We start from the raw sequence: 288,358 nt of genomic DNA, 5'->3' as shown, positions 1-288,358 counted from the left end.
CTGCTGAGCGGGGAGCCTGCTTCCCCCTCTCTCTCTGCCTGCCTCTCTGCCTACTTGTGATCTCTGTCTGTCAAATAAATAAAATCTTTAAAAAATAAAAATAAATAAATAAAATTTAAAATAATAGTGATAACCCAAGTTTTAAATTTATGAGCAAAACTTGTATTATACTACGCCATCAATTTACTTGGAAAAAGGGGCACCTGGGTGGCTCGGTGGGTTAAGGCCTCTGCCTTCGGCTCAGGTCATGACCCCAGAGTACTGGGATCGAGCCCCGCATCGGGATCTCTGCTCTGCAGAGAGCCTGCTTCCTCCTCTCTCCCTGCCTGCCTCTCTGCCTACTTGTGATCTCTGTCTGTCAAAGAAATAAAGAAAATCTTTAAAAAAAAAATTTTTTTCTTGGAAAAAGCAAAACACCAAATCTTCGCTCTTAAAGCAAATTCACTTTCTAGTTGAGAATCTTCCTATATTAGGAACAAAAGAATTTACTGGATCTAAAAATACAGCATGATCTGGGGCATGCCTCATGCATTAATTCACATGAGCTTTTCAGTTCTTTTAGCCACTCACTTTTTCATCCATTTAGTTTGTTTCAGAGCCAGCAATAAAACCCAGGTGTCTGAACTCTAGTACAATAAGACAGGCGCCAATTAAAACAGGCCTTGATTAACTCTACAAAGGTAAAACAGGGCCACATTATATTCCTAATCTCTCATTTTAAATCATAAATGCAGCTACTCATTCTTTTTTCTACTTAGCAGTTCTAAAACAGAAGATGTACTCAAAAGTGTAGACTGTCCTCTTGATTGCCTTTCTCAAAGGGATCTTCTCACTCAATACTTACTACGAAACTAATATGTACAAGGCACTTCAGGGAGCTTATGGTCTAATAGAACAAAACATTCAACCTAGTTAATTGAAATGTGAGCTGTAAAACAGTGAGTGCTCTTGAAAAAAGTAAAATCAAAAAGGTACTACATTAGAGTTCAAAGGAGAAAAGATCACTTAAGTTTCAGAAGAAAAGTTTTTATGCAAACTGACTTAAGCCCTGCAATACAGAGAGAATCTGCACAGACGAAAGAGGACTTCCCCTTCTAGCGATGGCAAACTAGGTAATTCAGATTCAGCCTTCTGCTTAGAAGAACTAGAAAAACCTGGCATCTGCTTGGACGCATGGAGCAATTACAAGAATTACCAAACCAAACTTCAGGAGAAGCCAGAAATCTCAAGGTACAGCCACTTGCTTCCCAGGACATTGACCAATTCCAAAAGCAGCTATGGGGCTAGATGGTCCTTTTGACAGCTTAATGGACCAGAAGGACAAAAAGAATATGGTGTCATCCATAGAAAAGAAAGATAGCTTGACAGACCACCCAGTTTGGACTGGGATCTCCAAAAGCTACATACCAGAGGAACATGTATAAACCAGAATAGAAACAAAACTTAATACCTGGAAATGAGTTTAAGGCATCCTAGATCATTAATGCTTCTACTTCAGGAGGATTTACATCATCCTAGGCCTCCTGTTATTTCTTCAGATAACTTTCCAAATATATCTAGTGCAGATTTTAAAAATAAGCCAGCACACATATGAAAAAGAACCAAGAGAAACAGTACACAGAAGCAATGGGCCCACAGAACTACTTTTATCATATTTAATATGTGTTTTCTATAGTTTGTCAGACTTAACTGCTTTTTATATTCAAGGAGATAAAAGACATAATTAAGAATTTAGGAAAAAACTAAAAATCTATTAAAAAGGAAACTGTAGAGTTGAAAAAGAATCAAGTAAAAAAATAAACCTAAAATAAATATGTGGGTAAATCTCTATGAAGATTGACTACATAAAATCAATAGATAGAAGACTGAAATAAGAAGACCCAACTAGACAAAAGGAAGCACAGGCCAAAGCCTGAAAACTGAGAGCATCATTCAGGGAATGATGGGGATTCTCTCGTGGCTGCACTGAGGTGGGAGTGGGGGGAGACAAAGAACCATGCAACAGTGGGCTAATGCCAGACTAGGAAGTTTCAGCCTTGGGACAATGAGGGTGGAAAAGAGAAATGAGGGGCATCTGGGTGGCTCAGTGGGTAGAGTCCTGGGATCAAGCCCGGCATCTGTCTCTGGGCTCAGCAGGGAGTCTGCTCCCCACCCCTCGACCCCTCTTCTGCCTGCCTCTCTGCCTACTTATGATTTCTGTCTAATTAATTAATTAATTAATTAATTAATTTTAAAAAGAGAAATGAGCTTTTTGGGAGATTAAACTGACACCAGAGTAAGAAATTGACACCAGGGTAAGACACTAAGAAAAATTTAAGACAAAGATGGGCGCCTGGGTGGCTCAGTGGGTTAAGCCACTGACTTTGGCTCAGGTCATGATCCCAGGGTCCTGGGATCGAGTCCTACATCAGGCTCTCTGCTCAGCAGGGAGCCTGCTTCCTCCTCTCTCTCTCTGCCTGCCTCACTGCCTACTTGTATTCTCTCTCTGTCAAATAAATAAATAAATTCTTTTAAAAAAGAAAAAAAAGAAAAATTTAAGACAAACAGGTAAAATGTCCAAGTACTAGGGATGCTATTTTGAAGACTGCAGCCTAACCACTCCACTCTCACTGCATTGTTGGACTAAGGCACACAACCTCCTTGGCCTCTTTTTCCACTCCAGTATTCCTTCTCTGGTGCTCCAGAATTCTCCTTCTAAAACACAAATGATTACTAGTCACTTACTGGTTTAGAAAGAAAAAAAATTGTCACTTCCTAGCTTAAAGAGTCAATGGCTCCCCCTTTAAATTTAAAATAAAATACCAATTCCTTGCAATGGTTTCAAAGCATTCCAAACTCTGGATCCTACCCACCTCTCTACCCCCACTGCCCATTACTTCATCCTCACTCCCCACATCCCACACCCCAAACCACCATAATCAACTCCTTCCACTTGTTTTTGTTTCTTACTGAAGAGCGCTTTCCAATCCTCTTTATCCACAAAATAGCTCTTTATCAATTAAGATCTATTAAAATATTACCTCCTCCATGAAATTCTATGCCTTTACGCCCCTATCTTGCCAGTGCACCTGCTCAGCAAAACATTAATCCTGAATCAATGCCACAGTCTTCCTTCACTGTTCCTCAGGCCAGTGAATGGCACACAACTGAAGAAAAGTAGAGAAATAGCAGCACAATTACAAAGACATGATCATCACCCTAGCTGGATTTCCAGCGTTGCTCTAATACCTGTGTTCTCAATGTTTAACTTGTCAGCTCCCTCTTTTACTCTCAATGACTATTTCAAATTTAACTATTTTTCCCCAATGTCTCCACTCAACTGCTTGGTCCCTGATCTCTCAAGAAACAACCTTAACTCATTCATAACCTAGAAAACAGATCCTCAGGCAGCTACCTCATTTCCAGCTTAACTCTCCTTGCCCACTCCCCCCTTCTAGTGAAAGGCCAACCTCCTACAGTGCCCTTATACCCATTCTCCCCTTCTGTTCAGCCTGTGAACTCTGCTTAAACCTAGGCCTTCCTCAAACTGTTAACCAATCTCTACTTTCCCTTCTTACTCTCCAGTTAAGAGCAGTCTATCTCCCCTTCCTCATTTTCCAGTGATCATTAAATCAAGCAATCTAGCTCACCACCCCACTCTAAAACTCTATACAATAGTATTAGCAAAATTCCTAGAACATTACCCTCCTGATTTCTGTGCCCGCAAAGTCTTTCTAGTCTGACACCTGCCAAACCTCTTCACTACCGCCTCTTTTTTCACTTCCCCCCACTATCAATACTTCCAAGCTCCTGTATTTGGCCCCCCACTCTTTCAACATTATGCCTTCTATGAATAATTTCACTTCCTCCCCTGATGTTCATATGCAGAAGCTTCCAAACATCTATTACCAGTCCAGAACACTCTACTGTACTTCATGTATAGCTCTAAGTTCAATGTCCCGCCCCCCACCCCCGCCATCCCCGGTCATCTCCACTTGATATTACAGAAACACATAACCAATATTCAGCATAACCAAAATTTAAATCTTTCATCTGCCTGTGTTCCACATTTTAAGTGGAGATGCAACCCAGGAGTCATCCTTGACTGGCCCCTGTCCCCCCCATAGTCAATCATCAAGTGATGATGATTTCATCACCTAAGTATGTTCCATCTATCCTATGCTTTTACCCCTGCCTTAATTCAGGCCTTCTTATTCTACTAACAAGACTATTTCAACAGGCTGCTAACTGGTCTCTGCTTCCAGACTTATTCCTCTCAAATCTATCCTCATTATTGCTGCCAAAGTGATTTTTTCTTAAAAAATCTTCTTTGCTCAAAACTCTTCAGTAAATTTCCCTTACAAGCAAATAAATGTTCTCTTCCCTTCCAGCATACTCAAGGCTTTGCATTTTCTGGACCCTATCTACATCTCCTGCTCTTTTTTTTTTTCTGTCACTCTCAGCTACAATATTTCATAATTCAATACTGAATTGTAATTCTAATTTATTTATCTTTGGCCTGGCTAACTCCTACTGATACTTTAGTTATTGTTGAAGTGTCATATCCTCATGCATGCCCTCTTAATGGCCAACATCCCCCACTCATCAGGTGGATCAGATTCCCCTTCTATGCTCTCGTATCGCCCTACATATCTACCACTGCACTTAAAAATATTATTTCTCAAAATGTTCATACATATACGCGGACCTTAGCCTAAACAGTAAAATCCTTGAAGACAGAAACCGTCTTTACTATTTCCATATCCCCAGCGCCCAGCACATGCAATTACAAGCACTCTGAAAATGTTCTGAATGAATGAAACACTTTTCCCAACTTCTCCATCATCTAATCCCTGCCACCAACCACCACCTCCAGAAATCCCACCCTCCTCCACGGGCTTTGACCCGCATATTTGCCACTTAAAACACTGCACTGGGCATTTCCGTTAGCTGACTCTATTCTCTGCTGGGGGAAGAGCTCCTGGAGCGAGACGACGGGTCATATCCACCGGCCCAACTCCAATACCTGACGCATGGGCAGAAGAATGAATGAAAATGCTTGGCAAGTCTGTGAGAGTCTGTCTTGGACTTCTCTCTCACACACCCTCCGCCGAGCTAGAATCCTTCCCAGGGCCCGAGGGACCAGGGACGCGTGATACCTCCGACAAGCAAACACCCCCGGATCCCGGCTTGTTCAAGCTGAGATCTCTGCTGCCCGCACACCAACCCCCACCGTGCCGTCCTCTCCCGTCAAGAAGTTGTGGCGGGCGCTGCGGACTCACCGGCAAGCGGAACTCCAGGTGCTCTTGCGCCATGAGCAGCAGATACCTATTCAATGGGCACGACATCGCCATTGCAGTCGCCCGCGGTGCGCCTGCGCGAGGCGTACAGTTTCCCAGCTCTCTGCCCCCTCCCGCCCACCGCCTTTCCCGCTGAGGCGGGGCCTGAAGGGCCGGAAGCGGAAGCTGGGCGAGGTGGACGCTGTCTCGGGGTTCCTCGCGCGGATACGCTGAGCCTGGAGGGGCAACGCCCGCTGGGAGGTACTTTCTGGTTGAAATGCCGAAGGATGAGGAGCTAGTGTGAGTAGCTCTGCTGGGTTGCGGCGCAGGTTGCGGTAAAACAAGTTTGCGCTGGGCCTCCGACCAGGAATGTACTTCAGCTTCCTGGGAGGTTTTTGAAGGAACGCTTCAAATTTTAGTTCTTCAAAACTGGACTGGAACTTCACCTTTTCCATATAGACTTCTCTATCGACTTCAAGCTTGGAGGACCTGGCCCACTCACTCATCTAATATTTCATATCCTTTTTGTATTTTTACGATATCTTTTCAAGGGTACATGCCCCCTAAGCCAGTTGGAATAAGCTGTGGACCTAGGTAATCTCATGGTTCGTTCTAGACCTCATAGAAAACAAAATGTCGTCCTCAGTAATTTACTCAATAATTAGAAGGTTGTGATGTTAGGCTCAGGCACAGTCCACAGCCAACTCTATTAAAACGATGATGGGGGCGCCTGGGTGGCTCAGTGGGTTAAGCCGCTGCCTTCGGCTCAGGTCATGATCTCACGTTTCTGGGATCGAGTCCCGCATTGGGCTCTCTGCTCAGCAAAGAGCCTGCTTCCCTCTCTCTCTCTCTCTGCCTGCCTCTCTGTCTACTTGTGATCTCTCTCTCTCTGTCAAATAAATAAATAAATAAATAAATCTTTAAAAAAAAAAAATTCTAAAACGATGATGGAGGGGCACCTGGATGGCTCAGTCCTTTAGCCTCTGCCTTCATAGTGGTGATTAGGAACGTAAGCTGTGATGTCCATTTTAGGTTCAAATCTCAGTCCCACTATTTATGATCTATATGCTCTTAAGCAAATTTCTTAGCCTCCTTTAACAGCAGTTTTATCTAAAATGGATTAATACTGTCTCCCTCAAGGGATTGTTAGGATTAAGTACAATAATGTACAGAAAGTGTTTAATATAACACCTGGCATATTGTATGGGGCCAATAAATGGAATTAAAGGAAACTTCTCTTTAAAAAATAAAAGTATGAAAATTTGTCTTAACAAGCAATCTTTGTTAGGAAAACTCTTGATAAGTCCATTTAAGAGAAACAATAAGATGAGTCTCTGAGGAGTACAGATTTTTCTTGGCCGCAGGGCTTCAGAAAAGGGATAAAAGTATGAGAGACATGAGAGGTCAAGGTGGGACAGAGAACAACGAAATATTAGGGGAATGATGTGCAGTACTTGATATGCCCCATCCCCAAAGCTTGTCAGAATTACCAAACATTAAATTTTTTCTTATTTTTTATAAACATAAAATGTATTTTTATCCCCAGGGGTACAGATCTGTGCATCGCCAGGTTTACACACTTCACAGCACTCACCAAAGCACATACCCTCCCCAATGTCCATATCCCCACCCCCCCTTCTCCCGACCCTCCTCCCCGCAGCAACCCTCAGTTTGTTTTGTGAGATTAAGAGTCACTTATGGTTTGTCTCCCTTCCAATCCCATCTTGTTTCATTTATTCTTCTCCTACCCCCTTAACCCCCCATGTTGCATCTCCACTTCCTCATATCAGGGAGATCATATGATAGTTGACTTTCTCCAATTGACTTATTTCACTAAACATAATACCTTCTAGTTCCATCCACGCCTTCGCAAATTGCAAGCTTTCATTTCTTTTGACGGCTGCATAGTATTCCATGGTGTATATACACCACATCTTCTTTATCCATTTATCTGTTGATGGACATCTGGGTTCTTTCCGTAGTTTGGCTATTGTGGACATTGCTGCTATAAACATTTGGGTGCATGCCCCTTCAGATCGCTACGTTTGTATCTTTAGGGTAAATACCCAGTAGTACAATTGCTGAATCATAGGGTAGTTCTCAATCTAAATGAAGATAATCAAGGAAGAGAGGACGAACACTGGGCCCTCTCGGGAAACAAACTTGAACAATTTGGGACAAGGTACCAGTTCAAAATTAAGCAGCTGCAGTTGATTTAAATATGACTCAACGGGGTGCCTGGGTGGCTCAGTGGGTTAAGCCTCTGCCTTCGGCTCAGGTCATGATCCCAGGACCCTGGGATCGAGCCCCACATCGGGCTCTCTGCTCAGCAGGGAGCCTGCTTCCCTTCCTCTCTCTCTGCCTGCCTCTCTGCCTACTTGTGATCTCTGTCTGCCAAATAAATAAATAAAATCTTTAAAAATAAAAAAAAAAAATATGACTCAAGATCTCCAGAAGTAGTGAAAAGTAGAGCTTGTGCTCTGATCAAAAAATTCTCCCAAACGGAATTCTAGTTGTAAACTAGACCTACTAATTTGCTACCTGTGACGTAGGCTCTGTGCATAGAAAAAAAGGGAAGGAAAATGGGCTGGAGATTCTGCCTTGTGTCCTGGCCATCCTTAAACTCTAATGCTGCCACAATTCAAGTAATCAAAAGCCATACATTTCCAGACAGATGTAAGATGGCAGTCTGATTGAGCTAGGCTAGAGAACAACTCTTAACCATAACCTTAGCAACTGACTGAAATAGAAACTGAAAGGAGCCTAACCTAGGGCCTGCCAAAATTAAGGATGACTTCTCTCCTTGGGCGGGTACTTAATTTAATTCTTTTGATGGCAATGAGATTGAGATCATAAGATACCAAAAAGTGTTTCACTCTACTTTTATTCCACTCCAAATACAAGGCCAAGGAAGACCTGTATATCATCCTCTCTGTTCCAGGCTTCAGCTTTGTAACTTACATAGCTTTGCATATTTTTTAAGGGAACCCCATTTATTACTTCTCTTGGGTAGAACTTGTGAACCAGAAGTGATGTAAGTTCACAGTGCATTTGCCACATTTGAGCCAGGTCTTTGTCCTTCCTCCTTCCCTGCTTCCCACTTTCCTTCTCTCCCTTTCTTCTTTAATTCCTAAAATGTAAATAGCAAACATGATTTCTAAACAAAGGAAGGCTCTTGGCAATATGCAAGTATTAACAGTCCCAAAGCAAGTGTGCAACTTACCTTCTAGGAAGGGACCCACAGATCCTTATTTAAGCACAATTCCCAGTAATCACGATCTCTTGATCTTACTTGCTTCTCATAAGAGGAAAAATTATTACTTAGAAAATAAATGGTCTCAGGTCCCATAAAAGGCATCTTCCTGAGAAGTACTTTAACTGGGCCATCGGAGGAGTTTTGCTCAATCCTTCAGGGCACAGATTCTTAAACTTAGCTGCATGTTGGAATTACCTGAGGAATTTTCAAAAATATGAGGCCTGGAATCTGTCCCCAGGGATTTGAATTTAATTTGGGTTGTGACCTAAACATATTTTTTTTTAAAGATTTTATTTATTTATTTGACAGAGAGAGAGATCACAAGTAGGCAGAGAGGCAGGCAGAGAGAAAGAGGAGGAAGCAGGCTCCGTGTTGAACAGAGAGCCTGATATGGGACTCGATCCCAGGATCCTAAGATCATGACCTGAGCCGAAGGCAGCAGCTTAACCCACTGAGCCACCCAGGCACCCTGACCTAAACATATTTTTAAAAACACTTCTGTTTTTTGTTTGATGGCAGCTATCAGAAACATCACCTAGGAACCACTTAGAAATGCAAAGTCCTGCCTACCCCCAAACCTGCTAAATCAGAAACTCAGGATAGGATCCAGCAGTCTGCTTTAAACAGACCCACCAGGTGCTCCTAAATGCACGCTGCAGTTTGAGAAACATTGCTGGGACAGGGGAGTATGGATAGATGGGCTTTGAGTCCCAGTACCACAATAAATAGCATGTTTGCCTTCCTCTTACCCATGCTTAGAGAATTTTATGGATAAACTGGCAAAATGCTGCAAAATTGTTTCTCAGAAGAAGATGTAGCCAAAAGAAAATATTCCTCTCTTACCAGCTAGATTGAGAATCTCACAAAAATCTCCTTAGCTGAGAAAATATCTAGAAAAGCCTACTTAAGTTAGGTGATTTCTTGTGGGTCATGTGGCCAGAAGAAAGGCTTTACAGAGAATTTTTAAAATTCTAATACAAAAAGAAGATAAATATGTGCTAAAGGCAAAGGGAGAAGTCAAGAAAATAGCAAGATGGCAGGAGCTAGCAAATACTTTACCATTGTCCTGCAAGTTTGGTCATTAAGTGCTTGGACTGCTGGTATGGGTGAATTCTTCTGAAATTCAAAGTGGTTTTATGCCTAAGTTATAATGGTCATGCACACTGCCATGAAGAACATATGGCCATGGAGATTCAGAGGATATCTAGGTTATACTCTTTATTTTTAGACTGAAAGTAGTTGGAATTAGGGATATCATGGTGCTCAATTATATTTTAGTTTGCTATGGTAACATTTTAAGTGACTCAGAGATTAAAACAAAATCTTTATTGACCAGTAATATAAATGAGTCTCTGAATTAAGGCAATGGGGATACAAGGTAAAAAATTAGCTCCCCAGCTCATAAAAAAAGGTCAGAATCCAGTGGTAAGAGATATACCCCTATTTCCCAGTTAGACTGTGTAAGGTCTGTGCTAAGAAAATAAAGTATCACAGACTAGAGCTAAAGAAACAATAGTGCTGTGGTTGTGGGCAGGAGTATCAGGAAGACCTCCAAGAGGAGATAACATTTTAACCCAGCTTTTAAAAGTGAACAGATTTCCTAAGCTGTGCTCTGTTTAGTTGGAGTAGTAAAAATTGTTAGTATATGGGATACAAGTGCAGGAGATGAAGCCTGCACAAGCTGATGGAATAATTTTGAGGGAAAACAGGTTTTCACAAGCAAGAAAATGACATAATGAGGCCATAGTTTTGAAAGAACTGATGGTCTGATGGTGGCTGTGGTAGAAAGGAAGCAACTGGAAGCATGGGGTCCACTCAAGTGATTCTAGCAACATTCAAAGCATGAAAAGAGAAGTGTCTGAAAAGGCAGATGCTGCGTACTGAAAGGAATGAGTTGATTTTTGTTTCAGGTCCCTCAAGGTAACATCATGTCTGAGGGCAAAGTGCTTGGAAAATGTGGGCTAAGAGAACATTCAGACATGCATGTTGAATGTACAAGTGTATTGAGAATAGATAGGGTAGACCCAGACCAAAAAACAAAAACAAAGTCTGGAGGCCAACTGCAATAAATTAGACAAGAGATGGTGAGAATCTGGCCAAGATGACAGAAGTACAAGTGGGGTAAAGTGGCCAAATCCTGAATATATTTTGAGAATAATGCTGATAAGGTTTGCTAAGGTGTTGGATATGAAGTATGAGAGACAGGAGTCAAGAAGGACTGCAAGATTTTTGGCCTGAGCAACTGAAAGATTGCAGTTGCCATTAACAAAGATGGAGAAGATTGAGAGGAATGCAGAGGGGAGAGGGAAATAAGCTCAAGGTGCCTGTTTTACATCAATAGGAAATATAATACATTTACCTGAAAGATATTTGACTTAAGGATTGGTTTAATTAATGGATGATGGTTGATTGTGGATCTGTCTCCACCTATGTGACTTTTTAAATAATCATACAAGGATTTTTTTTTTAAGATTTTATTAATTTATTTGAGAGAGAGGAGGGGCAGGAGCAAAGGAAGAGGGACAAGCAGACTCCGCACTGAATGAAGAGCCTGACATGGGGCTCGATCCCATGATCCTAAAATCATGACCAGAGCCAAAATCAAGAGTCAGGCACTTAACCAACTGAGCCACCTGGAAGCCAAATTGGATTCTTCTTAATCAGAGGTAGACATAAGCATTTTAATTAAGTTTAATTAAGCTGACTCAGAGATTTTTTTGTATTTATATTGCAGAAAACAACTGATTCATAAGCAGATAAATCAAAAGGTATCATTTTCATTTTAGTAAACTAGAGTAGTGGGCACTTAATGAAGGCATGGGCATCAACTTTTGTTGATAGTTTTTTGATATCAAAATCTAAAAGTGTGTGAGCACTGCAATAATAAAGTGTGTGACCATGTATTCTTATAGAAAGAATTATGTCTACAACTCTGACAGTGAATCTTTCATACATTAGTGCCAACCAATTATTAAACATTTGGCAAAAACAAACAGATCAATGGAACAGAAAAAAGAGAGCCCAGAAAGAGACCCATATAACCAGCTAATCTTTGACAAAAGAGCAAAGGCAATACAATGGAGTAAAGACAGCCTTTTCAACAAATGGTGCTGGAACAATTGTACATCCACATGCCAAAAAAAAAAAAAAATCTAGACACATAACTTACAACCCTCACAAAAATTAACTCAAAATGGATCATGGGCCTAAATGTAAAATGTAACACTACAAAACACCTAAAAGATAATAAGAGAAAGCCTAGATGGATCTTCGGTATGGCAATGACATTTTTAGATACATCACCGAAGTCATGATCCATTAAAGAAATAACTGATAAACTGGATTTCATTACAATGAAAAACTGCTCTGTGAAAGACAGTGTCAAGAAAATGAGAAAACAAGCCACAGACTGGGAGAATATATTTGCAAAAAGGCACACATGATAATGGACATTAATACAAAATATACAAAGAACTCTTATAACTCAACAATAAGAAAACAACTCAATTTAAAAATGGGCCAACAACCTTAACAGACATCTCACCAAAGAAGATACACAGATGGCAAACGACCACATGGAAACATGCTCCATATCATATTGATATCATCAGAGAAAAGGAAATTAAAACAGTGAGAAAGCACTGCACACTAATAGACTGGACAAGTCCCAAACACTGATGCCACCAAATTCTGGCAAGGATGTGGAGTAACAAGAATTATCATTCATTACTGGTAATATTGGAAAATAGTATAGCCACTTCAGAAGACATTTTGGCAGTTTTTTGTAAAACTAAGCATATGCTTATCATGTGACCCAGTAATCATGTTCCTTGGTGTTTACTCAAAGGCGCTGAAAATTTATGTCCACACAAAAACTTGCATATGAGTATTTACAGCAGCTTTATTCATAGTTGGCAAAACATGGAAGCAATCAAGGTATCTTTCAGTAGGTGAATGGATAAACTGTAATATATACAGAAAACAGGATATTATTTAGCACTATAAAGAGATGAGCTATCACACCATGAAAAGACAAAGAAACCTTAAATGAGTATCACTAAGTGAAAGAAGCCAATCTGAAAAAGCTATATACTGTGTGATTCCAATTATATGATATTCTGGAAAAGGCAAGACTACACAGACAGTAAAAAGATCACTGCTTGCCAGGGATTGGTGGACTAAGGATGAACAGACAGAGCACAGAGGGATTTTAGGGCAGTGAAAATACTCTGCATGATACTATAATGAGAGATACATGTCATTATATATTTGCCCAAACTCATAGAATGTGCCACACCAAGAGTAAGCCCTAAGATAAACTACAGACTTTGGGTAATTATGATGTTTCAGTGGAGGTGGAGGTTTAACTGCAACAAATGTACCACTCTTCTGGGGAACGTTAATAATCAGAGAGGCTATAGGGGAAATATCTGCAGTGTCTGTTCAATTTTTCTGTGAAGCTAAAACTGCTCTAAAAAATAAAGTCTATCTCTCACACACACACACACACACATACACATACACAAAATCCAGAGAGTCAAAACTTGACACAGTATTTTTCCATATTTATTTAGCTTTCTTTCAGCTAAGTAAGCACACAACTTACCAATCACTTTACAATTCTGCAGTTACAAATAATATAACATGCAAAAGAAATGCTCTAGATGGTACTTTAAACATTTTAAAGATAAGTTATAAATTGGTTTTGTGTTGAGCTAATGTTTTGGGTAGCTACTGAGTTACCAAATACTCTTTAACTACTGAAAAAGCTGAGTGAATTTTAATTGGAATTTATTAATCTTTACAAGTAAATGAGAAAAGCTGCTAAGAACGTGAGGATGAAGGGTTTTCCAACAAAGAAGGAAAACTTAACTATGACAAGGTCTAAAACTATATAAATCAAATCAATTGACTAATCATATATTTGAGTAAGTCCATAAAGCATTTGAGAATTCCTTACATACCTCCATCTTATTATCATAATAGTGTCAGTTATATCATTTCAAGTTCACATAGTACAACATGCTGTACGTATAGAAAATTCCTTTTCCAAAGCTGGTCATATTTGAGCTGATTTCTACAAACTTGCAACTGCTAATCTGTGTAGGTGGGTCAGTGAGCTACTTAACAAAGCAGTGCTGAAGAGCCTGGAAATCTAATTTTGAGAGCTCCAAACCCGTATGTCCACTTCCAGTGACTAAAACAGAATGTGAACATTCATTTTTCTTTCTTTCTTTCTTTTTTAAATTTATTTATTTATTTAACAGAGAGAGAGGGGGAGATCACAAATAGGCAGAGAAGCAGGCAGAGAGGGAGGAGGAAGCAGGCTCCCTGCCGAGCAGGGAGCCCAATGGGGGGCTTGATCCCAGGACCCTGAGATCATGACCTGAGCTGAAGGCAGAGGCTTAACCCACTGAGCCACCCAGGCGCCCCATGAACATTCATTTCAACTGTACAGTAAATAATAATGGAAGCAGAACTCAGGAAAGTACATGTGGCCTGAACTTCCACTGTCTACTTGACAAACACTGAGTCTTAAATATTCAGTCCCACTGCCACCTGCTCTCAAAACTGTGTCCTTTCCACAGTCTCTTCTGTGAACATTACAGCAGCTAATCACTGGTTTTGTGATTATAGCTGTAATCACTGGTTTTGTCTGACCCTTGTATTAGCATGAGAAGGCAGACTATCCTTTCTCACCTATATTTCCTGATCATTACATGTTAAATATTCAGCAAATGTTTGTTAAATGGATAAATATTTATTTCAGATGTTTTAACTAAATATCCCAGATATTTAATTAAACATTGTAATAAGTATTTCATTACTTAAAACTAAGAACAAAACCTAATCATCTCAGCCTACTTCTAACATCAATACTTCAATCCTTGTGTTCCTCTATATTCATACACATGGTGTTACTATACATTGACACAATGCAGGATCAGCTTTCAGTACCTTATTCTTTATTCACATTCACTATTAGTGTAGATAAGCACAATCCTTAAAGAAATATGTCTCACAAAATGATGTATCAGTAATGCTAACATTGAGCTATTAAATTTTCTAATCCAAGCTTATCTGTTCCTACTTTCAAATCAGGATTTCTTCATGATAAAATCCAGGCCTAAAACTTTTTAATTCTACTTTTCCTTTGTACAATAAATCATAAAACAATAATTTCCACCAGTTTGTAATATTATGATAACCGTTTTATGTTTCTTCCCCATTTATGTTCTTGCAGGTAAAATGCCATTACAGTGAATTCTCTTGGATAGCCAAATTGTTCTTATAAATCCATTAGAATTTACTTTATGTATATTTTACAGCTTTCAGGAACAATTTATCACAAAAATGTTAGTGAAAACCAGCATCTGAAATCTGAGTAAAAAGTGACACAAAACGATTCTTTCAATCAACAAGAACATAAGTCGCTATGTAGTATGGTACTTTTCATTTTGAAATTTTGTATGTAAACTTATATAACTGTCAAGAAATAGTTAATTTCTGTTTCCCTTCATAGTAATAAAGGCTCCAATAAAGTACTTTCCATACCAGTTTATTCTTCATAAATAAATCACTATTGTAATAGACTACTAAGAAATGAAAATATTTAAGCTTTTTGAAAAAATAGCCCTTCCTGATTAACGGGATTTGTTTTAATGGGATTTTATCTATAGTATTTTATACCTTAAACAAGTAACCATTAAAATAAAGAAGTCAATGACAAAGTATCCATGGAATTGTATCACATATCTCAGGAAACAGACATTCAGAAAAGATGTAAGGCTAGCCAGTAATAACCTCTCATAAAACCCAATGAACCTTACAATTGTAATTAGACTTCAAAAGAATGAAAATATTAGTTTATGTTGAGCCAAGATTAGGAAAATCTTCCACTGTTGACATTTTCATATTCTTAGTTTTTCAATCAAACAGTCAGCCTGTAATTTTGAAAAAACAACATATTTTTAAATTCTGGTTATTATAGCCTACATGAAATAATTCTACTGGCACCCGTATTATAAAAAGTCCCAGCAGAAGAGCTGGTTATTACATACTCTATTCCTAAATATATCTTATAAAAAATTTCTCAATAGTTTTATAAACTACAGTAAAGGCATTCCACATTGTATATACACAGGCAGATTTTTATCTTATTTGTTAAAAAGCTTCAATAAGAAAAGGAAAATAAATATAATACTAACATTTTACAAAGTAAACTAGATGTGGAGGAACCTTAAATACATGTTACTAAGTGAAAATAGCCTATCTGAAAAGGCTAAATACTGTATTGTTCCAACCATATGACATTCTGGAAAAGGCAAAATTATGAAGGCATAGATCAGGATTACCAGCAATTAAGGGAGAGGGAGAAATGAATAGGTAAAGTACAGAGAATTTTATTATACCATAATGTTGGATACATGTTACTACACATTTGTCCAAACCCATAAAATACAGAACACCAAGAATAAACCCTAATGTAAATCATGAACTTTGGATAAAAATGGTGTGTAACTATAATTTCATGGATTATAACAAATGTATTACTGTGGTGTAGGAGGTCTATAGTGGGAGACTCTGAATATTTGGGGGACAGAGAGTATATGGGAACTCTCTATAAATTTCCAGTCAATCTGGAACCTAAAAGTGCTCTAAAAAAATAAAATATATTTAAAAAATTAAAAAGTAAACCAAAGTCTGTTAGTTATCATTATTTCAGATACTTTTCTCAAACATCTTAAATATCTGAAACATTATAAAAGAGATTTTAAAATAAATCTTGATGTCTTTATCTTGATTTTTTTGCTGACAGATCTAAGGAGATTTCAGATCCACAGAATGAACCAATAACAGATCTTATAACCTTGTTCATTCATTTTTTTCTAGCTAAAAAGTCATGTAAGAAAATATAGTTAAAAACATTACAAAAAATGTATTTTTAGTTACTTTATTATAAAACCATGGAGCACATAGAAACTTAGAAATATAAATAAGGAGGGGCGCCTGGGTGGCTCAGTGGGTTAAAGCCTCTGCCTTCGGCTCAGGTCATGATCCCGGGGTCCTGGGATCGAGCGGAGCAGAGAGCCTGCTTCCTCCCCTCTCTCTCTCTGCCTGCCTCTCTGCCTACTTGTGATTTCTCTCTCTCTGTCAAATAAATAAAATCTTAAAAAAAAAAAAAAAAAAGAAATATAAATAAGGAAAAAAATTCCTTTTTTAATCACACTGAATTTTTAAAGAGACCACACCAACTGCCCTATTGAATAGTCTACTAATTTTTATTTCAGACACACACACACATAAATATCTTAAATTATTTTTAAATTAAATAAAATCATCTGCACAAGTTGAAAAGAGGGATAAAAGTTTGAAACATGAAGTTTCTATAAATCATGCTTTTTAATTTCTTGGGTACCATGACTATAATAATAATAATATGCATTAACAGCAATTATTCAATTTGTAATTCAGTGATTACTTAAATATAGCAACTACAGGTCTCCTTACCATCACAGATACATAGTGACTGGTAAATTATTAGTCAAGTGGCTCTGGAAGGACAGTCACTTAATAACTAAGGCTTCACTGTCAGGGAACAGGCCTGTAATCAGCTTGAATTTGATTCTACTTTTGCCCTAGGAAAGCAGAATTCTGCATTTTTTTAGGTTCAATGGCTTCAACCTCAGATCTGACAGTTGATGCTACCAGGGAAGCCCTTTTCTAAACTAGAAAATTACAGAAATTCAGTTTCTACAATTTCTACAATAATGTTGGTGATAACAGAGGCAACAGGTGATATTTACTAGTACTTACTATTTGCAAGGTACAGTTTTAACTGCTTTAATATAAATTATTTTATCAATCCTCTTATCCACCCTATAGCTGGGCAGTATTCTTTATAGGCACGTAATAGATAAAGAACTTGGGTCTGAAAACATTTAAGTAACTTGAAAATGGGTCCTCAAGTAACTGATGGAGCCACAATTTCAATGCAGATTGGACTCTGGGTTCTGAACTGCTAATGCCCTGGCTCTTCTATATCATATCCTCTGCTTGCAATGGAAAGACTTAACTGTAACTTCTCTTCCTACAGATCTGATAACCTGGAAAATCCCTTAAATTAAAAATACTACTTTGGGGGGCGCCTGGGTGGCTCAGTGGGTTAAGCTGCTGCCTTCGGCTCAGGCCATGATCTCAGGGTCCTGTGATCGAGTCCCTCATCGGGCTCTCTGCTCAGCAGGGAGCCTGCTTCCTCCTCTCTCTCTGCCTGCCTCTCTGCCTACTTGTGATCTCTCTCTGTCAAATAAATAAATAAAATCTTTTAAAAAAAATACTACTTTGGGTACGTGCAAGCAGTACATTAAAGGAGAGAATCAAACCTACAAAAGCTGTTAAGTGCCTACTGTTGCCAGGAAAAGAAGAACTACACCAAAAGGACAACTATTGTAAATATTTTTATATACTGCTACTAAATAATAATACTTACTGTGATAAACCAATAGGAATTTACTCTATAAACCAATTTTGATAAGAAGCCAAGTTGATCAACAGGTGCCAGCACATGAAGGTGCAAGTGGGAGATGGAACAAAATGGCGGCATGTGGAAACCCATTCTAAAACAGAAAGGTAAGAGAGTTGACTAGTCAGTTCTACAATAGTTTAAAGCCATTTTTTCATGCTAGAACACATAAATATTAAAGATATTCAAAATAGGTTAGATTGCCACTCAGTCATCACTTTTACTGCTTTATATCCTTCTCAGTATTTACACACTTCCTTGTCTTTCTGTGCTGAAGTCCACAGTAACAAACTCTTCATCAAGCGCTTAAGAGCATATAATGTCTCAGTAATCCTTTAATAATTCTGAGTTGGCATTTGGCATTATGTTTTATCATCTCAGTCCTTATCAATTTTAACCTTAAATTCTCCTAAGATATGGCTCTGCAATGAATCTTTTTTTTTTTTTTAAAGATTTTATTTATTTATTTGACAGAGAGAAATCACAAGTAGATGGAGAGGCAGGCAGAGAGAGAGAGGGAAGCAGGCTCCCTGCTGAGCAGAGAGCCCGATGCGGGACTCGATCCCAGGACCCCGAGATCATGACCTGAGCCGAAGGCAGCGGCTTAACCCACTGAGCCACCCAGGCGCCCCTGCAATGAATCTTTAAAAAAAAAAAGTTACAGGGCACTTCTGAGATCTTTAACTTTTAGACTGTATAGCTGAGGCATAAAGTCGTTTGCTGTGTACTATGTTTGGCATAAATTCCACCTTTTTCTTTAAAAAAAAGATTCCATGACACTCAAATAGAAGGGTTTCTTTATTCCAAGACATAGCCAGTAGATGGTGCACCTTCTCCTTTAATAAAGTAGTCATTTCCTCATCACCCCATCTTCCAGTAATGAGATTATTTATATCATTATTAAAATTATCACTCAAATTTCTTGCTTAATACTGAAAATAAGTAGGGCGCCTGGGTGGCTCAGTGGGTTAAGCTGCTGCCTTCGGCTCAGGTCATGATCTCAGGGTCCTGGGATCGAGTCCTGCATCGGGCTCTCTGCTCAGCAGGGGGCCTGCTTCCCTTCCTTTCTCTCTGCCTGCCTCTCTGCCTACTTGTGATCTCTCTCTGTCAAATAAATAAAATCTTTTTTAAAAAATACTGAAAATAAGTAAAATGATAGTTATTCATAATAATCCACTTTATAAAAACATTTATAAGATAATTCCTTTGACTACTAACAGATTTCTACTAAGGAATTTTTAAAATATGATTCTATATCTTAAAAATCAGTTTATAATTTTATAAATCCACTTAGAAATTCTGAGTGGAGCAAGGCACACATGTAACAATAATTCAAGCCAAAAGCCTGGAAATATTTGCCTCCTCAAACTATAAGTGAGTCTCAATTAAAAAAAAAAAAGACTACAATGAGAGGGAGTGTAAGAGGGCATAGGAGATGTGGTCTATTGCAGCAACACAGGACTGATAATGGAGAGTCAGAAACACAACACATATTGAAAAGCTTCCCCCAGGGGTGCCTGGGTGGCTCAGTGGGTTAAAGCCTCTGCCTTCGGCTCAGGTCATGATCTCAGGGTCCTGGGATTGAGCCCCACATTGGGCTCTCTGCTCAGCAGGGAGCCTGCTTCCTCCTCTCTCTCTCTCTCTGCCTGCCGCTCTGCCTACTTGTGATCTGTCAAATAAATAAATAAAATCTTCTAATTAAAAAAAAAAAAGAAAAGCTTCCCCCACTACAGGAAAAAGAGGCTGAGTTTTCCTTCTGGGAAACAGGATTCAGGTAATGTAGAATCAAGTAACCTAAAAGCTAGAAGCAATTCAAAGGTTCATTCAACCCTTTCATTTCAAAGATGGGAAAGCCAAGATCCTTGAGACTTCTCAAGGTCACAAAGTGAGGCAGTAATAGAGCAAGGATTGAGACTCTTGGTCCAATGTTCATTCTTCTACTATAAACACTCCTCTGATGGGGAAGGGAATATATATTGCTTTTGGCCAAAGGGTCTCAAATACCATCTGTCCCTTACACTTGAATAGCACTTCATAGTTTTCAGAGGATTTTCACACACACAATCTTATGTGAATCTGTATGTAGGCAGAACCGGTATTATCTTGGAGAGCATAAATGCCTCAAGTATCATAGCCATTATGAGCCCAGTACACAACAAGTAGCATGGAAAGCATTAGCGCTCAGGTCTCTTTAAATTCCAGGTCAGATGTTAGAAGTAAATCTAACCAAAATCTAGCCACTGGTCACACAGGCCAAAGTCCAAAGTGTTTTAAAAAGGAAAATACACTATTTAGATTAAGTAAAATAATTGCCACATTGAACATTATAAGCTTTTTGCTCAAATTTTGGTGAACGCCAGAGATCAGCGCAGGAGGCAACAAATTCAAGTTAATTTCACACTAGAAGTATAATATTTTTCAATCACATAAAATAAAGTATTTTCTAAAGAAAGAAATTCAACTTACATACAATTTTTATACAAATAGACATACCGAACAAAGAAAGGTGGACTTCTAACTATGTTACCTACCCACTGCTTAAATAGACTTGTCTGCCCAAACTCCAAGTGGTGATTGTTAGATGCTGAGACATGAGAGGAAGAAGTTTTATTTATTAAATTTATACTACCAATGAACAATGTATGCTCACTTTCAGGAAAACTGTACTTAAGCCACTAGGAGAGAACATTTTCTAGGAGAGAACATTTCAGAAAACCAACTACATATATTGGTTTCTATGTGGAAGTATACATACCTCGCATTTTTGAAGTCAGTGAAATTATTCCTTTCAAGAATAGTTTTTCCAACAGTCACCATGCTCTCAACTAAAAAACATGAAAGAAACCACATTACACTGTAGAAGACATTATTAAATTGTAATTAATTTTAAGTTTTCTAATCAAAAGTCATGTTCAGTGGGTAAACATTTAAAGACCTGTTTAATAGTTCTAAGTTACTGAGAAGTTTGCTCATCAACACTGACATGAAGGTTGAAGCTATCACAAAGTACGGTGTGCAGGCTGACTTTGAACAGCTGCTGAAGAGTACTAACAAGTGACTACTTAGGACGTCTGATCCTGTTGAGGTCTAATTCTAATCATAAGGAGACCAAGTAAGAAACAAAAACACATTTGAATCAAAAAGGCAGACAGGAAAACTGAATTTGTCTTTCAGCCCAAATTAAGGATATGATAGTCCTTTATGTCAGCCTACCTCTGACTAGCTAAATGTTCATATATTTGTTTTGGCTTCTGAACTCTATCTGCCTTAGCATCTTTATAATCTTGGTGCTTTATGGCCTTCAAATAGGAGTGCGTTTCCAGATGAGAAAAAATTTGGTAACCTGCAATCTCCTAAGCATAATGCCAAACTTGAGATCTCTTTTGTTTCTAAATGGTGTAACCAAGTATTTGTAAGGGGGAAGAAATGAGAGAATCTATAGACGATGGTTGTTATAAAAGAAGTTCATAAAATTGTTGCAAATGCTTAGGTCTCTAAATCAGGCTTGAGCAAGGAGGATGACAGACTTCCATGACTAAGTCAGTACCATATGGTCTAAAAATACAAACAACTCATTACTTCAAGCAAGACTGTATCTTGCTTTCTTTTAAAATATTCCCAAGATCCCAGACATGGGAGAAATGTTTTCTCTTAATTTTTTTTTTAAGATTGTATTTATTTATTTATTTAAGATTTTATTTATTTATTTTACATAGAGAGATCACAAGTAGGCAGAGAGGCAGGCAGAGAGAGATGGGGGAGAAGCAGACGCCCTGCTAGGCAGAGAGCCCAATGTGGGACTCGATCCCAAGACCCTGAGATCAAGACCTGAGCTGAAGGCAGAGGCTTAACCCACTGAGCCACCCAGGCACCCTCTTAATTTCTTAAAAAGACATATGACTGGGGTGCCTGGGTGGCTCAGTCATTAAGCATCTGACTTCAGCTCATGTCACCATCCCAGGGTCCTGGTATGGAGCCCCACATAAGGCTCCTTGCTCAGCAGGAAAGCCTGCTTCTCCTTCTCCCACTCCCTCTGCTTGTATTCCCTCTCTCACTGTCTCTCTTTCTCTCTTGTCAAATACATAAATAAAATCTTTAAAAAAATTTAAAAAAATGTAAAAAAAAAAAATGTAAAAAAAAATGACTGCTTGGGGTGCCTGGGTGGCTCAGTGGGTTAAGCCGCTGCCTTCGGCTCAGGTCATGATCTCAGGGTCCTGGGATCGAGTCCCGCATCGGGCTCTCTGCTCAGCGGGGAGCCTGCTTCCTCCTCTCTCTCTGCCTGCCTCTCTGCCTACTTGTGATCTCTCTCTGTTGAATAAATAAATAAAATCTTTAAAAAAAAAAAATGACTGCTTAATGCAATAATTTTAACAACACCAAGATATTATAAAGTATGTAGATATAATATATATGACAACAATAACACAAAGTGTACCAAAGTTTATCACATTTTTCATGAATTGATACAATGTGAATTCTAATTAGGCTATGATAATTACACTAGTATTTTAATATCTCTAGAGCAACCATTTAAAAAATTTGAAGAGGCATACATAAAAAGGCAAGAAATAAAGTAGAATAACAAAAAATATATCTGATCAACCACAAGAAGGCAGGAAAGAAACAGAGCAATAACAACAAAAAATGGAACAAACAGAAAACAAATGGCAAGATAGGACACCTAAATCAAACTGCATCAATAGTTACATTAAAGGATTATGAACTAAACAATTCAATTAAACACCAGAGATTTTCACACTACATTTAAAAAATAATAACAAATAAGCAAGATACAACTATATTGCTATCTTCAAGTCTTTAAATATTAATATTCACTTTGTTTGAAAGTATAGAAAAAGATACACAGTGTGGACAGCAAGTAACAAGAAAGTTATAGTAGTTAAATTCATGTCTTACAAAATAGACTCGAAAAGTATTTCCAAAGATAAAGAGGGACATTTTACAATGATAAAAAAGGATCAATTCACTGAGAAGACATGACAATCTTAATTATGTATTCACTTAAAATCAGATTCAAAATACATGAAGCAAAACCTATTGTCTCCCTTGTATCTCACCATTATCTACCCTATTATTTCTTTCTTTATACTTATTTTGGTCTAATTCGATTGCCTATTTCCAGCATCCTAAAGTAGAAACTTGGGTCATTGGTTTTAAACATCCTCTTCTAACATAAACATATACAGCTATAAATTTCCACATAGGTATTGCTTTGGCTACATTACACAAATCTTGATATGTTGTATTTTTGCTATCAATTCTATATTGTTGTCTATATTTATTTGGAAATTTATTTGGAAATTATTAAAAAGTGTGTTAATTTAAAATATTTAATACATTTCCAGGTTTTATTATTTTTCTACTTTACTTCCATTGTCATCAGAGAACATATGTTACAAGATTTCAATAATTTGAAATGTATTTAGACTTACTTTATTGCCTAGAATATGGGCTATCTTGGTGAACACGTGCTCTTAACAAAATGTGGATTTTATAGTTGGGTGGAGTTCTAAAAGTATCAATTATAATCACAATGCTTGATGGTGTTATTGAGCTCTTCCACATTCTTATTATTTTGCCAACTTCATAGATTGTATATAAATACTAATTACAAGAAACTTTAAGCTTATTACAGAAATATTAAAATACAAACAAGATCAGAAAGAACGGTATAATGAAATCCCAAATACCCACCACGCTGCTTCAAAATTGGTTAACATTTTATTTGCAACAGTTATAAAAACTTTCAATAAAGTAGAATGCTAGAAAAAGAAAACCAAGCATAAACATATTTCTCCCTCCTTAAAAAACATAAGAAGGAAATACTTAAGGCATGGCGGCTGCTGCTTGATACTAAATATTGCAAAAATATTGGCCTTTATCTGCTGGAGTAAATATGAAATGTACTCATAGAAGTACAAGATGACTAAGAAATTTTGCAATATTGAGAAGAAACACTTGAAAAACTGGTAATTCAATAGTCTAAATACTAAATGAACTACACATCAAAGTTTTCCATCAAGAAATTTCTTATTCACCTCCAAAAAATCTGGCCCAATCTATCTTGTCAGCTACTTAATTTTTTTTTTTTTTTTTTTTTAAAAAGAGATCACAAATAGGCAGAGAGGCAGGCAGAGAGGCAGGCTCCTCACTGAGCAGAGAGCATGATGCGGGGCTCGATCCCAGGACCCTGAGACCATGATCTGAGCTGAAGGCAGATGCTTAAACCACTGAGCCACCCAGGCATCCCAGCTATTTAAATTATTAACCAAACTAATCCCAGGCCCTGGAGATAAAGGCTATGAAAGCAGATATGAAGTGAACTAAGAAATGTCTTAGGAAATGACTGGTAAGTCACAGAAATCATCAGTAGGAAAATACAGGATAATCCTAAGAGACATGATTCAAACTCTTCTTTTCAGAAGCTAAAACGTCATTGCTTAAATCTCATCACTAAACTTTGGGGTTAGTACCTCTACACAAGCAACTTACAAGACAGGTACCTTGGTCTCATTTTTGGTCTCATTTTTGATAGCACCTATCATGGTCTCATTTTTGATAGCACCTTCCATTTTCAGAGTCAAGGAAAGCCATCATTTTAAAACATAAAGAGGCATTATCTTTTAGAGATTTTAAAGATTAAATAACATGATGTTTAGAATTCACTTTAAATCCACTGTGGGAGAAGGTTAATAGATGAAAAAGACTGGCCACAAGTTAATAAAAGTGGTACTTGGGTGATGACCACATGGAGATAAAACTATTTTCTGTATTTTTGTACATATTTGAAATTTTTCATAACAGAAGTTTCACAAAGTCATAATGCTCCTCTTTCGTTAACACCTGGCTAGGTTGTTTCTTTTTATTGTCACTGTAACTACTATCAACTCATGCCGATTCAGGATGATATAACCATGAAAAATACTGTCGTCATCTTACCCAGTTCTATATGATCTTTCTTTAGCTCTCTACAGTTTCCAAGATGCTTCTTTGGCACCACAAGATAATGATGAGGTGCTGCTGGTCTGATATCTTTGAAGCAAACTAGGTCTTCATTCTGAAGGGAAAAACATCATTTGTCAGTGAATTTTTTAAAAAGAATTTTAAAAAGAATATTTAAAAAGAATTTCCTATTTTCCTAATTTTAAAAAGAATTTCTGGCATGTCTTCCACACCATAAATCTCAGTCTGATAGGGAAATGGTACTTATATTATACAACTAATCCCAGCTGGGCATTAAGTTTATAAAGACATGTTTTAGCATTCTTCATGAGATGCTCATTAGTTAGCAATGAGCAATGTTGAAGCCTTATATAAAGCAGTGTTGAAGACTTATATAAAGCTAATTTCAGGAAAACAATTATCAATGAACTTTAATAAGAGTTCATGACCAAAGGGGTGCCTGGGTGGCGCAGTGGGTTAAGTGTCCCACTCCTCGTTTTGGCTCACATTGTAATCTCAGTATCATGATCTCAGGGCTGTGAGATGGAGCCCCATATCCATTTCATGCCCAGGGCGAGGGGGGGGATGTCTGCTTGAGATTCTCTCTCCCTCCCACTCATGCTCTTTCTCTCATATAAATAAATCTTTTTAAGATTTTATTTATTTGACAGAGAGAGAGAGAGAGATCACAAGTACGCAGAGAGAGAGGGGGAAGCAGGCTCCCCGCTGAGCAGAGAGCCCAATGTGGGGCTCAATCCCAGGACCCCAAGACCATGACCTGAGCCGAAGGCAGAGGCTTTAACCTACTGAGCCACCCAGGCACCCCCTCATATAAATAAATCTTTAAAACAAAGCAAAACAAAACAAAAAAACTTCCTTACCAACAATCCCAAGGTTTTTTTTAAAATTTCTTTATAAATTTCTCCATCTCTACCTAACTAAGGGTTTTTCTTAATATGTACTTTTAAAGGTTTGACTACAGAAACATAGCAAATTTGATAAACTTTTTTTACATTTAATTTTTTCCAAAGTGGTATGTTCCACAATTAAAACAGGAAAATAATCTAGCATCCATATATCCAGAGGTTGCCTTTCTATACATTTTTTACAGCACTTATACACAAATACTTTTTTGTTCTGTTTATAGCATTAAACAGCCCTTAAAATGCTAAAACAAACTCCTGTATAGTACACTAAGTGTCCAATCCATTATATTAGTTTTCTGATTTACATACTCCACATAGTTATGAGAGGAAAAAAGAAATGAAAAAGGGAGTCTTTCAACCTACTGACACTTGAGTTTCAAGATTTTCCAAAAGAAAAATCAATATTCCCTAAATATCCTTATTCAATATGCTATCTAAAAAATTTTTCAATGGATAAACCACACATGAAAAGATGCTCAACACCACTCATCATTAGAGAAACCCAAATCAAAACCACAATGAGATGAAACTTCACACCAGTCCAATGTTAGTATTAAAAAGACAGGAAATATGTGTTGGCATGTATGTGGAGAAAAGGGAACCCCTGGGCACTGCTGATGGGAATGCAAACTGGTGCAGCCACTATGGAAAACAGTACGGAGATTCCTCAAAAATTAAAAACAGAAATACCATATGATTCCCAGTTCCACTACTGTGTATTTATTTACCCAAAGAAAATAGAAATACTAATTCCAAAAGATGTATGCACTCCTATGTTTATTGAAGCATTATTTAGAATACCCAAAACATGAAAACAACCTAGGAATCCATCAATAGATGAATGAATAAAGGAGACACAATGTACATATACAATGAAATATTACTCAGTCATAAAAAAGGATGAGATCTTGCCATTGGTAACAACACAGATGGAACAAGAGGGCATTATACTAAGAATAAACCGGTAGCTGCTAGAAGGAAGGCTGGGTGGACGCAAAACAGGTGAAGAAAAAGCTATGCATTTTAGTCAGCCAATGCAATCAATGATTGAGTTAGATTTTCATTAAGCTTTCTAAAATAATGAAATTGGCCCTCTGATGTTACTCTTTCCTGTTGCTACTACTAAACTAGCCATTATCTAGACTCTTCATTTTAAGACAGACTTTCTCCTATTCCAATGATACAATGACAAAAAATATGAAATGATACATGTACAAAGCTATCCTTTGCAGCATGATTTGTAATAGCAAAAAAAAAAAAAAGAAAAGAACCCAAAGGTCCAAAATTCAACTAGGAGACTAGCTGAGTAAATTATAGCAAATCCATACAATGAAGTACTATGTAGCTATAAAATATAGGAATGAAGATCTTTATATACTTAAAAATCATTTCTGAAATGTACTTTGAAGTTAAAAAAATTAAGGAGCAGGAGAGTGTGGTAAGGCCATCTTTTATATAAGAAAAGGGAGTACAAATATAAACATACACATACAAATTCTCACAATGAAAGGATAAACTAAAAATATATATTTTTTAGTTTTTTGTGAGGGAAGAGGAACAGGGTAAAGATGATAAGAGAATGGATGCTAGACTTTTCCAAATGTACTTAGCTTTACAATTCTGATGTTAAAAACATGAATATTTAGGGATGCCTGGGTGGCTCAGTTGGTTAAGCAGCTGCCTTCGGCTCAGGTCGTGATCCCAGCGTCCTGGGATCGAGTCCCGCATCGGGCTCCTAGCTCAGTGGGGAGCCTGCTTCTCCCTCTGCCTCTGCCTGCCATTCTGTCTGCCTGTGCTCACTCTCCCCCCCCCTCTGATAAATAAAATTAAAAAAAAAAACATGAATATTTAATACTCTTTTGGACTTCAAAATAATCCCTATGAATTGAAAAAAAAAAAAAACAAATAAATAAACCTAACTATCACCTTTATAACATAACTACATAAAGAAAAGACATTTCTTTTTTTTAATATTTTATTTATTTAAGAGAGACAGGACTAGAGTGCATGAGAGAGAGAGTGCACAAGTTGGGGGAGATGAACAGAAGGAGAGGGAGAAGCAGATTTCTCCTCGGAGCAAGGAGCCCAAGCAGGGCAGCTCTCAGGATCCAGGGACCATGACCTGGGCTGAAGGCAGATGCTTAACCAAGTAAACCACCCAGGCACCCCCAAAGAAAAGATATTTCAAGTGACTTTAAAACACAGAATTTTGACTACCCATCCCTAATGACAACTAAATGAAAACTTTTCATTTATGCTTTCAATGCAGATCAGAAGCAAGCTTCTCAAGTGTGGAACATGCCATAGTTATCCTTAAACTACAAGTGAATAACATATAGTAAACTTGAAAGATTGCTTAATAAATAAAAGATGCTTAAATAGAAAAATAAAGCTATCAATGCTTCCTTCTCTGCTCCTTAAAAAAAAAAAAATGGTGTCATTATAGTTTTTACTACTTTCCAAGATCTTTCAGTCTGTCCTCCAAAACACATTCTTTTTTTTTCTTTTTAAGATGTTATTTATTTATTTGACAGAGAGAGAGAGATCACAAGTAGGCAGAGCAGGAGGCAGAGAGAGAGGGAGGCCTATGCAGGGCTCAATCCCAGGATCCTGAGATCATGACCTGAGTCCAAGGCAGAGGCTTAACCGACTGAGCCACCCAGGTGTCCCCAAAACACATTCTTAAAGTTGGAATCATGGCCGCTGTTTGATTTTAACAGTGTTTCTCAGCCTTTTTTCATTACCATCCCCCTAAGGAAACTTTTTAGATTTTTTTTTCCCCTAATGGCTGCCTTCCCCCTGGATATTTTAATACCACAGCCAAATTGTACATGTGTTTCTATCCTAAGTGCTATACATACGTTTTATATATATAAATAATAAACTTTTTTTGCCCCTGCTCCTGCCCCAGCCAAGAACATCAATTTTTACCCCTTTTGAGAATGCATGGATTAGACAACGGCTAGTTCATCTTCATTATCAGCACTGAATCCAAGCATCTCGGCTTGGCATCTATTAAATATGACAAACTATGGTAAAAAGGGTAGATGGGCACTCAACCCCCATTCCAAATACTTCTGTGTCTTTAGTACTGCAGAAATTTAAAAAGCTAAAACCCCAGATGGAATTTAGATCTTTCAAACTAGATGTACTTCAGACTTCAGTGCTTTGACAAGGTAACCCAAGAAAAAGCAATCTTTCTGCAGCTTCCGCTAGTTCCACCAGGCAAACATGGTCAGCTCTAAGGAACCGAGATTGTTTTTTCTTTCTCCCCTGTCCCCATTCCAATGTCTGGTCAATTGCTAGTCAAGAGACAGACATGAGACATCCACTTTTCTGGTGCCACGACCTACCAGTGCAGACCCAGGAGGTACAGTGTAGCTCTGAACCTGTTATTTGTCAAAGTGGAAATATGTAGGTGCCGCAAGCATTTAGCGCCCAGAGGTCGGAAATGGGAAACATCCTACAATAGGTGAAACAGCCTGAACAACAAAGCAGAATCCAACCTCAAATTCCTCAATGGCGGTCACACTGCTTCCTCAACTCTGAGTCCCATCTACAGAGACATCTTCCTGAAGTCTAAGTTCCAATGGCAGTCACCTGACTCCTAACTTCCTGGCTGTGGCAGAGGAAACGGGTCCTCACCATGCAAGTGCTGTTCTGGATGTCATTTTATTGATTGATTGGTTGATTGATTGATTTTTTAGATTTTTATTTAAGGACACTTGGGTGGTTCAGTGGTTGAGCACTGCTTTCAGCTCAGATCATGATTCCAGGGTCCTGGGATCAAGTCCCACATGTTTGTGCATGTGCTCTCCCTCTCTCTCTCTAAAAAATAATAAAATTAAATTAAAAATATATTTTTATTTATTTGACGAAGAGAGTAAGCACAAACAGATGGAGTGGCAGGCAGAGGGAGAGGAAGAGAGAGAAGCAGGCTCCCCACTAAGCAGGGAGCCCAGTTTGCTACTTCATTCCAGGACCCTGGGATCATGACCTGAGGCGAAGGCAGATGCTTAACAGCCTGAGCCACCCAGGCACCTTCTGGATGGCATTCTTGAAGGCTTTTCCTTCAACCCTTGCAATGACTTTTTTAGCAAATAATTCCCTATATTAAATCCATTTCTGCTTTAAAGTAGCCAGTTTTTCTTTCTGCAAATAACCCCACTGATATCTAAAGCAAGTAAGTAACATTTGAATGAACATTTCAGTACCACCCCATCTGAAGTGGAGGGCAAATCTGGTTAAAGAAGAGGGAGGAATTGAAAATGAAGACTATGCGGGTTACATTATCCCACCAGCACCACCAAGACCTGATTTTGATGCTTCAAGGGAAAAACTTCAGAAGCTGGGAGAAGGAGAAGGGTCCATGACAAAGGAAGAGTTCACAAGGATGAAACAGGAACTGGAAGCTGAGTATTTGGCAATATTCAAGAAGACTGTTGCGGGACACCTGGGTGGCTCAGTTGGTTGGGCGGCTGCCTTCGGCTCAGGTCATGATCCCAGCGTCCTGGGATGGAGTCCCGCATCGGGCTCCTTGCTCCGCGGGGAGCCTGCTTCTCCCCCTGCCTCTGCCTGCCATTCTGTCTGCCTGTGCTTGCTCTCTCGCCCTCTCTCTCTGATAAATAAATAAAATCTTAAAAAAAAAAAAAAAGACTGTTGCAATGCATGAAGTGTTCCTATGTCATGTGGCAGCACATCCTATTTTGAGAAAAGATTTAAATTTTCATGTCTTCTTGGAATATAATCAAGATAAACTCTGAAGACAAGACAGTGTTTTGCAAATATTCTGTAATAACAGCAGGACACCTGGGTGATGCTCTTGATTTCGGCTCAGGTCACGATCTCAGGGACGTGAGATCAAGCCCTGCATCAGGCTCTGTGCCCAGCATGGAGTCCCTCTCCTTCTACCCCCTCCCCAATCCACTCATGTTCTCTCACTCTCTCTCATATAAATAAATAAATCTTTCTAAACTATTAAAAAAAAAGAAGAGGGAGGACATTAAAGTTAAATTAGTATTTCCTCTGTGTGGCCTCAAGCAAGGTGAAAATAAACATTGAGCCTGGTATTTCTCAACCATGTTTTCACTGTCACCGCTTGCAAGACATTCTTAAGAACTCCCGGTTCCACTCTCATGATATTTTAATGCCACAGACATACTCTTTATCTGTTTATGTCCACTATATTTACTTTTGCCTCACACACACAGAGTAAGATACTGTCACCCTAAAACCAACTTTTATCCCTCTCTGAGAATGCATGGCCTAGTATTAGCTTAGTTTCAACTCTGCAGTCTACAGCACAAATACACTATACAGATGCTTACGGAGTAAGGAGTCTTCTCTAGCTTTTGCCAGAAAGATTTCCCAGACTAAACCCACATGATGCTGGTAACTCCAATTATTCCAAATCACATGTTCTCCTCTGGACTTAATTATAAGTCTACCCTACTTTATATAAACCCAATAGTTTCTAAATATTTACAATAAACATATATAAATGAATATAAGAATAGACTATATATATAATGCAAAATACACGAAGATTAGATTCTCTTTTTGAAAAGATAAATCTTTGAGCTCTTATATATAAAATCATTTTAGATTCAATTTTAAGATCTGCAACTTTTTGAGGCATGTTGCACAAACATGTGCATCTTGCTTGCTTATGTTCTGTATTATATGGACTACTGTATATATTAATCCTATGCCACCTATGTAGGGTATAAATTAGTTAAAAGTATTTAATGTGTCTAATTTCTCCTATAAAAATGTTCCAGGCTTTTTACATAGTTTACTCTGAGAATGTTCTTCATAGAGAAAAAAATCCTGACCTTTGGCCTGGAAAAACCACGACAGAATTCTGGACCATCCCAACCCCTACGGGTGACCGTTTTTATTTTTAAAAATTAATTTACTCTTTTCCTAAGATAATTTATTTATTTGAAAGAGAGAGAGAGAGAGAAAGATCGATCATGAGCCCAGGGGGAGGGGAGAGAGGAAGGAGACTCCCAGCTGACCAAGAAGCCCAAGGCAAGACTCAATCCCAGAACCCTGGGATCAAGATCCGAGCAAAAGGCAAACACTTAAGGACTGAGCCACCCAGGTGGCCCCCTCCATGACTATTTTTAGACAAAACTTTTTACATTATTAGTAGCTATTATTTACTAGTTTTCCTCAACATTGGTACTGGAGTGTGCATAATTTTTTATGTGGTGCAGTCCTGACTGTGGCTCAGTTCAGCAGAGGCCTGCTCTACAGACAGCTGATGTACTGACCCCTCTCCCTATCAACCGCTTCCTGTCTTCACTCCCTCCCCTAGTCAAGCACAGATTTCAAGGTCTATCACTTCAGTCGTCTCTCTAGCCATAAATTCGTACCTTTGTCTCCAACACTAGGTGGTTAGAACAAATTCAACTCACTTTTAACAAATGAATTAATGATTACTAACAACAACAACAGCCAAAAAAACAGAATCTTTGGATCTGATCCTCTCCAAAGGCTGTTTCTTTAAAGGCAAGTAGAACCAGCAGATGAAAATTATTTCCAGATACCTGTTTTCAAGTACCTGCGCAAAATCTCAGTGCTCCGAAAATGGGCATTCGTCCCAACTGACCACGCCTGTGCGAACTTTACCCTTCAGTGGAAATCTGGGGCTTATTAAGAAATAGTTTGACCTCGGCTCCACCCCCGACCCCTGCCTAACTTCTGTCAGTTCAATGAAGCTTTTCCCTATTACCATCGTCTCCTTTCTACCAGTTCTTCCCCTCGGTCGCAGAAGGAGAGAGTGCAGAACTGAAAAGCAGTGTCGAGAAGCGCAGGGGGTGGGGATGCGGGGGTGGGCGGAGGAGTCCCTCCAGTAACGACAAGCGACAAATGCTATTTTCTGCCAAATACCTCGTACCTGCAGACAGAAGCCCAAGTGTCTGGCTTTATCGCTACATTGTCCCCCCGCTGCCCACCCCTCGGCACAGCAACAATAATGCTGGAGACAGACCCCACTCGCGAGAAGCAAATCCGTCACTAACACCAGGACACCCCGCCTGCCCCACTCCGGTCCGCACCTGCGAGGTCTCCCTCCCGGGGGCCTGACACGACCCCACCGCGGTCCGCCACGGCGCGAGGCTGGTCCCTGCCCCGTCCCACGCCCGGTCCGCACGCAGCCCACCTCGCAGTACAGGAGCTCGGTGCCGGGTTCCTGCTTCGCCGCGATCCGGCAGAACACGCACTTGCTACTGTAGTCCTCCGCCTTCGATGACGTTGCGACAACCTCGGCAGTCTTCGGCGAAGACACCTTAGATTCTTCAGGCTTCACTGCCTCAAAACCAGCCTCGGATTCGACTCGACCACGCACCGACTCCTCAGCCATCCTAGCCGCCTCAAGGTGGACAGGAACCTTGACTGCTCTCGCGCCGCTCGCCCTGGGCTGAGTCCGCCTCCTGCAACGCCTCACTTTTACCTGGAGGTGTCGCCCTCCGCCTGCCGCTGGGAAGGGCAGGGATTTGAGCGCATGCGCAGATCAGTCTGACAGTAGAGTAAGGGCGACGACGCGACCCGCCTCACAGCCAGAGGCCAGGAAGGGGAAGCGCGAGTACGCACGTGGGCGCGACTGGAGGAGCTGGCGGGGGTTTACGGAAGTCGCTCCGCCCCCCTGCGTCTCCTTGGTAATGACGCATCACGTCCTTCGAGACGCAGGAGCGTGCACCGTCGCGGTGACGTCACCGGCGCGCCCTAGTGCCCGGCCAAGTGGAAGCTGGTGGGTATGCTGGCGGTCTTTTTTCAAGCTTCAAGTTGGTTTCTCCCAGGAGTGTATTGTGGTGTTAAAAATAAAAGTTTTTTTTAAAAAAATTCATAGGTTTTAATAGAGAATGAGCACAATTTCTTTTCAACATAGATTATGTTTGATGTTTCGTGTGTACATTTTCAGCCACGACAGTTTTAGGTCCCTTAAGTTCAAAATACCCCAAACTGAATTTCATATCTCCTTTCTTTGTTGTTGAAAGCATTAGCTAGTTCAAAATAGTGGCCTTTACCTCACATTCCTTAAACACAGGTAGATGCGGAGTCATTAAGTTTATAGTCTGTACTATTCCACGAATTCGTTGCTCGAGCTTCATGCCTCAACCACTACAGTAACCGGTTTCCCTCCTTGACTCTCTTGTCACTCAAAAACCCGTACGTAACCCTCGCGCCCAAAAGAAAAAGTCTCAGTTAACTTGGTATTGGAGGTGGACTCTGATTTGACCCAGCTTTTCATTTTATAATACTTGGTATTTGCTGAACACTTAAAGTGTGCCATGTATTTTCTCAACCAAACAAGGTTGGTTTTACAATCCTCATTACAGAGATGAAGAAACAAACTAAGAAAAAGGTTTGTCTAACTCCAGAACCCACCAGCCTTTTTAAACACAGACTCTTTTTCCTTTTTTTAAGAGATTTTATTTATTGAGAGAGAGAGAGTGAGAGCATGAGCGAGAAGGTCAGAGAGAGAAGCAGACTCCCCATGGAGCTGGTAGCCAGATGAGGGACTCAATTCCCGGACTCCAGGATCATGACCCGAGCCCAAGGCAGTCGTCCATCCAACTGAGCCACTCAGGTGTCCCAGAACTCTTTTTTTAACACTTAAAAACTTTTTAAACTAGCTCATTATAGTATCCTTGTTATTTGTTGACTTAGAAAATACCTAACAACAAAGTCTTATTGTTAATTCAGTCTTGTTTTTGAATGATTTCTATTGTATTAATTGAAATCATTTATGTATTTTTTTAAAGATTTTATTTATTTATTTGACAGAGATCACAAGTAGGCAGAGAGGCAGGCAGAGAGAGAGAGGAGGAAGCAGGCTCCCCGCTGAGCAGAGAGCCCGATGTGGGGCTTGATCCCAGAACCCTGGGATCATGATCTGAGCCGAAGGCAGAGGCTTTAACCCACTGAGCCACCCAGGCACCCAGCATTTATGTATTTTCAAAGTAGTTGTACATAGGTGTTCAAGACTTTTCATTCATCTTTCAGTTTTCCAGTGGTGTGGGGGACCACTATAATAGCTTCACACCCCGTTGGGAATCCAAAGCAGGGTTCAGAATCCCTACGTTACTTTACCTTCCTAACTATCCACTATTTCAGTGCACTGTACTACAGACACCATGTCATTTTTTTTTTTTTTTTTTTTTGTCAGAGAGAGAGAGGGGGGGGGCGAGCCCAGGCAGACGGAGTGGAAGGCAGAGGCAGAGGGAGAAGCAGGCTCCCTGCAGAGCAAGGAGCCCGATGTGGGACTCGATCCCAGGACGCTGAGCCGAAGGCAGCTGCTTAACCAACTGAGCCACCCAGGCGTCCCATCATGTCACTTTTTTAATCCACGCTGTTCCTTCTGAAATATCTTTGTTTCTAACTCTGCACATCCAAATTCACCTTCCAAACCACTCCTCAACTGCTCTCTACTTCATGACATTTTTTTTTAATTAACCAAACTGAAATAAGTACTTTCTCTTGTGAATTCACAGAGTAGTTTTTCAGTACTTCTCTTGTAAAACTTAATGCTTTGTATTCTATACTGTTTATGTGCATATATTTCTTACTAGAAATCATATTCCTTGATAAAGAATGGGTGTCTTTGAACCTACTGTAGTGCCTCATACAGTGCTTTGCATGTAGGTAGATCCTCAACAGCTGTCTGATGAATAAAAGAATCATTAGGAATAAGGCTGCTGCATGCATGGGACTGTTCAGATCACACACTGTAGAAGAACACTATAAATAAGAATATGCTAATTTACATTGTAGATAAACATTACCATACATAAAGTCACAGACAGGCCTAAGAATTCTGGAGCAGTGAAGAGCTAACTCCTACAAGAACCCACAATCAGTATGTGTAACCACATGCACACACTCTAGAGACCATTCATTTACCTACATATTGGTGCACATTTGCACAAGTTGTACCTGTCCTGACTACATTCCTAGTGACACCTGTGATTGGTCCCTCACTTGTCTGGCACTTTCAAAGACTTGCTTCCCTTTCACCAACTTTGAATTTGATATCGTTGTCTATCATGGAAGTGGGAGAAGCAACACAAACTGTTTAAAACTTGTCTGAAGTAGTGGTGTGGGATCAAGCAAAAGCCCAGGCAGTTGTGTGGCACACACAGGCAGAACTGTTACCTATTGGTCCTCTGGTTAGCTCCTCTGGGAAACCGTCATTTGGGTCTTGTGACACAAACTACATTTTACTTGCAAAACGGAATGTTTTCTGATTTTGCCAGGGTACCATATGGGCCAGTAGCAGCCCTGTTCCAGGCGTGCTCTGGAGTCAGACAATTCTACAGCTTACCATCTGTGAAGATTTGAGCTAAAGTGTTTATCTTTCTGTGTTACGGCTGTTTCTTCATCCATAAAATGAGGATAATAACAATGCTTACTGCACTTATTATTTTGAGAACTGAAGCCTGGCAACCTGGCACAAAACTCTAGACAAATGTTAACAGTTATTTCCAATAGGTAGTGATGGTATGTAAAACAATGTAAGGGATCAGATGTTTTACTTTAATTAATTCAGCAGCTTCAGTGCTCCAATCGAACGCAGACTGAGGGAGGGTTTGTAAAGCCATTTCCTCTTCTCCTTCCTCCCCTCGCTTCCCCACTCATCTCTCGCCCTGACATACAGAAAGATACACATATGTGGTAAGATTCTTTTCTTCAGCTCTCTTGGTAATCTCGCATAATTTGTGGCTTTGAGCACATATATGCCAATGACTCCCAAATTTAAATCTCTAGGATAGACCTCTTCCCTGAACTCCAAGCTGCCAATTCTACATGTATCTACCAGATATTATGTCTGAAACTAGGCTATGGGGAGAGCTCTTTTTCCCCTCCCAAAACCTTCTACCATCTTACTTGAGGGAAAATTCTGTTCTGCCATCTACTGAGGACAGAAATTTTGAGATCATATTTGATGCTTCCCCTTAACTCTTCATATCCAATCCATCAGGAAATTTAAAGTACATCCAGAATCTGATCTCATCACCACTGTCAGCCTTGACTGAGCTACCATCACCTCTCATGTGAATTATTCAGTAACCTAACTAGTCTTCCTCCTTCAGCTTCTTCCCTCTCCCTTTACCATGTAGTCTTAACACAGCAGCCAGAATGATCCTTTAAAAATATAAATCAGATCACATCTCTCCTCTGTTCAACATCCTCCAGTGGTTCTGTGTCTTACTGAGAGCAAAAGCCAAAAGATTTCGCTATTAGGACCCATAAGTCTTGACACTGTATACCACCTACCCACCTCCTTCCATTCTGACATCAGCGACCGCCACTTCCATGGCTTACTCTGCTCCAGCAACACCAGACTCCTTGTTGCTTATGCCAGCCAGGCTTGTGCCCACATCTGGGCTTCTACACTGGTTGTCCCTCTGCCTAGAATACACTTTCTATTACTATTACTATTACTATTACTATTACATGCAGATTTCTCCTCTCACCTTTACATCTTTGCTTAAATGTTTCTTCCCCAGAGGAGTCAATTCTGACCACCTTGTCAACCTACCCCCTCATTCTCACCCCGAGCTCTCCCTTTCCCTTGTTTTTATTGCACCTATTATCTTCTAGATGCTTATGTTTAAATATTTAATGTTACGTGGTAATATTATTATATATGTGTTTAAATATCACATCATTAACGTATTGTGGTTCTTTATTATTGTCTATTTCATTCTCATTGAACATAATCTTGGGAATTTTTATCATTTTTGTCAGTTTTTAGTTCCTCAAAGTATCCCCTGTGTCTACATGTGGAGTATGAGATACCAAGGGTAATCAAGGACAACTCAGAGGTTCTTAGTCTGAAAACTGGAAGGTTGAAGCCCATGATTACTAAAATGGAGAACTCTGGAAGAGCAGGCTTGGGAGCAGGGAAGACCAGGCATTCAGTTCTGGGTATACTAAGTTGAGATGCTAGCTCAGTCTCTTTAGACTAAGTCTGTTGCAGTAAGCAACTCCAAAAAGTTTCATGCCTTAAAACAAAGGTTTATTTTTTATTGACACATGTGTCTGTTGCATGTTGGCTCTGGCTGTGCGGACCTCATCCCGTGACCCAAGGTGAGGGAGCAGGTATGGTCATGGTGTCAGAACAGAGGGAAGACAGAGTCAGTGGAGCCTCATGATGGCCCTGATGGCTTCTCAGAACTAGCACAAGTCACTTCTGCTCCTATGTCTTGATCACAGCAAGTCACACGGCCAACTCTGACATCAGCAGACCAGGGTTAAATATCTAGGACTGGAAAAGGCAAAAACTTTGGAACAATAATACAGTGCACTGCAGAAACCTATTTGACATTGAAGTGGCAATATCATTAGGTGACTAGATACATGAGCCTTAAATTCAAGAGAGAAGTCCAGGCTACATGTATGAATTTTAGAATCTTTAGCATGTAGTGTTTACATTCCTGAAGTTAAAAAAATATCACCAAAGGAGTAAGTATAAGCAAAGAGAAAATTTCAAAGGACTGAGCTAGGGAAACGAGGCTTTTAGAAAGCTTAGTGAGCTTTAGAAAGCTTAGAGATGTGAGGACAGGCCAAACATGCCTGAGAGAAAGTGGCCCCAGGAGAAAGTGATGTGCTGGATGGAAAGCAAAGATGGTCTTGGAGGAGGAGGAGGGAACAACGAGCTCTGTCAGAACCTGCTGATGGGATGCCAAGAGGACCGGGAATTGAGTGGAGCTTTTTGGTAAAGTGGAGAGAAGCAGTTTTACTGCTATGTTGGAGAAGAATCCTTATTCTAGTGGGTTTGAGAGAGAAGGGTAGTAAGTGAAATAAAGGGAGCAAGTATGAAGAGTCCAGAGTATTCACAGGAAAAAGAAAGTACTGAAAGAATGCCAGAGACTACAGTTACGTATAAAGATCAGAGAGGCAGAGGTGCTGGAATGTCTGAGCACAGGAGCAGAGTGGTTATTGCCAACTCAAAGTCAATACACATCATTTAAGGTCATCCACTCGGGTGTCTCCATTCTTTGCAGTCTGAGGAAGTGACAGTAACTCACCATCCTTTCTCCACCAATTAACTCTACTTTTATCACATGTTTTAACAGAGGGAGGGAGGCCCGGGAGAGGGAGAGCCTGGGGCCCAACTCAAGGCTTGATCTCACAACCCTGAAATCATGACCGGAGTCAAAATCCAGAGTTGGACTCAACAAACTGAGCCACCCAGGCACCCGTACCTGTACATTTTAAATTCTTTTTCCTTGTACATCTTTTCTGAACTCCTCGTGTTGGATGGAGTGCCCCAGGGTTTACTCCTTGCTCTTCTTCTCAATCTATATTCACTTCCTTGATTTTATCCAGTCTCAAAGCTTAAAATATCTATACACCATGACTCCCACATTTCTAGCTTTATTTTTTTTTTTAAGATTTTACTTATTCATTTGACAGAACATAAGCAGGGAGAACAGCAGACAGAGGGAGAGGGAGAAGCAGGTTCCCCACTGAGCAAGGAGCCTTATGTGGGGCTTGATCCCAGATTCCTGGGATCATGACCTGAGCTGAAGGCAGATGCCTAATGACTGAGCCACCCAGATGCCCCTGTTTCTAAATTTATTCATACTTTTCTCCAAGTCAGAATCCAACTGCATATTGGATATTTCTTTTTTTTTTTTTAATTTATTTATTTATTTATTTGACAGAGGGAATACATGTAGGCAGAGAGGCAGGCAGAGAGAGAGAGGAGGAAGCAGGCTCCCTGCTGAGCAGAGAACCCGATGTGGGACTCGATCCCAGGACTCTGGGATCATGACCTGAGCCGAAGGCAGCGGCTTAAACCACTGAGCCACCCAGGCACCCCATATTGGATATTTCCACTCAGGTGTTTAGTAGCTTGAACTGCTGCTCTCCCCAATACAAACCTCTTACTCACAGACTTCTGACCTTGGCTGATGGCATTCTAATCCTTCCAGCTCTAGATTCTGTGACTTCACTGCTCAGAACCTCCATTCCCATTGGCAGAGTGATTAAGAAACTTGCCCTGTGCCATCCCATTAGTCAGTGACAGAGCTGACACCCCTGTTGGGAAACTGTGCTCCTCACCACGGTCCTTTGACACTCACGTCTGTTCAGTAGTTTACACAATGTTATGTCTAGTGTGAGTCCACATTTGTTATATATACATAAGGATTTGTAAGAAGATGCTGAAGAGATATATATATACCAATATATTTGCACTGTGATCTCTGGATGGATAAATGATGGCTTGATGCTTTTCCTTAATTTTGTTGGTGTATATTTTACATCTTCAACAATGAAAATATATTACTTTTGTCAAAAGAAAAGCATCCTCACATATTTTTTTAAAATTCAGGATTCCAGATGAACTTCATTTCCTTTAATCATTCTGTGTTTCACAACATCTCATTCCAAAAATTTTTGAGATGTTCAACCCCGAGGTCAGAAGATATAGGACATTTTCAGCAAATTTCTTGGTATTTCTGGCAGAGCTGGGCTATAGAACTGCTACATCTATGTGTCTGATACAGTGTAGTGTTTCTTTTCATTTTTCACTGAAATATGGAAATTGTATGGAGGGATATATCTTAATCTCATAAAGTATCATCTCCACAGTAGGCACCCTTTTCCACATCCTAAACAGAAATTTCCTAAACATAAATACAAAGACCTTTCATGACTTCTATTTTGTAAATGGAAGTAACTTTTTGTTCTTTCACCAGTCTCAAGAATGTTGGATTTTTCTGAAGGTAAAAGACAAGCATGAACATATTTCTCCTTTCTTAAGAACAACAGTATAAAAGGAAATACAGGCTAAAATGACTATTGCCTGGTACTAAATATTGCATGTGTATTGGCCTCCACCTGTTAGAATGAGTGAAATGTTTAGGCAAAGGAAGGGAGAGGGAAGAGTGCTTGTATGTGGGAAAGGAGAGAAATTTCTAGCTTGACTATGAAGCTGTCTTACTTAAAACATTCTTTGAATATATATTTGCAAGTGGCCCAGAGTCCCAACTTGTGGCTATTTGAGCTTTGCTAAAAGACTTTAAGGAAAGTTCCGAACTTGTTCTGAAGTGGAAACTGTGTAAATCATTTGTAATGGAAAGAATGACAAAAGAGAAAAAAAATCTCGCATAATGACTTTTGCTTCCAGCTATTTTCCTGATGAATTATTTTATGTACAGAATATAATACAGACATTTCTGGGGTTTTTTTTCCATAATGTTTTCCTGAAAGCTATGTCTTCAAATTGTTAATAGTAATTCTTACTTTTATCAGGAAAAAGGCTACACTTGGACTTTGTATTTCTGGTGAAGAATTCAGTATAAACACAGTTTGATATAATTAACATCATAACAGTACTAACTTACCTTCATCTGGCATTTTATTTTTTTTTTAAGATTTTATTTATTTGAGAGAAAGAGAGAGAGCAGAACAAGAGAGAGCATGAGTGGGAAGGAGGAGAGGGAGAAGCAGAAGCAGGCTTCCTGCTCAGATGTAGGGACCCATCCTACATGGTCCCTGGATCATGGGACCATGACCTGAGCAGAAGGCAGACGCCTAACTGACTGAGCCACCCCGGCACCCCAGTCTGAAAACACTTTCTTAAACCTACCATTTACACCCCATTTTCAAAGACACTTTCTTAAACCAACATTAATTTGATTCTCTGACAACTCAGGAAGATATTCCTGTGCCTGTTTTAGAAATGTATAACATGGGACACAGAAGAGGAATCAACCTACTCAGGATCATATAATTGGTGGTTGATAGAGGGGGGCATCCTGCAGCCCTTTTAGTAGCATCAGAGGCACATTCTGTCCCCCCAAATCGACAGAAGACAGCAGCTGTGTAAATCAGTACACCCCCTCCATCTTGAACTTAATTTTAAGTCAAATTCAGACCTGCATTTCTTTAGAACTTCAAGGTAAAAAAACAAAAAACAAAAAAAACTCATCTATACCATTCATTCTTGTTCTTATTAGTTACCCTCAAACTCTTTATTCATACACAAATTACCTATGCTTCTTTTCCCCCAGCTTCTTTCCACTACCAGCCTCTTTGAAAATTTCCATTGAACAAACCACCGTTTCACTGTAAGCATTCTGTATCCTCAGTGTCCTCAGAGAACCATACCTTCTCTTTATTGCCTTAAATGAAATCTGGCATTCCCCCTAAAGACATAACTTCCCTTGAGCCTTGACAAAAAAAAAAAAAATTGCTTTTTCTCCCTGCCTTTCAACATGCTGAGAGAGATTTGAAAGGAGTGTTGGTATTCTTCCAGCCTCTAACTGCCAGTTCGAGGTGATTCCATGCCTATCTGTATGCAACTCCTGCACACTCTGCCGCCTTTTGAGTCTCATGCCGTAGCACGAAGCATAGTCATCATTGTCCACCAACTCTAGGTCACTTGCCTGGATTCATAGAAAGCTTTAGCACCTGGGCCACAAATGGTGCCAAACTCCCACTGTAATCTCAAACTGCACGTCCATGACTCAGCTCTTCCAGCACCTGGATTCCATTCCTCCTTAACACAGCTGGCAAAACCCTAACTTTACATTTACCCAGATGCTCTTAAAACCTAGAAACTCTAGGTGACTTTAGTAACTCTTCACACCTCTGGAAACACTGTCCCAGCAACTTTGAGATTCTCCTGACTTCTCAGTAATTTCTGTTCTTGACCTTTCTTCAATTCCTTCAGTTGCCCTACCATCTTCAACATCTATCCCTGCCCAGAATAGACCCCAAAGGGCCATCAGTACCCTGAATAGCTTCTGGGCACCCACCATGCTCTCCCTCCATCTTTGCTATTATCCCAGCCAAGTCCTGTGGTTATCTGAATGGTTAAAGGCTGAATGTGCTAGGGAAGCCTTTTCTGCCATTTGAAGTCTATTTCTGTCATTTAGTAATTCTATCTGGGACAAGTCATTAATCTTTCAAGGTTTCCATTTCCTCAGTTGAGACATAGTCATAGTAGTATCTGTCTCCTGACCATCATAAATTATCATGAAGATTAATTGAGATAATATATGTAAAGTGCTTAGAATAGTACCTGACTCATAAGCACTCAATAAATATTTACTATTGTTATAATCAAACTGCTTGTTGATGTTTCTTAAAAAAAAAAAAAAATCACAGGGGTGCCTGGGTGGCTCAGTTGGTTTAAGTGTCTGCCTTTGGCTCAGGTATAATCCCAGAGTCCTGGGATTGAGCCCCATGTTGGTCTCCCTGCTCAGAGAGAGCCTGCTTCTCTCCCTCTGCCTGCCGCTCACCATTTGTGCTCTCCCCCGTCAAATAAATAAATACAATCTTCTTTAAAAATCACAAAACCAAATTAATAAGCGCCAACACATGCCCAGATCTGCCACGTAATCACAATCTAACAGACTTCCTCCTTTTTCACCCCTTCCCTAGATATTCCCTGTTGCAGGGAGACTTTTGAGAAAATACCCATATAGGACCTGGGAACCTCAGATTTCATCATATTAATTATTTGTCCTCCTCATCAGAAGTAGAGAGGATTAGCATGCTGACTTATGTCTGTTATTTGTAAGGCAGGAATGGCAAAGATTTCAGGTGACCACTTCCCAGAAGACAAACTAGAAGAAACAGGCATTAAACAGACATCTCCCAAGAGAGAAAACATGAATGAGCAAGAAACATATTAAAAGATGCTCATCCTCATTATTAGTCAGGGAAACATAAATTAGAACTACAATGAAATAGGGCGCCTGGGTGGCTCAGTGGGTTAAAGCCTCTGCCCTCGGCTCAGGTCATGATCCCAGAATCCTGGGATCAAGTCCCGCATCAAGTTCTCTGCTCAGCAGAGAGCCTGCTTCCTCCTCTCTCACTGCCTGACTCTCTGCCTACTTGTGATCTCTGTCTGTCAAATAAATAAATAAAATCTTAAAAAAAAAAAAAAAAAGAACTACAATGAAATAAATTTGCACACTATTGAAAATGGCAGAAATGAAGAAAGTTAATATAAGATGTTGAACAAGGTATTCTTAGGATGGGCATATAAATGATACAGTTGCTTTGTGAAACATTGTGGGGTATGTTGTCAAGCCAAATAGTCACATGCTGGAGGGGCCAGTAGTTCCATCCAGTGAGTGTTTTGTTACCAAAACAAAATAAAAAGCACATCCACTGACAGGAGAATGGATAAATAGTGGTATAGTGATACATTCACCAGAGGAATTTTTTTTTTTTAAGATTTATTTACTTGAGGGAGAGAGAGAATAAGCAAGCAGAGCATGCACACAGAGGAGAGCAGAGGGAGGGGCAGAGAGAAAGAGAGAGAATCTCAAGCAGACCCCCCCACTAAGTCTGGAGCCTGAGGTAAGGCTCGATCTCACAACCCTGAGATCATGACTTGAGCCTAAATTAATAACCTGGATGTTTGGGGCACCTGGGTGGCTCAGTCGGTTAAGTGGCTGCCTTCGACTCAGGTCATGATCCCAGGGTCCTGGGATCGAGCCCCACATCAGGCTCTCCACTGAGCAGGGAGCCTGCTTCTCCCTCTGCCTGCCACTCTGCCTACTTGTAATCTTTATCTCTCTGTTGAATAAATAATAAAAATCTAAAAAAAAAAAAAAAGAATCTGGATGTTTAACTGACTGAGCCACCCAGGCACCCCTCCCCAGAAGAATATTAAACACACACAATAAAATATAGCTGCAGTAACAACCTGAACAAATCTTAGAAACAATATTGAAGGGTAAAGAAAAAACAAGTAAACATATCTATTATAATGACACTTTACTTATATTAATCAATTTCATTCTCATAACATCTCTTTGAGGAAGGTACTATTGCTCGCATTTTACAGATGAGGAAACTGAGTCACAGAGGAAACAGTTACAGGTCAGTGACTTACTAATAAGTGGAGGTTGCAGGATCTAGCTAACATTTACTACATGCTTACATAGTATTGGGCACTGTATTAACTTGCCTAGATTATCTGTTTTATGAAAGATGCTCTTAAAAATGTCCTTTTTGTTTTGTTTTGTTTTGTTTTGTTTAGTTTTGTTTTGCATGGGGAGCTGTTGTTGATAAATCTCCCTAAACCAACACAGTAAGTTAGACTGAAGAATCTGGTTTATCATTTGGCTTTGCACTCTTCTCTCAATCCCTTTACCTAAGTGCAAACTCAAGGGATAGTTTGCTCTTCATTTCAATGGTCTTCTGTACCATTTTCTAGGTTTCACTTTTAGAAGTGTGATGTAACTCCTAGGCAATGTCCTAAATCACTGAAGCCCTGGAACTTCCCTTCAGGCTACATTTTTCAGAATGCCAATAACTGAGAGATCTGAAAATGAAGGCATTCTTTCTCCAAGGTCGGCTACACATGCCACCACCACCACCACATCCCCGAAATCTCTTCTCCAGTCATCCTTCATTTATTCCCCTAAGACTTGAGCAGCCAGAGGAAGAACTTGAGCAGCTAGAGGAAGGACCATTCCTTTCTACACCACAACCTTAAGAACCATACTTGCAAGTTTGTGGCTGCATATACAAAGAATGCTTACAAACCCATAAGGTGATTTGTATGGACATGGATGGAACTGGAGGCTATAACGCTAAGTGAAATAAGCCAATCAGGGAAATGCAAGTATCACATGATTTCACTAGCGTAAGGAATAGTGCAGAGGACAGTAAGTGTGTGTGTGTGTGGGGGGGGGGAACTGAATGGGAAGAAATCAGAGAGGGAGACAAACCATATGAGACTCTTGACTCTGGGAAACAAACTGAGGGTTGCAAAAAGGCAGGTGGGGGGGGATGGGGTAATTGGTTGAGGGACATTAAAGAGGGCACATAATATGATGAGCACTGGGTGATATACCGAACTAATGAATCATTGAACATTATATCAAAAACTAATTATGTACTATAAAAAATAAGTAAGATGATGAAAATAGAAAAAAATACGAAGGACTTGGATAGAACATTCAGGAAGAAAGACACAAAAATAGCCAATCTGTGGGAAGTTTTCAACATCATTGATGCTTAAAAATGAAAATGAAAAAAAGATACCCTTTTAGCAAAGATTAAAAAGAGATGGCCATAATCTCTAACTAGTGTTGGTCAGGATATGAGGGAACTGGCATACTCATACACAGTTGGTGTAACCAAGTTAGCATAACTTCTATACAGGAATAATTAGTATCCTTTTAAATAGAATGTATGTAACTCTGACTCATTGCTAAAAATTATCTCAAAAATATATCATTCATAAATGCACCAAGTTCTATATACAGGGATGTTACTCAGAACTTTTTAATAGCCAAAAGAAGTTCTATTAATGAAGAACCATTTAACAATGATAGACCCATGCAATGAAGAATGAGATAAATCTGAATATACTGTTATAAAATGTTGTCCAGGGGCGCCTGGGTGGCTCAGTGGGTTAAAGCCTCTGCCTTCGGCTCAGGTCATGATCCCAGGGTCCTGGGATCGAGCCCTACATTGGGCTCTGTGCTCTACAGGGAGCCTGCTTCCTCCTCTCTCTCTCTCTCTGCCTGCCTCTCTGCCTATATGTGATCTCTGTCTGTCAAATAAATAAATAAAATCTTTAAAAAAAATATTGTCCACAGTATATTGTTAAAAAGACAACTAAAGAATGGTATATACAGTATGCTTCTATTCATATTAAGAATTTATAAATAAGTATATGTGTATAGAAATGCTCTAGAAGGAAACCCAGGGAAGTTTGATGGTTGTTATCTGAGAATATAGGGAGGAAAATGTTTGCCTTTTACTGAATTGCTGAAATTGCTGAATTACTGAATTACTGAAAATGTTACCATCAACATGTATTATTTTTGTAATTAAGAAAGGAAACAAATCCTTAGTAAAAATATCTAAAGAGGAAATGGGAACTATTGCAGTGTGTCTGAAAATAGTTTTTATAACTAAATGAGTTGCTGTCTTAGAAAATGAAGTTTCCTTTGCAACTCTCACATTATTAGTTTTCTCCATTTGAAGGGGAGGAATTCCTTTCTTGTTTAGTAGTGCTTACTTCATGCTCAGCACTCCTGTAAGTGCTCTAATCATCATACAATCCTGGGTGGTCATTATTATTATTCTCACTTAGTAGATAAGGAAAGTGAAGCACATGGAAGTTACATTACTTAACCAAGTTCACATAGTAAGCTCTAAAGCAAAGATTCAAACCCAGAATGTTCACGCCTTGGGCACTATGCCAGCTGCCTTTTGAAATGTTTAGAAGCTCTGAGTTCTACCTGGGTAATCTGATGATATGACCCATGCTACATGCCCCCAACTCTTCTTCATGGACTCCGGGTCAAACCTATCCACTTTTCTGACCCTTTGGAGAACCTAATAGGGAAACAAGATGCTGCAAGAGAACACGACTAGGCCTTATTGAGTATGAAGTAATAATGGGGCCTTTTAACAACTCCCAAGGTTGACACAACACCTCAACACAGCATGTCTTTGAAGAAAGATTCTTACTATTAACTCGAGTCTTGAAAGATGAAAAAGCTGATCTCAGTCAGCTGTTAGGTAAAAATATCATTGACCCATCAGCTCACGAGTGAGATGAAATCAAGAAGGATTGTTGTAGGGATTCAAAGCTGAATTGTTCCGCTGAATTCCAGTGTTTCCAGAGTATGTCAAGGTAAGGAGGGTTTTTTTTTTTTAGCTGTGGAGACATGAGAAAACATGCCTTATCATCCAAGTTTATTGAACATGAGTGTGGTTCTTGTTGGTGTTTCCTGTTTAATGTTTTCCTCAAGGGTTAGGTTAAGAAGCTAAATCAGTTACTTTTTGTAACCCTAGAGGTGAAGTGGTTGATCAAATGATGGGCCCTTGTTGATGTGTACATAGGACACTAAGATTATCCAGGGGTCTTCAGTGCTTTTTGATCATCCTTCATTCTAACAGGTTGATATTGAAAACTTTGTCCATATGCAAGCAGGTCCTCTCAGTGTGCGCGTAGCTAGTGGGCATCCCAGTTGACAAGCTTAGTAAAGAAGATTGGTCACCAAGTATAACTATTTGGGGCATTCTTGGTGGTTCATTATTCTTTGATGATTCAGAATCTGGATATACAGTTCTGTGTAAGCAATAAATTGTTTTTCCTTCCTGTGGTTCATTATGCATTTTGGATGGATGTCTGATGAGGGATGTGGCATCCTACAGGGCTACCATGAGCAGCAGAATGTCCAGTGCAGGAACAAAACACATGCTAATGGCCAAGGCAGAAAATCCTAATTTGAACCAAGGCCTGGAAGAGGTTTTCCTTATCTTTGGTTAATAATGGAGATCAATAATCCTGTAGAGATTCAACTTTTCAGCTTGTAAAGATTCAGACAACTCAGTCCTCTGGTCACTTACCTAAAACAGTTAAGACACACACTGTTACTTTAGGTGGTGCCACGTTGTGTGGATAATGGCAGAGATAAATAAAAGTACTCAGAACTCAACGTTCTCTTCTGGTGGAGGAATAATAGCATGAGTTTATAGCTGATGGAAGAACGATTTGGCTGTGCCAAATCTTGATCTAGAGCTGGGCTGTTCACGATGGCAGGGGCTGGCTGCATTTGGCTAAATTTAAATGAAAATTAAAATTTCAGGTCGGCAGTCACTCAAGTCACATTTCAAGTGTTCAACACTAGTATGGTAGCTAATAGCTAGTATAAGGGATAGTGAAAAAGTCATGGAAATTTCCATCATCATAGAATGTTCCATGGAGCAGCACTGACCTAGAAAAATAAACAATAGGTCCTCAAAGAGATTCTATCAAGGAACACCATTTTGGTGGTTTGACTGACCACACCAAGGAGGCCCTATCTACTTTTTATTCTGAATCACTAGATTTGAAATAGGCAAGCAGTGAATCGGAGTGAATTTTAGTTTTTGGAGTGAATTGGAAAGCCTAATTTTCTTAGTAAAGACACTTCTGTTAGGGGATCACTGTGGATAACAGTCACAGGCAAGGAGGTAGGAGGAGAGGATGTGATGCTCTGAGGTTAGGGTTTCCTCCTTTTACTAGTCTTGTTTCACATGCCTTTAGAAGTTTATAAGTAATTAAAGAAAAGAACATCAAATGAAGGGCAATAATACTTCTCATGCTCATCAGGATGTCCCTGGTGACTCATAGCATGGGGATATATCTAAATCATTTTCAACAGAGTCTAGTGAGCCATTAGGTTGCCCCCTCCCACTCTAGTGTTTTAATGTAGACTCATAAACTGAGGAATTGAGAAGCAGTGAAGACTGAGGTCTTCGTCTTTAGGGCTAGAAGACAGGATGCCTGGGATCAGAAAAACTAATGAGAGGATAAGATCCTTCATGGATACTAGGAAGTAGATCAAAAGAGATGTTAAAAAGAGAGGGTCACTATTCAAAGAACATCTAGAAGGATTAAGAACAGAGAAACTGGCTCAAGAGCTAACAGGAGTTTTAATGAACTGATTAGAGAACAAGAGGGAGGCTAATGGGAACAAAAAGGGGCTTTCCAAGGCAGCAATAAAAACATGAGCACTGGACCTTGTTTAATTTTGGATATTTCATCATCCTCTCACACATGGAGAACCTCTAGCATCCAATAAATACCTGTTGAATTAATCCTCGGGAAAGAAATCACACTGGATGCATAAATTCCTTTATTGAAAATACTGGGCTAGCACTGCATTACATATACTCAATATCCATAAATGAAGGGCCACACATTTCTGATTGGACAATACTGCTTTAAATAGAGAACACAGCATCTGGATATGCTCTCACAAGTATAGTATCATGGACTAAACTAGGTAGGAGTGGACTATATGCAAAATGACCATTTTGTTCGTTAATAGCCTATGGTTGCAAATGGCATAAATGCTAACCTTGATCATCATGAGACATTCCTGATACCTCACACCAACACATCATTTAACAAGCAGATTAAGGTTAAACTGTCAATATGTTGTTAATCCAGAGTTCTCAATAGGAGAACTTGGGTGAAAGCACACCCAGATAACATATTTAAGATTTAACAGAATTCATTTAAACTTGCATGGAATGTGAGTAGGGTGAATGAGTTGCTGATCTGACAGGAGGCCACTTGGTAATTTGTTCTCTTTCATAAATATCCAAACATAAGAGAAAAATTTAAAGGAAATTTTCTGCCAGCTTAAGGCTAACATTCTATAAAGATGGTTTTATTTTTTTTAAATGCAGATATATAAATGCTACTTGTTTTTAATTTTTCCTTTCAGAGATCACTGGAAATATAATTTATGACAGACTACTTCTCAGCTTTGGCTATTATTTGAAAACTTTTTCCATTAGCAGTCTTTGGCTTTCATAAAAGTTTGGCAATCGATAATATTGTTTAATTTTTAACAAGGTTTTTAAAATAATTTTTAACAAAGAGTATTTTATGATATGAAAATGGGTTGTTAAAAAATAGGGTTTTTTAAATTCCAATTTTGGTATGAATGTACTTCTTTGCATTGCTTTTTCTCAAATGAGTCTAGAAACCAAGACAATTGGGCTAATTTGACATTTTTCATTTGATATAAAATATGCAGAAATTAAAACATTCAGTTTCTTTTAAAACAGAGGCATATTCATTAATTTAAGAAGCTGGGGGAAATTATGCACAACACACTACGAAAATAAAGTTTTTGTTATCAATACACATGATCTTGTAGGAAACAAAACATTTTCTTTTCAAAAGCAGGGATTGTTCTAAGTCTAGATTCAGAAAGGTACCCATTTCTGTAAATACCAACTTATGACTGTGAGAAATGGCTGCTGCTGCTGCTGCTTCTTCACACAATTATGATCAGAGTAAGTAAAAATGTACCTTTTTAATGACTAAATGGAAGGCTGGCCTATAATAGTCAAATCAATATAAACATTGGTAATGAGTTTTTAAATTTCAGAATTATGCATATACATATGCTGCTTAAGACCTATCACCCTAAACAATCAGGGCAAAAAAAAAAAAAATTCAATATAAAACTATATAAATCAAATGGGTTTGTTGCCAAAACATAGCACAAAATGTATACATTTCTTTATTCCAAGATTTGCACATTAAAAGAAAAAACTGCCAACACATTTCGACAATATACTAGAAATAATAAATAAGACAATTTTTAAAAAAATCATATATTCCCTTTAAGTGCCAAGCACTTTCAATTTTTCTAAATGAGACTAATCTTTTCCATGGCAAACAATAGTATGCTGTACATTTTGGTAATGAAAATTATGTTGATAAATACACAAGGCATGTATGTATTTCCACAGTATCTTTTTTTTTCACAGTTACCAAAAATAAAAATTGCATTCAACTCATACATCTATAAATATTCTGATTCCTCGCTGTATGGATGTGAAGGAAATGGGAGTACAAAGTCTTTCAACAACCCGGACTTCAACTCTCTTTCTTCGTTGTCTGCCTTCCACATGTCCCTTTGAGAATCCCTCTGCGGTGTGGCCATGCTCCAAGACGAGGACAGAAAGAAAGCAGTATGGACGTGGCCGTGAGGGCCAGGGCCTGTCTTCCAGCCAGCTTTAGGAGGGCTGATGGAACCCGATCTTTATCATGTGGTATTTTAAGGCAGTCTGAGTGAGTTTCACTCGAATGTCCATACCTCAAGGTCCTGAACTATGAAGTCTTCCTTTTTGGAAAGGATATCATTATTGAAAGTGCTGCAAGAGTTGCTCCGTCCATGGTATAAGTCAGCATCTAGCCATAAACCAAACCGTCCGCTGAAATAATCACAAATACCAAAAGGTGAAAACACTTCAGTCTCACGTGACACACTTTCTGCCCTTCCTCCCCCCAACTTGTTTCCTTTATGCTACCAACAGACAAAACCCTAAACTGCTTGGAAAACAATATGTTTCCTTTATTACATTTAAATGACCCATCTTTCCTAAAAGACAACTGATAACAGTCCCTCATTTAGACACATAAATAAATCATTTTATCTTTGACTCTGAGGTTCATGCATTGGGCCACTGTCCTAATGAAGGAGATGGCCTAACTGAAATCACCTGACACAAGGTATTGGTTACCCCGGTTAAAACAAACTCTCACAGGTCAGGCAGTGAATTAATAACAATAACAAAAACCTTACCCTCCACCACCAAGTTCCAAAGAGCTTATGTCTCCATTGATAAAGTATGAGTTTTCTCCACTCCACTTAAAGACCTAAGGATACAAACACAAGACAGAGAACAGACATTTCAATCTGGAGAATCAGGGAAGAGGGAATTACTGGGATAGTACGTCTGTGTGGAAGGAAACTAGCCCTTGACTGAGGAAGCTCCAGATTGCCAGATCTTCAAAGGAGTTGTAAAGTAGGAAAGACCTCTTCAAGCACATGTTGGCTCTGACTTGCTATCATCCCTCCCTAGATCCCAGAGCACGTGAAAGAGCAGTTTGCAAGGCCCAGGGAGGGACCCTCAAAGCAGTCCGTGTGCTATAGCCATGAAGAACAGATCCAGCCTTGCGTGCGTCCAGATAAGGTAGTGTGACAGCTGCTGCTCCAGTGCCGTCCCCCAACTCCAACCCCCCCCATGATCCTGACAACATAACAGTGGGTATTCCTCCCATTTAGGTACCTTGAAATTGGGGCTAAATGTGTACAGAAACGTTTCGCCTGTGCCATAATAGTGGTCACTGAACTTGAAAGGATGAGTTGCATATGCTCCAAAAATCTGTCAAAAGAAAACAGAAACATCTTTTTTCAAACCAAACCTCCCAAAGAATGGCTTTCTGAAATACTCCAACACAATCCTGTTCTGAGTTATCATTAAACCTCTTTCAGCAAAGACCATTACTAAATTAGAGCTCTTAAGTTAAAAAGACAACCAACAAACAAATAAAATATCCTTATTCCTAATTGGAACTCAAGTGGCTCAGAGAATGTATTTGTCAAAGGCCAGCAATTGTTCCAATTTTAAAACATTTCTGAAGATCCCTATGGGGTCAGATTTCCTCTTGTGAATACAGATGACATACTAGGAACATTAAACAGTAAGATATACCTTGCACACAGAAGTGAGTGGTTGAAAGAACAAAATCATGTGTCCTGTGTGTTTTATAAGTGCATTCATGGCCAGTCATTTCCCCAGAGAAAATACATTTTTCTTTCAATTTATAAAAATGAGTTGGCAATATGCTTATTAAGATTGTGTCCTTGGGGCGCCTGGGTGGATCAGTGGGTTAAGCCTCTCCCTTCAGCTCAGGTCATGATCTCAGGGTCCTGGGATCAAGCCCCACATTGGGCTCTCTGCTCAGTGGGGAGCCTGCTATCCTCTCTCTCTCTCTCTGCCTGCCTCTCTGCCTATTTGTGATCTCTGTCAAATAAATAAATAAAATCTTAAAAAAAAAAAAAGGATTGTGTCTTAACATGACTGATCTAACATCTCTTGGCTTAAGATGGCTTTTAAGAAAAAATAAAAATGCCATAAGACTATGGACTTTCAGGATGATTTAGTTGTATTTGAACCAGTAATTTTTCTGCTTTTTGTTTTGTTTTGTTTTGTTTTTCTCACTGTCCTTGTTTCCTGTCTTCCTGCTCAGATCCTGACCAGTGCTTGCAAAGGGTAAGACTGGCAAGAGTGAACATATATATTTTGAAAACATCCCTAAGTGATTCCCATACACCTCCTACTTCAGAAACCCACTGGAGAAACACTGCCTTAAATGGAGGTTATCTGAAACATGTCGTAGCTTTTGAAAATTATTTTATTTTTTTAAAAGATTTATTTATTTAACAGACAGAGGTCACAAGTAGGCAGAGAGGCAGGCAGAGAAAGAGGGGGAAGCAGGCTCCATGCCGAGCAGAGAGCCCTATTCAAGGCTTGATCCCAAGACCCTGGGATCATGACCTGAGCCAAAGGCAGAGGCTTAACCCACTGGGCCACCCAGGCGCCCCTTTTGAAAATTATTTTAATTGGATTATCACCATGGTAGAATCTCTCTCTTCTTCACCAGTTACACTTAGTTTCTGGCAACTTGAAATACTAAAAATTAGGTAGGGGAAAAGTTTCTAAACTCTTTCTAACTAAGTTCTTCATACTTCCTGCTACTAAACCCTTCTCTACAGCTGCTAAGAACAAATAAAAACAAAACACTAACAAAAACATCAAAAATCCATTTCCTTCTCCTGGTGATCTTTCAGTAAAAAAACTAAAATACAACTGAGACAGGCATCTACTTTAAAAAGCATGTGCTTAAAACAGGACAGAAGGGCAATGGCCATAGGCAGACAGAAGTGGGTCCTTTCCTGGAATGAAAAGGAAAAGCTACCTTACTTTCACCCTCTCATGATTCTAAATATATTCTTTCTTAACTAAAAAACCTTCTTAGCAATCGTGGAAATCTATTTAAGGATTAGGGGCTGGATGATACTAAGGAATTACTGTTAATTTTCTTAGGTACACAGCATTGTGGTTATGTAAGAAAATGTCCACTTTCTCCTCTATTCATTTATCTTTTTTTTTTTTTTTAAAGATTTAATTTATTTATTTGACAGAGAGAGATCACAAGTAGACAGAGAGGTAGGCAGAGAGAGAGAGAGGAAAGCAGACTCCCCGCTGAGCAGAGAGCCCAATGTGGGACTCGATCCCAGGACCCTGGGATCATGACCTGAGCCGAAGGCAGCAGCTTAACCCACTGAGCCACCCAGGCACCCTATTCATTTATCTTGAAAGAAATTTTATGGTATGTATATAATGATATTGTTGAGTCTATACCATCAAAAATTTAATATATTAACAAAAACAGAACAAAGGAATCCATGGAGGAAAAAAAAGTTGAGACAGCCAGAAGTGGTAAAACCAAAACAAAACAAAAAAAGGTTCATATAATAAAACCTACAAATGTGTATTTGCTCTCCTCTTCTCTCTCAGCTTCTTTAGTGGAAAACCATTACATGAAGTAGTAATCTTTTTATTTTTTAAAATTTATTTGAATTCAATTTAATTAACATATAGCATATTCTTAGCTTCAGAGGTAGAATTTAATGATTCATCAGTTGCCTATAATACTCAGTGTTCATTCCATCAAGTGCCCTCCTTAATGCACAATTTATCATTGGGTTTTTAATATATATCAATGTAATATGTATAACAAAATTACCATAAAAATGGGAAAATGTAATTGAGCAATATCAAAGTAACATTTCAGTACCTTATCTGGAATTAAGTTAGTATAAATCAGACTCCATCCATTGCCTGATGATTGCTCTATTTTCCACAGTGCCTTGTGGTATAAGTTACTCCACAGTCTAAGTTGACTAAAATTGGGCCCTCCCTGCAGGGGTAGTTTCTTTGGCCAGTTTATGAAGTTTCTCCTAACTCTAGGAAGGCCCTCCTTGGCGATCTCTGTTCCTGGTTCTCTCTGCTCAACTAGAAGCTCCTCAGTTTAGCTTGTCGTCTTTATGCAGTTACCAGCCTCCTCTTAATTGTTTACCCCCAAACTGTCATCATTTTCTAGGGTTCTCTTTGGCTTGAACTTGTCCATACTCTTCTAAATAAAGTCCGTTCCTTTGGGGACAGCTTCAGAGCTCTATGTCCGTTTTTGTTTTTGTTTTTGTTTTAAAGATATGCCGTGGACAGGGGCTAGGCCAGGGCAAGTTCAGCCACTGTGTCTGACAGGCCAGGGGGTGTGGCAGACAAGTACAGGCTCAGGGAGCCTGTGCAAGGGGTCTGGTGGGAGCCACAGGGGACAAGTCGATGAGTGCAGGGCTGGGGAAAGTCTGTGTGCTACGTCTGGAGAGGCTGTGGTGGATGAGCACAGAGCTGGGGCCAGCCTGAGGGCCGGGTATGGCGGGGCAGAGGCCAAGCTGGGTCAACAGATGGCTGGCCCGGTGGGTTGGAGCCACAGGGGAATGTGGAGTGAGCTGGTGGTACTAGCAAGGGAAATTGAGTGCACTAAAAATGGCACCCATCAGCACCAGGTTTGCAGTAAAAAAAACAAAAACCAGACCCCTGCTCTCAGGTATACTCTCTGAAACTAGTCAACTAGTCAACACATCTCCCTCACGTGCAGCCCAGGTGCTTCTCAAGCTATTGCCTCTGTGTTGAGACTCAGAGCAAGTGAGTCTGTGTGTGAGCCCTTCAACAATGCAATTTTCCCTTTCCTACAGCCCTCTTGCTCTCCCAAAAATCAGCCTCGTTTTCAAAATTAGCCTTTGTTTTCAAAGACTGTTGTTCTGGGAGCTTGCCTTTCTGGTACTGGTCCCATGGGCTGGTATGCCTAATGTGGGACTTGACCCCTCACTTCTCAGAGAGGAGGTGCATGTTTTGTGATCTCTCTCCCTCTTGTGGGTCACTAGGAGGATGGCGCGGAGTCCTGTCAAGACTGCTTTTCTGCCCCTCCTACCCATCTTGATGTGGCTTTTTTTTTTTTTGTCCCCACCCTACCCCATTCCCAGCCTCGTCCTATGTTATACAACATCTGTTCTGTTAGTCTGCAGGTCTTTTCAGAGAGAAAACTGTTGTACAGTTGTAACGTGGTGTGTTCATGGGAGGAGGTTAGCAGAGCTCTAAGTCTTACAATCTGCCTCTTCTCCTAGAGCGGGGAGCCAGGGGCTGGATAGTGGCTGCTTCCCTCAGAGGAATACTTTTATTTTATGAGGAGGGTGGCAGGCAGGGGTAGTAGCTCTTGGTCATAGAACTTCTGCTCTAAGAGCTTCGGCAAGGGCTTTTGATATTCCTTCATTCTACCATGCCTAAGGTAGAGCATATCCCCTACAAACAGAGGTTGGGTAGAAGAAAATAATCCTCCACCTCCAAGCCATACTTACTGGGAATTTAGCCTCTGAAACATAGGTCTTGGGTAGGGGGTAAGAAGTGCTTGGGACCTACTCTTTGAGGATATATCACAGCAGTTTCTTAGAGACTTGAAGTGACTGTTGTTTTTATAGTTTCTACCAGTTATGGTTGTTTCTCTGACTATTGATTCTGCAGAGCTCCCTTTGGTGCTGTTCTACATACATAATGCTTTTAAATTAGAATTTTACATAATTTGTTCCCAGATAAATTTACAGGTGTTATTCTACCCTGTTCTCAAACACAGCAAAGCCACATTCTTGCCTTGGGGGGTCACTTGGGTGCAGGTGAAATTGTGCTGCATTCCTGCTCTGTGCTGCCAACACATTCCCCAACAAACTTGGTATCTTTTGGTAAATTAGTAGAACTAATCTGTACTTATGATGAGGGTTTGTATGTGATAAAACCATCTAACCATAGCTCATATAAAACAACTCTAACATTTCACTAAATCCCTATGTAATTCCATTTTAAGCCTTTGTTGTTATTATTTAAAAATTTTTAACCTGACCGTACCCACTTGGATAATGTTTAAATAAAGTGTCATCAATCAAGAAGTAATAACAACAATGATAATAGGTAAACTACTCCTCACAATTCTTTATCTATAATAACACAGCAATAAAGTCACAGGAAAGATCAGAGTTGAGAAAGACAGTGCCTCCAGTACCCCCATCTCTCTGCTAATTTCTCCCAAGACAAATTATGATCGCAAATATCAACTTCCCTAAAATGCCCACAATCGTATAGCTTCAGAGCAAGCAATGCCTCATAGTGCCCCAAATACAACAGGCACTCATACATTTTCTCAACATATGAATAAGTGAAAAGCTGTTGAACAAAACCTGCTTCAATGCCAGAAAGAGAAAAGAATGACATCTACATCTTAAAAATGTAAAGAAAATTCTTCTTGCTATAGCAGAGACCAAACTGAAATGACTAAATCTTGAAAGATGTCTTCCTTTTGTGGAGCAAAAACCTGAGTGGGTAGTATATGAAAGAAAACCGCCCAGATTCCACTCACATCCATGCTGACAGAATACTAGTCTGGGTGCATGGGGCTAATATCTAGAATTCACCACTGCCTCCAAGACCAAGAGAAAGGGCGAGGAGCAATGGTACAGAATATCCCTTGTAACAGTTGGGTCCTTCAGGTGCCACACACTTCAGCCCTGACTTGCTCTCCATCTGGGCAAGCACGCAGGCAAGGTTTGTGGGCACTAGTTCAGCTACCTGTAAAGAGTTCTGGTATGGCACTGGAACTTTTTTCTGCACTATCTGCCAATCCAGACTTGACTTCTGTCCAGCTTTTCCAGCTTTAGGTTGCAGAATATCATTATTGCTTCCTACTATACGGCGAGCACAGGAAAAAAGAATTCCTTTATGTAACTGTATTTGGAAATACACTCCATTTTTTTCGATAGATACATCTGGAAGTATATTGGGGTGAGATGACATAATAATTGGGATTTACTTTAAAATACTTCAGCAAGGGACGCCTGGGTGGCTCAGTGGATTAAGCCTCTGCATTGGGCTCAGGTCATGCCCTTAGGGTCCTGGGATCGAGTCCTGCATCAGGCTCCGTACACAGTGGGGAGCCTGCCTCCCCACCTTCTCTTGCTCTCTCTCTGCCTACTTGTGACCTCTGTGTCAAATAAGTAAATAAAATCTTAAAAAAAAATACTTCACCAAAGAAAAACCAACAAAGACCTATGAAGTGTATGTGGCAAAGTCCTGCTAGCTATGAACTCTGGATGATGGCAAGTTCTTACACTAGCCTCTCTACTATTGTGTAAGTTTGAACATCTTCATCACAAAATGTTTTCTGTGAGATGAACAAGCCTCACCTGATTATCCATATCTTTGATGACCAACAGGACAGGACTGTCTAGGGATGCCGACTTCCGATAGAGAGTTTTCAAACTGGTCCCATGCTCTAATGTGCTGTATGTGAGTCTCCACGGATACCCCTGTACCCGTGCTGGAAGGCGTCGGGCCAGCTGCAAATCCAAAGACAGAGATGTAAATATACAATCTGTCCACAAATCTAATAAGCTTGTACCACTAAGCAAGTACCTGAGGCTCAAGCTCAAAATCACCCTTACTCACATGTTGCTCCTTTTTAATCTGACAAATATTTGTAACTATACCCCAGGAAAGAGAAGGGAAAAATCTCTTCCTTGATGTTGCTACCTTGGCAGGGATGCCAGTCAGAGCATACAGTCCCTCTTAGGGACTTGAATGAGGGGTCACCAGGCAACTATACATCTGGAGATACAGCACCTAGCCTGATAGGAATTAGATACCTGCTTTCCCTTTTACACTTCAACCTGACCTTCACCAAACAGTTCATGGTTCTCCATTTGTTCTTTCTAAATGCTCATAAGCTCAGAGCTGCTACCGACAACTCAGTGCAGCTTCCCACAGAAGTGAGAGCAAAGAACACAGGTGTTTTGTGCTAGTAGTCAAATGTAGTCTGTATTCACCTTGCTGTATCTTTCACTTACGTTAACATTTAGCTTAAACTTGGCTCCCATAAATACCAATAATGCATCTCTCTTCAAAAATACCAACAAAGGAGGCTATGAAGTACTGAAGTCTTCAGAATGCTTAACATCAGTTGTAATATCAGCATGAACCCCATTTCTGTAGCTGCTTGGTCAAATCTCTTGGCTTTCCTGAGCCTTCACAGATTCATTTGCAAATTGAGGGAGTTGAACTTGATTCTTTAAGGTCTCTGAAATTCAGGTTTCTAAGCTAACAGGAGAAATGCAAGAGATTCCTTACTACAGTTCAAATACAGCACATTACAGTATTTCATAAAACTAAAGTTGCAGGTTTTCAGAAAATATAAAGTGAACAAAGGAAATCACAGAAAAAGAAAAATTACTCCTAGTGGTTGGTAGTTTCCATACAGCTAGTAAAGTGTATTTGCTATATAACCTTTATTGATCCCTGTAAGTTAAAACTATTGGAACTCTGTAGTAATCACCAGGATAAATCTGAATCCTTTTTTAAGTGTTAGGGATATGCATTAGTACTACAGTAGGATAATCTAAAAATTGGTATTGAAGACAAGAATGGGTTTTCATTCGGACTTAGAAGATGGATACAGTTTCTAGCCAAGTCCCCAAACTCCCGAAGAGGTGACAGGGAGAGCTAATGTAACCTCTCAGATGCTGGTATTGGTTAGGCTGCTGGTGTTCTCCCCCCCCCCTCCCCCGACCGTGAGAAGAGCAAGTGCAGGCAGGGATGGGAAATGCTTCTTTAAGGCCTAGGAACACCCCCCACCCCGCCCCACCCCGCCCCACCCCGCCCCACCCCGGGTCCTGAGTCCCCTGGGAGAGCCCACCTGCTCTATGTGCATGTTCTCCAGGAGTGCGCTGTGGGGCTGCAGGACCGGCAGAGCGGCCTCCTCATCATCCTCATAGTAACCGCAAGTGCTCTTCCTGCGCTTGGCCTCCTCAACGGTGATGATCTGAAATGCAGAGAAACCCCCAGACCTGATATAGCTGCTTTTCCTTCACCTGCTAAAAATGACCTCAAGCACACAAGTGCTTGTAACGGGTGGTTTTAGCAGTAGGACATAAACTGAACCGGGACTTTTGGAAAAGGGCTAATTTCAGCTACAATTTCTGAGCAAATGCAGAATTTAACACAGTGTAGCGGAGACACTAAGTGCGTACAAATTCAAGTCACAGGTTTTTCCACTTTTACTACCACTGCTGAGTGCTCATGGAGTGTGAATTATTATGCCTGATTCCACAGGTGACCTAGACCCCTGAAAAGCCCTAAATTACTCTCTTTTAGCCTGCATCTAAGTTTGAATTGTTAAGGAGCTAATAGCAATCATTCTGTAATCTTTTATAGATAGGGAAATTGAGAGATAAGGATAGTTTTTTAAAATCAAGACTCCTGTTTTCTCTCAAGGCTATGGCACAAAGCCACAAACCCTGATAGAAATAACAAATGGTAACATCCACCAGAAGCAGCAATACAAAGAAACACAAAGCTTTAGGCTAAGTTACAATTAGGTTACATTTCTTTATGTACAATTCAGAAACTATCAAAATAACCTTTCCTTCAAAACTGAGAAACTTGATTTTGTACACATTTATTATTTCATTGTAACTATGCTTATGAATGAACAAAGTCAATTTCAACTTAAAAATCTATTCTTTGTCCCCCTTAACATCTGGAGAAGTCACTAAATGATATAGTGACTAATTCATCAAAATACCTGGGTACTAGCGTCAGTGGACTTTTGCATTATAGAGAAAAGGCATTTATGTACATCTAATCAAAGTTGCCAGGTAACATGCCACTCAATTTGCAATATGTACAGTGACAGATATAAAGTACCTGCCACCCAGATTTACAGGTAAGGAAATTAACTAATATATTTTATTATCTTCTCATGGGGCTTTACCTAAAACCCTGTCAAAGAGTCACAGTCATAGGATTTTAAGTGTATTAAATAAAGCACATATTTTTATAGTGAATTCTACATTTAACAGAGGTACAAACAGGGCTGAATGAAAAAACTAAAATGTGGATTTTTTACTCCAAGGAGGAGGGACAAGCCACATCATATCCATCTCCCAAAACAAATAAAATACCTGCTTCGGTTGAAATGTCAGCACATCCTTTCTAATTAGGAGGCATTTGGAAACATACCCAGTGGCGGATCTTGGAGGAATCACCAGCACCTCATTAGCTCTCAAGGACTCCCACATACCTTCACAAAAGGCTCTTGGTCAGGTCTGGCACAATAGAAAATCTGAACGTCCAAGGGCAACCTTCGGATTCTCATCCTGAGTGGGGGAGAACCGTCTGCTTGCTAATGAGATAGAAGCAGCGTTTTCCTGGCTGCCCCACCACTGTTGCTGCCGGCCACGAGGAGCTACAATGGTTTGTGCTGCTTCTAGCTTCCTGCATAATTGAGTTTCTGTTTCCCTCAGGAGAGGGTTCAGCATTTCTGCAGGAACACACCCAAATTAGGATTTAGAGCAAACACACACTTCCTGTCAGGCATAGCTGTGAGGCAGTAAAATGACACTTTCACCTTTGAAACGGGTAAGTTTCCTAACTGAAACAAAACTCCATTGGTTTGTTTGTTTGTTTTTCTTTGTCTTCTTATATTTTTCTTCCTTATAGTCCTCTGGCTAAGCTAGCTCTTCAAGCCCTGCCTTTTTGGAGTTTTTTCCAGCACCTTCTCTAAAGCTAAATTTCCATTTTAAAACTTTATGGATGTTGCCAGCAACAGGTTTGAATCTTGAAGGAAGGATAAAAGGAGCCTTGACCTGAGGTAGTTTCATTATACTTAGGCCAATGGTATTTCACTTCAATACCATATCATGTTTGTTAGATATGAGGAACTTAAAAGAATGGGAGAACATCTGGTTTATATGAGGCTGAAAAAAATGTTACTTTAGGTTCAGTTTTTCAAAAGAGCTGGCAAAGGAACATTTACCCTTAGTGACTAATAAGCACGATCAGCCCTCCTCTGCTTTCTGGATTCGATGGCATAGGGGGTTGGGAAAAAAATGCGGATTACCATTGGATCGATTTTTAGCGATCTTTCTGTGACTCTTCCACATCAAAATGGTCTTTGGTACTGCTGAGGGGGTCAGGGGCTGTGGCATAGCTCATCCCAAGGGTCTGTTCTAATGAGAACTCTGCCAGATACTCAGTGACCAGACCCAGGTGAACTAGAACTTATGTTCAGTGCAAGAACCACGACACAACCTAGGGCAGAATCACTTGGATTTTGTGCCTGTGAGCATTCTCTCCTCAGCACCGACCCTTTGCAACAGATAGCATTTACCGGCTGCCTTCTCTATGATGCCATGTGCCAGCTAATTTGCCAGACCTGGGGACACAAAGCAGTCCTCAGTTTCAAGTGGGTGAGGAGACAGCAGAGAGGTCTTTTTTTTTTTTTTTTAAGATTTATCTTAGAGAACATGATTGGGAGGAGCAGAGAAAGAGGGAGAAAACCCGAATCAGACTCCTTGCTGCGCACGGGGCTCAATGTCACAACCCCAAGATCACGACCTGAGCTGAAAAACCAAGAGTCTGATGCTCAACAAACTGCACCCCCCAAGTGTCTGAGAGACATTTATAAATAAATGAATGCCATTCCATGTAATACAAATGCTAATAGTAGCAACTCAAAGGTGGGAGGGGCCACCCAGAGAGTCTGGAGATGGCTAATTCACACAGAGGTGATGGGGCTTGGGTTTGAGAGCATAGGGTAGGGTGTGGGGAGATGTCCAGGTGGAGAGTACAGGAAGAAAACTGAGCTGTGTTCTTATGGTTCACTTGGCTTGTGAATAGAAAGCAAGAGAAGTTGAGATGAAGCTGGGGAAGCACAGAAGTGGCGAAAATAAAGAACAGTAATGCCATTAAGAAGCTTAGAACTTGGGGTGCCTGGGTGGCTCAGTGGTTTAAGCTGCTGCCTTCGGCTCAGGTCATGATCTCAGGGTGCTGGGATCGAGTCCCGCATCGGGCTCTCTGCTCAGCGGGGAGCCTGCTTCCCTCTGTCTCTCTCTGTCTGCCTCTCCATCTACTTGTGATTTCTCTCTGTCAAATAAATAAATAAAATCTTAAAAAAAAGAAGAAGAAGAAGAAGAAGAAGCAGCTTAGAACTTATTCTAGAGGCCACTTTTCCTAATACCTGGCTATTCTTCAAAATCATCTTTTTGGATGCTTTTAAAAACACAGATTTTGTTTATAAAAAAGGAGCTTTTAAAAACACAGATTCTGATACTCCTCACTCAGACCTACTGAATTAACTAACATCTTTAGTGGTAAAGGTGTAGGTTTCAGTTAAAAAAAAAAAAAAAAATTCACCAAGTGGTGATTCTGATGATTGGCCAGTGGGTGTGACGGCTCTAGGCGATGGGGAGGCACGGAGTGTCATAAGCATGGGAGTATATGTTCACAGGCGTTATTTCAGCAAGTAAAATAGCACAGAACATGTATAAGAGCCTTTTCTAAAAAAAGATTTTATTTATTTATTTATTCACTTATTTATTCATGAGAGAGAGAAGAAGAGGCAGAGGGAGAAGCAGACTCCCCACTAAGCAGGGAGCCTGATGCAGGGCTCGATCCCAGGACCCCGGGACCATGACCTGAGCTGAAGGCAGAGGCTTTAACTCACTGAGCCACCCAGGCACCCCAGTATGAATGCCTTTTACAAAAATAAAAAGCAAGACTCCCTACCCCTCACCCCCTAGATAACATCCTAAAATAAGTGAGGGAGAAAAAAGGAATTGAATAAAATGCACAAAAGTGTTAAGTGTGGTCACATTATTTTTAAATGTTCTGCATTGTGCTTTTCTGTAGTTTCTAAATTTTTCCACAATAAGCAGGTGTTACTTATATAAAATTAGGAAATAAAGCTTATTTAAAGAAACTCTGTACAGAAGAATAGGCTGGTGGTTGGGCTGGGATTAGAGGTGCCCTTGGAAGTCCAAGTGAAGGGTGCAGACGGGCTGACTGAGGCATGTTTGGTGGAGGGAAGTAGAGGTCCTGCACCATGGAGAATCACAGTAAGACTCTGACTAGATAATGAAGGAAAAGAATCTAGGATGGTAGCAAGTTTTCTAGCTTGGGACACCACTAATTAATATGGGAATATGTGAGAAGAGGCAAGTCTGTGGGCAAGAGTCTTTGTTTTGGACATGCTGAGGATCAGACACCTGCCAGCTTCTGGGGGAATGAAGGTGCCTCTTCCCCACCCACAGAGGAGGAGCGGTGCCCTCACAGTGGCTTGGCTTTACGGTAAAGCTAGTGTGCAGAGCTTGCTCCCGCATGGAGGGATCGTGGCCAGCATGCTTCTACTCACTGCACTTTTGGACTCTGTCATATGGCAAGCAAACAGAGATAAGGTGGCCTGACCAGTCCAGCCACCTGTTTCTCCAGTTGTCAGCGCAAGCACAAGGAGCTTAAAATAGGCCAATGAATTTCTTCCTCCTTCTCTATCTCTTCCTTTCTTCCTCCTCTTCCACTACAGATGTAGACAGTATTCTCTAGAAAAGAATCTGCCGGGACGCCTGGGTGGCTCAGTGGGTTAAGCCACTGCCTTCGGCTCAGGTCATGATCTCAGAGTCCTGGGATCGAGTCCCGCGTCGGGCTCTCTGCTCGGCAGGGAGCCTGCTTCCTCTTCTCTCTGTGCCTGCCTGTCTGCCTGCTTGTCATCTCTCTCTGTCAAATAAATAAATAAAATCTTAAAAAAAAAAAGAAAAGAAAAGAATCTGCCCTCCCTTTCCTTTTCAGCGGCTCAGCCCGAGAAGGCCTGGCCCACATCAGGTCATCTAGCAGAACTTTCTCTCCCTGCATACCTCTGTAGCTCCTTTTCCTCTGGTGCTGGTCTCCTCCCACTGGGGTTGCCAAGAGCTGAGATTCAAGGATGGGATTAGAGCAGAGAGGCAGAATAGCCCTTAAAGACGGCTGCTTTGGCTCAAGATATTCAGGCCTTCATCAGGCGAGGATTCAGTCCCTAATGCAATCTACACCTTCCCTCTGGGCCTCCATACTAGAGCGAGAAGCCACCGTCTCAATAAGAAAATGCACACTTCCTGGCTTTGCTTCATCTGTGCACATACCTTATGGGGGCCTCTTGAACAGAGCAGATGAGGTGAGGACAGGACTTGATATTCCTGGGTGCCTTGGCCAGAATCCGTGTATCACATCACCTCTTCCACCAGGGCCTGTGGGGCAGCTATGAGCTCTAATGGAGCCGCTCGGGGGAAAGAAGTATGTGGCGGGGGCAGATGCGGGGGTCAGCAGCACCAAGCCACAAGAGTTGAGCTCAGCCAAGAAAGATGTAACAGATGACAAGGTGGTCAAGGACAAACTCCTAGGGAACAGCATGAGAAAAGGAACCAGCAAACCGACTGGGAAACACTGGCCAGAGACAGGAACAAAAACTGGAAAAAAAACACCCTAAATTGATAGATAAAGCCAAGGGAGGAAGAGCCGATAGGCTTAAATATCTTCAAAAAGGGCTTCAAGCAAGAAGCTTTGTGAACTGCGGGAGACATGGAAATAAGTAAACTGGTGTGCGGTCCACCAGACAGCTCTGAAGGACGAGCCGTGGGAGGACAGGACAGGGGACGGACTGAGAGCACCACAGCAGTGACAAAGGAGTCACTTGAAGGGTCCTTGAGGGAGGGTAGGAGTTTGCCGCAGGCAGCTGTGTGTGTGTGTGCCTGCCGCACATTCAGGCCACGAGGGAGTGACAAAAAAGAAGTGTCAGTCCTAGCACACATATAAAAGGACCCAGCGTTCCAGAAAGGATCAGACCCAAGGGGAAGGTTTATCACCCTTGCTCATCCCAAACTGGCAAGGTTCTGGCCTTGGAAGGATCCCACTGCCCACTCGAATGTAAAACCAGGATGGGAGTGCTGGAGAATATCACCGCTCACTGCAGCCTGGGGCCACGAGGAAAGTCCAGTGCCCTCAAAAGCAGACAGCCGCCCCATGATAGTCTTCTGTTAGCATTTTTCCTAGTGTCTGTAACTGCTGCTTCATACCTTCTCCATATTCCTCTAACCCCTCCTTCACCTCAAAGAAACCATTATTTGAAAAATGCCACGATTTACCACCACTGAAGCTGCATTTTTTGGTATACACTCTATCCTTTTCTACAACCCACACCCACCTAAGACCAATCCTATCCCTACCCCCACATTTCCGCCGATTCTCAGAGATCTGCTCTCCTGATCATTCCCTTCCTCCTGTCCGTATCTTCTGTAACTTTGACTTTGGCGTTCCCACTGACCTCATCCAAAAGGTTAAAGTCTCTCTCAGGAGCGGGAAAACATTCTCCACCTCACTTCTTCCAGCTTATCATCTCATTTCTACAAAACCAAATGTGAGTTGTTTCCCACCTCTATTAGTTCTACTTACGTATCTCCCACTCATTCTTTGAACCACTGGAATCTAAATTTTAAACTTACCACTTTAATGAAAATGCTTTTGTCAAAGTCACCAACTACTACCTCAGTTTTTATTTTTGTTTTTGAAAAAAAGATGCATGTATTTATTTATTTATTTGACAGAGAGAGAGATCACAAGTAGGCAGAGAGGCAGGCAGAGAGAGAGAGAGAGGAAAGCGGGCTCCCTGCCAAGCAGAGAGCCCGATGCGGGGCTCGATCCCAGGACCCCGAGATTATGACCTGAGCCAAAGGCAGAGGCTCAACCCTCTGAGCCACCCAGGCACCCACCACCTCAGTTTTAAACCCAGAAAACAGGGCGCCTGGGTGGCTCAGTGGGTTAAAGCCTCTGCCTTCGGCTCAGGTCATGATCCCAGGGTCCTGGGATCGAGCCCCGTGTCGGGCTCTCTGCTCAGCACGGAGCCTGCTTCCTCCTCTCTCTCTCTCTGCCTGCTTCTCAGCCTACTTGTGATCTCTGTCAAATAAAAAAATAAAAAAATAAAAAATAAACCCAGGAAACATACCTCAGCTCCTAGCGTCTGACTCCTCTGTAACATAAGTCATTCTGACTGTTACCCTCCTCTTGAAACATTCTCTTCCCTTGGCTTCTAAGACATGACTCTCCGTATGTTTTACCTCCTTCCTGGCTTTTCCTTCTCAGTCACCTTTGTGGTCTTTACTGCCTTTGGCCCCTTAAATGCAGGTGTCCTTAATGGTTCTGTTCTGAACCCCGTTCCCTACCTACTGTATATACTCTTCCTATGATGACCTCATCTATACTCATAACTTCAACTTTGCTAAGGATTTCCAAAAGTGTATTTTCAGATCTTTCTCCTAAGTTTTATTTTCAGCTGTCTCTTGGAAATTCCAGACACCTCAAATTTAGATTAAACCCAGAATGCAGAGCATTTTCTACTAAATCTAATACTCTTGCTATGCTCCTGTCTCAGTGAAGGGCAGGTACCACTACCCTCCAGTTTCCACTCTGAAAACCAAGAGATCAATCTTGACGTCTTCCTTAGTTTCCACATATAATAATTACTCACAAAATCCTGTATACTCCACCTTCTAATTATCTTTCAAAAGCACTCAATTTTCTCCATCCCCACTGCCACTCTCTCAGCAACCATTAGCTCTCAACAATGACGACTGAAAAGAGCCTCCTAATGGGTCTTCGAGACTCAAGTGTTGTCCAACTCCAATCCTTGAACATCTGCCATCAAGAAAGAGCTGTCTGAGATGCATATGCGTGTATAATTCTCCAGAGTCAAAAGGGTTCAATGCCTTCCATTACCTTTAGGAATATGCACAGGGTTCATAGGTCCTTTGTGATGAACCTCTGCTGGCTTCCCTTCCCTGCTTCGTTTCTCGCCCCTCCTTTAGCTTTGTACCCTACGGTCCAGCCACACTGACCTTCTCCTAGTTTATTAAATGTGCTACATGCTCTGTTTCTCCCCTGGGTCAGTCCTCTGCACAGACTTTCCTCTCTGGCCAGACCGTGTCCCATGTCCCATGCCACCCCAACTGCCCAAACCCCTCCTTCTGATCTTCGTTTCTAATCACTCCTCCTGGGCGGCTCTCCCTGATCCCCCGGCTCTATTCAGGGGCCTGGCTCCATGCTCCTGTAGCACTTGGCATTTCACCTACAATGGCAGTTATCTCATTATACTCTAAGGATTCATCTATAGTAAATTCTGCTTATCTCATCCATTGTGCCCCTGATATGGGAAGAGCTTGGTAAATGCTCAAAAAAATTATGAAGGGCTTTCCAGGCGACATGAAGGAGCTTGAACTTCATCCTGTTCATAAAGGGGAGCCATCAGTAGTGTTTAAAAGGAAAAGCGAAATGACCCAGCAGTGTGGCATTTATCTGACACATAAAACTAGCTCAAACAGAGGAATAAAGCTTTTCCCCTGATCACTTCCAAAGTGCACAAGAAACCTAACTTCTTGCCAGCCAAGAAGTTCTTGGTGTCTAGACCCAAGAAAACTTCAATTACATACTGTAGCTTAAGGACCATGACGGTTCAGCTCCTCCTGAGTGCTCACCTCCCAGCTCTTGGTGGTTGGCTCACTGAAGAAGTTGTCAATCATGTTCAGTTCTTCCTTTTCCACCACCACGAAGCCTTGCTCTTTGGCATCTTTCCCATAGACGTCAGGAGACCACTGAACAAAGAACGTGTACAAGTGATCCACCCTGAAAAACATGTTTGTCATAGAAGTCAACACCAAATTCACTTTCCTGGCAGGCACAAGCAGGGACTTGAGCACTTAACAACCGTCTCTTCCCTCCTTGGCAAATCCATTGTACTAACTGGGAAAGGTCCCACTGGGAAGATCGTCTCTACCAATGTATTCTAAATTTGGAAAATAAGTCAAAAAGTGAAAGCAGAGGTCCACAGACACTGAGAACCTGTCTTTCAATCTGAGGGAAAGATCATGAGATGGGACATGAAACTGAAAAAACACAATGAAGCATTTACACCAAATATTTACTCCTCGTTTGGTCTTTATTTATTGGGCATTTGTATTCAATGGGGGAAAAAACTGATCTGATCCTTTAGCTGGACAAGATAAACAATACTTCAATGGGTTTTTATGTGGTTGAAGCACTATTACAATTTCAACAGAATACCTTTTATAACTACAAAGTAATACTAGTTGTTTTAATATTAGAAAGAGACCTAATTTTATTGACATGGGAATGTGGTCAGCTTCCTAATTTCTCTGTTCTCTCATACATACTTAACATCTGAAGGTACTGTAGCATCACTCCAGACTTAATCAATAGATGGTTAATTTCCAAGCAGAGATTATTGTTCATCTTAAAATATTATAGTTACGTAAACAGTTTATAACAGTGTTGCTATACCTTCAATGTTTGTATCCCCCCCAAATTCATATGTTGAAACCTAACCCCAAATGTGATGGTATTTCAATAAAGGACCTTTGGGAAGTGCTTAGGTCATGAACCCTTGTTATTGGGATGAGTGCCCAATAATATAAATATAAATAATGAGTGCCCAATAATAATAAAAGAATTTTCACCATGTGACACTGTGAAAGGACAGTCACCTATCAACAAGGCAGTGGGTCTTTGCTAGACAAATCCAGCACCTTGATCTTGGACCTCCCAATCTTTAGAACTGTGAAGAATAGGGGCGCCTGGGTGGCTCAGTGGGTTAAGCCGCTGCCTTCGGCTCAGGTCATGATCTCGGGTTCCTGGGATCGAGTCCCGCATCGGGCTCTCTGCTCAGCGGGGAGCCTGCTTCCCTCTCTCTCTCTCTGCCTGCCTCTCCATCTACTTGTGATTTCTCTCTGTCAAATAAATAAATAAAATCTTTAAAAAAAAAAAAAAAAAAAAGAACTGTGAAGAATACATCTGAAATCCCAATGGATCAAACGGTTTCTAGGTTTTTATATTTTGATCTGTCCTTGTTCATATATATATATAATTTCCTTTTCATTGTCATCAGGGCAAGATATAATTGTGATATGTAACATTAAATTATGCACATCTGCTATGTTGCCATCTTTGTACTGATTCTTAATGGCTAATTTCATGGAAGTAATAAATCATGAAGAGCCTGGATTCCCGTGTCCTCAGGATATTTAGCTTGTTCCCATTCCTTCAAGTGTACAAATGTTACAGTGATCAACCTCTGGGTCTACGCCTTTCACCATCTTTTGAATTACTTCCTTGAGATTAGTTCCCAGAAAAGGGATCACTGGGCCAAAGGGCATGATTTTATAGCTTGTGATTCATCCTCCCGGGCTGCTTTTGAAAGACTTTCGTTCACTCTGACACCAGCCCTGCAGTCTGCATTAGAGTTTCTTAACACTCTTGCTTACGCTTTTTTCAAAAAAAGAGTTTAATAAAAATTGAAGCTGCATTTCTTTGAGTGTTTGTGTGCTGAACAATTTTCACATGTTTTCTTCCTGCTGCAGCTTTTCTTTCATGAACTGGCTCTTTGTGACTGTGGGGTCAGTGTTTTCCTTGTCAGTTTGTGGAAACTTTAAGAGAATGTAAACATGAATGACTATCAAATGTCTTTCAAAGTCCCTGTTTCCCTTTTATATAAATCATATCTTTCATAATACAGGATTATCAATTTTCATATACTTGAGACATGTATTTATTTCCTTGGAGATTACTCCTACTCCTTCAAAACATGGAGAGCTGGCATCCAAGATAAGGTATGTATCAGTGTGTATGATATGCTGCCATTTCTATTAAAAAAAAAACACAACAAATATAGATATAATTGTACATGGGTGTGATGGTTAACTTTATTTGACAACAACATAGCCATATTTTAGTCAAACCCTAGTCTACATGTTGCCGGGAAGGTGTTTTTTTCCCAAGATGATTACCATTTAAATCAGCAGACTTTCAGTAAAGCAGATTACTCTCCATAATGGGGATGGGTCTTGTGTAATCAGTTGAAGGCCTTACGAGAAAAAGACTGAGGTCTTCTGAGCAAGAAGGAATTCTGTCTCTAGGGAGCCTTCAGACCTGAGATTACTTTATCAAATTCTCCCTGGGTCTCTAGCCTGCCAGCCTCCCTGACGGACTGCAGACTGGTAAACTCTCACAACCAGGTAAGCCAAATTTCTTAAAATGAATCTGTGTATATTTATATATACATATCCTTTCAGTTCTGTTTCTCTGGAGATCCCTGACTAGTGCAATGGACTCTTCTGAAATGTTACATATGAAGGCGATCAGAATGCTTACCTTTGGGGAATGGAAGAATGACATATTTTATATCATCTATATCTTTAAGTTATTTTATTTTTTGGAGTAGAAAACTTTTATGATTCAAACATCAAAATTATATTTTAAGAAGCAAATAATGAGAAGTTTCCTCTCACTGACATCTCTGTCCACCACATCCTGTGCCCATCCTTTTCCCTTATAGATGACTTTATTCATTTCCTATATATTTTTGTAGTATTATATAGATATAAGTAAATATATATATTCTTTTTGTTTTCCATTTCTACAAAAGACAGTACTATTCTCTATCTTGTTTTCTTCATTTAACAATATATCCTAGATATCATTCCATGTCAGTACATAAATGGTTTCCTCATTCTTTCTTTTATAGCTACCCAGTACTTTACTCTGTGGATTTACCAGAGCTTACATAATCATTTCTATAGATGGATACTTGGGTTGTTTCCAAGACTGTGCTGTTATGAACTAGGCTGTGACAAGTAACTTTGTATGCGAGTCACTTCACACATGTACAGGTATAGTTGTAAGATATATTCCCAGAAGTGGGACTGTGTCCTCAGAGGAGAAATTCGGTTACAACTTTGCTATATAAAACCCATGTTTCCCTTTTTAGGAAAGACATCACTGTTTGTCTTCCTATCCTAACAATATCATTGTTGCCTTCCTTGAATCTTTGAAGTATTTTCACCATGTAGTATAAAATTTCCCATTAAAAATTAACTTAGAAGAAAATTAATCATTCCAGAGAGGTTGATGAGTATACAACTCTAACTCTTTCAGTTTTCTAACACTTAAAAGTTTGCCCATCTTAACTGTATTTTGTAACAGGGAACCAAGTATGCTTCACTCGAACTCTTGGAAAAGAAGGCAACTACTATGCACATATCCACACTGAATAACATGATTTCCTAATTATTTGCTGGCAAGTTTACCCGTGAGAAAGAGAAAAGCAGTCCCTGACACCTGGAGCTAGCCTGGCACTCCTAGCTAGGCCCTGGCATTCTCCTGTTGAACATAACAATTTCACAAAACTTCAACATCAAACAAGACTGTTCTATGACTATGATGAATTGTGACAAAAACAAGATCACTCTGAGATCTTATATCTGAACACAAACAAAAACATGAACATTGTCCAGCCATAAAAATGACCAACATCCCTCCAATTCGGCTACTGTGAATAACTATGCTTCTTTACGTATTACAGCATTAACCTTTCTAGTCTGCCTCTCTAGTCTAGTTCCTGTCAGATAAGAGTGATAAGACACCCAATCACAGCAGGACTTCAGCTTCCTGATAGCATCTAATCTAGAACAAATTCCCACTTCCTTAAATCCTTCCCTGTATCACCTAACACAAATCTAAATCCTATACCTTTCTAGCACCCTCTTTCTGAGATGGCCCATGGTCCCATGGTGTGTGTTCCCCCTTACAGCAGTCAACCCAACTCATTCAACTTTAGGTGTGTTTCTCATGGTCTCCGGCCAGATGGCATTGCCTCCTTCAGAAACACTTCCTATACACCCACTTCCTATATACTCTCCGTGACCCTCCCCTCACGGAGATTACCTTCAGAAATATGAAAGCTGATGGGAATATTGGGTATCATTTAATTCAACTAACTCTGCTTAGATATAAGGGAATGGGACTCTGCAGTCTGTCAGCATCACAGCCAGGACTAGATCTTCTGAGGTGACCACTGGGTTCTTTCAACCACACTACACCCCCCCCCCCCTTATTTCACCTTGATTTCTAAATTATTCCCCAGTTCACTTCCTGGTTATGACACTAGACACATTTTTATCACTTTGTGGACTGACTTTCATGAAGGACTGCTCATGTATTCTCTGTTTACCCACATAGGGAAAGTCACTGTGTAAGCATGAACATTGAAGAAGCATTCCAAGAAATGCTAAAAGCTCATGTTGACACATATCCCTGTCTAAGACTTCAAGGGAATGAGGAATTAGGTATAGAGCTTACATCAGGGGCACCTGGGTGGCTCAGCTGGTTAAGCATCTGCCTTTGGCTCAGGTCATGAACCCTGAGGTCCTGTGACTGAGTCCTGTGTTGGGCTTCCGGCTTAGTAGGGAGTCCGCTTCTCCCTCTCCCTCTGCTCCTCTGCTCCTCCTCACCCAACTAGTAAGTCAATAAAATCTTTAAAAAAAAAAAAAAATTTCATTCCTCCTTGGACATTTAAGAAAATATAAATTGTGCAAACTGCAAGTCAATAAAGATTTTAAGGAGAGATGCTATCCTAGCAATTACCAGTTACTTCTCTTTTTGGTGACAAAGACATTCAATTGCCTGAGGAGACCATTTAAGCAGTCCTTTTTATTTTGTAGATGTAAGGTTAGTAGGATTTATTATACTGGAGGGAGATATAATTAGACATTCCTTACTTGAAGACGACTTGTGCTTACAACCTGTTGGGTTAGAAGGTGGGAGAGAGGAAAGATCTGTATAAGGTCCAAAGGATTTCCTAGGAGGAAGGAATCCTGTGCCTAATACCCTCTCTTTGGAAGAGATTTTCAAGATTATTAGAGCATCTTTGACTAATTAAGGTGGTCTTAATAGAGATAAGACCACAGCATAGGACAATACCCCTCTCCCCACCCTACCCTTCTTGAAAAGAAACTCTCAAGGCAGTGGAGGGAATGGTCTATATTAATGACCTGGGATCCATATGAATGCCATGATTATTTTAGGAGCAGGTCAATTTGGGCAGAGTGTGCCATTGGTAAAACTTAGACCAAACTATCGGCCACACCAGGCATACCATGGAAGGGAATGGCTACATGTAAGTTTCTCAGGAACTTTAATAGGTTAGGGCAGAGGGGGACAAGGTCAATTTTGGCATAAAGCATTCTTGCCAGCCAATGCTATTCTCTCTAGAAGAAATATTTCAGCCTGGGGCAGGAATCTGGGGTGACTTGGTAAGAGGGCCTCTTCTCCCAAACCTCTTCCCTTGGGACTGCTGGGTTTCCAGTGGGGGGTGAATGAAGCCTCTGGATTTGTTTGTCGCCAGAGTGAGTGTCCTATTCTGCAGCAGTCTGTAGTGTGTAGTGTAGGAGCCAGAGCCAGTCCTTTAAACTGGGTAAGCACTGCACACCTTGGACTGGCTAGAGAAAGAAGTAACTAGAAAGGAGGAGAGAGGTATTCTCAAAATATCACAGAAAACAGGGTCAGAGTCATAAATATTTTTAATATCAAACACAGAAGTGGCCTTGTGTTTTAAGCAATGCCAATGAACTCTATCAGTGACCTGAAGAGAAAAGATGTGATTCCCGTTTCAAGGACCTTCCATTGTACAATAATTCTAAGAGATAAGTATTATTACTATGTCCAATCTGAGGCCCAGCAAATAGAATAATGTGCCCCAACATCCCATCTCTGGGAATGCTGCAGCCAGTCTAAGCTGACCGCTTCTTCTCTTATGAACACTCAACTCCAAGGAGGACCCATCCACAGTCAGAGGTCTCAGACCATAGGTCAACTACTTCCTCGACTTCAGGTTTCATTAATGAAGCTTAAGTAGTATTACCCAGATGCCCTAGGTGGCCCTTAAGGCACATGCTGCCCACCCCCATTTTTCCTCCTCCCACACCCTTCGTCAGGAGGCTCACAGCACTACCAAGACTGAGCTCCATGCTCAGGCAACATCACAGGGCAGCCACCTCCCTTCAGCCATGCTTCTGGGAATGGTTCTCCACCAGCAGCAACATACAAGACAGAAGCCCTGAATGGCCTCTCTACTGTCTCAGGTGGTAGGCTCCATCTCTGTTCCAAACAAGGTCACCCCAACCTTGGAAAGCCTCAGGTATGTTGAGATGAGAAACCTCAAAAGTATGTTGCACAAACAGGGCATCCTGATGGGGATGTTCATGTCCCTTTTCTCAGGTGTTCGGAGCACTAATACACCCTGCTTGTCTCCCTCAGCAATAGCCTCCCACATAAAATCTCCTCCTATCATGTAGGCAGAGTCTTCATCCTATGCCTCTGAGGGCAAAGAAAGAAGAACGAAGAATTAACATGGCCTGTTTCTCAAGAGAAAATTAAAGTTCATTTGGAACCAATCTGATTACTTAACTCTTAAGCCTCTGGAGACCAAATGGAAGGAATCAACGTCCCCCTCTTTCCAGCTCTTTTGCACAATTCTCCAGCCTTTGTTTATTTTTACTACTTGATTGGGGGGAGCAAGGAAGAGGACATGACTTCATCTTTTCTCCTTCTAGATTAGAGTGACTGTAAGTTTATTTTAAGTTTATTTAACCTAATTCTTGGAATGGTTCTTTTTGGCTAACTGGGTTTTCCTGGTCATTAGTTCCCAGAAGTCAACCCTTCTGGAAAAAAAGCCTCGAAGTTCTGGAAATTCCCCTCCTTGTCCTTCTGCCTCCCCTTCACCCATTCCTTCCCCCTTTCTGTACCAGCTCTACTCTCAACTTGACCCCTCACTCCCCCACTTTCTCCAGCCATTATTAGCCCCTCTGGGGTTCCCACACTTCTGGCCAATCTTTCCATCTCACCCTCACTGTTGCCCCCTAGATCTAGGTGATGCTTTGATCCTCCTACTCCACCGGTCCCTCCAAACACCTCCCAGAAACAGTCTTGCTGACTCCTCCCTTGCAATGATGGATGTTGCTGGGTTTTCTTATTTGTGCCTAATGGATTACTCAAATCAAAGGCACCTAACCTTGGCCAAGAAAACCCTCCCTCACGGGGCTCCCTACTCCCCTCTAACTCACTTCCTGTACTACTCCAAGTGGTAGCTATTCGAGACCCCTGTTTTTGCAAGCTCTCCACCTCTCTCTCCTACCAACCTTCCTCTCTGAACACTCTCCATTGTACCATCCTGATAATGCACTCCCCTGCACTGTCCCTCTTAGCATACTTCTCTTCAGAAAAAGACACTTTTCTTTTCTTTCTTTCCTTTTTTAAAAGATTATTTATTTATTTATTTGTTTGTTTGTTTACCAGACAGAGGTCACAAGTAGGCAGAGAGGCAGGCAGAGAGAGAGGGGGAAGCAGACTCCCCGCTGAGCAGAGAGCCCGATGCCCATGCCGGGCTTGATCCCAGGACTCTGAGATCGTGGCCTGGGCTGAAGGCAGAGGCTTTAACCCACTGAGCCACCCAGGCGCCCCAAGACACCTTTCTTTTACCCATTTTAACCCTCTTGTCTGTATTTCCGACAGTCCTAATGCTTGGTGAATTTCCTCCATTATTTCCACCCCACCTCTCCATGCCTCTAGTCCTTTCCTCTTAATCCACAAACCTACTTGAATCTCCCCATCCTTAAACATAAAAGCCTCTGGATGTTGTTTCTCCCTAAAGCTCCCTTCCCATACTTCATCTTCCCTTCAGAACATATTGTTAACATTTGGGTTAGAATAACTTCCAACTTCTTTTCATTCCTGAATTCTTCCCTTCTGATTTTATTAACCTTTTAGTATACACCGGTTCTTAAACCCGCCTCAGATACTAGCCTTCTTCCCTTCCTCCCTATTTCAGTGAAGCTGATTTTTTTTTGAAGCTGATTTAAAAAAATTTTTTTTAAGATTTTACTTATTTATTTGAAAGAGAAAGAGAGGAAAACAAAACAAACAACCAGGCAGGGAGCAGGGGCAGAGGGAGAGGGAAAAGCAGGCTCCGCACCGAGCGGGGAGCTCAATCTCAGGACCACACGATCAAGACCTGAGCAGAAGGCAGCTGAGTATGCCTCCAGGCGCCCCTGATTTTCTTAAAAGTGACCTGTTGTCAAACTCAACAGACTCAGTCATCATTTGTCTTCACTTCTGAAAGCCTGTTAATGGTTCTTTTGAAATCCTTTCAGTATGTCACCCTGTTTCTGATGAGTCACTGGGTTTCTCCGGCCTCACCTATCTCAAGATCCCTCTAGTGCAGCCGACACAATTACCAGTAATTACTGCCAAACAGGCTGCTGTCCTGTAGCAATGGGTGTGGTAAGGCATGTGAGTGGGGAAGGTCAAGTGCTGGACTGTAGGAAAGCTGGTATTTATGGAGGAAACAGTAAAAGTGGTCCTGAAAGGAAGCCAAGACGAAAAAGCGGGAAGGCAGAAGTGATCTTACAAAATACAAATCTGATCACTTTCACCCAGCTGTATTAAAATCCTTCCGATGTCTCCCTGGAGGTTTTAGGGTAAATTCAAAGTCCTGGGGGTGCCTGAGAGCTCTGTCTCGTGCCTGTCTCCAAAATGTGCTCTTTGTTCCAGCCCCGTGTTCTCATACCTTGGCTCCAACAACCATTCTCATGCTGCTGCCTCTTTTCTTTATTATTTATTTTTTTTTAAAGAAGCATGATAACAAGGGTAAGCCTGGAGAAGAATCATCTCAGGCTGGGCTCAGGGCAAGAGGCAGTTACAGGAGGAAGGGAGATGGCATTCCCCACAGGGAACATGTGCAAAAAGACATGGCACGTCAGAGATCAGGGTGATGCTAGGAGGAGGGCACATGGACACGGCTGAGAGAAAGCAGCGTAATGCAGTTGGGTCACTGGCGCCTTCTGCCAGAGGGTTCTGTGATGCGAACAGGACCAGGGGACCCAGACCCTGCCCTAGAGCGCTCAGGTAGAAGAGAGTAAACACAAAATCCAGACACGGTTCCAATAGCACAGTGATGGAAGCCAGTGGGTGTCTGAGCTGGGACATGGGCTGAGCTGGAATTCCTGAGGAGGGCAATGAAAGAGCCAGACTGAGTCTCTGCCGATTAGAATGGCAGGAAAGGAGAAAGAAAGAGCCAGAGGGGCTGGGTCACTGGGTGGGAGAGTCCTGAGCACAAGATAAATTGCTTGGACCTCTCTTCCTGCCACTACTGTTCCCCAAAGTGTAGGGCAGTTCTAGCAACTTCAGAAGGTACACAGAGGACAGTATGTTAATAGCTACACATTTACTTAAAGAAGATTGGCTAAGTAAATAAACAAGGACAGAAGTCCTCGGAAGACCTCTATTAAGCAAACAGTAGTACAGACGGCGTGCAGACATGGGGCCGTTTGTGGAGGAAGCCTGTGAACAAGGGAGGCACGGCTTTGGGCACTGTGGAGGCAACGGCCTGGGCCTTGCCAGAAGCAGCCTGGCCAGACCCGTGGTTCAGAAAAATCGCTGGGGAGCCAAGGACCGAAGAGCCGGAAAAGCTAGGCCGAGAAACAAAGACTGTGTGGAGCCGGCTACACTGGTGATCCGCCAAGAGCTGGTCAAGGCCACAGCCCACACGCGGCAGCGGACGCGGGGAGAAGCTTGCCATGCATACTCCTCCGGGCACGGTACTAGTACCAACCCATCCAGCAACAGTCAATACCAAAACTCAGCCCTCGAGCTTTGTTTAAGTTTTCTACTGACCAATTTGGACTTAATCAAATTTCTTCATAAACTTCAAAGGTCTTTATCAACACAAAGTTCCTTCAGGGATCCACCCCAAAGGAGACATCCTACTGAAGTTACAAATCCCCATTTAGCCGTTAAAGTTGTCTGTGGAAAAGAAATTCAAAGGTCAATGATACAAGTTTTTGAAGGGCAACAGGCTTACCTCAGGAGCAACAAAGCATTAAGGGAAGGAACAGCAACAGCAGCAGCACAAGTAACTTTCATTAAGTGCATGGACAAGTTCGTTTTTTCCTCATAATAACCCCATGAGGCAGCCACTATAGTCACCATCTCTGTTTAATGGAAGAGAGGGTGCTTACACGGATTGCCTTGACCAACACCACACAGTATGTTAGGGGGGGACCGGGATCAACCTCAGGTCAGACCACGGTCTCAGTCAATATGCTTCACCTTTTCCTTTATAGTTATTTTATATATATATATATTTCATATATATATATGAAAATGACTATTAATTTAAGAAAATGACTATAATAGTAAATAATAATAAATATTATATACAATATGTATTTATTATATAAATATGTTATTATAATCATATCGGCATATTTTAATATTTATTATATTATATTTTAAATTATTTATAAAGCCCAGCACTGATAAAACTGTAGGGTTGAGAGCACCTGGGTGTCTCAGTCCGTTAAGTATCAGACCCTGGGTTTTGGCTCAGATCATGATCTCAGGGTCATGAGACTGAAACTGCGTTGGGCTCTGTGCTCAGCAGACAGTCTGCTTGAGATTCTCTCTCTCTCTCTCTGCCCTCCTCCACCTCTAAAATAAATAAATCTTTAAACTAACTGTAGGATTAAGGGATATAAAACCTGATGAAAAACCTGAGTTGATGCTTGGAACAAAACATTGCTGTTCATACTTAAGTGTATGGGCTTTAGGCACAATTACAATCTATTTTCTCAAAATTAGCTATGGTGGGGTTTTATTTACTGTTGCCTTTTTTCTTTCTTCTTCTTCTTCTTCTTTTTTTTTTTTTTAACATAGTTGTGAGGTAAAGTGGAAAATCACACACATCTAAGGTAAAGACCTGAACTGGTCCCATTTGCTATTAGCTGGGGGCTTTGGGAAAGCTCCTGAATCTCTCTGAGCTTCTAAAATGAAGGTAAGAAAACCTAGCTCCTCCTATAGGTGTCTGGAGCATTAGATGTATAAGGAAGTTCTATCTACCTTCAGACAGACCTTTTACAAAGTCCCTTCCATGTGATTATCTAACATCTTGATACCACATAGACCAACAAACTAGACCAGAGTGACCCCGAAGCAGTTAGGCATTCTCTTCAAGGGTCACTTCACTGGCAGAAAAATAAATTGGGGTTACACACAGGAAGATACAACCCCTAAACCTGCCTCATGATTTAAGCAGGAACCATTAGTTTCATAGCTATTATATTAGAGCATACTTTACAATAAATTAGGCACAGATAATGGGAAATAATTAAGACAAGGGAAGGGATGAAGAGTAAGAATGTGACTCAAAGAATAAGGAAATACATGTATATGAAGTCCCACCATTCACTTGTATTGTTGATTATAAATTAAAGATACTCCAGTGCACTTCAATCTAGAACATTCCCAGGCTCCATACAGTCACAGACGCCCAACAAGGCAAAGCACTCTGGACCTCGAGAGGTTGTTACCAGGAAACCACCACCTCTTAAACCCACATCAATGGCTTGACCCAAGGTCCTTGCACAATAAAGGTCATTTCCCTTGCCCTGAAAGGTCCCTTTCAGATTCAGTATTCTACAACTCTAAATGAAAGCAATGGTTAGTAATGCCCTGGTATAATGCCCACTGTTAAAGGGTCTTGGTGTGTTTATAAAAAGGTAATTTATTGGGACGCTTGGGTGGCTCAATTGGTTAAGCAACTGCCTTCGGCTCAGGTCATGATCCTGGGATAGAGTCCTGGGTCGGGTTCCCTGCTCAGCAGGAAGTCGGCTTCTCCCTGTGACCCTCCCCCGTCTCATGCTCTCTCAATCTCTCTCTTATAAATAAAATCTTTTAAAAAATTATTTATAAATTACCAACTAAATATGCTTCATCCTGGTTCACCAAAAATAATAGGACAGTTCTTTTGAGAATCCTTGATCAGAACAATAATTACAGTGATAAAAAGGATCACTTAAAAATAAGTAGAAACTAGAAGTTTGTATTAATGTCAGTGCTGGAGGCCTTCGGCTGGCAGGCCATAGCCTTGGACTCAGTATCTGTACTTCTCTTTGTTAATAGTGGCTAATACTTAAAAATTGGAGAGATTTGACAGACATAATCCATCTTTCAATTTATTTTGAAAAAGACGGGAAGATCAAGCAACACCAGGCTCACATTCCCACACAGAGCATTCAGCTGGAGGGACACAGGTACACAGCAGCTGTTCCCTAGGGCAGCTCATTAACACTGGCACCCCAGCCTCCCTCCCCCGAGTCCTCCATCCGGCTCCTACAGGCATCCAGGCTTGCACTAATTACTGTTTCTGCATACTTACTCCCAAACAGTATGTGCGGCCCCCATCGGCATCGACTATCATGCAGTGGAGACAGGCCCCGCTCTATGCTCCAGAGTGCGGGCGTCCACTCCTCCAGCAGAGAGCACAGCCACCACAGTGATGAGCTCCTCGGAAGGGGCTTATTTTTTCATGAACTTGGATCTGGCTATAGAGTCACTGATTAACTTGAGGCATTTGCCAAAGCTGGTTACTGAAATTACTGAAGGGTGGCTGCCTAATAGGGCTTCTGGAAGGGGATGATGAATTTCTAGACCGTTAAGTTAATGAGATGAAAGGTAAGGTGACCAGAAAAAGAATGAGAGGAAGCAGTATCACTGCAAAACATTTTAAAGCATGATTTTAAAGCATTAAAAAAAAAATACTGGCATCAGTAACTAATAATTCTGTACTTGTACAGGAGTTTCCCGAACTTCAACTTGTGTTAAATACAAAGGAAGATCGTTCCTTTAGGGTTTATTTTGGAGACCCCCCCTTTCTTTCTTTAATAGTAACACTTTTACCTGAAACATCACAATAAGAATACAGTATGATATGTGTTATACTTGAAAATCACAGGGCTTATATTCTCAAGTGTATCTGGTTTAGCTACGTAGGGCCTAAACTGTTCTAGAAAGTACAGTACTTTAAAGGCTATTTAACACTATGGTCTTACTGGCATTGACAGTTATTAAAGATTTCAATTTAGCCCTGACCCTGCTAAAAAAACATGATGACTTTGGATCAGAAAATGCAGCACTAACCATGGTTAAAGATTTCAAGCTAGAAAAGTAGGTTAGTTTTTGATTCCTTTAATTTATGCTTCTTTCTTCAAGGGAAATGCTCTTGAGTGCACTTTGCTCAGTCTTCATGATGGTCCTTATGATTTGGGCATTTTTTCCTTATAAATCTAGTTTAATTAGAGAATCAGTTTTCTTTTTTATGATTTTGCCTGTTACCGCAAAAGTAATGCATGCAAACTAAATGCATGCCCAACATTTAATGGCAAAGCAAGATGTGTTAACATAAAAGCAGTTTACAAAATACACATATACCCACACATACACGCACACCCACAATTATCAATACAGACAGATACACACATGCTATCATAACATTCATTCATACATAGAAAAAAGGCCAAAAGTCTACAAAAATAAAAATAAATTGTAGTTAGCTTGGTGTAACAAATTTGAAAGTTTTCTTCTTGCCTTTTTGTATTTTTCTAATTATATAAAGTCTGTGCATTATTTTAGTTTTAAAGAATAAGGTATTTCAATATTTTTATCTATGAGACTATAAGCTAATTTATTCATGCATCCATCCAATGAACATTTATGGTATATTACCTACTAGATCCTATACTGTTTTTAGGACACAGTGTCAAAAGCCCCAAGTAGTCCACACCCATAGAAGAGTGTATGTAGGAAGTACTGTGACAGAGGTGGGGGTATACTACATCTAAACTAGAGAGGGAAAGTCTCTTAGAGGAGACATTTGAACTAATAAATGTATGTAGGGGAGATGGGTAATGGAGCCGGACAGGGGAAGGGAAAGCTGAACACCCCAAGCACACCGGTCAGTATGTCGTATTCACCTTTCCTGCCACTGAAACTCAGCCACGTCCACAGAAGGGGCAGAATGGGAGCTAGAGATCCTAGTGATACAAAGTGGATAGAATAAGCTAGATGCAGTAATGGACTGGGGTGGGAAGAAGACGAGAAGCAAGATTCTGTCCTCATTCTGGCCCTGGGGACTGGGTAGCTGGTGGTAGCAGTTGTGGGGATAGAGGCAGGGACAAAAGTAGAAATAAGAGCCCCCATGTAGGGTATGATCTGCCTTGAGTTTGTTTGATCCTTGGATGATCTAAATATTGAGAACCATCAGGTGTATATGTGTTTGGGGCTCAGCAGGAAGTTTTACACTGAAGATAACTAGACATGACTGGCATATAAGGAAGAATTAATTAGGTGTAGGCAATTGTATAGATAGTGAAAATAGGGTATTTAAGGGGTAACACTGAATGAGGAAACAGAAGAAGAAAGGACTGGGAAGGAATGACAGAAGAAAAGAGAGTGTCAAGAAAGGGATAATGGGAGGTGCCTGGGTGGCTCAGTTGTTGGGTATCTGCCTTCAGCTCAGGTTGTGATCCTGGGGTCCTGGGATCGAGTCTCGCATCAGGCTCCCTGCTCTGCGGGAAGCCTGCTTCTCCCTTTCCCACTCCCCCTACTTGTGTCTCTTTGCTGTCTTTCTGTCAAATAAAATAAAAAAAAAAAAAAAAAGGAAAAAGAAAAAGAATTGGATGATGGTCAATGGTATCAAACAATATAGAAAGTGAGGGTAAAAATAAGGACATAATAATTTCCTTTTGTTTATGACAATATGGAGGAAACCTCACAGATTCTAGCATTCCATTCCAAATCCAAAGCTGCAGGATGTTCAGGGAAGGATCTGGGTCTCTGTATGTTTAAAGGCTCCTCGATGATTTTATTACAAAGCTAAGTTGGGCATCCACCCATCTAAGCCAAGAGTTCTTTGTTAACTCTACATACTTTCATCTCTATGCGACAGAACACATTCCTTCACAAGCTTTCGTCCTCAATATTTCTGAATTTAGAAACTGAGATTGCTCCTGTAAGAGGAAAAGGTGCCAGACTTCAACTGCTCCCCCGCTCCCCCACTCCCCCCACTCCCTAGTGCCTCTGCGTCTGTGGGCTGTTCACCAGTCAAATGTGGGTTGAGAAAAGATGGTTACTGCCAGTCTAGGGCGATATCACTGTGGGGGCACTATTCTGGGAAACAAAGGATTTACACAGCTGGAGAAGAGACAGGAACTACCCGAGTTCAGGAATACAGTGTTTTTAAAAGGTGCCAAGCTAGAAAGGTCCTAGACCTCACAGGCAAAAACCCATAAAGTGACCAATCTTAGTAAAGTCACAGATTCAGACAAATGAAGAAAAAGTAAAAGTAAGGAAGGTAGGCCATTCTGTAAATAGCTTTAACAGACAAACAGGGGTTTAAACTTTAGTTCCAAAGGCTTAGGATATTTTTTTGTGGCAATGTGACATGATCAAAAGACCTTTTGAGAAGATTATTTTGGCCATAAGGTAACAAAATAGATTTTAAGGGGAGGAACTAGAGAATGGGGAGCCGTAGTTTAGGTTCAAGCACTGTGTTCACAGAGGCGTCACATAAAATAAAGTCACCAGACCTTGTGACATGAGCTTCAGAGGAAGGAATATTGTAGTGTTCTGTTTGTTCGGGGCCAGATAACCACCGTAGCACATAAAAGTTGATTCTAATAATAAGCCAATGCTAGAACCAGCTTGCAACCAAGTTAAGGTACCTAATATTACAGAAAGGACACCATAGCCAAGCTCTTTATTTCTATACAACGTTGTCATTAGACTACCTCAGTTCAATTAGGGGGCACCCATGGAGTAGCACCCATAAAATATCAGTCACTTCCTCTCCACATAATTAGTGAAACACGTCTAGTCAGAGGGAGAGCACTTCGGCAAGGCCCAAGGATAGTAATCAAGCTGGGGATGCTACACATTTTCATTCCCTTGCTAGTCAAGAAACGACCTTGAATGTTTGCAGTATCTCCCGTCCCTGTTTCAGTGATGTCTACATAAAGGGTATAATTACGGCAGTTTCAGCTGCCTGCCTGATCTAGTTAGGAGAATGGAATCTGAAATCAAATGGATTTGATATTTGCCTGTTTGAGCAAGGTGTTGAAAACCAGTACGTCCCACTTCCCTCATTTCTAAAATGCAAAATAACACTACACACCTCACAAAGCACTCCTGCGTTTTACGTGAGATAACCACCCAGAGTACCATGCCGGGGAAGGGCTCAGGGGGCAGGCACTGAGCACTCCGCCTGCCCTCTTAGTCCTCTCTCCAAGCTGGGGAAACTGAATGTTGAGCTCGTATTCCGCCCTTGACTTAGGAGTGGCAATCCTGCTTCGGATGGTGGAGGTACTACTGGAACATCATTTGAAAGTATGTGTTCAACCACAATAATCTGATACACTTTATAAAGCTGTGATTCATGCACCAGAATTCTATCAGGCTCCAAAGAAGCTTGGACTCATGGTTTAAAAATGAATACAATTTCAGACAGATGGCACATCACGGAAAGCTCAGGATGGGTAGCTTTCAAGCTTCACTCTAAATATTCCAAAGCTAAGAGTGAATCCTTCTGAAAGATGAGAAGAAGACACACAGATAGTTAAAAGGTATATCCTGACCAGGATCTGCCACCAACCAGTCACTCCTAACCATACAGCATAGCTTTGATGACCAAGAGGTTATACATGTGGCCTTTGTATGTGTGGCTGTTACTTCTGAAATGTGGAAAAAGGGAAATAAATCTCAAATTCTATGTACTACAGTAAAAACTTTAAGACTGACGGAAATCAGACTAATATAGTCTCTCTATATATGTAAAAGTCTTTAAACACACACACATATAAAGTCTTTAAATGCATATTAATCTTTATATATATGAATACCCAAGTAATCTCCTAGAATTAAAATATAAGTAGAGATAAAATAAATGAACTATATTCTATTATCCCAATATCAGGAAAAGTAGCAGAAAATTAAACTAAGAAATTCCTATAAAAACCTATTAAGAGAACAACTATAAACATAAATCTATTCTAGAGAGAGATAAGCACTGACTATGGACCATATTTAACCACAAAACACCTATTACTTGGCCATGGGATGGGTTTCCATTGACTATAGTTGAGGGAAATGCGGACCTAAAGAAAAGGCACTGCTGCTAAAAATGGGGTCTTGCTCTTGCTTCCATGCTTTCGGCTAGGCGACCATGCAGAACTTGACCAGATGAATCTCTAACTCAGGCAGTAGTACTTACTGCCCACAGATGGGATGTGAGAAATGTGCATACAACATGGATAGCACCTTTTAACAGGACAGCTACCTGTGAGCTCTCAATTTTGAAAGAATTAAACAACTCAACTTTTATAAAATGCATCAGTTACTCTTGACATTACAGAAGGAAATATCATGCTTTCTAAAATAGAATCAACTTAACTTGTACTTGAGGAGTTTATTCTAAGTGTGGACAGGCACAAACTCTAAGTATCTTATATAAATCAAAGTGCTTGCTGATCTTAATGAGAAGCTTATTAGAGAACATGGTATTTTAGAATAATTATTAAATATATATTTGTACATTGGGTGCCTGGGTGGCTCAGTGGGTTAAGCTGCTGCCTTCGGCTCGGGTCATGATCTCAGGGTCCTGGGATTGAGTCCCGCATCGGGCTCTCTGCTCAGCAGGGAGCCTGCTTCCCTCTCTCTCTCTCTGCCTGCCTCTCCATCTACTTGTGATTTCTCTCTGTCAAATAAATAAATAAAATCTTTAAAAATATATATATATATACATTTGTGCATCAAGGTATAAATAAATTTTTATTACTAAATAAAGAGCCTCAGGCCACTACTGACCTTACTATTATAAACAAATATCATATATGAAGCACTCAGCTTTAAAACAAAATGAATTTATTTATTTTTGAAGATTTTATCTACCCGTTTGAGAGAGAGAAAATAAGAGAGAGAGATCAAGCATGATCGGGGTGGGGGGGGTCACAGGAAGAGGTAGAAGCAGATTCCCCCGCTGAGCAGGGGGCCCAAGTCCTGCTGAGCAGGGAGCCCAAAACAAAAATGATTTTATTTTATTTTTTAAAGATTTTATTTATTTATTTGACAGAGAGAAATCACAAGTAGTCGGAGAGGCAGGCAGAGAGAGAGAGAGGAGGAAGCAGGCTCCCCGCTGAGCAGAGAGCCTGATGCTGGACTCGATCCCAGGACCCTGAGATCATGACCTGAGCCGAAGGCAGCGGCTTAACCCACTGAGCCACCCAGGCGCCCACAAAAATGATTTTAAAGTGGCGCCTGGGTGGCTCAGTTGGTTGAGCATCTGCCTTTGGCTAGCGTCATGATCCCAGCGTCCTGGGATCGAGCCCCACATCGGGCTCCCTGCTCAGTGGAGAGCCTGTTTCTTCTCCCTCTCCCTCTGTGGAGCCTGTGCTGCATAAGCAGCAACCCCTGCTTATGCTCTCTCTGTGCCAAATAAATAAATAAAATCATTAAAACAAAATAAAACAAAAACGATTTTAAAGCTGCATCTGCTTCGTTACCAAACTGATAAAGAATCATATGACAGATTTCCCATCACACGGAGAAAAGGGCACACTCATGCTGGTGGTATACAAATTGTCACACACTTCCACAAGCCCTAAACATATCCCGTGAATTGGTAAGACTATCTTAAGGATTTTATAAAGATGGTTAATGTAATACTGCTTTTAATGGCAAAAAAATTTGGAACCACCTAACATCCAAAGCAGGAGCATCATTAAATCATCCAGGGAATGTATGAGGGGTGCTATGCTGTTCGTATGTCTATAATAACATACTATTTCATGTAGAAAATGTGTATAACATTAAGTGCAGGAAAAAGCAGATTACAAAATAAATTCTGCTCCCCACAATATACCTGTATGTTCAAGTGTAGCTAAGATTACCGTAGCATAATTATTTTCAAGTATGAAAAAATTTTAAAACACCCACAGGCTCTCCCTTTCATTTCTCTTGTTAGCTTACTTATTACACGAATCACACTAACCAATTAATTCAGTTTGGATTTAACATTTATGGATGACTTGGCAAATTCTACAGAGTTCCTGCCATTTAATTCCATCTTATTTTAAAAGCTGGATAATATGAAATCAATTACTCTAAAACACTTCACAGGTAGAGATCATAAGGAATTCAGGATAAAAAGATGTTTCAAGGGTGCCTGGGTGGCTTAATTGGTTAAGCAACTGCCTGTGGCTCAGGTCCTGATCCTGGAGTCCGAGGATTGAGTCCCACATTGGGCTCCCAGCTCTGCAGGGAGTCTGCTTCTCCTTCTGACCTTCTTCCCTCTCTCATGCTCTCTCTCTCTCAAGCAAATAAATAAATAAATAAAACCTTAAAAAAAAAAAAAAGGCTGTTTCAATATGAGCAGGAATTATTGGCTCTTTCTGAAAAAAGAAATAGGGGCGCCTGGGTAGCTCAGTGGGTTAAGGCCTCTGCCTTTGGATCAGGTCATGATCCCAGGGTCCTGGAATCGAGCCCTGCATCGAGCTCTCTGCTCAGCGGGGAGCCTGCTACCCTTCCTCTCTCTGCCTGCTTGTAGTCTCTCTCTCTGTGTCAAGTAAATAAATAAATTCATTAAATTAAATTAAATTAAACTAAAAAAGAAATAATCTCTTAGTATTAAGAAAAAAGACAATTGCATTTTTCACATAGAACAGTATCCAAATCTATGGAATACAATCCTCTCAAGTTTCTAAAAAGAACTACGAACTATTTCAAGAGCTTTTCATAAGCTTCTAAAGGTAGACTCCCAATCTTATTTATCTAGAACTAACCCAACACCTGCCTGGTCCTATGCATTCAATAAGTATTCAGACATGATCTAACTACTTAATGCTCCACAGTGACCCATTTTCCAAATTAAGAGACTATGTTTCAAATGGATAAAGTACCTCTTTCTAAGGCACACTATTCCTAGGGATTCTCATTCATCACTGCCTGATTTTGTGACTCACTATTCCACGAGCCAGAGCTGGGCAGCCCAAGTCGCCACATGCCCTCCAGGGCAGGGCATGAGACGGTTGTCTTCTTAAACCCAGGACGGCTGCTAGTACAGACTTGTACAGAGTCCTAAGGGGCAAAAATACATGCCTGTCAACACCACAGACCTTCTCCTTTGTATTCTATCAATTTCGGGTTTCCTTCCAGATAAATTATTTCTTTAGGAGCAACAGTCTTGTTTTTATAGATGTAAAACTATAGATTAATAACTAAGTTAAAAAAATTTTAATGAAATTCTCTGTAAAAAATTAGGGTCGAGTAAAGGAAACAGAGCATAGGCAGATCAGTAAATTACAGTGAACATGACTGGGTATAACAAAGTTTTAAGCAGTCAAAGCCCTAAATTATTTGGCTATTATGGTTCATAATCAGTTTCTGAATGGTGTATGGGCCCGGTCTCATGGTCTCATACTTGACCAGTGGTTCTCAGCGTGAGATTCATTTGTCCCTCCGACAACTCCTCCCCCAGGTGATGTCTGAAGACTCTCTCAGTTGTCAGCTGGGGAGGTAGAGGTCACAGATGCTGCTAAATAACCCATAATGCAAAGTACATCCGCTCAAAGAATTAAACAGCTCAAAATGTCCACAGTGCCAAGGCTGAGAAATCCTATACTAGATGATTAATAGAAGGTGAGACCATCCACGGTTCTCAAGTTTAAATTAGCATCAAGAGTGAGAGGAGGAAAAGGCTGGATGTCCCAGGCCCCAGACAAAGCAGATCTCCCCAGCAGACTACTGTCCTCTGCTGACTGAAGAGAAGTGTGTGCATCTGGAAGCTGCGACGACCGACGACCGAGGCAGGGAGGGTTTCAAGCTGACAGGCACCTTGTCCTCAGGCAATGCGCACATGTCTCAAGTAGCAGCCTTACGGGGCTGCAACGGGTAACCAACCACTGGCTTTGCTGGATCCGCAGTGGTCAGATCTTCTGATAATTTAAAACTGTTACTATGTAGTTAGGGAGTTCTGTATCTAGAATTGAGTAACAAGGATTGCAGGGGGGAACACCCCAGCAAAGATGTTAAAGAGCAACTATATGATTGCTTCCCCTGCCTCCTGCCCTCCCCACTTTCTTACTTGGGAGACCATTCATTAGGCAGTGGCACCCTGGAAACCACAGGGCATGCTGTAAGTGAAGATGGAAATATTTTGGTAGCGTTAATTTCTTAGTAATAATAACAAAAGGGAAAGAACAAATATGTTTTAAAAATATCAGGAACAACAGAGAGGAAGAGTGAAACACACCTGTGAAGCTACGTCGACATGAGAATATTATCTCCTGTGACAAGAAGCTTCGATGCACTGGAGGAAATGAGAGAGAGACCTCCAGTGAGAATACGGCGCCACACCTGGAAGGTCTTTGAGAGGACACTTTAACCCTGAAAGGGAGCCACTACCAGGGGGACTTCACTCTGCTCCTGAACCTCTAATGGATGCAGGGATCCAGTAATAGAAAAGCAAGTAGAAATGCTCCATTTGATATACCAAGGGAATCAAGAAATGATCATCGGGTAAGGAAAGCATTGCATGTCACGTTCTTAGCTCCTCAAGGACTTGGTTGAGCCTGAAGTCCAAAAGATTTTCATAAACTGGAAATAAAAACCACCTTTTCTTATTTCTCACTCTATACTTGGAGTTCTAGGTGGGAATTAACTATAGAACTGCGCCATCTTTCCCAGTCTTAACTAAAATGTGGCTTCCTGTAGGGTAGGTAGACAGGGAAACGTATGGAAGAGCAATTAAAACAAAAATTTCCGGGGTGCCTGGGGGACTCAGTTATTAAGTGGCTGCCTTTGGCTCAGGTCATGATGCCAAGGTCCTAATCCCAGGTCCTGGGATGGAGCCGCACATCGGGCTCCTTTGCTCAGCGGGGAGTCTGCTTCTCCCTTTCCTTCTGCCTGCTGCTCTCCCTGCTTGTGCTCTCCCTCTTTCTCTGTCAAATAAATAAATAAATAAATCTTAAAAAAATTTCCTAACATCTCTACAAAGAAATCCATCAACAACACAGTGAGATATAATGCCTCCCAGAAAATGCTTGGTTAATGCATGATTACTTTAAGAAAGAAAACTAAGTCTATCAGGTTAGCCAAAGACACAAGTCATAGAAACTATAAAATACAATAAAATGGAATTCAAGAAGTGACCTACTTGAAAAAGGCCACAAGGGGTGCCGGGGTGGTTCAGTCAGTTGAGTGTGGGACTTCTTTCTTTCTTTCTTTTTTTTTTTTTTAAGATTTTATTTATTTATTTGACAGAGAGAGAGTGTAAGTAGGCAGAATGGCAGGCAGAGGGAAAAGGAGAAGCAGACTCCCGGCTGAGCAGGGAGCCCAATGCGGGGCTCAATCCCAGGACCCTGGGATCATGACCTGAGCCGAAGGCAGGCACTCATCTGACTGAGCCACCCAGATGCCCCTGAGTGTGGGACTTCTGATTCTGGCTCAGGTCATAATCTCAGGGTCCTGAGACAGAGCCCCACCTTGGGCTCATGCCTAGCGTAGAGCCTGCTTGAGCTCCTCTCCTTTTCCCTCTGCCCCTACCCACCTCTCTCAAAATAAATAAATAAATAAATATTAAAAGCCCACAAAAACCACCTGTATAAGAGATCAAAGAGAAGTATTTCAACATTACAGATTTGTTCTGGGTTAAAAAATGACAGTAATATAGTAACTGCATGGGTGGGATTGCTATAATTATTCTAGAAAAGTTCTTGGTGTGCACGGTTTCATTAAAGATAATAAAATAGATTTAAAAACCACAATTTCCTTATATTATAAATAATACATGTGCCCAAAGAAAAAGTGATACATATAACAAGGGATTCTTCTGGTTGACTCTGTAAGCCCACCTCACCAGCAACATGGATGAAAGCTTCAGTGCTTTGTTTTCCTCATCTAAAAAATCAGGAGTGGGCCCAAATCTCTAAGGAATTGTTGACTGTGAAATTTGATTTTAGAACTCTCATTTTACCAGGTCTTCCGAAACTTAACATTGCTTCTGTTAAACATTTCTAAATAAAAAAAGACATTCATTTTCCTTTTAATCTCCCCAATATCCTGAAAGTTTCCATGAAACACCGTGGCAGTTGCTGGCATGGGTAGGAAAGTATAAGACATAAACAAAAATTTTGGTCAATGTCCATGTTAACACAGCTTTGTATCTAAGACAGGGAACAGATATGGGCAAATTCATTAATTAAAATCCTACTAACTATTTTTCAGGTTAAACTATAATTTATTAAAACAGGGCAACTCCCTTGATGAGAATTATTCTGGATACTCATCAACCAGAAGGTGTGCCCTTGCTTGGAATTTAATTTTGCTTTATTAACAGTTCATGCCTAAGGAAGTTTGCTGAGTATATTAGTTCTTGGCAGGTTGTTAGCCAAGAGGTCTGCTCAGATGATAATGTTAACAACTAGGTAGAAAGAGGAAAGATATGTGAGTTTTACAATTTTGAAAACTAACTGCAAGACCTCTGTAAAGACATTTTTATTCTACCACACATACAAAAGGAAAACACTTAATTTTTCCTAAAAATAATATCTCCTAACTATTTTCTATTATAAAGATGTCCCTAATGACGTGCCACTAAAAAAATTCTGTACCACTGGGCCCACCATCCTAGACTCATATAACCAGTAACACTTCTTCTTTGGCAGTTTTAAATATACAAATCTTTCTAGAGGGTACAGTCCCTCAGACCCAGCCAGGTGATCCCATGTCGTCTCAGCTGCTGAGTCACTGAGACTCCCTCCTCAAGGCCAAAGCAACCGTTAGCTCCCTAGAACAATAAGCACTTCAAGAATTGCACCCATGCCTCTCTCCTGCCCTTAGAGAGGTTTTGATCTGTTCCACAGTAGTCTTTTATTCTCTTCCAATTACCAGCACTTAAGAATATCTAAATCTTCCTTCATTTAAAATTCAACTGTGTAGGAAGTCATAAAAGGGTTTCAGCACAGATGACCTCAAATTTGCTAAACTGAAGCCACTCATTAGCAGAAAACGAGTCAAAAAAGTCCTCCTAGAAATTCTAAAAGATACAATTAAGACAAATGTCTTATTCAAAAATAAGATTAACTATTTAAAGAGCTAAAATAAAAAACCAAGGTGCAGTCAGAATCTAGTAGTCCAACATTTTCCATTTCAGCACCCAATTACCTTTCCCGAGGAACGGCAAACCAGTACTCTGGCTGCTTTCTTCGTTTGCCATACTGCTGGACCATGGCTGCGCTCTGAGTGGCAAAGGATTTTCTCATTGGCTTTCCTACTTTAATGCACAGAAACATGGGTGGGGTCTTGCTTTTCTCCTCTTTTGAAGGAAGCATATCTGAATCACACATGGGAAAAAAAAAACCTTCCTCAATATTGACAATACTGGTGAAAGTAAAACCTTTCAACTAGTAAAGAACAGTTCCCAATCCCCTCTTAGTGACAAAAAATCAAAGTATATGACAGAAACACCATCATATTAGAACTAATCACATTTTCCAGACCTTCTTTAGCACAAAAAGGACAAGTGCAGTTTCGGTTGGTTCTGCATCACGTAAGATGCAACATGCTGGGAATAAGCATAAAAACCCATACAATGTGGCACTTCACAAGGATACCTCTCAAGGAATGACACTGAGGACCCACTTACACCATAAGGCAATTTGGCTTAGCACTGGATTATCTTTTTTTTTTTTTTTTAAGATTTTATTTATTTATTTAACAGAGAGAGAGAGACAGACAAAGATCACAAGTAGGCAGAGAGGCAGGCAGAGGCAGAGAGAGAAGCAGGCTCAGCACAGAGGAGAGAGCCCGATGCGGGGCTCGATCCCAGGACCCTGAGATCATGACCCGAGCCAAAGGCAGTGGCCCAACCCACTGAGCCACCCAGGTGCCCCAGCACTGAATTATCTTAAAAAACACTTCAAACCCCTTTAGATTTAAAAGTTCAAGGTGAAAAGGAAAGTTCCTTGAAATTAAAAAACAAACTACTTTTGACCTAGAAATCTAGGTCACAGTTCAAGTTCTATATAGATACTATATAATGCTAAGTTTTTTCCCAATTAATGTTATCAGTAAAGATACGGTCTACTGAGAGAACACTGTTCTCAAACAATTGTCCTAATTTCGCTTGTATTCACAAGTTTCAGAAAACCAACTGTACAGCAGGATATAAAGACACTAAAGAGAAGTGGCTTACCTTCAATGGGTACCTGAATTCTCTTTAAGAGCCACAGCTGAATTTCAGACTTATTATCCATTTGTGCGCCTTGACAGCTGTTGTCCAGAGTAGATTCTGAAGCGGTGTCTAAAGACCCTTTATTCACATTTTCTTCTGTAGAAGACACCAGTTGCAATGGGAGGGACACTCTGTCTTTCACCCAGGTTTTATCTGGCTCCTTACTGCCCTCAGTTGGGGGACCACCCACCTGGGGAAGAGAACTACTAAGGGTGATATCTATTCCCACTGGCTCAGTCTTTTTGGCATCACTTAATTCTGCCTTCTGCAGGTTTTCAGTTAACTGTGACCCTTCTTTGTTCTTATTAAGGTAATACTCAATGAGTTTAACTTTATCAAGATCTTCATGTATGTTCAGTGTGTTTTCCACCTGGCTTTCTGGGGAACCAGACTGCTTGTCCACCTCTGGCATTATATCTTGCTTCTCACAGGTTTCTAAATCTAGGGTCTCCTTCAGTTCAGCATCATTATCTGCTCCTGAAAAGTTCAGGGCTGACTGCACCTGCATTTCTGTAGTAGAACCGATGATGTGGGACTTAACTTTCCTTATCTCTCTTGGGTCAAGAGAAAGGCACTCCTTTGAAGTGTCTCTTTTGTCCATTCCACTATCAGGTTGAGAAGAAAGTTCTTCCAAGTCAACAAAGTCATCATCTTCCCCTAAAAGGGAATTTTCTTTGGCTATAGATTCAAATGCAGCACGAGTGTCAGAAGGCTCCTTGCTGACCTTAGTCACTGTGGTAGATCCACTGGTTGCCTCTGTAGAAGATTCCAGAATCTTTAACTTTCCTGACAGAGAGCTATCTGAGGGCTTCATGTATGTGTGTTCTGTTGACTTCTCCAAAGGTCTTACTGATTTGGAATCTGAAGAGATGCTTCTCTCCCCATTCTGCTGCCGTTTTTCCTTGTTGAGAGACTTGAACTTACTGAAGGGGTTGATGTCTTTTTCTGAAGCCAGGTCTTCCCATTCTCCAGGCCTGTACAGAGGACAAAGATCCTGAGGTAGGTCACTGTCGGGGGAAAAATGGTGGGTGCACATGGAATGTTAAAAACAAAACCAAAAACAAAATGGAGGAAAGGCAAAAATTAAAACAAAACCCAACCAAAAACTAAAACATAAATATACCACAACTTAAATTTATGTTGAAATGATTTCAGAATAAGGAAATGAAATCAAGAAATTGACTTCAAAAATGAAACATAAATAAATACACATGAAGTGGTAAAACAAAGAACCATGAGAGCTGCATATCCTACTAGAAGGACATGAATGATTTTTGAAGTCATTTATGAACATAGTTCATAAATGACTTCATGTCCATGAATAGATATCCCCAGATTTTAAATGATGAAACAATGTTTCTGATATTCACGAAGGAAAGGACCAAGGAAATGTTTTAGTACTATGACCTAAATTCTTTAAGTATTCAAAGCTGCTCCTTTTTATAAAATAGGATATAAACCAACTACATTAATTCTGAATGGCTCATTGACTGAGTAGCTACTCATTTAACTATTTTATAAATTACTAGTCCTGAACCCTAACTTTGAGTTTTAGCACTTGGACCTGATGTTTCCAATAACAGATTCCTTCTACTCCTGAGGGAGATGCAAGAATCTTTGTCCTCTGTATAGTGACTATACAGCACTTGCTCCATTTTACACTTTAAAGTTTATAGAAAAGAAAATCAAGTAAGCTCTTACAATACTTAGGTTAAAATTCTTAATTTCTTGACTCTTAACAATACCATTTTACTTTATGATAATGGGCACCAGTTTATCAGCTGAAACATACTGTCCCTTAACAACAGATGCTTTTCTACCCAGATCTGAATGACACAAGAATATTGATTAGACATGTTTTCCAAAGTTTAAAACAAATGCTCGGGAAATATAATCTTTGACTGGCACAATTTTGCATAACCTGTATTTGTACTTACCTTAGTACTGATTTGGGGTTTAAACACAGATACATAAAGACTCTTTTTTAAAAGAACATTTTTAGATTTCAGAAATAATTTTGTTTCCTAAAAAGGCTAGATCACGTTCAGATACTACTTTATTACTCTGGCTGTCCAACAACTAGGGCAAGAAAGCCACAAAGTACCAGGAAGTCCTCAAGTTGTAAGACTATCCCCCCAGACTTATTTTATAAATCACATGCATGGAACATCCATGCTTTTTCCAATAGCAAATTAAAGCCTACATAATAGCTAGGCTCTGACAGATGCTTGAAAACCTTCTTTAGTTCATAATTCATTTCAATTCAATAAGCATTTGTCAAGCCCCTACATGCCATATGCTAAACAATGATTCCGACAGTGTCTCTGCTCTGCAGGAACCTGCATGCCCAAGAATGTGCTACCCAACTCTAGCATCCGGAGACACGGAAGATGCTCCAATCCTAGAGCCAAAAAACTAGTGTCATGTGTCCTAATTTCCATTTTAGGACCCCACACTTAATGTGGCATAGAAACTCAGCTCTTCACACACTTGGTTAATACCAACCTTTCTTCCATGAACATCCAAGACCCCATCTCATCTCTCCCTTCTCTGCCCAGTTGGCTCCCATGAACAGTTGGGACTGCACTCTGCTCAGCCTCCTATATTACCCTGTCTACCCCTCCCTTCCTCTTCATCTACCCAGTCCAAGTGGGGATTAATTTACCTGTTTTTTATGCTATCACTGCCAAGCACTGTTGGGGCAAAGTACACAGTGGAGTCAACTGGCATGACTGTTAATGTTTTCTAGACTCAGCCAGACACCCAAGGGTGATCAGTAATTCCTCCAGTTGTTCCCTTCCTATTATATGTCTGTGGCAGCTGGACTTATGAAATAGCCCACACACAAAATACGAAGAGTGAAGGGGAGGATGAGGAGATTTTACACACACATATACACACACACACACACACACACACACTTAAAATGATTTGCATATTGCAGTCAGATCATTTGTACTTCTTTTTTTTTTTTTAAATAAAGATTTTATTTATTTATTTGACAGACAGAAATCAGAAGTAGGCAGAGAAGCAGGCAGGGGTGGGGGTGAGGGTGGGGAAGCAGACTCCCTGCTGAGCAGAGAGCCTGATGTGGGGCTTGATCCCAGGACCCTGGGATCATGACCTGAGCCGAAGGCAGTGGCTTTAACCCACTGAGCCACCCAGGTGCCCAGATCATTTGTACTTCTTGTTTTACCAGACAACTTCTAGCAATAATGAAATTTGAACCTATTTTTAACTTTTAAAGAATTGTTGGAGTGCTGAAGTCACTACTAATTTTATATCACACCAATCCCACCGCACATTCTATTTTGCCCATTGGTGCACAAACTGTTCTCTAGACTGAAAAGTCTTCTTCACACACTTACATCCAAGGCAGGAATCTACACCATTCGGAAATAAACTGAACACGGTACGAGCCAATTCTTCACTCTTCTCTCTCCCTCCAGCTACAGCATTAACCCTGTGCCCCAGGTCGTTAAACCCTGTCTCCCAATGAGGGAAATCTTTCTGTAAAGACGTACCTTCCTTTTTTATTATTAAAAGGAATCCTTAACGTCCTGAACCAAGGATGTGCCAGAGTTATGCCTCCATTAGAAGCCACCAAAAATACTCTCCTGTCTGGCCATCCACTTCTAAACTGAACTATAGGTTTCTTCATTCACATCTTTCCTCTTGCCTCAGAGAACCTAACGTTCATTCCTTAGTCCCGGAACCAATCCCTCATGTCCTCTTCTCTGCTGACTGAGAGTCCAAGGCAACTGGCCGCTCCCTCACAGAGGTCCGCATGGGACACTGGGTGCCCTTCTGTGCACACGACACAATTATCACTTCTCCCCAGCTGTCTCTTGTGCCCAGCAGACTGCAGGCTCCTCCGGGACAGAGGCCAGGAGCCACTCCTCTTCATATCCTTGCCGCTCAAGAGCCATGCACTAAGATGAAGGAGAAGCCTCAACTGCACAGACAATGAGAATCCCAGAACGATGGTCACAGTTTCCGAGATGAATGAAAGGTTCACGTGATAACAGCTTATACTTGGTAGGTGTCACGCTATTTTCTAAGAGTCTGTTCTTAAAACAGCCCTATAAGCTGAAGAATACTATTCATTCCATTTAACAGATTAGAAAAACGAGGCTCGGGACTGAGAAACACGGGCAGGTCATGGAGCCATGAATGGCAGAGCCAGGGCCACCCAGGCAATGTGGCTCCAAGACTTAGTCTTCAGGCAGAACTGCCTGGCCTGCCACTCCGCCTATGCTCTCACTTGGACACTTCTGGCAGAATTTAGAAGCTACTTCAGTGCTTGTGCTCTGTTCTAGCTTCAGTGGCCTGGAGTCGGGTAAGAGCCGAGGCGGGGTCAGGTGCCAAGGACTGTCAGAGTCCAGGGAGGGATTCCTGCTGGTATAAACCCCTAAGGACTTTGTGTCCGGGTTAGTTCTCTAACTACCTTCCCTTCTTTTCCTAAGTCCCAGGGGCTAGTTTACCCTGCACAATTAGGACCCACTGCTTTCCCTCAACCTTCCTATCACTGAGGGTTTCTAAAGATTTTTACTTCTAGCGGACACAGAGAGATAAAAATGCTAACAAAGTGGCAGTAAGAGTCCAACCATCCCTCTAAATCAATTCCCTGAGTTTTCTTAACGCTCTTTCTGTTTTCTCATGGGGAGCTTCCTTCTCTCTCTCTCTCTCTCCTTTTTTAATCAAAAAAGGCAAAATAATCAAGCCTAAGGTTAATATTCACCTACTTTTCAGAGACAAACAGACCACTATTCCTCCCTCTTCACACCACGGAAGGTGGTCTGGCCTCCACGCGGTCCAGGCCAAGCTCACTCCGTGCAGGATTAAGGGAGAAGGTGAGGTGGGAAGACTGCCTATCCTAGACTTTGAATGAGAAGAACCTAACCCTGCTTGACAACTCAACGGAGAGGAAAACACTATTCTCTGATTGCTAACCTGACTAACACTTTTTCAGAGAAACTTCATTTCTTCTTTCCTTAATTCATAAAGAATATGCATTACTTCTCAGAAAAAAAAGAAAAAGAAATACCGTTTTAATGCCCTGGCATTTTTGTTTTTCTCCTTTCATTTGTGTATGTGCAACCTTTCCCTTTATCTCCATTTCCTCTCACTTGTCCATTTTTAAAAAAAATTTACTGCACCCATCCTCTGCCCTCAAGAGTCACCTCTACACAATCTCTCACTCCTGCCAATGCCCTCACTTTTTACTTGCATGTAATTCTCCGAACACCTGAGGTTTGTTTGTTTGGTAAACAAAGAAATCTTTCTTACGATGGCAGGGCGTCTTTGATCTTCATGTGGGAAATGTCATTGTAGAGAGCAATGGAAACCACCTCTTCCATGGGGCAAATGAGGCCATACTCCTCGCAACCATTCTCAATGACCAGGGGATCCGACTTGTGAGGGTCAAACATGATGTTGTTAGGAGTGACAATCATGACGCCTCCGACCACCCCCTGCAGGAGAAAGGGACAAGAAAGAATCAGTACTGGCAAAAAGGCAACCACCACAACCGCTTTAATGAACTCCTATTGCCTTTCGGTTGACTCTGGGGAAGCATGGTTATCTTATGTGACAGTCGTGTCCCCTTTCAGAAGACTAGGACAATAGGCTGCAGGAATGCGACCTTGGGTACTGTGCGGGGAGGCTGAGAAAACAGAGCTGCCCCTCTGTTGTCATCAACCGAGCCTAGTTCTGGCATAGCCTGGCCATAGCACAACCGTGGTGGAACCTTGGCTGTAATGCCTCACATGCCACGGTTCCCTGTAGAATAGAAGGGGCTGTCCCAAGTGTTTTCCCACTTGAGAATTCACTCAGCACACATTCCCCATGTGTCCAACAAGTGCATGGTACTGGGCTCAGGAAGCATCTGTCTCAGAGCCATGGTGCCAAATGAGAGTCCTAACGGTTTTCTCTAAAATGTTTAGAAAGGCCACTTTCTGCAAAATTTGACACAAATTGGAATATGAAATTTTTGCAACCAGAGATAAACACAACTAAACTGTGGAAGTTAATGGCCAAACCCAGTAATTCAGTGGGAACTTCTGTCTGAAGCTTGGTCAGTTTACTCTGTTACAGATGGTCCCAGGGAGATTATCTCAGAGGCAGCAGGATACACAGGACGCCCTATAGGGAGACGATTTATCTTCATACTCTTAAGGAGTACTGAATCAGCTTTGTGAAGAATTCTGCATTTCATCATGTATTTTTTTTTTAAGATTTTATTTATTTATTTGACAGAAAGAGAGATATCACAAGTAGGCAGAGAGGCAGGCAGAGAGAGAGGAAAGCAGGCTCCCCACTGAGCAGAGAGCCTGATGTGGGGCTTGATCCCAGGACCGTAAGACCATGACCTGAGCTCAAGGCAGAGGCTTAACCCAAAGAACCACCCAGGTGCCCAAGTGAATAAAGCATCACTTATCCTTGGTTGCAAAAGCTATAAATGCATATTTATAATGTATTTTCCAACCACTTGGAACCTGGCATGAAGTCTCTACTATGAACATAGGAATTCACTTTGTATCAACAAGACCCTTCTTCAGAGGCTCACTAGAAGTTGGATTTGCTTTCTAAAACACACCAACAATCAAAAAAACCACACATCACAGACATTATTTTTAATACCAGCATCTCCAGCAGCAAATGGCTTGAGAATTTCCCATTTTCCAAGTTAGATGCTAAGATCTTTACAGGGATCATCCCTTTTAATTACCACCACCCCCCAAGATTAAATTTTATTATTGATCCTATTTTACAGATGAGGAAAATGGAAGCTTAGGCAACTCTAATACCATGCTTGTGATCTCAGCGCTAGTGGGTAGCAGAACTGGATTTTAAATTCACCGAGTCTAACTCTGGTCTTTGCTATCGAGTGTGTACTATATTGGCTCCCTAGCAATGGACGGGCCAAGAACTGAAAGAGGAAATGATAAATCCAAGGTCACAAGGAATCATATAATAAGTAAAATGCCAGGCATCCAACAAGTGAAAACAAACAGACACTTATGAAATCTTACGATGAAACTCTGGGAAAGATATTTTAATGTCTTGAGTAATCTGGAACCTATTTTATTTTTCCATGGAGTCCAAGAGAAGGAAACAAATTACACTGCCATATACCTTTCCATCGGTGAAGTATCGGCAATTCATTTTGAGAAATTTTACCACGCCTGGCTCATCTTCTTCAGAAGTGGATGATAAGACCCTTTCAATGGGTTTTAAGGCCTTTCTTGCTAAGTCAGCATCCTTGAAGAAAGCAAAAATCCCCAAAATCAAATAGAAGCACTGTTTAAACAGATTATGCATATAAATAATTTCCTGTAAGGAACCTGTTTCTATTTAACATGAACATGAAAAAGAGGCAAATATCCTTTGTCCTTCAAAAATTATCACAAATACAGTAAGTATCCAAATCGCATTAAGGTTTAAACTACAACACGAGCATATGTGTGAAACTGTAAAAACAGCTCATCGAATGTTTTTAAGAAAATATCCTAAATGAAGGAACTCATATTTGACTCAGGGCTCAAGTTCTCTAGAGAAGGGAGTAAAAGCCACACAAACAAACGATCAGTCTCAGTGAGACTTTAACTTCATACTTTTACATAAACGAGGTGTGCATTTTTGCCTCTGAGACCTTCAACGTGAACAGGTTTCTTTTTGATGGGATGCATTCTCTCAACTAACGACAAATCCTTATCCCCACCCCTCTGGGGGCATTTCAGATGAAAACCTGTGAAAAACAACATGTAAAATTCTACAACTCAAAAAACATGATTGATAAATATGTCAGCTCACAAATGATATACATACAGGCAGCTTATCATATTCTGCATCTGATGATGAAGGAGAGACCGTAGCACCAGGACTGGATGATGAGAACCTTAAGGTACTGGAAGGAAAGTTGGCATCTGGCACAAAAAGGACCTGCAAATGGGAAAGAATAGCTGAGGATGAAGAATCAGGCAGGCACGCACTAGGCAGTGTTTAGAACAGTTGCTATCTGCAGAGTATCATGCTAAGCACATGGCTAAGACCTGGGTGGCCTTTGCAAAATGCCCAAGTACCTTGGGGACTTCTAGACTAATCCAGGAAACAATGCTCTACAATAGGAATGTGTGTAGTGCAAAAGGTCTGGGACATACCTACAGACACTTCAGGAGCTCACAGAAGAGGAGAACAAAGTGGGTGAGCACCCTGGGCAGGTCATAGCCAGCAAGTGGGCCCAAGTGAAACTTTGAGCAGTATGGGAGATTTAAATAGGGAGGAAAGAAGCTTCCGGGGAAGGGTACTAATAGTACCAGGGAAGAGAGAGAGAGTAGCATGCATGCTTCTAAACATAACACCTGCATCAGGAAGAAATGGAACAAATCCACGCTTGCTAACAGGCCCTGAGTGCTAACATAGTAAGACCATTGTATAGGAAGTCGTACAAGGTAATTATCAATAACCTCAATACTTTCTCTTCTATAGCTGTCAGCTTATCAAAAACAAGTATTAAAATCTCCCAAATTGTACAAAATAGCCTCCTTCTGCAAAATGTACTGGTTCCTGAAATGTCATTATGATCTTGTCATTCAGCACACTTATAATGAAACATGTGACATTCTGGCATATATCATATACGGTATTAAAATGAGGACTTCTGTTACAAAACACAATAAGCACTAATCATGTAACAACTGCTCAATAGTGTTTGTTATTCACTCTTTCCCATCTTGTCTCTGCTCTAACTTTAGTTATTCAAACCTCTCTTCAATCTAGGAAAAATGCGAGGCAACAACAAAAGACACTTTATGATAAAGACAGGGAAGCCAACATCAGGAAGAAATAAGATGAAGACTAATGCTTCATTAGTGTGCTCCAAGATTACCGCTCATTGAGGGCTGAGCCATAACACAGTTCTCAGTTTCCAAATAACCAATGCAAAGGGAGGGACATCATTAGTCAGCAGAACTCAATGACCATAAGATAAAAGCCAGCTTCTCTTGAGTATTTTCTCATTACTCTCATAAAGAGTGTCCCAGGCTGAACTACTTGTCTTTGATGACACAGTGATAGTTCATACAATAGCCAGTTTTGGAGGACTGTTCTTTACAACGTCTTCAATGTGAATCAGTGGCAAATGCCAATGTGCAGAGTTCCATAAGAGCAACTTACAGAGGCCTGTCATTACACGGTCTTGGTAGACAGCTCTTCTACTTACCTTACGTATCTAGACCAGAGGAATGAAGAGATGACATTTCTTCCAAGCAATTCTCCATGAGTATTTTTTTGTATCTGAGCTCTTGACAAGTGTTAGGCAACACAGGTTGAGAGTCTACTGTCCGGCCTGTTCTACACGTCCAAAAAGATAATTCCTGTGTTTACACAGTTTGTTGCAGTGCAAACAGAGGTGACCATTGGATGTTGGGGAGCTCAGTAGAAACACCTGCTACCTCACATGGAAACGAGCCTGAAACTCTGGCAGGGGTAAAGGTTGCCTACTGACTTCAGAAAATAATGCTAGGGGCACCTGGGTGGCTCAGTGGGTTAAGCCTCTGCCTTCAGCTCAGGTCATGATCCCAGTGTCCTGGGATCAAGCCCCGCATCGGGCTCCCTGCTCAGCAGGGAGCCTGCTTCCTCCTCTCTGCCTGCCTCTCTACTTGTGATCTCTCTCTCTCTAAAAAAGAAAAAAAATAATAATGCTAGGTCTGCTCCAACACACAGGCAAATGGGGGATATGAGGTCATCACGTTCTTTACTGTAAAACAAGCCTGTCATCATTTTAGCTTAGAAATTTTTCTAAGCGTGTGTAGCCAAGCCACCCAGTGAAAATAAAAACAACTTCAACCATGTCTCTGCAAGGGAACTTCTGAGTGTGTTCAAGATAAACTACTTGAAAAAGTACACTTTTTTCCCTGAAATTTGATGTAAGTATCCAAACTAATATCCAAAAAAATTTTAGGCCTCAGTTATTTAAGGTTTGTCTGCTACGGTCTTGGTCTTTTAAACAACAAAAGGTCTACAGTAAGACTGCAGTTCAGTAAGTTACAGATTCCTTTGAAAATCACCTCTTACTTGTACTCACCCAGCCTGACCAGTTTCCTTTCCTACCTCATGGGGACCATCAAATTGGAACTCTAGAAGGATGAGTCTCAACTTTTTTGAAATCAGAGCAGATAAAACCAGCTCTGAGTTATGAGACCTACTGAGATGAAAGGAATATCTACCCTTTTGGGCACTAAGACAAAAAATTATCTACAGTTTTTGAAATCCTCTCAATTTCACTCTTCTTGATTTCTTACCTTCGTTAGCAAAATCCTCATTATAGCTGGGTCCTGGGATAGCCAACAGCATGTAACTGTATAGTTATATGAGGGGCTAGACAGCATAGCAAAGGCTATCATAGAAAACACATCAGAGATATTGTGCCCCCCCATTTCAGGGATTAGAAAACTGAGGTCCCAAGAAGGAAGAGACTTGCCCAAGTCAAGCAGCTACCCTAAGGCCAGTCAGAAATAAAGCTATAGGGCTCCTATTTTGGGTATTTTTGCCATTATAATCTGCATATTAAAACAGTCCTTTTACTTCCAGTTGGCTATGTTTATGGACATAGTTAAAAAATAAGGAATCACTTTAAATTTTGTTTCTGCATTCTACTGCCTATAGTCTTTGGCCTTAAATTAGTAAATATATACCTAGGTACTCTACTATAGGTCACTGATATGTAGCAGCACTCCAGATTATAAGAAGGACAAATCTACTATTAATTTTCCTAGAGATAAATTTTCATTAATTTTTAAAGAGTTTTAAATGCATATTTCCCCTCAGTTACCCGGTTTTGGCAGTATGCTAATTTCTCTTTTAAATACTAAATACAAAAGCACCAAAAGTACTCAAGAGTAAATACCAAATACTAAATAGTAAAGGCACCATATACAAACTGGCCAACTTAGGTCCTACTAGCTTCATATGGGGCCCTTGTACTTAAAAGTAGCAGTATCTATTCTGAAAGAAATCAAATGTCACTATCACATAGAGGGGCAGAAAGATGCTCAAGGAAGTCAGCAATGAAACCCCCAGGTGCTCATAGCAAGCAGACAGTTCTATGGATGGGAGGGGAAACTTGGCCTCAGTTAAGGACCTGCCAAAGACTAGGTCACTTATATTAATCGGTTAAATGTAGTTTTAAAGTAGAAATACAAGAACATCTTATTAAATATGTGGAAGGTACTAAAAGAATTTTCTGGTTTAACTGACAGTGGCAAAATTACACAATTAGTCAATTTCATTTGGTTTAATAAATACGGCATTAAAAACCTGGGGAGGGGCGCCTGGGTGGCTCAGTGGGTTAAGCTGCTGCCTTCGGCTCACGTCATGATCTCAGGGTCCTGGGTTCGAGTCCCGCATCAGGCTCTCTGCTCAGCAGGGAGCCTGCCTCCTCCTCTCTCTCTGCCTGCCTCTCTGCCTACTTGTGATCTCTCTGTCAAATAAATAAATAAAATCTTTAAAAAAAAAACAACAAAAAAAAACCTGGGGAAAAAATCGTGTAGCTTTTACTTGATAGTCCTACTGAATTTCTCTGCTTTGGGCTGATCGACCATTTTTTTCGGGTATCAAATCAAGACAAAAATGACAAAATTCTATCTTATTTAGTTAGTTAGATATTTTAAGTAGGTTCCATGTTCCGTGTGAAGCCCATCGCAGGGCTTGAACTCATGACCCCTGAAATCAAGACCTAAGCTGAGATCAAGAGTTGGATGCTTAATTGACAGAGCTACCCTGGTACCCCAAAATTCTGCCCAATTTAAAATCAAGTGAAGGTCATTATATATCCCAGGAGTAGAATAAACTGAAACTTGCACTTCTAAATTAAACATTCTAGGAACATTTGAGTTACATTCTACAGAAGAAAAAGTCAAATTTAACTTCTCTTGCTGCCATAGAGAACATCCACAACATACACTAATGATTAAGTAAACTGTGTTAATCATTTGCAAATGCAAAATGAGGAACACAGTTCCTTGGTTCCAGAATGCTTTTTGAGTTCTTGATCCAAGGGAAAGATGGAACCAATGCACATTATCACCAATGCGGATCCTGTGACACTAACAGTGAAGCATTAAAAATGGCGTTAACGATAAATGCAAAATTCCTAAAAAGTAATATCCAATAAGAAAAGAATTACCTGGCCTGGAACAATAGTGTGTGTGAAAAGTTTATTCAGTTCCACTAATTTATTGGGAGTGATGTTAAACTTCAGGGCTATGGAGTTTAGGGTGTCCTGGCTTCCAGCCTAGAATAATCAGACAAACAAGATTCAAAATATAAAGCAAAAACAAAAACAAAAAAACCCAAAAACCCTTCCTTATAGTAGGCCAACATTCATCTATTTGCAATATGAGTGAATGAAAAGTAGTTCTAGCCAGAAATATCCTGAAAAAGAAAGTGAGTAGAGTCTCAAGTCTTAATGAAACCATGGAAGAGCGAGGTCTTAAATCAGTTCATTTCTGGGCTTATCTTCAAATTTCAGTGTCCACTAGATTTCTACACCTACTTTGGCACAACTTCTTATATGGAGTACAAGTCCATGAGATATAATACAAAACTGTTAAGTAGAGAAGAAATAAAGTGCAGACACAGTACCTACCCAAAAGGGAAGTCAGGGCTTTCTCTATTCTCAATGCTGTCTCTTGCCAGCCTCTTCGCTACTCTAAAGGCTCCTAGAGAGTGACTGGTTAATGGCTGACTTCCCCAGTGTCAGCACAGTGCCCAACACACAGAATAGTACTCAAACATTTGACAAATGAATACAATGGAAGGCAAAGAAATGGGAAAGAAATTCAGATTAGCTATCCATCATTGTTCAGTCATTAAAATGACAGCTTCTCATGGTCAGCCAATTAAGGTTATCTAAATCTATGAAACCTGTGATACACACCCCCAGATGGAGGTTTCTTTCCTTTGCTAATAGGGAGGAAACGGACCTAGAGAGGGCAATGAGATGATGGGAAACTTCACAGTAAATAGCTCCACCCAAAAAAGTCTGCTGCCTCTGGGCAGGTCAATATCCCAAACTCCTTGTCTAGGGTCACTGGATGGAACTTGTTAGTGGGATGCCACTCTGGTGTGCCTCACTAAGAAGTTCCCATCTACAATCCCGGTTCAAGACCCATGGCTGTACTGATAATGCAAAACTGGCTTCCCCAGGTAAGCCCTGAATGAGGCAGCAACGGGAGGCAGGGATGGCAGGTCGTGGACCAGGGAAGATGCAGATGGAGAATGAAACTCACTACCAGTCTGAGCATCAAAAACCCCTAACCTGATGAACGGTCTCAGACTAATCAAATTCACAGTTACAGATGACAACCAGAATGACCTTGAAGCATTTCTGGGACAAGTCAGTATTTTTAAAAAGTCATTGAAAATTTAACAACATATGCCCCTACTTCTACTCTGGGCAAAATCAGCCTTACCAAAAGTGTAAAAAAAAAAAAAAAATGTTTTAAAGTATGTATTATTTTTTCATTATTAGATATTTATATAATATTTTCATATCTAGGAGTTTTCAGGGTATAGGAGTCAGTACAAGACACACTGAGAATGGAAATTAGAGCCAGACTGTTGGATCTGAATTGTGAATCTGCGACTGTGTGACCTTGGGTCACTTGCTTTTAACTTCTATGTGCTTCAGCTTCTTCCTCCATCAAAAAGATAGTTATAATTCCTGCTTCACAGCACTTACTTCATGCCAAGTGATCAAAAAATTGGCTTCATATTTTTAAGAAAACACTTGTAGAGTATACTGGTTAGGGAGTTCAAGGAAGGAGAAAAACATTAACAATCTGGAGTTATTACATATGGATAAGACATAAATAGAGAAGCAAGCCATAGACCCTAGGGCAGACACTGGAATCATTAAATGTTTAAAACTAAACGGATGCAAAAAAACCCCCAAAATAAATGAACAAACAGACAAAACCAAAACTGAACAGATGTTCGAACATCCACAGCTCTGCAGTCAAATGCTCTACCATGAACATCCACAGCTCTGGAGCAAAATAAGCAATCCAGTAAGTGGTTCTCATGGTTCTCTAAACACGAAGTTATGAATCCCCTTTTATTTCCAATGACAAGTACAAAAAATAACTTGCCAAGTAAAACCAATCCCATAACCTGTCAATCAAACAGGAAGGCATCGCTGCATTACGAATCTGATCCCTTGTTTCTTTAAGTAACATGGGCGTTGCCGTGTGTCCTCGCTGCAGCAGTTAGTATATACTTTGTGAAGCATCTCCTAGCCAATAACACGTCTCATTTCTTTGGGGGGCTTGGGAATGATACTGCTGGATACACACATGGCTTTGGATTTTATACCGTTACTAATGATAAATAATCCAATACTTTTTGAGTACCTACTAGGAGGTTAGGCACTGTGCAAGGTGTTATGGGGATCAAAAACATATTGTAGACCATGGCAAAGTGAAATAAAAAAATCACCTCAAATCCCTTCCGGAAAGGCCTAGTCCTCTAACCCCCAGAAAGATGGCTGTACACATTCATAGAACACGGAGCATGAAATGCCTGTGCCCAGCTCTCCTGTGTGACTCTAGAAGGGCTTGGAGATAACTCAGCATTCCAGAAGAAATGCCAGGGAAGGATCAAGTCTTGCTGCTCACCGTACAGAGAGCCTGGCACAGCATATGAGTAATGAGTAGAAAAACATACACATGAGAAAATCACAACCAGGCAATGGCGACAGCACTTCATTTCTTGTTAGCAGTCAGAGAACACGCCTCAACCATGCTCCTTCATAGTGAATTAAAATAAATCTAGACCCGAGTGTTCACTTTGTAGCAGAGCTGGGATAAATGCACGCAGCTCCTGGACTCCAGGAGTTCACGCTGCAGGAGAGAGAGGCATACACGGCACATACACACATGCACAGCATTATTCATCTCCTGATTCAACAATATGGAAGCCTATACCTTGCAAGCCCCAGAAATACAATGGTGACCAAAAAGTGGTCTTTCCCCATAGGTCCATGAATTAAGGCACAAGACAGACATTAAAATAATAATCACGGGGCACCTGGGTGGCTCAGTTGTTGAGCCTCTGCCTTCAGCTCAGGTCATGATCCCAGGGTCCTAGGATTGAGCCTCACATCGGGCTCCCTGCTCAGCGGGAAGCCTGCATCTCCCTCTCCCACTCCCCCTGCTTGTGTTCCTGCCCTTGCTGTCTCTCAAATAAATAAATAAAATCTTAAAAAAAAAAAAAAAAGTAACAATCACATTAGTGAATCAGTAAACTGAGACAAATTTGTAAAGGAACATGAATCTATGAGAGGTAAAATAAAGGGATCTGGCTGAATGGTCACAGGGATAAGAATGAACATGGAGAGTCATGGGAAGAAGATGTCAAGGATGAAGTTCTGATTGTAGAAATGGGTGGCTGATGGAGCCACTGCTTCTTGGGAAAAAAAAAAAAAAAAAAAACAAAACACCCAAGCCCGGAGATCTAAATGGATATGATAAGCAGGCAAATGACTCTGGTTCTAGAACTCAGAAGGCATGGATGGGATGAGACCTAAAGTTGGCCACTGTTGGCATAGCAAAGATAATGCAAGTTACAGGTTCACATGACACTGCCTAGAGAGAGAATATGGAGGGAAGAGAAATGACTTAGAACAGGTCTTAAAAAGCTTCATTAATTAATGGGCACACAAGAGGAATGCAGCTAAGGGCCAGGATGTGTCGTGGGGAAACATCATGCAAATCCAGTGGTATTAACAAATGTTCACACCTCCTGTTTATACTTACAGTATATTCCATAGTACCGTGGGGCTTCTGAACCACCATCTTCTTCTCTTTTTTATCATGTGTTTTGTTTTGATTGTCATCTGAAGAATAAAATGTATATAAATGAATAATTTCATTTTCAGGGATCGAGGATAGGGTAATCTACAGTACATTAAAACCCACTTTCAAGGGGCCTCTGGGTGGCTCAGCTGGCTGGGAGACTGCCTTCGGCTCAGGTCATGATCCTGGAGTCCCGGGATCGAGTCCCGAGTCAGGCTCCCTGTTCTGTGGAGAGTCTGCTTCTCCCTCTGACCCTCACCCCTCAATGGTCTCCTCTCATTCTCTCTCAAATAAATAAATAAATAAATAAATAAAATAAAATAAAATCTTTAAAAATAAATTAAACCCACTTTCAGGATGTTTGGCTGGCTCAGTTGGTAGAGCATGAGACTCTGCTCTCAGGGTTGAAAGTTCAAGCCCCACAGTGAGTATAGAGATTATTTAAAAATTAAATCTTAAAAAAAAAAACCAAAAAACAAAATACCCATAACACAACAATTTCAAACTGACTGAAAAAAAAAAAAAAAGACACAACTAGAAAAATGGACTACAGGCACAAATAGAACATACTCTTAAAAAAAAATACTATTCATCAATGAACACTTGAATAAATGATTTATGTTAACTATAATCAAATAGTACAAATAACAATGAGGCAATGTTTTATAGTTACTAATGTAATGGTTTAAATGATAATATATAATGATACCATTAAACTAATATACTTATGATATACATGAAGCATCATGTAAATCAATCCCATCCTTTTATTTTTTGTTTTTTCATTATGAAGTATAATTAAAATAACAGTGGATCAACAGTTACTCAATTATTACTCAATGCTCACCATACAATGTTATTACACTATTACTGATTATATTACTTATGTTGTTCTTTTCATTTCCGTGACTTATTTATCTTATACCTGGAAGTTTGTACCTCTTAATCCCTTTCAACTATTTCACCCACCCTCCCTACCTCCCCTCTGGGAACTACTGATTTGTTCTCTGTATTTAAGAGTCTGTTTCATTTGTTTATTTGTTTCTTAAGATTCCACATATAAGTGGAATCATATGGTATTTGTTTTTCTCTGTCTGACTTACTGCACTTAGCATAATACCCTCTAGGTCTATCCATGTTGTCACAAATGGCAAGATTGCATTACTTTTTATGGCTAAGTAATATTATACATACACGTACACACACATACACGCACACACTCTGTATCTCTCTTGCCCTGTATGTGTGTGTGCGTGTGCGTGTGTGTGTGTGTGTGTATGACACAGTCACATCTTTATCCATTCATCTATCAGTGGATACTTGGGCTGCTTCCATATCTTGGCTATTATAAATAGTGCTACAATGTATCTTTTTGACTTAGTGTTTTCATTTTCTTTGAGTAAATACTCAGTAATGGAATTACTGGATCATCTGGTATTTCTACTTTTAATTTCTTTTTTTTTTTTTCAAAGATTTTATTTATTTATTAGAGGTGGGGGGAGAGCGAGGAGCACAGGCAGACAGAATGGCAGGCAGAGGCAGAGGGAGAAGCAGGTTCCCTCCCGAGCAAGGAGCCCGATGTGGGACTCGATCCCAGGACGCTGGGATCATGACCTGAGCCCAAGGCAGCTGCTTAACCCACTGAGCCACCCAGGCGTCCCTCTACTTTTAATTTCTTAAGGAAGCTCCATACTGTTTTCTACAGTGGTTGCACCAATTTACATTCCCAACAAGAGTGCACAAGGATTTCCAGCCCTTTTAGAAAGCAATTTGTCAATATGTACCAACAGCCATAGAAATGTTCATTCTTTGATTCAGTAATCTTTCCCTTAGGGATTTATCCTAAGCAAAAAATCCAAAGAGGAAAACTACCATATATTGTGACATATGATTTGTGCAGTATTAGTTATAATAGTGAAAATCTGGGAAGACCAATATGCCCAACAACATATTGTAAGTTGGGCCACAGACTTTACCGTTTTCATAGGTCAAAATAGGTCAACCTAAGGTTTAGCAGCTGCATTATGATTTAAATTAATTCTCATGGTTAAACACATCCTTATATAATCAGCCCAGATATTGAAAACCAGAGAGACATATTGCAAAGGATAACAATTTAAGTGACAAAGAAATATACAACTGAATTAACGACATGAAAAGATGCTCTAACCTGTACGTGACCAGAAAAATGCAAACTAAAAGCAAACTAAAATGAGGTATCATTTCCCAGCTATTAGCATGGCAAAAATCAGAAAGTTGGATAATTTTAGTGTTGGTGGAGATGTGAACTGCTAGTAGGAATGTAAGCTGGTATAACCATTGCAGCAAATAAAATCTGTACAGCCCTTCCTTACGACTCAGCAATCGGACAGACATCCATCCTCTCCCAGGAGGTATATACTTTATAGATATCAGAAAGTCACTTGCTGGAGGATGTACTGAACAGCCTCATCGGTGGCAGCAGGAAGCTGGAGGGTAAGCAAAATTTAGTAGAAATGCTCTGGAATTCTAGGCAGTAATTAGAAATAACAAGCCAGAAGTATACACTGTCGTGTGTTTACATGAGAGAAAAAGAAGGGGATATACAGAACAATACCATAAGGTATACTTAAAACAGGTATACTTAAAACTTTGTGTGAGGCACACAAAGGAAGTACACATTTTTCAAGGTCACGTCCAAATACAAGTCTATATACCAAACACAGCAGGATGTGTACGGTCGGGAAAGAAATGGGAGGGAGGAATGAGGATACAAGGAAATTAATGAATAAATAACGAGGAGCCCAGCTCGGCCGGTGATGATATGCTATGAACTAAGATTAGCTCTGTGCTCTACATCAGGGGTCCTACAACGTCCCACGTACAGGTGGTACAGGTGGATCAACAAGATCACCACATCCACATGATAAATAGAAGTTTACTGAGAACTGGAAGGTAATACAGCAGCATGAAAGAGTTAATTCATGTGGTACTGATCTGCCTTTTAAATATTTCCTTTATATTAATACTAAAAACCAAGAAAAAAGGAAGAGGTGCTGTCATTAGAGTTCTTTCCAGTCATTTCTATGTTCAACTGGATCCTTTTATAGAACCAAAGAGACTCCGGAAATTCCTCCAGACTAGAAAGAAAGTGACCCCCCTACCCTCAGGTGGCCACATGTAAATTACTTTAGGAGGATGAGACAGAGAGCGTTTTCTTAGAGCTCCAGATCTCTAGATTCTATAGGGAGGGAGAATTTACACAGTCCGATGAAAAACCCAATCATAGTACTTTATGACTCTTACGATCTGGTATTCCATCCTTTTAATATGTCAGCTCTACTCTCTGGCCCACACTCCTACCCTTCTCTTGTCACTACAAACAGCTGTCACTGTAGCTACTCCTGCTTTCAGAACAGACCCTTCCTACCCTTTTGTAAGCGCTTCCCATTTCTAGAACCTATTCTCTTCCCGTCTGTGGCAGCTTCCAGTCCACGCCTGCACATCAACTGTGCATAATTATTTCTGGTCCCAGTGGATCCCTGTTAGCCACCAAACCATGAGTTTCCATACTGCTCAGCTGCAAAAGAAAAACAGGTGCTTGCTGAACCTTTTAGGATAAAGTGAACATGAATACCTGAATTAGTACAAAAATTACTTTTCCTTTGTCACAGGTGGGTAGGCCAGAAAAATGTCAAACATAGTAACATTATAAATAAAGGAGAGGGAAAAAAGCCTTCCCGCCAGAATCTAAGATTTTGAAACTCTGGAGGTAAGGACCATGATGTCTATCCATCTTTGGACGTCTTGTGCCTTAATATGATACCCAGAATGTATGATCGAACGAAGTTCTCAATACAGGTCAATGAACCCGACAAGTTGGATTACTGGCAACATCGTCACTGACAGAACATCGCACCAGGAATATCATATGAACCTATCAAAGCCACAAGCCATTTTTACAATGGACTCAATACAGACAGCAAAGAACTGTCTGATTCCAAGGACCTAATTCAATTGTCTTTTCACAGCGTAACAGCACAAGGCAGGGTGTCTGGGTGGCTCAGTCAGCCTTTGGCCCAGGTCGCAAACTCAGGGACCTCGGATCCAGTTCCGCATCGGGCTCCCTGCTCGGTAGGTTGTCTGCTTCTCCCTCTGCTCCTCACCCTGCGCTCGCTCTCTCTCTGTCTCACATAATCTTTTTCTTTTTGGAACAGCACAGGGTGAAGGTTCATACTGCTTCCTAGGGTTTTTTTGCGGGGGGGGGCTGGTGGTTAAGTTTTAAAGATGGCCAGTGCGTGTGTCCGTAAGTGAAGGCCTGCATACCTCACCTAGACAAGCTCTGCAGCACATAGCCCATGAAGCCCTGGAGAGGTTTCCCACCCTAAGGAGAGCTGAGAAGAGACAGCAGCGGCCTTGGGCAAGGACTACTCGGCCTTGAGGCAGGATGGGGCTCCATCTCCAGGGTTTCTGGGGAGGGCCCGTCACTACCTACAAGGACGGAGGACTCTCCCAGTGTCACGTCCAGCGTCAGCCTCCTCAGACCCTTATATCTACACACATTCAGACCCTCCTCTGCTCAGGAGAACCTGGAGCAAATGATGGAATAGTATTTACTGCTGGAGGGGAGACCTGGCCAGATGTTCCTCAGAAACTATAAGAGCAAAGCAGCTGAACGTCCGGCCTGCCCCGCCTCAGGAAAACAAAAACTCTTCAGAGCCTAGTAAGGAAGAACTTTGACAAAACTGACAAGACCCCTAGAGGAGAGAAATGCAGGCCCCTAGCCCCTCCCGTTTCATTTCTCATAAATTGCAGATGTGGGGCTACCTGCCTGGCCCCCCATCCTGCCTCTTCCCTCCCACCCCAGAGGAGGGCCGGGAGTGTCCCCAACACAAGGCTGCCGGCCCATGCATCTGAGATTCTAGACATGTTTCTTTTCTTTTCTTTCTTTTTTTCTTTCTTTTTCTTAAAAGATTTCATTTATTTATTTGTCAGAGAGAGAAAAAGTTAGAGAGAGCACACACAAGTAGGCAGAGTGTCTGGCAGAGGCAGCAAGAGAAGCAGGCCCCTGCCGAGCAAGGAGCCTGATGGGAAACTCGATTCCAGATCCCAGGACCCCGGGATCACGACCCAGCCTAAGGCAGCGGCCCAACCAACTGAGCCACCCACGTGTCCCTAGACAGAAGTTTCTTTTTTTTTTTTTTTTCCTTTTTTTTTTTTTAGGTTTTTTATTTATTTATTTGACAGAGAGAAATCACAAGTAGGCAGAGAGGCAGGCAGAGAGAGAGGAGGAAGCAGGCTCCCTGCTGAGCAGAGAGCCCGATTCGGGCCTCGATCCCAGGACCCTGAGATCATGACCTGAGCCGAAGGCAGCGGCCTAACCCACTGAGCCACCCAGGCGCCCTAGACAGAAGTTTCTTGAAAGTAGACTCCTCTCTCCCCGAGTACTGGGGCTAAACGCAGTGGGCATTCAGGAGACTGTCCAGGGCCCACAGGGGCGCGAAGGCTGGATGTGAAGCAATCCTTTGCCGCGTGGTCTGTGAAGTCTTGTCGGTGTTACAGCTGCTGCAGGAATGCATTCTTAGAGAACCTGAGGTTTGAGGCCAGACCCTAAGGAAAGCTTAGACGTGGGGAGTGGAGCGAAGGGCGGCTCCGGGGAGTGGGGTGTAGAAGCGGGGAGCACACGTGGAGAGAAGCTACAGGAAGATCATGCTGACCGCGTCACACGCCGCCGCACTGAGGAGGAGAAAGGAACACCTGCAAATGGATCCCCGGAAGGCCACACAGTTCCGGCCGCGAAAAGGGGAAAGATTGCAAGACAGGTGATGTTAACCCTCTCGGTAAAGCAGGGAGAAGGCCTTTGGCTAAAGTGAAACGGGCCACAGACAGGCTTGGGAGCTTAAGGGATTGTGAAATTTGGATGAATTACTAAAGGTTTCAACGACACATGACGACTGCACGCAGCAGGAGGGGTTCCCGGCAGGGGGAGGGGGGCTGAGTGACGGGCCAGGTGTGGAGGAAGCAAACCGCATGCCGCCAGAGCGACCTGGGGGGTGTCAGGCATGCGCGCAGGGCAGCGGCAGGTGAGGAGGCCTGAGACGCTGCAGCGAGGAGAGTGGCCTGACGTCTTCCTGCCCTACTGCTACTCTATTACCGCAAATGTGGTGCCCCGGCATTCAAAATAAACCCAGATTTAGTAGGTTCCAAGTCTGACATGGGTCTCAGTGGGCTAAAATCAGTGTCTGGAGGTCCCAGGGAAAGACTAATGTCCTTGCCTCCTCCAACTCCTACAAGTAGGCTGCTTTTGCTGGCTCAAGGTCCCTTTCTCCACCTGCCCAGCAACACCCAGCAGAGTCCTCCCACGTGCCACTTCTCTAGCTCTTCCTCCCCTTCTGCTGCTCTTTCACTTTTAAGGACCTTTGGGTTTATACCGGGCACCCTGGATAATCCAGGATGCGCCCTTAAATTCAATTGATTAAGGAACCTTAATTCCATCTGTAACTTTAATGCGACTTTGCTGTGTAACCTAACAGGTTTTGGAAATTAGGACACATACCTGCCTACCACAGGTGGAGAACAGGTTTACAAGAAAAGATAAGGGCACCTTTATCAGTTAGTGAAGCATCTGTCTTCGGCTCCGGTCATGATCCCTGGGTCCTGGGATGGAGCCCCACATTGAGCTCCCTGCTCAGCAGAAAGCCTGGTTCCCCCTCTCCCACCCCACCCCCCACCGCTTGTGTTCCCTCTCTCACTGTGTCTCTCTTCTGTCACAGCAAGAATAAATAAACTCTTCAAAAATTAAAAAACAAATTAAAATATAGGAAAAGATAAGAGGCTCAAATCCAAAGAGGGAATTTTCGGGGATTCAAGTAGTGATCTGAGCTGTGAGTGCGCTGGAGAATGGGTAGGGGATGTTAAGGAATGCAGCACTGGCTAGATGTTCTGGTTCTGAGGAAAAAAACACGCAAGAATAAGGCAATACCAATGTCATTCAAACCTGAGCATCTGTCACAGACCACTGGAGATGGGGTGAAGTCAGGACAACAGATATTGTTCCCTACTGTCTTTGAGAACAGAGACTAAAGACAACTGTGAATTCCCTGGATCTTGATTCCATATCTCTGTATAGATACAGGAAAGACAGAAAAGACAGTATGTAGCTTTTTTCCTGCTATCAATTATCTGAATAAGCAGAAACAGAATGAGAAAGTATCAGGGCCACTTCTGTACTCGCCTTACACTTAATCGGTGTGTGGGTGTTCTCTCCTCTTACTCTTCTTGAACAATCCATTCTCCCCCTTCCTTCCGTCTCTATTATAAGACCATCTAAATGGGGTACATGAGCTGACAGCATAGGACCCTCAAGAACTTGTCTAAAGAGGGAGGACAGTTTTCCATGGCATCCAAATGAGATGAATTTGTAGAGGCAAAAACTGTCTCTTGTCTCTCCAGATCCTTCTATGAAAGGGGCACCCTGACTGACAAGCAGAAGAATCTACTTCCAATGACTGGCATATCCCTATCCTAGGAACTGATGAATTTGGCTGTGACAGTTTGATGATATTAACCATAAAATCAAGTCATATGCCATCTCCCTTATGTCACTAAACATTTTTCTTTTTTTTTTTTTTTAAGATTTTATTTATTTGTCAGAGAGAGAGAGAGAGAGAGCGAGAGCGAGCACAGGCAGACAGAGTGGAAGGCAGAGGCAGAGGGAGAAGCAGGCTCCCCGCGGAGCAAGGAGCCCGATGTGGGACTCGATCCCAGGACGCTGGGATCATGACCTGAGCCGAAGGCAGCTGCTTAACCAACTGAGCCACCCAGGCGTCCCACTAAACATTTTTCTGATCACAGTTTGGTTTGGGGGTCAAAATGAGCTGAGTTCAAATAGCAAACCTGATAAATTCTCACAGCTGTGCAACATTAACCAAGTTATTTGAAATCTTTGTGCCTCTGCTTCCTTGTCTATAAGAGCATTCTCATAATGTTGTTCAAAAGATTAAATGAGATGACAAGCACAGTGTTTCCCTCAGAGCCTGGCACAGAGTAAGTGCTTAACAAAGGCTAGTATTAATAATAATGCAGTCAATGCAACTTAATAGGAATCTGAACAGGGTAGGGTATGAAAAGAATTCTAAACCTTAAGCCAAAAGATTTCATTCCCAAACACGGGAGTGGCAGAACATTAATAGATGATTATGAATTGTTTAAAAGAGAAAAACCCAATCTAATCACTTGGATTCAATGCTAAAGAAGCCTTCAATGAATTAAACAGCCATTATATTAAAAAAAAATTAAAAACATAACACTAGTTAGAAAACTAAAAATAGGAGTGAGCTTCCCTTAACACAAAGAACTTTTAGTTATTCTTTGATATGCATTAAAAATATGCTCCTGAGGGGTGCCTGGGTGCTCAGTGGGTTAAACCTCTGCCTTCAGGGCATGATCCCAGGCTCCTCTGCTCAGCAGGGAGCCTGCTTCCTCCTCTCTCTCTCTCTGCCTCTCTGCCTATTTGTGATCTCTGCCTGTCAAATAAATAAATAAAATCTTAAAAAAAAAAAAAGCTCCTGAAAAAACAATAGAACCCTAAAAGCTGTATATTAAAAGTAATTTGCCTGTGAGAAGGGAAGCTGAACGACCTTGAGAAATCACTTCCTCGTCTGTACTGTCCTGTTCCTTGCTAAACACAGCACCAGTGAGGCCCCACCCCCACCTCAACTTTCTAGAAGAAAGATTCGAGGGTCTGCAGCAGCAGAAATACCCCCAGGCATTGCAGGACCTCCATCCCATTCTTCTTTTGTCAAGTTGTTCTGTGGGAGACACAGGCCTAAGAGCAATTCCAGCAAAGCTCTAAGGCTTCTGGACGTAACATCTCCCACTCTGCTCAACTCTTAACACAGAGGCTAACCTAAGATGATACAGGACTAAACCACAAGAATTTAAGGTCATAAAAATAAACTTTGTCATGGAGATAAAAGCAGCAACACTGCAAAGACAACAGAGACCGGCAGGTTGGAACTCCCAAGGCTGAAGAGGGAATCTCTGCCACTCTTTGGCACTTCGAGACGAGACAACGCCCACACCTGCCTCGAATGTGTACCCACCTGTTCACCAACGGTCTCTTTAGAAATCAAGCAAAGCTTTCCAAGGTATACCTGAGGCAACAGAGAGGAGCTCTTATATCAGACACTGAAAGCAAATATTAAAACACCAATATAAATACAAGAATTCCTACTACCATGGTTTATACTCAACTGTGTTTTGGAATCCCTAGTCAAAGGAAAAGATAAAAGAGTTTTAAAAGAGAGATAAAAGAGATCACATTTTGATTATTCACAGATGAATTGTCTACCTAAAGAACCAACATCTTAAAATATCCAGAAAATCATGAAATTGTTCAGTAAGGTGCCTAGATATGAGTCTTTTATATTTGTTATAGAAATGTATTACAAAGGGGCGCCTGGGTGGCTCAGTGGGTTAAGCCGCTGCCTTCGGCTCAGGTCATGATCTCAGGGTCCTGGGATCGAGTCCCACATCGGGCTCTCTGCTCAGCAGGGAGCCTGTTTCCCTCTCTCTCTCTGCCTGCCTCTCTGCCTACTTGTGATTTCTCTCTGTCAAATAAATAAATAAATAAAATCTTTAAAAAAAAAAAGAAATGTATTACAAAGAGTACCAGGCATAATAGTAAGAAACAAGAAAATGCCTAGGAATAAATAGAATGAGACAATGACAAGATATATATGTATATATGTAAAGAAATTTTAAAAGGTTTAGTAAAGTTGATGTAAATGGAAGCTTGAATAAAGGGAGGTATATATAATGTTCCTAAATTGGAAACCTCATTCTTGTAAATATTTCACTTTCTCTTCAAATTAATGTTTAAGATAAATGCAATTCAAATAAAAAGAATTTTTTTGGAGAAGGCAAACATGTCAAATTGATCATCATATTTCTTTGGAAGCATAAATAGATCATAAGAGTATCCAAAATTATTTTTAAAAGAAAAATGACAGTAGGAATCCTGTACTGATGTTAAAACGAATGATTATAAAGCCATAGCAATTAAAAAATGAAGTATAAAAAATCAGGTCTATATTGAAGGAATTTAATGGAATACAAAAATGCTTTTATAAACTAGTGAGAAAAGGCTAGCCTTTCCCATAAATGTCATGTAACTTCATCTTTGAGGGGGAGGTTTTGGCATCAGACAGACTGAATGACAGTACTGGTCTGCCCCAGCTCACTGTATAATTAAGTAACTTTACTTAATCAAAGACAGTTTCCCAGCATGTAACATGGGAACACAGGTGTGTCTGGCTGGTTCAGTCAACAGAGCATAAGACTCTTGATCTCAGGGTCCTGAGTTCAAGCCCCACATGTTGGGCGTGGAGCCTACCTAAATAAAAAAAAAAATTAAAAGTAGATAAATGGGGATACCAACTGGACTCCCACCGAGTCACTGTAAGGATTACATAAGGCAATTTGATTAAGGTAGAGCACTGCACAATGTGTGCAACAAGGACTCAGGAAACCTTAAGGATTACTATTAAATGAGGTTGGGTGAACACTGGTTAAGATCTGGAGAAAAATCCAGACCACTCTTCAATCAATGCAGACAGATTAAAGATTTAATAGTTAAAAATATGAAGTAAGAAATGTTCTTGAAGAAAAATACAGGATTCGTATTTGCTTAAAGAAATATGTTCTCTATCAGCGATACACACTTCTGAAATTACTGGCCTCACTCTGTCAAGAGCGCAATGAAAATATTAAATATTATTATTAGGTATCCTAAGGGTAACTTCTGGAACACCTGAATCATAAGCTGTTACAAGAAAAATTTTTAAAAGGTATGCCATGAGGAATCTTCACCTCTTGAGGATGGAGAGGGCAGGGGTGTGAGGAAGAAAGAGTACACTAAATATGAACTCCATGTTTTCTCCTCTGTTGACACAAAGGGAAATGCCATGCAGATGTTGTTTTCCTTCCTTTAAGCATGCCACATGACCAACGTGAGTGGAGTCACAGTCACGCTGATGTACAATCTAGAATGCAAGAAGGGTGGGGGAGTTGTTTATGGTGAAAATCTTTACCTCAGAGCCTAGTAGTGCCCCCAGCAGGAAGCTGGCCCTCAAGTACTTGTAGAATGGGTCAACTAACCTCTCGCTCGGTATGGAAGCAAACAGAGTACTTCAGTTATTGAGTCAGCTTCTGACACACCAGCCATAAAACCCGTCAGTGTGTTGACTGTAACTACATATGTGACTAGGTCAAGCCCAAGGAGAAATTTCAACCTTATCGTCATTCACATTCTAGTTCAGGGGAAATGGAAACTCCATGTATAACCAAGTTTTTGTCTTTACTAAGAAACCAGAAGACCTAAACTTTTATTCAACTTTTGGCTTCTTTTTCCCTGAGAGCTTACGTGGGGGAAGCAGAACAATGTAAAGTGGCATTGTTAGGACTTTTGTGCCAGAGCTGGGCTCAAATCCCTGCTTTATACCGATCCACAGCGGGACCTCTGGTTAAGTTACTCAGCTTCCAGATTTTCTCGTCTATTTAATAGGCTCCTACCACCTGCATTAGATCATAATTACTAGTAAATTAAATAATGAAATAAAGCATTTAACCTACAGGAGTCACTCATCTAAAATAGGCTCTTTCGGGGCGCCTGGGTGGCTCAGTGGGTTAAAGCCTCTGCCTTCGGCTCAGGTCACGATCCCAGGGTCCTGGGATCGAGCCCCGCATTGGGCTCTTTGCTCAGCAGGGAGCCTGCTTCCTCCCCTCTCTCTCTGTCTGCCTCTCTGCCTACTTGTAATCTCTGTCTGTCAAATAAAATAAATAAAATCTTAAAAAAAAAATAAAATAGGCTCTTTCATCTGAAAACTCAAGGTAGTTTTTTTTAAATAAATGGATCAAAAACTTAGTTGGGTAAATTTAAAATTTAGAAGAGAGTAAGAACTATAAAGACCAATTCTGTACAAATACAAACTATAAATGGTCATGAAAAATACCGCTGAACAAGAGAAGAAAATACAAAATCACCCATGTTACTCCATTCGGAAAGAATCCATGTTTACATTCTGGTGACCGTCATGCCAGCAGTTCTCCATCTCCCTTTTTGTAGGTATACAGAAGAGTTATTTTTTCAACAAAAATGGAATAATTATCTATATACTATTGCCAACCTGCTTTCCTACCATAACAGTATTTTGTGAAAATTTCCCAGTGTTTTTCTTTTTTTTCTCAAAGATTTTACTTATTTATTTGACAGAGATCGCAAGTAGGCAGAGAGGCAGGCAGAAAGAGAAAGGCGGAAGCAGGCTCCCCGAAATCATGACCTGAGCCAAAGGCAGAGGCTTTAACCCACTGAGCCACCTAGGTGCCCCTCCCACAGTGTTTTTCTACATCATTTAAAAATAGCACACAGTTTTCCATCTTATGTCATTTATGTTATTTTTATTTTCCCACTATTTAAAACAATGCAATGAAGAAGATGTGGTATATTTATATAACAGAATATTATTGGGCCATAAAAAAGGAAATCTTGCTATTTGCAACAACACGGATGGAACTAGAGAGTATAATGCTAAATGGAATAAATCAGACAGAGAAAGACAAATGCCATGATTTCACTCATATGTGGAATTTAAGAAACAAAACAAGTGAGCAAAGGGGGAAAAACAGACAGTAGAGGACTGGGGGGGTGAGTTAAATAGGGGATGCTGATGAAAGAGTGCACTTGTGTTGAGCACCGGCTAATGTATGGAACTGTTCAACTACTTTACTGTACACCTGAAACTAATGAACGCTTCATGTTAACTGGTATCAAAATAAAAACTTAGGGATAAACAAATAAACGTAGGAACAAAATAAATAATAAACAATGAAATGATAGTCACTGTATTTAAATCTTCTGGTATGCTCATGACTGGTTTCTTAGGGTGAATTTCTACAAAAGTACTGTTGGGTCAAAAGGTATGGAAAAGGTAAGTAGGTCTCTTGATAATAATGGTTACTGCCTTCTAGAAAGATCCCACTATCAACGTATTGGAGCGTTTTTTCCTTTGTCCTTTCCCCAGGTCATTCCTAATTTAATGTCTCAAAACCGCTTAAGCTGAAAAATCACTAACAATATTTATGTGATCTCTGGTCCTTGTTTCAGCCCAAATTCAATCTGGGTCTTACTCGTACAACGAGATTTTTCCCAATACAAATGTGATATGACAGATTCATTAGGGAACAGTATTTGGACTAAACAGATCAATTATAATAGGACTAGATTCAGATCTAGCTCTAAGACAACAGGTTTTAAAACACAGCTGTTTGGTTCAGAGACTGTACTTTTTGCTTCAACAATGACAAGAATGCATTACAATGTACTCCATTTATGGGAGCGCTGGCATTGGAAAAGGAAGAGGAAGGAATGTCCCTTGATCACTGTCAAGTTACCAGGGGCTGGAGGACTGGGGGGTAGATGTTGGCTAAAGAGTCCAAACTTCAGGGTGCCTGGGCACCCGGGTGGCTCAGTGGGTTAAAGCCTCTGCCTTCTGCTCAGGTCATGATCCCAAGATCCTGGGATCAAGCCCTGCATCCGGTTCTCTGCTCAGCAGGGAGCCTGCTTCCCCTTCTCTCTCTCTGCCTGCTCTGCCTGCTTGTGATTTCTCTGTCAAATAAATAAATAAATCTTAAAAAAAAAAAAGAGTCCAAACTTCCAGTTCTAAGATGAGGAAGTTTTGAGGACCTAACGTACAGCATGGTGGTCACAGTTAATAATACTATATTAAATACCTGAAAGTTGCTAAGAAGTAGATCTTAAATGTTCTCACTACAAAAAAGAAATGGTAATTATGTGCCTGATGGAGGTGTTAGCTAAAGCTATGGCAGTAATCATTTTTCAATATATACATGTATCAACATGCAGTCTACCTTAAACTTAGACAATGTTATCGCAGTTATAGCTCAATAAAGCTAAAAAAAAAAAAAGAGGACAGCTTTTTGTATTCATGCTTTTTAAATTTTTAAAAATTTTAATATTCATGCTCTTAACCATATTTGCAATGGTTATGTATTTTTAATTTTATGTTTAATTAGTTACAATGCTCATCACCAATTTTTTCATAAAATAACTTTTTCATTTTTGAGGATTAGATTTTTGATGGGTGTCTCAGGAAAAAATGTCTCTCCCACTCAGTAACTTTGTTTAGGAAAGGTATGACATAAATGGGATATTTCCTGAGACTAACTATGTGGGAGAATATCCTGTTTCTTTGACCTTGAGAAACAACTTTTACTCCACAACTCTGAAGATTTCATTCTTTTGGTGTTCATCGCTGTAAAGTCTGTGCCTGACTCTCTTCTTTGTTCTTCTGTACCTTAAATTTTTAAAAAGTTTTTATTTATTTATTTGACAGAGAGAGAGAGAGAAAGCAACAGAGGCAGAGGGAGAAGCAGACTCCCCACTGAGTAGAGAGTCAGATGTGGAACTCAATCCGGGGACCCTGGGATCATGACCTGAGCTGAAGGTAGATACTTAACTGACTGAGCCACCCAGGTGCCCCTGTACCTACCATTCTTTTTAAAAAGATTGTTTTTACCATTTATCCATAACCTATAAACATTTGCTATAGCTTCTCTACATGCTGAGTCTTCCCCCCTCATTCTGCCCAAATATGGTAAGCTCTTTTGATTTCCAAAGTCAGGTATGAAAGCATTCTTCTTATGCTGTGTTTAATTACTACATCTCTTCACCAAGAACACCTTTGATTCTCAGACCCCTCACTCATGCCTCCCATATCTGTCATCTTCTCTCTTATCACTTGCATTCCTTCCTTAACCCTGTGCATTCCGGGGGTACCTGTCAGGTCTGTCTTGTGCACCACCTAGGTTTTCACAGCATGAAACATTAAACATTAATCGGAGTTCCTTGATGGCCCCAAGAAGCACAGGTCCCATTATTTCCATCCTAATAATACCACTTTATTTTATACCCAAATCCCTCAAGTCTCTATATTCTGCCTGATTTAAAAAACATTAATTTGGGGTGACTCAGTCAGTTGAGCACCTCACTCTTCATTTCAGCTCAGGTCACAATCTCAGGGTCATGGAACTGAGCCCACATTCGGTTCAGAGGTCAGGGGCGAGTCTGCTTAAGATTCTTCCATTGCCCTTCTCCCCACCCCCCCATCACTGGCACGTGTTCTCTCTCAAATAAGTAAATCTTAAGGCAAACAAACAAAAAACCCACACCCACAGTAATTTGGTTCTTGATATCCTCTTTCCACATTAAAGTCCATTTTAATCCTGTATTCTGTGATTCTGTGAGCTCTAAAGCACCAGAATGACCACTACCTGTGAGGAGAAGGCATTGTGATTCTATGTTGTGGTTTGACCTACTTTTATGTTTGGCGATTCATTTATGATAACAACTTAACTTTGGCTTTCTGAACTTCTTAAGTGAAAAAGAGAAATGACAGATAAGAAATCTTCACACATGTGGAAGTGTGGTTAAAACAACTCTATGAAAAAGTAAGTATCCATGTAAGGAAAAGTGTCATGGTTGCATTGTGGAAAATAATTCATCGACTGGTAACTTTCATGTTGCGGCAAAACCCCAAAATATTTAAAAAGGACAAGTAGAGAACTTCATTTATTATTTTATTCTTATTAAGTTTCTTTTGAATTTAGGAGGAAAAGCCATGATTTGAAATGATTATAATAGAGACATACAGATTCATTATTGAAAGCTAAATTCATTCTCTATCCTACAGAGGTTTTCTCTCTAAATAAATCTTTGATTGTGATAATCACAAAACTGGCTACACTCTTACTTAAGTGTTTTCTGCTTGAGAAAATAACCTCCCAATTCTCTTAAAATGTCTACTTCACTATCAGGATTTTTAGTATTAATCTTTTATGCTAAAACACTACAAAATCATAATAATATATTTTATTCCAATTTAGGCTTGTCTCCCTCGTTTATAAAATTTCTCCATCTTTTTCAAATCTTGTACCTGCATACCTGTGTTTCAGTTAAAGAACTTTCCTACGAGACATTACCCATTTTGTAAAATTCCCCTTCCCATCTCCACTTCGACAAAAGGAAGGATGTGTGTTATTCTAAATTAAGGAATAATTTATTCTTTTATTGTGAAAGAATTTTTGATATAATTCATGCTGTTAAATATATTTGGACACTGTAATATTGATGAGACAAAAGATACATATGTACACATTCCAACATAACTGTGTCAATTTAATAACTTAATAGCTAATTTTGAAAAATATACTGAGATACACTATTACCAAACAATTCCTTAAGAGTTCACATAAATAAACACAAGTTTAAAAGACTCCTATGTATCAGTAACAGTGCAAGCATGGAAGAGTTGCCTTCACATATTCTAGAAATTTTTGTGGGTGGGGGGAAAGTCTGGAGATGTTTACTGTGTGCCAGGTGCTACATTAGGTGTTGGATCTAGATTTATCTGATGCCATCTGCCTCCTTGTAATTACTTCACTTCCATTCTCCCACTCCATTCTCTCAGAAACAAAACATTTTTAGCATCTGCACCATTTTGTTACAATGGGGCAAGTAAAGCGATTCGATCTTTCTGTAACATCTTTTATAGATATCTAACCATTGTGTTTGTCTAAATCTTAAGAGATAGCAATGAACTGCTACCAGAGGCCTACAAGAGGTACAGATAAATCTAATTCAACAAGTAAAAATGTTATTTTGTTCCTTAGATTAGGTAGATGTTGGTGATGCGGAAAGAGATACCCACAGAAAGTTACTATGTTCCCCCTTATTGATTATGGAACTTGACATGTGTTAAATGTTCTTTTTGCAAGCCCCTTGGGTTTACTCTGTTATTCATTTTTCTGTATTTTTTGATTAACATTAAAAATAATGGTAAATATTTAATATATTAAAAAAATGAAGAAAGCAAAACTCCCTTGCAATTTCTGTACTCTGAGAAAATGGTTATCAACATATTGTCACAGGTTCTTCTAGTCTGTTTTTCTATATTCATTATCATTTGTCATCCATTAACTTTTTGTTTTTGACTCTGTACAGGTCCCTGTTTCTTCTCTTACATGTGTGGATTTATGTCATACCTTTAAGTAGCAATTTCTAGGCCTCTCACCTGAAATGTAGGTCCCTTTAGACAAATCCACTTGGTACCTCAAAAACATCTCCAAACACAAACACACTGAACTCTTTTTTCCTTCTTGAGTTTTCCAGTTTATCAATTCTTAACTCTGTTCATTTTGTCCCTCACACCCTAGAATGGTCATCAAATACTGCTGAATTTTATGAGGAAAATCTCTTCGTCAGGTGCCTTTCTCCTCTTCCCCACTCTCCAACCAGCATTACCTGACTTCAAGCTGATTTCTACCCAATGTCCTCAGATTTATCATTGTAAAACACAGAGTTAATGCAATTCCCCCAAAGCGCCCCACTGACTCCAGGAAAGTCCAAATCCTTAACGTGGCTGATGAGAACCTCCCATTTTAGTGTCTCTTCTCAGACTAGAGCCACCAAAAGCACTAGAAATGGGATTACTCTTGATTTGAGGCCTACTGCCCCACCTAGTGGTATGGAACAACACCCAGGATGGGACTCAGGGGACTACACCAGGTCAGATCAACCAAGCCTGTCCACAGGGGTCCAAACCAATTATCATTGCCATTCTTGAGAGATGAAAATCTATGATGGCATCTCTACTTACCATGACCAAAGGAAATCAGACTAATTCTGACCTATATCCTTCCAGAATTTTCATGAAACTCAAGCTTACTGAAACAGTATTCATTCACCTATGTATTAATTCATGCCCTTGATGCACATTTAAAGAACACCCGTAACTCAAATAGTACTCCAAGCTAATGATACAGATCCATGTGATGACAGCCCCAAAACAGGAAAGCAGATAAATAAATCCATAATGACAACACAGAAGGAGAGCCTAAGCTAGCCACGGGCAGGGTGGGCGTCCTATAAGAAATGATGACTGAGCTGATTTTGAAGTCAAGTTAGACTTGGATAGGTAAAGGCCAGAGTGAAGGGTGTTGTTTCGGTTTCAAAGCATTACACATGCAACAGAGGGCTGCACATGAAAAAACTATCCTAACACAGCATCTACAGTAAGCACAGCATCCTGACTAAAAGAAACCTTGGTCAACAGGACCCTACCAGCGTCTTCCAGGGAAATCCTACAGAGCAAATGTCTCTACTTCAAAATACTCACTAAGCAACAGCATATACAATAAGGGTGAAAAAAAGGTAGTATTTTAAGCTGCACAACTCTTCAAAACCACACGTTTCCAAAACTCCAATGTGCACAACTCATATGTAAAAGAAGATGAGAAACGGGATTTTCCTTAATCCTCTTCCTCTTTTTGCAAAGAAGGGATAATACTCAACACTTGAAATTTCAAGGGAAGTCTATTAACAACACTCACACAGAAGTTTTTTCAGTAGGTGACAGTTACAGCTTTTTATAAAATTCTAAGTGGCTTGAGACTGAAAGCAACGGCTAAGCTCTGTACTACACGATATAATTACATTATCATGCATACATGATATAACCCCAAATGGACCACTACAAACCACACACCCGCCACAGCAGATACCTCACCTGCCTTCTGCTGGAGCAGTGCCTGCAAAGTCACCCTGATCAGCCCCCCAGAGGCAGCCCATTTTATCTCTGATAAGCACTGCTCAAAAGTTCTATTAAACATGGAGACACGATCTGTCTTCCAGGAACTCTGGCTGGCATTAGCTATGACCAAATGTGGGACCCCCAGGAGAATCTGCTACAAAAGCCCATATCACATACTGTCCTGCAGTCTGTTCTCAGAGACCCTGTCTTGTCTCTTAGCCTAGCAATCTTAGTACACAGTACCCAGCGTGCCACAGCAAGGTCTGACTCCCACTTCCTGTTCCTTGCACTCTCCTCTGCACACACCCCAGCCCTGCATGTGATAGGAGCAGTCGGTGTGACATGGGTCCCTGAAGAGCAGGGCTATCGCCTCCACCATGATAGCTACGCCACTTCTGTTAATATGGTTTCCAGCACAGGGAATATTCTGAGAAACTATAATATTGCACACTTATTTCAAAATTTCCCTTAACTGGGGTGCCTGGCTGGCTCAGTTGGTGGAGCATGTGACTCCTAATCTTGAGGCTGAGAGTCCCACACTGGGTCTAGAGATTCCTTAAAAAAAAAAAAAAAAATCAATCCCTTAACTAAAACTCCCAAGTCGTGGTTTTTTTTTTTTTTTTTTTTTTAACTGATGGCCGTTAGGACTTGTCTCTGCCATTTACTATTGCCCAGCTGATGCCAAACAGTTCAGACATTTCTAGCAACATATTTACAGAGAAGTCTATATACATCAAGAAAAATATTTCTCAAACAGGGAAGGTGACTGGATAGATATTTATTAGCACACACTAGGTGCTGGATCCTGGAAACACAAAGTCTAATGAAACATGCCGAACTATGTCCCTCTTATCCCTCTATACAAGACTATGTATGTAAAACAAAGGTATGTGGTATATCATAGCTCTCAATAAGCTGCTGCTATTATTATAATGATGAGCAGTTATAAAATTAACAGTCTTTTAAGAATTATTAGTTGTTTTTGTTTTGGGGATTTTTTTTAGAGAGAGAGAAGGGAGGCGGGAACAAAAGGAGTGAGTGGGAGAGAGAATCTGAAGCAGCCTCCAAGCCCTACACAGCCCAATGTGGACTTGATCTCACAACCCTAAGATCATGACCTGGGCCGAAATCAAGAGTCACACACTTGACGGACTGAGGCGCCTCTATGATAGACTTTTAAAACAAAAATACATCACTGCCACCAATACTCACCAGTACTATAATATCTCTTTAGTTCTGTACGCCTGATCTCCTTTAACTGATTATTTTTTCTCTTTTTTTTTTCATCAGTAATATATTCCTCTTCTACAGCAATGTTGGCCTTGTCTTGTTCTAAAATGACTGCTTTAGCATCCTCTTTTCCAGTATGGGTCCTCGTAGCAACGGCGGAGGCTGTCTCTGCATTTTGTTTGGCTTGCTTTTTCTTTTTCAATCTAGGAAGGAGGGGGAGAAAAAAAGGAAAAACATTGGAGAAATGCTTTTCTAGGAGGAATTACATTAGTTTCATGCTGTTGGGCTTTCAGAAACTAATTAACTGATACGGAACACACTTTCTTTATATTACTGTCAATCACATTTTCCTGCTAATTTTTTCTTTTCTATCACTTAAAAATTCTTACATGGAAACCAGTAGCATTTCCTCCACTTTACATCCTCAATACTTAATGTCTCAGAAAATTATCAAGAAAAAGTCCTCTGGGCCCAAGGAAAGACTAGATTCTTCTACAGACTATTAAATGTTGAACATTCTCTTAATCAAAATATATGGCTGCCTCGTTTGCAGTGTTACATCAAAAAGCAAACAAACAAACAAACAAACAAAAACAAAACAAAACAAAAAAAACAGAGAGAGAGAGAGTTTCCTGTTTTCAATGGGCAAACACATTTGTAAAAATAAATCCTTTATAAATGATTCACACACTGAGTTATATAAAAGTCTGGCAAGCTGGTTCAGGTCTAAGCAATTCTTTTCCTTTATACATATCACAGTAGTACTAAAGGAAGAGCTGTAACCCCAAGACAAAATGCCATAATGACACTATATGAAGTGATCATTATGATTACTAATGTACCAGCTGACTGATAAATTAGTTAAAATATCTCATGTTTTTAATTCCTCACTCCTAAGTCAAAGATATGAAGTTTACTATACTTTGCTGAAATCCAATAACTCAAGATATTTTCCATTTGATGTCTCCCTCTAATTGATATGTCACTCTGTACTTACCAGCCCTTCTGAAGAATGCCTTCACCTTACCAGAACATAAAGAACCAGGGTCTTGGCCTCTAGCATATGTGACAGTCTGCTCCTACATAATTATTTTAAATTAGGACTCTTTGGGCTCACGTGGTCTCTTACACATATGTGTCTAGTTCCTTTGCTCTCTTGAGCATCTATCTACACAATTTGATGTTGGGCAAGGATAAGGAAATGTTCTGGGAGAAAAATGAGATACCTACAGGATAATAAAGGGACTAACTGGTTTGCTTTGTGACATTGCATAAACCCATTTAACAATTTGGACAGGTCCCTTGCTTAAATAAGAAACCCTTATTCAACAGGGTCTTTTACTAACATCAATTGAGATAATCTACGTCAACATATAACACGAACAGAAACAGAAATAATAAAATATCCCTTCATATGACAAAAATCATATAATGACATGAGAACTAAGGATACACGACACATTCAGCTTTGGAAATAAGGTGTCATATTCTAACAAAATATTTCAACGAGGCTATCATTCATTGAACACTTAGCAGCCAAGCTCCTAGATTTTCATTAGCTAATAAACAAGTATATGACCTACGAGAAAGGACAGCTAGACACAAACCACAGATGAATATACTCCCCATCTCTCAGTTTAGCTATCTTTTTATGCTTACTCATTAAAAAACAAAACCAAACCAAACTGGGGATTCCTAAAAAGGACTTCTATTCAACGGACATGTTTTTATTTTCTAACCTCAGATTTTAAACTATTTATTATTATTATTATTATTATTATTATTCATTATTTCTGGTAAGAATGGGTGGCTCCATGTTGAGTCGGTTAAGGTTTTTAATAAAACAACTTCTCTCTTGATCAAGATTACTATGTGACGCTGAATTAGTATGCAGTAACCTAGAAATATACAGAAACCAGGACTTCACTTAGGGAGACCTATCAAAGAGCTGACCCCTGTGTCCAAAAAGCTGGGTATGGCTGGTCTGATCTTCTCAAAAACATGCTTGAGATGAACACTTTCAAAAATTGTTCCTTCTAGGAAGAGAGAAAAGAGGAGTCAAAAAATAATTCTATGCAGCCTGAAATATACTGCTTCTTCCTCTTCAGGATTTTTCCACTTTAATTTGATTTAAATGTCCTCATTTCACGGTCCCCGTGATAATTAAACTCACTCAGATCTAGGGCACATGTTTTGATGAACAGTAGCACTGTCTAGGGACATCTCATAAAGACTGATTTTCACACAAGGAAATAACAAAATGGGATACGTTGTTTCATTCATTTGACCCTGTTCGGCACAGACCGTTTCTCTCAACACTCACAGCCAAAAGTAGTTGTTTTTTCAAAAAAAAAAAAAAAAAAGGCTAGAAAATAGCAATACCAAACTTGTTTAACAGAAAACAGAATCCAATGTAATACCTCACTAATTTTACAATCAGCTACATCTTTTCATTTGACTAGAGTTCTCATGAGAATTTGTCACTCTGGAGTTTATCAACATGACCAAAACATTCTGATCTTATTATGTGAGTTTGGGAAGCCCACTGTAAAACCCTTCCTTTAAAGCAGAGAATGCATTTTTAAGGCCTTGTCTAAGAAGGAATAACTGCCATCTGATGTATGTGGTATATTTATTCTTCTTCAAATGTTCCCATTTAAGCCTTTTCTGTTTTTCTGCAAGTCAGTATCTATCATGGTAAGACATTCTCAGAAAAGGGTTTTGTTATCACCAAATTAAGGTAAACTGAAAAAAAAAGGTTACACAAGAAAATAAACCAAGTTTTTTTTAATGACTCCAAAAAAATACTTAGCAAATCATGTTCGGCGGATGAGTTACTGTAAACAATGAGACATATTTATATTTGATAGCTGCAAATACGAGTCCAAAACCCCCTTTATTTTGTTATGCTGCATTTATCTTTCTTTAAAAGAAATCATAATTACATAAAACAAGTTTTTTTTTTTTTTTTTTTTTAAAGATTTATCTACTTATTTGACAGCCAGAATTCACAAGTAGGCAGAGAGGCAGGCAGAGAGGGGGGACGGGAAGCCAACTCTGCTGAGCAGAGAGCCCGGTGCAGGGCTTGATCCCAGGACCCTGGGATTATGACCTGAGCCAAAGGCAGAGGGTTAACCCACTGAGCCACCCAGGTGCCCCTTAAAACAAGTTTTATTATTCAATCTCCTCCCACTACTCTAACCAAGCCCTAAAGGTTCTGTTTCCTAAATCCTTCCCTCTCAAATTCACCTTCTCTTTTGATCTCTGCTGCACCCAGTGAATCATTTCAGGTTTTCATCATCTCTCTGGACTACTTTTTACAAGATAATTATTCTTTATTTTATTATGAAATTCATGTGTTCATATTAAAAAATATTGAGAATGCAGAAAGGTAAAAAGCATAGAACTTATATCAAATGAAATGCTAACACTAAGAAGTAGTCATGGTTTGGGAGAGAGACCAGGAAAGCCAGAAGGTTGGGGAAATCACAGACCTTCCCCAAGCGCAGAAGGAGGAGGCAGAGCTGCTTATTCGTCCCTTCCCTACCATAAAGGAGTGTTAAAGGACTGATTCTGTAATCTCTTGGCTTTTTTTAATTGAAATTTTAAAATTAAAAATAGCACCCAACCCAGAGTTAGCAGACTGAAGGAAAAAAACAAGGTGATTCTGCTAAAGAAAACATTCTTAGTGGCTGAATGAAAACTTTTTTCTTCTGAAGCTTTTTCCTTTCCTAAAGGAAATAAAGTTCACTGGCAACAATCAGAGCCAGGGCCTTGAGCAAGTTCCTTGCTTTGTCTCTGCAGAGGTCTCTTTTGCTCCTTCCAACATCCAAGGAAATGAAGCACAGAAAGGCTGTGAGCACTGGAGTGAGAGCTCCTTGAGGGCAGGGATTCATCTAGGTTTTGTTAAAATGCCATACGTACACATGTACTCAGGAAGGATTTCTGGAATGCAAGAACAAATGAATGAGCAGATGACCAGGGCTCTGTTGTGATCTGGCTGAGATCTGCACTTGTAGCCAGGGCTCTCCTACAAAGATGACATTTTACCATCTTCTTAATTAGGAGCATGTGTCAAAAAGAAACATCTTCTTAATTAGATACTTGACTTAAAAAGAAAATATATTTGCCACATATAATCTAAAATGTAATGAACTATAGACTTCTTTAATTAATATTAAATTAGTAGTTCTAGATGACTCTTTCCCTAATTCCACAATTTGAGGTCCATGTGTTTCTGTATGTAATAAATACACAGACATAAATATCTAGCACAGCACTGCCCAATATGGTCATGTTAGCCAGCCACTTGCAGTTATGAAATTTAATTAAAATGAAATAGAAGTTGAAAATTCAGTTCTTCAATTCCAAGAGCCACATTTCAAAAGCTTAACAGACTTATGGGCTAGGGGTCACCCTAGTGGGTGACAAACCTAGAGAACACTTCTTTCATCCCGGAAAGTGTTGGATAGTACTGACTTAGAGCTACTGATTCAATAGTTAGCCCTATTAGAAAGAGACTAGAGGGAAGGGTAAAGATAGAAATCACTGACTACTTTAACTTATGTAGTTAATGCACAGACTATGTCTACAAGGGTATACACATGTATACCCTTGTAGACATAGTCTGTGCATTAACTACATAAGCTAGTGGCAAGAGGGAAAGACAGAATAAGAAAATTGACTTTTCATTGCGTTCTCCTTTGTGCCTTTTGAATTTTACACCACATATAAATATTAGCTAGTCCGAAAAATATTTTTTAAGTTATTGGTCTATGAAGTCTCTTCCCTACCATAATAATTTAACACATATTGCCAAATTTTAAAGATCAAGTTTTGCTCTTTAAAAAAGATTATTGAGGGGGGGTGCTGGGTGGCTCAGTGGGTTAAAGCCTCTGCCTTCGGCTCAGGACATGGTTTCAGGGTCCTGGGATAGAGCCCCGCAACAGGCTATCTGCTCGGCGGGGAGCCTGCTTCCTCCTCTCTCTCTCTCTGCCTGCTTGTGATCTCGTTCTGTCACATAATTAAATAAATAATCTTTCTAATAAATGAATGAATGAATGAAAAAAGATTATTGAGGGGCACCTGGGTGGCTCAGTGGGCTGAAGCCTCTGCCTTCTGCTCGGTCATGGTCCCGGGGTCCTGGGATTGAGCCCCGAGTCAGGCTCTCTGCTGAGTTGGGGGCCTGCTTCCCTTCCTCTCTCTCTGCCTGCCTCTCTGCCTGCTTGTGATCTCTGTCTGTCACATAAATAAATAAAATATTTAAAAATAAATAAATAAAAATAAAAAATAAAAAAGATTATTGTCTGGGGTTCCTGAATGGCTCAGTAGGTTAAATATCTGCCTTCAGCTCAGGTCATCATCCCAGGGTCCTGGGATTAAGCTTCGCATCAGACTCCTTGCTTGCTGAGGAGCCTGCCTCTCTCTCTCCCCCCTTGCTCATGCTCTCTCTTGCTATCTCACTTTCTCTAATAAATAAATAAAATATTTTTTAAAAAAGATTATTATCAGAATTTTGAAAGAGCTTTCTTCTAACAGAAACTACTCTTGAGTTGACTAATGAACCAGACACCACGCTGTGTACTATACAAATATTATCCCTCCTTGACAAAAGCCCAGGTAGGCAATCTTCTCTTCCTATTACAGATAAGGAAAGCTGAGAAAAATTAGGGCATTTTCCCAAAGTCAAGGCATGTTGAGAGAGCAAAAGGCAAGGTGAGCACAAACCGTAAAGTTAACAACCCCCCCCCCAACCCTCATACCCCTGGCCCCAGGCGGGATACATGTGACATTCCTCAGGCACTCCTAGCTGCTCTAGAACAAAGGAAAGGGAAAAACAAATGGTTAACTGATAGAGATCACAGGCAAGTAGGACAGGAGTCTCCATCAGTTTACAACTGTCTTAAGGATTTACAAGCAAAAAAAAAAAAAAAAAAAAGCCATCTCCAGAAGTCTAGAGGCTCAAGTTCCGGAAGCCCTAACATCACCCTCTTCTCTCTTCAAGATAGAAAATCTTCTATCATCAATCAGCTATCCTCACAACCCCAGTGCAGCTCCTTCTGCCCATCTGTGCTATTCCCGTGCTTTAACAAAACCACCCTTTTGCGCCAAAGACATCTCGAGAATTCTTTCTTGGCCCTGGGCTCCCGATCCCAACATTTCCGTATCATTTGGCATCTGAACACGGGTCTCAGTCTTCTCATCTGGACTCTGAGCCACGGTGCAAAGTGGTGAATCCTTTCTCTTCTCTTCCTTTACTTTCATTTGAGGGGCTTTTCAAGGAGTACAGTCTTATAGGAACACTTTCATGTCCATTGCTCAGGCTACATGCAATCCACTAGCTCCTGGCCCTACAGGGAGGAGAAAGTCTGACTTCTGGCTGGAAGTTATTTCTCTGGCCAGAATGGTAGTAAGACCCAGAAACCTGATGCCCTCTCTTTATTCCTGTCCCTATACAAAGTTGTCTGTCTTGGGCAAGGGGCCGCCACCTAGGTCCACCAGGACAACCATGAGACTGAGACTCTCTTGAAAGGTTTCCTCTTCATTGGTCTAATGTGATCTCTTCTACATCTCCAGTCCAGCCATGAGCCACAGATACCCTCCCAAAGCCAGACAAAACTAGTACCCTACTGAATTAAAACCCCACGGGGGGTGGGGGGGGTGGTTTGGCACCTGGGTGGCTCAGTGGGTTAAAGCCTCTGCCTTCCGCTCAGGTCATGATCCCAGGGTCCTGGGATCGAGCCCTGCATTGGGCTTTCTGCTTGGCAGGGAGCAGGGAGCCTGCTTCCTCCTCTCTCTCTGCCTACCTGTGATCTCTGTCAAATAAATAAATAAAATCTTAAAACAAAACAAAACAACCCAACAGGGGGCCATTTCCTAGGGAACTCAGCTCTAAGGAATTGCATGTGTTGGAAGGTTGCTCAGACCGTCAGGAATTTCTGTCTTGACTGTTTTCCATCAATGTTCCCTACCAACTGCTTAAATTACAAAATTCAGTAATTTCTCCTTGTAAAAGTTTTCTAGTGTTTTCCAAGGGTTAAAAACAGTAGGTTCTTCAAGGCAAAGCAAAATAAGGCACAGACTTTCAGACAAGGCAAGGCCTTCGTGGCATCGTCTTCAAGACAAGACACAGTATCTCTGTCCACTTGTTGGCACCCATTTTGCAGTCTAGAATGCAATGAGGAACCAGGGACAGGGGATACGATTCCCTCCTCCAGGGCCTTTAATGGCAGGGCACTGATCATAGTGATTTCCTCTGGAAAGTCCTCTGGAAAGGAGGCCCTCCAAAACCAAATAGCCCCTGATACCCAGACTGCAGCTGGAGGAGGCCTATAATCAGAGGGCTGACTTCTAACAGGACCCAATGGCTAGGCAGCTCTAACTTGTGGCCTTGGCTCTCCCAGGCTGGCTAGGCTGCCTGACTCCAGGTTTTGCCTGGATGCAAGGACACATTTTTAAAGCTATTACCAACACAGCCAACCCTCAAATTTAAAACAACAGTGGGCATGTTCTGTGTCTTATTCGTACGAGCACTGAGCATCCAACTTTGTTCCCTCTTTAGGACTGGAGGTGTTATTTGGCATGCGGACACTCTTAATATGTACACAGTCAAAGCCCTAAATAACACTCAAAATAGCATTTCTCTATGAAACACTGAAAAAACTCAATCATAAAACAGTTCTACAAGACAGAACGGGATTAGATGTTTTAGCAGCAGCACAAGGCAGTACATGGGCCATTATAAAAATCCAATGCTATGTATGCATTCTAGATTGTCCCAAACATGGCACAGGGCTACTGAAAAATCTGAATACCCAAATTGAGGCTCCACGAAATCCTTCTCTCCCGTTCAGGGATTAAGTTCCTGAGTCTGGGGGATGACTACAGTCAACTACTAAGGATCTCCTTGTTGGACTTCTCATTCTTATAGCCATATTAATCCTAGTATGTTGCCTTTTTCAGTGTCTTTCTGCTTGGCACTAAGACTCCCATCTCCAATGACTTCAAGTCCGCAGATGATTCCCAAAGATTCCTAAAGATGTACTGAGTTATTTCTTTACTAAATTGGATTCAACTGCCTCCCCCTTTTGCAACTCCACTATATGTTCCCTGGCTAATACTGACCCATAGGTAGGGATATCTCTACACCCCTACTGAGCAGGAAGAAGCTACAGAGAGTGAGATCCTCCACCTTCAACAACCTTAAAGATTTTAAGGATCAAGACTGTTGGGGGGAGGGTGGCGGTAAATGATGAGGGAGCAAAAAGCAAGCTAAAGGCAAAGCACAAAGCTAACACCCTGCACCCCTCCCCCCGGTAAGATACATGTGACATTCCTCAGGCACTCCTAGCTGCTCTAGAGCAAAGGAAAGGGAAAAACAAACGGTTAACTGATAGAGATCACAGGCAGGCAGGACAGGAGTCTCCATCAGTTTGCAACTGTCTACCAGCAAAAAAAAAAAAAAGAAGAAGAAGAAGAGGACAACAATCTCCAAAAGCCTAGAGACTCAAGTTCCAGGAGCCCTGGAGTCCTCCCCGCTCTACAGGACAGAAAATCTTATATAATCAGTCACTCCTCACAACCTCAGTGCAGCTCCTTCTGCCCATGGGAGCTGTCCCCATGCTTTAATAAAACCACCATTTTGCACCTCAAGGATTCTTTCTTGGCCCTTGGCACTGAACCCAATGTTTCTACATGCACGGGGCACAGTTAAGTGTGCAGGAATTCACAAAACTAAGTGTGAGCCAGAAGCCTCAGGACCTCCCAGGTCCACACCTACAAGTGTTCTACACATACATATGTATCTTGATTTAAAATAAAATTCACGGGACTCTGGAAATTCTATGAATTATCTGGGGGAGACATAACTGGCAATCTCATGGGCTTCGATGGAGAATGCACTCGCAGGAAGGAAAGATTTCAACTCTAGGCGTGGCTCTCTGTGTAAACTGGGATCTGCTTCTGAAAGCACAATGAACCACCTCTAGCACTTATAAGGTAAAACCAAAGCAAGAGACTGATGACAGGATTTTCAAGCTTTGGTCTGGCTCCTACAGTTTACACTTAGCTGGATGAGAAATGTGCTGAAGCAGTTTTGAGGTTAAAAAAAAAAATCTTTTAAATCCAAACTAAGCCTTCTCCAAACTCTGCACTTCCCTGTGCTCCCACACATCTGAGTACATTTTCCTTTCACTGCAGCTTCCATCCCTGGGAAAGTCCAGAGGCCAACTTGGAACCACTGATGCATGAACCACTGTACATGAACCACTGACATACAAAGGCTATTAAAAAAAAAAAAAAAGGCAAAAAAAAAGCACTGCTCTATGATTTGAAGCAAACAGCTCCATGAAGAAAAGTAGAAAATGTCAGAATGGATCAACCATGAGAAAAATATCATCTTCTCTTTACTTGTTTATTTTTTGTTTTCAGTTTTGTGATTTTTTTTTTTTTCATCTTCCTTAAGGATACCCCTTCTTGTCCTATTTCATTCAGTTACAGGTAAAGAGGGAATGAGATTTAATCTGTGGAACTCCAGAGAACATATTAATGAAGGAGAGGAAGCCACCGAGTAATAAAGGTTAGTTCAATATAACTTTCTAGGGGCACCTGAGTGGCTCAGTCAGTTAAGCATCTGTCTTTGGCTCAGGTCCTGTGTCCAGGGTCCTGGGATCAAGCCCCGTAAGGGGCTCCCTGCTCAGTGGGGAGCCTGCTTCTCTCTCTCCCTCTGGCCCTCCTGCCCATGCTCTCTGTCCCTCTCAAATAAATAAACAAAATCTTTAAATATATATAATATACACACACATACACACACATACACACACACGCACACACACATGTATGTATGTATATATGTATGTATGCATGTATACATTCTAACTGAGCAATCCAATAACAGAACTGACTGCTCCATAAAGTAGCGTTCCCATTACTGGAAGTATACAAGCAAGTCAGGTCCAAGTTCTGACCGAGAAAACTGTATGGGACTGCCCTGCATCTTTTTTTTTCAAGATACAATGAACATAAACATTATATTAAGTTCAGGTGAACAACATCATGGTTGGCTATTTTATATACTGTGAAATGACCGCCAAAACTAACATCTGTTACCACAGTGACAAAATATTTTCTTGTGGTAAGAACTTTTAAGATCTCTTAATAACTTTCAAATATGTGATATAATAGTATTACCTACAGTCACCATGCCATGCATTACATCCCAGGATTTACTTATTTTATGACTGGAAGTCTGTACCTTTTGACCACTTTCACCCATTTTGCCCACCCCTCTAAAATACAGCTAACTCTTGAATGACTCAGGGCAGGGGTTGGGGCACCAACTCCCACATAGCCCAAAATCCACATATTAACTCTTGACTCCCCCAAAACCTAACTACTAATAGCCTACTGTTGACTGGAAGCCTTACTGGTAACATCAACATTCAGTTAACATATTTTCTATGTTATATGTATTATATACTGTATCCTGGCAACAAAGTAAGCTAGAGAAAACCCAATGTTATTAAGAAAACCGTAAGGAAGAGAAAATGCATTCACAGTACTGGGCTATGTTTATTGAAAAAATTTTGGGTATAAGTGTATGCATCATTCAAACTCATGTTGTTCAAGAGTTATCTGCAGTCTTCTTTAATACAAATATTTTCCTCAAAATTGCCTCTTTAGGGAAATAGGAGTACTCACATAAAAGATATAGATGTAAGAGTCTTTCATGAAAAAAATTATTGAACAGTATTGTAGTTTGACCCTGTTTTTGTGAAAGAGAACAAAAAACAAAGCAAAACCCTTTCAAACCAGCAACTATCCCATTTCAATATATACTTACATGTGTTTAGATATAAGGGTATGAGAAAATGGTCAACAGAGGAAGGGGGGCAACTTTTACTTCACATTTACATAATTTGGTATTTTTGGTACAACACTTATATATTGCTCCTGTAATTATCAGGCTAATAAATTTGTAAAATTAAATACCCGCAGCTATGGCAACATTTGGCCAAATCTGCTTGTGGTTTATTCTTTCTCCTGAGTCCAGCTATCATGGGGAAATCCTGCAATACAGCCCCTCTTCCTCCATTACCACGCACAGCTGGGCTATTGCCCTCAGTGGGGACTACCTCGTGGGTCTTGCTCTTGGCTGTTCCACTGCAACCTTGTCATTGCACTGCTCTCAGAGGCTAAGCTGTTTCTCCTGGGTGCTGGAACCTGACTCGACTCAGGGAAATGGAGTGTCATCATGAAATGAGCTGAGCCTCTGGGCCAGAATCATTTGTATTTGAAGCCTCATTTGTTCCTTCTTGGTGTGCATCCTTGGGTGAGTTACTAAATCTAAACTCAGGTTCCTTGGCTTCAAAGGGACAGAATGGCCTCAGATGGCTTTTTTGTGATGACTAAACTAACCAGCACAGAGAAAGCATACAATGACTACTGAACACAACCTGTGCTTGGCCCACAGCAAGGGCTCAATAACCAGAAGTTACTTGTTTGTTGTGCTGAAGCTATGGCCATCACTTGGGGATTTTTCAGGGTCCAAGAAAATAAGTTAATATCTAAAGCACTGTAACACATCAAAGACGGTATCTGATAAATTCTAGATGTTATCAAGTGCTCACATTATTTTTCTTGCTATACATAAATATTAATTTAACTCTGCTATGAATTTAGTCACCAGTACAAGCTATTTATTATTTTTAGCAGAATATCCCTTCTAATATTTCATTTTGTGTTTTCACAAAAGGAAGGTCAGTTTTCAGTTTCCACTGCGAATTCCCAACCATGATATGTGCCAAATAACATCTTAACTTCATGTCAGACGGGGAAGACAGTTAAAAACAAAAACACTCACTTAATGAAAATTCCTCTTAGAATTATGACCAAATAAAATAAAAAAGCTTAGGAATAATCCCTAGAAAAGTCTATAAATGTACCTGATTCTAGGGCCAACCTCTGAGATGCACATTGTCTTCCTCACTTTGTTTAATTTTGACAATGTGATTTCCTCCCCCCACACCCCACCCCTCCCACCCCCCAAAGAAAATCAATCAGTCAGTATGGAAATACTCCGGTTCAGAAACACGGATTCAGTCAGAAAAAGAGATCCTCCGGCTTTGAGTTCAATAACTAGCGATATACCCACACAGGTGAGCACACAAACACATAATGGAATTTCCCCTGGTCTTAAAAAGTAAATGCATTCTAATACAGGTTGCTAAATGGAATGCCAATCAAGGACAAAATACCAAAGTTCCCCTTTTTAGGATTTCTATGAAAACAGTGATGGGATCAGTAGCTCATAGGGGACTTTGCTAATCAAAGGGCAGGTACCAGGAATGGATGCAAAAGTGTCACAATTTCAGAAGAGACCTGGCATGGGTTCTTAAGGGACATTCAGAGAACCTTATGTGCCCCTCCGCAGTACCGGGCTGACAATGGCACTACCATGAAAAGAATGTTTACTGTGTAGAATGTTTGCCTTGTGTTTATGAAACAAGACAGGCTTTTGTTGCATATATAGATTGCCCGTGTGGGATTCTGGTTCCTTCTTCTAAAAAGTCAGGATGCTGAGTCACAGCCTGAGAAAGTTACAGGGAAATCAAAGGCACTGACACGGTAATAAAGAACTCGGCTATAAACCGAGGAAGGGAAGCAGAAAAGGGAACTTGCTCCAGGTGATAAGAGAAGCGCCTTGTGCCAAGAGGAATCGGCAAAGTCCTGTAACTACGGTATTTACATTTTGGGACTTTTACTGCTTTTCCATCAAGGATAAGCTGATAAACACAGCAACAAAGAATTTACCCCAAATCTGCAAGTAGAAATGTTAAGAAGCGACAAAATATAAACTGTTAAATTTCTTTTGCTTTACCATGTATTGCATGTGGTTTATTTAACTTAATACAGTTGAACTAAGGGGCTCTATTAGTTCCCTATGTCTACTGTAAAAAACTACAGGCTTAAAATAACACACAATTATTCTCGGACAGCTCTGGAGGTCAGAAGTCCAAAATCAGCAGCAGGGCTGCATTCCTTGTAGCCCCTTCCTCCAGCTCCGAAGCCAGGAGCACCGTCTCTGGCTTGAGTGTCTCCCTGCCTCCTTCTCTGTAGTCAAACCTCCCTCCACCTCCTTCATAGTGGACACCTAGTTCGCATTTTGAAGCCCACCCAGATAATCCAGGATAACCCACCCCCCCATGTCAAGATCCTTAATTTAGTCATATCTTCAAGGTCTCTTTTGCTATATAAGGTAACACTCACAAATTCTGGCATCACGACCTGGCTATCTTTGGTGGTAATTATTTAGTCTACCACACTGGTTATATTAGCATGTGATATAAATAATTATAAACCCAACATTATATCCCATGTTCAAATCATTACTAGGTCTCAGAAAAGTTCACTGTTTGCAGTGAGTGGTAGTAAACATGTTGTTTCTAAATCAAAACCCAAAAAAGTCTACTTAAAGTGATCCTGAAGTCTCAAGATGCAGTGGAAATATTACAGATGTGAGGTTTCATTTTATGTTCAGGGACCTTCAGCCTCTTGGAGATGGGGATATTGGAAGGAAAATTTTAACAGGCTGGATTTCCAAAGGGTTAAATCTTGTTTTCGTATTTGATCACTTCAATCATCACTGAAATCAGTCTTCCAGTGTTTATAATCACCTACAAAGCTGATGAAGTCTTCCAAATATTTTTCCTTTTATTGGAGCTCCTTACTGTGCCAGAAATCATTTTTAATGACAATTAAAAAAAATTTTTTTTTTAATTCAAAACCAATCACATGCTTGGACTCCCCAGTGACACCACTGGGATCTACTTCAATGACATACGTATTTCAGCACAGCAGCAATACATTTCAAAGACAAGATTCTTCTGGAAAAACAGAAAAAAATTAATTTCTTGAAGCTATTCCAGCAAAACAAGCAACTAGCTAAAGCAGAGCTACTTGAAATCTTCCCAGCAGAAATAAAGTGATTTTATTATCTGATTTTTAATCTATTCCCCCCTAACTGCTTAAATTATAGAAACATGGAGGCGAATAAAAGCTAAAAACTATAGTCCAGAAATAACCAGTTTAGTATATAAGTTAATACTCTCCTAAAAACCTCATAAGTGAAACATAAAATCTGTGATTAGCAGAAATGTCCTGCTAAGGAAAACAAGTATGAGTGGCATAAAATTAGAATATGCTCTAACTCAACTTCTCTTCTTCCTTCCAACTTTTAAAATATATTCTAATAATTTTAACTGCCTATGAATAATTTTAGACACACACATATGCTTCCTCTTTTATGATAATGTTATTTCAATGCTATAAATTAGAAGCGGCCTCATAACTCTTCCTGTCATTATAGGTATTTTCAGAAAGAATAATTGATTATCAGGTATAAAATCTGAAAAATTAATTTGGCAGATGCTCTCAATTTAGTTGGCTCACATCCAATATGTCCATTCAATTTCTTATGAGTATTTTTTGTACTTGATACATACCGTCCGTATCCTTGGGAAATGACATTGCTCAAATATAGGATTCGGGGGTGGAAGACTAGTAATAATCTACTTCGAATTTTTTCCCTTCTAAAATTGCTGTCAAGCTCTAAGGTTATTCATTCATATGTAAAGGCACACCAAAAATAGATTTTTAAAGAAAAACCTTGGCCTTACTTTTGTATTTCTGAGGGCCAGTCTCTGGGGCATGACCTTCCAACCACATGGCAGCCTTGGTTGGGCTTTTCAAAATGCCTCAAGGGTGATGATCTCTTAAGGGTACTAGTTTGCTCTTAACCAACCAAAAGAACCCCTGTATTGTAATAAAAAATAAATGCCTGGTCTTTTTCCCTCCCAGGTCTGGCATCCAGCTCCTAAAACACTTCCAATCTCCTGAGTGATAAGAATATCTTTTGTGTGTTAATAAATGACTCCTGTTGTGTGTGTGTGTGAGGGGCAGTTAAGGCAGCCTCAGGACAGGAAGTGGTCACCAGAAACACCAAGCCTTGATTAGGAGATAGTAAACTTTGGCCCCACCTCCAGACTTCTGGGGAGGGGAGAGGGGCTGGACGTGGAGTTCAATCACTAGCGCCCCTGATTCAGTCAGTCATGACTCTACAATGACAGTTGCACAGAAACCTTTACATGACAGGGTTTGGGGAGCTTCTGGTCTGGTGATCATACAGAGGTGTTAAGAGGGTGGCAGGCCCAGAAAGAAGCACAGAAGCCCTGCTCCCTCCCACTCCCACACTTTGCCCCAAGCATCCTCTTCCATTGGGCTGCTCTGAATTACATGCTTTAGAGTAAACCGGTAAATGTAAGCAAAGTGTTTTCCTGAGTCCTGTGACTTGTTTTAGAATTGTCAGACCTGAGGCGGGATCCAGGAACTCCCAAGTGTATAGCCAAGTTGGACAGAAGGGCGGGCTGACTGGGGATTCAGGACTTAATGAATGGCGTCTGAAGTGAGGACCATCTCAAGGGACTGAGCTCTTAAACCTGTGCCTTTGACACAGACTCAGGGCCTGTTAGGGTCAGAATGGAATTGAATAGCTGGGATACCTAGCTGATGTTGAGAATCAGAGAACACCAGACTCCAGACTTTGCCAGAACATCCATCTTGAGCACATCAGAGAAGATGAAAAGTGAGACTGATGAATTTGTACAAAAACCAAGCAGGCTACCCTTTTCTCAATCAGAGATGTGACTAAGTGCCTGCTGGTATGCTCTGCTTGGACCACAAGCACTTTTAAAAAAATCCTAATTGAGGAGGGAGCAGGAGGCTGACTGAAAACAAAGCAAAAGCTGGCACCTTGTACTCCCTCTCCACCCGCTACCCTAGGTAATCTCCCCTCGGTAATGTGTGTGACATTCCTCAGGCACCCCAAACGATAAACAAATAGTTAACTTGCAGAAATTACAATCCTACAAGACAGGAGTCTCCCTTGGTTTACAATGTCCTAGAGATCTACAAACAAAGAAGTTACCTTATTAATAGCACAATTTCCAGAGGCAAATAACTCAGTTCTCAAACCCTAATGTCACCGTCCCCTCCAAAAACAAAACTGAAGGAGGCTGAGGTAGAAGGAAATGTAAATATAGTTAAATCTCTTCTGAACCTAAATCTCACTAACAACGACGCTTGATAGCAGGATTGTGACATCCCACCAGGAATCTCCCAACCATTTTTTTTAAAAAGATTTTTTAAAAAATTTATTTGACAGAGAGAGATCACAAGTGGACAGAGAGGCAAGCAGAGAGAGAGAGAGGAGGAAGCGGGCTCCCCGCTGAGCAGAGAGCCCAATGCGGGGCTCGATCCCAGGACCCTGAGATTATGAACTGAGCCGAAGGCAGAGGCTCAACTCACTGAGCCACCCAGGCGCCCTCCCAACTATCTTGATGTTAACGGCTAGCTAAAAGACAACATTGATCAAGCTGCAGGGTCGGGTCTCCCGTATCCTGGAACCTAGTGGGTCCTCTTTAGCATATGAAAGCTCCTTTGAAACCTCCCTTCTCCCCACCCTCCCCCAACTGCAAGATACAAAACCCACCATCTCTCACAGCCATCTCTCACAGCCATCTCTCACAGCCATCTCTCACCACCCGGGGCAGCAGCTCTTCCTGCCCACGGGTCCTGTCCCTGTGCTTTAATAAACCACCATTTTGCACCAAAGATGTCTCAAGAATTCTTTCTTGGTCATCAGCTCCGGACCCCAGCCCACCGAACCTCACCTAGGTTCTAGAACTTCATCATAATGACTAAAACACAGCATTTAAAATGAGGATATTTCACATAAAAAGGTAGATTTCAGGCTCACATTGAAGAATTAGCAGACATGATAGCACTGGTCCTGGGCCCTGCCTGGCCAGCCAGGCTGGAACAAAGCAACAGCAGCTTCCAGCCTTGGAAAAGGCACATGCAGTCATTACCAGGCCCCAGTCCTCCTTCCCCACAGTGCACCAAAATTGGAGGCTGGCAGTTACCACTTACTGTCCGCTCATTTCCACCACTGCTTTGGTCTCCAAGGTCAGTATAAGCATTTTTTGCTCCAGACAGTGTCAAGTTTTATTCTTGGGTCAATTCAGATCATCAGAAAGCTGCAGTCTTGAACCATGTTATGTCAGCCCACTGCAGAATATCTTTTACTGAGCCCTATATTGGCATCATGTCCTCTCTTGGCATTTTCGCTGCAATAAACTGCATTTATGAATGTTAATAACAGACCCTACTACCACATCTTTTTAGAGTTCCTTTAAATTGGATGTGAGGTCCTACATAATTTCAAGGTTAAGGGTAAGGAAGGGTTTTGACACCTGGAAAACCAGTAAGTGCTCTACTCATGAACAGGGAGAACTGTGGAAAGAAGTCCCTTTGTTTTTGTTTTTTTAACATACGGACATATGTGTGTATGTTTATTGGTGAACTTACGGATTGACTGTAACCTCTAAACCCAACTCATGACCCTAGGGTCATGAGTTGCATGCTCTTCTAAGCCAGCTGGGTGCCCTGAAAATGGGATCCCTTCATAACACTGACCACGGAAGTAGTTCTGAACAACTACACAACTAATAGCATGAAGTTCAGGGTCAAGAAAAAGGAAGGAGTCTGGTGAAATAGCCAACAGCCATGCAAAAGTTCAGATGGCGAAAGAGGGTTTCAAAAAAAGTTCCATCAAATAGAACTAACTACCCTCTTGGAGGTTTCCTGAGAGTTGAAGTAAATATCTGAATTATTTTCTCTGGTGTGCTTATTTCTTTGGACGTGACTTAAAGCTGGGAGTGGACAAAACAAGGCTGGTTGCATGTGGATTACACACATGTAATTTTTATAAGGTATCTCAAATCCTTGTAGAGTAGGGTGGGGTACGAATGAATGAATGAATACATAACAAATAAGGAAATGAACAAAGATTAGTCCTGGAATGATAAAGTGGGCCAATGACAAGCTGAGTTTTATCTGTGTCAAATTTCACAAATTGATAAAACCCTTGAATCTGACCATGCCACATAGACTAAAACGGACCTCCTATCAAGGGAAGCTGCTCTATACCCTTCAAATGACAGAAATCAAACTTCACCCAATACCAATCTATTAATTCAAAGAATAATATGTTTTGAGAGGCAAGACCTAAGAATTCCCCCACATTCAAAACACCTGCCTCCTTCCCCCAAATAAAGAAAACTGGACTTCCTTATCATTAATTCTTCTTTGTCCTTACTATGTCTCTCATCACGCAGAGGTAAAAAAGGAGTTCATTATATGTCACTAACTTAGTCATCAAACCACCAATAGCAGTTTTGTACCAAGAAACTTACACTCAGAGTTTTAAAGGTAATTTCTCACAGATTTGCATTTATTTATATAGTTTAAGTGTTCTGATCTCAGGGATTCCTTTTAATACACATTATAAAACTTTTTAAACCCTTATGACATTAGAATAATAATAGTCATCCAAATTTCCTGTGGATTCCCATGTTCCTTTGGTAAACCATAAGAAAACTCAGCTGGACAGTATTTTGGCTGAGATTAAAAAAGGCTTATGAAGAAAACCAAAATGTAATGGCAACGATATTGCATAAGATGGGGGAAAATAAATATATTTAACTATTGTGGAAATTCTCTGCAGAGAGCATATTAGCCACAGTTCAAATGAAAATCAAATAAAGAAAAGTTTCACTGCTGGTTTTATGGATTAGATAATAAAGCTCCAATCGATAAAAAAGCAAGTTTCAGTATTTAACCCATATATACAATTTCACAGTAGCATGGATAAAAACTAAAAGTCAGCATTTATCAACTGTTGTATCTTTAGTGAGTTACTATACACACAAAAGCAGGTATTCTCCATCAGTATATTAGTTCTTCTATATTTTTCTATATTCATTGTTTTACAGGAATTGTAATGTCAAAGAAAGCACTGAATTGAATTTTCAGAATTCTACATAAAGCTGTCACAATATTAAAAATCCTAAAAGGATAAATTTAAAATGGTAAGATAATTACCTAAGGGGGGGAAAAAAGTCTTTTCCAGTTTGTTTTCCAAGAAGTATAAATTATAAAATCTCATGTAGGAAAGCTCCTTAAAACGCATCTGATCAAATCATCCAATGATGGAATTCAGTACTGTATTTACAGATGCTCTCTCAAAACTCTCCAGTTCCTAGAAACTCACTGAGACTCAACATCTATCATTCTTCTTTTTAAAAACTTTAATTGAAGTGCCGAGTTCAGTGTCTAACACCCTACAGATAATTGTAGCTGACTTTTGCTGGCCTTCCTACTATCTTTTCCCCTTGTTTTAAGATCAGGTTTCAATTTTCAGTAAATACACCCTCCCCCCTTTTAATACCATATCGGGTAAGGAACCCCCTCAGCTCCAGGGATGAAACACTCAACCCTTGGATAGCTGCCTTAGCAGCAGTGACTCCAAGAACCAGCCCATGGCCTAGGCTGGTCCAATCACAGTAAATCCTACGTCAACTACTGGCAAACACACTCGCTTTGCCTGATATTGCACAAGGGACATCCTGAATCCGCAGTGTTTGCCAAGGAAAATCTAAGAAGACAAAAGAGTGGAAGAGCTTGGATACGGAGAAACTGAGTCATGATGACATTATCTGGGCCCCAATCCAGGCATTCCAGAAGTCAAATCTAAAATTTAACCTGGACTTTTAACTTATGTGTGCCAGTAAATCCCCTAATGCCTTCTTTTCTCTCCTCAGCGAGTGTGATGTTTTCTCTTACTTGGGACTCTTGCTCTCTGCTCCCAACAAAGGGAAAGACAGTCCTGGCCATTATGGAAATTTACATAAGAAATAAGGTTTGTTTCCTGTGAAGGATCCCAAAATGTGGATTGGCTGAGCTGGGGTTGGATGTCTTTGTCATATGACAATAAAATGGATGTCATTTGTACCTTAAAACCAGATAGTGTGCCGATCAGAATGCATTATTAGGATTATTAGGGGACTTAAGAGAATTTTTAGGATTCTAGAGTGAACTCTCTGTTTCTTTCAGCCTTCAGTAAGATCTCACAAGGAGGAGGCACGTTTAGGCTGTAATTTATCAGCTTAAAGGAGAACCAGATGAAAATACACCTTTGCTAAGAGAAAATTTTTGTTTGTGGCTTGCAGGCCTGGTGACCTGGAGTCCTGCACAGGTGGGAAAGCCAAATTATCTGCCCCCAACTAAAGTCAGTGCAAAAAAGGTAGGAGTCGTTGCTGTACTGAGATGAGGGTTTGTAAGCAACTACTCTTCCTCAGGCACTCCAAATACACCTCCACTTATTCCCTCTGCCGCACACACAGGATTGTGGCCCACCGTGCACTGCACCTGCACTAATGCAGCTAGAACAGTCCAGGGCTCCTAACAAGCAAATAAACAGCGCCTCCCCAGGTCAGACCACTGGTTTTCACTGCCCTGAAACAAAGGCCCAGAGGGCAGCGCTGCTCTGAAGGCCCAGAGCATGAGCTGACTACTAGCCCAGTGCTGAGAGACCAAAATTCCTGAGCCAGCTATCTCCATCCAAAGTTCCACGGTCCTGGTGACTAACCCATGGAGTGTGGCCAGTGAAAAAAGAATGAAAGCCTGCAAAATTTTTAGTGAATTGTACTGCCAGAGAAAACCCTCATTTGTCAAATATATGAACTTGTAAATGCTCAACTCCAAAGTAATGCCCAGGTCCCCAAATCTATGCCACCAGAAAACGGGCTCTGAGGGAAGTCCGGCTCCCAGATGGGCTCCTCCTCAGTGTGGTCCGGGAAATGGATAAGAGCAAGCCACTCTGAGCAGAAACAGTGACTGCCCCAAGGCTGACCAGGGAACTGCCCCACTGGCAGAGCAGGGAAAACCTGCTGTTCCTGTTCAGCAAGACAGGAAGTGCCCCGGACCACTGGCCACTGAGCTCTCCCCACCTGTTTCCCCTCCCAAAGGGGTGTTTTCACTTCAGTCAGAGCAAGCAGAGCTGGGCAACTGACTGAGCCACCAGGAGGTGCCTCCTGTTTGCTCCTACCCAGGAAGATAGAGGCTGGCGGTCTTCCTGTTACCACACACCAAGGGTCCAGAGCCCCAGGAGTAGCGCACTGCAGGGTCTGAGGGTGAAGGGGAAAATCACAGCAGGCAAACCCAGAAGTCGGCTATTCTCAAGGACTCGTCTAGTCTCCTGGGGTTTTCTTGCCATTTGCATCAAGAGGAGCACTCACTGATAGAGAAAACAATTATTACTTATAAATCTATAAATGGCATTTATAAAGTTCTTCGTGATGCTGAATGCCAGAATCCGCCTCCGAAGCTTCCAGCCATTGGTCTGCCTTCTCTCCTCCCCTGTATCAGAGAACAGAGACTTCGCTCCTCACGGCAGGCCTTTCAAGATGGGAAGCAGATAGCACGCCCACCCACCAACTTTTCTTCTTCAGGCTACGTATCTCCAGCACCTTCCATTTCTCTTCATACCAGCTGTGTCTGTGCTCCTATGTATTTGCTGCTCTCAAATGAACATACAGTTCATTGCTTGCAGTATCCCGGCAGGCACCTGAGCTGAGAGGGCGGGGAACTCCATTATCCTTTCCCTCCAGAGGAGGTGAGCTGCTTAGGGCTGTGATAGCACACACTCCCCGGTGTGGGATGGCCTCTGTGTAAATACAGATGCCAGGACGGAGGGAGGATGGGAGGGCCGAAGTGAGGAAAGAAGAGAGGGAAAAAAGGGAGAAACGAAAACTAGGAAAGGGAAACAGAAAATGAGGAAAGACAAAAAGACAGGAAACAGGAAGGAAGGGAGAGAGGAGAAACTGATGTAGACTAACACATCCCCAAAGTAGCAACATTTTATTTTATTTTATTTTATGTATGTATGTTCAGTTAGTTAGAGTATTTCTAAAAGGATTGATATGATCCTATCCCCCAGATGATCTTTAGAGAACAGAAACTGCAGGGGAGAAGGAAAGAAAATGTCAAGACTTTAAAAATCTTTTATGCTACCCTCTTTTACACTGTTTCAATTTCTTATCATTATCACTTACAGTTGCTTTTAATCATGAAACATGGGTGAGCCCTGCAATCTGTAAAAACCATATACTTTCTCATTTATCCTCTATTCCTCGGGTCTCTATTTTCTGTTTTATGGAGAACAACGCTTCACTGTGCAGTTCCTTTGACCCATTAGGTTTCCAAACTCCTTGGTGGCGCAGGATTCCACACTCATCCCGGGGGTCCTATGGTTCCAGAGCAGCTGACTTCAAGAAGTGCCTCACAGAAGGCACAGCAAGGACGGAGGGAGCAGTGAGCCAGGGCTGGGAGGTCTCCGTGGACATTTTCCAACTCTAATCTCCCTAGACCCTTCAGAGGCAAACACCACTACCAATCTGATAGATATATTCCAGCTTTCTTGATGCCACACCCTGCTCTTGTTTGTGTTTCAGGAGGAAGGCCACATCGGCTGGGGGGCGGTGCTCAGGTGAACACTGATAAGACCAGATCAGAGACGCTGGCAGAGGCTGAAATTTGCAGGCTCTGTACCAAGGTAAAGAGTTTAGATTTTATTACAAGGGCTATGAGAAGCCACTGGAAGATTTAATCCAGAGGATGAGGTGATCTGATAGGTGTTTTGAAAGTTCTTCTGGGGCGCCTGGGTGGCTCAGTGGGTTAAAGCCTCTGCCTTCGGCTCAGGTCATGATCTCAGAGTCCTGGGATCTAGCCCCGCATCGGGCTCTCTGCTCAGCAAGGAGCCTGCTTCCTCCTCTCTCTCTCTCTCTGTCTACTTGAGATCTCTGCCTATCAAATAAATAAATAAAATCATTAAAAAAAAAAAAAGTTCTTCTCTGACTCCTACGTGAAGACTGGGATTATTAAGGGTAGGAGTAGAAGCTAGGAGACCCTCTCAAGGCTACAGCAGCCGTCCAGGAGAGCGAGGACGAAGGCGATGAAGTGAACAGACAGGTTACATTCTGGTTCTGGAGGTGAAGTCAACAAGGTTTGCTAATGAATCAGGTGTGGAAAGTGAGGTAAAGAGGATTAAAACCAACTCCCAGATTTTCAGATGGGGTAGATGTACTTGCAGTCATGGGGAAGATCAGGGATGGGGCAGGGTTGTGAGTCCTCTCTTCCTGCTCTCTTTTCAGAGGACCCACGGCCCACAAACTCCATTTTTATTCCTAAACTGATGCCTTTTCCACTTTATACTTCCAGTTCAGAATTATGCTCCGAGCGTCTTCGTCTTCCCTGTGTATCCAATCACGTCTTCCACTTCTCCACGTGCCCTTCCCAGAGGCACACCAAATTCAAGGTGACCCAAGCCCCGCCTGTCATTTATCTGCCCCAAACCTGGTTTCCCTGAGATGTACCCTCCCTTACTGGAAAACTGTTTAAATAGAAACACGGACCCTGCTCCGTCTCAATCTCCACGATCCACCAGTGCTATTTCGCCATTAATTTTTCTTTGCAGCAATTATCAATAATCTAACTGCATCATCACTGCTGCAATTTAGCTGTTCAACATCTGGTTCTCCCCACAGAATGTAAGCTCCCTGAGGGAAGGGACAATATCCCGCTTAGTTACATATCCCTATATACTCAGTGCTTACACTAGCCAGGATATACACCAGAAGCAAAATACGTTTGCTGAATGAATGGGTAAATGATGCCCTCACTAGCCACTAACTTCGGTTCAAGAACTACCTCTCAAGGCTCAGTAACTCAGTTCGAGCAAGAAGTCAGCTAAAGTTGTTTTTAAGGTATTTTCTAGCCCTAAATTCCATAGGAATAAACAACTAAGAGATAAATCTAAATCACAGGAAGATTAATTATTCAGAGAACAAAATTCTGCATTATTTTAAATGAAATTTTCTTATATGTGTAGAGGATGAACTATACCATGCCCACATGTATTTCATAAGCATTATTTACATATATATATATATTTTTTAAGATTTTATTTATTTATCAGAGAGAGAGAGGGGGAGAGAGCGAGCACAGGCAGACAGAATGGCAGGCAGACGCAGAGGGAGAAGCAGGGAGCCCGATGTGGGACTCCATCCCAGGACGCTGGGATCAGGACCTGAGCCGAAGGCAGCTGCTTAACCAACTGAGCCACCCAGGCGTCCAGCATCGTTTATATTTTTAAGTCACTTTAGTTCTACCTCGTGATGATTTCAGACTCAGATAAGAATTTTGTGAGAGATTTCCATGATTAAAGCCAAATGTTTGCATTTACTAAAAACAAAAAAACAAAATTTAGCCACCCATAAGTTTCTTTTAATACTTCTCTCACTGTGCATTCAATTACAACTTATTTTTAAAGGTTCTTTATCAGTTCTGCAGGGTGCCTGGGTGGCTCAATTGTTTAAGAGTCATGATCCTGGGGTCCTGTTAAGCCCCACCTTGGGCTCCTTGCTCAGTTGGGAGCCTGCTTCTCCTTCTCCCTCTGCCTGCCTGCCACTCCCCCTCTCTAAAAAAAAAGAAAATCTTAAAAAAAAAAAAGGTTCATCAGTTCTTGATTAGCTCCCTACAAAAATATTTTTGCATGCAGTATGATTTTTAATAAATAGTGACAACTTCATGGATTAACATGCCATTTATTAAAAAAGTTCCATTATTCTCAGAGGAAACAATTATGTAGAACAAAAAGGAAGGAAGAGACAGAGGCAAGAAGGCCTTACTTAAGCGAGTGAGGCCAGTCTCTCATTGTTCCAGGAGGAAGTGAGGAACGGAATTGAGATTTGGGAGGGTTAGGAAAGGTTCTGAGCCTTGCCTTAAAGCTGCATCTGCTAAGCAAGTAGACTTTTTAAAATCAGGACTGCTATTTTGAAGTGACATGTGAGGAGTGCTGATGACATGCTCATTGAGAGAGGGGACAAATCCTCTGTCCTGACTGACACCAAAGACCTGCCCCACTTATTCCTTCTAAGAGTTTTAGCTGTCTGCCTCAGCAACTAAATGTTTTCTGTGTCTGTATATGGCCTTCACTATAGGCACATTTATCTTTCCTGGTTTCTGATTTTTTTCCCCTGAATTTCTTTTTTTCCCTTCAATGCAGTTAAACTATGAGAATCACTTAAAATTGTGACCCCAGGGCGCCTGGGTGGCTCAGTGGGTTAAGCCACTGCCTTCGGCTCAGGTCATGATCTCCGCGTCCTGGGATCGAGTCCGCATCGGGCTCTCTGCTCAGCAGGGAGCCTGCTTCCTCCTCTCTCTCTCTGCCTGCCTCTCTGCCTACTTGTGATCTCTCTCTCTGTCAAATAAATAAATAAATAAATAAAATTGTGACCCCCATATTAAGAAATCACCAGATTTCCAGAGCCAATAGTTTCACTCTACGGAACACAAAAACTTTTATTTTGAAAAACATAAATATTTCCTTAAACAGCATTTCCAGAAATTGGAAAATAATTTATCATAAATACAAGAAAGAAAATTAGTCTGAAGCTCCAGAGAGAAACTGAAACCAGTAAAAGAATTCTGGCGGCCAGAACATGTGGCAGGGAGAAGGAAGCCTTGGACAGCATGCCAAGGAGATAGCATCAGTGCCATGGATAGGAGAGCCACCAGTGGCCTCAGAAAACACCAAGGGCACCTGAGAGATCACAGCAATTCCTCACCAGTCCTATCAGAGAACTTCCCACTCCCAGCAGCACCTCCCCAGAAGTAAACTTGGTGCTGAGTTTCACTATAAATCAGTTGTGAATTTTGAGTAGGCTACCAGCCAAAGCTGATTTTTTTAAGAAATTGAAAACTTTGAGCATCTTTGGTGTGCTAGACCCTCATGGGCCATAAATGAAGGCTCTTTACTGACCAGTGAAAAATGGAACTGCTTAAAGCCAATTATCTGTGGGCTTGTAGACTCGTGCCTCCTATCCTGGGTGCAAACTTTAATCCTTAGGTAGCATAAACAATGAACGGATGTGTGCTCTCTTGCCTGCAAAGTAAGAAAACTAAGTTGGTAATTATTTCCCTGATCCCTTTAATAATTAAAAGAAAAGAGGAAGGTATCTGGTGGCTCCTTGTCAGAGGGAATAAAGACAACCCAAATTCACCCTGGTAGAATTAGGTTTAGCACATTAATTTAAAAAAGTGGCAGAGAACAGCCTAAGAATGATCAAAACCATCAGTCAAGAAAGAGTAATTGGTCCAGACACATGGTCAAGGGATTGGTCTCCAACAGAAGAGACATGAACAGACTCTCTGATGACTGAAGTCCTAGGTAGGAATCTTAGAGGTTTGGGTCTTCAACAATGTTTTCCCCTTACCTTCCAATGGAAGATTATGACTGTGAGTCAAAAGAAGACAAGGAAATATACAGCAGATAATGAGAAAAAACTGACCCAAATGATAGGCTTCTCTTAACGAATATAAGGACTCCATCTCAGTGTCCTAGTCACATGTAAATCCCATGAATTTCATGCATTACACACATCCCCCCCGCCCCCGTGTGAAATGTCCTTCCTTCACTTTCTCCACAGCATCACCTTTCTTATGATGATGCCCAGGCTCTTTTGGATAGTCACTTCCTCTGCCCCATATTCTTAGCACTTGGCAGTCCCCTTATTGGGTACTTATCCCATTGTTGCCTCTTTTTTAAGCATCCTGTTATTATACCAGACCGTACATTCCTACAAGTATTTTTTTATTTGCATACAGTTAACACACAATGTTACAATAGTTTCAGAGGGTACAACACAGTAACTCAGCTTCTCTGTATGTTGTGCTCTGCTCACCACGGGTGTAGCTACCACCTACCACTACACAACCCTATTCCAGTATCAACTGGCTGTATTCCCCATGCTGTGCCTTTTATTCTTACGACTTGTTCATTCCTTAACTGGAAGTCCGTATCTCTCTCTCCCTTCCACCCCTTTTGTTCCAGCTTCTACTCTCCTCCCCTCTGGCAGCCATCAGTTTGTTCTCTACATTTATAGGTCTGATTTTGTCTGTTTATTCCTTTCTTTTGTTTTTTTAGATTCCACAAGAATGGGGTGCCTGAGAGGCTCAGTCAAGAAGTGTCTGCCTTCCACTCAGGTCATGATTCCAGCGTCCTGGGATTGAGCCCCATGTCGGGCTCCCTGCTCAATGGGAAGCCTGCTTCTCCCCTTCCCACTCCCCTGCTTATGTTCCCTCTCTCGCTGTGTCTCTGTCAAATAAATAAATACAATCTTAAAAAAAAAAAAAGATTCCACAGGAGTGAGCCAAAGAATGTTTGCTAAGGGAAAGGACAAATGAATAAAATCTCATGGCCAGAGCTTAAAAGGAACATGGCTCAAGAAAGATGAGGTTCTTCAAAACAAATTCTGTCAACACCGTCCCAAATGAGCCTGTTGAAGAGGCAAAGCAGAAAGCATCTCGAGAACCAAATGTATCCTGATGAACTCGAGTTTTCAGCAGGCATGTACAAAGAATGGCAGAAAGGAACAAAATGAAGCTCAGACAAAAGCAAATGACAGAAACCTAGAGGAACAGTGGAAATTGGAAACTCAGGATGAACAGATGGTTGTAATCAACGCAAAGGGAAAAGTCACAAGTAAATTTTCGGGATGTTCAGAGAATGAGGCTTCAAGAAGCAACAGGGCCACTGCCCATGGCACACCGGGTGAAGTTAACTCCTAAGAAAGAGAACGTGCATCTAGTCCACTCCAGCATGGCAGCTCTCTCAAACAGACTAAGGGAAAAAACTAGAGGACGAAGCATCACAGCTAAGGAAATGAAATCCAGGACAAAGTCTCTAGCCCTGTATGAAACAACTCCCTGAGTTGTGGAACCCATTACCAGTAATCTCTGAAGAGAAAGACTGGAATTAAAAAAACAAAACAAAACAAAACAAAAAAACTTGGGGCACCTGGGTGACTCAGTGGGTTAAGCCTCTGCTTTTGGCTCAGGTCATGATCTCAGGATCCTGGGATCAAGCTGCTTCCCCTTCTCTCTCTGCCTGCCTACTTGTGATCTCTCTCTGTGTGTCAAATAAATAAATAAAATCTTTTTAAAAAAATCTGGTTTTCTTTTTTTTAAATATTTTATTTATTTATTTCACAGGCAGAGATCACAAGGAAGCAGAGAGGCAGGCAGAGAGAGAGAGAGAGGGAAGCAGGCTCCCTGCTGAGCAGAGAACCCCATGCGGGACTCGATCCCAGGACCCTGAGATCATGACCTGAGCCGAAGGCAGCGGCTTAACCCACTGAGCCACCCAGGCGCCCCAAAAATCTGGTTTTCAAAAGAAAAAGAAAATCAGATTCTAGAAATGGCACACTGAGCAGCTTGATAATGACTCCCCCAAAAATAAAATGACAGATATTAGACCAATCAGCTGTGATTACTTGAAGAGAACTTATGATTGCTAGGAAACACCATGGGTATAAGAAAATGATGGAGGGGCCTGGGGCCTGGGATCCAGTCCTGCATCAGGCTCTCTGCTCAGCAGGGAGCCTGCTTCCCTCTCTCTCTCTCTCTCTGCCTGCCTCTCTGTCTACTTGTGATTTCTCTCTGTCAAATAAATAAATAAAATCTTTAAAAAAAAAAAAAAGAAAGAAAGAAAAGAAAATGATGGAAAACGAACTAATATAATTGTCTTTTTTAATAGTACTGCTAGATTTCGCCTACCAATGGGCATATTGCAAGGGACAGTATATCAAGATTTCAGTAAGGCCCTTCAGAATGTCTGACATTATCTTCTTAAAAAGTAAGATGGAGGGCGCCTGGGTGGCTCAGTGGGTTAAGTCGCTGCTTTCGGCTCAGGTCATGATCTCAGGGTCCTGGGATCCAGTCCCACATCGGGCTCTCTGCTCAGCAGGGAGCCTGCTTCCCTCTCTCTCTCTCTCTCTGCCTGCCTCTCTCTCCGTCTACTTGTGATCTCTCTCTGTCAAATAAATAAAATCTTAAAAAAAAAAAAAGTAAGATGGAAACAGCTGGGCTAGAGAATTTGGTTAACTGAACTCAGCAAGATGATTTACAGCAAGTTGAAAGTCTTAAAGAAAATTATTTAATCCTCTGATGGTACCAATATGCCAGGATGGGTACAGCTCTCCAACTGAGCATTTTAATCAACTACTTGGATAAGGACAGAGAAGACAAGCTGCTCAGGTTGTTTATCCGACCCAAGTGAGGAAGGACAGCAACCATGTTTGATGTAAGAAATCAGGTTTCAAAATTTCTGGAAAATTAGATCAAGGGATAGAAAACAAACAAGATAAAATTAAAAGTCCAATTCCCATAAGGAAAACCCCTATTTTCCCCTCAGTGTGAATACAACTGTTATCAACAAACAAATAAAGTATAATACTGTATTAATGAAAACAAAAGGATAACAATATAAATGCATTAATCAGACCACACTGAGGTAGTGAAGAATCAGAAAACTGTCTTAGATGGATTTACTTTTTATTTTTATAAAGATTTTATTTATTTGACAGTGAGAGAGGGAACACAAGCAGGAGGAGTGGGAGGAGAAACAGGCTCCCCACTGAGCAGGAAGCCCAAAGTGGGGCTGGATTCCAGGATTCTGGGATTATGACCTGAGCCGAAGGCAGATGCTTAACTGACTGAACCACCCAGGAGCCCCAGATGCGGAGATTTAGAAACGTGGAATATTCAGCATGGAAAAGAGAAGGTTCAGGAAGAACATGACATTGCCTTCAAATACATACAATGATAATATATGAAAGTGGGACTTGATGTATTCTGCCTGGATCCTCAGTAACTGAGAATATAAGTAGGATAAGTTGAAAAAAAAGTAAATTTTAACTAAAAACTTAAGAACAACTTTCTACTAACAAGAGCTTTTCAAGAAACAAATGAATAGCCTATGTGCGGGGCTGGGGGTAACCCCTACTTTGCCCCTATAGGTGGAAAAGCTCAAATCCAGGTTGAAAAAGGCCTATTTGTCAGATGTAGCAGAGATTCTGTCCTTGACCTCTTGGCCCCGATGGCCTCAGCCCTACTCCTAAAAGATTTTATGCTTCTGAACTTAGACATGGTGCCCGTATTAAAATGATGAGTGGAAGAATAAAAATGAAATGTCAAGTTAACATGAATTTGATGCTTACTAAAGAAAATGCTATCTTTTCTTTCTAATTTATCAGTCACTTCTTAGGGCCTTAATGAATTACCTCATTACTTGGTATACATCTATATCCCATACCTATTGCTAGAGAGGGACGGAAGTCCCTCATGTGATGTGCCTACAAAATGAAGTCACTGTGAGTGCGTGAAACAAAGGTCTTCGAGACACTCATTAGAATTCCGACTGCAGGAACAGAAATTGAACAGCTGTTACAAGAGCTGTGCAAGCATGATCATTCCACTGTACGATGTTTACCTGCAAATGCAGGAACATTTGCTAATGGCCTGCCTTCTGTAACCAGCAGAGGATACTACAACAGGCTACTACAGAATGGGAGCTGTGCTCCTCAAACGTACTGTACATCGAGCTCCTACCCCCAGCATTAAGATCGGCATTCTTCATTTAAAGTACGCATGAATGACTAATGCTCACCTATAACAAAAAGTTATGTTAAAACGCCAACAGTTTAAAACCCAGTCACTTACAATTTATTTTTAAGATTCATACCAGTAAGGAAAAAGTCTTAAACACTTAGGAGGAATTCTCCAGCTACCTTTGGACATATATTACAAGGAGGACACATTCGTAATTGCTAACAAAAAAAAAAAATTATGACAAAATTTCTATAAAGTTCTAAATGAATATATTACAACTGCAAATGTCTAATATGGAATAGACTTGATTCTACTTATTTTTATACTATACTTGGAAGGTAGTATGGAAGTTGTAGTTAATAAAGGCCTAAGAGCTGAACACAGAAGGAAGAAATCCTGACTTGTTACTTACTAGTCTATCTCTTGGGTAGTTACTGAACTGCTCTGAACCTGCTCTCTTGCCGGTCAAAATGAGGAAAATACCACCATCTACCTCTGCTCTCTTGCCAGTCAAAATGAGAAAAATACCACCATCTACCTCATGGATTGTTCTAAGGATTAAATAAGGTCTTATCTGTAAGCCTCCTGGCACACAGTGAGCAATCAGCAAAAAAGAGGGTAGAGCTGTCAATACACACAAGTAAAACTTTATAGCGTGTTATAGGCTATAAATATAGCCTATATATACAAATATTATATATATATATTATATATTATATATAATAAATATAATATAAATATAGGCTATAAATATAGCCTATATAGCGTGTTCTATTGGACAGGGTATAGGAAATCTGGTGTGGTTCATCTCCTGCTTTATTGCTTTGTTAATGTCCTCATGACTTTACATAGGGGTCAGTCACCAAGCTGGCCTCTCCAGAGACCCCACCCCCCAACTCTGATGGACCATCCCCACTAACCAACTAACATGCTTTACTTCTCTTCCTCCTCCATCCTTATAAACTTATCTTTCCTTGACTTCCACATTTCCCTCCCACCATGGCCCTAATTTTTGGCTTCCCTCCCTAGCTAAGTTCCCAGAAGAACTTGAGCCTGGAGCTCTGTGTCCATTCCCTGACTTCCCATTTGCATTACACTGTCTTCTCCCAATTCGGCACTGAAACTTTTATTCAATCATCAGTGACCTTCAAGTGGCCAAACCTAATATATACTCTTCAGTCCTCATTTTAATTTACCTCTCACTGCTTCCAAAATCTCTGATCGTTCTCTCTTTCTTGAAATGCTTGCTCTTTTCTCTTGGCTGCTGTGATACCATCTCTTCTGGATTTCTTCCTACTAGACCACTAAATGCTGGAGTTATCAAGGTTCCCCAACCCTAAGTTTTGTTCTCTTTTCCCGTTATATTCTCTCCCTATATGGTCTCATCCACTCCCCTGCTTGCTGGGGCCAACAACTCCTCAACTTCTCCCTCTGCCTAGACCACTCTGCTTTCACTCTAGGCACATATACCCAAGTCACAGTTAGCAGTTCTACTGAAATGGCTAATAAGCATCTCAAAATTAACATGTCCAAACTTCAATTCTTGAAAAAACCGCTCAAAATTGTTATTTTTCTAGTTTTCCCATTTCATTTAATGGTACCTCCATTCCCCTGGTTGCTTAATCCAAATTCCCAAACGTGGCCAACAAACACCTCCGTGACTTGTCACCAGCACACGTCTCCACCGTTCTTGTGCTATCCTCCCTAAAGCACTCTGTTCCAGCCCTACTGGCTTTCCCGCAGACCCAGAAATCTGCCACGCCTCCCCGCCTCCCGCCTCCCGCCTCAAGGTCTTGGAATCTAAGTGTTTCCTCTACTTAGAACAGACTCCTCCTTTCCTTTTTCCCCAGCCCTTCTCCTAAACACACAGATCATATGGCAAATCTTGCCCAATGCCAAGATCAGCTTACATATCATTATTCTCTAAAGGTCTTCCTTGAATATCATTCCTATCTGAAGTAGATACTGCCCTTACAGTTCTTTCATAACATCCTGTTATTTTCCCTCATAGCAAACCCTGCAATTTCTAATGACATATGCATTTTTATTTCCTTATTTAATGTTTTTGTGAAAAATAATCTCTGTAAGAACAAGACCCATGTTTATTGTGTTCACTGTTGCACCCACTAGGCTTAACAGATGCAAGCACATAAGGTCTTTCAGAGATATAAGCAATGTTCAAGTTTCTCCCCGTAACACAAAAATCTATTTTAAATCCAAGGATAAACATCATATGACTTAAAGTCTTACATTTGAGTAAGTCAAAGAACTGAGAGATGTCGTAAGTATCTACTTGCATCAGATAATATAAAAACCAATATGGTCATATGCTCAAACTTAGAAAAAGGTTTCCCTGTGGATAAAAATAAACAGGAAGAAAGTCAAGATTATTTATATTAGGTTCATAACTCAATTAATTTTATAATTTTAAGTTTTCATTGATCTGTTAAGACAGTACAAACTGCACTTAAAGATTAGATATGTATTTATAATTAACTTATCTTTTTAAAAAATCCATATGTTCTTATAAAAGAAAAACTGTTAAATGTTTTTGCACTTTAAATCTATTTACTCTTATAAAAGAAAAATAACCTGAAATCCTGATTATATGTTCGAGCTACAGTTAGAAAAATTAAATTTCTCTCATTATGTAGTAAAAGTAGTCCATTTAGCAAAAAAGAACCCCCCCACACACTTTAAAAACAAAATGATGGAGCTACTGAAATGGAGATGACTCAGTCCCCAGTGACCTCACCAGCATCTGCTTCAATTACATTATGAAATTGCAATAACCAAATTACCATTCAGCTTTCTGCTGTGCTAACAAAATTAATCTGAAATATTAAAATTCATCTGCTTTAAATTATGTATTATACAACTTCTAAACCCAAGCCTCTACTGGCTCTAAACTGTGAAGAACACAAAATGCGGTTGTGATAATCAACACAAACATGGTCTCACAGACACAGGAGAAATGAATAAAATGATTAACGACTTGGCTCAAATCATCCTTGACGGTAATTTGATTTAAATCACGCCACCTATTCAGGATGGGAATGCATCAACTTTGCATCTATTCTGCTTTGTACAACAGATGTGTTCTTGAAAATGTATGTGCAAACCGTATTTTAAATGCTGTAGAGTGATTCAGAAATATAATATGGTTTTGTTTTTTGGCTTTTCTTTTTTTTTTTAAGTATAGAAAAGAATATTTGAAGCATGCTGCCCTCTGATTTAACTCTTCCCTAAGCTCACATGATTGTGTTTTGGTCATCTAGGTTGTCAAGTATTCCTTAAATACACTAATAAAACCATTTTAAAATATAGATGTAATCCATATTCTTGTTCTTTGGTGGTTCTATGTCTACTTCATATGCTATGCTCACACCTACACAATTCATGTCTCATGACTGTCAAGTTACATTTCTCACTTTAGAATAGGAGAGCTTCACCTCACAGTCATCTCTGATTCTTCTTCATGGGAAGCTGGCTCTAGTAACAGAACTACTGAGAAAAGACCTCCTTTTTGCTGTCCACCAGTCTCTGCCTCAGCAGAAGCTAATTCCTTCTTGCTCTGGGAAAGGGACCGAGGGTTTCCCAGATCCAACTAACTCATCGTGTCTTCTTACCCCACGAGACCTGGGTTCATGCTCTATGGTAGTGACACAACAGTCTGCCTTATTTGGTGCTGAATCACACTGCAAATCATGGACTACAATGTTTCTCACTTGGTCCCCTTAAACTTGACACGTTATCCTTTTCACCACCAACTTCATTTACACGTGAGAAGAAAAAAGCTAGAAAAAGTAGGCAGAGCTGTTGTGCCTTCACTGGTATTTACATCACAAAATGAGTCCAGAAAAAAATGGGGAATTAACCATGTTGTTTATGCAAACTTTATTTGAAATGGTACATGATAGGGAGAGGGTGGTTGGATTATGGACATTGGGGAGGGTATGTGCTGTGGTGAGTGCTGTGAAGTGTATAAACCTGGTGATTCACAGAGCTGTACCCCTGGGGCTAATAATACATTATATGTTAATTAAAAATAAAAAATTAAAAAAAAAAAAAGAAATGGCAAATGAAGGAAAAGGGAAGTAAAAACACAAGAACACATGACCCATGGCTCAAGTACCAAGCATCTTTACAACAGAAATGCCCAAGCAAGGAGAATTTCAGCTTGTTAGGGCCTCCAACTTTGAGTCTAAAGAGGAAATTAAGAGGGCACTTCTTGCCACATCCCCAAAAATACAGAGAAAGGTCAGGAGATTGGTGACTTTTTTGTTGGTATGTGACGACTTTCAAAGTTTCCTTGAATGACTAGAGACTCCTAATTTGTTCCAAAGCTCCTAAGAACAATTTTGCACTGAAAATCAGCAAATACCTGTTTAGTACTTTAACACATTTAATGATCTAGATCAGCGAGTCTCACTTATATTTGCCTGGGTAACTGATAAAGTTCCATGAGATTCCATTTAACATAGTTTACTGAAAAACTGGCATAATGATTACAGGCATGGGCTAGGGGGTCTGGCACACCTGGGTTGAGTCCTGGATCTGCCACTTTGAAGTTATGTGACTTTGGGCAAATTCCACAATACCTATAACAAAGTTTAGCATCTTTATCTGTAATCAGGATGATAACAGGACCTACCTCATGGAGTAATTATGAGATTACATGAGTACACAAATGTGTCTGTTACACAGCAAATATTCAACAAATGCTATCATTCACACTGAATTACCGTTAGATGCAGGGCATAAAGTTAGACCTTGTGCAGAATATAAAAATGAAAAAGAACCAACAATAAATAACAAAAAATAGGGCAGAGAAGCATTATGGGGACATCCAAAGACAGAATGTGTTAAGGGCCCCAAGAGGAGGCAAAATGAGGCCTTAGCAATGACCTCTGAGTCCAGTGGCAGGGAAGGGCACATAGAGTTGTGTGTTTGGGGGAGCGGTTAAGAATTAAGTGAAATAGGAATGGTGTCAAAGAGACAGTATGACAGTTAGAGATGGGTTTGCCATCTCTGTATACAGGAAGAGGACAGTGATGGCAAAGTTCATCATACAAATAAAGCAGAAGACATATAAAGAAAAATCCAAGTAGGACATAAAGACAGAAAGGTAGGAATGAGCCGTATTGTGTAGAACCTCAAATTTGAGAGAAGAATCTGGGAAGCAGAAGTGACATATCTGAACCTTGTCTCAGGAAGACTAATCTGGGAAGATGTGTGGGAAGATACGCAATTAGCATTTAACTTATGAGGGTAGAAGGGGTGATGACTGATAGAATTTTCAGGAAAGAGTTTCAGAGAAAAAGAAAACTTTCTACTAAAATCACCAATACCTGGAGTCCCAGCATGAGCTAGGAAGTTCCAGAGCTGTGAGCACAAAGTGTTTTTCTGGTTCTGAACTCCATTTTCTCATACTGAAGAGTCACTGTACCAGCAATAAGTAAAAGTTTTCAAAGGCATGTGCCAAACTCTTTCCAGCTGAGACAGTGCCAAGTTTCAGAAAAACTCAAAAGTCAGTTCAATGGAAGTCTTCCACAACTGTCAGCAACAACATTAAAAAAGGAGGGAGACAGCTTCTATCATTTACTTTTCGAGTGCTTTAGTCTTATCTATGTCTACAGTCTTGGGTCTTCACTGAAGGATCACTGAATGAATGTGGTCAGCATGCTTATGGACAAGTTTCAAGGGACATAAAAACTCCCTGAAAATGTATACCAAATGTATGCCTATGTATTTATTCTGACTTTTTCTCAATTATTCCTGAATTCCTCATTTAGGCAGCATGCTTTTATATTAAAATCCATTAGTGCTAATTTTTCATTGGCACTTACTCTAGAGATTTATATATTTATTTTAATTCAGTCAATCCTCCAACAATATCTTACGGTAGGTACTGTTATTATTCTCATTTTGGAGAAAATATACCCTAGGCCCCAGAGCCATTAAGTAGATCTACAGAGGAGAGACCTACAGGCAGACCATACACAAGTTCCCCAAGCTTCATGATCAAAATAGTTCCATTTGGTGGTTTTGTAAGGTTAAAGTTTCATCAGGTCTCACTCCAAGATCTAGGACAATCTAGATCAGCCTGAGATTTCAAGCAGAAGGACATTTGCTTGTCACTGATCCTTGAAATCAGTTTTATAGGAAGCCATTATACTGCACTGGGAGAAAACATATTTATATAACAGGTACTTTATGTACAGCTGTCTTTGAAGAATTGGTTAACAGGTATTAGATGAACAATTTTCAAAGAAATTTGTTGTTCAGTGAAGAAAATAACCTCACTCCCAGTATACGAACCACCAAGGACTCCTCTAGAATAAGGAGTTCTTTTGATCATGGCTCACAATAAAAAATAATTTTAAACTGTAACTCAAGATATACATACTTATATACATTTAAAACAAAATTTTTGTGAAATACTATTTATTCTGCCTACCTACAATGCATTCCCATCTTTTCTATTCAGTTTAGCTTTAGTCCAGACTAATCTATTCTGTTCCATCCCATTAGAAGAAATGCTGGTTCTTATCCACTAAATTGATTTCATGAAGCTCCAATGGGTTGTAACCTACAGACTGAAAAGCAGTACACTACACGGAATTAAATCAAGTAACCCTGCGTGTTTTTTAAAAACAAAGCATGAGTCTATCTGTAAATGTCTAAATGTTTATAAACCTTTTAAAACACCTGTAGAAAAAAGTTAATGATTTCTTAAAAACATCAGCAGCTCCAACTTGACCATGGACATTTTCCTCATTAATGAGTGCCAGGCAATATTTAAATGTTCTCTTAAGTGCTGCTTGATCTGAACTCAATAAAAAAAATATGAAGCATAAGCCTTAAATGACATTACAGCTCATTCGAGAGTTTAATCAGCAATTAGTAATATTTTCAAATAAGGCACAAGCAACTTTTTAAAGGAAATGGTTTTAAAATATTCTCGATTTTTTAAGAGTAATAAAACTGCTGAGTATTAAAAAATTTGTGGTGATAAAAATTAAGCCTTGGGGTGCCTGGGTGGCTCAGTCATTGAAGCGTCTGCCTTTGGCTCAGGTTATGATCACAGGGTCCTGGGATTAAGCTCGCATCCGGCTCCCGGCTTGGCGGGGGAGCCTGCTTCTCTCTCTCGCCGCGGCTCATGCTCTCTCTCGCTCACTCTTTCTCTCTTTCAAATAAATAAATAAAATCTTTTAAAAAATTGAGACTTAAACTATTTAGATCCTACACTAAAGAAGCCGTTTTATTTATTTTTTTTAATTTTTTTTTTAAAGATTTTATTTATTTATCAGAGAGAGAGAAGGGGAGAGAGCGAGCACAGGCAGACAGAATGGCAGGCAGAGGCAGAGGGAGAAGCAGGCTCCCCGCTGAGCAAGGAGCCCAATGTGGGACTCGATCCCAGGACGCTGGGATCATGACCTGAGCCGAAGGCAGCTGCTTAACCAACTGAGCCACCCAGGCGTCCCAAGAAGCCGTTTTAAATACAGTCTTTTAGTCAGTAAAAAAAAATATATATATATTTAACATGCCACATGCCAACTGCTATTTATTTAAGGAGGCACATGAAATGAGCACTGACCTACTGGAGAATCCCACCCCTCCAGATGGCCCATTTTGGGGGAGACTCAGTGCAAACCCATGAACAAGAGCTATGAAGATCATACACGGAAGTGCTCCTGGGCCATGCTATGGATCATAGCAGGCACTAATGGCAATGACAGTCTTCTTGGATAGTTCTAGAAATTGAAATCAAATATGCTTTCCAGTAAAACCAACTAAAACATTCTCCTTCCAAAGCCATGTACAATTTTTCCTACTTACATTATGATGCCAATAACATGTTCTACTCCCTTTCTCAAGTAAAAATTAATTCCTAAATTCAACTGAAACCAAGATAATATGAATCAAGAAAAATAATCAGAGATATGGACAAAGCAGACTGGGATTCAGGGCTCCGCTCGTCCATGTAAAGGGTAAGTGATGTGAGGCAAGTTATTTAACCTCCTGAACTACAGATGCGTCATCTGCATTTTTATCTACTCAGGCGATCACTGTGAGGATATAGGGAGAGAATGCACGTGGAGGCACTTTGTCAAGGGCCAACAAATGCTATTATTAACTTTTATTAGAATCACAAGACATAGCAAAACTGAGAGAATAAAATATTCACCAAATATTAAGACAGTATAGCATTATAACATTTACCAAGCGCTTAAACCCATTCTGTATGCTTTTCATGTATCAGCTCAATGAAAACCTGTATTATGACTGAATATCTGAATCCAGCCACTCGTAACAATAAAGTTTCTCCTCAAATCTTGGACATGCTAAAGTTCTTCTCTAATAGTCATTGACCAGCAGGAAAAAACAGTCTACAGACTGTTAATTAAAGGAAGGGCAAGAGTTCACATCCCACCACTCCACCCATGTGGTATGTTCATTCTTAGCACAGGCATACCACAAAGTGCAGCTTTTCCCGAGGGTTCAGAGACAGCTCTGTGAGGCTGGAGAGAGGGGGCCCTCCCTTATCCTCAGCAACGCTGCAGACCAACCAGCTGGACCCGTCCAGTTGATACCTGCCACGGCATCTGGGACTCTGTGCTTGCCCAAAAAGGCATTTTGGGGTTTTCTGACCAAACGTATTTCTGCATGCATTTCTATTATAGGCAACTACTCTTTTAGATAAGAGGCAATCCTAGCGAGTAACAAGGGTCTCTGTAACGTAATCCTGACTTAGGTAGGTGGGCTACACAGACTACATGTTTCCTACTGCCTTAGTTGGTCAATACTCTGACATTAAACTTGACAAAACGTAGTATGGGATGTCCCCACAAGCTATAAACAAGTGAGCTTTTTAAGAAGTCACTTAGAACTTGGGATGCACTTCTGCACATGAATTCACGATGAAGTGAATTAGCCTGTGCTCTACGGGACCCCCTCTGCCATCAAGTTGCCCCACTGCCACGGGCTGCACTGCAGAGCATAAGCTGTGGTTGCATGAGGACAGAGCTGGGCTCTGATCCTGCGTCCCCCGCCTGCTGTCTCATCTCACTCAAGTTTCTCCAACGCACGCAAGTTTCTCCAACTCCAACTCCAACTCTGGAAGTCTAACTTCCGTAACAATCTAATCGTATTTGGGTATGAAAATTTTTATAGATCAGATGCTTGGTATGAAGGTAAGGTGGACCAGTTCTCTCAAACCTTTTCACAGGAAAGCACACACAGAAGAGGGCAATACACTCTACTCGGGATAAGATGCTACTCCTGGCTAAAGGTGACCAGCCTATGTGGTCCTACCTGGCCACTCTTAAGGGCTGAGGAGTCGGGTATCCCCGGCTTGCACACCCAAGACGTGAGAGTGTGCCAAACCCTGGTGGTGAGGCTCTGATGACCAGTTACTATACATAAAGTGGCCTGGTGTGGGGCATCAGGTCATTGACAATTTTACCCCATGGGCCTGGGCTCCTACTACAAAATAGAAGCATGCCTTAGAAGTCTCAAAGCCCTTTGGACGATGTAGTTCCACTTTATGCTATTCCAGAGCCTGGCTGTGCTCTAACAATGTATCTTTGGGAAACTGGACTGCTGAGATCACTCTTGCTCTGGACTGCTGAGATCACTCTTGCCTCCCTGATCTGAACCACAGGAGCAGCTCATGGAATGGGAGTAGGGTACCAAGATGAAGATTTTTAGGTGAAGATGAAGGTGCAGGTAAGCACAGAAGCCTAGGTCACAGGTGGCTGAGCACTCACTGTGCCAAGCACTCTGGATATGTTACCTTCGTCCTCACGGCACCATGGTTTGGTTTTGTTTGAATGGGAGAACCCCACAACTGACTCTATATATTTAATAAAAAGGCTAATCAGTGGGTTCAAGTATCAGCCTCCAGGTCCCCCTCCCTGAAGAAGGGGCCAAACCTCAAATAGTGTGTGTAAGGGTCCAGACCAGGTCAACTCGGGTCCTCCATGCTGTGTCCAATTTGGACTTCATCACCTTGGCTCAGGCTGGGAGGCGTCCTTCTTCAAAGCCATGTTGTTAATAGGCTATTATTAGCCACACTTAACAACAAGAAATCCAGGGTGAAATTTGGAAAACTTGGCCAAGGTCATACACGGGGAGTGCTTTTCAAACACAAGGAGCTCTGCTGGCGGGTCAGAGGTTCAAGGATGAAGAACTACCAGGGAGGAGGCTGGGGATGGAATGGGGGGTGTCAGAGGAGTGAGGATCGGAGCCAAGACGTGTTCTACAGTTTGCAACCTTCAGAGTCTGGGGTGAGAGGGTGAGGCAGAGAGAAGAGCATCACCCCCTCCATGCTGCAGGCTATTCCTCGGCAGTGGCATGGGGAAGAAGCAAGCAGGGGGTAGCAGCGGGTCGGCTCTTCCAGATAACCAGGAAGCAGCAGCCAGAGGGACCCATACAAACCAAACAGAGTCTACTGCTGAGCCTCTACCACTCAGTGTCTATGTACAGGCCCCATCAGACCTCAGCAGAGGGGGAAAGTCAATCTCCCACAAAACACCACTTTAGGTTCACTGAAAATATATTTTTGATATCCTACATTAACCCTCAATCCTGAATGCTCTGTTTTTTAAAAAATGTTCAAACACACAAAGAACATAAAGAGACCTGCACACACACACAAAAAACACCAAATGGGTTCTAAATTCTGCAAAAGCCATATAATGTCAAAGTGTGGAAGAAATAGTGTTTGGCACTACTGAAAAAAAAAAAAATGCATTCTAACTATAAGGGGAAGGAGGGGGAGCAGGGGCCATAATGAATAATGAGCACTGTAGAGAACAACACAGGGAGTACAATCTGCTTTAATAACTCGGTTTTTCATTTAGTTGCAAGACCTGTCAACTATCAAGGAATTAATCCACATATATTACACACTTATTCTGTATACACAAATTCTTTGCAAGAGCACGGGGAAAGGTCTCATGAATCATTCAATCTGGAACAGACAACTGCTATAAAACACCACCAAAGATCCTGAAAACAAGGTGGGCCAGGCCAGGAGATCTCAAAAACTCTTAAGCACTTATGCAAAATAAATCTAACTAGTAGTAAAGCTATTTCACCCTTCCATTTATAGTTACATCAGCATATTTCAAGATAAATTATAAGAAAGGAAGTACTGGGTGATCCTCAAATAGCTAATTTCAACCCCAAAATAATTAAAATGGGCTCTTTTGAATTTAACTTTGCTTCAGTGTTAAATTCGGAGAGAGGGAGAACCACCTCAGCAAAGGAGGTAGATAAAGGATTATTTACCAAACATGTGAAGCATACAATGTTCACGAAACCACATGGTAAAAAAAAGTACACGGAAGAAATAGAGGCTATTTAATGACATGGAAGGAAAAAAGGATGAAGAGAGGGGGAACCGAGTTTAAAAGCAGTTTTGGGGGTTTCAGATACATATTATGGCAACAGGTAGAAATAAGGACAAATCTTTTGATCTCCTCTGCAGACCAGTAGAGATTTATGTAAGGTGGTGGAATTTCATCAGCTCAGCCTTACCCTTGGTCTGACTCGACATTCTGCTGAGGCAATCTTGCTTGGACTGCCCTTATGCACACTGCTCCAGGGAAATCAGCCCTGTGTTGTGAGAAACTGACTTTCAAGTAGGTCCTGTTGGTAATTCCATATTATGGTAATTCCACCATTTAGTGAGAAAGCATTTGAAAAGAGTATTAGCATTGGTTGCCTCTTTTCTGATACTGGAGGGTTTTCTGGTTTCCCTTTTGCTTTTAATAGCTTGACCATTTTTGACCACCAATGCACGGTAACAACTAAACTACAGATTTGTCTGTTCTCTCTCTCCATCTCTCAGTTCCTATAACTAATCCTGTTAGCATGCTGTTGGAACAGCATCACTGATGTTTGTTCTTGGTCTGTTATCCTTATGCTTGTAAGGTCATACTGAATTTTTGGATGTTTTCCTTTTCATTGTTAGAATACTTGTCGCAAGAGGTCAAGGCAAGCATGACAATTAAATTTTGCATTTCTGAGCTGAAAAAAAAATGGTGCTGTTCTTCCAGAACAGTTTCCTCTTTCATTCACTGTTGAAGAGGTTCCCCTTATTCTACATCTTAGTAACTAGAGGGATTAACTTTGAGTAGGTTTTGAACCACCCGTCACCCTTCCTGTTGGAATCAGTGTGCATTCAAGGTGAGAAGGCACTGAAGCTTTCCAAATCACTATCTAGGGCATCTATAAGCAGAAAGGAAAGAAAACATGTTGACTGAAACTTCTATCTCATATAAAAATTATTTCAAAACAGATGACTGACAAGTATAAAACACAGTATTATAAAACCTGTAGAAGAAAAAAAAAGCGAATCTTTAGGACCTACAGCTGGGTAAAGCAGTAGAGTTGAAGCCAAAAGCATAATCCATAAAAGGAAACACTAATAAACTGAACCGTATCAAAAGTAAAAACTTGTGCTCTTGCAACAGCTGCTGCTAAGAGGAGGAAAACAAAAGCTACAGACTGGGAGAAAAGAGCTACAAACCCTCCATCAAAGGACTAGTATCTAGAGTGCATGAAGAACTCAAAAAACTCAACATAAGAAAATAGGTAAGACATGAAAAGGCACTGCTCTGCAGCTAGACAGGCAACTAATAAACACATGAAAAGATGTTCAGCCTCTCTGGTCATTAAAGAAATACAAATTAAACTATACATTTATCAGAATGACTAAAAATAAGAGTAATAATACCAAATGCTAATGAGGATATGGAAAAACTGGGTCATTTATGCAATGCTAATAGGAAGGCATGCATATCAAGTGGTACAGCCACTCTGGAAAAGGTGATGGCACTTTCTTGCAAAATTAAACATGCCCTTATCATCTGACCCAGCAATTCCACTCCTGAGCATTTATCCAAGAAAAATTAACTTGCACCCAAATGATCCTAGTGGCTTGATCTGTAATAGCTCTAAATTGGATATAACCCAAATGTCCTTCAATAGGCAAATACTTGAAAATTGTGATATAGGCACACCATGGAATACTACTCAGCAATAAATAGGAACAAACTGTTGATACATGCGACATCTTGAACAGATCTCAAGTGCTATGATCTGAATGTTGTGAACCCTCAAAATTCACATGCTCAAACCTAATGCCAAATGTGATGGTTTGGGGAGGTGGAGCCTTTGGGGGTGAGTAAGTCATGAGAGTGGGGTCTTCATGGATGAGATAAGTGCCCTTATAAAAGAGGTATGAGAAAGCTCCTTGCCCCTTCTGCCATGTGAGGTTAGAGGGAGAAGACAGCCTTAGATGACCCAGGAAGCAGCCTCTCAGCACAGAACATGGCACAATGGCCTTGGACTTGCAACCTCCAGAACTCTGAGAAATACCTTTCTGTTGTTTATCAGCCGCCGGGTCTATGGTGTTTTGTTACAGCAGTCTGAGTGGTCTAAAACACAAAGGAACTGCACTAAGTGAAAAAAATCTCATCTCAGAAGGTTACATGTCATAGGATTCCATGTCTGTAATATTTCTGTAATGACACATTACAGAGACTAGAACAGATTCGTGGCTGTCGGGGGTGGCAAGCAGAGGGAAGGAAATGAATGCCACTACAGGAGGGTAGCCCAAGAGACCTGTCTGATCTGTATCTCCATCTTGATATGGTCACACAACTCTGTACATGTGATGTGATTACACAGAACTAGATACACACAAATACACAAATGAATGCTTGTAACCCTGGTGCAATCTGAGTAAGGTCAGTGGATTGCATCCATGTCAACTTCTTAGTGGCCATATTACAGGACAGTTATGTAAGGGGCTTCCATTGTGGGAAACTGGATGAAGGGTGCGGGGTAGCTCTCTGTAATATGTCTTACAACTCCATGTGATCTATAACTATCTCAAAATAAAGTGTTTCTAAACATCACTGTATGGTCCTTATTTATTCTAAGTGCCTTCTGTCTAATGTTCCGCCCCTTACATGCCTGATTTCTTTCTTCCCCAATCTTGCTACTCTGTAGTCGTAATAGTGCAGAACACCACACTACAATAAGTTGTTTAACTCTTGCTTTCCAAAAACTCTTACTCACAGTTTACTATTACTCACTGGGGCACGCCAATATTTGAATATGGACTTTTATGCTGCATGAAATGGGCCAAATGTTTTCTGGGTCTTAGTTACCTCAGTGGTAAAATAGGGAGAAATGGAGGTTAGGTTTATTGTGAGATAAATAAAATAATAAGTAAAGAACTTTACACATAGTAGTTCCTTAAAAGTTTATTTCCTTCCTTTTCCTATTAATAATCTAAAACCTAGCTTTATTTCTGGATTAAAAAAAAAATCAACAAAAATTTTTGGTTGTCAGTTTTAAAGGCTTACATTTGGAAAATAAGAAAAGCGTCTTTTTTTTTTTTTCCTTGGTGGAGCCTTGTTTTTTATTGACATAAATCTGACATATAATGTATATACAACATACTGATTCTTTTAAATTATGCTGTTAGCCACTGCATAGTACATCATTAGATTTTGATGTAGTGCTCAATGACTCATCAGTTATGCCTAACACCCAGGGGTCGTCACAACACGCACCCTCCTCAATACCCATCACCCTGCCCCGTCCCCCCACCCCCTCCCCTCTGAAATCCTCAGTTTATTTCCCAGAGTCCATAGTCTCTCATGGTCCATCACTCTCTCTGATTTCTCCCCCTTCAGATTTAAACCCCTTGCCCTATGGTCCCCCGTGTTACTGCTTATGTTCCATATATGAGTGAAACCATATGATAATTGCATCTTTTAACAAGCACAGACTGGGAATGTGGTGAGGCTGAATTCAGTTCTTAAGAAATGTTTCGATATAGGAGACCATAATGATAATTTTAAGCCTATGTGTTCTCACTTTGAGTTTGAAAACATTCTATCAAAATGGTAAATGTTTTAGCATGTCAAGCACTTTATTGTGATGAGTAGTTGCCCATTATACGGCTAAATCTGTGGAGAGTAACTGATCATCTACAGATTATATCTATTCACAAACCGAGAACTGCGGGTATGTTGCATGAGTTCAGCATTAGTAATGACATGAACTCCAATGGCAGAATTTCATCTATTCCACCAAAAATACTTTTCAGGAACGGACTTCCAACAAGATAATAAGCTTTAAATAGGTCATAGACTTTTAGTTATAGCTAAACCAAGTAAGCTACTAGAGCAGTAGGAATGAAGCATTTAGGATCTAAGATTTCATGTAGGTTGCTAAATGCGGGGTCCCAAGCAACATGCAGTTCAGTGCGTAATGACCGGCCCGGGATAACCATCAAATACAGAAAGACAAGCACCGAATGTTCTTCCTCTACTGCAAGCAAGAAAAAAGATGAAAACAAAGTACACGTAACTCTTATTGGACACCTGTTTTCTTTACAAACGCTCACCAAACACAGACTGCCAACTTACACTTGAGGACAAAGTCCCTCCTCAAACATTCAAATACTGATGGTAATTTTGCAAAGCAACGCTTACCGCGCAAAATAACTTTGTTTCCGTTCCTTCTTCTCTTCCTTGGTATCCATCATACACAATCACAACGCGAAGTATTTGGAGAAGTCCTTCTTTTTTATCAGTGAGTCATAACCCTGTAATAAAAAAACAACAAAGTGACTGTAAATTATGAACTTTATAATAGCTGAGATGAAGAATAAAGCAGAGTGGAACTACATGGCCCGCCACAAACGGAAGATAAATTTGAACCTGTAAACGAGGTCACATAAGTAATACACGAAATGCAAATGTTCACAGTGTGGGGGGGGATCCTTTTAGTTTAGTGTTAAACTAAAAGGTAGCTGGAAAAGAAAACTGAAGTATTTTCCTCACAATTAACAATTACTTCAAAATGTGCTAAAAAATGAAAATCACTGATTTTTGACTACTTTAGGCTACCTATGCAGAAGAGTTAATTTTTTAAAAAAAATTATGAACTCATAATCACTTTATAGGTAATTGATCATGTATAGGTCTCATACATAATTATGAAAAAATGGATCACTTAGGTGTTTTACAAGAATGTTCTTTCTTTAAAAATAACATCAGTGTCCCGTTTTATTTTCGGGAACATGCCAGTGACTACATCCCACATGAGCAAATGAGGAAATGAAAGTACGAAGCCTCGGGAAACTCTTCTTCAAAATGGCTTTATGCTTGTCTCTCTGCCTCTCCCTCTCCCCACACTGCTACCCTCACCTAGGCTTCCCAGGAGCACCTTAAACCTGTAATAAAAGGTTGTCTCCAGATCAACCTTCCTTAAATACCACTTTCATCATGCCACAGCCCTGCTCAAAAATTTCCAATGTTGGGGTGCCTGGGTGGCTCAGTGGGTTGGGCCACTGCCTTCAGCTCAGGTCATGATCTCAGGGTCCTGGGATCGAGTCCCATGTCGGGCTCTCTGCTCGGCAGGGAGCCTGCTTCCTTCTCTCTCTCTCTCTCTCTCTGCCTACTTGTGATCTCTCGCTCTGTCAAATAAATAAATAAAAAATTTTAAAAATCTTAAAAAAAAAAATTTCCAATGTCTACTTTCTACCTGATTCACTAACCTAAATTTTCTGCAAAGCATTAACCTTCCCTAAAATCTATCCTCTCATTCTGAGGAGTATCAAAGTAAAAGCAAAGAACGTTCATCAATCAAACTATTTGCTAATTCAATTCAATGAATTATTCTTTTTTTAAAGACTTTAAAGCAATTGCTATACCCAGTGTGGGGCTGAAGTCCCCAACCCCAAGGTCAAAGAGCCACATGCTCTACTAAGCCAGCCAAGTGCCCCTTCGAAGAACTAAAATTTAATTCACAATACACATTCCATGGAAGGTACTGTGTGACCAGTATCAGAGGCCAAAGATAAATAAGCCATGATATTTGCTCTAACAGAGTTTACTGCCTTACAAGGGAGATGCTTAGGGTTTCAGAGCATGGGATACTGACCACTATGGAGGAGACACGGGTGCCAGGAGCATCCAAAGCAAGCACTCTCAGCCTCATGCACGGCCCACCCCCTTGACTCCCTGTGCACACCAAGATTGCAAGGATGAGTATGGATCTCCTACTAAGGGTACAGGGAAGCAGGTCTAGCATGAACAACACAAGAAGAACAGCACTTCTCTGCTGCTCCAGGATTAAATGTGAAGCAGGGCAATGGTGGGGGTGGGGATGAAGACACAGTCAGGATTAGGGGCACGGCCGGCCATTTATGTCCCACTAAAGAGCTTGTTCTTAATCCTAGCTATGCATTATGTGCCACATGCCCCTTCGCGGCTCCTACCTCAGACATCACTAACTAAGCAAGAGTGCCTCACTTGCTACAGATGTTACTGAATTGATCAACAGGAGATCAGATCAATTTTCTCATCCCTGATGTACATGGAAGGAAATCACCAAAGTGTTTTACACGAAGGACTGTGATACACCCACACTAAGGATGGACTTGAGAGGGTTGAGTGAGCGTGAAATAGATCTGTTAGGAAGAAACTACAGTAAAACTAGTTCAGAGAGGAGGGTCTACATTTAGGCAGCAGTATCCAACACAGAAAAAGGGGGGATGCACTCAAGAAATACTTAGAAGGCCAATGAGTCAAGGTCTGGTGACTCATTCAGTGTGGACAATATCAGAAAGGCAAGATGAAGAATGCCCTCCAAGCTTCTGCCACAGGGGCTGGGTAGACAGTGACACCACAGAAAGAACACCATCAACAAGAAGGGGCAAACCGGGTGTAGGTCAGGGCTTAGAAACAGAAAAAAGAACAGGTTTTAGACACATTGCCTTCAAGGTGCCCATGGGATAGTCAGCTAGAGACACTCATCAGATATTTGATTGCATTTAAAGCACAAGAGCATGGTGAGGGCTAGGGCAAAAAGTTTAGAAATTATCAGTATATGGTTGTGGCTAAGTCAGAAAAAAAAAAAAAAAGAAAAGAAAAGAAAAGAAAAGCAAACAAGCAAGAAAACAAAAATACAGTAACACCCTGCAAACATGATAGCTATGCACAAAGCCCTCCATGGAAACAAAGGATCACAGTCTGAACTGACGGCTTGACCTCCAAGTCCCTGATGTGCCTGATGTGTCTTTCTGAGAGACTTTATCACACAATAGGGAAAATAAGATGTGTGCAAAACACTAAAATGTGAGATGGGTTAACTCAGAGTTGTCCAAAGACAAATAGAGAAGACACAAAGTTCACTTTGGATCAAGGTGATGACATAAGTCTTTAAGGGCAGTGAGAATTTCAATAGGTAAAAAGAAGAGAGAGAAAATTCCGGAAGGACAGATCCGCTGGGTGTAGGTACAGACAGAAAAAGAACAAGACACGTTCAGACAAGAAGGACAGACTGGGGACGCCTGGGTGGCTCAGTTGGTTAAGCAGCTGCCTTCGGCTCAGGTCATGATCCCAGCGTCCAGGGATCGAGTCCCACATCGGGCTCCTTGCTCCGCAGGGAGCCTGCTTCTCCCTCTGACTCTTCCTTCCACTCTGTCTGCCTGTGCTCTCACTCACTCTCTCTCTGACAAATAAATAAATAAAATCTTTAAAAAAATATAAAAAAAAAATAGGGGGCGCCTGGGGGGCTCAGTGGATTAAGCCGCTGCCTTCGGCTCAGGCCATGATCTCAGGGTCCTGGGATCGAGCCCCGCATCGGGCTCTCTGCTCAGCAGGGAGCCTGCTTCCCCCTCTGTCTCTGCCTGCCTCTCTACCTACTTGTGATCTCTCTCTCTGTCAAGTAAAATAAATAAAATCTTTAAAAAAAAAAAAAAAAAAAAAAAAGAAGGACAGACTGGCTACCAGGTAAGAAAAGCAAACCAATCATAATGCCTGCCTACATAGAAGTTATTTACTTCAACATATTAGCCACATGTTATCTCTTTTAATCCTTATTTCCACTAAATGGAGGTTGAGAGATCCTAATTTCCCTAGTTCCACAGCACCAGCTGTGGTGGAGAAATGATTTAAATCCAGTTTGGTGCATGCTTCGATGCCTTTCAATAACCTCTGGAATCAGAAATATTTGGAAATGAGTGAGAAAAAGCAGTCTAGAATCAACAGCACCCAATGCCTCAGCAAAGTCTGTAGGTCAGAGCAAATGTAGCTGCGTGTCGGGGGAAGGCGCCACTGAGCCCTCCCACAGGACGGCACCAGGAGAGGGGTAGGGGTAGAAGCCAAGCCTCAAGGAACGAGCATTCATTCAAGAAGCTAGGTGATGTTACTGGGTATTTACCCTAAAGATACAAACGTAGTGATCCGAAGGGGCACGTGCACCCGAATGTTTATAGCAGCAGTGTCCGCAATAGCCAAACTATGGAAAGAACCTAGATGTCCATCAACAGATGACTGGATAAAGAAGATGTGGTATATATATATAATGGAATACTATGCAGCTATTAAAAGAAATGAAATTTTGCCATTTGCAATGATGGGAATCGAACTAGAGGGTATTATTCTGAGTGAAATAAGTCAGAGAAAAACAATTATCATATGATCTCCCTGATATGAGGAATCTGAGAGGCAGGGCGGAGGGTTGTGGAGGGTAGGGAAGGAAAAAATGAAACAGGATAGGATCAGGAGGGAGACAACCATAAGAGACTCTTCATCTCATGAAACAAACTAAGGGTTGCTGGGGTGGGAGGCAGGGAGAGAGTGGTGGGTTATGGACAGTGGGGAGGGTATGTGCTATGGGGAGTGTTGTGCAGTGTGTAAACCTGATGATTCACAGACATGTACCCCTGGGACAAATAATACATTATATGTTAATTAAAAGCAGCAGCAGCTGGGTGATGAAAGAAAGAAGGAAAGACAGTGGTGTCCAGCTCTCCCAAGCCCAGTCTCACACTGTGGCCGGAACCCAGTGGGGTCCCTTGAACATCACCCTCCCCCGCACTGACTCCACACCATAATCCTTACTCTTTCTTCAAGCTTCAGGTGACTTGACTACACTCCTCCATTTGACCAGATCTAGCACAAGGCCCCGTTCAGCTCTAACGCCTTCCCTGACCACTGGGGTGCTCTCCTCTCTCTCCCTCGGGAGCTTATTTCAACGTGAAGCACTTAGTCATTCGCTGCATGACCATGCTGCTTCTCTTAGCCCCCTCGGCCACAAACAAAAGTGCCTTCAGGTCAAACAAAACCCACCATGTTTCACCATTTCCTTTTATATCCCTAAATACCTAACACAGAACTAGGCCGTAAACCTACATAAAAGCTAAGGGAGGAATTAATCCAGGTTGGGGAGAGTCAATTATAAGGCAATTATAAGGATTTCTTGATATAAATCCAAGAAACCGCCCCCCCCCAACCACCAACAATTAAGAATTACTTGGAGGTAAATAAATAAATAAATAAATAAATAAATAACATGGGGGCGAGGGATATAGATGCAAACAGGTCTCTCTCCGACTCCAGAAAAGAGGAGAATCCCTGCTCTGGGCCAGGTGGCTTATTTTAAAGTTCCTCTCCTGCATGCCACCATATGTGATGATCCCTGTTTATTAGATTTCTCCTCATGAATAAAAATGAAGTCATAACAATCTAATTGGAAAATTTTTATATTACAAGCTGAGCCAGAAACTAATATTTGGTTCTAGTGGAAAAATATTGACAAGAAGCAGCACAAGAGAGAAAGATTAAATGATCCAAGAATGGACATCTGGTGCCGCTGCGTCTGTTTAGAATTTGGATACTTTTTTTTTTTTAAGTATTCTCTTTGATAAACAAAAAGTATACTTATCTTTGATTTCTTTTAAATGTCTGGGGTTTTTTGTATTCCTTAAACAAGACATATGCAGCCCTTTCAGGTCCAGACACACCAACAGATTAACGGGGAAGAGAGCAGCAAAGGATGCTATAAAAATGATTTGCACGGAGCACCGTAGAGAAGCCTTCATGCTTCACTGAAAAACCAGAGCTCCTTAAATCAATCTCTAATGGGAACTACATTTTCCATTATAAGTGGCCATAATGGGCTTCTTAAAAGCCCTTCTTTCATTTAATGTTGACTGTTCTTCACATCAATAAACTCTAGGCTCATCCAAACACTGAATTACAAGTCTCCTGCATTTATGGCACATAACAGACCAAAAAGAATTTCATGAGGTAAGCACAAGATGAATCTTCTATCTAAATAGTTCTTTTTGTGATCTGAAATCAGGATGGTCAATTTCAACCCCAAATCCTTTCATTATGCAAATAAAAAGGGCACCTACAAAATCCTTACCTTGTAAGCGCTGTGTTGAAGACAAAATATTTGCTGTTATTACCTGCAAAGTATTCCCTGTTTGAGACCATGGCGCCACTCAAAAAGAATTTAAGCACTGAGCGACAGGAGACTCCTGGAGTACATCAAACCAGCGTGGACCCATGTAGCCCAGGGTGGCTTTCTGGCTCCGAATCTAACACCCTGTCGTTCCTTGCATGTTCAGGTATAACCAGTCTGAACTAGAAAAACACCAGTGTACCTATGATGTCCATCAGCTGTTTTCCCCACAACATGTTTCCTATTATACACATGAAATAATGACGAAAACATGCTTTGAGGCTTGGTCACACTATGTTTGGCCCCTCAGGGGACAGACCAAACTGTACTTTTCTATGCCTAGCCTGTTTTCGCAAGAACAAGTGATTTGTGTCATTGGTAGAAGTTTTCGACTCAGGAAACAAAGACTGTGTGGCTTTTATAATTTCATCAATAAAAGACAGAGGAGGAAAAGAAAAGAATACTTCTACTTCTACAGAAATAGAAGAGATGTTCGGTGTTTCTCAAAGCCCCAGTCGTCTAAACAAAGGAAGGATATTTAAATTTCAGCATTAACCAAGGTCTGAATTTGAATACTTTCTTTAACAAGAAACCTGGGAAGATAGACATAGCAACAGATAGGAAAGGCTGCCACAAACATGTAAGCGGAGCAACCAGGGGATAATGCCCCCAAGTAGACAAATGTGTGTCACAAAACCAAAACAACAGAAAACAGAAGGTAGAACAGAACCAAGAGCCAAAAAGTTACGTCTGAATCAAGGTGATGATCAAGGACAGGCCAATGGTCTCGGCTACTTGGGAAAATGGTGCAAAGCCAGTGGATAGCAACATGAACGGAGAACTCATCAGCTCTTGTGGCACTCTTCTTCACTTAAGGAACTGGAATTAGCTGAAAAGAATTAAACCAATGTGAGTTTGATTTAAGACAAGTATAAAGAGGGGTGCTTGGCTGGCTATCCGTAGAGCATGCAACTCTCAGTCTTGGGGTCCAAGTTCAAGCCCCACATTGGGCACAGAGTTCACTTAAAAAGAAAAAAAGAAGTAGAGAGATTTCATCAAAGCTCCTAGGTATTTTAAGATTTTATTTATTTGACAGAGATAGAGAGAGCATGGGAGAGAGGATGAGAAAGAGAGAGCACACAAGCAGTAGGGAGAGGTAAAGGGAGAAGTGGACTTCCAGAGCAGGGAGCCTGATGCAGGACTTGATCCTAGGACCCTGGATCATGACCTGAGCCAAAGGCAGATGCCTAACTGACTTAGCATCCAGATACCCAAAGCTCCTAGATACTTTAAATTAAGACCCATCTCTAGGCTAGACAGATCATTTTATATGTTTCATCTAAGAAGAGAATGTGCAGATGAGATTTCTAAAAAGTCATTAGTAGGGTCAGGAATTATCGAAGATGTGGAAAGTGCCAGCAGCATGACAATGGACAAATACATTTTAATTTTCAAAAGTTAGAAAGAAATTGTGTAAATCACACACTGCAGATCACACAGATTCCCAGCAAAACTTTAGAAATGATCACAACAGGCAGGGTGGCCAGGACTTGAAGAAGATGCAGTGAAACCTGGGGTGGAGATTGTTTACAGAAAACTAACCATTCAGTGGAACAATAACAAACAGGCAGACTCCTTCTTAAAGGGGTCTTATCTTATCTTGGACCAAGTACTCTGCTGGAGATAAAAGATGAACACCAGCATTCACAGGGCAAGAAACTCAGGTGGAACAGGCAAGTTAAACCCATCAGCTGGTACAGCAGGTGGCAAGTACCCTGACATTGCAGAGCACAGAGGGAAGCAACTCACTGCTAAGAAGGGAAGGAGAGTCAAGGAACCTCCGCAGACGAAGCCAGGGCTGGGCTATGAAGGAGCAGAGCTGGGCTATGAAGGAGGAGCAAGGAAGCCCTAGTGAGGCTCGGCTCACTAGGCAGACGGAGGCCGGGTGAGCCAGGTCGGGGACTGTGCGGTCCCAGAGAATCCGGAGTGGTCTGGGGTGGCTGGAGTGCAGGGCTGGTGGAGGGGAGGAAGTTCAGGGAATGGTGGCTTACTCAAATTACATTGACCTAATTTCCCTCTTGGACATAGCTATTATTCTCATACATTAAGGAAATGGAAGTAAAATACAATGTAACTGTACTTCAAGGCATTTGGTAAGTTTCTCTTGATCTGCTTGTGGATAAGATGGAGAAATGTGGGCTGGACATGGGTGGATGCTTCGATGATTACATGGATAAAGAAAAGCACTGAACCCCTGTACGAAGAGGTTTGAGCTGACCAACTGACTGACCTAACCCAGAGCCCGGAGCTGACCTCCATCTTCAGCCTGGAGGGAGGACGCTAATAGCTTAATGCAGTATTTGTTCATCAGTAAATTTACCACCAACTTGAATGACAACAGGGACCTCCTTATTAGACTTTTGGAAGAGGGATCAGTAACATCCCAGATAACAGCATTTGGATTCAGACAGATGTCAGCTGTCTGTAGGAAGGTGGAATTCACCCCATATGAACCTGAGGTTGTACATCTGGGTGAGGAGCTAAGGAATGAGAGAGCCGGCTCAGCAGTAGCACAGCGAGTATGACCTGCCCTCTTAGGTGACGGTAAACTCCATGTACTCAGTAGTGACATTCCACCGACCTGCCTTCCAAAAACGGAGGCAAACAACAAAAAAAAAGGCAAACAAATAAAACCTCTTAATCAACCCAGAATAAAGAAGAATATGTGTGTGCCACTCTTCTTGAGGATTAGAATATATCACGATGACTGCATTTCACTCTACTCTTCCACTATAGGAGAACTAGAAGGCAAGTGGAGCAACCAGGGTGGTTAAGTGACATGAAACTAAGCTGCAAGACTAAGAGTCAAAGGAGCTGGTCAGGGTTTGCCTACAAAGAGTTGGAGTGAATTGACATCTATATTCAAATGTCTGAAAGATCCTACCTGGTCATGGATTTAGGCTTGTACCAGTACACCTCTGAGGGGGAATACCTGGGACCAGGCATTAGATTGTAGGGAGAGGGGGTTTTGGTTCAACGTAAGGAAGAACTGGTTTACAGACAGACGCAAACAGCCACCTCAGGATAGGGCGGCTTCTTCATCTCCAAAAGTGACTGAGCTATAGATGCACAGTTCTCTACCTTATCAAAATCAACACCCCTCCTCTAAATAAATAGGTATTTCACAATATGCCCATTACGATATTGAAATGAAGTTCATAGCTAATATAACCTACTTATACACCAAATTTTACGAAAGCAATACAATGCCCCCAAGGAAAGTCATTTATAACAGCTATTTCAATAAGCAAATTCTTGGGCACTCAATCACTGAAAGACATAATGAAATACTCAGACACTTACACCTGTTTCTATAGGGCAAGTTTAGCTATAGGAGAGGTGGGATCAGAAACGATTTCATTACAAATGAGAAGTACAAGCGAACGAAAAAGCTGAGGTGAGGGGCGCCTGGGTGGCTCGGTCATTAAGTGTCTGCCTTCAACTTGGGTCATGATCCCAGGGTTCTGGGATCAAGCGCTGTGTTGGGCTCGTTGCTCAGTGGGAAACCTGCTTCTCCCTCTCCCACTCCCCCTGCTTGTGTTCCTTCTCACGATGTGTATCTCTCTGTTAAATAAATAAATAAAATCTTAAAGACCAAAAACCCAAGATGAGGGGGGAGAGGGAGAGTGGGTATTGGGGGGGTTGGGGTACAGAGAACATCAGAATAAGAACTAGTGCTATAGGGCGCCTGGGTGGCTCAGTGGGTTAAGCCGCTGCCTTCAGCTCAGGTCATGATCTCAGGGTCCTGGGATCGAGTCCCGCATCGGGCTCTCTGCTCGGCGGGGAGCCTGCTTCCTCCTCTCTCTCTCTCTGCCTGCCTCTCTGCCTACTTGTGATCTCTCTGTCAAATAAATAAGTAAAATCTTAAAAAAAAAAAAAAAAAGAACTAGTGCTATGAAGAAGAACTGGGTATTTCTAAACATGGTAACTTAAAGCTATTCTCTTTTCTTGAGAATGTCCCAATAAACAGTCACATGGGTCCTACAGAAGATATAAAACACCTGAGTGTAAGAGACAATTCCCTGTTGCCTAGAACTGCCCCGCTCATTACAGAGCATTTGACAGGACACTTCTGCCTCCCCCTCAACTAAACGCCAGTAGTGCCCCGCCCCCTCAGATAACCGTGGGAAACAAACTGCATCCAGGTCAGGGGAAGAAGGGGTGCTGCGGGGCAGGGGGAGGGGGGGGGGAGATGGATACTAAACTCATGGAAAGCTACTATTACAGAGGAAAGTGAAGGTCTGTAGGGAAATGAATACTTAAATTTTTAAATTAAAAATGTTTAACTTCAAAAATTACTTCCTAGCTGAGATTTTAGAAACTCCGCACGAGAAGTTCTCTGTTTCCAAGATGCTCATGCTTCATCTGACCTCTCTGACCCACTCTATCAGGGCACTGCAGCACCACTGAACAGGACGAGCCTGGTTAACATCCAGACTCCGGCGGCTCTGAAGTACGTAACTTTGGGCAATTTACTTAGTTTTTCTGGTCCTCGACGTCCTTATCTGCAAAGGTCTATTATAAGAGACTAAATGTGTCCCAAAGGTGTCTATTAGAGTCTAGTGCTCCATGGAACAGAAAACTCTATCCAGCGAGCCCAAATGTTCAAATATTCACAAACACCACCAGAAGAGCTAGATTCAAATTTGTCCCAAACAGAACAATTGTATAGGAAACTAACTGAAGCAAGGCAGCTCCGGCAACCATAAAGATGACACCAATTGCAAAAGTTAAACATTTACTGAACATTAACCACAGGCAGCAAGGTTTTTTGTTCAATGCAGTTACACTGTTTAATCTTTAGGAGTGTATGAGAGTTAATGTTCTTAATCCTTTCCAGATAAAGAATCTGAAGTTCAGAAAGGTTAAAGAACTTAATCAAGGTCAAACAGCCACAGAGTGAGAGCCAGAATAATGAGCTTTACCGGATTCCAAAGGCAAACCCACCAGTAATAGCCTCTAATGCTAGGCTAGATCTCTACACAGACTTTTTGCTTTAGCTGCCTGGTTCTTCCTGCACTTACCCACCAGTAAAAAGAACAAGAGTGTGAACACCCAGCTTTCTGGCCAGTTGTCTTTTAGGATGTAAATCCTGAGCTGTGTTCACGCTAGTCACTACTGTTCATTAATAAAAGCACTGCAGTGAACATGTCTATGCATTCAATAAATATTTACTACACCGAATTAGACTTAAAGAGCTAACTGGAAAGCACACTCCCTTAATTCACTAAACTAAATGGATTACCTCTTAAGTCTTAAGGACAGAAGTAATGACATAACTTTGAATAAGAAATATTTCTTAGGGGATGCCTGGGTGGCTCAGTTGGTTGGACGACTGCCTTCGGCTCAGGTCATGATCCCGGAGTCCCGAGTTCGAGTCCCGCATCGGGCTGCCGGCTCCAGGGGGGTCCGCTTCTCCCTCTGACCTTCTCCTCACTCATGCTCTCTCTCCCTGTCTCTCTCAAATAAATAAATAAAATCTTTAAAAAAAAAAAAAAAGAAATATTTCTTAGCAGTTGATCTTTCATTTGGTTCTGTTATGAAATGTAATCTTCTGCCGATCCAATTATTTTTCCACTGAAAGTTAGTAAAGACAGAGAATCATAAAGTGGAATTTAGTAAAGACAGAGAATCAGAAAGTAGAAGTTATTCTTTTTTAAAATAACATTTCTAGGTGCCTCCTTAGCACAGTAGGTAGCACGTCAGTCTCATATAATAACATTTCTTTACTGATTTTTTAAAAGATTTTATTTATTAATTTGACAGAGAGTGAGAACAGGAACACAAGCAGGGGAAGGGGGAGAGGGAGAAGCATGCTCCCCCACCCCACCCCAGCAGTAAGCCCAATGAAGGGCTTGATCCCAGGACCCTGGTTATCATGACCTAAGTCGAAAGTAGATGCTTAACAGAGCCACCCAAACGCCCCTCTTTAAGTTACAAGAGTCCTTTTTTCCTAGGGACTGAAATCATAGGTCCTTTCTAAAACTAAAAACCGTGATTCTATAAAAATTCTATGAGAGGCTTTTAATGTACTTCATGCATTCTATCAATACATAGGAGTTCTATTTTGCACAGTTTCTACCAGTGCACGAAGACAGATTAGAGAAAAATATGCAGAAAGTCATATAGAAAGTTACTAGAGGCAATGAAAACAGAACAGAGTCTACTCTGCCAAACCCATTTCTTACACACAGAGAAAACTTCCTCTTTCTCACCATCAATCACTATTTATTGGGCATCTGCTACATGCATATGATTGTCTTTCTCAAGAGTGGGGGAAAATCTGCTGCCTGCGTCATCCACAGAAGTGGTTTCTGGGGGCATCCCTACTGCTCTAGCACTGCCAGATCCCCCAGATGATCTCAAAGACGAATCTAAATGTGGTAGACACCACAGAGCATCAAGAAAGGAACAGGTGACATGGGAACAAAAATTCATCCTCAATTACTCTTGGACTTCCTTTCAATATTATCAGACCCATTGCTAAAATCCTTGGAACTTGGGCCTTTCGGGGGGTTTTTGGTTTTGTTTTTTGTTTTTTTTCCAGACCTCTTCTGGACTTGGCCCCAAAGGAATAAGCTCCACACTCTTGTGGCGTCTCTCTACTGGTACAGAACCAAAGTTCGTTCCCCAAGGCCTTGCAGAGAATAGTTGCCAACTTGAATCACTGGCAAATGTTGTCACTACTGTAGGGGCTGTGGTCTTCCATGCCCCAGCTCCTTTGATTTTAGGACAGAAATCACTGTGAGCTGTGGTTACTACTACTCATTTATTGCTGTTATTATTAGCAATTATGTGGAAGGTGCCTATTTGCTAGATCTGAAGTAGAGGGAACTGATGCAAACAAAACCAGTAAAATTTAACAGATAAAAGATGTCATAAGTGGAATGCCTTTACAAAGAACATACAGTTTATGGGCTTCAAACACTAGTTTTCGACAATTCGATTTGAGCATCTTTTGAACTATCAAAAGACATACAAGTTCACTCTACCAGGTAAACTATTTCACTACAGAAAGGGTGGCACACTTCTTCATTCTCTTATGGATAGTATCTGCAGTTGAATGCATTTTCAAAATACACCAGCATATGCACATACTTGTAAAAATGCAAACTAAAAAACAATTGAATTATTACTCTTCTTAATGTACTTTCAGTATATTTATTTCCTTGGAGATTAAGGAGGCAATAAATAATTTATATTTACTTCAAAACAGTGCTTTGTCACATATATATATGTAATCTCTTAATTCAGTAAGCATTTACCAAAAACTTCTTTTATTCCTGTACAGCTGTACCATTTATCTAAAACTTATGAATACAAAAAAGGACTCAATAGACACTAAGAACTTTGATTTTTTTTTTTTTAAGATTTTATCTATTCACTTGACAAAGAGAGAGATCACAAGTAGGCAGAGACCAGGCAGAGAGAGAGGGGGAAGCAGGCTCCCCGCTGAGCAGAGAGCCTGATTCGGGGCTCGATCCCAGGATCCTGAGATCATGACCCAAGCCGAAGGCAGAGAGACCTAATCCACTGAGCCACCCAGGCGCCCAAAACTTTGATTTTTTTGACGAGACAAAATTAACATAAATAAAACAATCAGACAAAAATAGGTATGATAAAAATTAATGACTGGTAAACTGTGTTTACGCACAGAGAAGCATTAGTGGAAAGAAAAGGGCCAGGTCACATGCGCCAGTGTTCTTAGGAAAGGTGCCTGAAGTAGGACCACATTGAAAACCACCATTCATGGTTCTATTTCAACGGTGCTACAAGAATAACAATCATATCTGTAAACCAGAAACAGTTTTACCCTTAATGAAAATGTTCCCCATCAGAGCATGCTCAAGAGGACCGTGAGTCTATCTACCGGCTTCCGCCGCTGACGTCTCAAAGACGACGGAGAGGGTCACGTGGTGCTTTGGTCAGTATAATCGAAAATGCGCTGAATACACAAGTATGGTTTCAGGAAGAAGGCATAATGAAAAGTGTCTAAGGGGCAGGAAATCTCCCCAACATGAAATTAAATCAGTTTTGTGAAGTACCATGACCTCTACTTGGAAGAAAAAAAAAATGTATGTGGCTTCAACTATAATTTTCCAAGAGACTGGGTTAAGAAACCAAGTCTGTGGCTTAATACATTTTCTTCTGAAGGTTTATTAAGTTGCTTCACATAAAAGTTCTTGTAGAATTCACAAGGAAAATTGCCCTCTAGCAGACTGGACTGTTGTTCTCAATGATCCACCTGCTCCCTGTGAGAAAAATATACATCCACACTCTCCGCTATGCCACCTTGTGGTGCTCTGCACGACTATGCAGACGGTGCATCTCCACCCACCTGGCCAAGTGGCTTGTTTTTACTAACAGACTGAGAGCTAACACTGTACCTAATTCAACTTGAGGCTCTAACAGGCTTGGCAAAGGTCTGCTCTCCTTCAGAAGGAAATGCTCCAGGTACCAATTTTCCCTTCTTCAGCCCCTTCAAGATGTGTGGAACAGAGCTGCACTCCTACCTTACTTTGGAGGCCAGCTCACCCCTGCCAAACCCAACCGAGAGCAGGCAAGCCACAGTCAGTCTGCCGATTTATGAACGTGAAATAAATAATTGTGGTTCTAAGCCACTAAGATTTGGAAGCTGTTATGCAGCGTTATCACAACAGAAAACCCAAAACATCCTTAGAAATATCCTGATCCGCAAATTACTTTGTGGATTTTTACCAGGAAGACCAAAGCCACATAGTTAGTACATACTACTGTCTAGAAGAACTCTACCAAGGCGTGGAATACCAAAGCCCAGAGACAGAAGCAGCCAATTAACACAAATAGCCAGGAAAGCTTCCCCTCCTTGCAGTTGTCATTCACCAATGAGTGTGGCTATTGAAGTCAAGCCGTAAGAAGGCATCATCTGACACCAAGGGTAACTTCTGCACATCTTGGTATATATACCTATAGACTTTGATATTACTTTTTGTTATGAGGTGAACTGTGTTACCCCGCCCCCCAAAACGTTTAAGTTGTAGCCACAGTACCACATAACATGACCTTATTTGGAAAAGGGGTACCTGCAGATACAATTAGTTAAGATGAAGTCATACTGGAGTATGGTGGGCCTCTAATCCAGTAAGACTGGTGTCCTTCTTAAGAAGGCGGCCATAAAGTGGCACCTGGGTGGCTCAGTGGATTAAAGCCTCTACCTTCGGCTCAGGTCATGATCCCAGGGTCCTGAGATAGAGCCCCGCATCGGGCTCTCTGCTCAGCAGGGAGCTTGCTTCCTCCTCTCTCTCTCTGCCTGCTTCTCTGCCTACTTGTGATCTCTGTCAAATAAATAAATAAAATCTTAAAAAAAAAAAAAAAAAAAAGAAGAAGAAGATGGCCATATGAAGCCAGAGATACACAGGGAGAACACCAGGGGACAAAAGAACCAGAGATTAGGGTGATGCAGTTGCAAGCCAAGGATGTCAAGGACAGCCAGCAAATCTCCAGAAGCCAGAAGAGGCAAGGGAGGATTTCTCTGAAGTTTCACTGAGGTCATGTCTCCACCAACACCTGGATTTTAGACTGTCTCCAGAAACACAACACAATGAATCTCTCTTGTTTTCAGCTACCCAGTTTGGGCTGCATTGTCAGGGCAGTCCTAAGAAACTAACTCACTTATTTTAAATTGTATACACTAGCCCTGTTCCAAAAGAATACTGCATGGAAAATGCTACTTTCCCACCAGAGCTATTCTGCCACTTCCTCTTGTAACTTAAAGAAACGTGAGCAAGTAATTGAGAACACTGGTAAAATTTTTTGAGTATTAGACTAAAGGCCCCCACCCCCAGTTAATTAACATTTGTACCTAGGAGATAACTTAAGCATAGCTTATTTGAATAGGGGGACAAAGAACTGACCTGATTATCAAGGAAAACACTTAACATAAAAAGGGTTTTGAAATATCCTGAGAATGCTGCATCCCCACGTTTTATGCTACTTTTATCATTCTTGGGCGATTTCAGTCTAACCACCTCATGCTGCCAGGTTTCCTGTGCTTACTTAGGCATATCTTAGTTAGAGCTTGTAATATTATATCTAACATATCTTATACCATTTTGGTTTTGTTGTTGTTAAAGATTTTATTTACTTATTTATTCATGAGGGATAGGGGGCGGGGAAATGGAGAAGCAGACTCCCTGCAGAGCAGGGAAGAGGGGGATCAGGACCAGAGCTGAAGGCAGATGCCTAACCAACTGAGCCACCCAGGTCCCCATCTTGTAAGGCTTTCTAACTGATTGCTCATGATGCCCCATGCTAATCATGGTGTTCTCTGCAATTGAGCTCTTTAGTTTTTAGGCTTTAAGAATGAAAATCTATTATCAAAACTTCAGGTAAATATTTATAAGACTCAGAGAACCAAATGAGGTAACATTCTGATTTTGAAAAGAAAGTAAGGAGAAGATTGGACAAAGGAAAGATGGAACAGAAAACTCATAAATCATGTCTTAAGAACACTGTCAACCCAACAACACCCAATCTTCCTGTGTCCCATGTGCATATATGTGACTAACACTGCTAGAAAACTTAAAGCCACAGAGTAATATAAAACACAGTCCTATCAGCTTACTGTAAGAACAACTAAGCCATAAAGCAGCAAATGTTTAATTTGTGGTACAAAGAGTTAAGTGACAAAATAACTAAAATTAGGAGTAGAGTAGATGTCCTGGGAAGTGTTCATGGAATTAAGCATCAACATTATGCAGAATGTTGGGTTTAAAGGAAGAAATGAGCAAGGAAATGTCAGATAAAGGGGGCAGTCAAAAAGCAAGTGTGTGAAAGGGGTACTGGGGCGCCAAGTTCATTCAGGTGGGCAGTGGGAGATAGGGAGGAGTGCCTGCAATGTGGAGACAATACACAACCTGAGCTGCATTTTCTTGCTTAAGCTTCCATGAGAAAGCCGCCACCACCAGAATGTCATCAATCATTTTATTTGGTCTACTTATTCTTGAAGAACTAGCCTTGGGGCTAATCTATACCCAAAACAAGCAAGCGACATGCAAGAAAATATGAAGCAGATGGCACGTGGGTGAAAATGTTGGGGAAGTGAAATATTAGTAGCTTTGAAAGGAGGAAGAGAAAGTAAAATATGTCAAAATGAATATGCATTTGGTAAAGAAAAGTTGAGAATATAAGAATTCTAGGACACCTTAATTTTAGTAGTTTCTAACAAGTATCATTATAATATATATGGATAATACAAATGTGAAAAATAGAAATTGCCTATGATCCCATCAGTGAGGAAAAAGCTCTACTATTTTGTCACTTTCCTGTCTTTTCTTCCACGCAGGTGCATTTTAAAATCAAATTAGGATCCTTTTGTGCATATGTTTTGGTAAACTATATACTATCACTTAAAAAATGACTCCACTGTTGGATTTGTCTCAAATTCTCCAACTATCGCCCTTGATTATAATTACTGCAGTTGCTTACTCTGTGACAGGACTTAACATATATTAATCCATCTAATTCTCAATACCATGTGGGAGGTACATGATATTCTCTTCATTTTATAGATGAGAAAATCAAGGAGAAATTAACTTGCCTAAGTTCACATAGCTGGTAAATGGTGGGAGAGGGTTCCAAGCCAGAAAACTCGCTCCTGTATCCCTCCTCATAACCCCTGACCATTCCACATGCCCCCTCCCCACAACCCCCCAGACACTATGCTGATTGCTGAAATTGGTGTCTGCTGAAATTGAGCCTCATTCCTGATTCGCTTAGGATGTACTCTTAGAACCACTGGTGCCAAAAAATTTAACTAGCTGAACTGTTCTCAATCTATTGCTTTAATCTAGTCTTTCTGTGGTATTACAATATCTTGCTTACAATTATCATTATGGTAAACTTTTTTTTTTAAGATTTTATTTATTTATTTGACAGAGAGAGAGATCACAAATAGGCACAGAGACAGACAGAAGAGAGATGAGGAGAAGCAGGCTCCCTGCTGAGCAGAGAACCCAATGCAGGACTCGATCCCAGGACCCTGGGATCATGACCTGAGCTGAAGGCAGAGGCTTAACCCACTGAGCCACCCAGGCGCCCCTGAACTGTTCTCAATCTAAAGTATACCAACAGACCCTCTCACCATTCATGAGAAAGGACTATGACCCAACCTCAACTTTGCCAGCACCGTTATGGACTTTTAAAATCTAATTTCAACCTGCATTTCTTTGGGGCAATGAAGTTGAATATGTTTTCCTGTCTTGGCTATTTGCAGTTACTGTTTTCTGAATTTGCTCTTCCTGCTATAGACTATGTCCCCCACCCCCAAATTCATACATTGGAAACCTAATGCCCAGGTAATAGTATTAGGTGGGGCCCTTGGGATATGATTAGGTCATGGGGTCAGACCAGCCCCCTCATCAGCGGGATCAGTGCCCTCATAAAACAGGTCCTGGAAAGACCCCTAGCTCCCTCCACCGTGTAAGAATACGAGGAGATGTCAGCAGTCCACAAGCTGGGAGAGAGGTCTTGCCACATGTGGCTCGACCATGCTGACACCCTGATCTCCAACGTCCAAGTCTCCAGAACTGTAAGCAATAAATGTTGCCACGTATAAGCCTTCCAGCGTATGGTATTTTGTTACAGCAGCCTGAATGGACTAAAACAATTCCTTACTAGAATACTCTTTAAAGAGTTAAGGTGTTTTAAATTGAAACTACTTGCAAAGTGTTACGATTTGAGATATCAGAGAGCTGCTCACAAGCTGTTTCAGTGGGACCCAAAAGAGAGGCAGTATGTTGAGGGAATCACCAGGACCTTGGGAGAAGGGCTCAGTTTTAACTCCCACAACTGAGCAGGCCCTCCCAACATACTAATGGCACAAAACTGCTTTAATATCATCATACAGCAGGGACTGTTCTTATCCAACGGCTAGAATACTCTTTACTACCCCTCAGGACACCCTAGGATCAACATGCCTGAGGAAACAAATCAGTAAATCTGATGTTCGCTTAGTGAGGTCAAATTTCAGCAGGAAAATGAAAGAACTTGAAGGATCTCAAACCTACAAAGTCATCTCGTGCATTTTTCCTACTCTACAAGGCATACCTGATTAATGACCAGAATCATCCACCAGTCAAGATTCCACATGAACAGTGCTGAACAAACACTATTATAGTCCTACTCTCTAAATCCTCTGTTAATCAGTCAACAGCGAACAACCTCGTGCCAGGCACATTGCAATAAAACTGAGCACACAGGACACCCTGATTACTTGGCTTGGAATTAAAAATACCTCATTCGCATGTATAGGAGTCACTTCTTAGGATAGACCATTCTCTCCAGATGGTTCATGTCATCTGTCAGGGTCAATGTTTAATGGCACCCTATTTGGAAGTTTTTGCCACTCTGTGTACCAACTGCAGAGGGAAACCCGAGGGCAGAGGCATCAAAGACGCTCTCCGAGATGAGGGCCATAATAAATACGAACGTTATTTCGAATGAGTGTTAACACAACATTTGAGAGAGAATTAGAGAAGGCAGGATGCTAGAGAAAATGATGCAGGCATGTATTCTACTGGGGGACTGGGGGAAAGAGTAGAAGAGGGATGAATGGTTAAATAAAAGCTTCAACCTGGGTGTTCTGGTTTTTTTTTTTTTTTTTTTTTAAATCAATCTTAGCATGTTATTCAAAATCAGAGTTAATTTCTACTAGAAAAGCAATTTCGTTGTATATGAGAAATGCCTATTCCCAGTATGGAAACTGATTTGGGGCACTAAATTACACGGGATAGTCTCCGTGAGTTTATGGAGTGTCAACTAAAAATGGCCCCTAGAGAAGACACCAGACCTGGGTGTGACTCGCTAAGGAAAACGGGAGCACAAAGAATTCCAAGCAGAGGGAAGAGCATGGAGAAGGAAAATCGTATGCTATGCATGTTCCAGAAGTGACAAGCAGTTTTGTATGACAGCAGAGATTCTTAACTTGCGATCCATACACAAGGACGTGCAGGCAAAATGGTGTGTGGTGTGTGATGGGACCGTGAACTTTTATCAGATTTTTATCAAGGGTCCATAATTTGGGGCAGGGGTAATGGGGCAGTGAAGAAAAATGCGGGTCAAGGGCATGACAGGGAGGTACAGGGGGCAACAGATGAATTCCTCAGAGCCCCAGAGACCGCTAAGATCTCCAGCAGACTCCTTCCCGTGTAGGATGGTCCTCAGAGGAAAGCTGAGAAGGCAGGCTGGCTGCAAAGTGGAGAGCTGAGATGTGGCAGAAAGTAAAATGCAGGCAACAGTCCAAAGCATCTGAGGAACCAAACAAGGGCAGTGGGAATGGAGAGAAGGGACTTCGAGAAATAGTAGGGAGATGTAACAAACCGGCCGAATATTCCTATTTGCTTGTGTATACATCAAATGTCACCGGAGGATTCCCACTTGAGAGACTGCACTGGTCACCAGTGGATAATGGAAGCACGTAACTGGGGCAAGAGGACGACAGAGTCCTTTTATTATATACCCATTTGCACCTTCTGAATCACGTGAAGGTATTAAGTGCCACAAAAATAAATTTTGAAAAAGACATAGAGGTTATTGAAAAATGCTTCTGTGTAAAAATCTGCCACATCTCTCTTTGAAGGATGCTAAGGTTTCACATTCCCTTTTGAATTCAGATTACTTTTCCCCAAAGTCTCCTGTACCACACCCATGAGTGAACCTTAAGAAGCGCCAATCTCTCTTTTGATCTGGGTGATTCTGTTATCAAACAGCACTTGGTATCATATAAATGTAAATACCTGGTTACATTCAGCCAACTTAACAGGTAGCTATCAAAATACCAGAATGAAGAAATTTTAGTCAATTAACTAAACTATTAACAATTAACTAACAACTATTTTATGGTAAATAAATGAGACACAAGAATCTATAAATCTGATTCATTAAAACAGAGATGAATCAAATAAATAACTGATACGAAAGAGGTCAGATTTGAGGTTTGGTGTGGTGAGTGTTAAGCAAGTTTAGGCTAACGCCCGGGGCTAAAAATGACTTTAATTAAGTTATATGGAATGAATCTCCTGTTCGGCCTAACAAGCCACATAAGATAGATTCCAGAAATAACTGACTTAAACTTAATGATTTGAGCAATTTTTAAATTGGTGGTAAGTGGATATAATTTAATATTACAAAATAAATGGAATTTAATTTTGCAAAACTATGGAACATTGTTTTCCATTCAGCTATCTAAGTTCAAACACACGTGAGTGGAACTTAGTTTTGTGAAACTAAAGAACACTGTTTTCCATGTGGATATAGAACCTCAAATATACTAAACTTCAACATTTATTCAAAACACATTGAATGGAATTGATTAAACTTGCTAATCAAAAACATGTGTCTAGAGATCAATTCTGCAAATGTTTTCATTTGGTTTTATGTATTATGTTTTGCCTTGTTTCACAAAGGATATGAGTCAGCTTTAAATAATAAATTCAATATAGTGGAAAAATAAAATTAGATAAAAATCAGAATAAAGAAAAACAAAGTAGAACAGAAGCTCAGTATCAAAGGTAAGTTAGAACATCAGTATTAGGTCATAGGTTTTTATAGGGTTATTAAAATCTAGTTGCAAATTTGATTCTGCATTTGCTAGTTGCCAAATCAGAAAGGGAAATATCATCAATTAGCTGATGCTAGATTTGCACTGTGAAAAAAAGGCACACCACATTTGTGCAGGTAAAGTAAAGCTTTTCTTTGACCTCTATCGCTAAACGGAACTTGCCTGGGTCTTCACACAAGAGCAAAAGGAACAATGATCTTGGTAACCACATCTCTTAAGTAACCTAACAGCAGGTTCCTTGTGACGCCTATTATTAGTAGAACCCTCCACATGTGCACAATTGGGCGTGGGGTGGGGTTACAAAAGATGCAAAACAAGGTCACCAATGTACTCATTTCTGAAAATTTCGCTAGACTCCCAGTCTAACATCTAGAACTGGAATGGAATGGGTGGAGCTTATGGCCTTTATTCCGCCAACATTCTAGAACCATCATTTCTCTCCATTAAGATTCAGATCAAATTTATGAGCTGACAACTGACATTCTCTGGCATGTGCAGAAATAAAGGCATTCTACGCCACTGTTCAGAAGAGATTAGTAGACAACAACTATTCTTCAACCACCACCTCTCCATATTTGAAATTCGAGGTCATACAAATTTTCCTTTCCATACTTTCTCTGCAATTATAACAATTCTGGTTTCAACATATGTAAATTGAGTGGATCCCACCAGATGTAAAGAACAACAACAAAAGTTATGGGCTGGTATTTTAAAAAAAAAAGGACAGTAAATAACATTTAGCAAAGAAGGGATAGAGGTTTTGGCAACAAACCTTAGGAAAGATACAGAAAGAGAGGAGAGACTATACCTGGTCTTAGAATTGCATTCCAGTGGCGCATATGGAGACAGGGTGTTGGGGGCTCACCCAACAGGGCCCTGAGAGTGAGTCATCCAATCACAGAGGCATTGAGCATTTGGATGAAGGACACACACAGAAAAATTCCTCTCCCATTCTGAGATTAAAAACTAGCTCTTACTTGACTGGTTTCAAGGCCAAGAGTGTCAGCACAGCCTAAGTACTCAATTTCTATTTGTCAAATGAACAAATGTTTATTATCTGCAACAAAGTAGAAAGAGTTTACTGTAACCACAGGGGAGGGCTCTTTTGAGATATTAAAGAACAAGTAAAACAATGTGAATTAACTACTCAATATTTTTTTTTAAGATTTTATTTATTTATTTGACACAGAAAGACACAGAGAGGGAACACAAGCAGGGGGAGTGGGAGAGGAAGAAGCAGGCTTCCCGCTGAACAGGAAGCCCAATGTGGGCCTCGATCACAGGACCCTGAAAGCATGACCTGAGCCAAAGGCAGACACCCAACGACTCAGCCACCCAGGCGCCCACTGCTCAATATTCTTGATCACAAATGTAAGATGTATAAAATGTAACTCTCTTTATTTGGGGGAGCACTTTTGCTGCACTTTAATAAACTGTAATGTTTTCCATATGTTCCCTCCCACTGTTGGTTCCCCCAATCTTACCACCTTTTACATAAAAGTGTGATCTCCTCACCATGTAGGAAAGGCCTAAGTACGATGGAGAAACAATAATAATAAACTATGGCTTGCTGTCCTTTTATGAAAATAATTCTTTGGGGTAATATATAGTGAGGATAGTGGCAAGGTATTAAAATGACAAAAAGGGACACCTGGCTGGCTCAGCCTATGGAGAATGCAACACTTGATCTTGGGGGGTGTGAATTCAAGCCCCATGTGGGGTGTAGAGATTACTTAAAAATAAATTCTTAAAAACCAGTAATAATAAAATGACCAAAAAGGTAAAGAAGGGAAGAGAATAAAAAGACTGGACCACTCCCATGTAACTGCGTTACACAAAGTTACTGGAGAAAGGTTAATACTGATTCATAAAGCTTACATAACAGGGAAATAAAAACAAAATCAAAACAGGAAATCTCACAGTGCAAAAATAAAGCAAATGAAAAATGATGCAGTGATCCTTGACCCTTCCAAGATAACATAGAAGTTAACAGCAAAAAGACACTGAATCTTCCAAAACCCTGATTTCCAAATTATGAAATGTGGAAGGCAGCTATGTTCATCACTGTACTACCAACGCATGCAAACTGGCAAATTTGGAAATTGATATGCTTATACACTAAGGAAAGCCTGCAGAGTTGAAAATATGTATCTATACCATACATTCTAAATCATTTAGGAACCACGGACACCCCTAATGCTTTACTTTTACTTTTACCTGTAATAAAATACATTATAAATAGATCATCTACAACTCAAGTCTAAACAGAATTAATATGTCACTTAGTAACCAAAACACTGTTACCTCTGGAATAATAGAATTTTCTTGTAAACATGAATTGTATTTTTGAAATTGTGTTTGAGAGTTTAATAGAAATATGTTTGATTACCAGACTAGAAAATCTGCAAGCTGAGACATGAAATACACTTCTATTAGGGGGTGAGGAGAATTACTTCATTTAATAACACAATTTTTTTTAAAAAAAGCATGTGGTCCGAAGAATGCCAAAATTCATATTTAAATGTAAAGACAATCTGACCCTTTCCAAAAACGGGCAATTTTTAAAAATCCAGTTAAACTTCAAGAGCCGCAGGACAAATACAGAGTAATCCTAAACTGTCTTTAGATGAAGCCTGGAACACAATTTATTCAACAAATAACTAATGAGCACCCAGCATGCATCAGACGCAGAGGATTACAGAACTGAACAAGATTCTGTCCTCCTGGAGATGACATTAGCTCATTTTCCAAAGCTCTAAACCTTAATACATTAATATAAAATTGGGAGTTCACAACGATCTACTTTCCAAAACTCTTAATCTTCTTGCTTAATATAAAATTAAATTTAAAAAAAAAAAAAGCGCGTGAAGAGATAATCTTGCCAAAGCCCTGACGTATGAACTTCACACCTGGGGGAAAAGAAAGAATTCATAAACCAGTTTCTCAAAAAAACTAACCGTAACACCTAGCTGGACGCTAGGCTGTGCCCAAGGCTGCCTCTGCTGGCCGCCTGGGTGCATCCTTCCAGCAGATTCTCAACTCCCGACACCTGTATCCAACTTGCCACTCTAAAAACACATCCCTCTAGGGAAAGCAGGAGGTTCCCGAGTAGGCATCACCAGAATACCCCAGCCTCACGTAGCTCCGGAAAAATCTTAACTTCTCGAAGGGCCTTCCCTAACTGGTACCAAACGTTGCCTGTAAGGGACTGAGCGATCACCAACTGTATACAGCACACAGCGGGTTCCGAAATGAACAAAAATCCCCGGCTACTTCTACGCGCTGCTAAAATAACGCTTTGCGTGGCTACACATTTAGCTAAAACAGGAAGAAAGCATCTGCTCATTCAGTCGAAACATTACGGTGACATATTTTTACCTGAGCAGCTGAAAATCCAACGGTACTCCTCCCTACCCCCCCCCCCGGCCCCCAAATAAACCACTAGCCCTCCGGTCCTCCCCACCCCCGCCCGCCGCACGCAGCCCACCGGGCCGGGAGGGAGCTGGGCGGGCGGGGAAAGGGTCAAGCTCTCCTTCGCCACCACTCGGCCTTCCGAGCTCCAGGAGAGGTTGTCAGGTTCACCGGGTCTGCGCCCAGCGCCATTAGCACACCTTCGAGCGCTCTCCCGAGCCTGGGCGGGAGGCAAGTTTGGTGGGTCCTGGCCCCGGGGCCCCCCGCCCGCCTCTCCCCAACGCCAGCATCAGCTGCGGCCGGCGGCTAGGGCTGGTCCCCGCCTCACCCACCTACCTACAGGGCGGGGGCGCCGACTCCTCGGGTCCGGGAGAAGGGGATCGGGCGCACGCATTTCTGGGAGCGGCGGCCTCTGCAGCTCGGCGCGGGGGAGCGCATCCTCTAGGGTGGGGGAAGGAGGGGTCGGGGGAGGTTCGTGCGGCTAGGAGGAGCAGGGGCGGGAGGGAGGAGCGCCGAGGCGCGCGCCCCCGGGGACCGGCGTCCGGAGCTGGTGGATTCGGGCGCCGCCAGGACTCCTCAGTCCTCTCCCCGAGCGCGGCACCTTGCCAACCCTGCAGCTGCGCCCGCGGTCAGGGCATCGGCCGCGACAGGCTCGCGGGCCCGGCCGGAGGCGGGGAACTGCGGGTGGCGCGACGCGGTGCAGACGCCCGCCTCTAGCTCCGCCCGGCCCGCGCCACGCTCTGCGCCCCTCCGCAGCGGCGGGGGCCAGGAAGCTCCGCGGCGGGGCTCGGCGGCTTGGGTTGCGGCATCCTCCCCGCCCCGGCCACCTCCGAGCTGGAAGGCTGAGTACCCCCGCCACCCCTCGGCTGCCGCAGCCTCCGCGGCCGGGACACAGCCCCGGCCCTGGCCGGGCGGCTCCGCCCCGGAGAGCTGCGCGCGCGGCCTCCGCAGGCCTCGGCCCATTGTGACGCGTCCGAGAGGGAGCTCGCTGCTACCCGGGCGGCCGGACGCGGGGCGGCGCAGTCTAGGAGGGTCGTCTTACCTCGCCCCGGGCCGCATCCCCTACAGCTGGCTCGCCACGACCACCACTCTTCGCGGAAAGTGAAGCTTTGAGAGCAGAGCTGGAGTTATAAAGCGTCTCTCCGAGTTTTAAAGCCTTGAGTTTCCGTCCAGCTTGGGGACCGCTGGCCACAATAAAGTCATCCTTCTGTCCTTTCCGGCTTTACGTTTCTCAAAGGGGCCCACCATCTCCCCCCCCCCTCCCGCTCCCGACCTGGTACAGCATCCCGGATGCTGCCAAATTGCAATCAGTACAGCAGTAGGGACGTAGCTATTGGATTTTCCAGGCCGAGTCTTGGCAGAGATCCTAGAGAGCCTTGGTTGGGAGGATTTGCATCAGCAACGGGGCAGTGCTGGTGAGCTTCCCATCCCTTCTTGGGAGCTCTTTGCTCTTTGGTCCCATGACCAGCACTGCAAGATGACTAGGAGGATTTGGCCTTGAGTTTTACCCTTACACATACGGGAAAAAAAGTCAAGGCAGAGTCTGCAGCTGGTCTGATAACACTGGTATGTCAGAGGCCATACACAAAGCACACTAGATAGTGGCCTCCTTTGGGTTGTTGATGCCGCTTACGGGCTTGGGCATTTCAGTTGCAAGTGGTCACGTTATACTGTCTTGCAAGGTATGGAATAATTGTCCAATTCTGAACTAAACATATATAAAATTGGACATCGGTTTATATCTTTAGGCAATTGCAGTAATTTGCAAATTATTTTCAAGGGAAAAATTAGACTCTTAAAATACAAAGAGCTGATTTTATTGAATCAAAAAGAACATTGTTTGAGATCTCCAGAGAAACTTAGCCATTCTCACACTTGTTTGATGAGTGCTTTTATGATGTTGAAATCTAACATTTTTTTTTTTTTAATGGCTAAGATAAGACATGTTCCGTAGGAGTACAATCTGATAAAATCGCTAAGTCTTCTTGAGAGGAGTTCCATGTGGAGCAGGGTAGAAGCTGAACTGCTTAGGAGTCAGGAAAACAGTGGCTCATGACTTCTCCACTTTGAGGACTCTGATAGCTACAGTTTATATTCAAAAGATACCTATTATTATTCATGATATTTCCTCCCAAATGCAGAATAACCCAATTATAGAAATATTCATGTATATATGTGATGCATAAGGACAGAATGAAGTCACTTCATGAGAATTTAGCAGTTGCTTACTCTAACATGTTTATAAAGAAGTCTGCCTTAGAATGCAGTTTATAGGACATTTGTAGAAATGTTCATTGAGTGGCAATTATTGACTATCCATCCTGGTATAATAGAGATTTCTGCTCCCCAGCTTAGACATAGAGAAAAATTACCCTTAAAGATTCATCACTAGGGTTCCTGGGTGGCTCAGTGGGTTAAAGCCTCTGCCTTCAGCTCAGGTCATGATCTCAGGGTCCTGGGATCGAGTCCGTATCGGGCTCTCTGCTTGGCAGGGAGCCTGCTTCCTCCTCTCTCTGCCTTCCTCTCTGCCTACTTCTGATCTGTCTCTGTCAAAGGAATAAATAAAATCTTTAAAAAAAAAAAAAAAAGATTCATCACTAGTTCCTTCTCATTAATTTAACGTTTATTGATTGGCCCAAGCCCTGTCCTTCTGGAGAGAGACACCAGAGGAAAAAAATAATAATTTCCTTATCCCCTAGTAGATATGTACTGTCCAACACTAGCCACATATGGCCACTTAAATTTAACTTAAAAATGTGTTTTTTCATTACACTAGCCACACTTCAAATGCTGAAGAGCTACACATGGCTAGGGACTACTCTTTTAGATAGAATAGATCATCTCCAGTATTATAAAAAAAATTATTCTGGGCAGTGCCACTCTAAATAGAAGGTAAAATTTTAATTGGGAGATAAGATGGAATACATAACATAATTTGAGAAATCTTAGTACACTAAAGATTGAACCTCAATAGAACATGTACTGTTTAAGAACATGGCAGTCTCTTAAGAATTCAGGCTCTGATCTCAGACTATAGCTCTACCTGTGCTGATGTAGAATATGTTGCTTAACCTCTGTTGCTTTATCTGTAAAAAGGAGATAATAGTATCAACTTTATAGGATGGATATAGAGATTAAATGAGGTAATCCATGAATGATGCTTAGACTTAGAATAGGACCAAGAAAAGTTAGCTATGACTCTTATACGTTATTATAGTAAAGGTTTTCTTTCTTAAAAGTTGTATCCTTTGGGTGCCTGAGTGGCTCAGTCAGTTTAGCTTCCGATTCTGGATTTCAGCTCAGGTCATGATCCCAAGGTTGTGAGATCAAGCCCTGCCACAGGCTCCAGGCTCAGTCCAGTCTGGGGAGGCTTTGAGAAACATCAACAAACAACAGCAACTGTCACTGCAAATATGTGCAGTATTTTTCTTATGTATGTATCTAAATATCATTTTGTAAGGAGAGGCGTGGAGGGATTGGGTAACTGGATGATGAACACTGGAGAGGGTATGTATTGTAATGAGCACTGGGTATTATATAAGACTGATGAATCACAGAGCTGTACCCCTGAAACAATACATTATTTGTTAATTAACTGAATTTAAATTTAAAAAGGAAAAACAAAAAAAAATAATTTTGTAATGAAGTGTGGCTAGTGTGTCTTTTTTTTCCCCCCAAGGGAGGGAGAGCATATGCCCACACTGAGGCATGGGGGTAGGAGTGGAGGGAGAGGGGAGAATCTTAAGCAGAATCCATGCTGAGGCCAAGGTGGGGGCTCAGTCTTATGACCCTGAGCACTTGACCTCAGTGAAATCAAGAGTCAGATAGAAGCTCAACCAACTGAGCTACCGATGTGCCCCTAGTGTGTCTGTTTTTTTTTTTTTTTTCTTAATAAACATATAATGTATTTTTATCCCCAGGGGTACAGGAGTGTGTCTGTTTTTTAAGCACAACACTCACTGGTTACCTTTCCTTGAACTGGAATTCCAGGAACATCAGCAAATACTGCTCTAATAGTTTGCCATAATGAAAGCCTCATTGGATAAGCAATGAGCTCTCAACCACTGAAAGAACTGAAACTCCTTTGGAGGTTTTCTCTTTCAAGGTATTGGAGAAAAGATTTGTGTATTGGGTGATGAGTTTAGTCTGCTGGCACCAAGAAAGTTCACTCTTAATGGTTAAACCTATCCCTCTCTTCCTAGCAGAGAAACATGTCCTTTCACATGCCTGACTTGAGCTGGTTGAGACACAGGAGTTCCAAAGGGAAGTAAATGCTAATGACATCTGTGGAAATGGACTGCTGTCTGGTCGCCTGTCAGCATGCAGAACGAAAGGCTGATTATTTATATCAAGCCCAACAAATTTGCTCTTTTTTTAAAGTCACAGTTCATTAAAAAAAATTATCTGCTCTTGGAGAGTTTCTGCCGCTTTATTTCTGCTGGAAAGTCTGTTCAGTAGCTTGAGAATTCATTACATGTTTTTTTACATTTTCTGGAAAACTTAGTCAAATAAGCTGGTACAAAGACACTGCAGCTAAGATATAATTTAAAATTCTGAAATGAACCCCTAAAAAGAACTGGTAGTTGTTGCCTTGGATTCATTAGATGAAAGAAATTTACAGTGCAATGAACTGAAAAGGGTTTTTTTCAAAGGACGTAACTATAGATTCACAATTGAAAAAAAAAATATATGGAAGTCCCAGGTTTCCCCTTGCCCCTCTCCCACAGCTCCAGTTGTCCCTCCATGGTAACATCTTGGGTAACTCCAGTACAACATCAAAATCAGAAAAATGACACAGGTACGATCTTTCAAGCTTATTTGCATTTCATCAGTTTTACATATTCTCTTTTGTGTTTGTGTGTCTTATGCAATTGTATCATCTGTACAGATTATCCCAATAAGACACAGGACTGCTCTAGTTCCACAAAGCTCTCGTGACCTGCTTCCTTACAATTGCATCCATCTTCCTCTCCACCACATCTCTGATTCCTGCAAATCACTCATCCCTTCTCATCTCTAAAATTTAAAAAACACTATATAAAAGGAATCATACTGTATGTAACTTTTTAGATTTTTTTTTCATAACTCCCTTGGGATCCACCCACGTTGTTATGTGGATTGATGGTTTGTTCCCTTTTTTGATACGTATTCCATGGTATGGATGTACCACAGTTTAACTGTTCACCCACTGAAGAATATTTTTGTGGTTTCCAGTTTGGGCTTATTATAAAAAAAAAGCTGCTATAAACATTTGTGGACAGACTTTGTGTAAACACGAGTTTTCATTTCTCTGGGATAAGTTCCCAAGAGCACAAGTGATGGGTCAGATGATAAGTGCATGTTTAGTTTTATAAGAAACTGCCAAATTATTTTCCAGAGTAGCTGTACCATTTTACATTCCCATCAGTAAAGTATGCATGATGAGTGGCACATTTTTAATCTATTAAATATATTTATTAAAGTATAGTCCTACATGTCTCTTAATATCCACTACTCTACTGTAATTCCTTATTTACTTGAACCCTACCAGACTGAACTTCAAGGTCAGGAATCCCATTTTGTTCATCTTGATGTCCTTCGTGCATAACATAGTCCGTGCCTAATACAGTCCCTGCCATATATTAGTGAATAAATATTTGTTTAATAAATGAACAAATTAATGAACAGAAGAATAGCCGAGTCAGACTGAAATCAAATTGAAAAATAAATTTGTCAATAAATTATAAGTGACTTTGAATGGGATACAATGATTTTTCTTCCAATATATAGCAACATTTTAAAATCAGAAATCGGCACTCTATAAGAAATTGGAGCAAATCTGTAAAAACTAAATGCCAAATTATGTTGGGCCAAGTTATTCATATTAGTACTTTGGTAAAAGAAGAAGATTGGAAATAATCTAAATGACTGATATGAACTGCTTTAATAAAATACCTAAATAGTGGAATATGATATATGATATATGATATATCAAAAGTAATGAGAAAAGTTTTTATGTAAAGAATGTCCCTCTTTTAAAAGATATTAATTTTAAGAAGTTAGAAAAAGTATGTAGAGTATGTCCCTCTTTGTGTAAAAATAAAACAAAGAGATTAAAAAAGAAAAGATATGCATAAAGACCTTAATTCTCTCTAAGCCAGTCTATAAACTACAGGGTGTGCCTGAACCGTCTTGGGACAGAAGGTAAAGTGCTCAAAAATATATCAAAAGAATACGGGAGCAAACTTAAAGGGACTCCTCTGGCCAAATTTGGGACAATTTAATTATTAAGAAAAATGACAGTGCTGGATTATAACACACTGAATAAAAACAGAAAAAGAATATATGAGTCCAGTCTGATATTTCAAAATTAGAGAATAAAAAGAGAAAGAAGAGAAAGGGAAGTTATTTACAAGAGAAAAATAAAATGAAAACACCATTTTGCAATTACCACAGTAATAATTGATTCAAGCAAAGATTGTCAGTGGGTGAAAGTTTACTGAGGAACAGAAGATTCATATATTCTCAAAGCATGGTGGGCACCTTAACCAAATGCTTGAATTTACTATATGTTTCCTACTGCTGCTGTAAAAAAATTAGCACAAACTCAATGGCTTAAAACAACACAAATGTATTATCCTACAATTCTATAATCCGGAAGTCTGGCATTGGGTCTTACTAGGATAAAATCTAGGTGTTGGGAGGGCTGTTTTCTTTCTGGAGGCTCAAGTGAAGAATCTGCTTCCTTGCCTTTTTCAGCTTCCAGAGGCCACCTGAATCCCTCGGCTCAAGGTCCTCTTCCCCTTCTTCAAAGCCAACAAAGGTAGGTTGAGTTTTCTTCAGACCACATCACTGGGACACTAACTCTCCTACCTCTCTCCTTCACTTATACGGACGCTTGTGATGATTTTGGACCCCCTCAGAGAATCCAGGATAACTTTCCTGTGTCTCAGAATCCTTAATTACATCTGCAAAGTTCCTATTGCCATGTAAAGTAACAGATTCATGTGTTCTAGAGATTAGGATGGGGGACATCCCTGTGGGGGCTATTATTCTGCCTACAACATTGACCATGATAGACAATATGATACATCAGCATTATGCCATTCTGACGTCATGTACTGAGAAGGACACATAATTTAAGGTTCTTTTCTTTTCAAAAGAGATATTTATCTGAATTGATAAATTCAGTTCTGAAAGAACTGTCTTTCACGATTCAAAAAGATCAATATTGTTAAGAAAAATTGGGAATTGTTTCAGAATTATTCCGGAATAATGGTTTCAGAATCTTAAAAGTCTAAGAAGTGTTATTTTGACAAGTGAAACATTAGTTTTTAACTGTATAATAAATAATAATATTGTATTACCTTTAAATTACCTAAATGTGATAATTGTATTCCTTGTCCTTAGGAAATACAGGATAAAGTATTTAAAAGTAAAGTATTACGATGCCTGCAACTAACCCCAAATGCTTCAGAAGAAAGATGAAGAGAAAGCGAATATAGCAAAAAATCAACAACTGGTGAATCTAGATCAGTACTGGAAAATAGAAATAAAATACAAGGCACATATATAAGTTTAAATAGTCTAATAGATACCTTAAAAAGTGAAGAGAACGTGAAATAAATTTTTATGATATTTTAGCCTGATATATTTCTTTAAAAAATTTTTTTATGTAGAGAGGGACAGAGAGAGAGCACCCACCTGAGCGGTGTGAGGGGCAAGAGGGAAAGGGAGAGAGAGAATCCCAAGCTGACTCAACGCCAAGTGTGGGTCAGGACAAGGGGCTCAATCTCATCACCCCGAGATCATGAACTCAATCAGCTGAAATCAAGAGTCCCCTCCCAACCGAACGAGCCACCCAGGTGCCCCAACCCGATATATTTCTAATTTAAAAACAATCAAAGTAAACACTATTGAGCTATTTTACTTTTCTTTCCTTCTATATTAAGGCTTAAAAAACAAGTAGGCAAGGGTGCCTGGGTGGCTTAGTGGATTAAGCTGCTGCCTTTGGCTGGGGTCATGATCTCAGGGTCCTGGGATCCAGCCCCGCATCTGGCTCTCTCCTCAGCAGGGAGCCTGCTTCCCTTCCTCTCTCTCTGCCTGCCTTTCTGCCTACTTGTGATCTCTGTCTGTCAAATAAATAAATAAATAATCTTAAAAAAAAAAAAAAACACCGAGTAGGCAGTCATCACCTATAGAACATTTAAGTTTGCGCTAGCTGCATTTCAATCCACAATAGTCACATGGGCTGGTCTTACTAAATTGGACAGCACAGGTTCAGATGAAGGGAATATGTGTGTTCATTGTCCTACACTTGCAATTTTCTGTAGGTTTGGAATTTTTCAAGATAAAAAGTTGGAAAAAAGAGAGATATTAGTTTGTGTATGCATAGACTTTCTAGGATACAGAAGAAACTTAACACTGGTTACCTCTGGGAAGAAGAAATTAGTGACTGGGGAATAGAGAGGGATGGTGGTGTTTATTGCACCTTTCTGTCCTTTTGAGCATATTGTGATTAAGCCTATTAAAACTTAAAATTATTCTAAAAAAATAATATTCACTTTGTCTTCCTGTTCAAAACCAGATTCTTTTCTACTAAGCTCTGATAACGAGCAATTCAGAGGAAAGAGCTCCACCTACTGAACCTGATTTCCTAAGAATTCCTTGATAGAGGAAAGTGTGTGTCCTATTTAAAATATAATTAAGTTTAGAAATTTGTTGTGATTTTTCTATCTTTATCAGCCCTTAAAAATCCGTTTAATCTTCCTGCTTGCATATTATTATTATTAAAGATTTTATCTATCTATTTATTTATTTATTTTTTTGACAGAGAGAGAGAGAGAGAGTGCAAGCAGGGGGAGCAGCAGGGAGAGGGAGAAGCAGGCTCCCCACTGACCAGGGAGCCTGACGCGGCGTTTGATCCCAGGACAAGGACATCATGACAAGCGGAGGACAGACGCTTAACGGACTGAGCCACCCAGCACCCCCCCCCTTCACATTATTAAACATTTTAGACAAATTTTATCAATAATCTAAACCATCTCAGGGTTGCCTGAAAACAAGAAACAATATTCAAACAGAGGCTCACCTAAATTCTACGATGGTGGATGACAGCGGGAACTCATCGTGGGGCCAGAGGTTGTGAGCAAGTTCATGGTGAATTGCTATCAGCTTTCCTTAAGCCTCCGTCCATCTTGCAGCGGAGCTGGGTCTCTGGGGTTACGTTTGTTCAACTGGAGCGGTTGGCACTTCAAAGTGGAGTTACAACCTGTTGCCTTCGGCTCCTGTGTCATGAGGGTTTCTGAATTGAGGCTGGGCCGTAAGGCTGGTTGTTTCTTGTTGTTGTTGTTGTTTTGTTTTGTTTTACTCCTCTGGTAATTGCATCATTTCCTGGCCGCGTCTCGCACAGAACGCTGAGCCGTGAAGCCGTTGCCCGGGTAATAACACTTCAAAAATGCGGGGATGATGGAAACGCTGCGGGTCGGAAGGGTTTCCTCGGATCCGGGGGCCGATGCTCTCCGCAGTGCTCTAGGCACGGGAGCAGCTCCCAGCTTCGGGAGCCTGTCCTTAACTCAGTAAGTAATCATCACGACAGCCAGATAATCGCGTCCTGGAAGGCCGCGGGGCCCTTCGTCCCCCGCAGTCCCAGAGCCCGCGCGGCCGGCCGCGGGGGGCGGTGTCACAGCCAGCTCCACTACGCGGAAGGCTCCCGCGGGTGACAGTCCGCCTTCAGACTTAGCACCAGGTGTAGTGGGACTGAACGTCTGCGCGGGAGGGAAGGTCAGAAAGAGACAGAGGCGAGACTTAGAAAGAGCAGCTAGATGATTCAAAAAAATAACAAAGCAGGTGACAAGCTTCCCGCGGTACTCTAACATCTGTATTGGTATAGATATTTATGTTACATAATTAGCATGAATTGTGTAATTAGTCTTTTCTAGCAGGGCAGTCGGACTTGGAGGGTCCAGTTCCCTCCACTCCCGGGAGCCACCTGGGTGCTGGGCTGGGAGCGCGCAAAATTTGCCTCAGTTTAGGAGGCCGTGACCCAAAATGGGAACGGAGTGGGTGGGGCTTAGAGCGAAGAAGCTCTCCTTTCGCCGGTCTGGTTGACGTAGAGATTTTTAAAGTGGCAAATACAATTCAAGAACAGCTAGTGCTAACTTCCCTGGTGGTCTAGTGGTTAGGATTCGGCGCTCTCACCGCCGCGGCCCGGGTTCGATTCCCGGTCAGGGAAAACTTGTTTTGCAAGTACTAGGAGTTCCTATTAGCAGTTTTGTTTTTTAAAAACTAGGAGTTCCTATTAGCAGTTTTGTTTTTTAAAAAATCATATTCATTTTGTTCGATCATAAAAGTTGAATTGGTTTTAAATGGTACTTAATCTAAGATTTAACGCACGCCTTCATTTCCGCCCAGATACAGCGGCAGGTTCTATCCCTGTTCCTCAACGCGTCCGCGGGGTTGTTGGCACAGAAGAGAATGTACACATTGGGTTCCACCTGCTGGAGCACCTGCTGAGACGCTTTACGTAGATAGGGACTGGAGGGTTGGAAGGGAACAAAGTGAAAGGTGGAGGTCTTGTGAGACCTGAAGGGGAGGCCTGGATAGAGACGAAGGTGCGTGAAGAAGAAAGACCGTGAGGAGAGTGGTGAGTGGGGAAATGGGGGCACTCCCTGTTCCAGTGCATGTCTCCTTAACGAAACCAGAGTGCCAGAACGTTGTGGAAGGAGAAGCAAAGCACTGAAGATAGAGCAAGCACTCCAACCCGGGGCTGACCAGGTCCTCTGTACATAATTAAAATAAAAATGGACGGAAATAGAGCGAGGGGAGACTTGACCCCCATTCAGCACATAAAGGGGCAAATAAAACTGCCCATCACAGTTGTGTAAAAAGTCAAAGGAGAACATGTTTAAGGTTTTGAATATGGTCACTAATTTGGAAAGGGTGCTGACCGGGAGCGTGGTAAAGCAGGAAGCTGTGTTACAGTAAGATTTGGTTTGAAGAGTCATCCAAGTGAATTTGTCCTATATGTATGGAGTGAAATTTTTGACTGATAATGATAGATTTGGAGGAGATCCTGCTTTGAAAAGTGAGAACTGAAGGCCCAAAAGTAGAAATGCTTCCTAAGAGATTGAGTGCCGCATAAAGAGGCGAGGTTTGCAGGCTTGACTTCCACTGGAGGAGAACAAACTAAGAAAGCCTGAAGGAGAGATGAGTCAGTACAAGTCAGGATTAAAGAAGCTAAAGAAGAGAGTCTAGAAATTGCAGTGTACCCACTAATAGGTATTTTTAAATATTTAAATATTTAAAAATAAAAGATGTTTTTCTCGCATGGTTAATTTTTAAAAATATTTTATTTATTTATTTGACAGAGAGAGAGAGAGAGACACATCGAGAGAGAGAAGGAACACAAGAACAGGGAGTAGGAGAGGGAGAAGCAGGCTTCTGGTAGAGCAGGGAGCTGGATATGGGGCTCAATGTGGGGATCGATGGGAGGCTCAATTCAGGGCCTCATGTGGGGCTCAATGGGAGCACCCTGGGATCATGACCAGAGCCGAAGGTAGACGCTTGACCACTGAGCCACCCAGGCTCCCTGCTTGGTTAATTTTTTAGTGTAGTTTTATTTCATTTAGTCTTGGTGTCACCAATACAATTTCTATTCTTAGTCAAATAAGTACACCTTACACCAATACACTTAGTCAAATAAGTACACCTTACACCAATACAATTGTTATTCTTAGTCAAATAAGTACACCTTTCCTAAATAATGTCATTTAGACACAGCAGTACTATATCACATTACATACACACAGCACAAAGTTGCTGCTTTGTAGAGCCAGAATATTGTGCTCTGTTCCGTCCTTATGGAAAAGGGGGAAATGCTGAAGGACTGTTTGTAGAAATATTCCACATATGAGGAGTTTCCTTAAATATGAAGGAGTAGAAAGTAATTAATCAGCACAGATGAAAGCAAAGGTTATTTGCTGCATACCAGAAACATTTTTCTGAACTTGTCAAATTATTTCACTTTAAACACAAAATCATCAAATATGAAATTATTTCATTTTAAACACAAAACCATCAAACCATGCATAATTGAATATTAAGATGGCTGAGAGGAAGCAGGGTGGGAGGGAAGGAAGGGAAGGACTTTCATCAGCATCTAGTGCACTGCTTGACATGTGGTTGGTGCTGAATTAATGGATTACTTTATCGATTAAATCAAGGAGTAGATTGCTAAGACTTCACTTGAAAACAATCATCTACATGTTCAGCCCTCATAATTCCATTTTTTAAAATGAACCACAGCTCTGTATTTCCACTGGAAGAAGCAGAAAAGGAATTACACTGAGTCAATCTTAATACACAATTTAATGAATTCTTTCAGATTCTGAGCACTGAATGAACTAAGCCCTTTATCTACAATAATCAAATCAATTCATACAACAATTAGCCTTGTTTTGTAGTTTGGGAAACACACACTCAGAAACGTTATTTAACCTATTTGAAATCATACAAGTATGTGGGGAAACCAGGATTCCAACCTGATTTGCCCATCCTAAATCTGATATTGTTTTAGATTGCTCACACTACAACAAATTTTCTGGCGGCACATTGGCATCTTCTTTAGAGCACACTTTACAGATAGGATGGCTCATAGGGAGTGTGACACAGAAGTATATGACATTTCAGGTTCTCTTTTAAAGTTATAGTTGAATCCCATGCATGAAAAATTTAGTAAGAGTCAACTCTAGTAGTTTGGGGGACTATCAGATTCCATAGAAACATGTGGAAAACATTTGTTTGGTTTTTTGTTTATTACTTTTGAGAGAGAGACAGACAGACAGCAGGAGTGGTAGGGGCAAAAGGGGAGGGCCAGAGAGAATTTCAAGCAGACCCCACACTAGGTGCAGCTGAAAGCTAGGCTCAGTCCCAAATCCCTGAGATCATGATCTGAGCTGAAACCAAGAGTCAGATGTTGAATCAACTGCACCACCCAGGCACCGTGGAAAACTTTTAGTTAAGAAACAAGCTCAACAGCAAAGACAGTGTACTTACATTTATGGATAAGCGTGTTGATTGTGAAAGTGTTTTTTTTTCCCCACTTTGGTACAATTTTTATTTATTTAAAAATCATCTTTACCACATCTCCATTTGATCATTATTATTTTATTGACTTAAAAATGATTCTTTTAAAAATATTCTTCCTTTAATAGGTAGGCTATAGAAAAATAATGCTTTTACATTTGTTACACAAAAGGAAAGCAATTTAAATTTAAACTGCGACTGACATGACTAGATTTTTTACCAGATTGTCACATCCTATGAATTTTTATAATTTATATCACATAACACATTGTAGTTTATATAACATGCTATAGTTTTATGTAAGTTATGTTTTCATAAATTCCTAGATGTCAGAGTTCATAAAATATACTTCTTCTGCCTTGCAAAGTGATAATCATATCATTGGTGGCCGAAAATTGTTGCTGTTTTTTGGTCTCGGTAATTAGGATGACGCCTGAAGGCACTAATGGGATAGTAAGCCAAGAGCTCCGGGAGGGCAACATCTGTATCACATTCCTCTTTGTATCCCCAAGGCTATGTTGGTACTTGGCACATAGGAGCAATACAAATGACTCTTGAGTGGAAAAATGGAAGAATGGGGCAAGACTGGAACTGACACTTCTCTCAAGAAAACTATGTGACGAGTAAATTAAAAAAAAAAAAGAGTATCAAATTCTTTTGTAATTAGGCAATGCAAATTAAAATTTAAAAGATTCTGTTTAATGAAAAAAAAAATCTTGGGGCACCTGGGTGGCTCAGTGGTGGCTCAGGGTCCTGGGATCTAGCCTGCTGTCTCCTCTCTCTGCCTGCTTCTCTGCCTACTTGTCATCTCTGTCAAATAAGTAAATAAATAAATCTTTTAAAAAATGAAAAAAATCTTAATATCAAGTGTTGACAAGGATGTAGAACAACAGAACAACGGCACTTACATGCTAATGATGGAAGTGTAAACTGGCGTGCTAAAATAACTTCGGGAAACAGTATGGTGTTATCTAGTAGACTTGGAGTTTCCCATGCCCAGCAATTCAACCCCTGGGAAGTCCCTGCACAGGGGCACCAGGAGATACATAGAATGTTTACTGCAGCACCATCATAATAGACCCAAAGTGGAAGCAATCTCAATGGCCATTAAGAATAGAGTGGTGGGGCGCCTGGGTGGCTCAGTGGGTTAAGCCGCTGCCTTCGGCTCGGGTCGTGATCCCGGGGTCCTGATACGAGCCCCGCATCGGGCTCTCTGCTCAGCAGGGAGCCTGCTTCCTCCTCTCTCTCTGCCTGCCTCTCTGCCTGCTTGTGATCTCTGTCTGTCAAATAAATAAATAAAATCTTTAAAAAAAAAAAAAAAAGAATAGAGTGGCTAAGTATATTGTGGTTTAGACATTTGATGAAATACTACAGTGTAGTGAAAATAAATGGATTACAGCTCCGCTTATCAACATATGAATCCAGAAAAATATGATTTAAAAGCAAATTGAATACAGAATGATTCCATTTTTTGAAGTTTTAAAATGCTAAAATAAAAATAGTGTTCATTGGTAAATATATAAACAGATGGCAAACTATAAATTAGAAAAGCAAGAGAGTGGTTATTGCTGGTTGATAGAAAAGAGGGAGGAAGGATTTGGCAAGACACATGCAGGGGCATTTTGAAATACTGGTAATTCTAGCCTGGTTATACTCAGTTGTTAATTCTCATTTGATTTTTTATAACGTATTACACTAGTTTTCTCCATCAGTTCGATATTTAATTAAAAAACAAAAGGGAATGAATGCTATGTTTGGGCAAACTCTTTGGGACGATGGTATGCCAGCAATATTTCGTTGATCAAAATCTCACTCCTCTCCATAGCCATAGTTTATAATGGTGCTTTTCTATAAAGTAGGAAAGTTCTAGGCATTTTGCAAGTGACAAATGTGAAGATAAACCACAAGGTGGCATCATAGACTCGTGTGTCTCATTCAGACACATTTAATCCAAGTAATACACACTTACTTTGGAAATGTTGAGTATAATTAAAATCTAGAGTTTATTGTATTTATAGGGAATAATAGAGGATATTTGTATTCTTTTACCTTCTTGCTTCTCATTTCATCAGTTGTGCTTAATTTTACTTGCATATATTCTGTGTCATCAGATTAAAGTTTGAGGGAAGCAATTCAAATAAATCCAACAGGGGCGCCTCGTGGCTCAGTGGGTTAAGGCCTCTGCCTTCGGCTCAGGTCATGATCCCGGAGTCCTGGGATCGAGCTCTCTGCTCAGTGGGGAGCCTGCTTCCCCCCCCTCTCTCTCCCTGCCTCTCTGCTTACTTGTGATCTCTGTCTGTCAAATAAATAAATAGAATCCTAAAAAGAGAAAAATTAAAAAAAAAAAACAAATAAATCCAACACAGCAAGGACGCAGGTCCCGCTTATGACATTTATTTCTTCATTCCTCATTCAGTCATGCACTCGTATAGTCACTCATTTAACCAATGCCTGCGAATATTTGTTGATGTTTCTTTCTGTACCAGACGTAAGTCAAAGAAGCCCTGGAGAATTACTATGAGCAAAAAATAGTCATTATCATTTGCTTTTCACACAGTGGATGAGATAGTAAATAACCGTATCCTTACAAATTTAAATTGCAACTTACAGATTCCATAAGGAGACGTACGTGATTCCACACTAGGGTTTTGAATCAGTTGGAGATGTCAGCAGAGCCATCCATCTTTTGAGATCTGAAAAATGAAGATGAGTTACCTAGGTAAAAAGGAGAGAAAAGGCCTTTCTAAGTAGAAGGAAAATGTGCAAATGCTGGTAGCAGGAGACAGGAAGGAGATTATCAGGGGCTGAAAGAAAGCCCTGATGGCTGGATGGCAAGTCAGAGGTGGTAAGGCAAAGTGAGGAGAGACCTAAGAAGTGAGCAGGAGATAGCTCTTCCATGGCTCTCAGCCTGAGGGTAAGGATGTTGTCTTCATACTGAGAGCATTGGAGAGCTACAGAGGATAGCAAGAGAGGCATGGCCTAAAGCCCTTGACCTGTCACTGGTAAATCCACAGCTTTGTCAATGCCAAGGGAAGATTCTGCCTGAGGGGCCATAAAGGGGCACAGCTCTGCTCACCTGTGTATGCGTGATTTGCCTTTTGATGGTGAAGGACATCATTTAAAGACGGTAATAGAATTTCAATCTCAGCCATATTCATTAGATTCAAGATTTTTCTTCTAAAGAGACATTACTCCATTGTATTTATTTTGAATCAGTCTAATAACCATTGCTTTTGAAGACGGGAAACATAAAGCATGATTTCTTAACCAACCAATAGACCTATTCAGCTCACGCACAACAAAATACAAAGCTTTGGCATCTAAAATATAAAATATATGAAAGAAAACGTTTACTGTCCTGTTGTCTCAGAAAGAACCATGCATTAGAAATCAGGAGATCTGTGTCACAGGACTGTGGGAAAGATGATCTTAATTTTTTTGGGACTCAGTTTTCTTCTTCCATAAAATGAAGCATCAGTCTAGGTTATATTCTTCTAACTCTGAAATTTTGGAAATCTGCAAATTTCTTTATATAAAGCAAAATATACAGGCAAATAATGTAAAGAGAATATGCATTGAGGAAGTAACTTGGTATGAATTTGAATAAAGGTGTGTGAATGGGACTGAATGAGACTTATTTGGATCTTAAGACATTTTTAATAAACTAAATGTGAATAACCTATGCTACCATTTATTGATAATTTATTATGTACCAGATCTTATGAACATTATCTCACTTAATCCTCAGAAAATTCTTGTGAGGTAGGTGTTGTTTTAGTGTTTAGTGTTTTTAGTATTTAGATAGGTGTTGTTTTTAGTCCTATTTTGCTAATTAAAAAACAGAGCTTACCCAGATTCAGTAATTTGTTCAAACTCACACTGTTAATGCATCTTAAGATATATCTTGATCTGTCTGATTTCAGAACTTGTCCTTTTGGTTATTATACTATTTATTATATTCTTTGAAGAGTTGGGGATTTAAAAAATGACATATATATTGAGTAAAATAGAGATAACTTTACTAGAATCACAAATATAGATTTCAAGTTATTTGTAAGTGATCTGTTAAATAAGTATCAAGAATTTTAATAAGCTCCCACATCTTAAAACAAACAAAACTGCTTAATAGACTTGATTTAATGAATTAAACATGCACTCTCCTGGATATGGCTGGGAAGTTGCACTATTATTAAGCAAACCATCTCCTTGTATGTTTTTGCTGTATCAGTCAAGGATACACTTGCAGAATTTTAACTCCTAAGCTATATATTTTAAAGGAACAATTGGACAAACAGCTTCCATCACTTTTCTCGCTACATCATATCCTGGTGACAAACAATGGTGAACATTGTTTCTCCTTTCATCTCAAGCTTCTGATACCCAGAGTAAGGAAGCTGCTTGCCAGACCTTGTCATTTGGAAAAGTGGCTAAATGCATTTAGGTTGAGTTATTGCTCCTGTGTTGTTTTGTCTATAACTCCTGCTCTTGGGCAAGCTTGAGGTTTGATGGTTCACATCAAAGGAACTGTGTTCTCAGTTGTTGAGAACTGGTCAACGCCAGACAGATAATTCATCGGTTTATTGCTGCGACCCGTTCTTATGATGGTCACGGTCAGGAGGCACTTGGTGTTTGAATCTGTTCCTTCGGTGCAATACATTTATCTTAACCCTGCTTAATGATTCAGCTAGGATGGGCTTAAGGATATCTATGGGGTGGGGGTGCTTACTGAACCTTGAAAGGGGGCACAGTGGCCCCTCAAGCCTCCTTATGGCAGGAGTAAATGATGTTTGTCATCAGAGGCAATGCTTGCTTACCAGCCTTGGCTGTACCCTCATCTGAGGGTCACCAGACTGTGGGCTTGATGAAGCTACCACACCCAGCCACTTGTACTGTGCTATGCTTATCTTTCTGATAGAAAGCTGTCAAAACAATAAAATAAACCTAGCAGTGGGTGTTTGCTAAACAAAAAAAAGTGGCTGGCTTAGTTCCTGTTCAGGAGGTGGCGTGTGACTGTGACAGAGAAATATATTATGATGAGAATAAAATCTGGTCTATGTGCCTCTGTGTTTTGCCCTCCTGACTGTGAGCACATCTCTGTCATCTTGCCAGACCCCAAGGGAAGCCTATTTAAAGCAGGCATACTGGGGCGGACCAGCTAGGACAAGGAAGAGGCCAGCCATTGCTGGCCTGGGAGAAAGTCTACACAAACAGCTACACAAAGTGCTGGTTGGATTGTTTTGGTGAAAAAAAAAAAAGTCTTTATGTTCTCTGTAATTAAAGGAAAGGTTTAAAAAGAAGTGATGAAAGATCTAGGAAGCAGAGTTTTACAGTATGGTAAATAATATTCAGCTTGATAGCTTATAATCACAAAAAAGAGGGGTTAACTCAGTTAAAATACTCAGTTATTTAGGAGTTTATGAGCAATTTAAAATTTATCACCCCACTTGTACAAGTGAGACAGCAATTCTTAAGCAAAATACTTTTTCTTCCACATGAGAAAGCGTGACTTTGTTATCACTGTGGTGAAAACACAAGACTATTGCAATGCACACTTAATTGCAAGGAACTTTAGTTAATTTGTCAAAGATACTCAGCCTCGGTCTATCCCTTAAAAAAACAAAACCAAAAACCAAAAAATGAAAACCCTTATGAGACATTGTATTACATGCATACCCATTTCATATGCATGAATCTCTTCATTCCCATAGACTAATAGAATGACAACTAAGGTCAAGGAAACAAAATATTCAGTTCTTAGAAGACTAGGAATTTAGAGGCATATAAAAATGCCTCTGGTTATAAGACTTTAAAAAAATTTATACACATATAAATTGTTAACTGCTATTGGAAAACATGCTTAACAGTAGGCCAGAATGTTCAGGCTAGTTCAAAATTCTTTCCTGATAATGAGAATTGTTACAGTGGATGGGTTACTGGGCAAGTCTTTGTAGGCCAAATGACGAGTATTGGTTTATGACATGATGGACCCAGAATATATAAGTATTCAGAATGATCCAGCATTCTCCCCCATCCCATCCCCAGACCCCACCCATAACCTCTTATCTCTTACATCCGGTGGGAGACTCGGGGTGGGTATTTTTTCTTCAAACTCAATTTTCTCAGATACCTCATCTCTGTCTCTCTCTCTCTCTTTTTAAGATTTTATTTATTCATTTGACAGACAGAGAGGCAGGCAGAGACAGAAGAGAGGAGGAAGCAGGCTCCCTGCTGAGTAGAGAGCCCAATGCAGGGCTCCATCCCAGGACCCTGGGATCATTACCTGAGCCGAAGGCAGAGGCTTTAACGCACTGAGTCACCCAGGTGCCCCACTCTCTCTCTCTCTTTTTTAAAGTTTTTATTATTTATTATTTTATTATTTATTTAAGTTTTATTTATTTAATTAATCTCTACACCTGAAGTGGGGCTCAAACTCACAACCCCAAGATCAAGAGTTGCATGATCTTCCGATCGAGCCAGCCAGGAGCCCCCAGGCACCTTGTCAATAGTTTACCATTTTTTTACCTTTGCCAACCACCTTGAATGAGATAATTTAGTAGCCATTACTGAGGCTCACTGATTAAGGTAAGGTAGGTATGACCTGCTTGAAAGCTAAAATGAGAAAACTGCCAAAACTATTTCCTTTTATGCTCTATGATGGAATAAAGTGGAGTTATTATTTTTTTTTTTAAGATTTTATTTATTTGTCAGAGAGAGAGGAGCGAGAGCGAGCACAGGCAGACAGAGTGGCAAACAGAGGCAGAGGGAAAAGCAGGCTCCCTGCCAAGCAAGGAGCCTGATGTGAGACTCGATCCCAGGACGCTGGGATCATGACCTGAGCTGAAGGCAGCTGTTTAACCAACTGAGCCACCCAGGCATCCCGAGCTATTCTTTTTTTTAAAACCCTTTCATATATTAAAAGGGTAAGATGATAGATATTTTTATGCTAATATGATAGAGAGATTTACTCTTGTCAATAATTCAAAGTGATTCCAGGCCCGATGAAATATTCTTGAGTCTGAAAAAGCAGTGTCAAAAGCCATAGCCTAAAGGTTCAAAGGTATGGGCTGAAGAATCAGACAGGCCTGGGTTGAGTCATAGCTCAAACTGCTAGGTATGACCTTGGGCAATTAACCTCTTACTCTCCAATTCCTAATATGTGAAGCAAAGTTAATAATATATGCATTCCGTAGGACAGTTACAATAATATATGCATTCCATAGGATAGCTTATTAAATGAGACAACAAATTTTAAACACATAGCATAGAATTTATTTATTCAGAGAACAACTGAACAATATTTGTAGTTAGTATTAACATGTTTTATTCGATCTATGATTTAGGTAGGTAATGTTTCTCCATTCTAAGAGGACCCAATTCCCTGACCAAACCCATTCCTGTCTATTCCTTTGAAGTTGGAAAGATGGGAGAATGTACTACCTGGTACCTCGGGAACCATTTCTCAAATGCCTCTGGCCCCACATACAAGACTGTCGATGTAAGCTAAGGGGCTTTTTTTCTTTTTAAATTCTCCCATCTGAGTTCAAAGACTTATCCTTCCAGAGAATTTGAGCTATAGTCACAGTTTATGATGTCATATTTACTGCAGTTCTTTGTTTTAGTTGCTGAAATATTCACAACCTCAGTTATTGCTTAGATCTTAAAAGAATTACAAGGGAAGTCAAACTCCATTCTTTAGTAAAATGCAGAGCTGGGAATAGTCCCATTGGGCAATAAAAACATAAAAGGCTTCAAAAATATATCTATCTTTAGGTCATTAAGCTTACAAAATCAGGGTGCCTGGGTGGCTCAGTGGATTAAAGTCTCTGCCTTCAGCTTAGGTCATGATTCCGGGGTCCTAGAATCGAGCCCCGCATCAGGCTCTCTGCTCACTGGGGAGCCTGCTTCCCTTCCTCTCTCTCTGTCTTCATCTCTGCCTACTTGTGATCTCTGTCTGTCAAATACATATAATCTTAAAAAAAAAAAAAAACTTATAAAACCAATTCAGATTCATAATTTGACTAGGACCCCATCCTGATGAGATATTTTTAAAGTGAACTAAGTCAGCCACATCTTAATTCTGTATATCTCTAGCCATGGATTTTTTAAAAAAAGATTTTGTGTATTTATTTGACAAAGAGAACACAAGCGGGGGCAGCTGCAGGCAGAGTGTAAGGAAGAAGCAGGCTCCCCTTTGAGGAGGGAGCCAGCCAGACATGGGGCTCCAGCCCAGGACCTCAGGATCATGACCCGGGCTGAAGGCAGACACTTAACAGACTGAGCCACCCAGATACCCCATAGCAATGGATTTTTAAAATTTGCATTGAATTATGTTATTATACTACAGTATTGCTTCAGATTCAAGATGTATCCCCCCCTTTTTTTTTCATTTTTACACTCTGGAAATTGGAATGTCTTATGATCAATGGGTAATGTGCTCTTGTGGTAGCTCTTTTCCTTAAAAACTGAACTTTACCCAATAGTGTATCTTGCAACTGTTGGAATCTTACACTTACGGAAATTACTTTGTGATGATCACCTAACGTGATCATTCTTACTTTGAATGACTGGAAAAGGAACAAGTTGATATTACAAAGATGATCCAAAACACTTCATTAAGATTTACGATACATATGTACATGTGGATTATTAGAGCCTCCGTGCTAATTAATATTTGGCCTTTTTTATGTTTCAATTTACTTTAAAAATGCCTCGGATTTGTTCAAATGATAAGATTATTATATTTATAATAGCAAAAGATCCCAAAGAGACCAACAGGCCTCTCTAACTAGTTCTCAGAAACCCCTTGCCTCACACTCTAGGCACGTTCTTCTTTTCAGGGTCCTTGTAAAGAGCTAGAATGACAGCCATAGCTTTCACTGTTAGCGTGTAGAAGCACATGTGCATGTACCACATGTCACTGGCAAGTTAACATGTACACACAGTGCTGGGCATAGCATTCAGTAAAGACCTACTGGCTCACTGATGTGAAATACAGAAATGTGTTTTAATGAGCACTGAAATACATTTCTAGGCCCAGGATGAAGCCACTACTGCCCAGGCACTCCATCAGCAAATGGAACTTTATATAACTTTTGAGTCTCTGTAAATGTTCCCCTTGAGCAGAAATGCAGGATATCCAGTTAGCCAATACTCCAATGCCAAGCCAACTCTTCTCACTCTAAGCAAGGTTGATTGCATAACCCTGCCAATCAAATATTTTCCATTTTTCTCTTCTTTGTTCTTTATGCTTTATCCTATAAAATCTCTCTACCTTCTGCCCCATTTTGCAGTTCTCCAAAAGAAGACTGCTTCATAAAGTATTAGAGTTTGTTTGTATCAGCTAAATTATTTACTTTTTTTTTTTTTTTTTTTTAGCATTAGGCATGCATATAGCTTTTAACATTTGGGGAAAAACAAATTTCTAAAAATGTCACTTCTTTCCTTTTATCTTATCCAAATCCCTTGAGTTAATTTTAGGACCAACTTTGGCATAAATAAAAGCCACCAATAAATTAAACTTTAAAAGTTCTTTTCCCGTTGGATCATAAAAACTGATTTTTTTCTATTTTGGGAACGAACATGAAAATTAACCACACCTAAGGGTGGGATACCACTTTCACAAAACACTGGACCAGAGATGGGAGCAGTTGTTAAAAAGAAACAACAGACCAAAATGGAGCCACTTGTGCAAGCCCCGTATCAGCAAACCAAGACTTAATATCTAACCAAATTGCAGCGACTTTCAACCAGTGACCTTTAGCCAATCTGGAATTAACCAATCAGTAACAGTGAGGTCATCTGTGTGACAGACCACTCCCCTCTCCCAAAGGAAGGTGACCTTGCCTGAAACAATCCACTCTTTGTTACCAACTTCCTTTTTCAGCCCCCTCTGCCTATAAAAGCCTTCCATTTTGTATGGCTTCTTCCCGCTCCTTTCTATTTGCTAGATGGGATGCTGCCCAATTCATGAATTGTCGAATATTTACTTAGTCGCATTTTGTTTTTTTAACAGTGAAATGTGATGTTAATAGCTGATGATGTGAAACATTTATCAAGAAACAATTAACTTCACATGACCAAAATTACAGACAACAATTATCTTTAGGAACTATGACAACCCTTAGCAACTATGGGCAAGTTGTTTGGCAAATATTTTAATCATTTAATTGGAAAAATAACAACTCATATGTAGCTGGGAAGGAAAAAATATAAGGAATAAACAAAAAGGACAAGAAAGGGCAGAAAGGAGGAAGAGGATCTAACTTAAAATATTTAATCAGAATTAAAAATAAAAATTCCTGATCTCAAAAATAGTTTACATTCCAAAAAAGGAAAGAAATTCTTTGAATGCTGACATTACAACAGGCACAGAATCAGCTTTTGATCTTAAACTAAGAATTATTTCTATGCGTATTGTCCACAAACCATGATTAAAAAGCAAACTTCAAATACTACTAAATTCATTTTCTTATTTACTACCTAATTCCATCAGAGCTAATTGAAGATACAATGACCACAGAACTTACAGACAGGAGGAACAAAGTGATCTGGTTTTGCTTATTTTTTTTCCACTTACAGACAAAAATTAGAACAACAATATACTTAATTTTTCAAAACTAAAATAATATAGGAAACCTCACACTCTTTAACTGTGAGCATAACTGATATGAATAAAAATATTCTTTTTTAAATTCTTTTCTTATGTTTGGCCCAATAACTTCAGGTACTGAAATAATCTCTTCTAGGCTTCATTGAAGGAGAGATATGTGCATTAATTTTTACAGCATCAAAAGAGTTTCACTGAGGTAGGTACAAAGGATTTATCATCAGGAAGCATGTATATGCTTATCACGTATGCATATGATGTTTTAAAAACCCTCTACAAACGTTTTTGAGTTACAAAACGTATGACACATTCTAGCTTATTATCCTAGATTCAGTTTACTATTATCTGGAGTTCTTATATTTGCACTTTTCCAAGAACCATGGTTAAGAATCAAAGGGAGAGGAAATTACTTCCTGTCTCCAAATAATGTCATACCTGCCTATGCCTAATTGATTTACAAGCTCAGATAAATGTTATTTTCAGGCAAGCTGTGAATTATATTAAATGACTCTGAAAGAGAAAAAGAAAAGCCACCGCTTAAACTCTCAGTGAAGGAAGGCCTTGCCTTGAAATTCATGTCAACTTTCCATTCTGCAAAGCAACTCATCCACATGAAAATAGTCAAAAAGGACTTCATTTAATTAGTGATATGTAGACTTTTGCATAGAAAAAGGTTACAAAGTAATGAAAAAAAGACTGGGTACAATAATTTTAAAACACATATTTAAAAAGTATAATTTTGCATAATGTTTAACATTCTCATGTTTATTGCTCTCTCCACACAGCAGAGAAATGAAGTGCATAAGAATACATGCTGTGTCTTTATCTTTCAAACATAAAATCTCATGTGCTCAATTTCAATGTATTAAGAGATTATGTTGTCACCAAACAAACAAACAAACAAACAAAAACAAAAGAAAAACACCATTATGTAGCACTAGTCTAGGTATGAACAAAAATAATTTCTGTATATCCCACTGCATACATTCATCTTGATTTGGGATCAAATGCAATCATGACCTTGACAAAGAGCATTTAAAAATCGTGGCTTTTCTCTTCCCAATGCTCTCTCCCTGTCTCATCATCTCCAGAAATGCAACTTTTCCCAAAGGGTGACAAGAATAGATATTACACATTATTAGGACAAAATGAAGAGGATAAATATGTAAAAATAGTTTAAACGAAACAATAAATTAACCTAAACTTTTACAAACTGGAGAATTTTCAAGTTGGCATGAATCAAATAGCTTCTGGTGGGCACATGGTAGGCAACTGCTTTTAGGTGCACTCTTTCTATAAATGCACGGTTTACATAAAGAAGCACCATATTTTGAACCATGAAAAAAGTACCTGGGGGCTTGCAGGCAGGGCAGAAATGGTTGTTAATCTGAGCACTGATGGAATAATTGCTTATACCAATGCATTGCTAAATGTCACCACTTTGCAGGCAAGTCTGTACAAAGAAGCAAACTAAGATAAAACTAGGTCTTTCAACTTGAAAATTATTTTCAGCAATCCTTTTGGCCAAGAAAAACCTGTTGGTTTCAATAGAGTACTCTTCTCTGGCACCTTATTAAAATGTCTGCAACCTAATGCAAGACTTCTGTCCCTTCCCTTAACCTAACCTCTACACTTTTCTTTACTTGTGCAATGTTATATATTCAGAAGAAAACTTTACTAGCTCAGGCACTTATGAAACACGAGTATATTTTTTCCATCTAGTTTCAAGAGAATCCAGTCAGGTTTTCTTTGTTGTTGTTTTGTTTTTCCCCCCAATTCAGACATACTGATGCACTGCTGGATGATACAGTCCATATATTTTCCAGGAAACATCTAAATGAAAACAAGTGTGAAGGTTTCAAAAGTTGCTGATGTCAGTTACCAAGCTGCCTTAAACAAAACACGAGAAAAAAAGATAATACCACATTTCCACTTGGGAGGTTTGTGTCTCAAATAGCTTTATTGTTCCTTTGTGGATCTGTAGACATCTGTATGGCTACTTTCAGGGTGCAGCAGAGGTTTAAGCTGACTCTGAAATGAAGGACATTCAGTTACTATTGCAAAAAGTCCAATGAAAACTTAAAAAGCTCCCACTTCTGTCCCCCAGGGTCGGTAAGGTTTACTGTTTGTTGCACCGCTTGTCTGCGGCGGGCTGGACGTGGCTGCCACGGTTAAGGGCGGGCTGATGGCTGTGGCGGCTGCCACGGCCGCAGCTGCGTTAGGTGGGAGCATGGGGAAGGCCCCCGCGAAAGACAGAGGGAAGCTGTGTGCCGCAGCGGTGGCTGCGGCTGCGGCCGCGTGGACAGTGGCGGACAGGGACAAGAGGGAGGTGGAGAGAGGTGGCACGCAGGGGGCAACGCTGCCCGTGGATGGCATCCGAAGGGCAGAGTCGGCGTGGGCGAACGTAGCCGTGAGGAGCGCGGAGCCGTGGGCAGGAGGCACTTCCGAAGCGGTGGAGAGGCGACAGGGCGAGGACTCGGAGGCGTGGAGTCCGTTGGGTTGGAGCAGGGCCGCGGGGAGGTGGTGGAAGGCTGCCGCCCAGTGGTGCGGGTGCAGGGGGTGGTGGTGGTGGGCCAGAGAGGACGTCATGGCCGCCGCCTCCCGCTGCGAGGCACACGTGCTGAGATGAGAGACCAGTCGCACCCGCAGGGGGTCGGAGGAGTCCAGGCCCTCCACGGAGCTCAGGTACCGGGCCACTTCTGTCAGGCACTCCCGGAAGCCAATGCTCATGAAGTCCATGGCCAGAGCATGCGCGTCAAAGTAGCCTGAGAGGGGGATGGAGCGAGAGAAACCGGTAAGGTGACTATGAGGAACCACCAACTGTGCTCCCCTCTGTCCTTCCCAAGTTTCAAGGAGAATGGCGACCCTTTCTGAAAATGCCAGTTATTTCTGGTTGTAATTTTTGTAGAAGAAATTAACTTTGCAATTCACATGTGTGACAACACTAGCAATGCTATACACTATGGTGGTTCTTGCAACCAAATATCACCGTGGGGGAAAAAATTAAGAACGTCCGTGTTTCCAATACTTTCATTAAAAAAACAAGGGGGGGGGGCGGTCCTTTTCTGTACTGTGACAGTGAAATTCCCTAGTAAACTTTTTCACAGTAGTACAGAGTTTCAGTCTTTCTGTCTCTGTCACATGCGATGGAGATTAAAGGGTTTATCTGAAACATCCTCACTCTTGGCATTTGTAACAGATATACAAAATGCATGTTAGCAGCTTGAGGACTTTCTTTAAAAACGTGCTAGAATTTCTTAATAAATTCATACATGCTTCCTGACCTGGGTTTCTTTTCTTTCTTTTTTTTTTTTTTTTTTAGCAAATTATATGAAAAAATTTCATTAAACAAAAGATCTTTTTTTAATTTGGGGGTTACTAATTTGAAGATCTTATTTTTCTATCAGGCAATAGAAGGCTGCTTTACTGATAGGAGATTATTATAATTCCTTGCTTTCCTGAAATTCAAAGATATATCTCCTTCACTGGTTAGCTTACATTTTCCTGGCATCCACCCAAGAAAAAAATGTGTATTAATTTTTCAGTATCTATACATGCACGCCCCCTGCTCCCCACCCCCACCTAAGGTTACTACCATTAAAAATGGCTGGAGCAGAGTCACATATATGAGAATCACTTTTTATCCAAATAAAATAATTAGATAAAAAATAGCAATGTATCATTATTATCAGTGCAAATTTAGGGTAGAATGTTAATTAGATATTTGGGGAAATGTCACCACTTCGAATGTGTGACCTCTAATGTGTACAAATATATCCTTTACAGATTTTCATTTACAACTTTTTTTTTTTTTTTTTTTTAGCAATTTTCAAATTAAAACTTTACTCAGTTTTTGGATATGGGCACACATAAATAAGAAGTATTACATTCAAAGTTATTTTTACCTAAAGCATTTACTACATTATCTTTTCCACATTTCTGCAGATCAAAGTATTACCTGTTTCATTTGTCATCTAAAAAGTAAACCATCTTACTGTATCATCAAAGCACTTTGGAAAATAGAAGTCACAATATTCAAACTCCTAAAGGTAGAATATCAGCAGAAATTTGAAAGTCCCCCAAAGACATATGGGGTAAAAATATTTACCATTAAAACAGTAACAATGACAGCACAAATCTGATGTAAGAGAATATCATGAAATATGGAAGATCAGCAACAAAAATAGTTATTATTCCAGGACTTCAGTTTAGATAGCAACAAAGTCCCTGGGATTAAGAGGGAAAGCTCTTCCTGAAGACGCCTCCATAGAAAGATTTCACATGAGAATCCTCAGGGTTCTTTGTTGGGCTTTGTAGGCTTCTAATTTTCATGAGAAGGAGGGGTGTAATCAACAGGGGACAGCGTCCAGAAAGGGATCTAGAAGTAGTAGGTTACTCTACTAAATTTGAGAATTTAGTATGAAGAACGGACCAACAGAACTGGAACCCCAGGGGCTTCCAAGAATTTTCATGAGTGGGCAGAAAGTTATTGAAATTTGTGGTTTGCCAGTTGTATGCTGTTATATATGGCTGAGTTCTCTGTTGTGTACTAAGGAATATAAATTGTGTAATTCCTATTCTATTGCTGAACGCAGACGGAAATGACGACGAGCAGCTATCCCCTAGGATTAATCTTGGGCCAATAATGAAAGCACTTGGGTCCATATTGCTTCTCTGTGCCATCACTGCTGTGTGGCTTAAGGTGAATACACTCCCAACAACCTTGTGAGATAGACACCATCACTCCTTTTATAGATGAGGAAACTGGGGCAAAGGAGGTTTGTAGTTTACCCAAGGTCACACAGCTAATATATGGCAGAGCTAGGATTGGAAACCAGGCAACCCGACTGCAGAGTCTCTGTCCTTCACCACGACACTGTGAGGCCCCCACAGCAGTTGTGAGTCTTGGATGATGTAAGTCCAAATTGCCAACTGCCCTCCCCCACCTTCAAGGCCCATATGTTCTCCTGTGGGATGACCTCTCTAATGACTTGGCAGTCAGGCAACTTGTATGGCACTTGCTTGCAAATGTCTGTTCATAAACTATTCTGGGATGAATTTTAGGACTGTTCAGGTAGCCAAGAATAGCAACCAAGAATGGAACTAGTTTTTATAATAAGGCGTAAGAACAATATTACTCTTTAGAAATTTAGCTCATGCCAAATATTTGAAACCCTGATAAGAATTCTCAGCCTTGTGCTGGACATCACCAAGAGAGTCAGAGCAATCAGACTGCTGTTCCTGCACCATCACCAGCTCAGTCTGTCTCCTACTATCCTGAGGTGGCAGGTGCAGAATTAAAATCATGGGGCAGGAGGGGCTTTAGAGCTCAGAATGCTAGTGTAGGCCTCACAGCACAACAGAGCACTTCTGTCTTGGGTTAAAGGCGAGGCAATGGCCAAGCTGGCCTGGATCACTGGTTTCTACGATTTCATCCAGTTCTCTTCTCTATTATGTAAAAGTTTTTGTATCCTATGCTGAGGGCTACATTTTCATGATTAGAAATCACAATTCCATACCCATTCAGGATGGTTTCTACGGAAGGTGCAACTGAGGTTAAGTCAAACCAAGGGGGCTTCTCTTTACAGTGATCACCCCCCCCACCACCACCATACCTGATACAGGTAAAGGACAGTGAAGGCCAGGGCTGATGTTCCACAGGTCCTCAACAGTATGGCCATACTGGAGTTAAATACTTCAGTACTTTCATTGCCATCAGTAAACTGCTATTTACCTCCAATGCCTTGCCCCTGCTCTGATCTAGGACAAACTGTGATACTATGTTGTAATGAAGGCTAATGCTGAACAAAGAAGCCGCCAGGGTGGAGGGCAGCATTTAGCCCCTCGTGGTGGTAGCCTCTCCCTACTCACTTATCAAATATATTACTTAACAAAACACTCTTGGTGAAGGTGAATAGTAAAGGCCTGTTTGAAGGATGAAAAAGATACAAAAGGGCAAAATCAAGTCTGAGTAGAAGAGGGATCATGAAATCTGAATGGATATTACAGCTTTCAGGATCTTAAGTCTATTTTTTTATTAACATATAATGTATTATTTGCTTCAGGGGTACAGGTCTGTGAATCATCAGTCTTACAAAATTCACAGCATTCACATAGCCTCCCCAGTGTCCATAACCCAGCTACCCTAGCCCTACCTCTCACCACTCCCCCCCAACCCTTAGTTAGTGAGATTAAGAGTCTCTTATGATTTGTCTCCCTCCTGATCCCATCTCGTTTCATTTTTAAATGTGACATGAGGGCCCATCTCTGACCTCTGGATGATTGTGCCCTAAATCACTATCCAGTACAGAAGACGTCTCTCCCGGGCACTGGGCCCAGTGTACCTGTTCCTGTTTGCTGTCTGCAGGAATGACTCTGCTCCCTTAATAGTTTTCAGTACAGAGATTCACTACCTATACTTCAAATGTTCTGTCTTGTCTAAACCCAAGAGCAACCAAAATCTGAAAATCGTGAAAATAATGCTCAAGTCAATTCCTTTGGAATGGCTGCCTTATGTTGAAGCCTAGTCTTGATTTAATGGTAGGGGGTGGGGGGTGGGTTTCAAGGGAAGGGAAAGGAGAAGAGAAAAAGATTGTCTTTAACCTCCTGTTTATGTTTGGATGTTTGTGTGTTTATTTTGTCTTTCTGTACAGATTCCAGCATGTGCTCCTGAGGTCCCAAACAAATCTCTGACCAGGCTGCTGTGAATGAAGCTTTACTCCCACAGTATTATGAAAGCAAACACAAGCCCAGGGTCAAGTGCTTCTTTTGTTCCAGAAGTTCTTTCCCACGAGTTCAATCCTGCCATTAGCATTGATTTCCACAGCTTTAATCTAGGACCTCCTATCTCAGCTTGTTAAAGAACTGTTCAACTATGACTTTCCTATAATCTTAAAGGGAAAAATGAGAAGTAAGAGGTAGAAAGGGGGTAAAAATGAAGTCACCTACTTACCTTTACCCCCAGTTGCCTGAAGCATCTTCAAATGATCTACTGTCATTTGCAATATTTCGGCTTTCTCCAACTTTGCAGATCCCTGCATAAACAAATAATAAAGTCTTGGAAGTTCTATGGAATATTGTACACTGACTTTTCAATTTTCCTTTCCATTAGAAGATTCTAAGTTTAATTTTTTTCACAGAAACATCTGAGTTCTTTGCAAACTTTACATGTAAACAATAATGACTGTGTTGCATACTTAATAACAGATATTTGCCAATTTATCTTTTAAAGAATAAAAGGCATAACAATTTTTTAATCCTAAGAATAATTATACTCCTAAAATCACTCCACTACAACAATTATAACTGCAAAAATCTCAAACCTTACATCCAATCTCTACCTTATATTTCATTAGGGGACATCCTGTAGTCTTATATAATGCCACAGTACTAGATCAGTTAAATCCCACTCTGAAGTATAAGGAGACAGAATCTTAGAAAATTAGATTTTTCAAAAATAAAAAGTTGCAATAAGTCTTTAAGACACACCCCTGATAAGCAGAAACAAAATAAAAGAAAACAAAATAAAATAAAGGGGAGACTTTTAAGGTGTTTTTGGTTTTGTTTTTGTTTTTTTTTTTTCCAAAAATTACCAGCAGGTGTCACTGTGAATTCCAAAATCATAAACAAGAAAGCATAATTTACTACCCATCTAGTAAGCATCAGAAATGCTTAATGGCAATAAACGGCACCTATTTATTTATTATTGGTTTGAGCCCCTTACAATAGTTCTTAATAAAATATTTTGGAAATATATTTATATGTCCTTCTTTTTAAAATAAGGCAACCTCTGGAAACCAACTGAAATAAAAATGTGCCACCTTGAACTGCCTCAGAGAACTGTGGGTGGCTTCTAATTTCCTGGAAAAGCTGAATAATTAAACCAATATGTCTTTTTGAAAAGGAAACTCAAGTTTTTTTCAGGTTCGTACGCTCTACTTGTTTTATGAAAATTATCAGCACCCTGTACATGGTGAGAGTGCCAGAGTTATTTAAACTGCTAGAAAGAACACTCTTCTAATCATACTGTGACAGGGCCAGCTCACTAGGGTTGGTAGCCAAGCTTGGCAAATGGGAAAGCCTGTGTTTATGGTAACTAACTGCCAAACAACTGAGATTTGCTTTTAAAGTTTGTTTTAAGTCGACATTTAAGAAAAAAAAACCCAACAAACTAAAGGGGAGGGGGGAAATCACCAAACTGACTGTTCTTCATAACTGCAGACATTTCAGTACTCAAAATGAAAACACCGATTACTGACATTTTTCATTTTCAGCCTATTGTCATTGAAAATGTTACTTATCAAAACTACAATTTCCACATTACATTTAGCTTACCAAAGACAGCCTCAGCATATAGGTATCTTGTTTTCTCTCAAAAATGTACAATCAAGAGCGTATTACATCTTGTACTTCTGTCAATTTTAAATATATCCATGAAAATGCACAGCAGTTTCAGTGAAAATGATAAATAGCAAAATAACAGTTTCTGGATAATTTCCAAGGGCTTTGTAGGGCTTGCTGTGTTTGTGGTTCATGAAGCAAACAACAAGATGAAATAAACAAACACTGCTGCCTTATACCCTATTTTAATTAAATTCAAAGTATTTTCAATAGCATACGGTACCATATTCGTTGAAAGATGCTCATAGAAATCTGTCATTAGCCATTGCGGCAAGAGATATAAAACTTTTCCAAATGACAAAGGAAAATTTAAACATGTGGCTTCTCCCTTTTCTAAGTGCGTAAAATCTTTTTTTTTTTTTTGGGGGGGGGGGTAAAGAAATACCCTGAATTCTGAAAAAGGAAATTTATGACTAGTTCTATTTTTACCAAACTTCCAAAAAGATGCCACAACTAGAATGCTATTCTATTAATCCAGGCACTAAAAATGAAACCAAGTGATTTGGTAAAAAAGATTTTATTAGTATTATCATTTAGGAAATAGAGCTAGAGATGTTACTTCCTGGACTTTGGTTATTTTTAAAATAAAAAGCACTTTTTTTTTTTAACTGTTTGACACAAAAATGAAATTTCACATGATATATTTTTTAAAAGAGCACGACACACAGCTCAGTTTTAAACAAAACCACTACTGGTCTTCATAGAAAGAACAGAGAAAGCATGAACACTTTTACGCTTAAGGGAAAAATAAGCTGAAGAATGGAAATGTTTTTCAACTTCATGATGGATTATGTTTTTAATAGTTTTGCCACAACAAAGCATTTTATTGAAATAGCTGCTCTGTGCCAGATCAGGGCACATACACCATTATTTTAATGAGCTTTAACAAGAACCCACATTCCCAGATGAGAGAATCAGATTTTTTGAGGCTTTTGGTGGGGTAGTCAGGGGTAAGGGTAGCTTACTTGTTTTTCAAAAGCAGTTGGCACCAGTCGTCTCAACTCAGATAAACTGTTATTTATCCGATCTCGACGCCTTTTCTCTATTATCTATCCCAAAGGAAGCAACACAATAACAAAAGTTTATGAATACACAAATGATAAAATTACTTTTAATGGAAGAATACAGCTGTTACACATTAGGCTGGATTACATGAAATAAAAAGAAAAAAAAAATCACATACCCCTCTCCTTTTCTTTCTTGCCATAATCTGAGATGTTGTTGTTGGAGAATTGGATCTAATCACAGAGCTAGTACTTTGCCTATGAAATAGGAACGGTATGTCAGGTGCTGCATTAACATAACAATGGTTTCTTCTGGTTTCTTCATGGCACCCATTAAACACTGAGTGATTGCACAGTGCAGGTCTGTGTTATTTTATTCTTAATTCTTAACTTTTAACATACTTTGTTTTCAGTCCTCATATCTATTTTCAGGTAAGAATCATGCCCTCCCTGCTTTTTCAACAAGTCATCCAGACACTAAATCCACTTGCAAAAACATCCCTAAACTTTAAAGTCTTGCAGTGAAAAACTTACGAGCAGTCAGAGTGAGAAGTCAGTTATTAGGACTTCCTAGCTCCACTCATAAAAATTTCTTAAAAATAAACTAATTCTCTAATAGCATCCTTCCTCCAACCTTTGGTCAGATATACTAAGCAAAGCGAAGCTAATTTGAAATAAAAGCCATGTTTAGCACCACTATCAAACAGATAGACAGTCATCACATGTTAAACTGTTGTCCCTAGATGCAATCTTCAAAATAAACAGAAGTTATCTTACTATTTCAAAACTTCAGTCATATCTCACAACAGGAAAAAAAAAATGACAAATGTTACGTTTTATATACAAATCTTCCAAAAGAATGCCCCAATTAAATATGCCACTGATAGGGAAATTAAAATGAGATCAAGTACTAGGTAAATGTTTTACTTTGAAAATAAAACTGTAGGTACTTCCTAGTCTTCAGGCTAAACTTAAACCTCTAGAAGCTGCAATCCATCTTGAGTTTACTAATGAAAAGATATTTTACATTGAAAGTGCAATCAAATCATTATTTTGTCACTTACAGCTTTTGTCATCCGTTCTAGTTTGTACATGTTTCTCTTCATAATTCATGGATACTATGCTTCTTTATGTTCTCAAATTCTCCAGGTTCCTGTTATTTGTTCTCTTTCATTTTAGGACTGTTGCACACACCAGGTTCTTATTACCTCACCTCGCACTTCTGGATCTTATTTCTGAGTTAACTGTCCCCCTCCGTCCCACCCCGTCCCAACTGGTTTCGACTTTCACATGACTTCTGTTTTTCAGATCTCATTTTTTAAGATGACGCACGCTTTAATAATTAAAAGATACTTCGCGAACAGCGTTTCATGTAAATATCTCTGCCGTTGCTGATTTTACGCTTTGGTGTGTACTTATTAGAATAACGACGTGGAAAGAAAACCCGATTTCCCAAGGTAGGAAGAATTTTGCTCTTTATAATTAAGGAGCTTGTGGGGATGCCAATTAGAAGCGATTATCATTTGACCCGCCTTGGCATTAAAATGCCTGGTAATCTCCGTCTGTCCCTGGAAAGTGGAGGTCTGGCTTCTGTGATCACGACCCCGATCTCTTCCAGACTTAAGAACAAGGAGTCACAGAGATGATCTCCGTCCGAAACGATCCTTACGTCTGTCACTCACCCTCCCGTCCGCCCACTCACACACAGTCAACCTGGAAAGCTCAACCTACGTAGCCTCAAGATTACAAATTGCTTTAATTTGCTCTTAATGACAAAAGACACGTCCTCTTTTTCGTCTCCTGAAAAATAAATAACATCAGTCTGTTTCTCTCTCCAGCTGGCCCATCCAGAAAGTGCTCCCACAGTTCCCGTGGCGGGGGCGTCGCCCGTCGCCTGCGCCCGCCGGTCCGCGCGCCCAACGCTGACAGCCGGGGACCCTCCCTCGCCAACTCCTGCGCCGTGCTTCAGTCGCGTCCCCTCTCCTCTCCGCCCCACCCCTGGTGTGAAAACCGACGACCCCTCGCCCCACCCCAACTGCACGCTCCGTGAGCGCCCACCGCTCCAAGTTTCCCGGGCAAAACTTCTCCCGGCTCCGTTAGGACGCCGCGGAGAGGAGCCTCGGGATTTCCAAGGGGCCGCTCGCGCACAAAGCTCCCCGACACCTCGGGCTCCGGGCACTTCCCGTCGAGCCCGCGCTCACCCCGAGTAATTGTTCTCGCTCCCCACGTCGATGGTCTCGTCCATGTCGCTCTCGGAGGTCGTCTCCTCGCAAGGGCGCTTCATCGCGGGGAAGACGGCGCGGGGCACTGCCCAGCCCGAGCCGCCGACGGGGAGCGGGGCGCAGCGCCCTCCCGGCCTGCCTCCTCCCTTCCTCCCTCCCTTTCTGGGCCCGGGAAGGCGCGGCTGCCGCGGCGACGCGGTCGGCTCCTCGCGGCTCTTTCCCACGCCGCAGCCGGGATCCGCCGCAAGAACCGGCGCCGGCCACGCCCCTCCGCGCGGGCGGGGCTACCTCGACCGCCTCCCGCGCCTAGGCCCCCACCGCCCCGCCGGGTTCCGCCTCCTTGGGGTCGGCGTGGCCCGCGATTGGCTGGGGCGGAGGGGCGGGGCCGCGCTCGCCCTTGCTCGCGGTGAGCCTCCTGCCGAGGCGTGGGAACGCTGCCGCGCACCTCGCGTCCGGGAGCAGCGCGCGGGCGGGAGGGGCAGCGGCGAGCGTGAGCGCGAGGTTGATAACTCCGCTAGGGCAGCACGCGGACGTGGGCGCGGGCGCGGCGGGGGAGGGCGTGGAGGGGCGGGCTCCCGACCTCGGGTTTCGGCCCTCCTGCTCACCCCCCGCCCCCAGTCTGGCGGGGGAAGTTGCTGCTCTGTGTTTGAAGAACAACCCCAAACGCGTGGCTGAGTGTGAGCGAGTGTGTAGTGACGTTGGGAGGCGCCGTGGCTTAACCGAACCGCCCCACTCGGCTGTCCCCTGTCTGGACCAAAAGTGCTGACTGGCTGACCCGGAGGGTCACATTTGCCCTCTGGGGTTTTTGAAACCCTTAAATCAAAGTTGCTTTTCTCCCTGGCAACTCCCGAGGCTGGTTCGCGGCCTCTGGGCTGTGGACAGATAAGGACGAGAGTTTCCCCGACCTGGTACCTAACCACCGGCCGTCGGAGGGTCTGAGGTCGGCTCCCCTGTGACGTTCGCTTTGCTCGAAATCAGTTCTGTCCATTGGGCCACGGGGGCCGTGGATAGTAAGCCCCGCCGAGGGGACCGTGAGCCGCAGTTGTGTCGGTTCTGGTGGCAGGAAAGACTAGACCCACGATGCAGGTATTTCAGGACCCCATTTTAGTCGTTTTTCAAGTTCGAGCTCTTCGGGCTTGGACTATGCAGAGGATGGCGAGTCTCCACTGCCCTTGGTGTGTGCAGTCGCCGCGGCAGAGTGAAGGAGAATGCCGCTCGTGAAAAAATCGGCGCTCGGGAAACTCAGTTTGGTTTTCTGAAGCACGAATTCGAGTCCAGTTTTAGAGCGTTGGACAACGTGGCTTGTGAGAACGACAGACGTGCTTTCAGAACGTGTTTCTAGCGGCTCTTCCCGCGTGTCGTGTCGCGCTGCTTGAACAGGCTACGCCAAGGTGCCTCCGCGAGGGCTGGAGCGCAGCGGGCCGAGCGCGCGACGCCGTGGGGGCTCGCCCGGCCCGGAGCCGCGGGGACCGCCAGGCGCGCGGCGGGTGGGTCGCGGTCGAGCCGGAGACCCGTTGCTCCGGGACGGCTCCGTGCTTTCGTGGAGGAGAGGAAGCTTTGAGAGAGGGGCGTCTGTCATTCATCACAACCCTGCGCCACGGACGGATTCCTGATTTTCTAGGGATCAGCTTAGGGCGTCCCATTGACACTCCATTCCGTCCCCCCCCCACAAGACCGGCGCGGGGCCGCGAGGAAGAGAGGAAAGGATGCGGCGGGGGAAGACTGGGCCCGGCGGGGGTTGGGCGGGGGAGAGCGAGAAGGACTTGCAGCCAGCGTGTTAAGCCCTCATTAAAACACAAAACCCCCTTCTCCGCAAGCCCTCGTCTCTTTTGTGCGGTCCCCACCGCGGTGCCTGCAATAACTGTGTGAACAGAAACCCAAAACGTTTCATCCTGACTTCTGAAACTTAACCTCGGGCAAAGCACACAGTCGGCGGGGGCCGGGCAGGCCCTGGTGGGCTGGACCAGGTCAGCTCAGGACGCCGGGGACGCTGAGCGGGGGAGGGGGCGGCGACCCCCCACCCCCACCCCCAACTCGGCTGCCTGCTTCAGGGTGGGTGCGCAGCCCGCGCGGGTCTCTGGGCCTCTGCTCTTCTGTAGCGCTGGCGAGCTCAGCGCACGGAGCGAAGCTGAGCGGGTCGCCTACCTACAGCCACCGACCTCCCCTGAGTCACCCGCTCGGGATCCCCGTAGCCCTGCAGTGCTGAGCCCCACCGACTGGTTGCCCGTCCCACCTCCAAAGGAGGATGTGCCAGTGGCCAGTCAGCTCCGGCCACAGGTGAATGCGCTGCACCAGGCCTGGCGCGAATTCAACCTTCACGACTTCCAGTGAAGGCGGCACATTTTTCTGAAAGTGAGGGCTTACAGGTGCAATTACCGTTTGCCAGGCGAGCAAATAAACCAACGCAGGATGCAAAGTCTGAGATCCTCACTGAAAAAAGAGAGTTCATTCTCACTATATTAGTGCATTTGATTACCATAATTGTGAAAAATTGCGAAGAGGGAAATGGTTTGCTTGCAATAAACTAGCAACTGGTTATAATCTTTCCATATTTGTCTTTGAAGACTTAACATAAAGGACGTTCGAAAAGCACACGCGGATTTAATGTCGCTTAGAAAACTTCTTTAAGCAAAAAGCGCCATATTTTAAAAAGTGTTTGGAAGAGTGCCGGCACATGGTAAGCGCTATATAAATCCTTTAAACAACCAAGAATGCATACATAGGTCAAGAGACCTCCGTGTTTTGAGCACTACCAAAAGAATAATATCCTCACTTATCTGCAAAATACTTAGCCGCGATTAGGCAGCATGGGATTTTTCAATTAGGTCTTTTATTCCCCTCAAGTATTCCATTTGACTATCCCCTGGTTAGGCGTCTTGTCTGATCTTCTACTTAAAGTAACTCTAGGGTCAGAGGAAGAAACAGAGGGAGGAAACGCCCCGGTTTACTTAGAAACGGTAGTGGATTGTCGGGAGATAGAGGGGGATGGAGGGGTTGCCTGTGCGGATAGAAAGAAAAGAGAATGAGAGAACGGCAGGATTTCAAGCCTCATCGCCCCTCAGCGACATCCTTTTCAGTGAAAGTTGGTTGAAGGCTTACTAAGAGCCCGGGCAGAAGAAAAGATGTCCGCGCACAGAGCAAACCACGGCTCTTTCCTTTTCAAAGATTTGTACAATGAGATAATGAGACCGAAAGATAGGAGAGACTTTCCGGGAGACGAAATGCCATTAGGAGAGAAAGCTCAGGACGAGGATCTAAAGGGAATGGAGGAGGGGGGAATCTGCCATCTTCCCGAAATTAGTCATTTAGCCCATGTTTTGTGTTTATGTGATTTAGCTCACTGAAAGTCGTGGGAGTAAGATATGGAATGCCAAGAGGTGGAAACATCAGGCTCAATGTCCTTGATCCTCCTCCCCAACTCTTCCACCCATTTAATTTTGCAGCTGTTTAAATTACAGTTTTTGTACCTGTGTTTCTAAGTTTGGCGATCTTGACTTAGTTTTATATTGTCCCACAAAACATGGGTTTTCTTGCACAGATTAATGAAGTGCTTACTTTGCTGTAATTCTGAAATTCTCCTTGCACCATTTAGGGAAGGAACCTAGGATTTAAAAGAAAGAAAGAAAGAAAGAAATCTTCTTGGTCTGCTTTTTTCTTCATTAGAGCACTCTAATGTTTCATGCTTTTTTCTTCATTAGAGCACTCTAATGTTTCAAGATCAATTGTCACACACTTAGCTATTTGTAACCTCTCTGAATCCTTTGAGATGCTCTTTACAGTTACTTAAAAAGTGTCTGCCATTCCAAAGTTTGGCTTCTCTTAGAAAGTCACCAAGACATGACACCACTTTAAAAATATGGTTTAACTTGGTTCTCAGTGAAATTGTAGGCAGCTCTTTTATGTAAAGACTATGTTAGACTGAGAAGCCTATGTGCATATAGTTCAAATTAAGAAATCCAACTTTGGGCCTGTCTGAAATATATATTATAATTATTAACGAGCTTTCTCTTGCAAAGGGAAGACCAACAGGTTGCTCTGAGAAGTGGTAGTCTATTTGCAATTGCTGGGGCAGGTGACAAGCACGTGCATCTGTGGGCAGCTTTGTTGGGCTGCCCTCCCTGATTGCAAAGCTATTGTGAGCTGGCAGTGCTTTAGAGTGTGTGAAAAAGCTGCACCCTGAGGGTGGAGGGCAAGGGCAAGATCCTTGTAAATTTTAATACCTTTTTCAACATCAGGCTGGCAGAAGGCAGGCCAACCTAGGGTCACGTAATACAGGATACATATTAGCAAGCCAGTAAAGTAAAACAAAGCAGAAAGCAAAGGCAAACTAGGCCCACCAACCTTGAAGTCAACTATAAAAAGGAACTGCTTTACAATTATTCTTGCTTGGTCACATAAAGTGCATCATATTTCTTGGCTCACCCCAATAGGTGCTACTTATTTGTTACATCAAAAACTCTGAGGTTGGAAATCTTAGACCCAAAGCCTCCTTTCTTTGTAGTTAGAATGTTTAAATTGATCTCTGTTATTAAGGGATAATTTATTTAAAAGCTTTTATTTCATTAATGGTGTTATTAATTCTTAGAACATGCCGAAGAATGAAATCTGGTTTTAATGCTGGACCCTTGAGAAAGTTATATAATTAAGTAACTAGTATTCCCTACCCCTGTAAGCCATAGCCAAAAGATAACTACACTCACTGTCAGCTTTGTGAGGGTTAAATTAATATTGGCAGGGTTTTCTTTCAAGGAGATTCTTTTGAATTTTTGTTTTCTTGAAGTTGGTTTGACTGGAATTCTCCCCCCCTCCCCCCGCCCGGGGTATGGTTAGATATATTCATTTCTCTCATGGAAATATATATATATATATCTTTTAACTAACTACATCGGAATCCTCTGGAGTAGGGGGTACACAATAAATGGTTTGAACTGAAATTGCTTTTGAAATTAATGATTTTCCTGCTTCTTTCCACATATATAGAATTTAAATTCATTAGTGTAATAAAATAGCAATAAACAACCATGAATTTAAAAGCTGGAAAAGCATTTACTGTTAATGGGATCTTAGTTTAGCTCTGAGCTTCCTGGCAGCCAAGTCAGAAAGAGAAACATAGTGAGTTTTCTAATTCTTGTAACCAGAAAAGAGGAAGCACATCTGTTTTTCAAAAAAGAAAAACTTTATCCAGTAGCTGACTTTTAAAACTGCATGACTGCTTTGTTCACAGACTTTAAATTTTTAATTTTATTTAAAACAATTATTTTCTTTATCTAAAGTTCTCTTCCAAGTATCTGTATTAATTACAACATGAACATTCATATTATGTATAAATGAAGATAGTAGTTTATCTCCTAATAGCTGAATGAGCCATCTATTAAGCTCTCAAGTTTTTAATTGACATAAATAGGACCAGTACCTTAAACAGTTACAAAAATCTAAATTCTCCATAGAAAAGTGTCTGCTTCCAGTTTTAGAAAAAAAATTAAATAAAAGATTACTGGAACTGGCTGGTTGGCATTATCTGATGATAGTGAAAGAGAGAAACACTATAGGTTTCTGAAATACCAAATGCTGTGAAAAATACGAGTAAAATTATTTCTCTCTAGAATGCAGATGAGCACCTATATTTCCATAATACTTTCATTGGAAATGTTATTAGATATGTGCACATTTTATGCCCTTGTCTGCTTATTTTAAAATTGATAGATGACTTTTTGAGGAGAACTCTCCTAAATTGGAAAGAAGATGTTGCTAATTTTAGATTTTCTGTGGAAATAAAAATAACAGGCTATTTTTGGAACTTCATGCTTTGCTAACCTATTGAAGTACATACTTTATGAGAAATATAGAAAAATAGCAAGTTCCCCATGTGCCCCCTGCAAGATGGGACTATATTGGTTCTAGCAGATACAAATTTAATTAACTCCGGGGATCTGTTGGTTGAAAGACAAAACAGACGTTTTAAAATTTTTCTGCCTATACCCTTCAAAATAATTTAATGTAATAGTGTATTGTGGACATTGGAGATAGAAATATTTTTTAGAGATAGATTTTGGTCTTAAGTAATAGCTCATTCCATTTCTAGGAAATGAATACTTAAAAAAAAAAAATAACAGTTCTCTTAGGAACTGCAACATTCATCAAGGTAGTGCACCCTCTTTGAAAAGAAAATGTTGTGGTGCTTACCAGAGAGCAAACATGCTCAGCTGTAGGATGGAGAAAACTGTGTACTGTGCCTTGAATATGTAAAAAAGGTATACCTTGAATAGGTAAGAAAGGTGCACCTTGAATATGTAATAAAGGTGTTTCCATAGCACTTTTAATCTGAGAATCCTAGGGAATTATTGAATCACGCATGGATCAAAACTGAGAACATTGTAAAGTTTATTTCTCAAGGCTATCAGGATTTTGCTAGAATAGTCTCAACAGGAACATATTAATTAATTAAGTCTGAAAATAGGTCAAGATATGGACAGCAAATAGAAAACCCATACAAATGTTGTTTATGGACACTTAAGTGTTTATCTATAAGTAGACAGAAGAGTCTGTAAACAGATAGCATATAAAAAGCGCAAAATAATTCAAAGTTTTTAAATTGACATGACTTGATTGTTAATATATAAGAGACTATGGTAATATCTGGCACAGACCAGTAGTTCAAGTCATAGAGGAAGATGCTGCATTGTGTAATTAAACTACCATTTGTAACATGGAATTTACAAATTTTGTAGGTTTTGTATTTTCTCTATTTCTGAAAATTGCATTCATTATATTTAAGTTTATTTTAGATATTGAAATATCTCTATTCTGTCATCTATATTTTTAAATCAGTTTCTTCAATTTTTAAAATACACACCCTTGGGAAAGCAGACTTTAGTATTTTGAATCTCTTGGTACAAGGGGAATAAGACTGTTTGTTATATTAAAGGGTTGGGAGAGTGAGTCTCTCTGGTGTTCAGGTGAAACACCTCAAAGATCATGTTCTATTTGTGTGAACCCATGAAATATTGATACCTACTTTGAGCTTTTCCTTGCTAAGCAGTGTGGGTAATACGTGGTGAATGAGACCAAATTCCCACTCTCCAGAAATAGCAGGAGAAATAATACAGGAGTCTAAACACAAAGGACTGTTACACAAGATGGGATTTACTCAAGGCCAAAGTAAAAGAAATCTGCATGCTGTGGCATAAAGTGAAAAATTAATTTTTAGAGAGTTATTTCATCAGTGGTAGTTCCAAAATTTTTGTGTAGGATTAGAGGCAGCGATCCTGTTGGAAGGGTGGGGGTGACCCAAGGATTTTTGTCTTCAGTTTCCACTTATATAAAAAGCACAGTTTTCATTTAGATATTATGTTTATTGAGATGTCTTTGTATTGCTGTCAAACATTATGAGGAGTGTTGTCTAACCCTTTATCTATCCTTTGGTGCAATCGTAGGGTTAAAAGAAAAAATGGCATTTGAGCAGAGTCTTAAATGATGTCTGGAATAGCAACAATCCTAAACACACTTTCTTGGAGAGGGAGCAGCATTTGCAAAGATACATAGAGGCTGAAGACGTAGGTCATTCTTAGGGAAAGAAATGATCCTTAGCTTGAGTGACGAATATGGAGGAGAGGTGGGTAGAAGGGAGAGAGTTGTCTGGGGGAGATGAATTAGGTTGTAGCCAAATCGCGGAGACTCTTGCCTGCCTGCAAGAGCCATAATTAATTAGACTGATCCAAGCATGTTTCTTCCTTGTTTTGTCATCATTAATTTGAATTGAAAACATTGCAGTAGAAGAAAAATTCCAGGAAAATTTGTGTTTCTAAATGGAATTTTTGATACTCCTTGTTTTTCTGTGTCAGTCTTTTGGCCACTGGAAGAAAATTGTCAGGATTGTTAACTTGGCCTTTGGGAAACTCATAGTATTTAATTACATTTCTTGGGTTTATTTAATATGACCCAGTTTAGATGAAAGAATGTGTTCGCTGTCTATTTTGTGGAGTATTCACAGAATTATGCCATGACTTGCACATTGATATTTATAGATTTGTTTAAAAATCTGCCATGTCATTATTAAAGTCAGCACAGAGTTATACTGTCAAGGATTAAGAGAACTTTCTAAAAGTGAGATTTTTCAGCTTCATTGACTTCAGAGTAACTGGTGTACATGAACACTGCAAATTATCACAGATTTACCCAGATCAGGTACTTGCAGTGGACGATTGAGTCTTGATTCTTTCCTGCTATTTTCTTGCGGAAAGAAAAAAGTAAGTTACAGTTTCTTTTCTACAGGGTGCCATAAATATTTAGGGATGTTACAATTCAGGTGTCCTTTAACTGTTTTTAGACTCATAAATTTACATTCTTCCCTGAAAGGCCCTATGGAAGTGAAAGTAACTTGCATTCAAATATTGAATATTCAATCAATAGACAACAGTAACATTTAAGAAAGAAATGCAAGACAGCCTTAAAATAGTGATTTTCTTTTAGTCCTTGCATGGCAGGTAAGAATAAAATAGACCTCCTATTAGTGAACAAAGGTTAACAAGGTTGGATTATTATTGAATTATTGAATCAGAGTGGAAAACTTGTAGTGCTGAGATTTGGCATAGGATATTACCTTACATCCAGCTTCAATCTACTGGTCAATCATCTAGTGAGCTCTTTAGGGAATTCAAAAGCCATGTGACATGTGATTTTTTTTGTGTGTGTGTGGGGAGTTTACCATCCAGAGATTATATTAATGATCAGAATAGCTACCATTTAGCAAGTGCTTACTTTGTGTCAATTAGCTAACAAAGCACTATGTTGCTTCATTTCTTTAATCCTCACCGGAACTCCTTGAGGTAGGACAATCATCATCTTTATTTTACTGGTGAGAAATCAGACCCAGTGAGGTTAAATAACTGCTCAAGGGTTTATGGGTAATAAGTGGTAGAGGCTACCACTTGACTCCAGAAATCCAAAACTCGGCCAGTGCTCTTCCCATTACTGGATATTGCCTCCCAAAAAGATGCATGTGACACAGATACAGCCAGTGCAAACAGGTAGAAGCAATGCACAGCTTGAGAAAAATTTGTTTCCCAAAGATCATTTATAAATGTATTGTTTGGAGTGCCAAATCTCATAGCAGCTTTTGTAGTTTTTTTGTTTTGTTTTGGTTGTGTGTATGTGTGTGTGTGTGTATTTTGTTTGTTTATTTTGAGGGTCTACATTCAAAAAGCCTAAATACTTAACAACAGGAATGTTTGTGGTTAAGGATATAAACTTTGGCTTCCAACACTAGGGGATCATTCCCAACTCTGTCACTAGCCACATGTCCTTGAGCACAGTCCTTTTTCAGAAACTAGGACCTCAGGGGTTAATGATACCTAATAAAGGTTAAGGAACATATAAAATAATGGGTGTCAAGTGCTTGGTAATATGCTTGACACATGAAAAAAGACAGATATTTGAGCTAATTAACTGTGGGTCCTGAGAATAGGGGACCAACTTCCTTGTTACCTTTTATTTCTTTATTGAAATTGAAACCATGTCTTATTCTTTTATAATATAGTACCAATATATGATTATTGCAGAAAAAATAGTAAATTGAGTTAGCAGTAACATATAAATTGCCATTTAATCTGATAATCAATCACATTAGTTATAAGGATGATTATCCTTCCAATTTTATATATTTTTTCATTTTCACAAAACATGAAGTCATTTTGCCTAATGCTATTTGGTAGACTGCTTTTTAAACCTAAATTAGTATAGTGAACATTTCCTCCACTTTATTAAATAGTCCATAACATCTTACTTTTTTCCCCTGAGAGTGTAGTAGTCTTTGGTATGAATGTATCATAAATTTACTTAGCTGTTTCTTATTGGGCATTTAAATGTTTACAACTTTTTTCCATTATAAAAAATGCTGAAGTTTAGAGAAACCTTATAGGTAAAAAAATGTGCACATGTTTTATTTGTAATCTAAATTATCGAGAAGAGAATCAGATAACCAAACAGCATTCAAATTGTAATCAGTTTTGATATTTCCTGCCAAATTACCTTTAATAACAGTTGGACCAATTTATAGCTCTGCCAGCAGTGTGTAAGAATATTCATTTTTCTGAATCATCATCAACAGTAGATAGTTCCATAGTTGCCAGCCTGATAGGTGAAATACTATCTATCATTTTAATTTTAGTTTTTTATTATTAATGATGTTAGGTTTTTTTTTGTAATCTTAATGGCTAATTTTATAATTTTTTGTGACTGTTAATTTATTTAAATTATACTTAACTTTTCTCTTGAGATAGTTGTCTTTTTTTTATTACTTAGTCAAAGCTGCTAAACATAAACCAAGGCACTTAATGTTTGTCTCATATATTAAAAATATACATTTATATTTATCTCAGTTTGTTTTGTTAGCATGTTTTCATCCATGTTGTAGTATATATCATGATTTTATGCTGAACAATAGTCCGTTGTACGTAATACTGCATTTTGTGTATCCCTTCAACTATTTATATAGTTGTAGAGCATGCAACTCTTGATCTTGGATTTATAAATTCCAGCCCCAGGTTGGGTGTAGAGATTACTTTAAAAAAAAAAATGCTTATACTTCTGGAAGAACTTTAGAATCATTTTCTCAATGTCTTTTTTTTTTTTTAAGTTTAAAGATTTTCTTTATTTTTGCAGGAGAGAGACCACGCATGAGCAGGGGGCGGGGGGGGGGTTGGGCTTGGAAAGGGCAGAGGGAGAAGCAGACTCCCCACTGAGCAGGAACCCCATGCAGGACCAGATTCAATCCCCAGCACCCTGGGATCATGACCTGAGCTGAAGGCAGGTGCTTGACCAACAAACAATAGTCTGAATTGTCCCTAAGGGAAAACAGTCTGAATTGTCCCTAAGTTGGGAATGTTAGATGCCTCTTAGTAGGAATGTGTATTTTAGGAGGTACCTGGGTGGCTCAGTGGGTTTAAGCCTCTGCCTTTGGCTCAGATCATGATCCCGGGGTCCTGGGATCGAGCCCCACATTGGGCTCTCTGCTCAGCAGGGAGTCTGCTTCCCTCCCCTCTCTGCCTCTCTGCCACTTGTGATTTCTGTCTGTCAAATAAATAAATAAAATCTTAAAAAAAAAAAGAATGTGTATTTTAGGAAAAGGATTCTTTTTTAAAGGTTTAATTTATTTATTTGAGAGAGAGAGAGAGAATGAGAGCGAGCAAGCGTCAGAGGGGGGAGTTCAGAAGGAGAAGCAGACCCCCTGCTGAGCAGGGAGTCTTATGTGGGACTCAGTCCTGGGACTCCAGGATCATGACCTGAACTAAAGGCAGTTGTTTAGCCAACTGAGCCACCCAGGCACTCTGGGAAAAGGATGTTTGCAGGCTTAAATGATTTGCTGTTTTTCTTTTCGAATTCTAGTCTACAGAGGGTTAATGTATTTTTGACTTGAGGGCCAGCTCCTTGAGTCTGTCTGCCCATCCAAGCTTCCTGAAGGCATTTCTGTTTTGTCACATATTATTTCTGTCCTTGCTGATGGACCCATTAATTTACTTTCTTTTTGGAGTTCCTGCGATAGTAATGACATTACTGAGCCCATTAATTGTGGAAGTGTTGGAGATAGTGTGTGTGTCTGATTGGCAGGGGTAGGTATAAATCAGGTACCATTTTAAAATAGAGACTTAATGTAAGTAATGCTAAAAAGCTAAACTGTGGATGCTAGTCCACAGGTCAGGGATGGAAAAGAGAAATGAGACTGGCATGTTATGAGAAAACTCCATGGGTATTTAAGAATAATTTATTTGAAAAAGTTATGTTTCTTCTAGTCTTTGCAGAGGTACAGACAAGCTCCTGGAAGAAAGAAACTACAGTTGACCCTGGAAAAACATGGGTTTCAACAGTGCAGATCCATTTATGTATGGATTTTTTTTTATGCATATGGTACAGTACTGTAAGTATATTTTCTCTTTCTTTTGATTTTTATTTATTTTTTGGAAAGATTTTATTTATTTATTTGACAGACAGAGATCACAAGCAGGCAGAGAGGCAGGCAGAGAGAGAGGAGGAAGCAGGCTCCCCGCGGAGCAGAGAGCCTGATGTGGGGCTCGATCCCAGAACCCTGGGATCATGACCTGAGCCGAAGGCAGAAGCTTTAACCCACTGAGCCAACCAGGCACTCCTCTTTTGATTTTTATAATGTTTTCTTTTCTCTAGCTTACTTTATTATAAGAATATAGTATATAATACATATACAAATTTTGTGCTAATTGTTATTGGTAAGGTTTCTGGTCAACATTAGGCTACTAGTTGGTATGTTCTTGGAGAGTCAAAACTTATATGCAAATTTTTACTATGTAAGGGTTGGCACCCCTAACCCCTATGTTGATCAAGTGTCAACTGTATTAGATTGGTGATGGTTATTCTTCCCTGTTTTATGTATAATGGAAAGAGCAATGGCTTAGGAATCATGTGGACTTCGGAATCATACAGACTTAAGTTCTTGGCTCTGTCACTTAGTAGCCTGTGTTATCCTAGCTGTATTAATTTTTCTTCTAGGACTTAATTTCAGCTGTAAAATATACATCACTCAGTTGTTTTAAAGATCAAATAAGATAAATAACATGAAATCTCCTAGCAATATATATATAGTCCGTTGTGTATTCTCAATGAAGGTCAGTTTCCTTTTCCTTCTTCCCTAAATAACAACAAAAATAGTCTGTATGGGGAAATGCATTCGTACCACTGAAACTGAATGTCAACTCTTCTTGGTTAATGGGTGAATAGAGATGATGTCTGAATTTTTCAAAATGTGTCAATTTTCCTATATATAGCTTTCATTTCACACCTTGCTAAATTATGGTTCTTGCAAATTTCCTTGAACTTTATCATTACAAAGCACACTGTAAGCAGGATGGAATTAACATTATCCCTGGTCTATAAAGTATGGTACCTGCATTCTTAGTGATTGACAGGATACATGTGTGTACTGTTGTTGTCGCCAAGGGACATATTCTTGCCTGAGTCCCACAGCAGTGTTTTACCACCTGTAACTGTGCTGAATGAAAATGGTCCCATCAATCATTTCTGTAGCTTTTCCTCATAGAAGCAGTCTTGATAAGGATAAAAAATCCAGGACATCACAGTATCAACAATCCTTTCCTCTTCAAAGGCATCTTTCAGACAAGGCTCTAACAGTCCCTTAAAAACATTAATTATATAAATCTTATACACTGTTGCTTTGTGGGAGGTGAAATATTTAGTAAAAATGCTCATTCAAACAGAGGTTGTCTGTGTGGTGGCAGGATGGAAATATGAAAAGTGGGAAGTGGGTGCTCAACATGCATTCATTGCTGATACAAGGTCAACTGTGTGCTTGGCTAGTCCTGTGCACACTTCTGCTAGGTTTTCAACTAATGTATGAAATACAGGCTATTCTTTGTTAGAAATTTGTGAGTGGTATAAACTACTTGAATCCTAAAGATGTTAATTCTTAAGGTTAATTCTGCATACTGCATACCCAATGGCACCCTTAGGTCATATGATGAAGAAGCAATTGAAGGTTGAGCTCAGATTGAGTCAGAATGGCTCAGTCTGACTCCTGTAGGGAATTAAATGGCAAATGAGAAACTTCGTCAGAGTGGTAGAGCATGATTTAGTGGAGAAGTGAGCTTTAAATTTGTCAGCAGCAGTGCATAGGATTAATATGATTTATGTGTTAATGTCTACATTTTTTTGTTTTGTTTCATTTTTGTTTTATCTTACGATTATTGTTCCCAATCTGGGCCCTTTTATCACAATATCAGTGAGTCACGGTAGTAGTCATGAATATTTTTTTTGAAAATACTTTTTTTTTAATTTTTAATTTTTTATAAACATATATTTTTATCCCCAGGGGTACAGGTCTGTGAATCACCAGGTTTACACACTTCACAGCACTCACCAAAGCACATACCCTCCCCAATTGAAAAGAATTTTTAAAAGTCCAGAAAGATCACATACATACTATTTATTTTAATCTTGAATAATGCTTTTTAGGCATTATTATTATTATTATATTTTTAAAGATTTTATTTATTTATTATTTATTTGTCAGAGAGAGAGAGAGAGAGCGAGCACATGCAGACAGAGTGGCAGGAAGAGACAAAGAGAAGCAGGCTCCCTGCTGGGCAAGGAGCCTGATGTGGTACTTGATCCCAGGACACTGGGATCATGACCTGAGCTGAAGGCAGCCGCTTAACCAACTGAGCCACCCAGGTGTCCCTTAGGCATTATTTTTATTGAATAACATTTTTATTTATATCACAATGATTATATCACAAAAATATATATAGATATTTATATCACAATGATAAATAATATATTTATTTATATCACAAAGACTCTGGATATCACTATTAAAAATGTCACTTGTCTTCAAAGTTTCAGTACTTCAACTGTCTTCAAAGTTTTATTTTTTACCTTTTAGGATTTCTTAACATGTATGTCATTTTTTAATCTCTTAGGATTTCTAATAATTTATATGTTTTTGATTAATCTTTAAAATGGAAAGACAAATGAATAGTTTTGTTGTTTGTTTGATAGGTAATTTTTTTTGTAATGTAGAATTAGTGTAGAAATAGTAAAGAGATCCTTGGTGTCTAGAATCTAGCACAGCACCTGATACACATAAGTAGTTTTTAAAAGAATCAAAGCTATTGTCGTAAACCATTTCCCTTGGTTGAAATCTTTGCTAATTTGATTCTTTGTTTCTGATAAACTCATTATTTCTACATTTTATAAATATAATTTAAAATAGGATTATTTTATCTGATGAAAATCATATACTTTCACATAGTTATTCTTGTCCAGAAAATAGAATGGCTGCTCTGACAGTTGATGAGAACTACCTGGAGTGAACACTGATTATCTTCCCAGTACCTATTTACCCCTTGCCCCCTAAGTGACAATACTCAAATTTTCCTTTGAAGAGCCACCCCCATCACCAGGTCATAGCCATTAGCTGAGGTGAGATTGACCTGACTCTAGTCCAGGGGTACACCCTGAATTGGGATAGACCAGCCAATCAGAACATGCCCCTTGTGCTTGCTCTAGGATTACGTATGCCCAGACTGCTGGGATTGATCAACCTGGGAGTATACTGAGATGTGAGAACACATGAAACCCTCCTTCCTGGGAGGCTGTTTTGGAATTCTGAAGGATGCCTGACGATGGCATTATAAAGAAGGGCAAAACCAAGGAAATTGTAGACAAAGAGAGCCATGTCCCTGACTGAGCTATACCTGAAAACAATCTTAACACTGAATCTTACTGTTTTATGAGCCGTTGGGTCCCTTTTGTTTTTAAGCGAGTTTGTATGTGGTTGCCTGTCCTTCGCAAGGGGAAGAAAACCTTAATGAATATATAGTCTCATCCTAATCACATTTTTTTAAAAAAGATTTTATTTATTTATTTGACAGACAGAGATCACAAGTAGGCAGAGAGGCAGGCAGAGAGAGAGGAGGAAGCAGGCTCCCTGCCAAGCAGAGAGCCCAAAGTGGGGCTCGATCCCAGGACCCTGAGATCATGACCTGAGCCAAAGGCAGAGGCTTTAACCCACTGAGCTGCCCAGGTGCCCCTAATCATCTTCTTTTACAGGAACTGTTAAAAAAAAATTAGGTTGTCCACAAGGTATTTTGATTACATTTTTGCTTTTAGAGAGAGATACAACTAATTCCAAAAGCACAAGTTTCCTCTGACTAGAATACAAACATACATTTAAGTGTTTTAAATAATAAAACCCGTAGCAAAACAGGTTGAAGTTTATGAGAAACTCATAAGTATTCCATACTTTTTTTCCCCACAAGTACCCAATATTATGGGTTTTTGCATGGCACAATCTATTCATCTATCTTTACACACACCTGATATCTATTATTATACCTTTAAGGCACTGTTCGTTAGAAAACAATCTATTTTGAAGGATGTTAGAAAACAAGTTGTTGTTAACAAAAAGTCCATTTAGGTAACCTTCGCAGAGTTGGTGTTTTTTCATGCCAACAAGTCTTTTTGCTTTATATTCTGCCTTGGTTTCTGTCATTGTTCATTTCAAAACCTCCCCAAGTCAGACTTTCCACGAAGAGTCATCCAGAACAGAGTATATTTGGAATTCGGCTTCTCATGACCTAGTTGTATCACAAGAGGGATCAAAGAGGTTTTGTTCTGTTTCTATAATCAGCCATTTCTTTGAGAGGACAGATTCATAAGAGTTTGAATTATGCTTAGAAATGCATACAAGGCAAGCCGCTACATGGCATTTTAATTACCTCCCTCCACTCCAATGAAAAACAACACCAGGCACAAACTGACGTCTCAGGTTAAATTCAGTTGATTCACTTAACATACCAAATAATTCGATTGTTTCTTTTCTCCCTGGTCTTTTTCTTTTCTTTTTTTAAAATTTTCGTCTGTTTGCTCTCCTAGCTCTTCCTTTTTATTTCTGAAGCACTCACCTTTTGCTAATGTTAAGAAAATTCCTACTGGGCAAATTCTTCTCCTTGCTAGACTCTCCATGACATAGTATTAATATTCACAAAGGGAACAGATGGCGGCCTTTGGAATCCACCAATTATAGTAGTACCTTGCTTAGTTCGAATTGACTAATTAAAATCCTCAATTAACTAGAATGGAAAATTCAGCATGTACGACCCCTATGGTGACCTCATGTTATAGCAAGTTTGCAAATGAGTGTTTAGACTTCTTTCCCTGCCTTTTAAGGGGAGAAAAACAAAAGGCAAGGAAACAGACTCATCTAAGGGATTTATGAAAACGCTGAGGAAACTCAAACTCTGATACCCATGGCATCAGTATACAGTATACATCTAACCAGATTTCCCATATTTTTCGAAATAAACATCTATAATTTTGTTCTTTTCAATCATCACTTAAATTCAGATTAATCAATATTTTGAGATTTTCATTTCTATATTCAATGTGATGAGCATTTACTGAACCTCCATAGTACTCAAAATACTATGCTGTTGGGGCACCTGGGTGGCTAGGTCGGTTAAGCATCTACCTTTGGCTCAGGTCATGATCTCAGGGTCCTGGGGATCAAGCCCCAAGTTGGGCTCCCTGCCCAGTGGGGAGCCTGCTTCTCCCTCTCCTTCCCGCTCCTGCTCTCTCAGTCTCTCTCTCTCAATCTCAAATAAATAAATAAATAAAATATTTAAAAAAAAAATACCATGCTGTTAAGGCTCCCTCCCCCAAGAGTTTTCTAGTTACCACTGCTGCCTAAGAAATCACCCAAAACTGATGGCTTAAAATAACAGCAGTCATTTTATTATGATCACAGATTCTGTGGGACAGGAATTCAGAAAGGCCTCAAATGGATGGTTCTGTCATTATCTCTTGTGGTTGCACTAGGGTAGTGGTCAGACCTAGGAGAGAAGGGGGTTGGAGGAACTGAGGACTTTATCTTCCTTCAAGCAGCTTCATGGGGTGTCTCTGAGTGGGCTAGTTTGGACTTCCTTGCAGCATGATGGCCTCAAGAGAGTTGGGTCCTTTACAGGGCAGTTCAGAGCAGATGTCCTGGCTATCAAGATGGAAGCTAATCACCTTGTATGACCTAACCATTCAAATCAAGCTGTGTCCTTGTTGCTACATTCTGTTGATTACAAGTGAGTCCCCAGTCCCTCAAAATTCAGGAGGGAAGAGAGTTAAATTTTCTGTCTCATTGAGGGAGTGATAAGTTTCTAGGAAATCATGTGGGACTGAGAATGTGGTCATCTTTGAAAGACACAGTTTGCCAGGATGAATGAAATACAACATTTTTTTCCAAAGAAGCTCATAATCTAGTGAATAAAACCATGATTTTCAAACTGTGCATCCAAGTACAAATTCACAGGTAGCCCCAAGTTAGGCAGGACTTGCCCAGGTAGCCCCAGGATACTTTATGTTTTTGAGGGAAACAATATGATGTCTGTCAGACATGACGTGAATTTTTACCAGTAGGGTGTTTAGACCTAATTACTTACAAAGTAGAACTATTGGGCATTTCTTTTTTCCTAGTTATGCTATGAAAAAAACTTACAGAGACAGAAAAAGTTTAGGAATCTTTGAGATAAAAGCAAGACAGAGACATTCAACTAGTTTTAGCAGGGCCACAATTGACATATGTAGGGTCCAGGGCATGAATATAAGTAGGGCTACTAAGTGCTTAAGTGCTTGTTCCTTTCTTTTCCTATTATGGGGTGACATGCATGTGTGTGGACATGCCAGCCTTATACCCTTATACCCAAGCTCTGTGGATTCTCTCCCCCACTGCAATAGCACCTTCTCCTTGGCCCTTGGAGTGACTATCCCAGAGGTAAGTTAGCCCTCTGGATGAAGGGCCAGTGGAAGAAACCCACACAGAAGGAGACTCCGGATTTAAGCTAGGAATTCTGGAATTCCAAGTAGCTGAGACACGATCTAGGGAAGGAGATCGGATTTTGGATGTGCATGCCCCTTTGCCTTGCAGACCCTTAGCCCATTTGGAGGGGAATGGCTTGAGGGCCTTCTAAAACATAGGGGCCTGGGCAGGTCCTGGTCTAAAGGAGGTACTGAGTCCCAGCACAGAATCTGGCATATAATTGGTCCTCAAGTTGTATTTGATGAGTAATTAGTCCGGTGCAGAGTCTGATAGATATGATGACAGAGATTAAGTACCGGCTGCTATGGAAATTGAAACAAAGAACAATTAATTAAACTAGGTGTCTTGGGAAGGCTTCTGTGCATGTTACCTTCAAGGATGAGGGAGATATGAAGCAGAAAGAAGTGGGATAGGAACTCAGTGAAATGCAGAGTTAACGAAATTGCTAGAGGCAAGCATCAAAAGGAGATCTAAAACTGTGTTCACCATCTGTGGTGAATCTGAGTTAAATAATTTTCCAAAGCATACACAGAGGGACTGTCTTTCAAAAAAAGAATGTGAAATTAGATACAAAAGGATCACACAAATTTATAAAATTTGTGAATTTTGTAAATTTAAATATAAATATAAATTTAAATATAAAATTTATGAAATTAGATACAAAAAGATCACACATTTATAAAAGCTCACAAAGTCACAAATACCAAAGAAAAGTCTAAAAAGAGGAAGGGTGCCTAGCTGGCTCAGTCAGAAGAGCATATGACTCTTGATCTTAGATTGGGAGTTCAAGGCCCATGTTAGGTGTAGAGATTACTTAAATAAATAAAACTTAAAAAAAAAAAAAGCCCCCAAAGAGCAATTGTAAATTAACTAGCTGTCTGCCACACTTCTATAATACTTAAAATATTGTTTTGGCTTTGTAGTCTGACTGCCTTTTTTTTTTTTTTTTTTGGACTGCGTCTTTATTTAATATCAATTTAATGTTCTGTAAAAAGAATAGAAAAATAATTTGCCCTAGGGTTGATTGGATATTTAAGAAATTATTTATAGTTTATAAAATTTTAACACCATCATTATTAGTAATGCCATGCAGACTGCTGTTGACCACTGTCAATTGAGGAAACCTCTTGTCATGCTATTGAACTATTACAGATCTGCTCTATTTTTGGTATAGTCACAGGTCTCTTCCCTTCAAACCTAGAAATCCTGAAATATTCTGTTTCATACAGCTACCATAAACTATAAAAAATGTGGAGCTTTTATAATTGTCTGTACAGCATTCTCAAATATATTCCTGAGAGGAGAAAGCATCTCTTTTGACTAGATCTTGATGGAAACCAAACCCTCTGTTAAAATTTTATGCACTTGATGATTGGAAGAATTTTCTACATATTAGCTTCTGGCCCCATAATTCCAACCTCCACCACCACATGCTGTCAGACTGAGCTATGTAATAACCTTTGGCTCTGTACCTTTGTGTCAAGAGACCAGTAGAATTGACACAGTGGACAGTAAGAGTATTCTTAGAATCTGTCCCTACACTGGGGTAGCTAGCTGGCAATAACTTTCGTGGAGCTTAACTGTAAACCATATAAATAATGATATACTGAAATTGTGTATATCAATCAGCTTAATCAACCACTCCTTAACTCATATCCTCAAAGGCACAAGGCTACCAATACCACCTAGTATAAGGAGAACCTGGAGAGGAACCAATTGCTGTTTAAAACAAATTACGTTGCACATTTTACAAAATCATGTGCCCATATGAACCTAATGTCGTGCCCTCCCAGGACCCTAGAAGGGCCCATGCAGACTAGGTGCTTGAAGCTTAAACCTCATTCCTGTAAACCCACCTCTGCTCAGCATTGTCCCTCTATGACTAAAGGAAAGAAGTAGCCCAAACTGAGAAAGCATGTTCTGTAATAGAAATAACACTGGAATGAAATCTAGGGATCTGGAACTCTGGTTCCAGCTCTCCTAGCTCTGTTCCTTTGGGCCCCCCTTTGGGACTTAGACTTGTTATCTGTTAAGTATTGGCCCTTTCTCATCTGCAGAAAGGAAATGGGAAATTGGCATTCCAGTGTGGGATCTGGGAAGTAAATCATATTGAATTATGCAAATTATGTACATTTTAGTCCATATTATTTCCATCAATTACTACTGCCATTTCTGTAACTCACATTAATGTGAGAATTATAACCAGTATTCAAGAACTTAAAAATAGTTTTCTCTGACACAGAGAGGTGGACGTACCGCAAAACACTTGGGAGAAACAAGAACAAACAAATCATCATTCTGAATACCATCACTGGAAGTACACTGGAGCATTTTTCCTCTGGAAAAAAAGTTTGCCTTTCAAAAAAATGTGCGGAAGTCGCATAAGCTCCTGTAAAAACACTTCAGTGCAGAAATTTATATAGCAAAAAATACAGGTCTCATCTCCAAATTTCACTCCCGAGAGGAATTATTGCTAACAGTTTAGACAAGTGTGTAGCCTTCTAGAATTAGTCTATGCACACACAATGGCAGATGGCATTTTGAAATATTAACCGAGGGGTTTTCTTTCCACTGCATTTCCTGGTGGTCCTGCCCTTTCAACCACTCCATCAGCTAGCACATTCAGTGTTCACTGCCTCCGGGAAAAGATAACCCAACTACTTACATTAAAAAAAGGAAGTCAACGACTTTTGAGTCTCTAATTCTCGAGTTTCTAGTCCCCGAGGGGACAGAAAAACACAGAGAATAAAAAGAGATTTGGAAGAATATATAGTAAGTCAGAAGAGGCCTTAGAGCTTTTAAGATGAGATTAAAAAAAAAAAAAAAAAAGATTTCAGTTCTTGGGAGAGGAGAGAGATGTAGGAAGAAAGGACCTCTGGCAACTTATGCTGCTTCTCTCTGAAAATTAGAAAAAGGGCACCTTTTGGTGAATGAATTAAAATAAAGCACCATGTGGAGCAGATACCTCCTAGGGGCAGTGGCTTAGACAGCTGGCAACACCTTTGTGTAAAGATAAAAGCCCGTCCTTCTTCCAGCAGCCTTGGCCCCATGCCAAAGGTCTTGCCTTTCTAGATCTCAGCCCTCCCTACTCATGCCTCAGCAAGCGTCTCTCTACAGTGTTCAAACTACGACACCTTTCCTTGTGGGTTCCTAAGAAAGAAGGTCTTCTGTCCTGCCTCCCCAATTCAAGTGAACTTGGTAGTAAAAAGACAGGACAAAAGCAGGCTTAGGGAGTTTCAAGGTAGAGATGTTGTGTCTGCTTTCTAGGTAGACTCTCAGGCAGGGGTGGTGGCAAGGCCCCGAGGGGGAAAAGAAATGTCAGTGGAGGTAGCTAGCTTTTTATAGTAATGCAGTATTTTATTTATTCTGTCCATTAATAACCAATATTTGAAAACATTTATAATATTAATGGAACTTAATCTAAGAGAAGTTGAACTTACTTTTTTTTACATTTCACTATCAGGTGTTAATATAAAAGATAGTCAAAATTATGGTCAAAGTTATATCAAAAATTTATAATAAATTCCAGGTGTTTGTCTATATACAATTTAGTTTTTGGCATTAAGGTCTTTGACAGCAAGAAAGAACATTTGGTTTATTTCAGTAATAGGAATACTTCTTTCTTTTCTCTCTCTCTTTTTTTAATAGAGGGGGAGGGGCATAGAGAGAGGGAGAGAATCTTAAGCAGGCTCCATACCAGCACACTGTTCCCAGGGCTTGATCTCACAACCCTGAGATCATGACCTGAGCTGAAATCAAGAGTTGGACACTTAACCAACTGAGCCCCCCAGGTGCCCCACTAATAGGAATATTTCTTAGTCCTGGGATGTTCTCTTGGTATTTCTTTCTATTGTTGATTTTTTGTATAGTACCTATGATTTTATGAATGGCATTGAGTGGAGAGGTACTCCTCATGTTTATTCCAAAGAAGAGTACATAACCAATTACTATAGTAATGAGGAGATAGACAGAAAATGCAAATGCCCAATATTTTTGAGACCAATAGGTTTTGAGTTTTTTGTTTTGTTTTTGTTTTTTGTTTTGTGGGGTTTTTCATTTGTTTGTTTGTGTTTTATTTATTTATTTATTTGAGGCCAGTAGGTTAAGCCTAAGAAGTTTAGCCAAGATTCAGGAACAAAAGCCCACAAAAGATATAATATAATATAAAGACAAATTGGGAGTTTAAGGAAAGAACGAAGCCATAAATCACTCTTTCTGGCAATGACAAAGGTGAATTTTCCACCATTTTCCCTGTGGTTTGAGACAATCTCCTATACATACTGCGTGTATGTATGCATAAGACCCATTGGACTTTAGACAGTCTCTCAGAATTTCCTGCAGCCTAGCATGGATGGAATGACTCTCTTGGGAACGTCATGGGAGTAGCTGGGAGAGGTGAACTCAGGAAAGGGAAGACATAGAAATGATTGGCATGATCCTAAGATGGGTGGCCAGACAGGGTAAGAATAGATTCTAGGATACCAGTATGATAGATGATAAAACCAGGGATGAGTGGTCTTTTCACCGACAACTTGGCTCACATAAACCTTCCTGGAACTCAAATGCAATATCAGAAATTTATTTTCTATTACCACATAAAAGTAAGGTTAAAAGTAAGTAAGAAAACGAATTCCTTATTTTTTAAAAGTTACATTTCTTGTATATCTAAGTTTGTAAATTGAGATTCATACTTCATTAGCATTGCAATGCTAATATAACTGTAAGTGTACTGGACAATATATCTGTAACAGTCTTCTATATGAGCACATATAAATCTACCTCTGTAAAAAAATCCTTCCATAATATGGCTCAGTGTAACATTTTCCTAACAATTGGCTGAATGTTTAAGTTTGTATCAGAGTTTCACTCTTACGAATATTGCAGCATTAATTATCCTTTTACAGAAACCAGCTGTTGTTAGCACATCCTCTTTGAACAACCTTTTTGTGTACTTAGATGCCAGACATTGAGAGGATTACATTCCTTTTTTTTTTTTTTTAAGATTTTATTTATTTATTTGACAGAGATCACAAGTAGGCAGAGAGACAGGGAGAGAGGAGGAAGCAGGCTCCCTGCTGAGCAGAGAGCCCGATGTGTTGTGGGGCTCAATCCCAGGACCCTGGGATCATTACCTGAGCTGAAGTTAGAGGCTTTAACCCACTGAGCTACCCAGGTACTCCGAGAGGATTACATTCTAGTTGGAAATGCACACACACACACACACACACACACACTCTCTCTCTCTCTGTCTTGGTCTCTCTCTCGCTCTCTCTTTCTCTCTCTCTCTCTCTCTCACACACACACACACACACACCCACATCAATATGAGAAATTGTGTGCAAAAATTCATGCTCAGTTGGATTTTTTTAAGCACCATTATCTTTTAAATAACTGAAATATTATGTGGCAAGTCTGTATTTTAAAGATAGGAAGTAGAGGCACCCAGGAGGAAGGCTAGGTCAACTCTATTCCTGCCTCAGTGTCCTGTTTTCTCCTGGCTTCTGTCTCTGAGTCAGTTCCAAGGCACAGGGATGGTACTGTGGCCCTTTCCATGGTCACTGGTCAGGAATACGACAGACAAGATTTAGGATGTCAGTTTGGCAAAGGCAGCTAGGTGTCTCGGTGTCTTTTATGGCTTTTTGACTTAAGCTTCTGTGACTTAGTATCAATGATTGTGAGGTTAATTGTGTTTTCCTTTGTGTTCTCATAATACATAGTGTATAATTCAATTATAGCACTTACCACATTGTTCTTTCCTAAAAATGCTATTCCAGAAAGGGGACATTTCTTGTAGCTTCGGAATCTATAGAATGTACCTGTAAATCTTGGCAAGTACTAGGTTTTCCGTAAGGGCCTTCTTATGAATGAATGCATGCACGAGTCACACACATTTGCACAACTTAAACATAGTACACACAAACTCATCTTCAAGTGTATAGATAGTTTTAAAAAGTACGAAAGTACCTATTTTAGTCTCCCCTAGACTTCATGGGACCTACTATATAGCTGTTTGAGTATTCTTGCTTTAGAACAGATTTATAGAAAAGGGTTGGAATTGGTCCAAACGTCCCACATCATATCCTTGCCGTCACCTTTGGTAGATGACATAATGAGAGCAGCATATGTACCTATAACAACTACTACTGTGTGTGAAGGATGGATTTGGTAAAAGTTAAGCAAAAATGGAAATATATCTGTTTTTTACATCTGAGAGTTAGGAGAATCAAAGGTTGCCCACTTCACCCAAACTCACATTTTTGTTACCAGCATGAGTGGGTAGAAGATGCTATAGAATGGAAAAGAAGAGGAAGTAGAGGAGAGAGCACATGATAAATGCCCAGTACGTAATGGCGAGATCAGCCACATGAGGACAACAATAAAGTCATTTTGTTTTGACATACATTCAGACTTCTAGGAAAGTTGCAAGGAGATTTCCAAAGATGACCCTTCACCCCAAAGATTCTCAAAAAGATAAACATTGAAAGTTGCAGAGATGATGCTACTTACCCCTAAATATTTCAAACATCCACACTAAAATCAAAGACATTCTTTTACATAACAAATATGATCATCAAAATCAGGAAATTAACATTGATATAAATTATTATTTAATATACAGATTTTTCAAATAGTCCAAGTAATTCTCTTTATAGAAACCAACCAACTAACCAAATATGACAGCAACAAAAAAAGCTGCTGGGTCTCACATTGGTCTCACTCCTTTAACCTAGAGCAGTGCTTCATATTTTATGACACTGACATTTTTGAAGTTCTATAGCCAGTTATATTATAAAATGTCCCTCAATTTGAATTTGTGTGATGCTTCCTCATCATTAGATTCAGGTTACCCATTTTCAGCAGGAAAAACCTAGGAGAGATGCTGTGTCCTCCTCATTCTGCCCTAAGAAGTTACTACTTTTTTCATTGTGATTAATAAATATCTAATGGGAGAAACTTTGAGACTATGTAGATATCTGTTGACTCTTCAAACTGGTACATACTAGTTTATCATCCATTGATGATTCTTGCCTGAAGCAATTATTTCAATGGCAGCTGCTGAACAGTGACTTTCCCTATACATCATTTCTTTTATATTTACTAGTGCTTTTGTACTAGAAAGAAGAGCTTTCTCGGGATGCCTGGGTGGCCCAGTTGGTTAAGCATCTGCCTTCAGCTCAGGTCATGATCCCTCAGTCCTGGGATCAGGTCCTACATTGGGCTCCCTGCTCAGCGGGGAGCCTGCTTCTCCCTCTGCCCGCAGATCCCCCTGCTTGTGTTCTCCCTCTCTCTCTCTGACAAATAAATAAATAAAAATCTTAAAAAAATAAAAAAGAGATTCCTCTTCTACATATATGTGCATATCACTATGGACTCATGATTCTTATTTTATTCAATAGGCTATATAAGTTACTGTAATTATCACTATGATGTTCAGATTTCCAAGATTTTACTAGTAAGAAGGCCTTCAATCTGGCTGCTTTGTGCTTTTGATACATCCCTATCATTCTTATTTCCTGCCACTCAAGTTGTACTTTCCCTGTCCCAAAGTTGTTTTGTTTTGTTAATGGAAAATGGCTGTCATCACTTCTAGATCTTCTCAGCTGACAGAGCTGGGAAGGCCACAGGGATCATCCAGACCTTCCTCTTTTCCACATTTGTAACTCTCTTTTTGTCAGTGAGAAAACTCACATTGACCATAGTATATTGAATTATTTGCCTAATACTGGAATATGCAGAAAGTAGTTTCAGAACTGCCCCTCTATATATCTATGAGAAAAAACCCCTCTACTGATTGAACTTCAATAATTATTAGCACTTGTTGTCTTTAGCTTGAAGGGATATAGTCCAACTATTCCACTACAAGTTATTTGAGTTCATTCTCCCTCCACTTTGGCTCATTTGTATGTTTCTGTTTATATTTCATTTTTTAGTTTTTCCTCTCTCATCCTAGTTTTTATTTTTATTTTTTAAGATTTTTATTTATTTATTTGACAGACAGAGATCACAAGTAGGCAGAGAGGTAGGCAGAGAGAGAGGAGGAAGCAGGCTCCTTGTTGAGCAGAGAGCCTGATGCAGGGCTTGATCCCAGGACTCCGGGATCATGACCTGAGCCAAAGGCAGAGGCTTTAACCCACTGAGCCACCCAGGTGCCCATCATCCTTGTTTTCTTGAGTATATGAAGTATTCACATATTTCCACAAGTCAAGATTTTATAAAAAGTGGTATGATTTCCCACATTTGTTTTATTCTTTTAAACTGTCTTACTGGTTTCTATTTTATCCTGCTGTGTTTCTTTATGCACAGAGGAGTGGATGATGGGGCACCTGGGTGGCTCAGTCACTGAGCATCTGCCTTCGGGTCAGGTCCTGATCCCAGGGTCCTGGGATTGAGCCCCATATCAGGCTCTCTGCTCAGCGGGAAGCCTGCTTCTCCCTCTCCCATTCCTCCTGCTTGTGTTCCCTCGCTCACTGTTTCTCTCCCTCTGTCAAGTAAATAAATAAAAATCTTAAAACAAACAAACAAACAAACAAACAAAACAACAAGTGAGTGGATGCATGTGTATTTTCTAAATCTCTCTCTTTTCTTACACAAAAATAACTTAATATAGATATTTTTCTTTCTTTATTTAATAGTATATCCTGGAGAGTACTCTATATTGATTTATGGATCTTTTTCTTTCTTACAGTTGCATAGTACTCCATTTTATGGATGTGGCAGAATTTATTCAACTGCTCTCCTATAAATGGGCATAGAGGTTGTTTCCAATATTTAAAAATTATGAAAAATACAGCAATGAATAATCTGAGTAATATTGTACAGATATATTTTTATATTTTTGGAGGTGTATTTTTAGGGTAAATTCCTATAAGTGGAATTGCTGGCTCAAAAGCTAGACACATATGTAAATTTGTTAGATATCCCACATCCCTGTCTTTAAAGTTTTGTACATACCCACTAGCAATGTGTGAGAGTACCTGCTTTAATTTTTTGCCATATGATAAATATTACCTCATTACAGTCTTGACACTTATTTACTATGAATGAGGATATTATATATGTTTATGGGTTATTTTTGTATCTTTTTGATGGATTATCTATTTACATATTCTGGGGATAATATTCAGTTATGTCATGGAATAAATGAAGTCAATGAAATAAATATGCTCACCTTTAAACACTTTTTGAAAGAGTGACCAGCTCCGTATTCAGAGGATTTCAGGTTCCCTCATCTGTAACCCATTGTCTACCTAAGCTATCCCAGAGAGAAGGGATTTACAAAGCAGGAAGTTCTGTAACAACTAGGGACACTGTTCTTATGTTTGCAATTGCATTAGGAAAATCAGGGAAGAAAGAATGAAAATGAGAGCTGGTTTTTCCGCTTAGTTGGCTGGTTGAATTAGCTGACCTTTAAGGTCTCTTCCACCCTGAATTTTATGATTCTATGAATCATTCCTCTAACTCAGGCCAAGTTAGTGATGAAATTGCCGGGGAGGTGTGGAGGTCAGAGGTGAGCCGAAGATGTGGTGAGTGGGTGAGAGCAAGGAGAACAGCGAAGAGGTTTTAAATCAGAGTACAAAGTTAAGAAATATTTTTTTTCTCCTTTGGTATCAGAAGGGGGAGTAAAAATGTGCACCGGTGAAAAGGAATATTGGGTGGATAGGAAGTTTCCTGGGGAGTGGCAGTATGGTCATGGTAGAGAATGGATTTAGGGAGTTGGACAGGGTTTTAAGGATGAACAAGACAAAAAAGAGTAACCAGCCACCATCCCAATGGGAGAACAAAGCAGTTATGGGGGTGTATAAAGTCATCAGAGTGATTTATCCTTCTTCTAATTTCATCTACTTTGCATATACATATTTTAAAAAAACCCTTTTTTTGAAAAGAGACACGTGCACTGCATTTTCAAAAACTCTCTTCAGATTTTTTAAAAAAGATTTTATGTATTTATTTGACAGACAGAGATCACAAGTAGGCAGAGAGGCAGGCAGACAGAGAGGAAGGGAAGCAGGCTCCCTGCTGAGCAGAGAGCCCGATGCGGGACTCGATCTCAGGACCCTGAGATCATGACCTGAGCTGAAGGCAGCAGCTTAACCCACTGAAACACCCAGGTGCCCCTCTCTTCAGATTTTAAGGCCATACTTAGAGAGTGTACAGTAAGGGAGAAGTGAGAAGTCTCAATAGATCAAAGTATTTATAAGAAGAGATTGAAAAGGTCTTGAAGAAACTTAATGTTAATTAGCTATTCAACTACAGAGGATATTTTCCTTCAGTTAACCAAGGAGTTGTTGAAGTGGCAAGTCACTGCATATGAAAGTGGTTGTGTCATTTTCATTTCATCTTAAAGAAGTACTCAAAACAATAATATACAAAAGAGAAGTAGCCTGGGGGATGACAGCAGTGACAATGGCACCATGGTGACTTAGGATGGGTACATAACATTTGTCTGTTGCAGTAATGATGATGATAGTGGTCATGATAATAATAATTAATTCAAAGACTCACTGAAAATCTTAAGCTTCTATTTTGCTGGTATGATGGCATCTTTCTATCACTAAAGAAGTGGAAAATGTGTGAGAATGAAAGTTCCCATCCAAGCAGCACTAAGGTAGAATACATAAAACGATAATGTTCAGGGGCACTTGGGTGGCTCAGTCGTTAAGCTTCTGCCTTTGGCTCAGGTCATGATCCCAGGGTCATCAGGCTCTCTGCTCAGTGGGAAACCTGCTTCTCCCTTTCCCACTCCCCCTGCATGTGTTCCCTCTCTGGTGGTGTCTCCCTCTGTCAAATGAATAATAAAATCTTAAAAAAAAGAAAAGAAAAAAAGATAATGTTCACCCTTAAATGACTTCAGTGGTCCCCAGTTCTTCTGTGTTGGCTCAACCTCTGACTGGCTGAGCACAGAAGACAAAATAAGTATCCCCTGTTTCAGCCATCTGTGCACTATACAGCTCCTCCATTTTGATTTGAGTAGAAAGAACAATGAAAATGTCTTTTATTTGCCTTTTGGCTCTTTTTTTTCTTTTGCATAAGTGCATTAGTTCAACAATTATTTACTGAAAATCTACTCTGAGCTAAGAACTGGGTAATTCGTTACAACACCTTTCATTGGACAAATGCTGAATATTTATTTGTTTTATAATTGCTGTGTAAGTCACCAACACATAAGCTCCAAGAAAGCCAGAATTTTGTTTATTATTTTATCTCCAAGGGAAAAAAATACACTGATGAAATGCACATTATATTTGTTTAATGAATGGAGAAATAAATGAGTAGATGGAAAGGGGATATAAGGATGAATAAAAAGGAATAGTTTACCCTTGAGTATCTTACAGTGATGTGGTGAGAGTGGTAATAGACAAGGGCAGGTAGATAAAGCAAGGTGGTAATTCAAGGAATGAAAATACATGTGAAGAGATTATAGAAACCCACGTCCCAGGCCGGGTTTGCTGTGAATGTGATGGAAAAATATTACATAAATATGTCTGTGTTATTAGTTATACTTGTATGATCCTATTTTACTCATTTTTTCTTATCTTCATTTTCTTCAATTTAATATTTAATGTCTAGGTATAACTATGCCTGCTCAATAGCAAAAATACGGACTTAGTACTAGAAATAGCTAATAGTAGTTCAGTGCTCTACTTAATGTCATTTCCTTGTCAAAATATTTTGGTATTTTAACTCATTTAATTCTCACAACCTCTGAGGTAGTTACATTTATTATTCTCCTTTTATAGATACAAAAACTGAGGCATAGAAAAGCTAAGGGATTTGTCCAAGGACACAGAGCTAGGAAGTTGGTAGAATGAGGATTGCATTCAGGCACTTAGTTCTTGATACTCTTTTTTTTTTTTTTTTTTTTTTTTTTAATTAGAATATAGTTACATTAGTTTCAGGTGCCCAACATAGTGGTTCCACAAATCTATACCTTACGCTATGGTCACCACAAGTATGGCTCCCAATTGTCCCCATGCAACACTGTTACAGTACCATTGACTATACGTTGTATCCCTTTGACTTATTCATTCCACAACTGGAAGCCTGTGTCTCTCACTCCCCTTCACCCATTTTGCCCATCTTCTATCCTCCTTCTCTCTGGCAACTATCAGTTTGTTCTCTGTATTATTTATGGGTCTGTTTCTGCTTTTTGCTTGTTTACTCCTTTGGTTTGTTTTTTAGTTTCCACATTGTAAGTGAAATCATATGGTGTTTGTCTTTCTTTGACTTATCTCACTGAGCATCATACCCTCTAAGTCCATCCACATTGTTGCATATGGCAAGGTGTTATCTTTTTTATGACTGGGTAATATTCATATTGTGTGTGTGTGTGTGTGTGTGTGTATCTATCTTGTATCTTCTTTATCTATCCATCTGTTGTTAGACACTTGTGTCGATGCTTTCTGATTAGTGTGCCTAGGCTTTTTCTCCCTCACTTCCTACCAGAATGTCAGAATGTGCTTTCTGAACTTTCTTTACATTAGAGGGTAAGTGTACAATAAGTTTAACATGCTATTTACCTCATGAGTAAACACTAAGACAAGGGAGTAACTTTTAATTGTAGAATCTCAGTCACTAGATTATAGGAAATTTTTGTGTGTGGGGGGGCATCTTTAAAAATGCTCCTTAAGTCCGTCCATTCAGTTGTCAGCCATTCAATTGTTAGCCATTTATTGAGTACATAATGGAGGTATTCCAGGTTATGTTCTCTGGAAGCAGCTGCTGAAATGGAATTGGAGTACAAGACGTTTATTAGGGACCAACATCTATGAAAAGAAGCAGGTGGAAGCAGAACTGGAGCAAAGGAGAAGTCAAAATGCAAAGCAGGGCTGACAAAATCTTGGTCCATTTGTCACGGAGCTCTGGGCTCAGAACTACCCATCAGCATTGTCCCAGATTGGCTTCAGCCTTTGTCCTCCTACATCACTCCCCTTGGTTGCCTGGGTACAAGATGCAGGTTTCCAGAAAAGGGCATGATCTCAAGTGAGGCAGTCACTATCTATGACTGAGGACAACCTAGATAGAGCTAACAGCTGGAGGCTGACTGCACTGCCAGCAGCTGGGCAGCAACTCTTTCCATGAAGTGGTATCTGGATGGCACATCTCTGCATCTACCACTGGGTGCCAGACCCTGAGTAAGTGCAAAGAACAAGAAGATAGAGAAGACACAGTCCCTTTGTTCAAGGAGAAATAGTTCCATCTGCTCTATGGTCACCTCTGACTACTTTTCTTTCTTAATAATTTTGATTGCCCCAAACCCTAGATTTGCCCAAAGCCCTAGAGGGACTTCCATGTTTATGGGCAAACAGGAATGGTTATGGAAAACAGCACAAGTAGACCTGAGTTTGCCCTTGGGAAGTCACTTTTCTTGGGCCTTTGTTTACTTATCTATATGGTATTACAAGTATCCTTTGGAGAGAGTTCTAGAAGCTACACAAGATATTTATAAATTTCCTAGCAAAGAGTTCTAAAATTTACTAAGCACTCAGTAAATGGCAGCTGTTGTTACTGCCCTCTTCATCATCGTTGGATTCATGCTTACCACCATGGGCCTTCTCTAAATATCTATCAAGGCGGGCTTGAATCATCTTTTCTGTTCATCATTTTGACAATGGCATATCTTCTCAGATTTGTCTAGATCCTCATATTCTGCCTCAAAACTCTCTAGCTCTCTGCTTCTTATAGGTTAATTCTGTCCCTTTCTCCACCTCCTGATAAAAATATAATTTTGTTCCTTTCTAGGAAAAATTTCCTTAATGCTTCTACTCCATTTGTAAGTTTTATTTCCTTGGCTACAGCTCATGTTTAGGAAGTTTTCATCTTTTAGCTAAGCAGACATTTTTACAAAATGTTTTCTTCTTCTGTAAATTCCTCCAGGATGACTGGAAGAGAGCAGCAAACTCTCACTGACACACATCCCTCATGATTCTCTCTTTACTATAATTGACTATCACACAGCATATGCTTTCTGCTTATATGTAGCATTTATAGACATTCATTACTAGGACAGACAATCATTTAACTGTAAAGCTAGAAGTAATAGAAACTTTTGGCCTCAGCTGCCTCATATAGAAGATGGGGAAAATAATTTTAGAGAAGTTAATTAAGTTGCTCATATTCATGCACTAGTAAAGCAGACACAAGTCTTGGTGATTAAAGTTGTTTAGCTCTATGCTCTTGTCTCTTCTTTATTTTCTATACCAATAATGCCATTTTAAGTTTCATGTTCCTTTGGTATAAACACATGAATCTATATGGTCACCAGAGTCCTACTCGATAAGAACTTAATAAACATGTGAGGGAACATGGTTCTTGTCTACCTTCTGTTGTCCAATTAGTCACATCAGAATAAGGGAAGATGGGAGAATCTTGAGCAGGCAGATGGCTTTATCACCATCCTCCCTTCTTTCCTGCCTCCATATTTCCGCCATGGTTCCCACCCACCCATTAGCTAAGATATCTCTATTAGGTGATGTTTCAGGAAGAACTGGGTCCAGATTAATAAAAAAAAAAAAAAAAAAAAAAAGAATTGGGGCCAGTTGCTTAATGTCAGGTTTCAACCATCTTGCAATCCCAGATCTTAAATGCCAATTTCCTGGAACTTTCCTTTAGGATGAAGGTAGGACCCTATACTGCAAGTCTCAGAGCAATGTGGGAATCTGGAGATGCAGCAAGTGCTTTCAAATCTGAAGGGGAATATACATTTAATCTAGGATGGAGAAAGGGAAATAATTCCAGTTTTCTACTCATGAGAAAGGTCTACTGGGGCTTAGATGGACATTTTAGCCGTGTGAATAATCCCTGCCCTTTCCCTAATACAACTCACAGAACCAGTGACTTCAGAGGGCTATAGGGTTTTCCCTTTGCTCAAACTCTGGGTCATGGTGCTCTTTGTTGACAGTTTAATGCATATTTAGGAAAATTCAGTTTGTCTTGGGCCATTTCCAAACCACAGACCTCCTTTGCATTCCTGACTTCTCTACTGTGTCCTCTATGGGATTTTCAGATGAGGACAAAGCAGTGTGGAGAGAAAATGATTCTGTATTTATTAATTACAATGATAAAATTTTCAAGCTGGGAAGGTTATCTTTAAGTCAAAAGCTATCTCCCAAAGACCACAGAAGTGAGAAATTACAGATTGTTTCTTAACAATGTGTTTCTTAACAATGTATTTTTGGTGAACACACCTTCCTTTGAGTAACTCAACAAGTTTCAAATTGGCTATCCTTTCAATGTAATGGTTGGTTGGGAAATTTTTATTTCCCTTAATTTTTTTGAGTCATTAGTTCAGCAAACATCTTTTCCATTGCTTTTTGAAGCCCAAATACTGTTTTTGCTCATTCATTGATGATAATATGGTTTATATTATTAAGAGACTGTTGGTAATATAAATGCTATTTTGTAATTCCCAAAAGCCATAGAATTTTAACTTAGTTGTCTTTATAGTTCCTAAACAATCAAGAGGGCATTGCATACTTTCTCCTTCTTATAAACATCCGTTCACAGGGACAGAGTGGTGATAGAGAAATGAGTTGGGTCTGCCCTCATGGAGTTCAACATCTAGAGAGAAATTGACATAAAATAGGCAATTATGTACCACAAAGACCTCTCCTCCTTAATCCCTGAATGCTGTGTTTAATAAAATTACAACTGACACCAGATAAGAATTATGAGTTGCCAAAGAGACAAGTGCACATAGGAATTATTCAGACTGTGTTGAATACAGTGGTGATTAGTTGGCAACCTTAACAGAAGAGGGCTGGAGAAGAAAAGGGGCATTTTCACAAAGATCGCCCATTTTTTCAAGTTTGCAGTTTCTCTCTTTTTCAAAGGAAACCTAAATAATGGCCTTACGGCTTTGGTTCAGAGCACAACTATTTAATCTGGTTGTTCCTGGAATGGTCTGGGGAGTCACAGTGGGCAGAGAGGGAATGTAGGCCTGGCTTCATTTTCGCTTGCACAGATTTAAAACACTGACTTCTTTTCAGAGATCCTGAAGGTCCTTTGTGTAACAATATAAATGAACAAACAAGAATAATAAAGTTTTCAAGAAAATAGACTATTTCTGAATGTTAAGAAGCCTGTGTCAGTTGGATGTCCTAGCCTCTGGACTAGCATGTCTAGGAAGTATGAGAAGCCTTGTTGCTTGAAATTGTTTCAAACTGGAGTGACTAATCTGATAGTGAAACAAAAGAAATCACTGCTTGCCCTAAGGAAAGAATAGGTGAAAAGACTTAGTAAACATTTTCTATGTCTAAGTTTTTATCTGTAGTTTTCATACATGACCATTGCCAGCATAGTGAGGATAATCATTTCCTACTTTAAGAGGTTTGTTGGATAAATAAACACATAGTATAATAATAAAAAGCAAGAAATTTTGAAATCATTACATGACAATAAAATTACAGTGAGACATTTCCTTGCTTGGCACATATGGAACAAATACTCCCCATAATAAAGGAGAATATTGGGTGATTTTTTCAGTCTGTTTCAATTCTAGGAGCTCATGGTGGATATACTGCATGAGAGCCCTCTTTTTTTTTCATAATTGAACACTCCAATGTGGCACCATAGCATCAACTGTGAAACTTTAGCTAGATTCCTCTGCCATCCTTCTATCCCTAGCACTTTGTATCATTTTTGAAATTCAGCTCAGGGTGCAAAAGTCAGATGGCCACAGTGTATACTTTCAGGATCCATTCCTTTCAGCTTTTTAAAACTTTTAGATTCATCATTGTCTGTAGAATGAATATAGGAAGATACTTCTTCTATTTAGGGAATGTTGAATAAAAATAATTTTGTTTTTTGGCCTTAGAATTCTTTATTTTATTTTATTTTTTTATTTTTTAAAGATTTTATTTATTTATTTGACAGAGAGAGATCACAAGCAGGCAGAGAGGCAGGCAGAGAGAGAGGAAGAAGCAGGCTCCCTGCTGAGCAGAGAGCCCGACGTGGGGCTCGATCCCAGGACCCTGAGACCATGACCTGAGCCGAAGGCAGCGGCTTAAATCACTGAGCCACCCAGGTGCCCCTGGCCTTAGAATTCTTAACTGGAGGAATGGAACAAGATGAACCTGACAGACACCCAGATACTATGAGTCTGACAGAACAAGATGAACCTGACAGACACCCAGATACTATGAGTCTGAAGTACGGTCTCATTTGTCCAAGAAGGTTTTAGCATTTGAACAAGTTAGAAAGTAAATCTTTAAATAAATCAGGAGATAGTTCTGAAATATCAGGATCAGGCTACAGCAGACCAGAGCAGTTGGTCACATTCTAGAGATAAGAGATGAGGCAGGATGTTCAGGTAAGAAGCCCTGAGGCAGGGGACAACTGGGCACCTGAGCAGAAATGGCCATGCAAGTCCTGTAGGCAAAGGTCACCAAACCCAGCTTCTGGGAGGCGATCAGGAGACACTCAAGGTGAGCTGTGAAAAGAAGACAGAAGTGATTTGTTCTCGGACTCCTTTGAACTCCTGCTATGTGGGTGGGCCGGAGCTTGCAGGTGTCTGTAGCCAGGAGAGACAGGGCCTCGCTAAGATCAGCTTTCAGTTTTCTGTTATCCTCGCCCCTTGTCTCAAGCTATTCAGCCAATATTGCATCTTTAATGGTTAAGCTCTGGGGCAGGTGGCTATTTGTAAGGCTACTAATTAGATAAAGGGACTGATTTGCACCAGGATGCAGATAATGCATGGAATTGTGCCAAGACCCACAGCTCAGGAGTTTATGACCCCCAGCTACCATGGCGACCATGCCTATTCAGGCTGAGGAGTCTTTTTGTTGTGGGATAGGAGGCAGCACACAGAGCAGAACATCAGCTTCTGTGAGTTTGAAACTGAAAACCGAAAAAGGAAGAGAAGAGACAAGAAGGCAAGAGGACATTAGATTTTTCCATTTATACCCCAACTGGTACATTATTCTGCGGTACATTATTCCACTTACTCATTAGAAAAAGCAAGGCCTTTCTTTGAGGGCAACTGTCAGGTGAATCTGAGATTTGGAAAGAAACGTTTACTTGTGGATTTTTGTTTCTTGCACTGTCTTCACAATTCAAAGCTCTCACCTCTCTACCTTTGATTTCTTACCCTTATCTTAATTTTTTCCAAATGTTTCATTGTGTACACTAAACAGACATATTATAAGGCAAGCCCATGACTTTAGAAAAAACAGATCTATTTTCTGATTAAAATGTGTGTAATATAATCATGGCATTCTACAACTAGAAGGTGCTATGGAGATAGATGGTCACATGTCTAGTTTCTGTGCAACTGTCTTGTTGTCCTAATTAATAGCTCTTCCTTTCATGCTCAAAACCAACCTAGTAGGGCAATGGTTATCCTACTTCAAGACTGTATTATCCAACTCTTCATTCTATAGACAAAGAAAAACCCAGAGTTCTTAAAAAACTTGACCACCAGGCTGGAGTCGGATTCTTTGAAATCGAGAGTATCATTAAAAGAGATATCATCATAGTCAGTGACATGAAGACTATTGAATCTAGGCTAAACTGGGGGGAAAAACATTAAGAGGCTTAAATATTGGGAGAAGCAGAAGAAAGAGGGATGAGGCATGAGATTGGAGAAAGAACAGTCATGTAAGTAGACAAATGAAAGGATAAGAAGTTGTAGTCAGAGACTGGGATGTTGAATTTATGCTTTTAGAGGTGGATAATTAATAGTGTGGCCTGAAGTTGTGGAGACCGCGGCAGGAAATTAATGACCTGGTAAAGAATTAACCAAGGAGAGTTTAGGGGCACCTGGGTGGCTCAGTCATTAAGTGTCTGCCTTTGGCTCAGGTCACGATCCCAGGGTCCCTGCTCAGTGGGAAGTCTACTTCACCTTCTCTCACTCCCCCTGTTTGTGTTCCTTCTCTCACTGTCTCTCTCTTTGTCAAATAAATAAATAAAATCTTTTTTAAAAATATGAGAGAGTTTAATAACGGAGCCATTTGTAGAGCTGTGAGAGACAAAATAAAAAATGCAAGCAGGAATGGTAATACATTCAGTAACTATCAGTGACAGGAGGCTAAAGCTGTTTTCATTCAGAGACCTGAAGAATCAAGGAGAGGGAGTGGTGTTACTAGAATCTGGCTGGTTTTATAGCCATGGGAGAGGGATTGCTTCTAGGAGCTCTGGCCATACCTAGATGAATGCAGCCCTTGCCAAAACCTTGGCTGAAAAAGAATGTGGGCAGATGGGGTCACTATCTCCTCCCACCCTTGGATCTCTTGCCAGGACACTCTATTGGTTAAACCTAACCAAAAGGCAGAAAGAAGCAGAGAAGCACAAAATTTGGATCTGACAGGCAAGCATAAAATAATCAACACTTGAAAGAATTGTGGAAATAGAGTTACAGCAGTTGTCTGTACATATTGGCTTCATCCAGGATGATAGATATGGCGTGAAGAAAAGATGTAGTATTATCTTTCAGAGGTATATATACTTCAGTATCATTCTACAGAACTGTAATATATGATAACTGGGTCTTAGAAAGATGACCAGAAGGCAACCTAAGATTTTGAAGTTCAAAAAGTAAGTAAAATGTGTTCAGATAATTTTGATGTTATCTGTATTTTATATTCCTATTACTCCAAATTACAGATCTTTGTATAGGCCATTATAGAAAGAAACTGGTTATACATTCTACCTTAAACAACTAGGAAACCAAAGAAAATATATGAAGCAGTGGTTTTCAGACATGGTCAACAGGCAGCTCAGGGGAGTGATTATTGAGAGAAAGGGAACAATGAAAAGAACTCTGTGATTTTCACAGTTTACTGCTTGAGAGAGTTTCCAGGCTGCAGCCCACTGAAAGGAACCCTTATGGAGCCTGTATGAGTTACCAAATTACTGAATTAAGAGGATAGAGTCTTTAGTTCAGAGAGGCCGAAGTGGCTAGAGACACATACTTGAAAGGAGGAAGCTATAGAGTGAAAACGGATTTCAGAGATATACTGGGGCAGGGGGTGGGGGGAAAGTTCCCTCAAGATTTTGGCTATATACTTTTCTAAGCATGCCTATGAGGAAATGCTTCTAGGCTGGGGAAAGAAGCATTGTAAGGGAGTAGGTAGAACAATCCCTACAACTTAGACAGCCTGGGAATAGTTCAATTTCCTACCAGCCAGAATAGAAAGACCTAATACGTGGGACATTAGATATATAGGGTCTTAGAAAGGACAAAATTTAGCTATAGACTATAGAGTCCTCTGGATTCACCCTAACACGTTTTAAAGCAAACATTGATGAAATCAAACTGATTACCAGCAATTAAACCGTGTCCCAGAAAAAGGGTTACAATGTTAAAAGAATATAACAAAATCCAGCAACCAAAAATGTAATATTTACTAGGTCTAGCATATAAACAAAAAAATTATCAAACATTCAAAGAAACAGAAAAGTATGACTTATAAGAAGCAGAATTCAATCACTAAAAACAGATTCAGAAATGACCCAGAGTTAGACTTCTCAAATAAAGATGGTAAAACAGCAATTATAAATATACTCTTATACATTTAAAAGGACAAAGAACAATATTAACACAACAGGAGAGGAAACAGATGATTAAAAAAGACAAAGTGGATTTCCTAGAGTTGAAAAATACAAAATCTGAAATGAAAAGTACAATGAAAATAATTAACACCATGTTAGACACTGCAGAAGAATAGTGAATTCCAAGACATAACAATAGATTCTACACAAAAACACAGAAAGGAAAATAGCTAAGAAAAAGTGAACAAATCGTTAGTCTCCCATGGGACACAGTGTGAAACAATATCAAGCCATTTAACGTGGGTATAATCAGACTCCCCAAAAAATAGATAGTAGAAAAATAATTTAAAATAATAATCATTGAAAAATTTCTAAATTTGATGAGAACTAAAAATACATATAAGCAAGAAGCTAAATAAAGCAAGCAGAAGAAATATGAAGAAAAACACACCAGGGAAGAGTATAACACTAAAATTAGTCAAAACTAACAATTAAGAGAAATTATTAGAGGTAGATAGTGGGAAAAAGACCTCTTAAATACAGAAGAACAAAGATAAGAGCGACAACTGATTTGCCATTGGAGATCATGCAACCCAGGAGACAATGAAGCCGTATCTTTAAGGCTTTTTTTTTTTTTTTTAAATATTTTATTTATTTATTTGACAGAGAGAAATCACAAGTAGATGGAGAGGCAGGCAAAGAGAGAGAGAGAGGGAAGCAGGCTCCCTGCTGAGCAGAGAGCCCGATGCGGGACTCGATCCCAGGACCCTGAGATCATGACCTGACCGAAGGCAGCCGCTTAACCCACTGAGCCACCCAGGCGCCCCTCTTTAAGGCTTTTTGAAAGAAAAAATACTCAGCTTAGAATTCTTTCCCCAGTGGAAAGATCATTCAAAGACAAAGGGTGAAATAAAGCCTTTTTCAGACATATGAATGCTGAAAGATTTAATTAACAGCAGATCTACATTACAAGAAATATTAAAGGAAGTGCTTCAGGTAGAAGGAAAATGATACTGTATAAAAATCTAGATGTATATAAAGAAATGAACAGTTTTGAAAATTCTGAAAAAAGGACAATTTTTATTTTATTAAAATCTCTTTAAAATATAATGAACTTCAATAAAAAATGTTCATTATCTTTTAAAAAAGATTTTATTTATTTATTTGAGAGAGATAGAGAGAGCACAAGCAGGTGGAGGGGCAGAGAGAGAGGTAGAGAGAATGAGAGAAGCAGACTCCCTACTGAGCAGGGACCCTGATAGGGCTCTATCCCAGGACCTGAGCTGAAGGCAGATGCTTAACCGACTGAGCTATCTAGGTACCCCAGAAGTTCATTACCTTTTATGATCACTGGGATAGATATGCAAATATCTATCTCAGAGCTTGTAAGAAATTAAAAAAAAAAAAAAGAGCCCCACAAACAACAATTTAGAAAGTAAACTTTGCACAGAAAAAAAAAAAAGCACTCAATGGACTTAAAATTCAGTAGCATTTTTGAATATTCTATAATTGGCATCTTCAATGGAGCAAATATTTCTTTAATAGTAAAAATTTATTTTAAAGTGGTGAAAATTGATTAGAAAAAACAATTAGAATGACCTAACCAGTTATAGATAAGCATTTTGTGGTATTGTTACATTGTTCTATCTCCCTACTTTTTTCTCTCTCAGTCTCTGTCTATCTCTCTCAAGTATTAACAGTTTCAATGGTGGAATCTTCAGGTTTCTGCTTTCTTTTCACTTACAAAAAGCACGAGAATTTTCTATGTCCTTAAATGTCTTTAAACATAAATTAAGAGCTCTCTAATATTCCATTGTAAAGAAATACCATAATTTAACCCTTCCCTTCCTCTAGATCATTTAGGTAGTTGTCATATTTTTACTTTAATAAATACTGTTCCATTGACTCTTCTTGGAATGCATGTTTACTAAATCTTTAGGATAGCTTTTGGAAGTAGAATTATACTAAAAAAATTATGGACACTTAAAAAAGATAATGATCTGTTTAAAGCAAAAAGAATTAACAATGTAGTATGAGATTTGTAACATAGAGCAGTAAAAAGTATAGCAGAAGTACAATGGATGAGAGGAGGTAAATAGAAGTGCAGTGTTGTGAGGTTTTATAATATGGCCAGAAGCTATTAATATTATTTGAAGGTAGATTTTGACAAACTAATGATGTATATTAACAACTCTAGAGGAGCCACTAAAAAAGTAAAACAAAGAAGTATAGTTATTAAGTCAATAGTGGAGATAAAATGAAGTAAATTAATCTTCAGGGAATCCAAAAGGAAGCAGTTAAAGACACAGAAAAAAAGAATAAAAACCAGATGGGGCAAAAAAGAAAATAAATATTAATATAATAACCCATTCATGATAAAAACTCTTAGAATACTAGAAATAGAAGGAAACTTTCTCAGTGTGATAAAGAATATCTGCAAAAAAAACTGTAACTGATATCATACTTAATGGTGAGAAACTAGAAACTTTCTCACTAAGATCAGGTACAAGGCAGGTATGTCTCCTTTCACTACCTTTTTGTGACATTGTACTGGATATCCTGCCTAATGCAATAAAGAAAGGAATGGAAATAAAATGTATACACATTGGGAAAGAATAAACAAAAATTTGTTCATAAATTATATGTCATCCATGTAGAAAATCCAAAGAATGGACAAAAACACTCCCAAAACTATAAGCAACTACAGTAAAGTTACAGAATTCAAGGTTAATGAACAAAAGTTGATTATTTTCCCAAATACTAGCAATGAACAGATGAAATTTGAAATTAAAAGCACAATTGCACTTGTTATGTTACATTACATTACACCCATTTACATTAGCACCCACCAAAGTGTAATTTAGGTATAAAAAATAGTAACAAACGTGTTATAAATAATAACAAAATATGTACGAGATCTACATGAGGAAAATTACAAAACTCTGATGAATGACTCAAAGAAAAACTAAATAAATTGAGAGATATTCCATGTTTATGGACAGGAAAACTCAAGATATCAGTTCTTCTTAATCTGATCTATAGGTTCAATTGAATCCCAATCAAAATCCCAGCAGGTTATTCTGTGGGTATTGACAAATGTTTCTAATGTTTATATGGAGAGGGAAAAGACCCAAGTAGGCATAATGATATTAGCGGAGAAGAACAAAATTGGAAGAATGATGCTACCCAACCTCAAGACTTACTATAAAGTCAGAGTAATCAAGACAGTGAGGTATTAGCAGAAGAATAGACAAATAACTCAAAGTCACAGGAGATAGAAAAGCCAGAGATAGAATCACATAAATATAGCTAACTGATTTTTCAACAAAGGAGCAAAGGAAATACAATGGAGCAAAGATAGTCTCTTCAGCAAATGGTGCTGGAGCAATTGGACATCTACATGCAGAAAAATGAATCTAAACACATACCTAACACCTTTAATAAAAATTAACTCAAAATGGATTGTAGACCTACATGTAAAACAAGAAACTCTAGAACACCTAGAATATAACATAGGAGAAAACCTACATGACCTTTTTAGATATAACACAAAAGCATGATCCACAAAAGAAATAACTGATAATTCGGACTTCATTAAAATTAAAATTAAAATCTTCTGCTCTGTGACAGACAATGTCAAGAAAATGAGAAGGCAAGTCACAGTTTGGGAAAATATATTTGTGAAAGACACATCTGATGAAGGACTATTATCCCAAATAGACAAAGAACCTTTAGAATTCAACAAAAAGAAAAGTAACAACCAGATTTTTAAAATGGCACAACGACTTTGATAGATATCTCACCAAACAGATGGCAAACAGGCATATGAAAAGATGCTCCACAACTTATGACACCAGGGAAATGCAAATTAAAACAAGGAGATCGTATTACACACCTATTAGAATGACCACAATCTGCAACATTGAAAACAAATGCTGGAGGGGATCTGGAACAAGAGGAACTTGTCAATTATTGCTGATGGAAACACAAAATAGTACCACCACTTTGGAAGACAATTTGGTGGTTTCTTACAAAACCAAACATACAGGGTGCCTGGGTGGCTCAGTGTGTTAAAGCCTCTGCCTTTGGCTCAGGTCATGATCTCAGGGTCCTGGGATCGTGCCCCACGTTGGGCTCTCTGTTTGGCAGGGAGCCTGCTTCCTCCCCTCTCTCTGCCTGCCTCTCTACTTGTGATCTCTGTCTGTCAAATAAATAAACAAAATCTTTAAAAAACAAAACTAAACATACGCTTACCATATGATCCAGCAATCGGGCTCTTCATAATTACTCAAAGGAGTTGGAAACTTAAGTCTGCACAAAAGTCTCCACATGATGTTTATAGAAGCTTTACTTATATTTTCCCAAACTTGGAAGCAACCAAGATATTATTCAGTAGATGAATGGGTAAACTGTGGTACATCTAAAAACAATATATTATTCAGCTCTGAAAAGAAATGAGGTATCCAGTCACGAGAAGACATGGAGGAACCTTAAATACCTATTATGAAGCGAAAGAAGCTAATCTGAAAGGGGTACATACTGAATGATTCTAACTGTATTCCATTCCAGAAAAAGCAAAACTATGGAGACAGTAAAATGATTGGTGGTTTCTAGGGGATAGTGTTGAAGACAGATGAATAGATAGAGCACAGAGGATTTTTAGGGCAATTAAAATATTCTATATGATACCCTAATGATGGATACATGTTATTATATTATTGTCCAAACCTATAGAATGTATAATACCAAGACCGAACCCTCAGGTAAGCTATCGGCTTTGGGCAATTATGATGTGTCAATGTAAGTTCATCAGCTGGAACAAACGTACCATTTCTAGTGAGTAATGTTGATAGTGGAGGAGGCTATGCATGCATGTCTGGAGGCAGGGATATATGTGAAATCTCTCAACTTTCTCCACATATTTGCTGTGAACTTAAAAAATTATGTCTTAAGAAATTCATGGAGTAGATTTAAACCCAAATGCATTGATAATGATATTAAATACAAATTGCTAAATTAGCTTTGTATATAGAAATATAATATGAGCCATATTTATAATTTAAATTTTTCTTTAGTCACATAAAGAATAAAATGAAATTAATTTTAATAACTTATTTAACCCCAAATATCTAAAACATTGTCATTTTAATATATAGTCAAGTAAATATTATTAAGATACTTTCTATTTTGTTTTCATATAAGTCTTCAAAATCTTGTGTGTATTTTATACTTAAAGCACATGTCAGTTTACAATAGCCATATTTCAAATGCTCAATTGTCATATATGGCCAAAGTCTACCATATTGTACAATGTAGGTCCAAATATTTCAATTAAAAGTCAGATATTGTCATCTTGGATTAAAAAACTAAGACTCAACTATATGCCATCTATAAGAAACCCACTTTAGGGACGCCTGGGTGGCTCAGTTGGTTGGACGACTGCCTTCGGCTCAGGTCATGATCCTGGAGTCCCGGGATCGAGTCCCACATCGGGCTCTCAGCTCCACGGGGAGTCTGCTTCTCTCTCTGACCTTCTCCTTGCTCATGATCTGTCTCACTTTCTCTCTCTAAAAAAAAAAAAAATAAAAAAAAAAAATTCTCAAAAAAAAAAAAAAAAAGAAACCCACTTTATTTATTTATTTATTTAAATTCAATTAGCCAACACATGTACATCATTAGTTTCAGATGTAGTGTTCAATGATTCATCAGTCGCATATAGCACCTAGTGGCCATCATATCATGTGCCCTCCTTAATGCCCATCACTCAGTTACCCCATCCCCTCACCCACTTCTCCTTCTGCAACCCTCAGTTTGTTTCCCAGAATCAAGAGTCTCTCATGGTTTGTCTCCCTCTCCGATTTCTTCCCATGCAGTTTTCCCTCCCTTCCCCTATGATCCTCTGCACTATTTCTTATATTCCACATATGAGTGAAACCATATGATAATCATCTTTCTCTGATTGACCTATTTCACCTAGCATAATGCCCTCCAGGTCCATCCATCTTGATGTAAATGGTAGGTATTCATCCTTTCTGATGGCTGAGTGATATTCCATTGTACATATAAATCATATCCATTCATCTGTTGAAGGACATCTCAGCTCCTTCCACAGTTTGGCTATTGTGGACATTGCTGCTATGAACATTGGATAAACTCAAAATGGATGAAAGACCTAAATGTGAGACAGGAATCCATCGAAATCCTAAAGAACACAGGCAGCAACCTCTTCGGCCTCGGCTGCAGCAACTTCTTGCAAGACACATCTTTAAAGGCAAGGGAAACAAAAGCAAAAATGAACTATTGGGTCCTCACCAAGATAAAAAAGCTTTTGCACAACAATGAGAAGAGTCAATAAAACTAAAATGCAACTTACAGAATGGGAGAAGATATTTGAAAATGACATATCAGATAAAGGGCTGGTATCCAAAATCTATAAAGAAACCCACTTTAAATATAAAGACACAGATAGAGTGCCTGGGTGGCTTACTTAAGGTCCAATTTTTAAAATTTATTATTTTATTTATTATAAAATTTATATTATTTATTGTATTATAATATAATATAAATACAAATATAATAGAAATAATAGAAATAATATATTATTTATTATAAAATTTTTATTATTTTATTTTATTTATTTAATTTATTTATTTGGCAGGCAGAGATCACAAGTAGGCAGAAAGGCAAGCAGAGAGAGAGGGGGAAGCACTCTCCCTGCTGAGCAGAAAACCCCGATGCAGGCTGGATCCCAGGACCCTAAGATCATGACCTGAGCCGAAGGCCGAGGCTTAACCCACTGAGCCACCCAGGAACCCCTAGGTCCAACTCTTGATCTTGGCTCAGGTTATGATTCCAGGGTCCTGGGATTGAGCCCCACATCAGGGTGTCTGCTTCTCCTTCTGCCCCTCTCTTCCACTCATGTTCTCTCTCAGACAAATAAATAAAATCTTTAAAAAATATATAATGACATAGATAATATAAAAATAAAAGGAAATATATAGATATTCCATGCAAAAGAAAGTTGGAGTTGCCATATTAGTATCAAAGTAAATTTCAGAATAAGTAATATAAAGGGACATTTCATAATGATGAAGAGGTAAGTCCATCAAGAGAACTTAACAAGTCTAAATGTTATTGCATGTAATAAAAGAACTTCAGGGACACCTGGGTGGCTCAGTTGGTTGGGTGGCTGCCTTCGGCTCAGGTCATGATCCCAGCATCCTGGGATTGAGTCCCACATTGGGCTCCTTGCTCAGCGGGAAGCCTGCTTCTCCCTCTGCCTCTGCCTGCCACTCTGTCTGCCTGTGCTCACTCTCTCTGACGGATAAATAAATTCTTTAAAAAAAAAAAAAAAGAACTTCAAAATGTATGAAATTAATCTGATAGATATCAAAAGACAAGAGGACAAACTCATAATTATAGTTGTAGATTTTAATAGTTCTTTTTGTTGATAAAATTGAAAGAAAAATTAGTGAGGAAAAGAGAGCTAAACAACACTATCAACCAAATTGACGTAATAAATATTCCTTTCAAGTGCATGTGGAATATTCACCAAGATAGATTATATTATGATCCATAAACTGAATCCCAATAAGTTAAAAAAAAAACATTGAAATTATACAAAGTATGTTCTCTAATCACAATGGTTTTAAAAAGAAATCAATACAAGAAGGATATCTATTTGGGAAATCTTTGGATTTGGAAATTAAACAACACAGTTTAAAAAACAAAAAAAAACAAAAAAAACAAGACATGGGCCAAGGAAAAAATTACAAAGAATGCTAGAGATTATTTTGAACTGAAAAAAAAAAAAAAAGACAGAGTATAGCAAAACATGTGGGATGGAATGAAGGCAATTCTTCAAATGAAAATTGGAAGCATTAATTTTTATTCGGATGGGAGAAAGTTCTCAAATCCATGACCTAAGCTTCCCTTTAGGAAACTAGAAAAAGATAAGAAAATTAAACACAGAGGAAGGAAATAATAAAGATTAAAGCAGAAATAAATGAAAGAAAAAAGAGGAAAATAGAGGAAAATCAATGAAAAACATATTTCACAGTAATCCCTCTCCGAGGTACTTACCAAGGAAAAATGAAAACAAATGTCCACAGAAAGACTTGTACTTGAAAACTCAAAATAGCTTTATTTGAAATAGTCAACAATCAGAATGAATTCAAATGTCTATCAGTTGGTGAATAGATTTACAAATTGTGGTGTGTCTACACAATGAAATATTACTCAGCAGTAAACAGGAACAGACTACTTATACATACATACAACAACATAGATGAATTTTAAAAGTATTATGCTAAGTAAAAAAAGGCAGATGCAAAATTTTATATGATGTTATAGGATTATGGTACATAAAATTCTTGCAAAAGCAAAACTAATAATACAAAACAGATCAGTGAGTATGGTGATTAACGTAACATAATAAAAAGCAAGCAAGCAAGCAAGCAAGCAAGGAAGCAGATCAGTGGTGTCTAGGACCCAGGGATAGTGTCATGGAACTAGTAGCAGAGGGGTAGGAGCAAATTTTAGGAGTGATGGAAGTGTTCTATGTCATGATTTATGATAGCTGCTGTAAGACTGTGTATGCAGTCTTAACTGTTTGTCATAACTCTTCGAATTGTCCAGTCAGTGTATTTTGTTACATATAAATTGTACTTCAATAATAAAAAAGAAAAATGTGAGCTACAGATGATGTTTTACAAGCTAGTTTTTAAAGATTACATGTTTACATGCTTATTTAAAAGAAAAAATAAAAAATGGTAAAAAGGGTATAAGATGAAAAAGTGAAAGTTCTTTCTTCAATTTCCTACTTCTTGGGACATATTACCAAATAGTTTCTGTTTCCTTTATTTCCTTCCCTCCCCTCCTCTACCCTCCTCTTCTCTCCCTCGTAACCAAACGGAACACCAGAAAATAAGGCTGATAATCAACAGACTTCAGAATGGACATACTAGCCTTCTAGAAGTGCTAACTTCTGACCTAGACCTCACTGGTTCTGTGTGCACAGCTGGTGAGTGAAGTCACCTATTGTTTTCAGGAATCTGTTCTCTCTCTCTCTCTCTTTTTTTTTCATGATCATATTGCAGTGTGTTTTCTTTATAAACCTGCCACTGGAGATCTTAAGAAGTAGAGTATATATCAGCGTGTCTCTTGCAGTTTGTGTTTTAGTTTTAAATGCTTTTGCTCTCTTCACTGTTCCTTTTCCCCATGGGTATTCAATCATGTATACGACAAACCGGCCTTGCAAGTGACTTTCCTAGTAATGCCATATGGTTTCCCTGAATGGGGATGGATGGAGGAATTTATTGACTTTGATCATTGCTCTATAACAAATACAATTATGGCATGGGAAATTTCCTACTAGAGTTCAAGAGAAAATGGGCTAACCCCCTCCTTTGGATGATTTGTGTGTCTGAATGAATCAGGAGGTTTTCCCCAGATCCCAACCTCTTTCATATGTAATCATGGAGATGATGTGCCCATCTGCATTACTGGTGAAGGGTTTTTCTCCACCCCCTTTGCCAATCAAATAATCACTCCTTTAAAACAGAGGGAATGATTTAGCAGTTGAAGTGTTGGCTTTGAAACATTTAGACGTGGTGGCATCTTTCAAAATTTCATCAGGATTGACTTAGTCCTTCATTCTGGAAATATCACAACCACATGGAATCCCAGAAAAGCTGTCTTTATAAGAAACCCCAAACTTGGGGGTCTATTGTCTCTGAGACTGTTGAAAATCAAAGCATCATTTTCTCAGCTGTGCCATACAAGTAAGCACCTAAAATTCTGATCTTAGATATCCCTGGTAGGTTTCAGCATTTTAAATAGAGAATGTAAATTAAATATTTAGTTCAACTTTAACCTTACAATGCCATGTGCATTTTCAGACTGACTGCTTTTATGCTTTTTATAGTTGGATAGTTGTCCCTGTGGATAGGTCACTTTGTTTCAGTAAGTTACCATTTGAATGTTGCCTTCTGAAACTAGCAGCATTAGCCTTCTGTTTAATTTGTGTTCTTAGAAAAGGGGAAAGAGAGAAACTAAGGAAGCTTCAAAGCCTGGACACCCAGTTAGAATTTCTGCTTTATGCACTGTTTCCAGTGAAGTGAATTGGCAGGAGTTGGATGCCCCCTCAACCTTAGCGTGGCCGCTTTGAGGACTGTCACTGTCACTGTGGTGACCCATAGCCTCAGTCAAATAATAAAGAATGTCTCCTGAGCCCACAAAGCAGTGCCATAGGTAACACAGTGTCTGAAGAAGGCAAGCAGAGGTGGAAGCAAGAGGTCGAAGCAAAGGTCGCTGGCATACAAGGAAATACTTTTGTGTGGGAGGTAGAACCTGCTGTGTGATTGCCAAGATCTCTCTGGAGGAGGATCCACCAAGTTTGTTCTCACTTTTGATGGGATGAGAAGTGTCCTCGGGAGGGTGCAGTCTGCCGGGTGGCTGGGTCACTGAGAAACACAGGAGCCCACTTAGGCCAGACCTGAGCTAAAGCCCATTAAAACAGTAAAAATACAGCCATGCAGCCCTTTTATTCAGGCCTCATTTAATGGCAACAGTTCTGTGTCTTTTGGCAGCCCTGATGCCTCTCACCCCTGTTGTCCTAGGACTTTGACATCATGCAACGCCGGAGAGCTGTTCAGACAATCATTCTGTCTGCACTCCTACTCGGTTCTTGGGCAATCTCCCTGAGCCCTTGGGCTCCTGGGTAGTTTCTGATGTGTTTTTCGTCTGTGTGATACCGCTTGCAGTCCTTGTTGTTTGGAGAGTCTGTGGTGGATCCTCCCAGGCTTGGGAACAAAGGGGTTCTGATAAGAGTCTCTTGAGCAGCTGATCTCTATTAAATAATACATGCCTTTCTTTTCTTTTCTTTCCCCTAAGACCCTGCACACCCTTCCCTAACACCCTTCCCTAACACCCTAACAAGGGCACTGTGTCCCCTTAGTCCAAACAGCACCAAGGAATGGGATCCTTGTGCTTTTTCCTTTTAAAACAGCCAGTAGGTCTCAGTAAGGGCTCTTTCTTAACATCAATCACCATCCTGTTGAGGGTCCTGGGCAGACCATTTTAATTGACCAGAACCAAATCCAGTTGTTCGATCACGGGAAATGAATGCTATTAGATTGGTTTCTCTTTTGCACACTTCTCAGAGTTAAAGATTAAACATATAAGCACTCTGTTACTAAGATATAATAAGCCAAATAATTTCAAGGGCTTTTTTTCATCTTAAAAATTGGATGGAATTTCAAGCATCATGATGAAAATATTCTCTGTGCTAACAGAGGGTTCTATGGATCCTTTATTTTCTTCTTATATAACTGACATTGATGTAGCATGAACAGATGGTTAAGGGCTCTGTTTAATTGGAATTGCAAACCTGGACAAATTTTCTAGTTACTCTAAGTTTTCTAGTTATTCTTCTTCTCTGTAAAGTGGGGATGATAACAGCACCTATCTCCCAAAGACATTATGAAGATTTAATGAAATAATCCATGCACAAGGACTTCCATGTAGTAAAAAATAAATGTTAGCCATGAAAGTTTTCCTAGTACAAGTGTGCAGAAATGTCATAGTTGGCTAAGTGAATTTGATTGAAATAACCGTATAAAATTGAGTCTTAAAAATTACAGAGGGAAAAATTGTATATGTTGTGGCCTACAGTTAGTGGGTTGTGTCCTTATGCTAGATAAAATAAACCTTGTTGTTGTCTTCTCCTTTCTTTCCCCACTGGGTTGATGTATCCAGTATTAACTCACCAGGGAGAATCAGGGAGTACATGGGATGATTTTGGTTTTCATATATATGTTTTGCATATATCTCTCAAAGCCTTTACTAAATTGTATTGAGATTATTCATTCAGTGCTCTGAATTAGCCACTAGGCCAAAGGCTTTTTGAGGACGGAGACCTCATCTTATTTTTCTTTGTCTCATGACCACTTTGTTTCATAGCACTTGGCACATGGTGCGTTGGTAGGTCTTGAAAAGAAATGTTTCATGACTGATTGAATGTATTTTTAAGGACTGTGTGCCAGAGTATAGTAATACTTAGTAATTATTAACTATGGGAAGAAAAATTTTTTAAATAAAATTAAGCATTCCCAGTAGTTTATTTTTGCTGTTATTTCCCTTGCCTCAGGTGACAGATCTAGAAAAGTATGGCTATGGCTGATGGCAGAGAAGTACCACCTGTACTCTCTTCAAGGGTTTTTATGGTTTCAAATCTCACATTTTGGTCTTTAATCCATTTTGAAGTGTGTGTGTGTGTGTGTGTGTGTGTCTACTGGATAAGCACATGGTCTAGTTTCATTCTTTTGCATGTAGTTGTTCAGTTTTCCCAACACTTTTTGTTGAAGAGTCCTTTCTCATTGGGTATTCATTCCTCCTCTGTCAAAGATTAATTGACCGTATAATTGTGGGTTTATCTCTGGGTTTTTGGTTCTATTCCATTGATCTATGTGTCTATTTTTATGTCAGTACCATACAGTTTTAATTACTACCACTTTGTAATATAACTTGAAGTCTGGAATTGTGATACCTCCAATTTTGTTTTTCTATAAGAAGGCTTTGTCTAATCGAGGTCTTCTCTGGTCCTAAAATACAAATTTTAGGAATTATTTGTTCCAGTTCTGTGAAAAATGCTGTTGGTATTTAAATAGGGATTGCATTAAACCTATAGATTGCTTTGGGTGGTATAGACATTTTAACAATATTTCTTCTTCCAACTGAAGAGCATAGAATGTCTTTCCATTTCTTTGTGTCCTCCTGAATTTCTTTCATCAGTGTTACATTGTTTTCAGATCACAAGTCTTTCATCTCTTTAAGTTTATTACTTGATATTTTATTGTTTTTGATTCAATTGCAAATGGGATTGTTTTCTTAATTTTGTATTCTGCTGCTTCATTATTAGAGTATAGGATTCCAACAGATTGATTTTGTACATTGATTTTGTATCCTATATATATATTTTAAAGATTTTATTTATTTATTTGACAGACAAAGATCACAAGTCTGGTGGGGGAGGGAAGCAGGCTCTCCACTGAGTAGAGAGCCTGATGTGGGGCTTGATCCCAGGACCCTGAGATCATGACCCAAGCCAGAGGCAGAGGCTTTAACCACTGAATCACCCAGGCACCCCTGTATCCTATATCTTTATTTTATTTTTTTTATGTTGTCCAACTGTTAAGGCTAGGACTTCCAGTACTATGTTGAATAAGAGCAGTAAGAGTGGACATCCTTGTCTTGTTCCTGACCTTAGGGGAACAGCTCTCAGTTTTTTACCATTGAATATGATGTTGGCTATGGGTTTTTCATATATAGCCTTTATTATGTTGAGTATATTCCCTCTAGACCTACTTTGCAAAGGATTTTTATCATGAATGTATTTTGTACTTTGTCAAATGCTTTTTCTATGTCTATTGAAATGATCATGTGATTTTGATCCTTTCTTTTATTGATGTGATGTACCATGATGATTGTTCTGTGAATATTGAACCACACTTGCATC

At 40.3% G+C, this 288,358-nt stretch overlaps 4 protein-coding genes, 1 long non-coding RNA gene and 1 other non-coding gene across 20 annotated transcripts in view; 2 read left to right on the top strand and 4 right to left on the bottom strand.

Moving 5' to 3' along the window:
* Window positions 1–5,379, bottom strand: part of TRMT11 (tRNA methyltransferase 11 homolog) — a 155,147-nt gene extending 149,768 nt beyond the window's left edge. For all 6 annotated transcript variants that reach the window (XR_009404241.1, XR_009404242.1, XM_059399140.1 and 3 more), the window contains exon 1: window positions 5,262–5,379. Coding sequence is in view for 4 of the 6 variants with exons in the window: in XM_059399140.1 (XP_059255123.1) it covers window positions 5,262–5,333 (72 nt within the window). In the remaining 2 variants the exon portion in view is untranslated. The remainder of the gene's footprint in view (window positions 1–5,261) is intronic.
* Window positions 5,380–13,058: 7,679 nt separating this feature from the next.
* HINT3 (histidine triad nucleotide binding protein 3) lies at window positions 13,059–33,623 on the bottom strand. Its single transcript, XM_059400666.1, has 5 exons — window positions 33,095–33,623; window positions 24,998–25,115; window positions 20,793–20,862; window positions 18,005–18,131; window positions 13,059–15,458 (listed from the first exon to the last, which is right to left on the bottom strand). Exons 1-5 carry the CDS (start codon window positions 33,293–33,295, stop codon window positions 15,426–15,428), a joined length of 549 nt encoding a protein of 182 aa, XP_059256649.1. The 5' UTR covers window positions 33,296–33,623; the 3' UTR covers window positions 13,059–15,425.
* A 15,912-nt stretch (window positions 33,624–49,535) lies between these two features.
* Window positions 49,536–209,868, bottom strand: NCOA7 (nuclear receptor coactivator 7). Of its 9 annotated transcripts, none has more exons than XM_059400659.1 (16): window positions 209,780–209,868; window positions 175,874–175,986; window positions 129,927–130,147; window positions 110,029–110,108; window positions 106,398–106,505; window positions 102,041–102,154; window positions 101,348–101,473; window positions 99,500–99,684; window positions 94,172–95,217; window positions 93,142–93,310; window positions 68,721–68,868; window positions 60,083–60,208; window positions 58,578–58,730; window positions 52,513–52,608; window positions 52,026–52,099; window positions 49,536–51,654 (listed from the first exon to the last, which is right to left on the bottom strand). In XM_059400659.1, exons 2-16 carry the CDS (start codon window positions 175,924–175,926, stop codon window positions 51,519–51,521), a joined length of 2,835 nt encoding a protein of 944 aa, XP_059256642.1. In that variant the 5' UTR covers window positions 175,927–175,986; window positions 209,780–209,868; the 3' UTR covers window positions 49,536–51,518. The 9 variants fall into 9 exon arrangements, with proteins under 9 accessions (XP_059256642.1, XP_059256640.1, XP_059256638.1 ...); XM_059400657.1 differs by lacking the exon at window positions 209,780–209,868 and adding an exon at window positions 201,752–201,944; XM_059400655.1 differs by lacking the exon at window positions 209,780–209,868 and adding an exon at window positions 201,050–201,139.
* Window positions 209,869–210,174: 306 nt separating this feature from the next.
* On the top strand, window positions 210,175–231,326 carry LOC132018142 (uncharacterized). The gene is made up of 3 exons (XR_009404458.1): window positions 210,175–210,266; window positions 211,102–211,333; window positions 231,034–231,326. It is a non-coding gene; the product is annotated as an uncharacterized LOC132018142 (long non-coding RNA).
* Window positions 210,851–210,922, top strand: TRNAE-CUC (transfer RNA glutamic acid (anticodon CUC)). The gene has a single exon. It is a non-coding gene; the product is annotated as a tRNA-Glu (tRNA).
* Window positions 226,418–236,255, bottom strand: HEY2 (hes related family bHLH transcription factor with YRPW motif 2). 2 transcript variants are annotated; one of them, XM_059400664.1, is made up of 5 exons: window positions 235,986–236,255; window positions 233,964–234,042; window positions 233,746–233,829; window positions 231,333–231,414; window positions 226,418–227,145 (listed from the first exon to the last, which is right to left on the bottom strand). In XM_059400664.1, exons 1-5 carry the CDS (start codon window positions 236,066–236,068, stop codon window positions 226,460–226,462), a joined length of 1,014 nt encoding a protein of 337 aa, XP_059256647.1. In that variant the 5' UTR covers window positions 236,069–236,255; the 3' UTR covers window positions 226,418–226,459. The 2 variants fall into 2 exon arrangements, with proteins under 2 accessions (XP_059256647.1, XP_059256648.1); XM_059400665.1 differs by lacking the exon at window positions 235,986–236,255 and adding an exon at window positions 234,849–234,982.
* Between the last annotated feature and the right edge of the window lie 52,103 nt (window positions 236,256–288,358).

This window comes from Mustela nigripes, chromosome 5 (assembly GCF_022355385.1).
Source record: "Mustela nigripes isolate SB6536 chromosome 5, MUSNIG.SB6536, whole genome shotgun sequence".
Lineage (NCBI taxonomy): Eukaryota > Metazoa > Chordata > Mammalia > Carnivora > Mustelidae > Mustela > Mustela nigripes.
The sequence above is the reverse complement of the archived record's forward strand: the minus strand, read 5'-3'. Positions and strand labels throughout refer to the sequence as shown.

Coding starts and splice junctions, on each gene's coding strand:
- HEY2 (XM_059400664.1), bottom strand. CDS start 236,068: ATGAAGCGCCCTTGCGAGGAGACGACCTCCGAGAGCGACATGGACGAG. Junction 234,043..235,985: donor AGCGAGAACAATTACTCGGG/GTGAGCGCGGGC, acceptor CCTATTTCATAG/GCAAAGTACTAGCTCTGTGA. Junction 233,830..233,963: donor CAAGAAAGAAAAGGAGAGGG/GTATGTGATTTT, acceptor CCTTTGGGATAG/ATAATAGAGAAAAGGCGTCG.
- NCOA7 (XM_059400659.1), bottom strand. CDS start 175,926: ATGATGGATACCAAGGAAGAGAAGAAGGAACGGAAACAAAGTTATTTT. Junction 130,148..175,873: donor AAACAAAGTTATTTTGCGCG/GTAAGCGTTGCT, acceptor CCTCCTTCCTAG/ATTGAAAAAGAAAAAGCAAG. Junction 51,655..52,025: donor TTGGAACTTGGTGGTGGAGG/GTAAGGTTTTTG, acceptor TGATTATTTCAG/CGGACGGTTTGGTTTATGGC.
- HINT3 (XM_059400666.1), bottom strand. CDS start 33,295: ATGGCTGAGGAGTCGGTGCGTGGTCGAGTCGAATCCGAGGCTGGTTTT. Junction 18,132..20,792: donor ACTGACTTCAAAAATGCGAG/GTATGTATACTT, acceptor TTTCTGTTTTAG/AATGGGTTTCCACATGCCGC. Junction 15,459..18,004: donor ATTCCTATTGGTTTATCACA/GTAAGTATTATT, acceptor TCAAAATTACAG/GCTGACTGTTTGATTGAAAA.